Genomic DNA, 245834 nt, shown 5'->3' with positions numbered 1-245834 from the left:
TCATGGAATGGTTTTATCATCCATGTAAACAGTGAAAATTTGCCAATTGCTGTTTTTTCACACCTTATTTTGTGATCATTTATTTAAAGCACAGCAGACTTGAGGATTGCTAGAATTCTTTGTAAATCCAATATTTTCACTAAGGTGCCTGGTTTTACTATTCACAAGTGGATTTTGCCTATATAGTTTTCAAGTAGTTTTTAGGTGTTACTCGGGATGCTTTTTTGTGTGCTCTTGTGTTTATGTTATTTGGATTTAAAATGAGTTGAGCTAGGCACATGGCAATGGTTCTTCCAGGCACAGAGAAGGAGTAAGAGTCCCTGATACTGGTAGCAGACCTACAAATCCTCAGCTGGAAATCCATAGCTTAAGTGACTGTGTGCTGCTTAGCCATCACACCACGTGAGTGAATAATTGGAATCATAAGTCTTTTCACTTGGAAGCTGCCCATCTCCATCACTGTTTTGTTCTGGGCTCCAGAACAAAAACAAAATTTCAAGGGAGAGGCAGAGAAAGCAGGGGTTGAAAGAGTCAGTAGAAAATAAGAAAGCCTAATAATAACAGAAAGAAAAGTACAAAACACTCTTAATCATTTTTACAATAAAATATGAATAAGCACATTGATTTAAAAACCCCACTGTTGCTGTCTTTCGTAAATTGAGACAATTGCATTGTTTTGCATTCAAAGATGTTATCCATCCAAAAGAGAAAGTATGGTCTTATGCAACCAATGTCTGCTAAAACGTACCTGACTGCATTGGAAATGTTGCAGTAGATTGGTATAGCAGAGAATAATGAACCGCTGCACCCCATTGAAATGTAATTACACAGCACTCTTGTTCTTAAACCTATAAGGTGAAAGAAAGATGAATAGTGAAAGTAAAAATCGCTGACCCTTCAAAGTTTAATTTACGTTATGCATTCCCTCGCCCTTCTGATAGGTTTTAGAAAGGTCATAATTTAGGGTATTTTGCAGTTGATAAATGATCTGTATGTTTGTGTTCACACGCACCGATTGATTTGTTATAGCCAAAATATTGTTTCTATAACAACCTGCAGGTCTTTAACTAGGCAAACAGCAGATGAACAGGAATCCAAGTGGGAGGTGAAGTGAAATCCGATCTTCCTCAGAGCACAAGGAGCAGGAGGAGGAGGAAGAAGAGAGGGTAGAAGAAGAAGTAGGAGCAGGCAATGCTATGAGGATAGTACCAGGTGTGGAAGCACAGAGGGTGGCAGCAAGTCACCTGACTCTTTTGTTGCCCTTCTTTGCTCATACTGGTTTGCCTTTCCCAAGACTCCTCTGCTCTTCAGCACTTTGTACCTGCTGATGACAAAGTCTTTGCAACTTGGATTGCTCCCGTGGTGCAAAGGGCCAGTTGGGGCAATTTTCCCGCCTTTCCAGCCTTGGATGAGACTCCTGTTTCCGGGCCCAGTTGATGCATTATGCATCAGGGCTGCCGGCAACTGACAGCCCCTCAGCCAGCGTCTGCTTGAAAAGCAATGGTGCTAATCAAAGTCGACACATTTGAATGTCCAGACACACACACAGAGAAATTTACTAATCAAAAAGTGTATTTCCTAGGGCTGTCTCCAGAGAAATCCGCAGGAAGAAATTGGAATAATTTATTAGCTTACAAGTTTTCGTTGACAGTTAGCCCAAGGCTATTTATCTCTGTAATAGAGAACGTCTCCAATGTGGCAAAATTGACCAAATCAAACAGCTTTGATCAGAAAATGAATCTGGCAAGGCTGTCTGTCTGTGGGTCCCAGGGGAAAGGTGAGAAACAAACAAAAAGATTTAACAAGTGGTCAATAGGAGAAAGAGAGAGAGAGAGAATTTGCAGCCTGGAAAGTCAGAAGCCTGCAAAATCTTCACACACAAACACTGAAATGAGTTATGGAGAAAGAAATTATGTCTCACATCATAACACTTAACATTGTGCTTGTGCATAATAGGAGCTATGTAGTCCAATGTGATTCTTGCCTTAAGGTGATGATAAAAAACTGCAGGAGGAAGAAAATGTCTTAACTTCTTCTTAAAGGAAAACAAAATACAGAGGACTCTGTACCTTCACAAGAACACTGGCACCTTCACTGTGACCTACATTTACTGTCCATTATTACTACCTGCTTTGCAACCAACAGTCAGATGTCCAATTGGCTCAAGTATGTTGAAAGTCACCACAAAGGTGACACCAAATTTAGTTTCAGGAGAACATCTCCCTGTTTTAGCTGTTTCACTACATAATCCAGACAGGACTTTGACCATCTTCCCGAAGACCACCAAAGGGCTACTTTACTGGTAAAATAAGAACTTTCAGGGATAAGATTAAAAGACAAGCTTTCAAGTACAGAATTTTACTTTATGTAATATGCTCGATATGCCTTCTCCTGGAAAGAATACCTTCACCCATCAAAGATCATCTGGCGATAGAGAATATGGAGGAAAAAAATCAGGATAGCAATCACAAGCTTTTACTCTGCCACAGTTCTGTTTTCATGTTATTTAGTACTCTCTGTTTCTAGTCATCCACATGAAATGTGAGATAATAATAGCTATAAGTGAGATACCTCATTCTTCTTTGGAATTAAACTGTTTTGTGATCTTTGGGTACAGATGCTTCAGATGCCCATTACATTATTATACTATATTCTCAGTGCTACTGCCTCACAGAGAACAGAATGGCAAAGAACTATACGCTGATTCTTGCTTGCTAGGAATTACTGCATTTTCCCCAGGAAGGAAATGGCTTTGCTTATTTATTTGGATTCTCATGCTCTCGTGCAGGAAAAGGTTGGAATAATCTCTCCACTTCTTAATAAATGGTTCTAAATTACATGAAAGAAACAAAAGTGCAAGCCCACCTTAACTTAATAACAAAAGAGAAACAATTTTGTTTTGTTTATATTGGTGAATTGAATAAGCAACCTGCAAACTGAAACACTCAAACAAGTTGAGATTGAAAGCACTCCAGAAAGCAAAGAGGCAGCCTAGTCAGCTATCCAGCAGGAAACTGAAGGCGACAGGCTACCTTCTCATGTCTTTCCAGGCCATTTGATGGGACTGTAAGTCTTCACACCTGATCTATATTGTAACATATGCTTAGAGAGATCAGTAGGGAATTGTCTGGGAATTTATTTATTTATCTATCACTGTTTGAATTTATTTATACTGATAAATTTATCAGTATTTGAGGAGAGAAGAGAGATTGGCCTCTTCAATATTGTTCATCAAATTGAATTTTATATGTTTCGTATTGTTATATGAAATCTTCAGCATGAGCTATTTTTGTATTTTAAAAATGATAACTCAAGTTATTGACAGTCTGAAGATGGCTGGCACTCATAAGATGTGCTTTGATATCACTGGGCTGAACCACAAAGCTATGCATGATGTCTTATGCTCATGGGAAGCAAAGGAGACTTTTGCCTTAATAAGAAACAGGAAGTGTTTTATATTTGTGTTATAATATGTCCTTTTTACTGACTAGATCAATATGAAAATGGCTTAATGAAAGTTTCTATGTAATATGTTGAAGTTAAGGATTTTCAAGACCTGGAAATATAAGAGGCAGGATGGTCTGAATGACAAAGCCAAAAAGACCATGTTTCCACTCCCATCTCTTCTACTAACTTACTGTTCTACACACAGTGAGTAATTTCTAAGTTTTCTAGGACCCAAGAAGATCTGAATAGCTGTATTTTCACCATTGCAACTGAAGACAATATGGCCTTTAGACACCCAGCTTTTCCTATGAGAATGAGATCTTCCTCCCCCAGGCTGTGCACCCTGAATTTGCAGATATTCAGAAAAGTAGTTCCTTTTGCATATCTGTACTTGAATTCTCTTTTTCCTAAAATGGTATCATATACTTGCTTGTCCTTTAAATATCTATGGGTGTTACGCACAAAAATTATTATATAAGCCTTTACCCAGGAAAGGCTTTATCCACAAGGAAAACAGGAGATTTTCCACTAGCTTCTGCAGAATTTAAATAAAGATATGTAAGTACTAAGCGTTATTTTATAAGCTGCATACAAGATGGTGTAGTTTTTCTTCATATACATGTGACAGGATGAAGACACATTCTAGAGGTGAATGCAACAAAATATTAGTGATGCAGCATACAATGATGAACCTCAGTGCACTTCAAGATAGTCTGAAGGTATCATAGAATATCAACATCCTGGTAAACTCCAGAAATAGGATCCACTTGAACAACTGTAGGTATTTGTCCCTGTTCTGAAGAAACAAGTATATTTAAGATTTGAGTCATCAGAAAGCAACAGTCTAAAAGTGGTTGGAAGAATTGTAAAAAGAACCTGTGTTGACTAGCAGAGATCCAGGTATTTGAAGAGTAGATCTCAAAAGTTAAGCAAATCCAACTGAGTGGAAATGATTTATGATGGGATTAATCCGTAATCTGCTGATGATAAATGTATTCTTGTCCATAGTTCCATGAGTAGCTGATGTAAGACTGGTTGAATTGGGATCACATCTTCTATGATCCACTAGGCAGGATCTCAAAAGATCTTAATCTTCTGTGCCCTTTCCCTTTCCATGTACAATGAACACAAAACACTTCGAGGTATTCCTGGAAGTCACACTAGATAAAGATATTGCCTAATGCTCTAGATAGTTTGGAGCATTGGACAATGATTAATGAGATGAAATGTAATGAGTCTGAATGCCAGATTCTGCACCTAGGACAGTAACACTGGGCACAAGTATAAAAGTGGCTGAGGAACAGTCCTGCAGAAAGGGATCTGAGTATGCTAGGTGTCAACAGGCTCAATAGCAGTCAGCAGTGCCCTGGTAGCCAGAAGGGCAACTGCATCCTGGGCTGAATCAAGCTCAACATAACCAGCTGGTCAAAAGGTGATTATCCTGCTATACTCAGCATTAGTGCAGCCTCATCTCAAGTGCTGTGTGCAGCTCAGGGCCCCTCGATTTAAGAAAGATGTGAAAGTCTGTGAATGTGTCCAGAGGAGGCAGGAAAAAGGGCAGGAAAAAGCAGGGCAGGAAGACAGGCACTGTGAGGAGTGGCTGAGGACTCTGGGTTTGTCTAGTTTGGAGAAAAGGAGGCTGAAGGGTAGCTTCATGGATCTCTGCAGCTTCCCAAGGAGAGCAAGTAGAGAGGTGCTGATCTCTGCTCCCTGATACTCATTGATAGGACACATGGGAATTTTTCAAAGCTGTGCATGGGGAGGTTTAGACTGGACATTAGGAAGCATTTCTTTACCAAGAGGGTAAGGAATCTTGTAAGACTTTCAGTTTCATTTCTGAGTGCAGTTCAAGATGTTAAAAATAACTTTCAGAGCCTTGGATAGTGTGAGATTCCCCTCAAGAAAATACACATCACAGTGGAGTCCAGAAAAAACTTTACTGCAAGAAGAAGCTGCCACTTTGTGGGCATCATATACAGGTTTTCCATTTCTGTACTCTTCCTAAGTCTGCTGTACCTTGTTCTGCAAAGAATGAAAATTAATTAGATGAAGTAGAGATATATGCTGCCTACTTATTCTCAGTTATGGTGGTCCTTCTGGCTATGAGCTGTTAGTCATAGATCAAATGTCACAGCTGAGTCTTCTGAAGAGGAAACCCAGTGTTTCCAAAACACAAACATTTTCTTTTGTAAAGCTACCACATTATCTCACATCATCTATTATGTTATATCCTAACTTTTTGATCCTAAACAGGCAACTATACCATTTCATTCTTCAGAAGGGGAAAGCAGAGCTTATTTCCTACACATCTGTTACAATTTGTGTGTGTATGTACAAGCAGAAATTAGCCAAATGTACAGTACATTTGCACAGAGTTGGCTTCCAAATTATCCTGTGATCTTGAAGCCTTCAGGTTACAAATCTCACTTGATTGCTCTTTTTTGTTTTTCCTGGCTAAATAGCATCACTGGCCACAACTCCTCTGACCTGCCATAAATTTCTGTAAATGAAATTACTGAAATGCTTTGCATGAGGGAGGAAACTGAAGAAAAATAAAGATATAACCCACCTCCACTCCAGACATCTAGAATGGGAAATGTAAGTTAGAGAAAGGCTGGCAGATTTCTCCTCTTCTTCCTTTCAAACTACTTTTTACCCTAGACACAACATCTTATATAATCAAATTTGTAGGGATACTAGTAAATGACACAATACAAAAGTATGTACAAGAGTATAATATTTATCCTTTGCCATTAGCAGATCTGCCCAGTCCAAAGTAGAAGTGATATGGCTTGACTGCAATGACTTTAACATACAGATATCCATTGAATACTTTTTCTGTTTTGTCAGAATAGAAACTCACATTGTCAGGTATCAGACAAAATTGGAAAATTTTGTCTCTTATTATATTGACATTAATTAGGCTAATGCTTTTTCTGTTCCCTTCTGGACTGAAGAAAAGGGAGAATTGTCTGCAGATGAGAGTGTCTTAGAATCATACAGATGGAAGAGACCTTTAAGATTATTGAGTCCAGCCTTTGTCTCAGCCTTGTCAACCACTAGACCATTTCCCTAAGTGCAACATCCACCCATCTCTTACACCATTGCAGGGATGCTGACTCTACCACCTCCCTGGGCAGACCATTCCAATGCCAGACAATTCTTTCAGTAAACAAATTCCTCCCCATACCCAGCCTGAACCTTCCCTGGAGCAACATGAGGCCATTTTCCCTTTTCTTTTGCTTTACACTAGGGAGAACAGACCGACACCCTCCTCACTACAACTTCCTTTCAGGTAGTTGTAGACGGTAATAAGGTCTCCCAAGAGCCTTCTTGTCTCCAGTATAAACAGCCCCAGATCCCTCATCCGTTCCTCATAGGAGATGTGCTCCAAATCCTTCCCCGGTTTTGTAGCCTGTCTCTGGATCCTCTCCAGCACCTCAATGTCTTTCTTGTAGAGAGGGGCCCAAAACTGGACACAGTATTTGAGGTGTGTCCTCGCCAAAGCCAAGGACAGGGGAATGATCAGCTCCCTGGTCCTGGTCCAGGGCAGGATGCCATTGGCCTTCTTGGTCACCTAGGCACACTGCTGACTGATGTTCAGCTGCTGTCAACCAACACTGCCAGATCCCTCTCTTCCTAGCAGCTAGCTTTTCAGCCACTCCTCCCCAAGCCTGTAGCACTGCTGGGGGTTGTTGTGGCCCAAGTACAGGACTCAGCACTTGGCCTTATTGACAACCATGGCACTGGCCTTTGCCCAGCCATCCAGACTATCCAGAGCTCTGTGTGTTAAACAGGAGTGGCCCCAGCACTGAGGCCTTGGGGACACCACTCCTGACCAGCCACCAACTGGATTTAACTCCATTGAGCACAACTTGTTGGACACAACCATCTATCCAGGTTTTCACCCAGGAAAGTATATGCCCATCCAACACAAGAGCAGCCAATTTCTCCAAGAGAATGCTGTAGAAAACAGTGTCAAATACCTTACTGAAGTCAAAGAAGACAACATGCACAGCCTTTTCTTCATCCAACAAGGGCATCACCCTGTCATGGAAGGAGATCAGGTTTGTTGAGCAGGACCTGCCCTTCATAAACGCGTGCTAACAGGGCCTGAGCACCTGTTTGTCTGGCATGTGCTGCATAATAGAACTTAGGACGATCTGCTCCATCAGCTTCCCAGCACTGAAGTCAAGCTGACAGGCCTGTAATCTCCCAGGTGGTTCTTCCATCCATTCTTATATATGGCTGCTATACTGTCTGACTTCCAATCAGATGGGACCTCCCAATTCAGCCAGGACTGATAAATGATGGACAGTGGCTTGGTGAGCACCCCTGGCAGTTCCCTCTGCGCTCTAGGAGGTACCCCATGCAGCCCCATAGGTTTGTGCATATCAATGTGGAGCACCAGGTCACTGCCCATCTCCTCCTGAATTGTAGGGGAGACATTTTGTTCTTCTCCCCTGTCTCTTGACTTGGCAAGGGCGGTGGGGGCGGGGACGACACTTTCCCCATTGGAAATGCTGCTATTACTAAAGACTGGGGCCAAGAAGGGATTAAGCACCTCAGCCTTATTCTTGTCTTTTAATACCAAATTTCCTTCTGGATCTAATAGGAGATGGAATCTCTCCCTGGGCTTTCATTTATTGCTAATGTATTTATGGAAACTTCTCTTATTACCCTTTACCTCTAAAGCCAGTTTGACTTCTAGCTGGGCTTTTGACCTTCTAATGATCTCCCTACACAATCTAACCACGTTCCTGTACTCATTGTGAGTGATCTGCCCCTTCTTCTAGAGGCCATAAACCCATTTTTTTCCCCTGACTTTAAGCTAAATCTCCCTATTCAGCCAGGCCAGTCTTTGCCTCTGGCTTGTCTTACAGCATGTGGGGATGGCTTGTTCCTGGGCCTTTAGTGTCTAGCCTTCCTAGACTCCTGTATTCTTCAAAATTGACTTGCAAGGGATTCTATCAAGTAACCTCCTAAACAGGTCAAAGTCTGCCTTTCAAAAGTCCAAAGTGTCAGTTTTGCTGTCCTACCCTGTAACATCTCTATGAATAGAGAACTTAATAATTTCATGGTCACTGTTCCCCAGATGGCCTCCTGCTGCCACATCCTCCACAAGGCCTTCTTTACTCACAAACAAGAGGTCCAGCAGAGCACCCTCCCTGTTGGTTCACTTACCAGCTGTGTGAGGAAGTTATCCCCCAGACATTCCACAAGCCTCCTGGTTTGTTCCCTCTCTGCTGTGTTGTGTTTCCAGCAGTTGAAGTTCCAGAAGTTGAAGTCCCCAACAAGAACAATGGCAAGTGACTGCAGGATTTCTTCCAAATGCTTATAGAATGTTTCATCTTCTTCACTACTCTGGGAGATCTATAGCAGACTCCCACAGCAATATCAGCTTTATTGGCCTTGCCCCTTAACCTAATCCAAACACTCTCAACCCCATCGTTGTCACTATATTTAAGTTCTGAACGTTCATAACAGTCCTTAACACACAGAAGGCCACCCCACCACCTTTGACCTTCTCTGTCTATCCCTCCTGAAGAGCTTGTAAGCCATTGCTTGTGGCACTCCAATGCCACAATGGTTACGTGAGTGTTCTACATAAAAAGTTGATTTTTTTTTTTTTTAACATTCATGTGAGAAGTTTGATTTATATTTTAGTTTGCAGATGAATGTTTTGTTGGTAGCGTAGTCTTTAGATTACTTTTATTAATATTCTGCTCCCTCTCCTCCCCCCCACCCCCACCAATATTAATTGTCATCAGGATGTCCTTGGTGCTGTGTCTTAGGCTCTGGTGCACACCATAAAGGGGGTAAGATACCCAAGTTAGCAATCTTAGATAAGACTGAAAAGGAGGGCTGTTCTATAAGGTGCTGAAGTTAGTAAGGCTAAGCACTATCTTAACCTCATTTTTATCTTTGTTTACTTTGTTTTATTATTTTATTTTATTTCTAGCAAGGACTTGCCTTAAGTTTGGACTGCTCTTGAGGAAAGGAAAATTTGAATGACTACCGGTTTCTCCCATTCTGATTTTACATAGCAATATTATCTAGATAAATTGATAAATCACGGCAAATACCTTAATCTATGCTTTGATCTGTTCAACCTGACACTGAAAGGTTTTACATGTTCCCTTATTATTCTAAACCAAAAATGCTGTTCTTAAAAAAGCAACAACAAATTGTGTGATTTCTGTTAAGGAACATTCAAATAAACTTTAGCCAAGATGATTTTGATCAAATACTGTACCAGTCTCAAATTACTACTTGTAGAACCCTGCAGGCATATGTTTAGGGTTATTCCATGCATTCAATTTAAACTACCAATAACCTTCAGGAACCTAAGTATTTCAGCACTAGTTCACTAACCAGACCCTGGGAGTGCAGTGAAAGCTGTGATATTTCTCATTAGTCTTATAAGGGCAGAAGCTCTATTCTGCAATCCCTTACAAGCAACACAACCTTTCCATTTATCAGTCATCGTCCTCTACATGTCATGTGGCAAAGCCAACGTGTTTTTATGAGTTAAACATACCACAGAGAAAGTACGTGTAGCATATTTTGTTACTTCCTGTAAGCTATGTCATGCCAGAATAATACTGCTGGAACAAGGAGAGATTTCTGATTCTTATGGTGACTAGTGAGTTAGTATAGACTTATGAAAGTCTTTATGGACCTGTGAGACTTTCTTGCAGAGGCTTTAGCTGCTTTCCTGCACTGAATACTTCTCTCTGTCTTTCCATTGTCACAGAGTCCAGGCCATTCTGATATGTCCTAAGCAAGAATTCTAGACGTTTTCAGAAACATTGAATTGCAGTGTCCAATCCACTGTACATCTATAGGATTTCCTAATTGAAATCCCTTGAAATTGGAATTTACTTCCCTTCACACTTTGGTAGAGCACTAGTCTAATCTGCTTTTGAGTGCATAGCCAATGCCAAATGGTTCTGTGTCTGGGACATAGGGCAGTGAGGCAGGTACAGGCATTCAGTGATAGACAGAGCTTGTACATCTGCAGACCTAAGTACCTAGACTTACCAAGAGGGCTTTCTTCTTCACCAGTCCTGCAGAAAGACAATACAGACACAGCAGAACAAGCACTCACTGTCTACTCCCCCAGTGGCATTCTACAGGGAGATATCGAAGGCATTTTCCTCTGGCATCATTGACTCACCATTGATTCCCACCACTTCTGAGACACAGGGTGCGAAAATGTATTGTAGGAATAGGCATAAACACAAGAGGGGAGGCTTCCTGTACGCTTCCTGCACTTCTATCTACATGTTTGCATGCATGGTATGTGTTTCTGTACAATGAAAATTGATGTATTTGGCTAAACTTTATTTGTTTCAACTTTTGCATTTTGTGCATTTATTTATTTGTTTCCATTTGTTTCCATTTCTCATGTTATTAATGTACTTTCACTTCATTAGCAAATGCTCAGCCCTTCAGAGGCACTAATGTGATGTGATTTTTTTCCTGTATACTTTTAGTTTGCTTTCTTAAGCTGCTGTTGTAGGAGATATATCAGGTTTTTAGACATAGCTTCCATTGGTATTTTCTACATGTATACCAAAACAGAACTGTTCTATTGAAAGCCTTCTTTATAATAAGGAAATAGTATTCTGTCTCATTCTATTTTGAAATAAACTTTAAAATGCATTGTTTTTGTATGAGCAAGACTTCTTCTCCTAGGTTTCTCACGTAGCTCTGGCAACTGATGCTCTCCTAGCAGTGTCTCTCTCAGACCTTTGGTCATTATCCTCCAATGTCACCCAGCTAACTGTCACCAAAGGCTGGAAATCACTCATGAATCATGACTTCTGCAAGTCTCTAGGACCTCAGATCTCCTCTGACCTTAAACACTCTCGTCAATGCCATTAAATAAATTAAATGTTTAAATTACTTATATTAGCTTTAATTGTATAATTATAGAGTCAACGAGAAATAAATCTATAAAGGGGAAAGTCTAATCTAAAAAAGGACTTGCAGTCACTTCAAAGTGGATGAACATGCCAGTGGAAATTGCAGAGACTGTAACCTCTGTAGGAAAGCAAGCTTATTTCCTGCTTTTCTCAACTATAGTCATGTAATAGAAATAATACCCGACTACATAGCTTAGGGCAGATGTCCTCATGTTATTTTAGTGTTTTACAGCCTTATCCAGGAGAAAGCAGCAGCTTCCCAGGTATACACTGGGATGGGGAAATAGGGAAAGCCTTCCTTTGAGACACACATAGTCTGCAGGCAGACATCAAGGGAGGTGAATAACAAATAGGAAAATTTTAGTACTACTAAAAATCTCTTAAAATGGATCTCATTTTTTTTTTTGTGAACAGTGTGGTTAGAAGCTTAATTTAATGTAATTAAATTTAATTAAGTTTGATTAACTTAGATTTAACTTTGTTTAGCTATGTCCTTTCACAATACCAGCAGCAGCCTCATGTATCTCCTTGTACCGGTAAACCATCGCTGTGAATAAAGGCAATTGGGAAGATGAAATTGTCCCGTTTCATAGTGCCTTGACATTCTCTTTAAGAGACTGAATATGGCCTCAAGGTTAAACCTATTTGCCTGTGTATAGGCCTCTAGGTGTATGTATAGGCCTCAGGCAGATCCCAGGGAGTGATGGGGAAGTAACACATTTTTAAAGGAAATTTTTATGGGATAAGATGAGCTCAGTCCTCCACTTTTGTAATTTATCCACTGCAGTTCAAGCCCACCTTCCAGCATGATAGGAGCAGGCTGCAGAGCAGAGGAATGAATGGGTGAGAGAAATTTGCCTGGTGGGAGCCAGTGACAATATCTTGTGGTTTCCAGATAATGTCTTCAGTTTTCTCCTGTTACACTAAGGACTTACTGCAGCTAGCCTCCGTGTCTAAGTGGTTAATAAAGTTAATTTACACTGTTGATTTCTGTCAGGAGTCCATTAGGTGTACTTTATTTTGTCTCCAGTTTGCTACCGTGCAGTCTACTTTCCCAGACTCTTTGATGCCTAAAAAAGAAACATATGATTATGACATATAGCCAAACCAGACACTCACAAAAGAAAGAAATGTGTTTATTATCAGAACCTACTAACAATTAACTCTCTTTCTGTTAACATCACATTTTCATTTGTAAAATACATGTGGAAGACGTGTAATGTGTGACTCATGCTGATGACAGTAATTTTGACTTAAAAGACAGTGTGGAATGCCCTAGCTTGGTTTGCCAGTCAGTTTTTTTAAACTAAAATTTGTGTTACAGAGGTACAAGGGCCTCCTTTCTTTCCCTTCCCCATGAAGTCTTTTCACCATTAGTTAAATCTTCTTAGGAAAGAGTTTCCTTTTTTTCCCTTAGCTCTGCTGCAGTGTTTTGCCAATGATCCTCACTAGTGCCATGCTCCAATCCTTCAGGAAGAGTGGAGAAGACATCCCCCACAGAGAAAAAGGAGAGGGGAGATCTCATGCCTTCAAATATGGGAATCACTGCAATGGTTCTGTGATGAGCCGCTTTTGCTTGGTAACAGGGGGAGTGGGCTACAGTGCAGGCCTGGTAAAGAGTTCTCGGACTTGTTCCTGGCTCTGAGGTTCAGACTCATCTCCAGCCTGGCTGGACCGATCTGGTGCCTCTGTGGTCACTGTTTAAGGACAGGAATTTGAAATACATGAAGGGAGATGGAAGGGAAGAGAAAGATGGAGGTGAGCATGTGGACCCAGCAGCCAGGAGAAGACAGAAGGTGCAATGCCAGACCAAAGACATCCTTGCAGTCTGCAATGAGAAGCAGAGACCCCGTGCCAGAGGAGGTAAGAGCTGGAGACTTCGGGTCGGAGGGAGTGAGCAGTCTAGACCTCAATCCTGAGGTGATGAACTGGGGTTGCAGTGCCACGTTGGAGTGGCCTGTGCAGGGCTGCCTGGTGTGTGGCTGCCTGCTCCGAGCTGGATCAAGGGAGGGCTGGCAAGGAGCACTTCTCAGAAGTGTGATAAATGGCAAGAGACTGATGGCATCCCCCCATTCCCTGCCTCCAGCACTGTATATGCAGGGAGGAGGTAATGACACTGGGCTTGGGGCTCTGAGCCTGGGAATAGAAGGGGTGGGGGAAATGGAATCTTAAAGAGATGGTTGCACTTCCATCGTTTGGCCTTCTCTGTATTGTTTTTTTCCATTGGATACTTTTGTTTGTTATATTTTGGTTTGAGGCAGATTAAATTTAGTTTTCTTCCCCAAGCACAATAGCCTTGTCTCTTTTGTCCAGGACCATAAGCAGCAATTTGAGACCTCCCTGTCCTTTGGAAGTTCCGAAGCCTGGGGTACTTAATCGTGGTTTTTTGTCCCTGGAAATGTCTAAACCATGACAATCAAAATTGCCTAGACACTCTATAGCGAAAAAGGAGGAGAAAGCCTGTGGTCTCCCCCCATTATACAGACGAACTGTAGTTGCATCATATTTAGTGAAAAACAAATTGCAAGGAAGCTGGGGTATGAATTGATTCTCATTGATTAAATTTTCATCTCAATGTGCTGGAATAGTGTGAAGAGCCAAAAGATCCTGTTGTGTGACAGCACTACATAAATCCAAAAATTTCTGTCAGTGCTTTATAGTGCACCTTGGAAGGATCCAGTTTTGGGCTTTCCATTTGAATATAAAACTAGGATTGGTTTTCAAAGGAAGCATTAGTTAAAGCCCCAGTTAGGACTCAAAACCAGCAGGGTCTGTCTTTACTCTTAAAAAAAGCCTCCCCAGTGTCCAGTGCAATGTTCTCGACAAATAACATTATAAATGGGATAGTGAGAATTAAAAATAAGTTTATTTAGATCTCAGAAAGTGCAAAGCTAAGAATTTATTCCACATAGTTTAAATCACCTATATGCAAGTACCACCTAAATTTTTGAGATGCTGAAGGACTGTCAAGGAGGGCTCATCTAAAGAATACCTTTCCATATAAATTCAGCTGCCTTGTCCAGGTAACTCACGGCTTCTAAACTTTAGACCACTCTCAACAGTGAAGTATCCAAAGTAAAATACATGCATATACAAAATCCACAACAAAGAATGCTGCAGAGACCTCCAAGGGAGCTCTTACAGAAGCCAGTGAATCTGTATGACAGCACACCTTAAAGTCATATCACTTTAGGTCCAGAAAAATACAGTGCATGAGACTGAGCAATACTGTGCCTTCATGCAGCCTCTCACATCACCTAGGGTTTCAGTCCTCATGGAAATTGCTTGCTTCAAACACAGTACGAAACATAAGCTGTATTTTTTTGCCCTAAATATATATTTGTCTCGGTTGTTTTTAAGTGTAGTTTACTACCTTCTGTGAGAGCTGGAAGATACTGATACATATCAATACTAGCAAGAGTTTGTCAGAGCTTTAGCTAGTGCATTTCCTCATGTGATGGCGAGTACTGACCATCTGCCCTCATATTGCACTGCACAATTCTCTTGTGCTGGGATGCCAATAGACAAGCTTGACAATGTTCAAGCTCCTATTGGATGAATTGATCTCATATCATACTGGGTTTTGTTGTCAATGGTGGAATTAATGTTGTATCTAAACTGTGTGCTTCCTAGATACCCTATGCTTTTGCTTTTGTACAGCTCCTTGCACACTGGAGTCCTGGGTTGCCTTTTTCCTCTGGTGTTATGTTATCACAAGGAGTGTAGACATCACTTTATTATAAGGAATAAATTCCAACAAGAGTGAATAGATTAATATGAAAAATAACTGAAGGCAAAATGAAAATTATATTCTAGTAAGCTAAAGGGGGAAATGTGACAAATGCTAACACAGTGGAGTTGACAAAACTTAACCCAAGAGTGGATGATTAAATAATATTTTTAGCAAGATAAAGGTACATTTGTCACTGGTGTTTTTGAGGATAGTTTACTACCTTCTATAGGAGCTGGAAGATAACATATACATTAATACCAGCAAGACTTTGTAAAAATAAAGGCTAATTTTATTTTTATGAAAAAAAAAGTTGATTCCATTGCAATTAAAAAAAAGCCCACTCCCAGAATACTTGAACATTTAATGTCCGAAGAAGATACAGGATAAACAACAGCAATGCTGTCATTGACTTCTTAGATTCAAGGGCTCTATGATTTTACCTAGTGTCTCAAGAAAATGTCAGTCTCATCTGAACTATGAGTACTTTCTTATTTGAGAAAGGATAGACCTGGAAGAATTCCATCAGCATTTTGTGTTACACAATTAGCCACTTAGCAGTTACTGGAAGTCAGAAAGGAAATATCTGCCCCACATTTCCATGTTTGGTGGTGGTGAAATCATCAGGAAAGAGAAAAGTTGCTTTTGCTCTGGAAAAATTACTTGACACTTTTGGGTTTTTTGCATATTTAGATGGTGAAGAGCACAGTCTATTGTGTTTTGAGTTTTTATATTTCAAGTTGTGTTGCAAACAGAACTGTTATCAGTCTTCCAAAGTTTCAGTGTGCAAAAGTCACTTCGGAACAGCTCTAACTCATGTAATTGCTCACTTAACTAATCACCAAAGGCCTTCTTGGTACTGCCAGCTTCACTTAAAGTAGATTTTCCAACTCAAATTGGTTTTTCTTGAATTAGTTTACTAATAAGCTAGACTCACATAAAAAAAGATAATCGTGGAGTTAATAAAAAAATCATGATTTTGTTGATTTTTTTCAAAGCATTTATAAAAAAGAAAGACACGTGCTTTTATTTTTAATAAATTGAAAGGCTACAAGAACTGTGTTCTATGAGAAGGCTTAAATTATCATTCTAAAAAATTCCACACCTGATAGCCAAAAGATATTAATTTGGAAGTGTTCAGTTGCCAGTTGTCCTACCTGTGCCCTAGGGCTGGGCTCTCTGGCTGTAATACATCTTCCACAATACGTAATACCTGGAGGTTGTCATGATACACCACTTCCTCTGCTTGGAAGAGAGCTCCTGGTGCATCATAGCCCTTGTAAAGTTAAGGGTACAAAGGGAACACAGTCAGGAAACTCCCATCTGATCATGTTGTTTATACATATAAAATTGTTTATCTAAGAAATCTTCAAAGAAAGTAAGGAGAAAAAAGTAGAAGCTGTGAGTTATTTGGGGTACATTAGTTTTTGAGTTCTCAGCAGAAGAGAGATGATGTTGAATAGAAATATTGTCACTCGCGTCCTCTTCACAGACCTGTCAGGAAGATTTAGAAATCTGACTCTAAGTATCCAAAGTCAGAATAATTTTAAATATCTATTCACTTCTGAAAATCTTGCCCAAAATGTTATCCTAAAAGTGAATTATTTTCGCCAATAAAGTGTTTTAGTACTTTTATGAAATCTTATTCAGAAAGCCACAATATTCTGCCCATGGTTAACATGATAGCATATACTAAGAAAAAAACCCCTTAAATGATGACTGTAGTTTTTGTCCCTGTGGAGAAGCAAACTCCTCTGCTCCCAAACCAAATCCCTCACAACCTAGAAGAAGATTTTTGCCTTATTTTCCCAGAAACCCTCTTTCATAGTATTCCAGATGTCTGGGCTATTGTTTCATCAGTATTTGGTTTTTTCAAAGAATGCACCTGCATGTAAACAGAAAAAAGGAGGAACCAAGTGCCCTTGTTCTAAGAGATTTTCTATTATTGTGTTATATTGTGTCCATACGTTCTGGTCTCCAAGGCAGTGATGTCAGGTGATCTTCCCTACATCTGTGTAAGTTTCTTGTGAGAGTTGAAAGGGTATAAATTGCAAAAGTGGAGAACACCATTTGATCACAGTGGTGGGCAAAATCCTAAAAGTCTCAGTCAAAAAATAAATGCTGAATCATCTATTTCTGTATTGAGCCTTTTTTAGAGACCTCATCTAAGCATGGTAAGTTAAAGAGAAGCAATCTCAGATTTTACTATCTTCAATTGTTGGGAAGACAAATGTAAACATTAGTGTTTCTCCTCTTGCTACTGACTTGTATCACAGAAGTGTTACAAGAGCATGCGAAAAGTAGTATTGATCGAGTCTTTTGGATATGGATATGAAGATATATTCACACATATGCATAGAAACCATCACCACTGATTAATGGGAAACAAATCCTCTATAGGTTGTCTCTGGATAAACTCTCTATATATCTGGATAGTACACTATCTAGTAGTATCAGAGTGGCACATGCAAATATGTAATTTTTCAAGAGGATGAAGCAAGACGAGTGGAGAGCTTGTGGCTAATCAACGTAGATTAGCAGTGACTGCCGGTCAAACTTTTGTAATGCAGGAGGATACGTGCCACACTGCTAACCTCTCTGTCCATCAGTTCAAAGCGCAAGAGAAAAAATGACAGAAGACCTAGGTGGACTGAACTAGGAAAACACAGATGAAGCATTTCTGAAGCTCACTGGTCTTACTAATATGCTTTTCTTTGCTACACTCTTCTTTATGTCTTTGGTTGGGAGAACACAGCAATGAGAAGAGAGTTTTGTATAAGTAGTTCTTGTCTGTTTTATTCAGTTATTTCTTTTCTTATATTCTTTAACAAATTGTTTGATGTATTCTTTTACAGAAACGATAACAACTTATGTAGTTCACAGTTTGAAAGTAAGAAGTAAAGATACTATTTTGATTTACAGTACACAAATTGTCCTGACTACTGTCAGAGCAATATTTGTTTCAGCAGAACAGTCCTGTCTTTGAAGAGAAATGGTGAGAAGGAAAGTTAAAGATGTCTCCTTAACCTAGGAGACATCTTAGTTTAAGTAATAAGGGGAAGCTATGAATGCAAAAAACTATCAAGCATAAAATTGAGTGGATGAAAACAAGTTGAAGTAAGAATTTGCCATTAGCCGAAATGCTTGTGGCTAGATTTGACAACTATTGGGATATGAAGAAAATTGGTGTTGCAATAGAGGAGGAAAGTAGACTACTTGATTCCCCTTGAAACTAGTATCTAAATATTTACAAAGATGTAGTCAAGACTGTGAAAATATAATAAAGCAATGAAATTCATTTGGGTGGCTTTGGCGAAAAAGATTGTTCATTAATGTTATTGATGTACACTGGAAGACATCTGATGTGAAGTTCATAATTGAAATGTTACAAATACTTCAGCATATGGATCCTTCACATTCACTTAATTGCCAGTTTAGTAATAATTTTATGTAATGAGGAATTATTAATAATACGTGAAATACTAAATTGACGTAATCACCAAAAAACGTAATATGACATCCACTGTGCAAAGGACATTATAATTCTAGGTGTCTTTGTTATATTTTAAACAAGGAATATAACTGACCAAATTCATCTTTCAAAACTATTGACTCCATAAAGTTTTAATAATGTTTTATATAATTGTGTTTAAAGGTAAGGCTATTAATCAGATGTTCTTTTTTCCTCATTCTTAATATCCCTTATTAGCATCCAGTTATGACAAAAAACTTGACAAATGATCGTTAACAAACTGCCTTACAGTTTTGTGGACAAATCCCACAGTGAAATAAATCTCTGTGTGCTCTTTTTTTGACTATGTAGGCAGAGACCAACAGTCTTTTCAGGTAGGTGAGAAAAAGCGGCCAAATTTGTCTCTTTCCCAGTTGCAGTTTAATCATTGTGGAAGATTGTGGCATTGGGACAAGAGATCTTTTATCTCCAGCACACCAATAAAAATCTTCCCCAAGCTTGCAATTACTGAAAGTCAATAGCCTATTGGTATGAGAAATGTACTCTTTGAGGACAAATGCCCACAACACAGTTATCACCCCTATTGCCACACAGAACAGATTGAGTGGGCACAAAGAATGTCAGGCACCTCCCTAGGTAATCCTTGTCACGGCAAGTTCAGTGCACGCTGATGTGGGGACTAGTGAAGTGTGCAAGGCCGCTCATTCTCTGAGAGCCTTGTCTAGTCTATGACTTCATTTTCCCAAGTCATTATTCTGACACATCTCATGGGCAGCATCTTCAGTGAGAGAAAAGAGCCAATATGAGTTTTTGCTTATACTGATATAAATCAAGAGAAACTCTACTGAAGGCATTGACTTTCTACAGAAATCATAAAAGGAAGAGGTAAACCGAAGTTATTAATGAACAGCAAAACAGAAAGCTAAGTCTTCAATTCCATTTTAACTCACTTCAGTTTTAAGTGAGAGACACAGGAACTGAAGTTCTATGGTTCACCTGATATGGGATCTGGAACCACACTTTGGCATATAAAATACATTGTGGACCACATGTCCAATTACGAACTTTATATACCTAAGTGACCTTATACAGAACTACCACATATGCTGAAAGCTCTTCTAATCCTTTTTCTTAGAGCTAATATCAGTGATGAACTCTGGTTTAAATTGAAAGGATGAAGATTGGTATATTTACTGTAAGAAGTCATTTTCCAAACATCATTTAAAGAAACAAGATAACAGTGCGAAAATGTAAATTAAATTAAACTTTGTTTCAATTTTAGGTGAACAGTGCTCTGAAAAGTTAATAATCCTTTGAGAAAGGAGTTCCCACTTAGTTCCTAAGTAGTGGCCCATTCCAGACGTTACTCTGGCTAAATACTGAGTCTTCACAGTGCAACAGCTGTACGCAGAAAATCTCAGGTCTGGATGCATGAACATATTTGAATCAGATTTTACTAAAAAATAGGAATTTTAGAACTTCCATTACCTTTAAAACTACTAAAAGATGGGATCTGAATAGCTGTTTCCTATTTTTCTCCTTGAGAAGGTCCATCTAAGGATTACACAACTATATTTAACAGCAAATGGGACACAACCTTTAGAGAGATCATGTATAAATATTTCATATGGGACATAAAATGAGTTATTTGTATACCACACTATGGCAAAATAAAGGTTTTTTCAGGTTATGTAAGAAATCTATGCTCTAATCTATGCTCTTAGGGTGATATAATTTCAGTGCTAGTACAGACACTATGATTTGATGAATTGCAATAATTACAATGTGCAATGTGCATTGTACCCTTCCCTTCTTGTTTTCACATTTGCAATTTTTTTTTTCTGTGAGGCTTACTAATGTTTTGTGATTTAACCAATTTAATACTTCTTTTCTTAAAGTAGTTAGAACCATTTATTTATATAAAGAAATTTCTGTTGAACAGGCAAAAAGGATATATTTTAACTTTTTAGAAATCAGCAAAATAATACTAAAGAAAAATGAAGTATTGCATATTCTGAGAAATGGTACAACAGAGTATTTTATTTCTTGTAAAATATATTAAGCAATAGCAATCATTTTAGGCAGGTGTTTATTTTACATTTAATGGCTAAGCAAGAGATTATTTCAACTTAATTTTTGCATTTTTAAGTTCACATAATTTAGTTCACATTGGAGCATGAAGCAGAATGTTAATTTTTCTTTGTGTATCACATTAAGTGAAAGACAAAGTATTTTTCTCTCTTTTATTTTGATTTTGTTTTGCATTTTCTTTTGGCTCCATATATACCCAGGGAAGCATTATGTGCAGGAAGATGAGAAGCCCCTTATCTTAGCATCTACGTCAAAAGTATCAGTAGGAATTGGCAATAATGTCCCTTCTCCCCCAAAAAAGAGGACAGGAGAACTCGGAAAGTGGAGGAATAAAAGGAAAGAGATGAGAAGCTGGAAAGGGGCAGATTCTGGCAATTCATTTTCAGATATAGTTGGACTCCTGGTAGTGCAAGATTACAATTAATAGTACTTATTTTGTAAAGCTCTTCTCCTTTCTAGATTATCTGTCCTGTAAGATTTGTATTCTAATTAAAATCAGAGTATAGTACTCTTACTTAAACAGTTACTTGAACTCTTAAGTCCCCCTGAAATACCACACCAACCCACATCAAGTTATGACACCACAATCCAGCAAATTCCCTGCAGCCTTTTTAATCTTAAATACAATTCTATAGAATATAGTAATGAATTGCATTAAGTAAAAAATATGCACAATGAAAACCATAATTAAATACTGTACATTCACCCAGCTCATCAAGAAAAAAATCTGTAAGATGACACAAGTGGGAGAGTAGGCACAAATTTCTAAAAGTATAACCTATAATAACTAGAGCAGGAAAATATAAACTAGCAAGAATTAGTGATTAGGGTCCAGTCCTGAGAGTACTAAGCATTCTCAAATTTTATTTAAGTCCATGGGAGCTTAACCTCTATGAGGTTAAGCTTGAACCTCTATGGGTGCTTGAACCTCTATGAAGCATGCCCTAGACAACAAGCTAATAATTTCAATGCATAAGAAACCAGAAACAATGAATATTATCCTTACACAAATGACAGTGACATTGGGAGGGGTTTTTTTTAGCATTAGAGCTGAGTGAACATTTTATTTGCTGAAAATTATTTCATAGATGTTACCTTTATTTCTCTTTGTAAACAACCAGCAAAGAGATAGCATCATTGTAAAATTCTCGGAAGTACTTCTTATTCAAAATTAGTCACACACTTCTCCAGTGAATTTGCTCTTCAAAACCTGCTTTTGGTGAATACTTGAGCTTGCATTCACTTTTTCATGAGTTATTCATACTAATAAAGCTTGAGCACTCAAGTGTTCCTAGAAAGCAAACATGAAAGCATTGCAAACATGGTCTAATTGAAATCCACTTTCCACTTTGAGTAAATATTCGTGGAACATTTTTCCTACTATTCAGTTCATTTTAGTTGACATTATGAGCTAAAATCTCACTGATGTGCACTAAAGAGAGACGTCACAGCAGAACCTTCTTCAATAATGCGGGTGCAATATTCCTGGAACAGGCAGGTCTCTTGAAGAGACGTAGCACAATTTAACCTGCTCTGTCCTTTTATTTTGTTCAGAGCAGCCTCAAGTAGACTGTTCAATGGCTAAGTGAACTTGCCTTCATGTTTCAGCCACATATCAAAATTTAAGAGCCCATGCTACACCTCCCTCTAAGTTCCCCTTCAGAGCTAATCAATGAAGTTATTAATCTAGCTTCTTTCATAATTACCAGTGATCAGCTTATTGCTGCTGTAAGATAGGCTTCTTCAGAACATATATTTGTAGCTGACAGGAGAGGTCACCATACAAGCAGTGACCAGTAGTGCAACTTCTTTTATATTTAAACTATACATATGTATAGATAGATAGATAGACAGATAGGTAGATAGATAAAGCTACTGCCCCTGAAACATCTTGCTCTTTGAAAACAGGCAGAAGTGCTCAACCCAGATCCACCCAATCTTCCTGTAGACACTCACTTCAGACATGTTTCAGTGCATTAGGAACCTCATCCTCCCTAAGAATGTGAGGAGTTCCATTGAGTGACAGGAGCCTCCAGAGTATAATTCTGATCTTGAATGATGGGAATTACTCTCTGGATGTGGTCATCTTTCCCCATCAAGCAGGAGGAGACACTACAGTGGCAAAAATGACCAATGAAAGTGCCTCAGAAGAGTGTCTGTGTTGGAATTGACAAATCCAGATCCTGCCGTCTCTCTTCAGTGTTAGATACATAAGAATTTCCAGAGTTCTGCTATCACTCTTGCAAAATCATCATCTTCCTTGTAACCTCTTTGAGATGTCGAGAAGTCTAGTGAGAATCACTCTTTCATGCCAACAATTCCCTGCTACTTTGGTTGCTTTTTAAGCTCATCTCCTCTTATTTACTCATTCATTACATACTGTTAAGTAAAGCCCTGAAAGGGATGCGAGATATTCCAGCTTCTACAGAACCCTCAGAGGAAGAAAACTTCAAAAAAGTTTGTTAAAAGTTGTGGTTACATCTTTCAGTGCAAACTCTGCTTTGCTAATGTCACAAAGCCTATTGACAGTTTGTTTTTTCTTAAAACCAGGTTCATCAGGTTTCTCCTGCAACCTGGTAAACATCACCTTTTCACTACTTAGTGTGTGGCCCCTCTAGGTCATTGCTCAGCCACTTAGATGAATGTCCTTGTATCTCTGCAGATTTGTACTACACACAAAATCAAGTCACTGGCTGATACGAAACAAATAAAAAGTAATTTTCTTGCAATCACCAGCATAATCTATATGTAACCTAAACATACATAACAGTTACTTGTAACATATGCTATACACTCCTACTGTAGTACAACTTTGTGGGTACCAGAACCTTCTTATTGGTACACACATGCTGTTACTCTAAATGTGTCTGTGGACTGCATGCAGGTAATACAAAATAATCACTGGAATAATTATTCCTTCAGTATGATGTGTCTCATTGCAAGGAATTTTCTTCAATGAGGCTGTGAGACATGAAATTGGTTCTCTCTCTAGCTGTTTTTTTCTTTTGGTATCTAACTACTCAGTGCTTAAAAATAGTTTTCTCCATATTAAATTGTGGCACCTGGTCATTATCATATAGTTAAATTAAAGCACTACAGCTTGGATTTTAGGTCCAATGGTCACATCATAAGAATACAATTCATTCACTAATTAAATGCCCACTACCTTCATAATTAGTGTCTGCCAACTCCAAAGTTATATTGTGAAGAACTTTCATTTTATATGATGCATAGAAAAGAAGAAGGCGGGGTAGGGAAATGCAGTAGTGTGAGGGGAAAGATCAAGAATATTAACATTAAGAAATTACTTCCTTAAGGTCAGGAGGGGCTTAAACTGTACCACAGACAGAGCCACTAGAAAAAGGAAAGGATACTCTTAAGTTTGTAATAATATAGTAATTATATAAATAATAGCTCTGACTTTATCCATGTATTACAAATAGCTAGCACACATGCTTTTGATGCTACTTTACTACTAGTGGTTTATTGCCCTATTGTATGGGGGCAGAAAGGCATGTCATTTTTATGTGGCTTATTGTCAAAGTGTTCATAAAGCTAGATTAGCCTGCATTCTCATTATGCTTGCTCCACCCTTGCAGCAGAGCTATATACTATTGTTCCTAGATGTAAGTGTGAAAATTAATATGAATATTTAAGACCAAATTACAATTTGCCTCCATCCCTACTGTCCCTGCTTACACATACCACCCTATTCAGTTCCATTTTTTTAGAGGCTGATTTTGTATTTTTAATTGTTTGGTAGACTTAGGATATGTAACAATGGATAACCGTGCAATACATTAAATACTTATGGGTATGTTGTGCCTTCTGTTATAATATAAAATCCATCTATTCTGGTTGATGGGTTTTAACCTCACACAGAATACTTTAAACTCCATTTGGACTTGTGCCTACAATCACCTTAGCAAAGTCTCTTAAGTAACTGCGCACAGCCTAATTAGTATGCATTATCAATTAACAAACTTAATAGCCGGCAGATTGATTAGATCCTCTGTTGCAGGGGCAGAGCTGAAGCGAAACAGAATGAAAAATCATTGCACGCATACACTGCTGCTTTGTTATTTTCTCAGATCCCCTCCTCCTCTTCCACATTCCTTTAATTAATGCATACATATGGTTCTGAATATCTTGTAAACTAGAACTTGCTCTCACTCTTTAATAAAACTCACTTGCAGATGAGAGAGCCATAGTCCATGCTTTATTTATTTCTGGCTGAAAACATAAACCATTTGTTTTCACTCAGGTCTTTCCCCTCTAAATTGCACAAGTTTTAGAGATCTGCTGCTTCTAAACTGCTTGTTTTCACAGGGACCGATAGAGAAAAACAGGTAAGTTGGACCTGTGCGCACCACTTCAGATAACCCATAGCTGAGAAGAGGGTTCAGGCATCACACGGGTGTTGTGTTGACACATACCACAAGGTGGATTCCACAATTGTTATTTTTGTATTTCTGTTTCTGTTTATATATTTTGTTATATTGATGAACAGGAAAATAAGAACACAGAGAGAAAACTGTTCCTATTTGGAAAGCAGAAATCAGACTTACAAAATTTACAGTAAATTTTAGATAAAATACCAGTATTAATGTGTGTTTAAAAGCAATTGGATGCAAACCCCACAAAGACCACCAAAAAGAGCATTGAAGATTACCAGTAGTTGCCTTGAAGTGGTGGCAAGGTATATATGTGGGCAAGCCTATTAGCCTTTATATACTGTGAAAGAAAGTGATGCTTACCATGATGATGTGATCAGTAACAGTAAGTTGCAGAGTTAATAACTATTTAGCATTTATATATGTAAATCACTGAAGAAATATTAGCTAATTAATCCACAACAGAGTGGTGGGGCAGGTTTTCAAAATATCCACAATTGTTGGTAGAGTAAAAGAGGATAAAGGTGCAAAATTACTTTCCCAAAGGCATAAAATATGCTGTTGTTGAGACATAGATCAGTGCTCAGGGTCCACTGATTCAGACATCTGCATCACTTAAGAAGGGTGCATTGCCACAATTGTTAACGATTTTGATAACCGCAGAACCAGACCACCCAGTGGCTGAGGCTGGAAGGGAGCTTTGGAGGTCATCTGCTCCAGGCCCTGTGCTTAGGTGACAATAGTTGTCTGAAAGGAGAGTAATGTTACCAAAATGTCTTGAAGAATAACTGCTGCTCTGAGCAGTCATATCTGAAGAAACTGATGACTGTAGCTTCATCTTCATAAAACAGCACTGATGGACTGAATTCCTGAGCTGAGAAAATGGCAACAATTAAGGCTGATGTGCCAAACTGTATTTTTCTTTTCCAAATGAGAAGTTGAGCACACTGATACAAACTCAGTGAGACGTTATGACAGAACCTTGCCAAAAGGAAAGGTGATGATATCACTGGACTGAGACGACCTTACATCCAAAACGTTGAGATGTCACAGACACTGCAGAGTTCAGAACTTTCTCTGGGGCAGGGGATGCTGCCTTACTCAAATTTTGGCACTTGCTACTTCACTGTCCCATTGCAAACTATTCAAGGTATTTTGATGGCTGTTTTTCACTCCGATGCCATAGATTTCTCTAGCACATAACAAGCAGAACAAAAGAGACACAGAGCATTGGGAAACAATCTCTGCTCTGTGCTGTCTCTGTAGTCTACTACTACGCCTTGACATGTCTTTTTTTTTTTTTTAGCCCATCCCCAAAAGGCAAGCACAAAGAGATAGCAACAGTTTTTAGTCTGACTTGAAAACAAATCTATATGATTTAATTAAAACCAACTCAAGCAGAATTAGAGATCATTCTCATCCTAGGTCCTGCTAATGTCACTTGTGTTCTATGTAAAGGGTCACATATTGCCTTATCCAACTCTGTTCTCAAATTCAACTAATACAGACTCCTTTGTTATCCAGATTTCCTCCTTTTTTCTTCCTTTCTTTTTATATCAAGGGGTCTGCTACTGCTGAAATAGAAGTGGTTTTCCAAAAAGCACACAAAAATATCACTGTGCATTTTGATTTAAAGAATTAGAAGAACCACATAGATTCAGAAATGTAATTAAAATATTTTACATCAAAAATTAGCTTGTTTGGATTCTAAAGAAATCTGAAATACTAATGGAAGAGACAATAATCTCTAAAATATCAAAGATATAACTTCCCCCTGAAAAAGACTTCTCTCATTAAAAAAAAAAAAAATCTTTAAGTAATACGCAGACTAAAATTCCTTTGAGTCTAGGTAAGGATAGAGCATTAATTAGCTGCCAGAAAATGGTCTCTCAACACTGCAGTAAGAAATATGCCTCTAATTCTCATTATGTGACCCAAGAGAGGGGCATTAGGTCTGTAGCCAGTGAAACTAAAATGTGAAAACTTTTTTTTTTTTTTAATGATTGCACTACTCAAAGAGTAAGAGGTGAATAATTACCTACAATCAAAGTATTCTCCTACCTGGATTAGCAGTGGCTCCATACAGCCTCCTTCTCCTCACCTAAACCTGACTGTACTCTGTATAAGGTAACTCACTTTACTCCATAAATGTTTTCTAAAAAATAAAGAGATCATAAAAACCACAAATGTGTTAACATAGAAAAGTCAAAAGTCAGTGCAAGAACTTTCTATTAGCTTTCTGGGTAGTGTTACCGTTGTTCTACAGTCTGACAGTTGTTCTACATTTGTTTAAGTTACAGCTATGTTATTTGATGCATATAATTTACTTTCCATGTAGCACCAAGTCTTTGAAAGAGTCTCATTTTAGATTGGTATTTCTTCCTCTTCAACTCAAGTCTAACTGAAGCAGTTCTAAACCAGTTAATTCCTCAAGGAGTGTATATGCTCTAAATTTTGCTCAGAAATACTCTTTCAAATAGAGAAATGTGTGCGATTTTCATTGTCCTATGCTGTACATCACTCTTTACTAGAAATCTTTTTGATGGGTGTCTGAAACTGAGGATAGTATTCCAATACTCCATGTGCCATGTTGAAGGCATGAACTGGTACCTAATCCAATTTCTGTACCTTGTTTCCTTGATTCAAAATACATTTTGCACCTTCTCTTACAAGTAGCACTCCAGAAAACATAGCAATGAAAGTAAAAATATTTCTATGCTTTATTTTTCTCCTCGTATTCCTTACTAGACTTGATATTAAATGGTGTATCACTTTATTGATAAAATCTGGCCTTGTTAGGGGCTCGGTGTGCTACATGTTCTTTATCTCCTTCTTTACACTAAGTACCACCATGTACCACATCTTATTTAAACTATTTTTTCCTCTGTGTGATGATGTTGTTGTTCATATTCCCAGGGAAAGATTACACTGACTCAAATATTCTTACAGTTTTAGGGATTTACCATGCAAAAGAAAAAACTGGGCACCCTTTAGTATGAACATTACCAAACTTGACAGGATAAACAAAAACATGCTCTCACACATCTGAGAGCAGACACATAGCATATTGCAAAGTGATTTGTCTACATTTTGAAGACACTTTACTACATTTGCATTAATGTCAAATGTTTAAAAAACTGCAGTTGGATTACTCATCTGCCATAACCTTAACAATACTAGTATTTTAAGGGTAATTTTTCAAAACTACTACTAATTCTGGCTACTTAAAATTTGGAATGAGTCCAAATTTAAAAGGGTAGATGTTCAGCACTTTCTGAGAATCAGTCCATTTTATATGTCAAATGAAATTGTTTCTGCATTTCTTGTGGAGAATTTGCTCTACCTCTTATATCAGCAAATGGATTGTGAGGGAAAGAGTGGAAGAGATGGTGGAACATGGAACAGGGAAAATTAGCAGAAACCACCAGCAGATAGTACTAGACAATCCCTACAAGTGGCTTGAAATTTTTGCCTAGAAACTTTTTATATACATGTTTCACCTGTTCTGGAAACAACGTCAGACAGTTCAATTAGACTGTCCACATGAGAATGTTCTCCTTCCATACAGTCCTATCAGGCAGCTGTTACGACATTCAAGGATTAATCTTCAGTTAAAGAGATGTCCTCCACCAATACTGAAGAGACACCATGATGTGGTTCTCAATGTTGTATTAAAACAAGACCATTTGAAGGAAATCCCACCAGATTATTATTTAAATCACAGTTCAGCGACTGTGATATCAAACAACATAGGCTCCTGCTACTCTTTCAACACTAACTACAACAGGAGCACAGAAAATTCAAGTCACTAAGTAAGCGGAGGTAATTCAGGGACCAATGTAAGAAGTGCCATTTCTCTTCCCCTTCCCCAAGGCTACAAACTGTAAAACCCTCTAGAATGATGTCTCAACACTTTGCATGCAGTAGACTTCTTACAAAGCTGACAGGCACAGACTCCCTTCCCCTGGTTTGGCTTTTTACTACTGCTGCACCAACAGGAAGCTATTTCCAACAGTTGCACCCAATAGTTGCATTTATGACAAGTGAACAACTTCCACAGGACTCTGAGCCCAAAGATGAGACCACAACTGTCTTACTGTCTTTGGAGAACTCTTGTCTGCAATGGCTGCAGTTTTGCCCCCATAGTGATGAGGCTTTAGGAAGGAGTGCTACAATGTTCAAGAGCCCAGGCTTGCAACGTGCTGTGCAGAGGTGGCCCTGCTGTAGCAAAAGGGAAAATCCAACAGACATCTTGAATTTTAGCCACTGTTGTTACACCAAAACAGCTGCAAAGCAAACTGTTGGGCACATACGAACAACAGTTCTACATCCTTGTTACCATAATCTGACCTGTAAAAAATCAGAAAATTGTATTTCAGAACTTCCCAGTCCCAAACCTCATACATCAAAAGCGTGTTCAGGCTGTATGATCATGACTGAAAAGGCTACAAGAAGGGTTCCTCTGTAAATTGGATCTGTCTCCTTTTTAGGAATATATTATGATAGATATTAATTATAACACTTATTTCTCCAGGAAGCGAGTCTCATTCAATGTGCTAAATGCATGACTGTTCATTATTTCTTTATTCACACCATTCAGCCTGTGACTTTTTATGTTATTTACTGTATACCATTCAAACCCAATGCTGAAGAAACTGTTATTAGCTTCCTTCTCATACTATTCTTCTACAGTATTTTCTTGGGGATTTACATGCACAGATTAATTTATCTTCACAAAACCCCTGTGAGGTGAGGAAGTGCACTGATTTGTATGTTACAGATAGGGAACATGCCACTGAGGTTGAAGGGAAGACATGAAGTAGTTTTGGGTATCCAAATTGAAAAAATTGAGGCCTCATTTTTCAGAGTAAAAAATACATCAAAAGCATTCTGTCCATTGATAAGAAAGTTGAACTAGGGTTCAATTATAAATACAGTCTATTCCTTCAAATCAGAGGGCTTGTTCTGCATACCCAGAAAGTGAGGATCATACATATAGTCCCTGTCATATAAGAGGAGACGTGATCTCTGTTCCTGAATGCAGGACATACTGCAGTGGATTGAGCTGAGGTTGAAGTGACAGTCCTCATCCTTGTTTAATCTTCTTCCATATAGCTTGTGAATGGACAAATTGAAGGCAGACAACAGCCCCACTCCTTCCCCATTGCCTTGTATGAGATAGGTCCCCTCAGACAAAAGTATCAAGTAGCAAAGACATTGTAAAAAGTGAAACAAATTAATACGGCACAGGTAACCTTTTTCAGGTGATTTTAGAATATTTTATGAGCTCAAACTTATAAGAAGAGTGATGTAATATTTATTTCACCATACATTTATTCCACGAGACATAACAGTACTTTACTGGAAGAGTTTTATTTCTGTAACCTATTTTCTTTCCCCGTACAGATTCCACTTTTCTGTTATTTCCCTCTGCCTCATGCAAGTTCTTTGATACAGAATATTCTTTGCTTCCTTTTAACATAGCTGAATACAGACCTCACTTCTGAATTGTGAATAATTCATAACAAGGGATCCCTGTTAGAGAATATGTACCCAGTATCTGTAGAAGACACAGGAAATCACACCATCTATGGCCTCCTGATAGCAGAACTGCTTTAGAAATTCTTGAGTTATTCTGACCATAACCTAAATGCACTGATTTTTTCCCATAAGGAACTAGGACATGCCATCCATGTAATTTTTTTTTAATAAGGAGGCACAATCAATATTCTTCTCTCTATTTCTGTGGAAGACTCTTTATTCATGATTCTAAGTCTAGCAAAATAATAGGTAGGCCAATGATTTATTTTTAATATGAAAATCTTCTTATCTATCGAATACTTTAGCCCCACAAATGTCAAGTCATTTATTCAATTGTTAAGGTGACTGCTCATTTTCCATATTTTCAATGGAATTATTTCCACTTCAGTGCTAAAATATACTAAGCTTGAAGTAAATCAATTCCCTCCTTGTGCTAAAAATTAGCATAGCACAAACTAATCAATGCTATCAAACACTAGTGCAAAAGCTGTTACAATAACCGTATCAGTGAGGAAGTAAATTGCTTATTATGCCAAACTGGGAAAAAAGCGTCATCAGTCAGAAATGATCTGATTCACAAAAATACAGGTTGTGTGTCTATTGTTCTTAGAAGTGGGCAAGTTTTTTTCTCCATGCAATTTGCAATATGTCTCCTGCAATAATGCAGGCCCCTACAACCTCTCTGCAACAGCACCTTCCCCATGCACTGTTACAAGTGCTTAGAAATATTTATTGAGCAAACACAACAGGGGCATAGAGTGGGCTGCAGTGCCCATTCTCCATTATGCACCATCTCCTGTTTGGTAGAAACCCCAGACAAGCTGGGGAAATGGCATTGCAGTTAGGGTTGAATCCAGAAAGCAGGACCTAGTGCTCACCTTTGTCTCCAGCTTCCCGCCTGACTAAGTACAGCTGCTCTATACCTCTGCTCTTCCATCTGCAGACAGGAGTAAATATGTCCCTGCTGACTAGCTGTGTTGTGAGGACAATATGACTAATATCTGTAAAGCATTCAGGTCCTTGAATGTAGGAGTATAATAGAAAACCTGTATAATAGTTCATTAAGGCAGGGCTGCTTCCATGCCTGTCTAACAAGACTGTCAGCAAGGATGGCAATTAGTGCCAGTGACTGGACCAAGACCACCAACTCATTTCCTCTGGGCCCCTAAGCAGCCATCTGATGATAATAATTTTGGGTCTTTACCAGGCAGGGATGGATATGAACGGATGAGCTAGAAGGGAGAGGTTCTATGTTCCATTACTAATATCCTGAGCCATCCAGTCCTACTATAAAAATTCACTTTTATTAAAAGGTTATTTCTGTCACTTGCTATAGTATCGCTATCATTCTCTGTGAGAGGAATGATGAAATATCATTTTAAATGTTCTCAATGCAATATTTAAACAGCCTTTTTTTTTTCCCTCTCAGAGAAAGTGCTTTGAGAAGACATCCGCACCAGTATGTGTTAGGTCTTTAACAAGGGGCAACCTTTTTAATCTCATAGTTCCTTGTGCATTTTAGGGAGATTAAAAAAGAGAAAAATCTGCAATATTCTCTACTAGGTTAAAGGTTGTACTACTTCTGGTCTGAACTGACACTTCTTTACTTGGCCTTAATAAATTGTCATACACAAACAAAAGTTGCTGAAGTATGTGGGTATTGATTTCCAGTAATATAGTGACACTGACATAAAACAGATGTAATTTTAATAATAGTATCTTGCTCTTATAAGAACACCTTTTGTCCCAGAAGGAAAACAAAACGCTTTCTGGGGATCACCTCATTCCCGACAGCTGTAGAACACCTGCATTGTGACTTAGCATTTGTTTTCTACAGAAAGACAACTCTCTGTGACGTCTCTTAATCATTTAGAGCGAGAAATGACTACCATTGCCCAAATGAAGTTGTAGACATGTAGTTTTAAATATACATGGAACAGCTTTTAAGAGTCTGGAGCTGACACTTGTGCACTTTAACTTAGTCTTCTCAACAAATAACTCTTCCCTCCCTTTCTGTCTGTGAGAGCAATGAATGCAAGCTAACAGGACTTGGCTTTATCCTCTTCTGCAGACAAGACTTCCCCTAACAACATGCATGGATTTCCATTCCATTCGGCAAAAAATTATATCATCAGCACAACTTGTGCAGCTCAGATTATCAGAGTAGTCCAGGGGATTGAAACACATCATTTCCATTACAATTGATTAGATACTTAAAAAATTCAGACAAAATCATTCCTTGAACTTGACCTTCAGTTCACTGGCACAGCCCAGTTTTCTCTTAGGAGACAGTATGTACTTCGACTAAGTAGGAGTGTGGTGTACAAACAGGAGAACCATAAACCAGATGTCAGGAGTTCTCTGCAAAAGAAATAACTTAGGACAAGAACACTCTAAAATGCCACTCCTTACAAAAACACTGTCTGTATAGTCTGTAGTATAATTACTGAGACTGCCTTAGCTGTATTTCACATACTGTGGGGTGAAGACTGTTTAGTGGTCTCCATTTATGCAGAACACAAGAGTACTGATTGTTTCCAGGGCTTCTGCTAAATGGCATAGTAACAGCATAAAAATTAATAATGCTATTTTGAAAGAAAGGTTTCAATAAAAAGTTTCTTGGGACAGCTATGTCCATTGTTCAGGAAAGCAGAGTTTTGCAATTACAAATGTTAAGTAAGACAGTAAGATTCTTGAGATGTGAATCTAATTTACTACAGTGCTCTGAGATATAGTTAAGTCACTCTGGTAATGAATATAAGAAATGCCAATTTTTTTAGATGAACTTAAACTGATGACTTTGATAGTGAAAGAATAAAATTGTTCTCTTTGAGAAAAATAATAATAGCACTAGAGTGTCCAATACAAAAATATAATTCTACAGATCCTTCCAAGATACCTGTCTTTAGATACAACGTGCAAAGTACAGCAGTCTCCTTATGGATCATTCTTGCTGCTAGCTTGGTTCAGAGTGCAGTAAGAGCAGACACAGGGAAGGAAACGCCGTCTATTCATGTGTCATGAGTATGCATGAAAATATTTCTGCTATTATTCACTCAATCCGTAGGAAAATGTAACTATTTTCAGGAACACTCACAGCTTCTCAGTGCAGGTGCTATCCGCCTGGTGCCTGTCACAGATCCTAAACTCTCTCCCCAGGGGGAAGAGTATTAACGTTTATATGATTATTTATGTGTCAGACAAAAGTACAATACAAGTAAGTATGACAGAAAGAGTTACTGAGTGAACATGCAGCTAATCAATGTGTGTGAGTGGATCTGCCATACTTATTCATAAATGTGTAAATGTTGTAAGTAATGAACACACAAAATATGAACACACTCATTTATCTACTTATGAAGAATCAATTATTTCCTGATCATTTTCTCTATTCCAGCCAATACAGCAAAAAATCATTTTGTCTTACTTCACTGAAAATATAATAAATCTTCAATACATTACTAAATCTAACAAATTACTACAAATCTTCTAGTATTCTTTATTTTGTTATCTAAAAAGGACATTTGCAAGATCAGATGTCCAAAGCAACCCATCTCTTGCTTCTTAGTTCAAGTTCAATAATTTTATAAATTCATTACTCCTTGCCTGTAAAATTACTTTGTGTGATGTTTTAAAATACACTTTTCCTGATATCTGCATTCACACAAATAGTTCCACAGAACTAGGATACCAAACCCAAATCTGCTCCCTGTTAAATAAGAACTAGATGTCTTATCTAATTTACTAGTATTAGGACTGAAGTACTTACAGTGCTTCATGTAATATTAGACTCGATCTCCTCTCTTTTGCTGTGTGTTTGAAGACCTTTTGCCCTGCAAATCTATCTATAAATATAAATGACAGATAAATCTGAATCATATAGTAAAACTACAAAAATATGGTGCCTACTTTGGCTACTTCAGGGAGATCTTAAAAGATGATACCAAAAGTTCACTAGGAAAAGTAAATTTGTAAGAATTTGACACAATAAAATAATACTTCTGAAGTAAGAGTTGCAGTTTGAAATGGAATAGATAATGATGGAAGTCATTGATCTAGGTAAATTCACAGCTGACCCTTTGTTACCTGTGCATCTATCTGTACATTTGCTTTTGCAATACTGGACAAATCTCATTCTGTCTTTCCCTGTGTTTTCTCCGTGTTGCAGGGACTTTTTATTTCTGATTTTGCATGTACTATGGTTTCTGGCAGAATGACTCCGGTAGAGTACAATTAAAGAAATGGATTTATATAATGAATCTACAAACTCTTTGCCTATCATGATCACTTCCACAGTCATGAGCAAGCAGCTACGCTACCACTGTCTTCCATTTAGTGTGGCTTTTTCTTTGAAAGTGACATTTCCAGGAGAAAGAAATTTCCATTGAGACTTGCATTGAGGCTGAGATTACAAACATCACTACATCGCATATCACATTCCAAAAATAAATGTTACACTCAGAATTATAACTGGAGGTTTGTGTCTGAGACAGAAATAACCCTTTTTGCCTGTTGAGAACTTGTATTGCTGACAGAGATTTTGGACAAGTACTGAGCCATGATGACACCAGTTCAGATGATTGCAGATGTCCATGACTACATATGTGGAACTGGTACCTGTTCATATTCTGAAGAGATCATTGATTTCTGCTCTTCCATACCACTCTTGCTTTAGCAATGAAGGCAGATTAAGAAGGAATGTCTTCTCCTACCACTGGCTGCTCATTTCCACTTGAATGTTACAGTTTGCCCTCCAAGAAATTGTACCAATATGACTCAAAAAAAACAAAACAAGAGGGGAAAAAATAAATTTAATAATTAAAAAAGGGAAAACCCTAGAATTGTGGGTTAAATTTACCCAAACATAATGTGTTTGTTGTTTCCTTTCAATTTTTCATTATCATTATTTACAAAAACATAACTTCCGAGAGTTAATGATTGCTATTGGGATGGCTGTTGAGTTTCTTTCTGTCAAGTGTCTCCTCTCTTGGATTTTTGAACTATGCTGCAAAAAGCTTTCAGTTGCTCATGAGGTATATGCTGAATGTCCATAGTTTATAGCCTGGTATTCCAAGGAAAAAATGCAGAGGTTTTAACTTCCATTAGTATGGCAGACAGTAATTCATAGGAAGGCAGGAGCCAATACACAAGCTGCAAGGTGAGTTGTGCAGACAGGAGCAATTCTAGCTACACCTGTGTTCTTAGACACAAACTCCAGATTGGTAAAGATAAAAGCAATTATTCACTCATCAGAGAAGAAAGTCTACCTAGGCAAATAAAAGTCTCTTTAGAGATAAAGAAGACACCCTCAATTTAGATCATTTAGATAATTTTCTTTCAAAATAAAGAATACATTTATCACCCTAAACAGTATATAAATTTTGTATCTATTAATCTAAAATTCATTGTATATGTATTCATAATAAAAATGACATTATGTTAATAAAGCAAATATAAAATGTAATCTGGAGGTATGTCTGCTTCTGACAGGGAAAAAAAAGAGAGTTTATGGCCTCTAGAAGAAGGGGCAGATCACTCACAATGAGTACAGGAACGTGGTTAGATTGTGTAGGGAGATCATTAGAAGGTCAAAAGCCCAGCTAGAAGTCAAACTGGCTTTAGAGGTAAAGGGTAATAAGAAAAGTTTCCATAAATACATTAGCAATAAATGAAAGCCCAGGGAGAGATTCCATCTCCTATTAGATCCAGAAGGAAATTTGGTATTAAAAGACAAGAATAAGGCTGAGGTGCTTAATCCCTTCTTGGCCCCAGTCTTTAGTAATAGCAGCATTTCCAATGGGGAAAGTGTCGTCCCCGCCCCCACCGCCCTTGCCAAGTCAAGAGACAGGGGAGAAGAACAAAATGTCTCCCCTACAATTCAGGAGGAGATGGGCAGTGACCTGGTGCTCCACATTGATATGCACAAACCTATGGGGCTGCATGGGGTACCTCCTAGAGCGCAGAGGGAACTGCCAGGGGTGCTCACCAAGCCACTGTCCATCATTTATCAGTCCTGGCTGAATTGGGAGGTCCCATCTGATTGGAAGTCAGACAGTATAGCAGCCATATATAAGAATGGATGGAAGAACCACCTGGGAGATTACAGGCCTGTCAGCTTGACTTCAGTGCTGGGAAGCTGATGGAGCAGATCGTCCTAAGTTCTATTATGCAGCACATGCCAGACAACCAGGTGCTCAGGCCCTGTTAGCACGCGTTTATGAAGGGCAGGTCCTGCTCAACAAACCTGATCTCCTTCCATGACAGGGTGATGCCCTTGTTGGATGAAGGAAAGGCTGTGCATGTTGTCTTCTTTGACTTTAGTAAGGCATTTGACACTGTTTTCTACAGCATTCTCTTGGAGAAATTGGCTGCTCTTGTGTTGGATGGACATATACTTTCCTGGGTGAAAACCTGGATAGATGGTTGTGTCCAGCAAGTTGTGCTCAATGGAGTTAAATCCAGTTGGTGGCTGGTCATGAGTGGTGTCCGCCAGGACTCAGGAGTGGGGCCACTCCTGTTTAACATCCTTATTAATGATCTGGATGAGGGGATAAAGTGCACCCTGAGTAAGTTTGAAGATGACACCAAGTTGGGTGGAAGTGTTGATATGTGTGAGGGCAGGGAATCTCTACAGAGAGCTCTAGATAGTCTGAATGGCTGGGCCAAGGCCAATGCCATGAATGCTGAGTCCTGCACTTGGGCACAACAACCCCCAGCAGCTCTAAAGGCTTGGGGAGGAGTGGCTGCCGTGTGGAGAGGGATCTGGCAGTGTTGGTTGCTAGTGGACTGAACACGAGCCAGTAGTGTGCCCAGGTGGCCAAGAAGGCCAATGGTATCCTGGCCTGGATCAGGAATAGTGTTGTCAGCAGGAGGAGGGAGCTGATCATTCCCCTGTAATCGGCTTTGGCGAGGCCACACCTCGAGTACTGTGTCCAGTTTTGGGCCCATCTCTACATACACACAATACTTTTGGCTAATAATGGTCTCATTTCTGAAGTGGAAAAGAGTAAGAAGATCATGTTGAACAATTCTGATAATGGTGGAAGAAGCCCAGGGTCAATCATGAACATAAGACAAGTATAAACCTTTTGTAAATCTCCCCACAAACTCTGAACTAACTAGATTGCCGCAAGAGAAACCTGGCTTAAAATGTCTTTAAATTTCCCCTTTATGAGAACATGGAATAAATAAAGTCTTCTAAATATTCTCCCAATTACTCTTTCACTTCTTTCTTTTTTTTCTTTTCTGTATATGAACAAGTACATACACAAAGATACATTCTCTGTCATATGGTTTCTATGATTATAAACTGGCATTGTCCATTTGTAAAACATTGTACAAAGCAGCATAAACCATTAATAGGCCTTATACACTTTACACTATGAATAAATGCATGAACTCACTTTTTTATGTGATTTGTCAAAAAATATGAAGAAACAGGTATTGAAATATAACACTTCGCTAGTAATTTTCATCCACAAAAAATCTTCAATAAATTTATTTTCAACGCATTGTACTGGAATTTTTTCTATATACATGCAAGTTGCTATTTGCCGTGGCAAATCTCACTTTCTTCCCTCACAATCCACCTATCAGAAAACCCAGACATACAGGACATGTAATTCTGAAGGAAACAGAGATTCAGGAAACAGATTCTACCTCCCTTCAATCAGTGTCAGTTTCACCTCAGGCTGAGATTGTTGTCATCAGAATGGACTTAACTCAGTTTGACAGTAGCTGCATTTATGCATGTTGGTCTTCATCTTTCCTGGTTAAAGGCTGGGCCTTGAGTGTCTGCTTATTTTGATTTGACACGTGTAAGACATCGAGAACTTGCAAAGAAAGTATGGCTTCACCAGTATCTAGAGTGCCAGAAGAAGACCCAGGTGCTGCTGAAGATCATCTCAAGTTGATAGGAAGATGGTGAAGAGCTTCAAGGAACACCTAAGTTTTGCACCATTCCTCTTAACCGTGCTGAAATTTCACGCCAATGTCAACAGATGTTAAAGGCTTCTGTTTGTGCACGCTATTATACAAAGCAGATTATTTTACATACTTCATGGGCCATTGAAAAAGTTTTTTTAATTAAAAAACTTGCTGGGAGAATGTGGCAAACTCAATTTTCTGTCAGGTTTAAGAAATACAAATACTTTACTTGCTCGACCTCTCCACTTCTATTCAGTAACAGTGCTGTCAGCTGTCATCCACAGTGTCTGAGCCCGCACAAGCTTCAGCCACTTGCATTACTACTGCTAGAAACCACAGACTCAGCAATAAGGGTGTCATCAGCATAGTTGAGATTACAACATCTCCTTCTGCCAATGTTAATACCACTATGGCAACCATCAACAGCAATACACATTATTATTTCACTATAAATATTGAACAGATGTGACAGCCTTGTCAAACTCCTTTCCTTGTGTCCAACTGCTCTGTTATACCTTTTGCTGCTTTGACTACTCTTCTCTGGACATGAAAAGAGACAGCACAAGTTGACCATCTGTGCAGGAAAGCACTTTTACAACATCCAGTACTGGTCCATATTTCCATATAACATACTAAACTAACACTTTTAAATACAGTGGCTAAAATATAACTGCAATAGTTTACTGCTTTTGGGTTTTTTTGGTTTTGGTTTGGTGGGTTTTTTCCCTGTAATAATGGTGTAATTAAAATAAATGCAAATAATGCTGATTTTCACCAGTTTAACCAAGATCAAGATGTAGCTTAGCTGCTACAATGCTCCTATTGTAGGCAATAGCTTTCTGATTGTGCTTTGGTTATTTTTTTTCTGGAGATGATCAACTTTCTTTTAAAATAAAGAAAAAAAATAAAGACGACTGTCGTCACAGTTCTTGTTTAACACTTTATGTACATTCACCTCATTAACCTTTACTCTTAATTTTAAATGCTTTAAGAATTTTCGTGCAGTTAGAAGAAATTAAGTTCACACAGACCGGGAAATTAAATGTTACTTGTTCTTTTTAAGAAGATTTTGCAGTATCTCACCGAGGGAAGATGGCTGGGGAACCATAAATTAGAAGAGAGGGTTAACTTATCCCAAGACCTGGTCACTAGGAGAATGAGAAATAAGCAGGAACAACCTAATCCAATTTTCCATCCATTTTCCTGCTCAACCACATACCATTCAAAAAAACACCAAAAGGTTATTCAACATCTAATTTTGTAGGCATTAGCCTTTAAATCAGAGCAAAGCAACTCAAAGAACCTGGGGAACAACCTGCTGAGTTCTGCTTCACCTCCACAGGCATAGGTTTTCTCTCTGAGGGCTTCAGAAGAAGCAACACAATGGATATGTAATAGCATGCCTTTATCCTCTAAGACTTACTCAGTATGTCAGAAAAGGGAGTCTGACCATGTTCTAGGTGTGACTGTCCGGAAGACACCAGTGTTTCAGCCAGTAGTTCTGATTTATTTATTTTTTTCCCTTCTGAGTTGACTTCTGTGACAGGTGGAATTGTCACCTTATGAGAAAAAGAGATGTGCAAAGCTGGGCAGCCTTGGTGGAGCTGTGTGTTCCACAGGTAGGGGAAGGTGAAAGCTGAATCCAAGGGCTAGATATAGATGTTCTATCCTGAGCTAAGAATTACACATTGCTGAAGCTAATATAAGTGTTTTATGTGGAAGAAAAGGTAGGCAGACTGTATAGCCTCTCCATTGTTAAATCAATAACATTGTGGTGTGCTGCCGAAATCCAGCTGCATGTCTGGGTTAGGTTTTTTTTTTCACCTCTAGGTCTAATCAATAAAGAAAAGGTGAAGAGGAAAGGCACAAACAGTAGTTGGAAGCAGCTTTGATTCTTATTGATGATATTGTCTCTAATTTGGGTGACATCAGGCTCTTAGAAGAAAATTCTGGAGATACTTGCTGGCAACCATAAGATTTAGCTTTGTATCTCATTCCCTCCCTCCATAAATGCAATGACAAAGCCTCTGGGTTGATGTAAAAAAATTACCTTTAGTTTGTTGTTAATATTGTTATTTGACACACATGAGTTTTGCTTCCCTTGAAGAAAGCTCCAGGGAATCATTTGCTAGAAGTAGGAGACACATGTACCAGCTCCAAGACTCACAGATCATCACATGGTGATGCTTAATACAAAAGACAAAACCAAAACATAAGAGTACAACAATATTTTAGCAGTCACATTCTAACGTCATCTGGATGTTGCTGGAAAGGAGATGCAATTGTTTTGCTATTTTTAAAGGATAGCCCTTGCTTTATTGCTTTGTTTTGCTTTTTTTTTTTTTCTTTAAGTGATCCCTAAACACTTCACAGAGCTCATAGACTATGCATTGCTTAATCTGAAACACATTCATAAGAACACATGGATAGATATAAAATGCCAATGAAGGAATAAAGGGAAAAAAAAATTCCTCCTAAACTAAAACTTATGCATAATCACATTGTTGTTTTTGTTTTGTTTATTTATTTATTTTTTTAAAATCTTGTTAGGGCTCAAGACCTGATAAAGTCAGGGACCTTGAACATGTGTGAAAATCTCAATGTAGACAAAAATGTCTAAACGTGCTACTTCAGTTGTAGCTTTGTGTAACTAAAGACAAAGCAGATATGATTGGCTTAGTTTCTCTATTTGGACAGTTCTTTGGCATAGTGCAACACAACAGAGCTAGAGACTTTCCTCATCTTCCAACTCTTCCACAGGAGAGTATCAATAATAACCATCACTATGCTGCATGCTGGCCTTTCTTCAGGTCAAGATCCTCATAGTGCTTCACAAAGACAAACTAATCATGCCTCAGAAACATTCCTGAGCCACGAGTCTTTAATAATATTTTCAGTCCAGCCTTAAGTGTCTTGCAAAATCGGCTCACTGTCCTCTTACATGACCAGAGACAGCATATCCAACAAAACACAGCTCCTGGCTAGTTTTAAGCAAAAGTAGTTTATCTGAACCTATTAGGACCCCTCACGCCCTCAGAAATGATACCACAGGTGTTCTCAATATCGTGTTCATCAAGGGCCCCTTAATGGGTTGGACAATAGGCTGGGGACAACATAAAGAAATTCATTTACTGTGTAACACATCCAAAAGATTTCAGATTAAGAAAGGTCCCTTTTATCCCTTCCTAGGATATAGGTGTCTGTGAGTTGCACTCTGAGAGACCTTGATGTAACAGAAACGAAACCATTTAGCTGTTGACATAGAATAATTAAATATTGCAACAGAATAAAGGTTCACGTATATTCCACTCTTATGGTAATTCTGATTTGGGTTTGTTAAATCTAGAAAAGATGCATGTTTTGTGAATCTCTAAGACTAATGTTTTATGTTCATTAAAACAAATTAGGGTCTATGGGACTTTACATCCCCGATACTTAATATTATGTCCTCCTCTGCCCTGCCCCAAGAAATATTAAAGACAGAGTACAACACCTTACTCTCCAGCCAAGGGGAAGTCTATGCTGTTTATCAAGGTTACAGCATAAAGCCTTCTGTTACCTCAGGGGTAGTACTGATTACAATGAGTTATGTAGAGCATATATTACCTTCAGGTTTTCACTACAGGTTATTTCTACACCTTTTTCTTAGTTTCCCTCTGAATCTTGATTTTTCCCCCACTCCTTCTTTGTTGTTTTTTCATTCCTTCCTGTCACTGTGTCCACCTCACACTGCCCCATCTTGTCTTTAGGTTTCTTCCACTCTACCTTCTAGTCCTTTCACACCATGACCAATGCAGAATGCAAATTGTAAAATTACTATTCCAGTTGAACTTTCAAGCTCTTGGCACCTGAGTGGGTTTGAATAGAGGCATTGCCACTAAGTAATGGCTTTTGCTTTTATGGTATAAAATAGTGGCATCGGGACCAGTGGGACAATTCTCCCCACAGCAGGGTGTTCAGGAAATTATAAAACCTATATTTGGCTTCTGCTACCTTTTAATTTTTATTCTCTATAATAAAATACAAAAGGAACTTCCTTAGTTTTCACATCAGTGTTTGCAGCTCAGGACTCCATTAATGCACCCCTCTCCTCGCTGCTGTTCTGTGCCCTAGTTTGCAGTCAGTTCATTCTGCACTGATGTATATTTCATTGCCCAAGGCTTAATTTTGATTTATTGTCCATCCATAAATTAGAAAAATATGCTCTGGAATTCCATCCCGCTGAAAAGCTGTGCCTGATGTCAGGGGACTGGGTGATATTTAAGATGTCAGAAATACATATTGGATTAGTGTGCTTTGTTTCCCCACAACAGCAGGTGTTTAATCATAGCTGATGGCTGAAGTTAAATGCATTAGGACAGGATCAGCCAAGAAGATGGAGTTTTTCTAAACCATACAAACTCCAGATAGATAACTCAAAACTAATTGTGTGTCCACATCTTAGATACATTTTTATTTACTTTAATACATTAAACAATGAAAATAGCCCCTGGCACTTAACTCCTCATTTAAGAGCTGTACAAATCTTTGATGCTAATGAGTGAATAGCTTTTGCACGGTATCATACTGTCCCTTCTCAGCCTTTCAAGGGCTTAAGATATTGTCTAAAGAAAAGATAATTTAAAAAGAAATAAAAAGGAGTAATGCAACTACAGACTATACTTTTTTGCTTTTTTTCCATTTGGGAGATTATTCCCATTCAAAAATTTAAGACATGAATTAAAAAAACATCACTTACTACACACAGGACCCTAAATAACACAAAACACTTCTGCATCCAAAGGTTCTCTTGAAATTTCTTTTTCTACTGCTGATTTTTGTTTGTTGCAGTTAAGCTTGCTGCTCTGTTTATGTTAATGAGAAGTCTCTGTGTATAGAAAAATGATCAGGCCTGGTCTTGAGCAATTTAGCTGGAGGCCGAGGAGAAGACGCTTAGGAGAGCAAACATTTTCAAGGTCAACCGGTGAACTGTAACAAGCCAGTGAGATTCATGGCGAGAATTGTATATTTTGACACAACAGCGATTTGATTAAAAGAGAAAGTAATGGGTTTAAACAGTCGCTATGAGGATGTAGCCAGACTTTGTTAGCTTTTCGCAAATTACTTAACAGAGCAGTGATGGAACTGGAAATAGGGCTGTTTTGTGTAAGGTAAAGAAAATAGGGTTACGTTTGAAACAGGAATAATAAAAGATGGTAATGTTTGGTGTTAAATGTATTTCACTTCATTCACCTTGCAATGATTTCTAGCAAGTTTGGAACATAATAAATGTTATAGGTAGCTATAATAAAGTTGACAGGTTTTAAGTTTTCTGATATTCCAAACATGGTTACTGTTGCCACATTTCTAAAACCCCAGCCTTGCCTGAATGAATAACACTCTGCATGTGTAGGACCCTTCTCACAGAGACATAAAATCACTGCGAAGGTGGGCAATGAGAGGTACTATTTACTTCATATGCTGCCCAGAGAAACTGAGGCAAAATGAGTGAGTCAAAGGGAAATGTATGATACAGGGACACGTTTCCCACTCTTTAGGTTTATGTCCCAATTGCACATGATATTTAAGTGTCAGCTTGTAGTCTAATATCTAGTTATACCAAAGTAAAGTGAGGCATATCTTTCAAACCTTTGTTGTATCTATATACCAGCAAAAGTGAGAGCACTCACTCGAAAGACATATATATATTCTAATGACATTGTGCCTCTCTTGTCTTCCTGTATTAAAAGTGTGTATAACAGAATTCTAAAACCATGGTCCAAATCCAAAACTTATCTCGCAACAAGGTGAACTGCACTTTGCACGTGTCTCAGAGAGACTTCCTTCTGCTGACATTTCCTACCCCTCTTCAAAGCAGAGACTTCCCAGAGTCTGAATCTCACTCAGAACAGTAAAATTTTATGTGCAACAGCATTATGATAATTTTGTCAGGCTGGATATTTTGAAATTAGAGCTGCAGTGAATGTCCACCAGAGACTCAAACTCCAACAAAAAAATCCCTTCCTTTTCCTATTATGTCTGTACATACTGTTGTTTGCTTCTTTGCACACACATAGGTTATATGAGTATTTGAGGGTAGATCTGTTTAAAAAAACATAGTTGCTTTAAAAAAACAAACAAACCCGTAAATAGAAAAATTCCTCTTAATGATGAAAGACTGCTGCCTTGCAACAGCAGAGCAGGAGTAGGTGCTGGAGTCTTCCCAGGCAAACAAGATGAAGAGAAGACTGTAACAGCAGGGTATTAGAAATGTTTGAATGTGACCAGAATAATCACTGTGGCCATAGGTTGCCTTTCATAAGTAATCTGCTTTGTTGTTTTGATTTTTTTAAAACATGTTTTCTTGATTGGTATTGCTTAAGCTCACAGTGTTTGATGTGGGTTATCAAGCTGTGAGGTGAAGCTTCATGGTTGGATTAAGCCCATCTCAGTCCACACTGTCATCAAAAAAGGGGTAATCCTGCCTTATTGTGTGTCTTGAGCCTATATTATCTAGAATGAGACCACACAGTCAAACCAATTATCTGACCCAGTCCTTGACAGTCATCTGCGTCATTGTGTTGATCCAATTCACAGTGTGATGACATCACTACCAGTTACCCTTGGAAAGTAGTGGGAACGTGTCACTGGAGCTTAGACAGGGAGCAGGATTGAAGAGTAGAAGGCTGACCACTCATCAGCTTTTCTAAAAATCATCTTTGAATTTGATTCTGACACTCCAGCATTTGTTCTCCTTTATCTTAATACCCAGGAAGAAGATGCAGAAAACTTGCTAAAGATTAAGTCTTGGATAAGAATCATCAAATAACATGGCTTTAGTTTGCTTTAAGACTATCTGGTTAGAATTAGTGTGATGTTGTAGCTGCCCTGAGTAGACAAGATTTCCTAATTCCCTCTGTGCCAAGGCTGAATGAGGTTGAACTCACACTCCTTGCAAAGATTCTATAGAGAGAAAAGATGGCTTTTATACTGAGGAAAATACAAGCATTATGTTTCAAATTCTGTGCCTCTTATTTGGTCAGAAATTCCACTGAATTTTTCTCAGTAAGGAAGAGCTGGAGGATATAGCCCTAATTCAGAATTCCTGGGAGCATTAGAGAATATAATTCTGAAATTAATGCAAACCTGATGTTTAGTCTAAGGAGCAGTAATTTTGATTGGAGACTGGAAGGCAAAGGCTAATGGGGAACCATGTTTAAAAATACATTAATATTAGTAGAGATTGTAGCAGAAAAATATTCAATATGGCAATCAGTATTTTTCAAATAACTAGTTAACGGGAAAAATATTAACAGCAATGAAACTGAATACCAATAAGTGTCCAAGGAAGATTCCAACCTATGTCTCTATGCAAAAGCAAACCACATCTAGCTTCACTTGATCTTGAGATTCAACATTTTGCAATTTAATACCAGCTGAAAGATCTTCCAGCTAACAAGTCCTTTAACCTCTACAACCCATAATATTCTATCCCTTAGTATATGTAGTGAATTCCTCCAATTGTTACTAGACTTGAAAAATATTTTCCAGAGGCAGATTTTGGATTGAGTAGGCTATTTATCAGGAGTCACATTTCCCGATTTCTCAGTTCTTCCACTTACTCCTTATGTGACCTTGAATAAGTCACCACACTTCCATTTCCATCTCTGAACAAAGGGTATCCTACTTACCTATCTCTCAGGGGCTTTGTGTGTCTTAATCAATCAATATTTCTCATGACATTTTGAGATCCACAGATAATTAGAGATTCTATGACAATAAAACCCAAGTATCGTACACAGCTTATGGGGTTGTTTTTCCCCTCAGTGTCTTGTAACTACAGTGAGACTGATGAATGTTGGTTCATGTTTTTAATGTACACTGAAACACCAAACATCAGACAAGAGTCCCAGATATTTCTTCTTTTTGATTCTCCAAGTTATCCTATGAAGGAAAATAGAAATTCTCATGAGCTCTGACCTCCAACTCTATCTATAGAGTTACGATAGAAAAAGGAAAGTGGCTTATCATTTTGAAAAGGAAGCAAAGTTTGACTGTACTGGAAGTTTAATACTAAACTTAACAGGTTCTTGGGAAAACTGTCACTTCTCCCAAACAGAAACATCGTACATTTCTTCGGGGGGAATACACAGGGAGGGTCCCACACTATTTGTGTGGTCAGACACTAGGTGTTTCCATGAGATCTGTAATTAAATGATAAATGATATTGTGGTCTACCATGTTTTCACTTGCTCTAGTAATAAATCATTGGGACATTGAAATGTCCTAGGTTTTACTGCTACCAGGCCTGCTTTTCCTTGCATGTGCATGGGCAGAACTTTGAACTACGTATTTTCTCATCTGCATCAGATACTTTACATTTCACATGTAAGAAAGAAGTGCAAAGTTTCATACACAAAAGTGCCTGGGCACTACTTATGTTGTAGAATTGTGATTACACTTTGAGCTACAGGGTCAGCATGGGACAAAGGTCCTGGACAATTCACAGAGAAAACAAAATGTTTCTGATTAGTCACATAATATCATAGTGCCGCACTTAATTAGAACTGAAAATACGCATCAGAAAAACAAACCATTGTCAGAGCTTTTGCTTTCTGGAGTCCTACCCATCTAGAGACTGCTATAATAGTAATTGTTTCCAAAATTAAAAAGAATCTAGATCCCAGCTGAGCTGAGGTGATAAAAGTAAAATTTTTGTTTCAGCCCTAGGGGAAACTATGTTCTTCATTGTTAACTGGGCAATTTCTCTATTTGGAATAACGGAACTTAATAACAATAACAATGACGATAATAAAACTGTACCTATTATTCCATACTGAGGACAAAGAAATGACTGAGATAATGAAAAGTAAGATGTGTATTTTTTCTCTATTGGTTTGAAAATTGTAGTAGTAATGATGTGTTCAAATTATCAAAGGAAGCTCATCAATTTCTGAATATACTTCTAGTCACATTTGCAAGCTTTAAAATGCTTAGGAACTAATTGGTCTTTCACATTTCCTAGTGGCACAAGCACTTCTTTAGATTTTATATGAAACTATTCCTGCTGATACAGACAAGATAGCACTGAGGCAGGTTACAAATCTACATGTCATCCATTCCAAACACAAGTGACCAAAAAGCAATCCTCTCAGAAAAGTCAATTAGGATAATCAAATGTCAATGGTTAATTGATTTATTCATTTTAAAATACCAAACGGACACAGAACTTGAATGGCTTATAATTTAATATATTATTTAATGCTCTAATTGCATATCTATGATTATGGTCATTTTGCTAGTTCCATGTTTTTTAAAGTAGGGCCTTTGTTCCATCAAACTTCTGCTGGCGATAAGCACAGATTACAACTAACTTCTGCTGCATCACATTAGTTGTCTGCTTTCAAATCATGTATATAAGAGGCCACATTTGGCATGATGGATCCAAATCTTTCAAGATTTCAGTTGAATCAGAGTAAATTTGACTACTTTAAAAATCTTGTCACAGTCCAAAACTCAGATCAAATTAATAAGTATTAAACTCTAGCCAAAAGCAGGGTTTTGAATAGAAAACTCATACCATTAAGTTTGGATCATAATCAGTTTCACTTTCCAAGGCTGTCAGGTGATAGTGCCATTCTAAATTTCGCCAAATCTGTTGGGTTATTGTATTTTATGTTGATATTGTTATCACTCTCTACAATGGAGATTCGAACCATCTAAGGAAATGGGAACCCTTGCAAACAGAAATGGATAATAAATTAAAATGGTAATGTTACACTAACCTCTGGTTTTACCTGACAGAGCATAACAGTTTCAAAAGAGTGTTTATAGTTATTCAACTCAAGATTACAGAGAAAACACCATCTCTTACCACAGCTGGGACTAGTAAGATCCCTAATTTTTTTTTGTCAATAAACTACACAAAATTGTCCTTCATTTCTTTGTTAGGGGGGACCATTTTCTTTCAGGGTCAGGCAGCTCTATAATAATTTGGGAACGGGGAACTCAATGAAGAGCACAGATTAGTCTACAGAGTGAGAGTAGCACCTACTCTGTCTTTATACTGGCTGTTTTAATTTCTACAGCTGACCAAATCAATCAATTTCTACAGCTTTTACAAAATGACAAGGCCTATGAGTCGCTTCCACATGACTATCATCTAATACTCTAGACCAGACTGCAGAAGTAAATGGGAGCTGAGACATCTCATCTGGGAGTGCTTTGCTTCTGTTCTTTAGGCAAACACACTACAGGTGATTATTCTGCTGCAGCATCTTACACACAAAGTTAATGAACAGAGAAGGTAAATTAAATCTGACCTACATATCAGCACTTGTTTTAGGGCTCTTTTCCTCTGGCCCTTCTGGGTCTGCTATAAACCTGATTTGTAGCACTGGGAATGTTGTCCTCCCAACTACCTCAGGACTAGCTCTGAGGTGATCCATACCTGTTGTGAGCTGCTGATGTCATGGGAAAGTGGTGATGCCTCATCTGGAGTTCTGTGTGCAGTTCTAGGCTCCCCAGCTCAAGAGAGACAGGGAACTTGTGGAGACAGTCCAGCACAGGGCCACCAAGATGATCAGGGGACTGGAGCATCTTTCTGATGAGGAAAGGCTGCAGGAACTGGGGCTGTTTAGTCTAGAAAAGAGGAAACCGCAGGGGGCATCTCATTAACATTTACAAGTATCTAAATGGTGGATGTCGGGAGGTTGGGACATCACTTTTTTCTGCTGTATCCAGTGACAGGATAAAGGGTGATGAAAAGAATGTGGAACACAAAAAGTTCCATTTAAACATAAGAAAAGACTATTTTACTGTTCAGGTGAGGGAGCCCTGGCACAGGCTGCCCAGGGAGGGTGTGGAGTCTCCTTCCTTGGGGATCTTCAAGATCCGCCTGGACGCATTCCTGTGTGACCTGATCCAGGTGGACCTGCTTCTGCAGGGGGCGGGGTTGAACTAGATGATCTCTAAAGGTCCTTTCCAACCCCTATCATTCTGTGATTCTATGACATGGAGTCACAGAACTCACAGCTCAGTGTTACTGCTTTCTCCTTATTTATGTTTTTTATCATTACTCTGTTCATCCGCACAAGGCAAACTGTGTTTAATAAATTAGCCTAATGGATTCCGCAAGTGGTTTGTGAGCAGGGTGCTTCCTCCAGTTAAGAAAAACATTTATATTCCCTTTCCTTTTGCTTTTCATGATGATGGGAGTAAGCAGAGGGCAGGGGACAGTGGGGAGGGGGGAAACAATCCCTTCTGTCATCCCTGGGGCCAAGGGAACGGTTGGGGCCAGTCTCAGAGGAGGTGTGGGGAGCCCTGGGGCACTGGTGCTCTTTGTTTCCTGGCAGCGGCTGGGCAGCCTGGGACTGCGGTACCTACCACAGCTTCCTCGGCAGGCATTTCCCTCCCCTTCCCCACGCTGCACGTTAAACTCTTCCAAAGGGGCCTCTTTAACAGCTCCCCGTGAAATAATAATTCATTATGTCACTAGGAAGGAAGAAAGGGAATGTAAGTGTCTTGAAGGGATTAACACAAACCCCCACAGAGATGATTTAGGAGCCGTGATAATTCATTTAATAGGGGCCTGGGGTAAATTGCTAGACAGGGAAATGTAACTGAACCAGCTTAGAAAGGGCGCATTACAGGTCTGTATATGATAACTGGCTTCATTAGCAATATTTAAGAGATTTCATTTAAGAATGAGTCGTAAAATGCAGAACTATTTCATCCACCTGGTTTGGTGGCCTTTAACTTTACTCTGTCTGAATATTAAATTGGAAATAGCACTACAGCAACACATTTTGGAAACTGTTCTTTTGGCTGTTATTTGTATGGTTGGTTTAGCTTCTCATTTGTTAACCTTTTAGAATGAGTATCATCGAAGCGGCTAACGGTACATTCAGAACTCAGAGAGATGAAGAAGGCTCCAATGACTGAGAACAGACTGCTGCAAAACTTAGTAAAAACTCCAGTTTCTCACTGCTCTACACACATGGGTTGAGAAAGTGCTGGCAAACAGCATATGATTTCCATGAAGCTCGGTGAGCTAGCCCCTTTCCTGTGGAAGATGTCTGATTATGCAACAGCTTGGATGGGTGGAATAACAAGCACACACAGAGAAATAATCATCTGGACTTTGGAAAGCCTACCATCCTGCACCGCAGAGCTGAAGTTTGCCTCAGATGCTGTTATTAGCAGATGCTAGGTTTGGTTTTGAAAATGGAAAGAGAGAAATCACAGTTTTCTCCCACTTACTAACATTTAAAAATTAGTAATACTGGAAAAAAATCTGCTTTTTTTTTAAGTGTGGTCCAAATGAATTTTTTTAAGCACAGTCCAAACAATAGGCTAGAGATTCTTGCTCAGCATATATATGGGTAAATATTAAAAGTTAAGAGGCTTAATGAACCAAATTCTATACAGCCTTGCAGTTTCCTTAACTCCTCTGGGTCTGTGAGACACAAACAATGGCAGAACTTGGTTTGACACTTGGGTGGTTAAGGCAGGAAGTGTGCGGTGGTGGTCATTACTCACAGAAAAGGAATTGTTATGGATAAAAGGTATTCTAAAGTGTTTTAGCTATTCTTAATACTGTTGTCTTATGTGCTTGTCAGGTAAGATTTCAGTAGTATTTGTCACCAGTACTTGTGAGTTACAAACTTTGGCTTTTAAAAATCATTATTTAGAACACAATTTTAAGCTATTGTCCTCTTGGATGCATTCTGGGAGACAAGATACACTTCAAAGTTTTGAAAAAAGTGGGTCACAAGCCCATGAGCTTTTTCAACGCCTCCTTCTTATTTATCACTTGTTCACTTTCTTGTCACTGAAAAAAAAGAGAATGGACTCATAGAAATGTGCCATCAAATAAATTATTAAAGCAATTCTGCCAAAACATGTGTGCTTCTTATTCCTCTGAAATATCAAAATGAAACAGTAATATTTTAACATCGCTGTATGGGATTAGAGTAAGGTTTGCTGATCATATTTTATCTGGGGATGTTGCCAGTTGAATTGTATTGTGTGTGATTCACATTCAAGATACTGTCACAGAAAAACAAATAACTGGATTCTTTTTAGCTCTCACACGAAGTGCAGACACAGTAATAAACTCTTCTAATCAAAAAAGACAAGCAATTACACATAAAATGATGCTATTACACACATAGGGTCATACAACTAAAAGATGAACCACATTTTCTTTATTAAAATTTAGCAAAACCTCCTCTTCTGTCTCTGCAACCACAGAAAGCCTGGTGATATTACCACCTTTGTTTTTTTTTTCCCCTCCAACTTTGAAATTCCACAATAAAAAGGTTGCACTTGGTATAATATTGTAAACTGTTCTGAAATATGGCAAGCAGTATCTTTATCAAAGGTAGCTAAAGATATTAATAACCATGACTGACAATTGCAGGAATAAGACAAGTGTTTTAATAAATCTTCACTAATACTCCATACAAATATAAAAGAATGACTAGCTTTCTCTCCATCCCTTTCCCTAGTGACCGCTGCCCGTTATGACTTTGAATGATTCCCTTTAGTGGAAGACAGCCAATTCTGTCCATTATTCCAGATGGTCAGCTTGACTGCAAAGTTCCACTAACGCTTCTCAGCATTCAGACGTTTCTTGCCAGCATTTTTGCTTTCCGTGATAATCCAGTCCAAGATCAGCCATCTAATAGTTGGCAGACAAAATCTGGGCTATCTTAGTGATTAGTTACAAAATCCATTTCAGTATTCATGTTAGAAAGTGCGCAATGTTTTCCTGCTTGGCTCATACTAAAAGAGAGTCAAAACAGACCAACAGCTCTATAATATCCAGTAAGTAATACATTAATCACAGGTAAGAGGTGACAGGAAGAAATATAAGCAGACTTTGTGGGCACATGCTGAACTGGGCTGTACCTGCGTGATAAACCTGACTGTTACCACAGTCTGCACTAAAATCAAGCAGGATTTGGTCCAGTATCTTTCTTGTAGCAGGCATTTCTTTTTCGTGTACTGTGGATATTTGACATGCTCTGTCCTGATTTCTGTAAAAGCAATTTAAATCATGCAAATATTTCATGCTCTAATCAGCAGAAAGGAGATAAGTACTGGCCTGTGCATGCAATTTACCAAAGTTCAACTAATTTTTCAGTTAGTAGATAATGGCTTGGTCTTATAAAGTAATGCTCATCACTTCATGCAAGCATTTGCTTATTGCTGTTCTCTGTTAATACAAAGAGGCATTAGCAGACACTTGTAAATTTTCCAATGTACAGCTTACATAAAAACTAATGACAACAACAACAGACAACAACCTCTCCCATTTAAAAGCACTGCACCTAGAATAAATATTGCAGGTGTCCTTGGGGACAAATATTTCAAAGTGCTTAGAAATCTTTCTAGCGTGCTTCTAGCATATTGTCATTTGCAAAAGCGTGCTACAAAATGTGGGCTTGCACACTACTTACATGATTTTCTCTAATGGGAAGCTTACAATGTCACATTTCTGGCCTGAAAATTAAAATGATTCGATTAATTTTGGAAACCCAGAATAGCGCTACTGAAAACAGACTGGTGGTTTTGACATTGAATTACATGAAACTGATCCAGGCTTTTACCTTTGTACAGGAATACAAATTGGGCTCATAATTGTGCGTTTTATTGCAATAATACCCATTGTTGAATTGTTATATTTTATTTTGGACAATCTCATACTTCAAAATATTCAGGGAACATTCAACTACAGGGCAGTATTTAATTTTTTTAAATAAGATTGTTTTTAAGAGAAAACTAACTATGCATTTGACCTCCTGGCTTTTGCAGAAATTATTATCCCTGTAGCACTATCAGTACTTTCAATAAAATCAAGTTTAACTTGTGTTTGAAACACACATTACAAATACATGTATAGATGAATGAGATATTGAGAAAAGGAATAGTACAGATTATGAATATTAAGATTTATATTAATCTATAAGCCTATTAAAGTACAGTAAAACCTGTCCTTCAGACCACCTTTTTAAAGATATCACCTCCCTGATGGGACCACTAAATTTCGGGCCAAATTATTTTCCCATAAAGAACAATGAAAAGAAAATGATTATATTAAGACTACTTCTACTATGGTTTCTTTTCATTGTTCCACCAAAAATGATTCCAAACAGTAAAATAACATTGATTTTGACCTTGTTAATGAACCTGAAGAACTTCAGGGCATACTTGACCATAGATTTCCCTTTAAACAGGAAAAAAACTGATGTGCAGCCATCACAATTTCATCAGCCTTGGCAGAAGATATGTAATTTCAGTGTATTTTGGATAGGCAGCTTGTCTTGATATTGTTAACATTCCACAGGGAGAGAAGCATGGGTTTTTTCTTCATACCAACACTCTTAAATGGTTCTGTAATTTGTATAACATTGATGAAGTCTTCTGAGAGTTAGGAATATTTTAAAAGGCTGTGTTGTACAGATTTATATACTATTATGGGATTAATTTAATTTTTCCAAGATATCCGTCTTTCCTATGGTAGGAACTTTCCAGAGGTGTCTCACTGGGACTTCTTCACTCCCTTTAGGAGGGCTACACCTAGTCATTGTAAAATGTAGATGATCACGGTTTGTCTCCTGTTAATATGAAGGGTCTCAGAGACTGCAAGTCCCAGCATGCAATGTGTCACTTTGATTTCAGCAACCTTGCCTGGGCTGAGACCTCCAAACAGGACTCCGGTCTGGATTAGAAGAGTTTAAAATATGGATTGCCTTTTACCATTTCTACCATGCCGTGTCTGTGCATACACAAAATCTGGTGTGTTTCACACACATCTCTACAACATATTTTTGTATGTGTTCATACTATTCAGTGTATTTACGTCAATATGTTGTTACCTTATGTGGAGGATCAGCATTTTAACTGCTGCTATCACTGGGAAATTTATACTTTGGCCTTTACAGATATTGTACTTACAGGCTTTTCCCAAGGCAGTGAAAAAATAGAGTTAAAAACCTAAGATGCAACTTCTTCCAAATCCAACATACATCACAATAGTAACTTTTCTTCTGTGTATAGCCTTAGTTTTCCTGGAACTAAAATAAGCTTTTCTAATGCCAAAAGTCAACCCAGGTTATGATAATTCAGTCTGTTAGAGCACTGGGTCTTTCTGTAACTGTTTGAAGTCCCGGTCTTGCTGGAAACATACCCAGGGACTTGGCGGTGCTCGTAGATCCAAGCAGACAGAAGAGCTCTCTCAAGAGAAGAGCTATAGTTTGCCTTCATCAAAATTTCTTTGTCCTCTTCAGTAGTGGGACATGTTTTTCCAGGGTAGCTACTGCTCTCCTACCCAGAAGTGGACACTTAAGTGAATTGTTTGAGACCTGACGTGGGATAGTTTTAACACAAAAGGCTCTGCATACCTCATCTGTTTCAATGGAATAGCATGTTCATCTGAACTGGGAGTTCTCAAGGGAACCTCTGCTGGTGCTCTGATCAGCCAAAACTTCCCCGCTGTGGTTGGCTGTACCAAAGACCAAGGCTTTTTTGATTTATTTTTTACTTGTTAACATGAGATTCAATTAAAACTATTGTTGCATTAGATGAGGCACAATCTACTAAGCTGCCACTTAGTTTTAATCCACTGCTTTTACATGACTTGTTGTGCCCTATTGCTCCAATTCACAAACCACTCAGCATTAGTGAACGCTAATACTGTTGCTAGAAACTTTGTGTTGGTGGTCATGGAGCAGGAATGCTTCAAGTTGATGTTGTTACTGGGCACTTCATACAACAAAATCACAACTCAGACCTGCAGTTGTAGGAGTAGCTGTGCCTATGTCATGGTTTGTTGATTCCCAAAGAGGCAGATCTCGATTCCTCTCCCTGTTAGTCCTTTCTTCTCTCCATGCTCCCCTCCCTCTCATTCTTGGCCACATGGTCCCACCACCTGCCTTGCACTGTCTCCTTTGCTCATCAGAACCTCCCTCCTTTTGTTTCAGATCACTCACCCAGCAGGAAATCACCCCCTTTTAGCTGCATTAGTTTTCTGCCAGGTTGGCAAGCTGAATCAGCTCTCGGAGGAGCCTGGGGAGGTTTAGTGTGCATGGTAAGTAGCAGAAGTGCCCGGCTGGGAGTGGAGGAGAGGGGAAGGGGAAGCTGAATAGGAGCAGGACCTTCCCTTGCTGGTGGCTGTGGGCTGGCTGGTTGATCGGTTCATCCCATTGAGTTGAAGCAACCCAAAACATCAGGGCACTTTACAGCACGTAGTAATCGAATTGATAGATTTCTCAGACCTCTTTAAGGGATGTTCAACCTCACTAGTAAATTCTGCTTCGTTAACTCACATTGTTAACCTTCTAACCACGGCAGCATTGCTTTTGTTAGTAAAGACAATGTTTGCAACTTACAGCTAACAGGCAAGTGCTCAAAAAACAGGAGTAAAGGAAACAAAGATTAATAAAAAAGCTGATTCACTGAAATGAAGCTCTGTAAATTAGGTCTTTCATGATGAGATACTGGTTTTTGCCATGGCATGTTGTTGTCTACAAATGCACAATAAGGCCATGCCTGCATTCCTTCTTCAGCCCACCTTTCCATAATGGGAGTTTTGGCAGAGTGGTTTGGCAGCCCTACGGTACTTGAAAGGCTGGGGTTTTTTCTTGTGCTTTTACACACCACTCTCCCTTTTTGTTAAAATGAGATTTTTTTATTTTTCTCTAAACCTGTCAAAATTTATACCAATCTTCAGCTCATATGCTTCCAAACACACATTTTAATGTGATGTTTAAAATGTTTGTGTAGGCACGTTAACATACACACACACACAAACACATGCATGCAGATTCTTGTCACCCCATATATTTGGGCTAAAAGGCAAACCACTATTTTCATTTTGTTTCATTACTAGTATCTGATGCGAGACACAAATTTGTGACTGGCTAATGAGCAAATGTTAGCGTGGCACAACTATGTCTGTTACAGAGCAATCAGTGTCTCAATAAGGGTTTGTTAAAGCCAGCGCTTTATTGTTTTTCCTTCCTCCACAGTTCAGTGGACTAAATGCAATTTATTGTCTTCTCACTTTTTTCTCATTTCTCCCGAAACTTCCCAGTGTTTTACTTGCTGCATCTGAATTGGAAGCCATGAACATCTCTGTATTGTTATTATCCATATAGCATGGTAGATGCACTTGGATGATTTATAAATAAACAAAATGAAAAGTCTTTGCCCAGAGGAGCCTACAATCTAGTGCCTGAATGCTGCAATCGCTGTCACGTGGGTAGGATTGCTGTGTCCATGTGTTACCAACTTGAAAACTGTGGCTGAAAGCTTTAATTCTGCAGTCAGTTCTGCTAGTGAGGAATAGATTCAGGCCCCAGTCCTGCAGTTGGCTGTGCTGGCTGGGAGCCCGGTGCCTGTGCGGAGCCTGGCAGCCGGGTTTCACCAGCAGACAGGAAGAAGCAGAGAGGTCCTTCACTACTGGATTTAGCTTGCTAGTGCTGCAAATCAAAATCATTATTTTTTTTCTTTTTTTCCCCACAAGAAGAGCTCTAAATTCTCACACCTGGTAACCTATTCAGGTTTGTTGAGGAGATGTGGGTGTTCTGTTTTGGGTGATAGTATTTAGAGTTCCTTGGTGCAAAACACTCTGTCTGGCATGCTTCACTGCTAATTGTGCAGCCCTTGTTCAGGCAAAATTCCTGTTCTCTCTCTCTTGTGGGCATTTTGCCCAAGTAAGGAAACAGGCCTCATTTTACAACAGTCTGTATAAATGAGCATCTTCTAGCTCTAACCTGCTTCAAATAGTCCATTGGCTGCGAATGGATGTACGTGTATCTATATGGATGAAAGATATTAACTGGCAGATTTTAGATAATTAAAATTTAAAATATCAACATTACATACAATTAAGAAAAGTAATCCCTTGATTTATGAGTCTTTGCTGATATATTGAGCAGTATGGCCATTTTGTGATATATGTCTGTAGTAATTATATATTACAAGGTTATATAGCTTTTTGAAACAGCAAAATGTAAAATGTATATTTAAAGCCTTTGGTCACCTATTGGGAGCCATGTTAATTATGATTTGTGAATTATTTTCTGCATGAAATCACAATCTTTACAATAACAATATATAGATTATGAACTTCTCAGAAAGCCTAATGCCTGTGGGTGATATTTTGGTTGTTTAAGTACTGTCATTCTGGCAGAGCATTAATTTAGATTTTCATGCTCTAGTCAGCACCTTGGATGTCCTTAGAGTTTTACACTTGGATTAAAAATACATTGAATTCATCAAGCATATTGTTAGTAAAATGAACTTGGGACTTCCCTGTTGCAAACCCAGTTTTATGATTTTCTGACTCTAAATGAACTAAGAGAAAACCAGAAATGTTTTCAATTTTACAGTATAAACCTTTTCTCCCTAGCCTTATGCAGCTTTGAATCTCTGAAATAAACTGCATGTAAATAGCTATTGGACTGGCTTCCATATTGAAAATTGATCCCATTCCTTCTCCAAATATGCCAATAGCAAGACCACCAGTTCCTGGAAATCATTAAGTAGAGTAGATAAGATATGCAGCTGGTTCAATTACAGAGATGGATATTTGAAACATTTCCGCAGAAAGTTCAAAGCTCACATACTGAAGAACTGTCACACACAAAAAAACCCCAGTGACAAGGCAGGAAAAATCAGGATACAAGAGAAATAAGGAGAATTTGCACCAAAGTACATTATATTGTGGTACAAAAGAAATAAATCATATGTGTATGAAAATCATAAGCTTTAAGCTTTGGAGAGGGTTGTGCAATTGACAATCAAATGGAGCTTAAAGGAAATTACGAGGTTTTACACTAAAGTCCTGAAATAAAGAAAGTAATATTTTACAGCAAAAAATTGCAAATGTCAAGATTAAATCGTAAGACTTTGCACCATTGAGCTACTAGCTAGCTCTATAGCTTCTTCAGGGAAAGACCAACTTTCATGCTCAATAAAACTTAAGAACTTTAGAAATACATTTAGAGACATAAATCATATATTTGTGACTTTACCTCCTTCAATAGCTAATTATGGAAAAAAGAAAAGATTGAATATGTGAACTTCTCAGCAGTCAATCTGTTCTTGTATTAATTTTTAGGCTCATTTTTAATCACTTTTGTTTATTCCAAGGAAATGTTGATAATTTTTCAGCTTACAGAAAGGTGGCTGCTGTAAATGAACAGGGCAGGGGATTTTCTTGTCTGTCTTACCTCTGAAGAATTAATCAACAGTATTGAGATCTTGATTAAAGAAACCTTGGAGCAAACAAACCAAATCAGGTTCAGAAGTGAGAAAACCAGAGCCCAGATTCACAAACCGCTTCCTTTGATCCAAAGCCGGACAGGTGGCAACCCAGATTGAATCAGTAGTTGTGGGAATGATTTGATTCACAAACAGGGTTATAAAATTTTATATGGAAATACCAGTGAAATCGCAAGATCATAGAGCAAAAGACCTTATAAATTACCTGAATGGCTATGAAGCATAAAGGATAAATATTGAGCAATATTGCCCATACTTACTTTACCTACATGGTATGTAGCTCCACATGATATATGTGCTAGCATACTTTTGAACCCAGTATAACAATGAGGTTACATACCTCTTTAATAATTTAAAAAAAATAAACAGCTTGTTCTGATGCATATGAATTCACACAGATGCATTATGTATTCTACTACACAGATAAGGATTTCTGAGCTTGGATGTTTATCCTTCTTTTCTCACACAGTATCAGGTGATCTAATAACATATAAACCCTTTCCTTAGCAGTCTTGCCTCTTCTATTACAGACACGGTCACATATGCACACTCTGGACATCTTCATAAGGAGTTAATTTTGTGAGTCTGGGGGCATTCAAAGAGAGATATAGATTTCTTGAGGGCGACCCTCTGTCAGTACCTGTCAGTACAACACACACAAGACACTCAGTTTACACACAGGATGAAAACAAACACTATTTTTTTTCTCTCTCTTTCTCTTTTATAGATCACTCCACACCTGTACCATATGTAAATGCATATAAGACATACGATAGTAAAATATTTCTAGTCCTGTCTAGCCAGCTGATGCATTGATCTCAGCAGATTCTGAGATATAAACTTCAATTTGGCCCCCAGTCACTTAGTGGACGCTGCCACCAGCAGCTCTGACACCGGGTTATTTGTTGTTGCTGTTTGCTGTCCCTGTTTGCACATTAATCCAGTGACAATTAGGTGTCAGCGAGCGTTGTTTCTGCTTGCTGATAGCCTTGGGCTCTGCGCTTGAAGCCCTAATCAGGAGTGTAAACTCTGCTATATTTCAATTTGGAGAAGCGCTCTTCCGCTAAGAGGCCCCTGGCACTGCGATAAATAAAACGCCTATTTACTCTATTGCCACACTTAGACATCTAATGCACTTACTACCAGCCCCCTAATCATGGCCCACAGTTAAATCCGCCTATAAATCACTCCATTCTCATCCTGCAGATTAGCGAGGCCATTTTCCCCAAACCCTGCAATGAGCACTGTTTCCTTTTCTTGTTAGTCAAAAGCGAGATGATTTTTATTAGGTTAAAGACGAGCTCACAGATGGTAAATCGTGTGGAGGAAAATGAGATGGAGAGTCCTGTGGCCCAGCAGGGGTGGCAGGTGGGATGGGGTGGGCAGAGGCCCCAGTAGGCCCCTCTGGCAGCACAGCATCTTGTGGCACTGGATCTGGACGATGTCTTGCTGCACAGTGTACAAAATGGCAGTGACTCACAGGTGTGACGAATGAGTGTGGCCTCAGCTGGCAGTAGAGTGGGTGGAGAGGAAAAGGGGACTGTGTGAGACCCTCCAGTTTTGTACCCACTGCTGGGCATGTTTGTCCTTAGAGGCCTCTGGATGCTTGCAAAGTGAGCTGGCATGGAGCTAGGTCTGGAGATATACCCACATACCATATGTACGGTCCCACTAGGAGCACTCTGGCTTTATCCTCGCAGCACCGCTACTCAAATACACACCTATGCCTAGTGTTTCACATAAGCATCCTGTAGCTTGGACCTCCTTAAAAACTGGACTCTCTCTCTCAAACCTTCTTTATTTACCTTCAGATAAGCAGCCCTACCTTGTATACAAGCCCTACCTTGTATACAACTGTTTTAGCAGAGCCAGGCATATAGTAACAAATAATATGATAGCTTTTGCATTTTTATTCTCAGTGGCTGGCAAGGAAGATAATCTGGTGCTTTTTTTGGTTTTTGGGTTTTGTTTTAAATAAGTTCATTCATTATTCTCAGACATAATTTCTGTGCATTTATGAGAGTAAGTAATTTCTGTGAACAATTCCCAGTCTTGTTCAGGTAAAGTTTGTTGCATGTATCTGATATTTTAAATTCTACCTGGGTTAATTGATTGTGTAGGTCATGCTTTTTTTCTGTATATCCTTGACTGAAGTAGCACAGTGATGAGATATCATATTTCCTGTACAATAACTGTAATAAATTCAAAATTCATTATCCATAAATATTCTGCAACATTTGCTTAAAATTTTGGCTCAAGCTCCTGCCGGTGGATCCCTATATTAGGAGGGACAAGCACAAAGAGAAGCAAAGCACAGTCTGATGAAAAGTCTTTAAGTGATTCAAAGAAATCATTGGGGGATCTTTTTATTTTTACATCATTAGTCTGTTACCCCTGATATGTGTCAGAATCACGTCTCCTTTCTTGGCAGGGAAGCTTTCACATTACCTACGTAAAAGCTAGCCAGAGGGATGTCAGAGATTTACATCACCACAGAACACAATTTACATCATATGTGAACATGCACCCAGGTGGAACATCGAAGGGAAAACGGCAGCTGTCGTCATGGTGTCACGGGAGGCCCACACCACTGTGGTCTCTGCAAATTGACCCTCTGCCATCAAGTCCCTTCTGCATCCTGACGCTGCTGGGGAAAGCTGCAGCCCCATTTCTTAGCCTCCTCTCCCTACTCCTTACTTTTCAGGCTCTAAATGGGGTGGATTGCAGTGAAGAGCTCCCTGTAATCTCTGTTTAAGCGTTTCCATATGACAACTACTTTGGATCCCTAAAGCCTGATGAAAAGGCCAGAAGCCCTGGCTCTGCTGGGGAAGTCTCCCTGGGGAAACATATGTAAACAAAGCCCTGCTCTGTAGCCTTTTGCACCTCACTCTTTTTTCCTATTCTTGCTTGGATCTCAGGTGGAATTAAAGGGATTAAAGCTGAGCGTAAATGAGGCGAGTGTGTAAAATGACTCCTTTCTGAACCAAACGGCATGTTCCGTGCTGAGGAAATGAGATGCCCATTTAAATCTCATCCATCCACCGCCTGTGGCCACCACCATGTACCTGCCTACTTAGCCCAAGGGTTAATTAATTGAGGCTTCAATGCACTATTGCAAGAGCATTATTGCATTTGATACTCTACATCTGTGATTTAAAACTCTTTCAGTCCCTTGTCAGCAAGGGAGGGTTTTAACTAGGAAATTAGCATTCAGATAAGGGTACGCTCTATTTGCTTCTGAAAGGAAGGAAATATTAAGGATGCTGGTGCACAAACCAAGCTGTAATATCCTGTCCCATCCTAGAAAAGGCTCTTGGGCCCTGCTTCCCAAGAGGACACTCTGTACAAGGGGAATGGGACATAAAAAAAAGGAATTACAATCTTCAGTGGCAATGCCATATAGCAGAAAACATAACTGAATATGGGTTTTTTTCAGAGACTTTTTTTTATTCTGTGATAATTACAAGTTCCCTGTCTTGACACCTAGCTCATTTTAAATACCCCATCAGCTAGCCAGGTCATTTCCATACTATATTTCAGGCTTCTCATGGAGTTCAAATATTAGTATTACTCCCCATCTAGTTATGATGATGTTAATAATCACTTTTATTTTCTCTAGATAAGCAGAAAAATAACCATTCCTTACAGTCACATAATGTCCTTGCATTACACTCAATGGCAGGTGTGCGTAATTTCCAACCACTGAAATGAAACACACATTTTCCAGCAATAAAACACAATAGTTTGGGATATGAAGTGACAAAGGAAGTATCCAACTGAAACAGCAGGAAGAGTTAAACATAGAAGGAATGTAAATTCCCCAACCTTGACTCTAGCTACCAAACCTCGAAACTGTGAGAAAAGTGGAAGCCACGAGTGAGGAAAGTGGAAGCCATGCATGAGCTATGTTGATTCACACAGTGGGTCACCTTGCTGTGAACCTCTCCGTGTAAGAGGGCTGCTTAGCTCACATGGAGCTTCTCTCCTGTCTGCCTTGAAAAGGGCCACTTGCATGAGAAGGGAATTTCAGAATTTTGTCCCAGTGGGTTTTATCTAGAAGCAGAACAGAATTGCCACCTCACCAGTCCAGAGCTAAAAGCCTAGGACCAGTTTTGGCCAAGGGAGAGGTCTGCAATGGGATAGGCGACCACCTACTCCAGGAGATGGTCTGCAAGGCACGCGCCCTAGGGCATCAGTGCAGCTGCACGTGGTTTGGTCCATCTGCACTGTCTGTTACTGGAGCAGGGCCACTCTGGGATGAAATGTAGCCTCCACATGTCCAAGTACAGCAACAGTTGCATGGCCACCTGAAACAGGAAGTGCAGATTAACTTGTCCAGTTGAAACTACAAAGGGAATTTAGGAAGACAGAATGCAATCAGCCAGGACGCTGAGGTTAACACAGTTAATCTTGTGGAAAGTGCAATGGGACCTTTAATAATCGCAACTGGTCAAGGCCTCAGTTTTACGTCTGGTCCCAAAGATGGCACTTCCCAGTGGCCAGAGGAAGGGAACAGTGCCACCTGCCTACTGCAGCACCGGCACCTCTCCAACGCCCCAGCTCACCTGGAAGGTGTCACCACCGTCCTGGATCTCCCGAAAATTGAAGCGCTGTTTTTCTCCCTTGTTTTCATTTATAGATGGTTTGTTCTTCCTCAGGACCCTTCCTATCTGTTAGTTATAGCACCTGACCTTGGCAAGCAGAATTGTTATTCTGGGGGATGACCAAAGACTGTCTCCCAGGGCTAATCTGTTATCCCTTCAGGTATGGGGAAAAAGTGCAAATGGCACTCTTTTTGACTGAGTCACACCATGTTTGTTCAAGCTTCTTGACAGACAGCTCCCGAGTACTGTGCAGGGCTAATTGTCATTGGCTTAAGAAACTTGTTAGATGTTTGCACAGAGGTTTTTTTATTATTTTAACTATTAATCTTTGAACTACAGAGCTTAATACGGCACTACTGACTCCACTGTGGTATTTTAACAATGCATAGATTTAGCTATATGCGGTTCAGGTCTATGAACAATGACCCAGGACTTTATTTAACAGGAGGCAATCTATCCACTGTAAATCAAATATCTCTAAGCCAGCCTCAGAACAGTGGCAGGCATAAATCAATGTGTTGTCAAGTAGGCCATATCTAGCCTTAAAGACGTATATCGGTTCTATATCTGTTCTATATCTTTCTTTGGTCCATGGGGCATTTATACTGTTTTACTGCAAGGAGCACTTCATGAGCCAAAATCCCTTAGAGTAATCACTGTGTTCCTGGAACAGCTCCACAGATCAGGACTACTTTTTAAGCTTTGTAAATATACGTATATTTTCTGATACCCACTGGTCATCAGCAGCAGTGCAGAGGGTACTGCATAAGACTTAAAGCCGACAGGAGCATTGCATATCCACTCCCCTCAGATGTCAAGAAGATACTGACGCCTCTGTGTGCATCGCACATTTATCATAGAGATTAAGAAGAAGACATCGTGGCTGAAAAACAAAGGTGTGATTTAAAATAAGGAGGAGCTAAGGTCTTGTCCCACAAGGGCTTAAATACATTCTCAATTCCAACTGAAAAAAAGAGAAAAATTAAGGAAGCTCAACATGCTGTACAATCGGATCCTTAGATAGGGTGCAATTAACAGAGAAGAAACTGATAGAGGTTATCAGATGAAGATTCACATTCTGAGGCTTTATCAAGCATGGGGTGCAGTGAATAGTATCTAATACTCCAGAGATAAAGTGGTTTCATGAGAGCCACACCCCCAAAGTTGCCTTTTTAGAAAGTGTAATAGGACTTTTTCAGTTTCATAAAGTATCTTGATAACTGGAAAGTGCCAGTTAATGGTACAATGTTCCAACTATGAATTTGACAAAGATTAATCTACCCCTTTAGGATCCAAAGAAGCCAATCAAAGGCCTCCCAGTCTTCAATGTTTTACAGTCTCTGTGGGCACAAAGCTCAGCTGAAACTACTGTTCAACATCCTAAACTGTCATCTTCATCTTCTTCTAGCATAAAAATACATATTTTTCCCCATAATAAAGATTTTTTATAATAGCAATAAAGTAACTCTAGAGAACATGGTTGTCTTGAGATAGCTTAACTGTGTGTGGTTCCTCATAACGCCCTGGGGACCCAGCAACCTCATAATAATCTCTTCTTTACCATGCCTTGCTTAATTAAGGAGTGAAGTCAAAAGGTCAATGCAGGATAAAAATGTAAATCTCAAAGTTTTCATCTGGACACTAATTCCATATTATAAACCGTATATAGTGTGGTCTTCACAAAGCTCAGTACATTAGGAGACAGGAAGTGGAATATGCCTTATGTGCTCAAAATTTTAGTGGCTTAGCAAGATAATAAATAAAATGTTTATCTCCTTTTCCAGAAAATTATGTCTTTCTCCTCCAAAGGATGATTACTAAGTTACTAATTTATTCACTACCTACGGGGTTCTCTTTAGCCTCATTCTTCACTTTTATATCTATGATATATGTGATACATACAATAGTTTTAGGGTATTTGTGTGGATGTAACATTTCACTTATTTTTGTCTATATATACTGAATATTGTGCATGCTACTCCAGAGATATAGACAATATGGTATTACAGTCTTCTCATTGTTATTCCAGGTCTTGAGTGAAAGCAAACATAATTTTAATTCCAAAACTTACAACTACATTGGAATATTGATGTGATAATGGGCAACACATTTTGGCAGCTGTTTATCTTGTTGGTTCGTCAACCATTTTCTTTCTGACTGTTGCCTGACATTAAAAATACACCGTCGTTCAATCTATACATATCTCAGACACAGTTAGATACGTATATAAACTGAAGTCTCAGACCCTAAGCTGTTTTTATTGTAAGCAACAGTTGCAGAAAACAGTTGCAGAACAATAAATGTTTATTTAGCTTTGCGTAATGAAGTATTTAGATTTCATTCATGGCTTCAATAATCAATCTAATGGTGTGATTCTGTCAGGGAGCCAATTATGTGTCTTTCCACCCCTCTGATTCTAGTTTGATCAGTTGATCTGGATTTAGATCAGATGAATGATATAAAAAATAAAAGGGTTTTTCCCCTCAGTAGAAAAGAGGCTGTTAATGTCCCTCCTCTTTTAGAACAGCAATGTTACTCTAACAAAGCTTATTTACTCCTGCAACCTGTGTACATGCTGTTTTGGCTGGATATTCAATTGTGAAATACTTGTCATTTTTATTTTTCTATGGAATCATTGCTGCCAGTGACACACTTAGGAATCTGTACTAGGACAGAGAAGAATTTTCATTAGGTAGTGTATTGAAGTATGTACAACTGCAGCTATTTCACAAGTTGGCTCTAAAATAAGAGAATGCACTTTCCCTTTTGGTTCTGTTCCCTCTTAAAGACTAAACAGATACTTTTACAATTTTTATATAAGTTTTCCTGACAGTCAAAGCTAGGTGAACGTAGCACCCTGGCTGGATGTTTATAAGCATGTTTTGTGTATTATTCAGATACATGACTTCTCTAAAGGTCCCTTCCAACCCTACCGTTCTATAATTCTATGAATGCTTTGCTTAACAAGTGGTGGTAGAGACGTTTGTACATCACTTGTACAATCAGTCAAAATCAATCAGGAGACTAAAGGGACAGAAAAATTATTTTTATTTACCTGTTATTAAATCTTCCTTTCCTGTTTGGCTTGTGATAGATTATCTACTGGACACCCCAGGGTTGGAATATTTGCCTTAGTGTTGATTTCATTGTGCAAATTACTAAAGCTCCATAAAGTTCAGTGCAACTCCCTGCTCTATGGGGTGCTGCCGAGATACCTAGAAGGACTTTATGGGTTATGAGGTTATCAGATGTGTTAACGTGAGTACAATTTAAATTGAGCTCCTAATCAGAAGAGCTCCTAATCAGAAGAGTTCCTAATTTAAAGTAGATTTAACACATTCTAGCATTGTCAAATCCATCCGTTTGAGATACAAACCTTAAACTAAGCAATGAAAAATATGCCTGTGAGCATCAGAATGTGCAGTTGAAGAATCTGTTCCCCAAATGTTAGCTGCGTTGCCATTGCCAGCGTGAAATTTCCTTCAAAATTTTTAGGTCCTTCATGATCAAATTCCTATTTGTGTTCACAAGCTGAGCAGTCTGCAATCACATAAGCACCCTCAACAGACCTCAGCTCCAAACTGAAGGAGGCAACAGTGAGATTGACCACCTCAGCTCCATGCTCATTCAGTCTCTTCTCTAAAGTGCTAAGCAGTGTGATAATTGTTTCTTATAGAGTGGACAATAGCTCCACTGGAAACTGAAATTATACTTCAAATCGTTTGGGAGAGGCCATCAAACCTCTAATAGCTGTGGGTAGCAAGAGAAGGCTACCAGTTTCCTGCTAGATGTTGGGAATTCCCCGGAATCCTCGGAGCTCTTGATTTAAGTCACGGAAGACTTCAACTGTAAAACTGAGAAGTTTTAAAACTGTAAATCCTATATCCTCTGTTCTTCTGGTTGTGTGTCCTGATGAGCTGACAAGCAGAAATTTTCTAGGAATACTAGGAAGAGGTTAAGAAAGATATCAATAATTAAAGCAAACAGATAGAAGACAGCTGGAAGAAGAATTCCTTCTGTTCCCGAGGCAGTGAAAGGCAATAATGGTGATGTAAAAATAAAACCTCTAAAAATTTATACAAAAAACCCCAAGCTACTTCAAACACACATCCACATTCATTTCTTGAGAGAATCTTTAAAAATGGTGTGAACATCCCCCTGGATTTCAGCTCAGGGCAAACTGTTCAGAAGTGGACAAAATATTAGCCCCCAAAATTATTTTGCTGTCATTTTGTACTCATCTCCCATTTTAGGAAGACCAAAATCAACCAATAAAATTGTAAAGCAAAGTGGAAACAAATGAAAGAAAATCCCACACCAACATCAATGTCTCTCCTCCAGGACTTTGTTTTCAGGTGTTAGAAAACTTATTTCTGTTATGCTTTCTAAGCAGATCAAAATGTAACAGAGAAATCACACTACAGACTGCTCCTTGTGCATCTTTGCTTACCTATCAAGAAGACCTGAAGCTTTAGGACTTGCTAGTTTGGTGCTAACAGGCTAATGACAGCACTTTTTCTAGTGTCACTTTTGTGATGCCTGGTGAGGTTATGTTCCATCTATGCCTTGAGTTTGCAATATTGTCCCTCAAGAAAAGGAAAGCAGAGCAAAACTTGAACTCCAAATAATTCCTAATGATTTGATGCATGTCAAAAAGAGAGAACATGTTGACACAGTTGTATTTGTTCCCACCTTCCTGAGGGATATACCTTTGAAATCAATTACCTCCAAAATCCAAAGCATAAACCCTATCAGATAGTTACTGTACGGTGGCAGGCCATATTCCTAACTCCAGTCAAGTGGCTTATTAAACTTTGTTTCTCAGAAGTTAATTACTCTTAGGTGTGGCTGAGAAATTAGGATTCCAACCGCATTTCATGGGCAGTGGGAACAGTGTCTCTTAGCTAATGAAAATCCTTTTTTGTAATGCAGAGCAAAATAAACAAATAGGTTGCTGATTTGATTTGAAGACCACAGATTTCTTGTGTGAGAATCTGATAGGGAGTTGTATGTTTAGTAGCATATTCATCAGGTACTGGAGATGAATTTGTGTAAAACTTGCTTAAATTTAATCTATGCACTCTGAGGTACCTATATGTTTTAGAACAAAGAGCTGAAAGAAAGTGAAAATATCCTATTAAACATCATTTAAGAACTGCTTTAACATTTGTGAAGTGTAAGGCCTCATTAAAGCCACCATTCCTGGAATCCAGGCAAAACACTTTGCACAATTCAATTGTTGTTTCTACAACTAATTATTTTTATTTTCTAATAAATGCCCTGTGCCATGAGCAAAGAGCAGATTTTTTTCCCCCTTTCATTTAGCACAGCTTCAAATGCTTACAATAAAGGTGAGTGCATTTTACTGCTCTTTGGCTTCAGCTAATTTTGTTCTCTAACAAAATCAATTAGACTGGTGTAGTCTCAATTTCCCCCCCTCATTTCCAGCTGCTGATCTTGAATCTCTCTCAAAAGTACTTTCTCCCTTAGTCACAATATTTTTTTTATGTCACAATAAATAGATTGTTGTTTGATTTAAATAGAAGAGATGAGAAAGCAACCAAACAGGCAGCTTCAGAACAAAAACTGGTACATGAAGAGACACTTCAAGCCTTTGCTTTTCTACTGATGAGGCATTCCCTATTTATGAAAAATAAATTAATTCCCTGCTTATGTTTGCTGTTTTCCTAGTATATGTATTTTCGCCATTAATTAATGGAGAGATGAGAGACTGCAGGACAACAAGCCCTGAGGAATATGAATGGATGCTTGGGCTGACTGAATAGCTTTTCTCCTTCAAGCATTGTTTTAGGTGGTGGCTGCATGAAGGAAAAGATTCTCTGTCTTTGTGAAGCATCGTAAGCAGCCACTAGAGACCTCGCCATGCATCTGAATAAAGGGTACGGATCTTACCAACATGCACATCATTAGCAGAGCAGATAATGTTCTGCAAGGAAAAAGATAACAAATTATCTTTTTACCTAAACGAAAGAAAAATGTTTATGGAGACTGTGGAAGAGAGGCAAGTTCTTTCTAGCTGTCCAGCTCCAATAAACATTTACTGAAAAACTTATGTTTGACAACTGGTCTGGGTTATGAACCATCTTGAAAGACCTCCACTGTAGGGCTTTTGTTTGGTTTAGATGTTCATTTCCTATTGAAAATAGGTGGTGAGACCTTATCTATCAGTGGAAAGGGTCAGAGAGAGAACAACTAGCTTTTTACCATCCATGTACACAGTGTGTGCTAGTTACTTGTTACAGTATTAAACTCTATTTATGGTAGATGCCAAGCAAATGTCATCCCTCTGTTTGGTAAGGATATGGCTAAAAGAAGTAAGAAGCTACAACTTCTTCATATTTTATGAGTGCAACAACTGGAGAAGGGAAAATCCTCCATCCTGCTATGCTTCACATTCTCCGAGCTAAAAATATTTCAGGCTTTGAACAGCATTCCACATGACGAGGCCTAAACCACAGTTGAGACTTTTAGTACAGACAGCAGTATGTCTAAAGATCTAACATTAATAACGATAAGAACAGATTTGAGCAGTAGAACAAAGGGGATTGCAAAAGCTGCCAGAGAAAGTTCCTTACAAATGTGAGGCTTCTTTGATCCACACAAGCTTCTCACAGAGCTATGTAATAAAGCTAAGTCATGTGAATTTGTAGTTAAAAGATGAACCAATTAGAGCCTGAATAATTTGTGATATAACTGATAACAGGTCACAGCAAGGTTATTGCAGGAAATGGACTTGACTTTGCAAAGAACATTGGATATTTGCAGGGCTAGTGAAAACTGCTTCTCAAATTAAAGTGTTAGTAAGCAGTGAAAGAACAGAAGTGCATCTCATTAAAAATAAATACCAGGGCATACAGTCAGAAGACTAGATCACAGAAAATAGCCAGTGAAAGAAAAACTATATAATGAGTGCAATATTACATGTATGATCTGAAAGAAACCGTAAGTTTAGTTTGCATTCAACTGTGGACATTTCTTAAACTACAGAAGATGTTTTCATGTGCCTTTAGTATTTAAATAATGCAAAAGAAGAATCAAAATGAGGCTAAAATTGTGGCTCTGTTATTCACAGAATGGTCAAAACTGTCAATGATATGAGACAGAAAGTCATACTAAATCATCTGCAGCACAACAAGCACAATCTCCTCTGATGGGCTTCCCCTAACAAGACAAAAAGTTTATGTGATTTTCTTTTCTTTTTTTCTTTTCTTTTCTTTTCTTTTCTTTTCTTTTCTTTTCTTTTCTTTTCTTTTCTTTTCTTTTCTTTTCTTTTCTTTTCTTTTCTTTTCTTTTCTTTTCTTTTCTTTTCTTTTCTTTTCTTTTCTTTTCTTTTCTTTTCTTTTCCTCTCCTCTCCTCTCCTCTCCTCTCCTCTCCTCTCCTCTCCTCTCCTCTCCTCTCCTCTCCTCTCCTCTCCTCTCCTCTCCTCTCCTCTCCTCTCCTCTCCTCTCCTCTCCTCTCCTCTCCAAATGCTCCAAAACCTATATAGAGGAAGTGATGTGAGGGTCAAAATTTTCCTAGTCCCAAATCATGTCTCCGGATGCATCTGCCATCAGAAATAAACATCCATAAAAAACGACGTCCCCCTTCTCATGGAACCAATCTTCCTCACACATGAAGTAAAACCCCTACCACACTTCTACGTGGCTGTACATTTTACAAACAGTTCAGCACACAAACCCTGCTGCCTGTGAGATGACACAAAGGAAGTATAATGTGAAAGGACCCGGCATCACATGCAAAAGGTATGATAATTTTTATTTAAAAATCTACACAAGCACTATCAAAAGCTGCAAGAGACATATATATTCAAATATATAAAAAATATGCTGTAATTACAAACGGAGAATCCTTCCTTTCCCACAGCTAGAGCTGTGTCATAAGAAATATAGAGGAGCTATAAGTATACTGCAGACATCTAAATAACATATTATTTTTCAGTTAAAAATAAAAAGTAGTGAAGACATTTAATTTCTAACATAGATTTGGACACTTTGAAAATTTACCTCATACTTTGGAACCATTGGTACTAGAGCTGCTTATTCTTTTTGCCACGTTTAGGTGCTTTGTCACCATGATATCACCTTGGTCTGTTTGGCTCTACCACACCTGTACTAGCATGAATGTAGTCAAAGTAACAGTTATTTCACATGAAAGAAAGCAAAGAAACCATATGAATCTAAAAGGGTTGTACAGGACAAAAAGCAAAATCTATTTAGTCAAACTGTATTGGGTTTATGTGGTAAGGTTTTGGTGGTGCAAGGGCTACAGGGGTGGTTTCTGTGAGAAGCTGCAAGAAGCTTCCCCCATGTCCAATAGAGCCAATGCCACCTGGCTCCAAGATGGATTTGCCACTGGCCAAGGCCGAGTCCATCAGTAACGGTCGTAGCACCTTTGTGATAACGTGTTCAATACAGGACAAAAACTGCTGCACAACAGCAGCTGGGAGAGAGAAGTAGGAACACGTGAGAGCAACAACTCTGCATAAAAGGTCAGTGAAGGAGAGGAAGGAGTTGCTGTACGCACGACTTTGATCAAGTCACACAGGAACACGTCTAGGTGGGTTTGAAAGCCTCCAGAGAAGGAGACTTCACACCCTTTGTCCTGTCACTGGATACAACAGAAAAAAGTAATGCCCCAACCTCCTGACATCCATCGTTTAGATATTTTTGAAATACTAATGAGATCCCTCCTCAGTTTCCTCTTCTCTAAACAGCCCCAGTTCCCATAGCCTTTCCTCATAAGGAAGATGCTCCAATCCCTTGATCATCTTGGTGGCCCTGCGATGGGCTCTCTGTGCCTCTTGAGCTGGACTCCAGATGAGGCCTCGATGTTATCAACACTGTTTTTAAAACGAATCCTAAACCTAGCTCCATACCAGTTACTGTGAAAAAGAATTAACTCTAACCCAGTCAAAAACAGCACAGCATTCCATGGAGGAGTCCATGCGAAAACAAGCTGATGTGCCCAAAGGAGGTTGTCACCCAATGGAGAGTTGGTGCTGGAGCAGGTTTAGTGGAAGGACTTGTGACTCTGTGGGATACCTACACTGGAGAAGCCAGTTCCTGGAGCCCTGCATCCCATGGAAAGGACTGAAGGTGGAGCATTTCATGCAGCACAGGAGAAGAAAGGACTGACAGTTGAGAATTTCATGGAGGACTCGTCTCCTTTATGAGGAACCCTATGCTGGAACAGAGGAAGAGAGTGAGGAGGAAGAAGCACCACAGATGTGTCATGAATTGACCACAACCCCTATTCCACATCTACCTGCACTTCTCAGGAGAGAGGAGGTAGAAGCTGGGCCTGGTAAGAAGGGAAGCATTGGGGTAAAGTGTTTTTAAGACTTGTATTTCTTTGTCATTATCCTACTCTGATTTGATCAGTAATAAATTAAACTAACTTCCCCAAGCTCAGTCTGTTTTGCCTCTCATGGTAATTGCTGAGTGATCTCTCCCTATCTTTATCTCAACCCATGAGCCTTTTATTCTATTTTCTCTCCCCTGTCCACCTGCAAAGGGGAGTGATGGCACAGCTTTGGTGGGCACCTATCACCTGGCACCAGCTATCACCTGGCACACCAACTGTGTCTGAAAAGCACCAAATGGGAAGCACCATAAAGCAACTTTCACATCAAACCATGTGCAGAGATGAAAAGGACATATTTTCAATAAAACGGCTGTGCGGTCCCCTTAGGAGGTTAACCCAGATACCTCAGCACCCTACCAGCTACATCAGTGTTCTCTATTGTTTTATGTCAGATACTGGGAAGCACCACATTTCCAATGAGAAGACTGCTGAAAGCATTGTGCTGGCAGCAGCTTTTTGCTTTCCCTTGTGCTTTACAACTCAGTCAGAGAAGTTGTCTTCAGAAGCAGTGCAATGAACTGAGACTTACTTGCAAACTCTTCTTACAGCTATTAGAAGTCCAGAATGAAAAAAGGGTAAGAGAAGATGGGTGAATGTACTCCACATATTATGAAAATTGAAGGCAAGCATGAAGTCTTGAAGAAAAAGATGCAATAAAAAGCAACAGTTTTAAAGGGACACAAAAAACTCAGCCACAAGCTTCTGCCCGGTTGAAAGAAGCATTTTGAAAAAGCCAACATAAAAGTTAATGTCTGTACGACTCTCAAAAAAGAACAAGTTTTTACTTATTGTTTACTTCAAACATATAAAATCTGGTGCTTGGTAAACAAATTGCACCTATTTGAAAGTAAAGATATACAGAAAAGCAGTAAAAGTGAGTGTAAAGCTATAAAAAACTGCTTTGCCAATAGGGCTTGCAAAAGGATAGAGATGTTGCCAAGAGAGATACTGGGGGAATGTAGCAACAGTGAAGTTTGTGTTTGGAAAATCAGTAGCAGAGATCATGTTGTTTTGCTGCTTAATTGTTTGTTACAAAGCTTTTGTATCTCCTAAGAATGATATCGTTGTGGGCAACAAAACAGGTAGTTATTGTGCTATACAGAGTCACCACAGAATATCTTTGTTCCTCTGAAAAGGCAGGAGAACTTAGTGGAATAAAAGTCAGTAGCTGATAGCTACTACTTAGTAGCAACTATCCAAGAACTGGAAAGTAGGTAATCTTAATTAAAAATATGTGCAACTCCACATCTTCATAATTGTGTGTTTGAGCACTTCAAAGACCAGAAAAACAGGTAGAAACTTGGCCAGAAGACAGGAGCACGGGAAAGAGCAAAGAAGAATGCAACTGAACAAAAACAGTTTTTGTTCCTTTGTGGCATTGTCCAAGTACATAAAGCTAACCAAGTAGTATGTAGGATGAAAAGTCAACTAGATTTTAAATATTCTTTACACATGCACAGGGAAAAAAAAAAAAAACCTCCAAAAAAAACCTGGAAACCACCTCATCTGTGTCCTAAGGCTGGATCTATTGTAGTGTATGTCATTGATGAAAGATTTTTTGCTGGACTTGTAATGATTTCTAGTTTGGATTGCAGCCTCTCCACCCACAGCTCTGTGGCTGCACTGTCCCTAGTGTTAGATAGCTTTCTTGTGCCTAAGCTGAGCCTTTCTACATTACTTCCTATCCAAAGGGAGTGTGGGGAACAAGCTACTCTTTCAACTTCCTAAGAGTCTTTTAGGTATTGTAGAAACAGTTTGCTTGTTAAGTGTCTTGTAATATCCTTCATGTAGAAGTGATACAGCCTCTGCGTTAAAAAGGTGGACCTTTGTGATGCCATACATAGAGGAAAAGTGGGATCTAGCCTGGAGAGTAGAGCACGAGAAGCCTGGTAAGTCAAAATACTGCAGGCTGACTGTGAAACTGTCCTCTTGCTCATGGTGCACTGTTGTATGTGCTGTACGTGTTTGCAGTCAGATCTGCACCCTAGATGACAAATCCAGAACTGTTCTTTGGCTGTCATCCACAAAATTTTCAAATTGCATAGCGAAAGAGAAAATCTACCCTTGACTGGCTCAGCCCTAAAGAAAATAATTTATTGTCTTCTCATCTCCACTGAATTAATGTAAGGAATAAGCAGTAAAGCACAATATAGAATGACCACAATCTCACCTCAAGTGGTAAAATCTGCTCAATATAATGACATTCTTGACCAAGCTTGCAGTCAGACAACTTTCCCTACCTGCAAGCCTTCAGGTACAGAGAGATGCAGACTTTCCATTTGTCTCAGCTTTTAAGGTGTCCAGCTGAAGATGGCCTAGGTATTTTCTTCTCAGAAGACTATTAATTGAACTGAGAAAATCAGGACCTGTCTATATTTTCCAGTAACATGCAAAGCATTTAAAATTACTCATTGCTTCTGAAAATGTACCTCATAAACCTTTTCTGCATAAATGTCTGTTCTCTATTTGTCATTTTTTCCTCCCGATGCCACATTAGATGTGTATCTGTCACACATCCAAAATTACTTTTAAAAGGATGGGGGCATAGCTGCAGAATGGCAGCCAGTCCCTCTAGATTAGGATTTGATGGTTTTCTTAATTTCTCCTTGTTGTCCCTGATACATACATTGTGCAAGACACTGTTGCAGGAAAGATGTCACATGAGATACTCCTACACAGATATCAAAGATGATGACATTTTGGTTTCTAGAACACGTCTCCATATAGCAGTTTTGAAAACTTTCCACCTTTTCTGGGTGAGCCACTTGTCCCTTACTTTGATTTGGGTGTTGCTTGTGACTGTGACCCAGAAAGAGGGTACTTGGCTTGCCAAAACACCACAGTTGGCTTTAATCAGCATATTCTTACAGACATTTCCAGATGTATTCTGGTGAAGGAAAGACCAGCCCTTGGTTGCTTACCAATGGAAACAGTAGAAAGACTTTTTTTTTTTTTCTTTAATTTACACTGAAAGCAGCTTGGTAAAATGTAGTTTCTGTGATTTATTATTAAACTGTGAAGAAATTATTAATCATTCCAAACATGAGAAATGACTCATGGGTTTCTTGTCTTGGTCTCACTCAACTTCAACTGCCCTCTTTGAGTTAATCCCCATAGACAATTATAATTTATATTACAGCAACACCTAGAGGCTCCTACTGAAATTAGAGTGCTACTGCACAAAGTACCGTGCACACCCACAGAAAGCCACCGTTCTGCCTTATATCCCGTAGTCCAAACTGGTCAGCAAAAGAAAGATGAGCAAAGGAGGCTGTAGGAGCCAAGGCAAGAGGATGCACCTGCGCTCACACAGGTCATAGTGTTGGGATGCATCTTTCATATTTAAATATGAACCTAGCTATTTCACCATGGCTGGTGAAATGTTCTTGGAGATCATAACCAAAACCAAATGGACATCTCTGCTGCACAGTGCTGGGAGCCAAGCTGCAGCAAAAAAAAGTGCTGGGGCAGTCCTTATAGTCACCAGTGTAAGAAAGCACCTACTAGGACAAACACACTCCAAGACCCAATGCTATCACATCCCAGGAGGGATTTGAATCCAGAGTATTGGTTGGAAGGAGTTTGAGGAAGGACAGTGGTTTGGCAGTTGTTTTTCTTACCAAGATGCCATGCAACTACTCTGCTTTTGCTGTTTAGTCCTATGGTAGCTGTTTTGGAACTGACCAATGGAAAATCTCTGGGCTTGCTTTCTCCCAAGCTGCTTGAGATTAGAGAGGGCTAACAAAATGTAACAAGGATTGGAAATCGCCCAGCAGTGTTCATTCATTGATGGCTCCAGCCTTTATTAGCAGAGAGAGCACCAGATCTGAGGCTAAATCACTGGTTGGAGAGAACACGAGCAGACAAAAGGCAAGGGGTACCATATTTGATTTGCAAGTTGGATGTGTAAAGAGAACGATTTGGAGATACTGCAAAGAGCAAACTGATCCTGGTGGTAGTGTCAATAGCCTCCCCTGTGAGCACTAATTATATTATTACAAAAACAGACTAACACGAAACTAAAGCACAGAAACATACATTTAAGATCTGGCCAGATGCCAGAGTACTCAAGACACATTTTTCATACCATCTGATTTATGATACCATTTTATTTGTTTTGCTGGAGTCCTCAGGAGCACTAACCATCAAACTGCATCCTGCCACAGTCCATGCCAGGAAAATGCAGAAGGCCAACACACCACCCATGCCCAAAAAGCTCACAGAGCATGTGCAAGTTCAGAGGTGTACAAGGCAGCCTACGGCAGTGTAGCGCAGTGGGCTGGGCATTCATCTCCAGGTACCCATGGTCCAGCCATTGTCAAGGCAGAAGAGAATTTTGAGAGTTTTGAGGGAGAACAGTGAGACTTTACCGATGTTCCCAGTGAGATTGTCATTAGGGAAGAACATAGATTTTTCAGTTATTTCCCCTTCTACCAGCAGTCCTCTTACTCCATACCTACCATGTGAAATGTTCCAAAACAAGTATATTGCAATCCATTATAAAGAAACAGGTCACCCAGACAAGCATCAACGGTTGCTTGGGAGCAAATGAGAACATTACAAACAATACATCAGTTCCTTGCTTGATGCTTCAAGTTTAAATAATAGCACCCTTCATTTCCTGGGCTGCAAATAGCAAGTATTTGCTAATGATAGCTTAGGAATTCACAAAACAAGGTGGACGGGGAGAAGCCCCACTTTATTTTCTGCAGATCAGATGATGCCAAAGAACACATTTGTGCATGTGAGGGGAATGGAGGATGGGTGGGGGTGGGGGGGCAGGGGGCCAGACCCACATGGAGGGGATTTATATGCAATGGGAATAAATTGTGAAAATGTGTAAGTGGAGCTGCAAAAGGAAATCTGCAGCCGCCTGAGCCAGGCAGTTGAATGGCAGAGAGGATGGAGGCTATTTGAATACTGATGTGGCCCTCACTTTCTTCCATTTCCATTAATGACATGCTCATCAAGGGCAAACAATGGGACCGGCTGCCTGCGCCTGTCACACTGTGTGGGTGCTGGGAATGCCAGGCTGTCATCCTGGGGCTGCATTTAGAGACCTGCACGCTAATAAGAAGTGCTCTGTGCCGTCAATGCAGACAGGTGCTTCCGAGGCTGGGACATGCTCCATTCCCTTCCCCTGAAACCCTCCTCTCCCGTCCCCCTGACAGACACCATGAAATGCACAAATTAACAGCCCCATCATGTTGGTCTGCTGCTGCCTGCGGTGAAAGCAGAAAATCAAGTTGTCACCCAGGGTGCAGTGATAAAGCCACAGCCTCATTTCTCTGTTGGTGCCCTATAATAGCAAATGCCAGACAGCTGGATGGATTGGGAGGTTTTAGATTAAGGTCCTGATGCACTTTGGCCACTGAATTAGCAGTTGCTGTTTTCATGCAGATTAGTTGCATGCAAAGCAAACATCTGGAGAAAGCAAAGGCTCCAAGGTCAGATATTCAATGCTTCTTTCCTCTAATGAACCAGAAATAACAGAAATTATACAGTGAGTTTGAAAAAAACCTCTTACGCCCCCAGCAATGAGAAAGAAAAACCCTCCTGGACTTGCCTTCCAGGAAATTGCACAAGACTCTGTTTACAAGCATTTGCCCATGGTCAAACTGAACAAGACTGTCAAAGCAAGACAAGCTCGTAATTTTACAACAAAGGTAGCTGGAGGAAAGTCACAGCAAGTCTTTCTGGGAAGGCAAAGAGGAGGGTGAACTCTCCAAAGGCACTTTTGTTTTCATAGTGTAACATACCTCCTTCACAGCGGGCTATTCCCACAGCCACCCAACTCCTGCTGCTTTTAGAGGGTTTAGCTGTTTTCAGAGGTGAGTAGCTCAGCCACAGGTGAGAAATGATGCCCAGAGATCACAATCCAAAGTGAGGCCAAAGCCACCCTTAAATTGTGGTACCTGGGCTTATGAATGAAAAACAAGGCCACAATGGAACCGAAGAGCATCATTGATAAAAAGGTGGCGGTGATAGAAACTGACCACACAGATGTTTGCCCCACAGCCGCATCCGTGATAAGAAATGGAGAGGCCTGAGCCCTTCAGACTTCAAGGAGTTTAATGACATAATGGCCAGAGAACTTCAACATAAAACAGGAAGAGCAACTAACGAAACTTACAACATAAAACCCCCCTCCTGTCATTTTTATAGTAATAGTAAAACACTTTATTGAATTTATGAGCTACATAATGACTATGAAGAATGTAACTTGAATTAGAACCAACTCAGAAGTATAATATCAACTATAAACCCTTTTCTATTACCCCATCCCTTTATCACCATCCTACTCTGCTCTTTTTAAACCAAGGAATATTGCCTACTTCAGAATTTAGTCTGAGATCCATCTCCTCACTTTTCAGTAAATCAGGCAAACCCCAAATGTCTGCAATAGACACAGGGCCAAAAAATCAAGGCATGTCTCGGGAGCAGATTTTACAGCTACAGTTAAGAAACAATTGAAAAAACCAAAAAGGCAAACAGCACTTCTGTGGATGTTGCACCTGGGAAGGCACGAGGAAATATCGAGAGGGTTTTGATTGTGAAGTTGTGTAGCAAGGCACAGTGCAGTGTTATTACATGGTTCAGACCCCCAAACGCAAGTCATCGGAGCAGACTTCCAAAACAAAAGCACAATCTCATGACACACCCTTGCAGAGGTGAGAAGTCCATTTAGGAGCAGACTCATTACCAGGACTTCGGAGCACCCTCACTGGAGCTCTTTTGGTCCCAGGGTTCTGACATGAGTGATAAAATTTGTGCAAAGACAGAGGATGCATTGAGTGGCTGTTTATAACCAGATCCATTACTTTTGCAGAGGAGTTTGTAAATGAATGATTGTGGGGGAGGGAAATGTACATAACATGGCTAAAGCAGCATGTTTTACTGTGTTTTCTGATTCCATTTTACTCCTTTAGTCTCTTTGGTCCCCCAGGATTTTTCTGAAGGGGCGATAAAATAAAATGGGTGAAACAAAGCCATAAGCCAGTTAAGTCTGAAAGACATGTCATCTCATCTAAAAAGAAGAAATGGACCATTTCCATGCCTAGGGCTGACAGCAACGCCTGAGCTAGCAATAGCACTATTCCATTTGATTTATAGAATAATGGGGTGACAAATGATGACAAAAATAAACTTTTACTGCACTGAACTGCTCCTTTATTTATGAAATTTGGCCAAGTAGTGAAATCTTTTATCTGCAAGTTGTAACATGGAGTGGAAACGAGCGATTATGGTGTGGTAATAGTAATCCAGTGATGGAGGCCGAGTCAGTTGGAAATGGATTGAGGTAAAATAACTACCGCACCATGATAAATGTGAACAGCGCTTTGCTGACAGATGATCTAACAGGTGTTCATAACAACTATATAAGAGGATTTATTTATGACTAGCCACAGCCACAGCACTGTAAATCAACTCCAGCAGCTGCACACCGCTGAAACTAAGTCCCTGATGGAGGAACAGTGCAAGAACCCAAAAGAACACAATTCACTCCAGAATCTTAATCATCAAATAACGTGTTTTTTTAGCAATTACAGCACAGTGCGGAAATCAGAATGACTTTTAATTACGTGAAGCTGAGCCACCAACTAACTTTGTCCAGACCCAGGCATTGGCAGAGGCCCACAGATACAGCTGTCACAAAGCAGTTTCTGTTGGACTCAATGTCAAAGAAGTGTTCAATTTTTAAAAATTTTTTCCCAATAAAAGAAGCTACTTTAGTGCTGTTCTGGCATGGTACTGTGAGGACAAGAACAACAAAAAAGGCTCCTCTCTCTGTCTCACCAGCCTGTACCCTCACTTACTTGTACTGAATCAAAATGTCCAGAGGGTTGTGCTCCAAGGCCTGTCAGTGAAATGATCTGATCACCAAAACCAACTCCAAATCCCATTAAAACACTGCAGCCTCACAGAAATGGTTATGGGATCTTTAAACCTAAATCATCCTGCTGTTTTGCTTTATAGCATAGGTCTGCAAACATTAAAAGACAGACAACTCAGGAAAGAATCAATGGTACTACATGGGATGGATACCTGCTTTTTATCAGAATTGGAATAACCAGTCTAAAAAACCCAACTGAATTGGTAAATCTCTCATTTTTTCTACCTCCTTCACAACTGATGCTTTAGAGCCATACAGAATACCATTTACTTTCCAAACAGGACTCACCAAGTTCTGGTATACTGATGCACATGCAGAGTGCAACTAAATGCCTAAATATCCACAAATTTACAAAATCAGGGCAAACAAAATTAAAATGATGGGAAATAATAAACAATAAATTCTGTGTGTGAAATCCAGTCCGCAATGAGAAGGAATTGTTCCCTACAGTGAGTTACTTCCAAGTACCATTCAGAAGATCTGGAGGTCTGCAGTGCTCCATGGTAGAGCCAGCTGCCCCTTGCAAAGCCACAGCACCCACATGGGTCTGCTCAGCATTGCTGGGAGTGGAGGCTGTCACAACAGTAAGGCCTTGCACCTAGCCAACGGCGTTCAGCCCACACCTCTCCTCCACTTGGGATTTAATTACAAACCTCTGTGAAATCTTCAGCTCTCTCTGGAAGCCATAATCCCATGTCACTCATGCCTCTGCAGCCCAGGAAAGAGGCCTTGCTGCCTTGCCTCCAGCCCGCCTGCCTTCCTGCTTCGCCCAGGTAGGCTGCCTGCTGTCCTGGCTGTGGGAGCAGGCCCAGGGTGGGCACTGGGGTGGCCGCAGGGTGGGCAGGGGCGGCTCCACCTGCCCTGGGAAGCTACAGCTTCCAGGCCTCATCTCGAGGGGCAACTGTAGTCATTGCTACTTGCTGGTATCCCTGGCTGCGCAGCTCTCAAAGCCTTCTGAACATAGACGCATTGGGTACATGCATGGCATGTGGCTGACGCTGGTGCTTGGAGGCAATGAGGAACAGATATTTTGGTCAGATGTGATGTGTTGCAGAAGCAGAAGAACCACCACTGCCTTTCCCAAGGCTCTTGCCCTCCTTATGCCTCCAATGCCTACTCTGCCCTAGCTGCCAGACTGGAGGTGCCACCATGAGCCTGAGCTGGTGAGCATCCCATGGTCCAAGATAAGGCTGAATGTCTGCAGGGCAGCTGGAAACACCAAAGGGCTCCCTTGCTTTTACTAGCCATTTTCCTCACCAACTTCCCATTTTCCATAGCTAGAAGCTGAGTGGCTGGTACAAGTGATGGCTGGTACAACAGGAAGCCTTTCCCAATCTTTCCACTGCATGTCTAGAGTCCACCAGCATTTTTACAGGGTGGGGTGGGGTGAGAAGGATCCAAGCACTCCAACAGCTCTTGCTTTTTCTTGAAGGAGCAGAGTGGCTTGTTTGTTCTTTTTTGTAAGATCAGTCTAAATCCTTCCAATCAAGAGGAAAACCGTGTCTGGATTGAGCCAGAGAGGGGTATGAAGATGTGTGTGGTGCCTCACAATGTATGTGCTCCATTAGATAATGTTATGGGCAGAGCTGCTGCCTCCTTCCCTCTACTCTGAAAGCCATCACTAAGAAGGGTGTGCAAAAGAGGAGGCAGGTCACCAGGAACAGAGTGAGAGCAGATTGAGACCTGAAGAGAGCTGGAAAAGCAGTGACGAACACCAGAAAAACTTACTTCTGCCCTTTCTCTTTTGCTATTTGTATAGGGGGGAAAAGATGTTTAGAACAATGTTACTTGTAAAGATATGTGTATATGCACCAAAATGTACACATCAATTTAAATGGATCAGGATTTGAGGCAGTATAGTCACAGCATGCGCTCAGAGTTACCATTCCCTGAAGAGTAGTTCACCTTCTGAAGCAAAACCAGTTAGCTGTTGGACTGGTAATGGTGGCATTCACCATCTCTTTCTCTTCCAAACAGGTTCAATGGACTGTGCTATATAAACCATGACAAGCATACGAGGTAAGAATAAAATAACATGAACAGAAGCACTGCCTTTATCACGGTTTTGCACAAAGGCTCCTACAATGAAACAACACTGTGCAAACACAGTAAAACCTGATGTCTGCACCACAAAACATTTAATGTAAGTGTTACAAACCCATGCACTTTATGATAAAACAAACAAAAATATGGGGAAGCAAAGGAAGACAAACTAACAGAAAATGATGGGAACAGAGTCCAGTCGTCATATGCTTGTTTCAGGCACACAAAGTCAGATGAGGACTTAGGAAGATTCAATTTACCTGTACATTGCTTACTAGAATCCTAGTTTGGGCATTTAAGCCTAAGTTAAAATTAATTCAAGCATGTAAGATACTATATGTAAAACTAGACAGTTCCATAATTTAATGTTTAAAAAAATATTAACACAAATTATGGTTATGGACCATTCCAATACAAAGTATGCAAAAGGATTTCATCCTATCACCAAGTGTCAGTAGTTAGCCTAAGCCTCAGATCTGGAGGATTTACAGCCCTTATTGTTTTTTGTATCCTACGCAATACATATTCGTATCTTCCTTTGCTAACAAAGAGTTCCAGTTTTGTTCCACTTTTAGTAAACATCATGTTATCTTGTGACAGTGGATGATATGTTGTGTTCAAAAATGGAAAAAAAAGTTAATTCCTTCCTCCAATTTATATGTATAGCTTTAGAAATGTTACAGACCACCACCTTGTTCAAGTAGAAAAGATCATCAGGAAAGCCTAATTTATCTTTTTCTACGCCATTTATTAGTATAGTACTGTATCATGTCCATGTTTTAAAAAAACTTTCAATACTTCCACTACCAGTTCACATTGTATTCTATTTATATTTTCCATTATTTTGTTCCTAGCTCTAGACTCGTTTCTGTTTCTACTATTTATATTTAGAAATTAGTTACTAGAATTAAGCAGGGTATGCAGGAATAAATATGTTATCCTTTTACAAAACATTGTAAAATATGAAAGGAAGATAAGAGGAAAAAAATATGTTATTTTGACGGTCATGCATCAAGGCTATGTTTATATTCTGGCATGTGTAGTAACATACAAACCTTCCCCATGCCCTATTCCTTCTAAATAGTTTGAGTTTTTTTGGAATAACTGAATTTGAAAACTCGATTATTAAAAAAAGAAGAAAAAACCCCTTTCTCTTCAGGAGAGAATTAAATAGTTAATAAAATTCTACCCAAATATCTTACTTATAATATATTTCAGTTTGTAGTTGTTAATGTTTTTCCTACCTATCTGCAGTTTCCATTGCATTTGAACCCTTCAAAACACAAGTAATTAACCTTCACGTCACACTCCCTAAACTATACTTCCAAATCCAACTTATCAGCTCGGCAATACTAACGCCTTAGCCATGCTCCCAGGTCCTGAGTCAGGCACGCATGTACTATGTTCCAAGGCTGCCCAGGTCTAAATTCTCACTGCAGCTGGCTGGTTAACAGTGCACCACTCCTGACTGAAAAACTTGACCACAGCAGTAGAGCTACTGTGACCTGGTGCAAGCAAATACCTATAAAGTGAATTCTACATTGCAATTTAGACTAACGATCTACTTCACATCCTAATAACCTTGAATATGCCTCTATAAATGATGAAAAGTATGGAACAAATTGAATAAAAATGATAAATAGCAAAGCCAAGAAACTATTGTTTACTACTGCTTACTGGCTGAATTATGACTATTTGATTATTGAATTATGATTATTATTGAATTATGATGATTATTGATTATTTGATTATTGAATTATGACTATTATGACTATTATGAATTATTCCATTATTAATGTAAGTTATGTATATGTGGTCATGTTTAGGTTCATGTTTAGAGATGAGCTTCATTCATGCAGAGTTACTTCACTATTTAAATATCCATCTTTAAAGAAAAATTCTCTCCAAATTTTGGAGAGACCACCATAAATTTCCAAATCACACCGTCAGCCCAGATTCCTTTATCAAGAGTTACTGAAAAACTGGTCCAAGTCACAAAGTGCTGAAAAATTTAAATACCGCAAACCTCCCAAATGTCCTTACTATAGACGTTTCTGGATTTCACTATTCAAGTATATAAAGTACTCTAGGAAGGCAGAAATTACTCAGCAATGTATATGACTTAGACAACATTACTATGTTTGACTTTTATTTATATTGTGGCACAAGAAGCAATTCTTGTTTGTTTTCTCTACAAACATGGTTGTTGGCTTTGTACTTCTATGCATTGAGACCTGGTTTAGCCATATGTGGGAGATATTTTAATCCCAGTTTAATCTCAGATGTTTTATTCTCAGATTTTCAGATTAAAGATCTGAAATATGTATTAAACCAGACCACACTATCTGCCACAAGAGGAAAATAATCAGTATTTCACGTAATACTAATTTCTAATAATTCAGTCAGTATTTTATGAATGTTCTGATTTGAAAATAGGCAGTTACTGGTTTTATTTACTAACAGAAAAGAAACTGCACAGCAGAAAATGACAACAGAATCACAAACACTGGCCACTTCTGTAAGAACAGTTTGCTGATGCATATGCAATGTCCAACCTTGTTAGTTTTTGATCAACCAGTTATACACAATACTGGCGATCATCATTATCAGTACGCCACCAAAACAAGAAAGAAAGAAGGCGCTTCTGCTCATAGCACTACTTTATTGGCATCTTAACAGAAATAGTTGAGAAAATGGCAGTAAGTGTGAATAACATTCTTAATAGACAAGTACAAGCTTATAAGCATTTCCAGAAAGCAAACATCAATTTCCTTTACCTATTGTATATTTACGCTTATCGCAGAATCATAGAATGGTAGGGGTTGGATGGGACCTTTTGAGATCATCTAGTGCAATCCCCTGCAGAAGCAGGTTCACCTAGGTCAGGTCACACAGGAACATGTCCAGGTGGGTCTTGAAGACCTTCAAGGAAGGAGACTCCACACCCTCCCTGGGCAGCCTGTGCCACTGCTCCCTCACCTGAACAGCAAAATAGTTTTTCCTTACATTTAAATGGAACTTTTTGTGTTCCAGCTTCTTTCCATTACCCCATGTCCTGTCACTGGATACAACAGAAAAACGGGATGCCCCAACCTTCTGACACTCACCATTTAGATATTTGTAAATATTAATGAGATGTCCCCACAATCTTCTTTTCTCCAGTCTAAAAAGCCCCAGTTCCCGCAGCCTTTCCTCATAAGAAAGATGCTCCAGTCACTGAACCACATAGTTGTTGTATGTGTTTCTGGAACCTACCTGCCATTTTAACTCAGTTTCCAAGCAGAGTGATTTCCCTTGAGCTTTATTATCTAGAATTTGTCTACTACAGGGGGGAAAATGGGTGGGGAATAAAGGTAGTGGGGGAAGGGCACAGAGGGGGAAGGACTAGGGTAGAACAAATGGGAAATATATTTAAAAGCGCAGAAAACTGACAGTAAAATATATGTTCTTTGGTTAGCAAGCAGAAAAAAAAGGAAAGGACTTGCATACATGATAGATACACACTAGCATTCTAAAGCAGAAGACAAGAATGTCAAGAGTGTATTCTTCCCCCACTGCCAGATGGAAGGGCTATTATTATAAATGAAAGGCAGCAGTAGTGGATGCCATGCACTTTTGTTGTGTGCCAGATTCTGAAGTCCAGATGTAAGCAGGTTACCCCTGGGACAGGACAGGCTTCAGCTCCCGCAGCAGAACAGAACCAATCACAGTTTTCTCAGTGTTTATGACGAGCTGTGCTGTAGAGCTCTCCTTCAGCTCCACTGTGACTAGCACCAGTGACCCACTGTGCGCAGTCTTAGCTGCAAACCTGGAGGGGAAAGGAAAAATAAAATGCAAAAAAGGAAAATTACCGAGGATTTTAAGGTCAGCTAATATTTCTTTCTGCAAAAGTTAAATGAGCTCAAATATAATAAAATGCCTACAATTTCATTAATCCATTTCATAGGATAAACCATAAAACCTCCACAAATTCCTCAGAAAGAATTTGTTCAGCACTGGGTAAATATTTTAGCATTTAAGAAGGACAAAAGAGTAACACCCAAAATGGTGTCTATAATAATAGAAACTAATAATTATTAAAAATGTAAATTCGCACTTTTCAGTTAATCTACATTACTCACTCCTGCACGCTGGTAACTTAATTCAGCTGTAAGGAGTTTTCCACGGATAACTATCATTACTTGGTGCCCCAGAGTAGTAGAATGCTTCCAAAAAGCCGAATTGCTGTACCGTCAGAAAAATCTATCCTCCAGTCACTTTGTGAGTCAAATCAAATGAGAAATAGTCAGTTATAAACATCCAACATGATCATTTGAAATGCTACTAAGACACCAAACCATTCCATCAGTGAATTTATCTCCAGAATATTTAACCATAAAATGTGCCTGATATTTTACAATTCTGAAAAATCCTAAAAGCAAATACCTCCCCCTGCCCCCCAGATAAACAAAAAGTTCAGACTAATGCACTGTTACAAAATTCCAAGACATGAAGAATCCACTAATTACATGGAATTAAAAGCAAAACTAGCCTTTTAAGCACCACAATTGACTGAAAAGCCATTTTAGGCACAATGAACTTCTGTCAATCCTGTTAATTCATTCTGCATGCACAGTCAGGCCCATGAGACTGGAGGGAAGAGGATGGCAAGTTTCTATCTTCCCCACAAGGAACACACCATGCTTTTTTTGCCTTCCTCCCACCCCTTGGTTACTCGACAACAACAAAGTTGCTGCACATGGGCTTTTGAAAACACTAACAAGTGTAGAGCAGGTCTGTGACCCAGTCTGACCCCACTTTGCAGGGCCAATCTCCTCTCCTCTTTCTGAATGACACGTGTCTGAATCAGAGCCATCTGCCTCAATTTGTGCAACATCTTCAGCCACAATAGGACCCAGTTAGCCCTGACAACAGCTCACAATACAGAAAAATCAAACTGCTGGGCTGACAGCATGCTGTGGGCTATTCAAGAGCAAACCAACTGGTCAGTGTCTCATGTCTGACAATTAGCATGGGCCTTGCAAAGCGCCTACCCAAGCCCTTGGGGATCTGTTTAATTACCATCAACATAAAGGAGGGAGTTTATCAGGAGATACTCAAAAAACTTCACTCCAGACTTAATTAAAATATTAGCCACTTAAGCAAGAAGCAGGTTCTCTTTAAACGAGAAGTAATTTCTGTCTTTTTTCTTTTTAAACTAAGCATATCAAAATCTCATAACACATTATACTAATTAAGGATACATGAGGCACTTCTGTAATGTTGCCCATCACAGGTCAATCTATTTCTTTTGTCTGGATTATACATACATTCAAAGACCACTTCCTTTAATAGGAGGTTCTAAAACAATGTTACTAGTATAAAAATTATCTATTTAGCTAGTTATATCAGTGACTTTATCTATTTGCACTGACTTAGAAGATCACTATTTCTCTTGTTGATTTTCACAGAGGGATAATTATAGAAACAATAGTCACTTTATTTACTTAACAGTTGTGTCCTGGGACAACACAGAAGCAGATTATGTCTGAGCATGCACATAAATAGGTTAGTAGTTGGCACTCCTGCTGTGTTTCATAGCCCCAAGGCTTGATTTTACCCTCTTTTATTAAAACCTGAAAGTGATACAAAGTCAAGCATTCTGTGAAAGCCAAGGTGGCCCAAAGCATCAGAGACGAGTTTTGCGCTGATATTTTTACTCGTGGCTTTGAAAAATCACATAGGAGATCAATAGTACTTTTCTGTATCTCAGAGCAAAACACATAAAATCAATAAAATGTGAGTTTGTACACGGTTAGCAAGATGCAAAGAGGTCTGATACGCAGATAATTTAATACAAAGTGTTAGTATGCACACCTAGCAGTGGCTAATTGGTTTGTATCAATGGTCACTGATCCAGATTGCTTAGTGAAGAAAGAGTTTTGAACAAAACAAGATTACTTATTTCACAATTAAAAAGGGGTGTACAGAACAAGCACACAATGGGTTTACTTCTGATTTTGAACTTTGAAACAAAAATCTGTCCCTTAAAATAAGGAAGTTATGCTGTGAAACTGAATACAGCTATAAAAACACAAAACAGTTGACTTTTGGTTACAAGACACTAACAGTAAAACTGATTTTCTAATTAATACTTTAAAATACTGTCATTGAAGGATTTGGTTAACAGTTGTTTTTTCGACTAAGTAAATGTTATGGCATTTAGATGCTTACCCTTATATCGTAAGCCCACGTGGATTTTCCAACACGCGTGTTGTGCTCAACTACTTAGACTAGATAGTCATTAAAAAACCCAGCAGCAAAAAATTAATTACTCTATATAGTAGGTATTTCCTCTTTGTGAAAAATTTCTGTTTCTTCTACAAGGTCAGTAAGTATTTTTTACTTTTTTCTGAAAGTCGATACAGCCTTAAAGGTAAGAATTAGAATTAAGAAAAAAAGAAAAAGAGATAATAAAACTGATCAGAATTCATAGGCTTGAAATCAGCCTTGAAAACTGCACTGAAGTACACCAAAATCAAGCTTGTAAACTGGTTGTTTGCAAATCTCAAAGAAAGAAATTGTCCTATAGACATTCTATTATGAACATGGTTCTGTGGCAACAAAGGATGCATCAGTGAATACGAAAAAAAGAGAAAGTCAGTAAGAATACTATTCAGAAATCAGAAGCAAATATTCACTAATAGTTTCAAGATAGCTGTTTTGACTACACTGCAGTTATTTTCTAGTTTTCTTCCTGTGATAATATGTATTCTAAACCTGATTTCACATCATTAAAAATAGCCAGGAAGATTTGCAGCTGTTAATACTTTTCCCATTTTAAAAAATCAGGAGAGACTAGAAACATAATAATGTGAGATATATATGCATATTCTGCATACCGGCATTTTTTTTTTCTTTAAAAGAGGAGGAGTTCATGGATGTTTTTAACATAAATATTGTACCTATCAGCAGGTAAAAAAAAACATATTGAGAGTCAAATTACAAATCAACATCAATAAAGTACTGTATATATTTAGAAAGTCATTCAGTCTTTCAAGTATGCATTCTTGATCACTTTCCATGAAAATAAGCTTTGTGAATGATTATTACTCTGAAATATTTGACTTATAATTGATATAAAGGGGAAAACAGAGTACCAGATACTAAAATGTGACGGCATTCGCCAAACGCTGGCTTTGTAAAGATGACTAGCCTAACTACAGACTAGCAGTTACTTTTCCTTTATTGGTAGACAGAAGATAGCTACATTATACAAGGAACATTTTTATGGACAAAGGTTATGAAGATTCCACATCAAAGAACAAACAGCAGCAAAGTAAATCACTCAAAATCTGCTCTTTAAAAGTCAACATGTGAGAAAGTAAATTTACACCTTAACATTCACTCTGGAGACATTTGTTTACAGCAGAGCAGGGTTTGTTACACATAATTCAACAGCACTGAAACCGGCATCTTCTCCTGTCGGGTGCTCTTCCTCCTCTTTGATTTTTCGAGCTAATTTATCTTCTTTTTTCTGTTCTACTGCTTAGCAGAAACAGTGACAATGGCCTATGGAGGCTAAAACTTTTTTTTTCCCTCCGTCCTTTCTTTAAATCTTGTACACGAATCCTTCAATTACTGACTGCTGAAGCAGTCAGAATCCTATTAGTAAGAAAGACGATCAGAAGATGCAATGCTCTGCCCTAGATGTAGAAAAATAATTAGCCCAAAGTTGACAAATGTGTAATCAAGTTATGCAATGAATATATTCAAAGGGAAAAAAATACTGCCATGAATTAGTCTTCAATTTCTAAATATAAAATGAACAGCTATGAAGTACTTTCCAGTGTATCAAATACACAACAAAAATGTTTATAGTTTTAGTACTCTGAATCTTCACCTTCCTCTGAAAATTTCTATGTACAGGCTTCACTTCATAATTAACACTTCAACTAAAAACTGGCTAAATTACTAACTGCTTCTATTTATTCTCTGAGTAAGCCTTAGAATGTGAAAAAGAAGGATTCAGAATAGCATTACTATGTATTAGTTCTGAGCTGGGAATAGTGTACGTTTAATATTAAAACCTAAGCAGCAATATACTCACAAAAAGTATCTTTCTCTTAATCTGGTGATTTTAATGAGAAAAAACCCCTTATTTAGCATAATTCAATCCATTTTTATTTTAAAAATAATATTGTGATAATTTGATGTTTTCTTTTTTTCCAGTACATTTCATGCTATTTTAATATCACCTTAGAATAAATAGTTCAAAATACATAATTCATTACCATAATTCAATTATTTCCGATTTTAACCATTATCTAGTTTAATAAAATCATAACACTGTAATTTGCAATCACGTCTGCACAATATTTTTTGTCATTTTTAGCTCTATTGTCAAAATGGATTTTGAGTTTGTCCTCACTTGCCAGTGAGCAGTTGCACTGTTATCTCTAACAAAAATGCAGGAATGCAAGTGAGTCCTCTGAGCTAACTGTCTGACACACAACTCTACTTTACACATTCAAAAAGATGTTGCATGAACTTTTTATTCAAAATTTACCATTAGTTAAAAAATTTCAGCATTTTTTATACATATGTTTTTCTATCTCCCCCTAAAAGCTTGAATAAAAGCTTTTGGTCCTCATACCTAAAAAACTATAATTGTAATAGTCTATTTTGTTTTCTCCTCTATTATTTTCATTTTTCTTAAAGAATGAGGCATTTAACATGGCAAGTGTTTGAGAATTACATACAGCCATTTTTTAAAACAGGCTATAAATTTTAATTTGCTTAAAACCAAAATTAATTTCAAGAAAGTAAGTTACCTCACACAAATATAATAGATTATTACAATTGCTCAGAGATCTCTGAAATCAGAGATATTCTTCGGTTAGTTTTAAATGTTAAATGTTTTCTGTTTACACAACTGGCTCAGAAGGTTCCTGTTTGTTTTTCAATGAAAATGTTGCACATATTTTCAATTTTACAGTACTTACATACAAAAGCAGTGCTGTCCTCTAGTGGACAGCAAATAAGCTAGGCTAGAACAATCTATTAACCTCATATCTAAAATGACTCACTCATACACTTTTAATGTTAAGCTCAAATTAAATTTCTTCCACTTATTTTTAAGTTTTGCAATCTATGTGTAAGCTCCTCAAATACAATGATATAATTAAAATGTTAAGGACCTTAAAATGATGTTGCAGAAAGGCATTCTCTAAATCAAGTATTTTGTACCAGTTAATAAAACTCCTCATATGCGGATAAAATGTGAAACTGTATTAAAACACACAAGGCATTTATTAGCAGAGAGAAAATGTCAAAGATTTGGAACATTATGATTTGATTAAGAAATTCAGGAACACCTAGTAGAAAGTACTGAATGAGTACATTCATATTTTAAAAAGCAAGTTTTCATTTTCTCTAGAAAAAAAAAAACAAACTTAAGAATAGTGACTAACCAGAAGGACTTTTACTCCTGTCTGATAGAAGAATATAAATGGTTAGCCTAGCTGGGCTTTTTTAAAAAAACCTAAAATTAACTTCTGTCATAAATCAAGAAAGCATTAAGACTTCTGGCTACAATGAAGGTTGAAATATTGTGGACATGGATGTGCTATTCCATTTAAAATCCCATCTCCTACAGGTAAAGGCTACCAGAGAAACTGTTTTGCCTAGGGTATTTAGCTCTGTGATTAATTTCTACTTGAGAAATTAGGAAGCAAAATCAAGGCTGCCTGTCTATTACAAGTTTATTTACTTAGCTACCTATTGCAGCTCTCTAAAAGAGCAGAAAAAGATGACTGAGTCCCACAGCTAAGGAACCACGGAAGCAGAACGGTCCACATAACTGCATCAAAGGAGCTACTGCCAGAGGCAGATTTCACTTCATTTGAGCTCTCCGACAGACCAATTGCTTAGTAAAAAGTCTTAAGAAATATTTCTGTGTGCACACAGAGTAGAAAAGGTCTTTTAAAAAGTCTTCCTGGATTTGTAGGACCTGTTTGTCAGCAGCTGAGGACATATGTTTGGATTCAAATGAAATAACTATAAACAATTAATATTTCCCAGAAATTTCTACACTGTGCTTATCCTCAATAGATGAGTGATAGCCCTTCCTTTCTGACATGCTGAAAGTAGATGCAGTCATCACCTATGGTAAGCTGTTGGGGTCTAATGACCAGCTTCCGGCCCGAGAATTCTTCCAAATTTAGAACAAATAAGAAGATGACACACTCAGAGAAATTTTCTAAGTGGACCCCTTTCAATGGGGTTGTGTTCAATATAAATCTACTTACATACATGCACAATAGCATACCTTTTCTCCCCACATTAAGTGTAGCTAGATTAAATAGATGTGGGGAGGGTAACTGATTGCTAAGCAGGCCATTCTCTGATAATCAAAACTGTCTGTAAACAAAACTCTCTTTCCTTTGAGAATCAGTCTGTCAATATACTATAAATGGGACATGACAGTTTGCAAAATGATAAAAAGGGGTGAATACAACCAGACTGTCAGGCTGATGCATGGAGTGGGGAATAAAAGCAAGTGAAAAAACAAGTGTTGATCCTCGGATTTCTGGTTTTTAAGCATTTTTATGCAAGTTTCTGGATCTGGTCTAGTTGATTTCATTTTCTTCAGGATTTTAATGCTCATACATTTCAGTGTGTTTACTGTCATATTTACATGACTTAGTATGTTTTGGACTTTGCTAAATGATAATAATACAAGCCTTCAAACAACAGGTGGAAGATGTTTTATATCTTGTTCAACACTTGCTTATTCACAAAATCACATAGGTCATGGGTACACTAAACAATTATGTACTATACACAGAGTATGCTCTGAAGAAACTGGCCTACCTATATGGTGCAGTCAGGTGTTCTTAAAAATACAGGTCCCAGAAGAAACATAGTCACTGCACGTGGTACTGTGCTTAAGCTAGTTAGACTTGCCTCAGCAATGTGCAGCAGTGTTGTTTTGGGCTTCTTGCTTAAAAGCTAGCTTGTTTGCTGCTAACTTAGGTGTCTACTCTGACAATATCCTAAGAGATGACAATCTTCCCTCTGAAAGTTCTGGTGATCACTAGAAAGACAAGACAGCTGTCAGAATGACCACTTTCATGATAGCAATGGAGGAAGCTATTAAACTCTTTCTTTTAAAAAAAAAAAAAAGTGCAATGGCTGTTCTGAAGCAGATTCATGCTTCAGTGTCAAAAGAACATGAGGTTTTATTTTTTCCTAAACCCTTAAAGAGTCCCTTACAGAGCTGTTGAAATTACAGACTTGACCATCTCAAACCAGAGCACCAACACTAATGCTACTGTGTGTCTCAGAGTGCTGATCCATGGATAAGGCCATCCTGATGAACTGCCAAATAGATATATGTAGATGACACCATGTTGCACGGGCAACATGCAAATAAAGACTTCAAGAACAAAAAATGTGGAAAATCTGCTCTACCTTGCATCACTTTTGTAGAGTCCCACTCATTGAAGGAAATAATCTACTAGAATACAATGCCTCCTGTTTAAGAAATGCTTCAGAAAGTGGAAGACAGAGAGGTAGGCAGTTCAAGACAACCTGATTCTCCATCCAATTACACACTATATTCTGACATCAGTGGAATCACACAAGCATGAAACAAAGCAAAAGACTGAAGACGCAAATTTAGTTTGTGATCTGAACTCTGAATGGACTTTCTGCTGTATGCTACTGCTAACACATTAAAAGCTTTCACACAGTATTTTTTAGGCAGTGGAAAGAAATACTTTCTATGTATTTCCATTATTTTCTTTCTAAGCCAATTTGCCCTGAAATACCTCTCCATGTGGAGGGCCTTATGTAATAATTCTGACACTTTCAAGAGGATCATAAAAGCATTCCAGTCTTTCTAAGAAAAAGTCAAGTCTGCAAGTAGCCTTTTAATTCTATCATCTTCTGTTGTTTTACTTTCAAAGTGAAGAAAATGAAGATTACCTATCTTGGTAGCAGGTTATGGAGCTGAAAATGAATAAAGGAGGAAGAGACTTTAAGAACTTTTAACAAACATCTTGAAAGTAATACTAACATGAAGGGCATTTCTGGATAAATAAAGTTCATATTGGTTAAAATTTCTGAGTATCCTGAGTTGTATAGTGTCTTCATCTTTCCACATTTTGAAATAAAAGAGAACAGCCTAAAATTTATTTTTTATGTATAAAGCAATGAATGCTATTGGCTGAGTAGAGACAGGGAGCTGAATTGATGGTCCACAGAAGAATCAGCTTTGAGGGAACAAATGTCCTCAATTATGTATCCTCTTATCTTGAAAATGGAAAAATTCCTGGTAGAATTTCCCCACTAACAACAAGCAGCAGACGTATTTATTGAAAAGTAAGACATAACAAACCGAAAAGCACTCAGTCCTTAAATGTAGTTATTCAGACTTATTTAATTTCCTGCAAGAATACTTTTCTTTAAACGTCTTTGTATTTAGATAGTCAAATGATGCCCACAGATGAGGCTTGAAATACAAGACAGAAGCTTGATGCATTAGCTGATTCATTTTGAAATCACTTTGTCAACATTTATGCCCTCCTCAACCCACTTCTAGCCACTTCTTAAAATATTTTTAACACACAACAATTCTCAGAACACTGAAAGAACTATAAATATATTTCAATAATGACTTTTGTGAATCAACAGTTTAAGAAAAACAGTACATGTGTTTTTCTGAAGTTTTCATGTCTAAGGAGATAATACATTTCCTGCCCCCTCCTAGTTTTCTTTTGAAATGCATTTCACATTTCTGTTTTTAGTAGAAGTCTTTAAAATTCAAATAGTGTTTCCCCTTAATAACAAAAGCAAGAGCAACCAATACATAAAACGGTTAAATCATATTAAGAAAATGAGAATACACCATACACAGCCTCAAAAGGCTCTGTAATCTAATAGCTTCTAAAAACTCATTGTAGAGTAGGTAACTACACTTAAGGAAGCAAAATAATACCACAAAATTATTTTGCAAATATATGAGCATAAATCTGCACCTTTGTATTCTGGTATAAATATACATAGGTATTGTGTTCAAAATTTTGTAGCTACCACTTCAAATAAAATATCTCGGAAAAGATTTTAAAATAGAATTAACTGTATTATAAGGCTTTTTATTCTACACTCAGTTAACAGTTGAGTTACTACATTTCAAATACATATCAAAATTCAGTAGCCACATTGTAAAGCAAAAAAAAAAGCATGTGAGAAAGTAGCTATACTGTGATACAGACTGACATACAGCTGATGTATTTGACGGGTTGACATTTATTCATTTTTCATTGCTGACTGCTATTCTGTTGGTATTTGGTTCAAGTATTTATTTTCAAGTCTTCATTATATTTACTCTAAGTGGGTTTTTTGATGCAAAAATACAATCCTAAGTAGGGTTATCAATTTAAGCATCAGTAACTGGGTCGCACCACCATGACAACATCTTCGTCATGAGTGTAAGTGTTTAGATTGAAAAACACCCAAGAAAAACACACCTGTTCATGTCCATTAGAGACACTTGTATTAAACTATACAATTTCATTCTGAATGAGTATACTGCGTTACCAGGCAATATAAATTTCTTGACATTAGCCATCATTAAGTAATAATACTCAAGTTGGGGATGACCAACTAAGAGGTTAATATAATTCATGCTGTGCAGTACAGAATGTCAGTTTAAAAATAGTACTTTTTTTCCTATGTAAAAGGCTATGTACTAAACACTTCCAAGAAGTGAGCTCAAATAGTCTTCACAAAATAGCATGAAGTTCTTGTGTATAATTTATTTCCCCAAATACCACTTGCAACAAAAAAACAAGACAAATGACAATACTATAGAAAAAGAAAAACAACGAATTCTGACATATTTTTATTGAATCTATAACTGCTTTGTCAAGGTGTTTATTTTATCATTCTGAAATGCTGTATGTGTCATATAAATAAGACATGGTACACTTCTTGCATCTATGAGAAGGGTCTCAATTTTTTTTTATTCTTATGTCAGAGCTGACTTAGTCCAAATATATTTATGCTCTTCATTTTAATATATATGTAAAAATATTTCAATAATTTGTTTCAGAGTCTTGAAAATATTAACCATTTAATCTCTATCTCAAATATTAATTAATTTAAATCTGGGATTTATTTTCATGATAATTTAATTTTATTTAAAAGATGAAGAGGCTCATCACGGTATCAATTAGCAAAAGTTCCCATTCCTGTTCTCAGTATAAACTACGTGCAATTATGACTCTATAGTATCTGTGGAATCCAGTTACTTACGGCAACGCAAATGTTTTCTAAATGCTTATCATTGATGGGTATTGCTGGTAGACCATTTAAGTTGTTCTATACAACTTTTTTTGCCAGATGAATGTTAAAGGTGCAAACTATTCTGCAACTATTGTGGCAGATATAATACATATTCTCTTTAAAACAAACAAAAGAAAAAAGAAAACAACATTTCAGCATGTTTTACGGCACTCTGAATGCTTCTGCCTGAAGTACTCATGGCCAGAATATGCCTTCAAACACTGTCTCTGAAGGAGCATACCCAACAGGAAGTAAATCTTCAATTTATTTACTGTTGGGTCATAGACTGTTCTGTGGAAAACTGACTTTAAAAGAAGGAAAAAAAAAAAAGAGCAAGAGAAAGTAAGATCAAATTAGAAACTTATCTACACTCAGGAAACCTGTAGCTGAGCTAGGAACTAAGCTATTATTTTAGGGAGCCTTTTTGAGACTCAGTCACAAAACAATCCATCCCAATGCATTAAGCCTCTTGTGATGGATAGGGTAAAGATGGAGAACACCTGTATACTGCAGACACTTCTGTACCTCTTGATTGACACTCTCACCTAGTCTTTGAATTGATGTTGAGAACACAGGCTATATAGATCCCTCAGGGATGCAACAAATGAGGACTCTTTGATAGAGGAGCAGGTGTCAATAGTGACAATCATTTCGGTGCAATTGCACTAGCTGTAGCATGCTTTTATGGTGAAACAGAATTTTATCATTGACCGTATCAAATACATAGGAAAATCCAGCTGGGTTAATGTTAATGCAATGCAATACAAATGCCCAGCAGTGTAAAAAAAATCAAGTCCCAAAAAGAGAAATAGCAGGTTATTAGTCCTGTGCAGGCTACAAGACTCTCACCATTCCAAACAGCCATCTCAGTCAGCAAAATTTCAAAGAAAAACATTGTGTTTTGCTCTAAAAGAGGATGGGTTGCTTATACTGAAATAGCAAAATCTAGAGGGCAAAAGACATAATTCTCACTCTGGAACTCTTTCAGTAGATGCTAGGATTGATCTATGCATATTCTTATGCCAGGACCAGGTTAACAGCTTCCAATTATGTTTTGATATTGTTATTTTTTTATTTGTGTCTACTCAGTTTTCCACACATAACAATTTTCCTGTTTGCTCAAGCACATTAAAAGCTGTCATTAACCAACAATCACACTAATTCCACTGACACTCTATACCACAGCTTTTGGATGAAATGGATTGATGTACAAGTAACATCTGGAACTCAGACATGGCCACTGACTTTCCCCACTGATCACTGTTTTTTCTTACATATATGTAGGAAGGACAAAGCAATGTTCAATTCAGCGCTTAACCTTCATTTAAAAAGTTCCCCATCCAATTGAAAAAACAAATCAGCTTCTAGGTTTAACTGGCTGGATATCAAAAATCAATGTGGGAAAAACAATCTGCATCTCCCAGACGATAAACCTGCATAACAGCTACTTTGCAAAACAGAGTCAAAAGCAAAAAAAATCCATGTAGATGATCTTGAAAGTAGTGTGCTTTAAAAAGCTGTCTTCTTCCTTTGAAATGAAACAAGGAAAGGATAACTCTCCCTAACTGCATACAACAAGGTTGAGACATCTGATTTTTCTATAGACATTCAAATAAAGAGCTGAGGAGGACTTAAGCTCAAGTTAGTATCTGCTTAGGATTCTGTGTAATTGGATACTTTATCCGTTAAAGATGTAGATAATAAAATTTTCCCTAATATTATCAAATGTTGGAGAATTTTGAGCTAAACCATTCATATTAAAAGATGAGTCCACTAGGAATGACATGTAATCTTACCTGTGTATGTTATCTTGACCAGAAGGGACTATACCCAGGTTTGCTGCCTTCACTACCCTCTCAATTATTACATGTCTAGTAGAGTTCTGCAGAGCAACAGCTATCGTAGCAGATGTCTCATTCATTCCTATCAGCATCCCTGAAATATTAAGTATTTCATTATGAATACTTTAAGATTTACTCGCTTATTAAGCATAAAACCAAAATATTTCTAGACAAAAAAAAGCATTTGCATTAAAAGTTAAATGATTTGCCAAGAAAATCATTTTATAAGAAATTACATAATCGCATCAGTTTAACACATTACTCGCAATGCCCTGTTACTAGAAGCAAATTACCAGTATAACAATGATGTGCGATACCAATGGAACTGTGAAAGGCTGACAGTTATTTTTCACAAAAAGCATAACTTAAAAGAAGAATGTAAACATAGGCATTAAATATTAAGACTGATTTGAACATGCAGCTTAAGTAAGACCATATACAAAGACACCTTCTAATTACTCAATTATAAAACCACTGCAATTAATTTTAATTTCATATCCAATTGCTAAAAATAATATCGGATTTAAGATAGTAGACATTGGTTAATTTCATTCACAAAGTCATCATATTAGAAACTGGGAAATTCAGTTAGTATCCAACTCTCTAAAATATCACAATAAACCATTTGAATATCACCACAAAACAGAAGAGAAATGTCCAGATTATCTCCAAACATACAACAAAAAAAAGTAAAGAAGGAAATGTTCAAGGACATTTTAACAAAAACCCCCACTTTTCTATCCATTGTTTAGAAGAATGATTTATGGATGCTTGTGTTGATTAAAACCCAAGAGTAACTACAGCTTAATGTTATCTGTATAGCTTTACAGTATGTTCAGAAGTTGAAAGTGCAGACAAACAATGGAGCACAGTACTTTAGGCAGAAATATGAAGCATCTGAAATCCATGATAACATTAACAATGAAAACAATGAAAAAGTCTCAAAAGGCTAATATTTTCGAGCTGCATATACAGTTCTAACTCAGAGCAAATGGAAATAAGACGCTTAATACAGCAATCAAAAAAAAAAAAACCCAACATTCTAGCGCACTAGAATGTGCATTAGCTGCTGCCACAAAATAAGAAATATCGAAGTGAAAATGGGATAGCTCATAAGTAAATAACAGGAATTTTTGGAACATGATCTGCACTTGCAGAGAACAAAAATAAGCATACAACATATAAAAAGATCAGCTTTATCTTGGGAATAGAACATTCTGTTTTAAACTGTTTAACTTCACTATTAGGCAAAAGCTTTAAAAACTACATACGCAGACTAAAACTGCTTTTAAGCAGAGCACAGGGACTGACATAACACTGCTGAGAGATGTGTGTACTCATTTAGGATTTAAACCTTCTCCATTAAGCTCTATTGAATAGCAAATGCTGAATAAATGAATGCAACTATGTTTATGTTAAAAGCCTGTTTCCCGCAGCATGTAATTAAAGGAAATGTTGTACAAAGCCAGTACTTTTGTCAAGCTCCTGTAAATGGAAAGATGGATAGCACTCAGAGAAGTGAATGCATTGCTTCATATTTAACCTTAACACTCTTGTCATTAATGGTTTGTCTAACTTGTTCTATAAAAGACAAGGTACTGCTCCATTGAAGTAAAATTAAAAAAATCAACTAAACCATGCTTTTCAGAACAGAAGATTCATTATCGTGGACTAATGTATTGGCATAAAGCAAAGTAACATCCTATCAAGTAAGGCACACATTCAATCTGCCTTTTCACCCCCCTTTATTTTTAACTCATGCTGTTTTATTGTTATAGGCAATTTGTACCACTCAGCATGACAGTGTAAACTGAATCAAGATTAATTTACATGCAAAAGAACACTTAGGAGAGCAGCATGGTAAGCAAATGCATTGTCTCGATTGCTGAGGTGGAAAAGAACCTGGAAAGAAAAAAGGGTGCTTTAATTAAGGGGCATCAAATATGATTGCTCCTGGCAGTCAAGGGCCAGAAAATAGTAAATGTCCAACCATTTAAGGAATTAGCATCTTGCTTGTTTAGGAAGACAAGTTGGATATATAAATCTTAATAAAATTAGGTAAACAATTTGTTTCCTTAACCAAGGTGTAATTTTTTTGTTGTGTGTTTTGTTTTTTTTAAATGTGAATCGGGTGTATGGTTTAGGAAAAAAAAAAAATGGCATTATTTTAAAACATGTCCATAGGGGAGGAAAAAAACCGTCTTTACACCGAAAAAAGGTTTAGTTGGCTCTTTTAAAAACACTTTCATAAAAAATCTGATTAATATCCAGCTATAACAATCACATGACACCTTAATATTGTTTGAAACATGAGAATCTAAGAAAACTCTATGAACAGCACAGAGCAACAACTAATATGGGTTAACTAATACATTAAAACAACATACATATTTTAATAATATTACACCGGTAGGTAACAAGGTTTCTTAGTTACCAGACTAGTCCTATTAAGTGGTGGGACTCGATGATCTTAAATGTCTCTTCCAACTGTAATGATTCATTCCATGATTCTGAACTAAGGCAAGGGGAGTTCAGCAACTGATTTTTCAGAACAGCAGACAAGTAAAAACTTGGATACAGAGTTCCCAATAGTACAAATCTCACTCATTCAGAACTCTTGCTACAGAAATGGGACATTTAATGAGGATGTGATGCAAAACAGGTTATAAAATCCCAAGGCCCGAAGATCAGTAAAAATATTTAACCAGAAGAGTAAAGAGTAGTTTTGCAATGCCATTTTTATCCACTGCTTCCAAACTGTCAATCACAACACCAACTGCTAATTCAGCTGCTGCCCTGGGGAATTACCTCACTGGAGGATTCCCCAGCTCAGGAGAGAAGGGAACGGAAGACAGTGCAGCAAGGTGAAGCATATCAAGTGCAGCACGTGGATAAATTCAGCTTTCGAGGTACTACCGCTATCACTAGATAACCTTCATAGCCATGAATATTAAATAACCTGTGTCTTTCCCTCTCCGTATGCCATCAGGAACAAAGTGGACATATACAAATGTAACAGAATGCAAAACAGCAGAGCGTAATTGAGTAAAGATGTGCAGCAATGAATTGGTCTTCTACATAGCAGTGTAACACCAGCTATTTCCTCTTTAGCATTCTTATTAGGTTACACATGCAATTTAGATGTAAAAACCCTTAAAACCCATACATTTTCTCATTCTCCTCCAATATAATCCTACATTTGTAATATTCTCCTCATCTCTTCACTATTTTTTACCTATTTGTTTGGGTTGCAAATAAAATAAGGCATCTCCAGATAACAGATTTGAAACATCTTATGTCCGAAAACAAAACAAAAGCCCCAAAAAACCAAAGAGAGAATCCAAAAAAGCATGACAAGTTATATAAATCACATTCATTTGGAGAACACAGATGAAGTTAAACACAAAATAGAATAATATAACCCAATTTCTAAATTGTCCTGCATTTATTATTGTAATTTGGATTTTTCATTTAGTAATGTCACATAGTAATTCTCCCAAAATGCTAGCTGCTCCTAGATCTTTGTAATAAATACCTATGTAAAATTTAGCATTGAAACCTCTATTACCACAAACACCTGATATCTATAAGAAAAAAAGACACAATAGAAAAGGTTTTTAAACCTGTGGTAAATTTGCCAGCATCAAGTCCTGCATCAAAGAATGAATTCAGGAAGACAGAGAGTGCAATACAGAAATGCCAAGAGACCTTCATGGATTTACAAATACTTCATATAAACAAATTTTCAAATAGCTTTATTCAGAGTAGCCTTTCTGCTCTATTAAACATAGCAAACAGCTGCCAGATTTATTCAGACAAATAATCAACAACCATAGAAGTAAAATGGCAGAAGAAAAAGGAATTTTGGCAACAGCTCCACAGAGGACCACAGCTATTCTCCAAGTACACTTCTTCTATGTGCTCATGGTTCTGTATGGCCAGTCAGGAGGAAAAAAAGCCCTCAGTCATAGTAAAACACACAAAAACTCTATCAAAATATCACAAAGCAAGCAAATCTAAAAAGAGACTGGGGGATGGGAGTAGAGGGGGGAAAGAAGCACAGTAACCTGCCTTTCTTTCACTACAATCTCAGTCAGAATTTTTAGAAGGGAACAGTTTTAAATAAATGTGCCACCGCCTCGTTCAATCACTCACCTTGGTTTGCTGAGCAGGTATAAAGCTGAGAGGCAGGCTTTAGCCAGCAAAGGGTAAGAACAGCAAATAAGTATCAATTGGTTAAGAAAACAAAACACAATCCTAACTTTTCACTGCAGCCATAAGCTTAACTGAAAACGATCTAGGCAATATTTAAACTGCTTTCTTAATCATTCAAAAATACAAAACCAAGAAAAGCCTAAAAGCAATAATTAAAAATACATAGCATTACTCAACAGTGGTCTTGACTGCTTGACAGATAATACTGAGTTTCTGAGCCTTACACAGCCATGAGACAAGGTCCCATGGGTATATTCTCATCTCAATGTGAAGAGAATTACACATGTAAATCCCCATACATTGAGATAGGTGAGTAAACACCATTACATTTGAACGTATCCAAAATGTAATCATTTATATTTTAAAATATCCAAGACTCACATCTAAATTAAGAGTAGTGGCATGGACTATTCCATTTAGCACACAGTCAAAGGTAAATAACATTTTCTCCAATTATTTTTATAAAATATTCAAGTCACTAAAAGCTGTTCCAGAGGTTTGTGTTTGGACTAGCATCAGAAACTTAAACTCTTTAAAAATGCAACATCAGAAGAATGCAGAAGTATATAAAGCATCCCATCAGGAATATATTTTTACATGAAAGGAAAAATATTAAAATAATCTTCACAGTAGCTGGGGAACAGGTACACTAACTATTTAAAAGCAGCCTTGGGATAAAAACTAGTAAAGACAGACACTGTATTGATGTATATTCAGTTCATGTCCTTGAGCTGAGGTTCCAACTTTCTGCATTACTGGTAGCAGGGAAGACATTCATGCTCCATGACAGGAAGTCAAAACTCTCTGAGCCAAAAGACTCCTTCAGGATAAAGGGTAGGCTTTGTATTTTTAAAGGCACGTTGAAAAGCTGTCAAATACCACTACATATTCTTTAAAAGCATTTTAAAATTAAATCACTAGTATCAGCCTGCATACTAACAGAGACCACCACAAACAGCTACACTGGAAGCAACTGCAGTACACTTGGAAAATGAAAGGCACTCAGTTCTCTTCTCAACCAAATACATTTTATTGAAGCTGCTGAAGTATTTCTCACCTTGCTCCTTCTTAAAGTCTTTCTCTGACATAGTGACAGGCAAAAGCAGTTCTCCAACAGGGGGTTGAATGGTAACATTGAAACGACCATCCTTTGTGCTAGGAAAAGAGAAATTACAGAGAATCAACCAAGTGCTTCAACATAAATTAATACATACATATCCGTTCCAAATTTACTATGGAATCTATAAACAGGGTAAGAACTACCTGCGTGATTTCTACCTTTTTAATCCCAAGGCCTGCTAATTTCTTACACCAGTAAAGACAATCCATTTTCTCCAATTCAAATGTAGTAATAATATAGCATGCAAGCTCTTGTGTTTCTGAAAATTTAACTATTACTCATATTAATGTTTACTTGTATTCTATCAGGCACTACATTCAAATAGAACACTTGCAAAAGACAAATTGTTATGCAATTTACAATTGCTTTAAAATAACTGTTCTTCACAAATTCTATCATGAGCAACAGCTGTCCCAGAAATAGGACTAAACCTGAAAAAGGCAGAATTTGAGACAAAAAAGATTATTATTTTCTGGAAAAAAAACACCAAACAAACCTATCACTAAATTTGGGAGTAAAAAAGAAATATTTTTTATCAATTTCATGACATTTTGCATATTTGAACAAAACCACACAGCATACTGGTGGATGTAAAAGCATACCAGAAAATCACAGAGATTAAAGCAGTTTTCATAGTGGTACGTTGTACTATCAGTAGTAGCATGCTACTATTAAATGTTACAGGTTCCTCCTTAAGAAACAAATAGGAGACATTGTACTCTAGCAGTTTTCAACTATCCTGTTTTGGAGTTCTCCTAGTCTTTAAATTCTCTAAGATATATTTGCTCCATTACGTTTGATTGACTAACTATACAGCAAGGGATTTGGTTAGCAATTCATGATCAGTACATGCAGTGAGAATCTTTGTCAATGCTTTGAGGCATGAGAAAGTTTTAGAAAAGAACATTTTCCTTTTTTTCCCAACGTACCAAATAGTCAATACTTATTGATTGTTGATATGCCTCAGATATCCTACTTAAATACAATGACACAATCATTAGAATGGAAAATATATTTCATCAATTCACATCCATGGTATTTAACCTCAAATATGTGTTACTGATTTTTTATACCTCTGCAACTTCAAAATGCTGAAATAAGAGACTGATGGAAAAACCAGCACTAGATCAACAATATAGGAAACACATATGTCTCTCTTGAAGATGAAAGATAAGCTGCCTGAAAACAGGAAAGCATTTTGTGGTCCTGTTGCTTAAAAATGTAATACTTGTCCTGGTTACCCAATTTCACAAGTAAAAGTTTAGGAACTACTACATTCTTACTTTCTGATGTGTTATTATGCTTATGGATGCAATCTCAAGTATGGGTTCTTCAAATAAAATTCAGTATTAATGCTAACTTTGTTGCAAATTATTATTTAATAAACACCACAGTGAAACAATGTCTTCAAGCCAGCATCGTATTTCCTTTACAAAGAACCATTCTTTAGCTAAAGAATTCTCACTTTTTTCCCTCCTTCATACTACTTTAAATACTATCTATCTCTAAAATCGTTAGCATACTAAAAATGAAGGGACTGTTTGACTGGCTGGCCTGACCAAGTGCGCTTAAACTTATAGAATATAATATTTTTTTTTCTTTGGAAACTGATCAACAACTCCATCAGCTCAAGAGCTGAAGGAAGGCTCTTTAATCAACTGCCGCATAACTTTTTGCATTTACATATACTATTTGAACTACATTACTACAACATTTAACAATGTCTTCATTGGTATTTTTCAAGTGGCCATTTCATTACCTTTCATGTTTAAGTGCACTACATAACCATTCGTAGATTTCAAAAATTAAAAACTGTGTTTTCTGCTATTACCAAGTGCAACTGACAAGCTACATCCTTAGTGGAACATGTATGCTTAATGAGGAGATGCAGAAGGAAGCTCTAGAAGAATCAAACAAATAAGGATGTCCAAGAACAGTACCTTGCAAATGTGGCTTGTATTGAATTGTGAACTTACGGGCAAATAAAATTAACCGTCATTATTCTTACCGTTACCCTGTTAAAACTGTACATATTCTATTTTTAAAAGACACCACATTCATGATGTAATTCCAAGGATCACACAAATTTATCTTCTGATATACCAAATTAAGATGAACAAACAAGAGATGATAATGCTCCTAACAGGAACACAGGGAGACTTAGCCATCTCCATGATAAACAACACTGCAAGACTAACATTCAATCCTTTAGAAGATGCACAGTTTTAACTTTCTTTAGGTGGCTGCAGTGGGAGCAGCTGGTGTCTGTCATTTGAAACCATTGTCCATTTTCCTTAGTCCCTCTCTCTTCCCTCAATTTTCTACTTTAAAGGACAGGATCCAAAGGGTTCCTGCCATAACAAAAGACTTGAGGACAAAGATGGCAACATCTTCTTTAAAACTAATAGAAATAATATTAACACATGTGAATGAGTTCTTACAAGACTCCACAATGGCAGACTTTAAAGTCTTAATTTTTCAAGTTTAAAATAATAATTATTTTAATAGAAGGCTGGGGAATATTTGTCTTGTTATTTGTAGTATCCTTTTTTTGTTTCAGTCCTAACAGCCATCTGACCAAGAATATATCTATCAAAAAACAGCTCACTATTTCTGTCTTGTATTCAGAAAATCTCCATAGATGGTAAAAAAAAGGAATGAAGAGGAAAAGCAACACACTAAGTTCCTGAAAAAACATGGAATAGAGAAGTTTAAAAGACTTTGCTCATAGTCTCGCTGGAAAAGTCTTTTCTTGCTTTTACAAGAAAAAAGGCCAGGGCAATAGAAGAAATCAGAGTAGTTGTTCATAACCAGCCTTGCTTTTTCCAGGTCAGTTACCTATTTTGACAGAATTGTTTTCTGGAATTGGGCCAACTGACTAGAGTAATGAAGTAAAGAGAAGAGTACTAGATTGCTTGTCTTAATAGCTAAGATTTGTTAACAATTTGGTGATCTGCTGACAAAATGGTAGGGAAGGAAAGAGAAAGAAACAAGCGAAAATGGAAGTGACAGTGATGCAAAGACAGTCCTGCATCTCTAATTTTAGCTTTTATTATGTTCCATAACATATTCTACTACATAATTTTAACCAGATGCTTTTGTGCAAGCACTTACAGCTGAGTGCATGCCTGCGCTCATTACAAATACTGACTCTACCCAACTAATCCTCCTCTTCTGTTTGTCTTTGCAGGTGGAGGTTCTGCTAGGGATGACTCCAATATTAACGCAGAATCAGCATGAACGGAGTGGATGGAATTTGTTCTTTCATTCCATTTCTCTTTCTTCTTGGGAGCTCCAGCTGTATGCTCTGCACTTGAACTCTGAGAAAACTGGAGGAAGAGATGCATGGCATCAACATGTTCCCTGTGCCAAGGTGTTTCAAAGACAGCTAAGCAATGTCCTTCATACCTTTTAAAAGGTACGAAGAAAACAGGTTCTCTGCAAATTAATTTTATCTTCAAAGCTGTGGTTCTTCCATGGGTTTGGGAACAATTAAGAGAATTTGGGAAGAGGGGATGAAAAGAATAGGGAAGAGGTAAGGGCAAGCTCTCTTCTCCAGCTCTCAGTGTTGTACAAAGATCAACTCTCCTTCACCTTTAGTCACTCACAGTACACCTGCAAGAAAAGCTGGAGATATGCCTAATGAGTTTTACAAATGCAGACAAGAATCTGAAATAGGATACAAATATTACACAAGACAGGATAAAGGCATGTATATGCTGTAGCCCTGTCTCTGTACCCTTCCTTGCTTTTCTTCTCTAGGGATTAAAATGTCTCGATTCCAAGGATCTGGTAAACTGTGGGAAAGCCCTGAGAACACTTGAGAAGTATAGACATGCAAGATAATAAGAATAAAATGAAAGTCAATGGTAGGATTTTTATGGAAGAGATTACTAAAAGCTGAAATATTCAAGAGAAAACACACCAATGTGGAAACACATAAAATCTGACACTGAAAAAAAAATATTCCTCAGTCAGTGGAGTACTGCAGAGAGTCTGTACCATGAACAATCTGTTCTAGCCTCTTCTCTGCCCATTTATGTCTATCTGCCCAGCAAAGACTGGGGTCTCTCATTGGGACGGTGAATATATTATGGCTTAACTAGGATTCAACAAGCTAGCTGACTACTTTGCACGAGCTAGTCAATAACAAATTGCTTTATAGTTCTAAGTTTTGTATATCCTGCTTGCAGAATTCCAACTCAGTAACCCAAAAAGAAATATTAACATTCAAAAATATCTTTTAAAAGACTAGGTTTCTATTCCTCTTTAACTTTCTACTTGAGAGGTATTATTACTCAGAACACCAGTGTGGCTGCAGTGGTGTGCCTCTGAAAGGAGATGCCACAAGAAAAAAAAAACAAAGAGAAGTTCTCCTTAACAGTACATAGTGTGTACTGTACTAATACACATTCTAAATAACAGCATTAGGCACAGCTTTCAAGTTAAGGTCTTTCACCCCTTTTTAATTAGATATGTGATCTCCGTAAGCTCTGCTTAATAAAAACAGAAGTTACAAGAGAAGTCTTTCAAAGCTCAGCCCTTTGAACCTTTCTCCGTAATAGTTTCTACTTCATTGTCTGTGATTTCCACAACAAATTCTGAAAGAGATCTAAATATTTTATTACTCGTGTTATTTTTTTCATTATACAGTTTGTACTTATTGAACCACCAGTACAACAGCACATCCCCACGCAGAAGGATAGTGTTTGCTATGCAAAACACACAGTTCATGATTGGCATCTAAGACCAATTGATCTACTCATTACCACTATCTCCCTACCCCCACAAGCTTTACTACAAAGCTATTGATTCAAACACTGCCGATCGGTTTCCATTTTCTGATTTTGGGCAGGCCAATTAAGAAAGTGAGTAATTGTGATTACACTGCTTCAGGATCAATTACATTTGATGCAAGACAAAGTGCTCCTCTAAGAACAATGCAAAGAAAATTATTATGATCAGGACTCTCTACTGCCGAATACGCTTCTAACAAAAATGCAAAACAACTGACAATGTCTTTCATAAAGATATGTTATCAGGAAACACAAGAATATCGACAGCTTTGTGTGCACAATATTTCAAATACACAGTGATAAACTTCTACAAGTCATTCTTCTTTTTGGATAAAAGCTTTTTAGGAAGTACAAGTTAAAAATGCTGCAGCTGAGTTCTCTGATACATTGCCCCTAAAACATCACACTGCAGAATTACTTCCATGTTACTGAACATCAACAACATTTTGAACACTACATATTTTAACAGTTACATGGCAAATTTAATGCAAGGAACTTTTTACCTATTTTGATACTGTTTTCTAAGGATTAGTGTCAAAGAGACAATGGTTATCAATTAGCAAAGGAACAAAGTAAGCAATTCCTATTCCTAATTTAATTTTAAACTTAGCTTAAGCTTTGTCATTGGACTCACATTGTCCAAATCATTAAAATGAATACACCACTGAGATCTGGGGCAAATCTATTTACAGTGATGTTACTCATAGTCTGGTTGGTTTTCAGGAATATTGATCTGTCTTGTTTGTCTAATAGGAAAATAATAAACAATTACTAGGCAATGTTGGAGAAAGTAATCAGTTTTTATATATCACTAATACAGCAGACCTCCCAAAACATAAAGGTGATGATCTGCATAAAATCAATGTGCTATGCTACATTGCTTATCCTCATCACTGCTAAGATTCTTTGCAATAAATGGTGTAAGTCTGGAATAAAATCATTAGTATACTGAAAATCCTTACGTGAAAAAAAGATACTTGCTCTTTTTAAAAAAAGATTGTTCCTGCTTGATAAACTGAGCAGATTTTATTTTAGAAACCTGAAATACATTTAGGGAGAGCCTATAATTCTGAAGCAATTTTGAAATTGTACTGCCTAGAAGGGAACTTTCCTTACCAAACTAACCTAGCATCAGGCAACAATCCAAGGCTGTTTCCAAATTCCAACAAACTGCATACAGAGCAGCTACAACAATCTGATGTGCATAAACTGCATGTGTCTTGCTGGAGGTACTAATATCTTCAAAATTACTACACAAGAGCATCATTGTATAGGAAATGGTTTGACTAGTGGAAAAATCCCCCAAAACAAACGGAAAACCTCCATGTCCCTAAAACAAGAAATCTTATTTTTGCAGGGATTCTTTTGGATTCCTTTAGTTACATCTCTATTATCAAGATTCTCCTGCTATCTTTAATAATCTCTAAGTTGTACAAATTGTGCTTAGTAGCAGTACACTAGAATTTCAACAACATTTAAGAAAGGAGTAAAGAACTTTCTTAAAGGGCCTCCACTAAATTGGAATGTGCCATAATGTTCACATAATGTCTATTCAGTATCCTTTTTTTTTGGTGCAGAATATAGAAATTAGTCATAAATATGTTGAAAAATATTATTCAAATAGCTGGGAGGGAAAAAAATCATGTGGATGTATTCAGTGCCTCTGCTTTGTTTCAAAGACTATATAAGCTTGAATAACTCTTTAAAGAAAATGCTGAACTTTCCTCCATCTGTTCACTCCTAATGTTTGGACACTACTATTACAAATTTCCCCTGGTCTCAAATGCTAGTTTATAACCAAGTTCTCACTGGGTGAACAGGTTCCCTGCTAGCCTAGAATGTAACAGGAACTCATACAAAGAAGGACCTTGAGTGTGCCAATAAGGAGCATGAAGAGAGCAAATCAAGCATATAAGACAAAATCTAGCTGGCCAGTCAGGTACTTGTTTTTATCCTCTTTCAATCATTTAAAAGAATCTGCAGCATGAGGAATAAGCTTCCTTGGAGAGCAAATTTTGGGGTTGGTTTCACGCAGTCATGTTACATAGATCACAAACAGTCGTAATAAGCACTTCAGGTAGTAAAATCCCTCACACTATGTGCTTTTTTGACTTGCGATTTCTTACAAGGAAGAGCACACATGAAACACTCCAGCAGACTTGTCAGACCTGACTGGTCCTTTCAAGGTGATTTTATTAAGAAGAATCCCAAGAAGAGTGGGAAAAATAAAAATAAATCTCAAGAACAGAGCAGTAATTCTGAGTTGGAAAAGGAGTTCATGCTTCTGCTTGTTATCATTCATACCAAGAGAAAACCAGGACTTTCCAAACACAACCTGTCAAAGAGCTTTTAGAATATTCATACATGACTTCAAATCTAGATCTGACCTTACCATCAAATACACGTTTTTAGAAGCAAGTGAAAACAAAATTTTGGAAGAATGAAGAACTGACCATCCTTGTAATAGTAAAATCGAACAAAAATTATGTCTTACTTCCCCAAAAACATCTTGGGTATAGATAATGTTGTTAACTGTTGATCAATTCTTTAAATATTTACTAAACAGCAGGTCTGGTATTGCCAAGAAAACTTACAGTATACACTACTTTTGTCTTCCAAGAGCAACAAACTAGCCTCTCTCCCCAAAAACTCACCATAACTGGAAACTGGCCATCTGAGTAGAATCACAGAAGTCAATACCCATTGGAACGGTAATGGATCCTGCAGGCTCAAGGCACTCTACATGAAAACATTTTGAATGGATGAAGTTCACATGCAAAAGAACAGAAGACCACAGATGCAAACCTCCAAACTTTACCTAATTAGAAAGCCTATATCAAAAAAAATAACAAACCACCTCCACATGAAAGAGACAATACTTGTAGCTTTATTTCAAATACGAGTTGCCTAAATGTTTCTCTTGTATGCTTGTCTTGGATCTCCCATTCCCACAGCTAGTGTACATGAAAAGTTGTCATTTCAATCTTACAGTCCCACTGTCAACAAAACAAGGATTTGTATTAGAAAAGCAAGGAAAACTATTTACAGAAAAAAAACTCTGTTTAAGTTATACCCCTTTAGTTGTAAGATTTCATTTTCAGTAACAGCAGTTTGCAAATTTAGTTAATAAATAGCCAAACACAATAAATATTAATAAAATTTATCTAGAGATAAATTAAAAAATAAAAGACACAGCAATTAAAAACCCTCAAACTCAAAGCATTTCATAAATAGTGTGGTTTACTTATTTTTCAATATTCTGCTTGCTTTAGTTATAGAAGAGAGGACAACAATTATGAACCCAAAACAGAACATAATTTTGTGCTTTACAAGCAATGCAGACTGAGGCACTTCTCCAAGTAATCAATCAAGAAACAGGTTCACGCTCAGTTTCCTGGCTATATCACTATGTTGTTTCCTTAGTCTTGTTTGTGTAGGAGGAAAAGTTCTTTCTTTACATACATAGAGGTATTATAAACAAGCATCGCAGCAAGGTGTGATTTCACAAGATTACAGGAAAGAAAACCTAAAAGCATAGAGAGGAATTCAAATAAAAATTATTGAGCTGGCAGAAAAACATCTGTTTTCCAGTTTATTTATTAAAGTATCTGATGTTCTTCAGGAACTGAAGAGTAGACAGCTGCCCTGTGACAAAAGGAAAATAAAATTTACTGTATTACGATTACCTTCTGAAAAATATGAAAATATGAACAATACAGAGGTCATGCAGATAGGCAAAGACTAAATTAATGCTAGGGAATGAACAGAAAACAAAGTATTTCAAGAAGTCTGAGTAAGGTATCAGAAGATTATAGGCTCCAGCTGAAGTTTAGAGTAAAGAGTAAAGAGTTTACCAAAATCTTCCAGCTTAATGTTTTCAAATGGCACTTCAAAGTCACCTAAAACCAAGCAAATATTATGCACAGGGACTTAGGTGAAATAATTTGGCCCTCTTGCACTGGAAAAATCAGGACAACTGCCAACAGTAATTGCAGTGATGGAGGCAAAACTAGACTTAAACTCCAGCAGTAATACCCATCAACATTTAGACAACTTGTGCAGTTCCACTGAGCAAATTCTGGAATAAAAAATGGTAGTAAGAACAGGGCATATAAACTGAGTTCTAGATAAAGTGAAAAAGAATACAGAAAATTTACATTCAAGCAAGAAAATTAACATTTTTTTGAAGGAACTACAAGTGATATATAGCTTATTTTCTACAGAAGAAAAAAACAACTTTACAAGACACATCACAATAATGTCTGTCTTAGGGAAATAAACACTTCAAAAGGTAGTATTGTCTCAGGAAACTCAAGAAACCTGAACTGGATAAAGTCTTAATGTCACTTTTTTTTTTTTTTTTTTTACATGGCATAAGTGAATGCTACTGTTCTCTGACTGTTACTGTGAGTACAGTATCTTCTGATCTCACTTATGGTATTACTTGTTTTCTACTCATAAGCCTGTGTGACTTTATTTCTTTAAATGTTTAAAGGGAGGGATATAAAATTAGGCTGATGGTCACAACTAACTTGAAAGAAAAATTCTGCGCTGGATTTATTATCTTGAGAAATAAACACAAAACAGTTCACTTAATGCAAAAATCAGTATCTTTCCTAAAGGTAACTGTCTTGATCAAGTATGTATCATTCTCAAAATTAAAATGGTTCCAAAATTTTAACTCTGAAATAAACTAACATAGCACAATTGTCTTTGTGTAAGTATTTGGTGTAAATCTGTACAGTCTTTTCACTGTTAAAAAAAATGTGTATTCCAATAGCATACAACAATTTAGTACCAAATATCTTTCTACCTGCCGAAAATAAAGAATTCCCTTTTTGCCTGGACTTGTTCCTATGTGACCTAGGTGTTCCTACTTTAGCAGGGGGGTTGGATTATCTGATCTCTAAACGGCCCTTCAAACCCTTACTGCTCTATGATTCTATGACTTTACTTCTTTGCTTTGAGAATTTGTTCTCATATTCTTCTCATGTGGTATCGATTCACATAATAATGTAGCTCATTAGAGAAGAAGAAATGTGTCTGAAGTACAGGAGTTTGTGTTAAAAAGAAGTGTGTCTGTTTTTCCCATTCATATTATGAAATAGAGACACTTTTGTTCCTTGTGCCAGTACCACAATGTTCTAAAACAAAGAACTGCTGAGAAAAAAAAACAGGTTGTGTGCACAGGTACTACACTTGACTAAAAGTTGGTATGATCTGTGTTTTTCTCAGGTTTTCTGCTCTTTCCCACTAACAGAAATTTAGGAAAAAAGCATTCCAATCAGAAGGTGGAAAATAAAACAATTGCTTTCTACCTAATTTAAGAGGATTTGTGGCAGCAGAGCAGAAGCAAACCAGACTGAAACACACACTTCCCGCTCCCCAGCCAAAAGCTGTCAAGGTAAAGAACACTCTAAGACATCAAAATAAGTAATAGACCTAAAAATGTTCTTATAAGCTTGGAGTGAAAACAATTGTGAATATATAAATCCAAACCTCATTCTTAATAGTGGTTCATTATAGCCATAGAGATAAAAAATATTTATTATATAAACTGGCATAGATATAATGTAATTGATATTTGAACAAGCAGGTATGCTTTCAGGAATGGAAGTTCTAAGGAGTTATTTTCAAAGTCAAATGTAAATAGGGAAAATCAGAATATTTTGTTAAAATCAGATTATCTAAGAAAAGACAGTTACGTGAGTGTATGTCTCTGTATACATACATATGTATAAGTGTGTATACATACATATATATATGCATGACTATGCAAAAACACTTTCCTACATATTAAATTTTGAAAAATATTAAGATTCTGTATTTTTGAGGGTAGGATATGATTACCTATTGGATTAAAGTCATGCATCCTCATGCCTGGAGGCAATTTCTTCTCCTCAATATGAATATTCTCTATCTTCTGATCAGTAGTATTTGTTACTGTCACTTGCACAGAAACCATCCCATCACCAAAAATGCTTGGCTGCCTTGAGAAGTGATAATGAGCTGCTAATCCTTTTCCACTCATTCGATGAAGCAGTTCATGTGTTTTTGTTGGCACAGCAACTTGGGTAGTGACCTGTTAAGTTCAAAACAACAGTTGGTGAATGTTGTAAATGAAAACCAGCTAAAATGACAATTAAATATCCTACTTTTCAGTTAGCTAGTGTGTCTGCTTTCTAGTTGGAATTCTGATGAACTAGAAACACACAAGGACGTATGCAAATCCATAAACAAATTGCAGCAACAGATATCAGATAACAGAGTCTATTACCTTTCTGGTGCTGAGAAACTGCAGCTTTAACTTTGTTGTATTTGTCCCACTTTCTATAATAATTCTGTTTACAATGTTTAAATCTATATTTGTTCATTAAGCCAGAGGTTTCTTTAGCATTACATTTCAAATAATTATGCTGTTTCCAACAAGGAGTCCCTTTCCATTTTATGAATCAGAACTTGAAAATGACCCCAAGCTCACCACATACTGTGAAAGTATAGTGAGAAATTGTTGTCTTCTCTTGTTAAAACCACAAAAAAATGTTGCCTTAACAATTACAGCAATAAAATTCTAAAAATAGTTGCACAAAGCAGAAAGATGTTGTCACTTTTCTTGCTGCAATAAGCAGTAAGAGAAATTCCAAGGATCCCAAGGGTGTGCAAACAGTGTGCAAACTGCCAGCTGATACTGCTCATAGGAAAATCCAAAATCATGACTTCGAAAGTGCAAAAGTAGGGAATATGCAGAAAACTATGGAAAAGTGAATTTAAATTATCTAAACAGGTTTTAAGGAAAGGCTATGAAATTACATGAAAAGTAAAAAACACACAAAATGTAATACAGAGGTTGGAAAAGCCAAATGCTCAGCTTCAAAATTCTCTGGTCAATGCACTATGAGCTATTGAACTTTATATTGTATTTGTTAGATCTGTTTATCTGTTTCCACTGATGAATATCCATCTTCTCCTGCCTTACTCAGCCCAGAATGTGTGAAAGTGAAAGAGACAATTGCAAATAGTAGGATGTTCAAGACTTCAAGCAGCTAATCAAAGAGAATGGGCTTTTATCTTGCCTTCCCATGAAACTCTCACAGGTTGCTACATTTTCCTGACTGCCACATTTAACATCAAGAGGCTAATCTGAAGCCTTAGTGAACACTTCCAGTAATATGACAAGTTGGTAAGAGCTGGGATTTAAGCCCACAAAGTATTATAGAAAAGGGAGAGAATCTAGAAAACAAGGCTTAAAGAATTCTGTTGAAAAACTATAAGCTAGCAAGCAGATCATAAACTTAACCTCCAACTCTGATCCCCAGTCTCTGAACTGGAAAGCCAGGCTAGTAATATCCATCACTTCAAATGAGTATCTATAAAGATCAACTATCACAAAGTTTAGAACTGTGAGCACTACATTGATGAGAGATGAAGAAAACTACATGAACAACTGAGTGAGGGTCTATTCAGTGATGGCTTTGGAGGGTGAATTAAGTTGCATATGTAGCATACTGAATGAAGAACAAATAATGAAGAAAAAAAACCAGAAAGGCTTTCCATTCCCTCAAAACTGTGTGACTGTAATTAGAACAACACATGCAGGATGTGATTTAGCAAATACATCTGCAAAAGCTTCCACATCACATTTCATGTTCAACTTTTCACCTCATGTTTCTTTCTGTAACACAAAAAAACTCTGGTAACATGCTTTTTTAGAAACAAATGAACACTCTACCAGTAACTTCCAGCATGAAGACTAAAGACAGGTTCAGAATATGTCTGAACTGAGAAAATTCCATAACCTCAAATCTGAATCTGCATAATTTATTAATACTTTTAAAGTAAGTGAAGTTGAAGTAGTGAAGTTCAGATATTTCACTTTCCCTAAGAAGACAATGTTCTCAGGAGAAAGATTTTAAATTTTCCTACGTGGTAAGAAGAAAATACAGCTGTTTACAATAGAACACATCATCAAAGATTTAAATCTCTATCCCTCTGCAAATAATAGTAGCAATACCACTTGAAGAACACAGGCATTATGTTTGTAAATGAAGTAGTTTATTTCAATGTGATTACTGATCTCTGACAAGCACGAGAATATGTAACAATTTTGTCCAAGAACAGAATTTGGTGACATTTTACAAAAATCCATAACAACCAGGTACCTTTTTACTCCAATGCCATTTTAAGTTCATAAATACATAAGTTAGGGTTTGTTTTACGTCGAATATCTTTGAACTATATTTATAAAATAGTTACACCTGTGACATTACATGACCAGCCTTCCAGGTAATTAAAAGAGTATGAATTGTACAGTTCCTCAAAATTTTTCAAACAGCTTTGAATACAAAACCCAGACTTTCTAGAAATAATAGACAAGGTCAAACTCTCAAAAACCAACTTAGTTGTTACAAAATTAGAAAGGAGATACTTCAAATAATAAATTGGTAAACAGAAAGACAATACCAGTTAGAGGTTGTTAGCAGAGTCATACTAACATCCGTTACTTAAACCACTGGTGAAGCAAATAATAAAACTTAAGTTTTAGGATGTCATTTAAATTTCAGTTTTAAGTTTAAATTCATTAAGTATAGGAAATATGCTTTATTCATATTTAAACAAGCATTTTGAAGTACACTAGCTTCTCTGTGTTAACATACAGTTGGTTTTATTAATGCTATACATACTATAGTACTATTAATAGGAACAAAAATGTAAGAAGTTAATAGACAAAAGTTCAACATTTAGACACGTATACATACACATATAGGAAAACTCCCTAACTATAAACTGTAACATTGTTTAAGTGTTAAGTAACCCTTTCAGGTTTACTACTCACGTTTTGGTCATAATTTTACTTGTGAGCCCATTCACTTTTATTTTTAGTATCACACTATACAGATCATCAGACATACAAAGGACAGAGTTATGACATTATGTTTAAACCATTTTCCTTCATGTAGAATGTTAATTTTCAGTTGCATTTAATGTGTCAGTACTGTAAATAAATAAAACATATATAAGCTGGCCAAAGGAGTTTGGTTCTGGAGAATGAGAATTCTCAAGCCCTCTACTTGCCAGCAAGGTTTTTGAGCTGGGCAATGTTGATGTGACTGTAATGCAGCCTATTTAACAGTTGCATCACTATGGTAAACTGTTTTTTGTTTTAATTTTAAAGTGTTAATGCATACAATTGCAATACTAAAGAAACCCATAGGGCAGATACCTGCAATCACTTTGGAGTTAAAATAATCCTCCACAGAGTTAATAGAACAAGAAGCATCTAGTAACTAGGAGATAATCCTCTACAGATCTTTACACAGCATATGTTTAAATAATAGAAGTCATTTGTGTACCTTTGGATGGTTTATGAAAATAACCAATCAATTCTGCAGACACAACATTATTTCTAAAGGAAATCTATGTGACTTGTGATGCCTGCAGATACACAGAGACAAACCACACATATTTTATCAGTTTATTACAGTAAGCAAATAAGCGTGGAATGAGAGTGCACATAACTGTCTACTTAATGCTTACTGAAACATTTATAAGAGCTGTTATCTCCCTAATAACAGACAGACAGTGTGCAATTTTAGAGAGGAGAAAAGCTTCATATTTTTTAACACTTCACTAAAAAGTAACTGAAGAGTGTAAAATGAAAAATACTCTGTGCAGTTAGCTGGTAATGGACCATATTATCAACTCAAGTTAGATTTATAGGATACAAACTAGTCACTAATAGTTATTTTATGACATAGTGTGTCTGTGTTTTTTGGGTGAAGATTATTAAGATTAAACTTGCAAAACTTTTTTTTTGTTAATAGAGCTGTTTACAGTGACATAAATAAAAAAAATTAAGATATAGACTGTCCTCCCATCCCATTTTGACTGATTGCCACCAGGAATTAAAAAGTCAGCACCGGGACACTGCAATAATATCATATGGTAACACTCTATTGGTATCAGTCAGATTGGTCCCTACACTAATGGCATAAGTTGAACAATCATCCATCACCCTAAAAGCAGATGCAAATATTTTGAAACTACTTCTTAAGTAAGAACAAGAGGGATAACATTAGGATTTTGCTTTAAAAGTCCCCCATTCATTAACCATATGAAAGGAAAAGTGTAAGATCAGTGACAGTAGTTGTTGGCTTTAAGACAACAGAGCTGGCTGACTAGTTACAAATCACAGAATCCTTTGCACACAAACATACTTGTTTTTGCACCAGCTCAGTAAGTCCTTAATAACTAAGTATAGGTTAATACGAAACACTGTTTTCCATCATGATATAAAATAAAAAGCACTACAGGGCTTATTAAACCTACTACAGAACACAGAACTAGACTGACTTTCATGAATGAAGCATTATTATTAAGCACAAAATTATATCTGCTATATCCTCAGATCAATTATGCTGTAATAATAAACATGGATTAATTTTTGATCCTGAATCAGAAAGGTATATATGTTTGGATTAAAAAAAAAAAAAGGAAAAAATATTTGCTTTCAAAAATGATTATAATTATAGTTAGATTCTTCTAAATTAGATTCTGTTAAAGCGGTGGACTGAATCATTTAATCTAAGTAGGCCTTCTACTGTCCTCCTATTGGCAATACCCATGACATAATCCAAGAATTACCTACTGAGCTGTGAGACCTATATCCTCTCTTACTCTCACTGTAAGGCTATGCTCTAGTAATTCTGCAACAGCTAAGAGGAGAAGGGCTATCATATAGTCCAGTGACATTTACATGATCTTTCAACTGAAGCTATGAGAGCCACTTAACTAGAATTTTACAGTATTAAGAGACAGAAAACCAGGCAAACAAAGGAAAGAGAACTGCTGGCAGAAAACAGTATATTCATTATTTTTTTCCTCCATTAATAGCTACACATTACTCATAGTCACAAGGCAATGTCTTCCGTATAGAGCTTTTATGAAAATAAATAATTAATAATTAACAAAAACAGATGTAAGAAAAAGCAAACAAAGAATTGCAGAAAAAATGTCAACATCCTGCTTTGCATTATTTTAAAAGGCTGTTGCAAATTCCAACATTAGAGAATACTTCAGTCATGTTAATATGGATTGCAAAGCTAGCCCAGTATCCTTCTGATAGGGGGCAAGGGAAACCAAGCATACAAGTTCATATTTTCTGCAGTCTAGAAAATCAACAGGATACTATGACTCAATTTGCCTGATTTATCTAGATGTACAGATAATTGAAGATATCACATTAAATTCTGGAAAACAGTTGAAATAACTCTCCAGGAAAGACACATTTAACTGCTCTACATCTACTAAGCACCTTCTAAAACCCATGTCTGTTAGGAAATCCTTCAACATCTAACGTGTCATAACTCCCTTTTTTTTCCACTGTCACCAACTTTTGGGCTCCACATTTCCCTAAACGATTAATGTCAATAAGGTTATTGGAAAAATAGCATATTAATGTCCATATCACTAAAATAGTATTGGTTTCAGAAAATTTCAGACCTTAGAGAGTTCCAAAAATTCTTATTGAGTTTCAGCATTAATAGAACAATACTTTTGTCTCTAAAAACTCATAAGGAAAATAATTAAAAAAAACAAATCTCCAAATAACTTACATTACTTTTTAAATCATTTGGAGGTGAACCTCAAACAGAACAGCACTTTTATTATACTTCCTATAATCTGCACCTATGGTGCCAAAAAGAATCCTTTCCCCTGGGTTTTTTTTTGTTTTTTCTTTGTGGGTTTATTAGCTCCAATATTTGTATAGTCTCAAATATGTATAAAATCCTCATTTCAGAAAGCAGTGTGTTCAAGGTAATCTGTGACTCTAGAGATAGTAAGCTCTTCTGTAATAATAAATGACTTAGTTTTCAATATTTTAATGTCCCTTAGAATTTTGCATGGTTCTCTTAAAACATAACCAACTACAAAGATTTCCAGTAACTCTGTATCAATTAAAAGTATTCTTATTAGAGCATAAAAATATATGATACAAAGGAATCTGAATTAGGCTTTTAACCTGGAGCTCATGAACAGCAGAAACCTCTTATTAATCCCATACTAGATTAACCAAACACTTGAAACTGAACATGCACTTGTTTTGTATTTTATGTCTAACTGGGGGCCAGTGAGACAGATTGAATTTCATATGTATAATAGAGCTTAAAGCTTTATACTATAACACATGGTATTGTTTGAGATTTGGCATCTTTGCATTTTCCTGCTGCTGAGCATAATGAATCAAACAAATAATCCAATCCAATCTAATGAAAATATTAGTGAAATCTGTTTAAAAGCCACACATGAAAGAATTTAAAATGTGAAAAATCTCATGATTTAAGGTCAGAGTTATTACATAAACATGAAGAAAAGAGTTGAAGTTTCTGTCATCATTATGGGCCAGAAACCTCAGTAAAAATTCAGAAGTACACATTCTTCTCCTCAACTTAACTCTGGGATCACCAGTGGACTATGAAAACAGCTTAAATTGATACCAAGGGAGAATTGTCTTCTAACTGCATTTACAGAAAATTCCTACCCTCAGGGACTTAAGCTGTACCCCAATCCCCAAGCCAAGTTTTAACTTCAAAAATAATGGTGACCAAATCAAATGGTGAAATTCATACCTGTGCATGAGAAACCTCAATATTTTCTATCATTGTGTCTGAACTACGCTTCTAAGAAGGGAAAAGCTGACTGTCTGGTTGCTGATGCATGTGTATTACTTTCACCAAGCAGCATGGTATTTTAAAGTTCTTTGCATCAGTCATTGGGTGTTTCAAGGAAAAGTCATTGTCCCAATATATAAACAAGTAATTTGCTCCAATTTAGAGATTCGACCCTTTCACTGACCACCTCACTGGAGAGTCTAAGGATTACCTGAAGTAGTTTAGGAGTTAGAAAAACAAAATAGGGTGGCCGCCTCACCTTGCATCCTAAGTATGAATTTGAAGGAGTGGTTGCTGCTGGGAAGGATTAGTAGATTTTGGCATGGAGTCTACATGGATTCAAAGAAGTTCCTACAAATGGTTTCTAATATATAATTTTGATTTTGTCCAACAGCCAGTACTCTCAAGACCTCTAAAATGCAAACATACTGAACCCTACTGCCTATAAGGTATAATTTTACAGTTAGGGTTATAGTACAACTCCTGCATCTTGGTTTCTTTCAGCAGAAGCACCTAGTTCAAACTTTCCCTCAGAAAAGGACCTTGTGTCTGGAGTCAAAATACTTACTAGAGAGTTAGTATGTACACAACAAAGTGAACTCAGCCTATTTGAAATCTAGCACAGACATTATGAATAATAAAATGCAAATTACGTCAGCTATATTTGAATTTTGATCAGTAGTTTTTTGTTGAAGAATGCAATAGGTTATTTTGGCTTCTACAGGATGATTTTAATAGACAGTAATCCATCTGCAAGGGCAAAACTCCAAAATCAGCACTGAACCCATTGCACATATACATCTATATTAGCACTTCCTTGATGTTGGTGTAGAATCTTTGCATGTACTAGAATACATTTCTCATATGCGACATTAATATGTCAGTTTTTCACAGGTTTCGTTTCATTTTACACATGTTTTAACATAAAAACATCTATAATCCTTGGTTTGCAAAAACTGTCCTGAGACCACTGCAAAAATGCAGCTTTTCTGTTTTGATTTCCTTAAGCTTCACTTTTCAGCCTCAAACAGAAAAGGAAAAAAAAATCTGGTACAGTTTCCAGTCTTTTAAGAGACAGAGAGGTTTACTTGTAACCATTTACGTTCAGTTTCTTAGTTTAAATTCAAAAGCACACTTCTTTTTTTCTTTGGACTCAAACAAAATTCGTGGCATCAAACGACTTATTCAGTCTCCACGAAGACACTTCTTTTCACACTCATTAAGAAGAAATGCCACTCAATCCCATCCACATACAGCTCAGAGTAATGTAAGCAACAACATGCACAGCATATCACAAACAACAAATCTCACCTTATGGATATCTCTACTAAAGAATGGCTCTACTGTACAGACAGAGACCTGGAATGTAAGCATGCAGATTTACACAGTAGCTGTGGTCATGGTACCTCAGCTGATGACTGAAGGCAAATTATTTATTTAATAATGGTTGAAATCTATGACTTACGGAGTATGTATGTGTTCTAATGGTAGTGCTATTACAAAACTCCATCAGTGTAAACAACAGAATGATTTCTGTAAATTTTTCATTAAAAAATTCCAAACTAATACAAAAAAAAAAAAAGCACAGAAACCTTTCACAGCCATTAATTTCTCAACTCCATTACACAATAAAAAAATCTATTTTACAGCTCTTACAAATATATCTTTCCCCAATTCTTTTTGCATCTTCAAACCAAGAACACAGATGCTTGGGACCAGAAACACTCTACACAGCTATATAGAGACAGAAACATTTTGTAATCCAGGTGAAGAAATGTTCAAAATGAAAATTTTCATCAACAGCACAGCAACCAAAACTAATTCAGAGAGACTCTAAAACCAGGGTTTTTTAAGTCTTAATACATTAAACCACTGTTCACCAAGTTGTCAGAAGAAAAGTATGCAAAAATATGGTGAAAGTCTGGCACTAAAGTGAGCTTTTTAAATTAATCTCTTTGATGATACTGTATTTAATCATCACATTGCTGAACATGTTTTTAAAGAGTCAACTGTCTCTCCAATATCCTCTAGAATCTATCATATAAGAGGACTAAAAACATTTCTAAATATTCTGCTATGAGAAAACAATTATTTATCAGTTATCAACGTTAAAAACAACCAATCTTAATGTAGGTTTGGAGGCAAGCAATGGAAAATGTTCCACCTTCAGGCAACTGTTAGTAAGGACTTTTAGAGCATGTTACAGTATGTCTGGTACTGACATAATTTAAAACATTCCAATTGACCTTACTTGAACAACTGCAATGTCCTTGCCTTTTACTTATTTTGTACTCTTAGCCTGGAAATTGTGTGGCAAAACACTACTGGTCCACCAAAGACACAGGATGCCCTAACAGCAGTAACACCTCTCAACAAGTTCTGTTAGCTCCACACATAGCCTTTACTTCCAATAACAAAATATTTATTTTCTCAAACAAGTTAACTATTCTTAGCTTTTTGAGACAAAATGTTAGTATTATAATTTCAATATTAGGTGTTTCATTCCATGTGATGACAACTCTTCAAGTAAAAGAGACAAGATGGGAGTCTTACATGCACCAACCAAGACTTGGTTATTTAGTTTTTCAAATATGCCAAGCTAAAAAACCAACACCAGAAAAGTTTCAGAAGTCGAGACATTATGTTAGTTCAAAAGCATTTACTCCTATTTTTATCTACATTTAACTAGCAGAATTTAATTTCAAGGCTTATAGACTCTCAGGATAGTGGAACTGTTAAATATTTTTTACCCCAATCAGCCAAATATCTTCTGGAGAAATCTCAGGGTTCCTTCTACATTGCTCTGAAGTTCCGCTTTTTGTGCAATTCAAGCACCAGTTAAGCACAGAATAATCTAGGAAAAAAGTGAACAAAAGCAACTTCTGCCCATCGTAACATGCTCATGTGTAAAATAATTAGCTGTATTAACAAGCAGTGATTAATACACTTAGAACAGCTTTGAGACCTCATCATCACTGCATATTGAAATCTGTTTGCTGTTCTCAGCGAGAAGGGCCTCTGGTTTTTGAGCATCATTCCTCAGTAGAAAAAAGTACAAAACCCCAAAACTATAATCAGTCATAAAAAACCACCTGTGCACAATCTGTAGACGTAGCTGAAGGAAGCTTCTACAAAACATACACTAAAATGACATGATTCTTTGAATGTAGAGAATATGAAAAGTTGTATTTTTATCGATTTCTAGCAAGAGCTTATTATTTTTTTACCTACTCTGATGTGTAATCTTCAGAATACCCACCATGGCTTCACAATGGTGTGCTGCAGATTACATGCAAACGTCTTAACATCATGAAGCTCAGCTTTCTACTTTATCAGTTTTATATATACTACTGAGCAAACAAATACGGAATGTCGTAACTCATTAAACAGCTATCACATAGACAGGTTTTTAAAAAAAATAAATTCTTGCTGTGCCCTAAAAAAGAGTAATGTGTGAGGTATACAGCTGTAATTAAGTTGAACTGTTACTTACAGTTAATATACGTTATGCAAGAAAATGATACCGACAGCCTTATAGATGCTGTATAAATTCACATTCTATTTCTATTATAATTTTGCTTTTGCAGTTAAACAAACTTTGTCATATGATCACCATTTACTGTGACCCTTTGAAAATAACGTGAACACTGATTAGCACATTTTCTGGCACACGTCTTGTCTCTGTCACTACAAAATGTCTTAATTTTAAATTCTTGTTCAAAATCATTGCTTTGACAACTACTGTCACCGTCCAAGGTCTGCACGAAGCTTCAAACTGCATATTATCACCCATTGACAAACTCGACATTTTATGAAGAGCCCCTCCTCACAATGACTTATCCTCCTTACCCTGTGTAAATAACTAACAATTCATTTTATAACCTTGACTTTAAAGTCTAGCCCTTCCACCCTTTTTTCTTCTTCCTAAACAAGTGACAAAGAACAAGGAAGCTGATTGAAGGGGTCCATTATGTATCAACTTAAAGAAAGGCAAAGTGATTGATGAAACTAGCAGTCACCTTCACTGCTAGCTACTGCACCTGTATCCTTTTTGTCAAATGACCTGAAAATCCTGCTGACAGTTTAACATTCACCACAAGGATACACTCTCTAGTACTGTAGTTCTGAATATTTTTATTTGCTCAGAAATTAATGGGAACGTTTTTTTTAAGATTAAAGTACACATGTAAAATTAGCAGCAATTTCTGTTTTCTTCCCACATGTCTTATGCTTGCTAACAGTTTACTTGGCAAAACTATTAAATAATACTTGCCAGCAAGCTGGCAAGCCACAGCTTCTCTGCAGGTGTCACACAGCTAAATTGCTCACATTATGATTATCATTTCAATAAAATTTGCCAACAATGTAAAGAGAATCTCAGTTAGTTTCCTTATCACAGAAGAAAAACAGTTTGCACGTTTCAGACTAAGTTTCAGGGCTTTTCAGCAACAATAGGTTGAAAAAATAACAGGTTAAAAAAAATAAGCTTTTTTTTTCATCATTTTCAGTTTTAATTTAATATCTGGCTACTTTAATACAACTCTGGGTTAGCTGATCAAGTAAAACTTTCTTTTAGTCTCAAGAAGTTGATTACAAATGCCAACCCCATATCATTCCTATGGTACCGGAGATGGTCTACTACTCTCTGAATAAAATAAAATGTTCACTGGGAAAGTGACAACTGAGAGGCAGGAAAACTTCAAAAATAATAGAAAAAAAAGCTGCCTTACTCTGTGTGGGACACAGCACCATTTCCTTTGGGCATTTATTACCTGTTAAAAACCAATCTTTTGGTGAGTGGCAGTTCAGGGTTTTTGAGAGCAAGCTGCAATATTTCTTCGGGTCTGCAGAGTCATAATTAAAGCTGAACTGAGTGGAATTGGAGAGGGAAGGTCAGCGAGGTGCCGTATGAGAGATGAGGCTGGGCTGATGGGCACCAAATGAACAAATTATGATGGGCCCCACTCAATGTGATGAGGTCAAATGCTTGTTTCTACCCACTGACAGTTCAATTTCCCTGAAATGTCTCTCGGTTCTCTATGAGCTAATTATGAATGAAAAGTTATCAACTGCCCTCACCAAAAAGAGCTTTGTTGGAGCTTTTAATGTCAAAATATTGTTAGAAATGCATGCTGGCACAGCTTTTTAGCCAAAAAATATCCAGAATAATCTAAATACCAGCATTCTATGATTCTATGATCATATTATATGCTTTTCACCTGCAGTATAGACATAAAATATTCCTCAACTCCTGCTAGATAAAACAAACCTATACTAATATCACCATTCATTATCAAAAGGTACTGTGCTTATAGCTTTGTATAACATAAACCAAATAACTTTAAAATATTTCCATATTAATACTGTTTTTGAAGAAAATTTAGCTGGAGTTTTAGTCTTAAAGTACTAATGCTCAGCAATATTCCAGATGATATTTCAGCACAACTCTACAGAGAATTATAAAAATGTATAGTTCTTTCATGGAGCCTCAGTATTCAGAGCAGTCTCCTGATTGTCTTTGTGAAATATTATCTTTTGAAAATTCCAACATATATGGTTGCATATACTTTGAAAGTTCTAGGTAAGCAGTAAACATAGAAATTTCAAAATAGGCTATTGCATAGGTTGGATCTTTGAAGGTAAAAGAATACAGAAACAAATGGGACTTAAAAACTAGCCTTTGAGAACAAGAGTGAGAAAGTATAGACTACTTATTTGCATAGAGAGATGATTTTGAATACTTATTTTGCCATAGTCATTCACTACTTCAAAGTTAAGAAATTATTGTAGTCCAATGCTTCTATTTAGAGTGTTACCTATCTTCCTTTTTATTACAAAGCTGCTTCTAGTTTAAAGGAAACTCCTAAGAAGAGGTGATCAGAACTTTACTTTGCAATGTGTTTTCACATTTATACATATACAACCAATGTTCTTGCCACTGCACAATATCTGACTCTGTGAAAGAATTAATTATACCAGTTACTGCAACTGTAGCATACACATTAATGCAACAACGTATTAAGAGTGTATCTGATACATATTGATTTACAAACTAAAACTATTTTTTAAGATGTTAAGAATATCACAGAAAATGAATGAGGATATCAGCCCTTTCTAAAAATTCTATATAATTTTAAGCTAGTTGAAAGTGGCTAAGATAAGTAACTGTAAAGGAGTAACAGAAACAAATCTGCAATTTTAAAGTATGAAGCAGCCATCTATGTGGCTAGCACATATAACTATCATCTAAAAGTCAGCCTGAAGGTTTCAGTACAGCACAATATTAAATTTATCAATGTAACAGTTGCTGTCACTGTAGTTGGCATACTATCTTATTAGACATACTGTTGATCAAGTGTTATTACAACAAAAAATCCCCCATAACTGTGCTGCAGTCTTCATGTTTAAGTACCACAGTTAAGAACAGACAAATGCAGTTCATTCATTACAGAACCTTTTCAGGAAGTTGATTTTTTCTAATTCTTATTGTAATTGCATTGTTCTAATCCTGTATTATAAAGGCAGCTGCTTGCCTATCATTTGTACTTTTCTCGTTAATCCTGACTCAGTGAATTAACCTTTAATTACAGCCGTTAAAATTGAAATGAGCCTCTTGTCTGGCTGGGGCTGCCCCCTTCCACGGCATGAGACTGATGAAAATTTTTAGGGTCAATGAATATGTCCCACGTCATGTCTGATAGATGCTAAAAATGTGAAGAGGTAAATGTTACCTTAGAAAGATGTGGGAGAAATTTTTAAGAGCCAGGTTTTATTGACAAAATAAAACAAAAATACAGCTTAGGTTACCTCTCTCATCTGTCTGAGTTAAGTAGCATGCCACAGGTACAGACACACTCTGTTTTACATACGTTACTACACTACGTATTTGAAGAATAACTTATGGAATCGTCACCACCATACATTATACACGCTTGTTTTTAAACACCTAGAACCAACTCTGGGTACAGCTGTCCTAGTTCAACAAGCATAATAGATGTATTTTTCATGTTGCAAATAAATATCACTTATTACTTTAAATTCTCTCATAGCTAAGCATTTAACTATGAAGAAAGTTGTATTAGTTTTAATGGCAATACTGACTTTTAATGGAAAGAAAAAAAAATCAAGGGTCTGCTCACAGTTTTCTAAATGATTTTTTGTTTTTTTTTGAATAAACTTCTCCAATTTAATTTATATTTTATGAATAGGGATTTAATATTGAAATTGTAACTTCGCAATGTTAGCACTTTTATTTTTAAATATAGTATTTGAATATTGGTTGAATCCTTCTAACTTTAAGATAACAAAACAGCAAAATAGCATTGAATCAGGAGCATTACTGTTAAAGACCTGGTTTCTGAGAATGCAATAAATTAATATACAAGTTGCTAATTAATTACACTTTATGTAATGTTACATTGTATATAATTTATAACATATTTAATTTATTTAATGTATACTATATATATTAAAACTTAAGTAAAAGACCAAATCTGGAAAATATATATTACTAAACCACACAGTAATCAACTAATTCAATGAGATTATACACAGTAATAATATACTATACTTCTCAGACAGGGTATGCTATTAGTTGGGCCAGTGTCTTGTATTAGAAACTTATTTCTTACTAAGAAGACAGATGATGTTTGAACTGCTACATTAAATTCTGTAATTTACTTAAAAGAAAAGAAGTAGAAGGTTCTTAAGTGTAGAGCTTGTTAGGTAGTAAAGCATTTAATGAACTTAAGATGGTTATTTTTAAGGCTTGAACACTAATAAACATCATTAATATTGATAAATGGATTGCTAATTAAAGAACAAAGGTGAAATGACATTTCAGAAATTACTGCCACAGCAGGTTTAGTTGGTTTTTTTTAATTTCGAGCTATAACTTTCAAAAGTATGTGGAGTTAGTTTCTGAAGTGACAGTGTAACTTTAAAATTTGATGTCACACACATACTGCTGGCAATTTAAGAACACTCTCTCATACAGAAAATCTATATAAACACAGAAAAATAAAATTAACTATGCAGGAGCTCTCAGTTTCATTCCTTCCTCTGTCTTGGCAATGGTTAATATCTGCTGATGAGTGGCTACATTCATTTGTAGATCTCTGAGTGCTTTCTCAAGGTGAGCAAGCATCATTATCCTCATTTTTCAGATGGAAAACGAAAAGATTAAGTTACTCCCTCCAGATCACACAGCAAGTGGGAAGCCAAAAATAGAACTCATTTTCCATATGTAACACCCAGTTCTGTATCCACTGGACCACGCTGCCTTCTCAGAAGCATCAGTCACATCTAATCAGCTGCATAGCTGAATTTTGGGTGGCACTAAGTGAAAGCTGCTTTTTAACACTTAAGTTTAAGATGATGTCTTTTCACTTGCTTCATAGGTACAAACTTACCCACACATCCATATACAATTGGTTTCAATTAAGCCTTATGCTAGTTACAAATCTTATAGAGCACTGAGTAGGGAAAAATAGAGACAATGCAAATACTTTGAACTGGTCCACATGGAAAAAGCACCATGTTAAAAAACAAAGTTGGAGAGAAAACTACGCAGAACTCCAAAAACATCTCTGCTCAATGAGCAAGTGTCATCAAAAATGCAAACAAAACATAGACATGTTCAGGGACAGGATACATGTAAACTACCTTGGGGCACACTTCCCCCTTCATCTCCTCCCAACAAATCTTCCCAATTTCAAACTTTATCTAAAAAGGTGGGCTTCAGAAGGTATATAATGAAAGCACTTAGTGCATAGGAGAAAGCTCTCCTGTGATGAAACACCAAAAGCATAAGATGTTTCTTATAGGGAGCTGAAAAACAAGAAGTTATATGGTAAACTATAAAAAAGAATAGAATGATATCAAGGATAACATAAGCCTGTGTCATCCTAAGACAAAACCACAAAAACACCTGGTAGAAGAGATGTGGCTAACACTGAAAAACAATTTAAAGGAAACATGTCTGGTCTGAGTAAAAAATTTTAGAAGCATCTTAAAACTGATATATTTACAAAAATATAAACCTACTTATTTAAAAACTAATGGTAGTTGATAAAAAACTCCAAGAACATGGGGTAGAAGAGTAGAAAGCATCTAGCTGAACCATCACATGCAAATCTCCAGTGTTTGCACTACATTTCTTTCATGATATTAACAAGCTAATGATGTTTCTTCTGATATAGTCACTCCTGAGGTAAGAACTCAGTCCAGAGCTTATATGAATGATAAATGTATCTAGTTACAGAATAATTATTGCTATCAAAGCTTTGAAAGAATAAAACTCTTGAAGCTGAGTGTACACTAATACGTCCTTGGAAGAACTACTACGCATTTCTCTACTGTGGGATTTCACAAAATCTTAAGCACCTTATGCTAACCTTTTTTGCAAGCTGCCTACTAGACTGGGGCCATGACATAATCCATTATTGCAATTTTTGTATTCCAGGTTCTTCTCTCAGGAAAAGAGTATACTTCAGAGTCCATCTTAACTCATGTTAAAATGGAATTAGAAACAACCTAAATGGACAAAGCAACCTCAACTATAAGAAAGTTTTACCCTGTAAAGATGACCTCAATAACTTAAAAAATAATATACCATTTAAAGTGTTCTCCTATTCTGGAAATAACTGAATATTGTGAAAGTTCATGTTTACTGTTTCTCAAGGAATTCTGTAAGTGTGCTCAATTTGAAATTAAACGTATTTATCACCTGGTTTGACAGGTCTGTAGCTCGACCTTGACTTTTGTTAAAAGCTATTATTTCTGCTTTATGCATCACCACTTTAAAGAAGTTCTCAAAGTGGTTCTCAGTCAAAAGTTCTGAAGAAGATATGAGCTAGAAAACAGGATGACTTACTCTTCCCTTCCTAAACAGTCTCTGTGTAACTCCAAGTTATACAAAACAAAAAACCCCATTTCACTGGTAATAGCTACTATCAAGAGAATATTCAAACAACATCTTAGTATGTAAAGTAGCATCACTTCTACAATTATACCATAATTCTATATGCACAAGAATTAATGGCAACTCTTGTATCAGCTGTTTTTATAGTTATATAGTACCTCCTCGCCATAACAAGAGATTTTTCCCTTTTTTTTTTTCTTTTGGCTTGAATTTCTCTCATTCACCCTTGACTTTCCTCCTAAATTTTCACTTATTTTCATAATTTGGCTTTCGGTTCCTGCCTCTCTCTCTTTAACATCTCCCTTTAAATGACATGACCCATTGCCAGAGTTTTCAGATAACTGCTTTACCCTGATAGCTTGCAGCTTTCTCTTGACTCCTATTTTTCATGGCCACTGTATCTTCAAGTATCTTTCAAGGCCACAAAATGTACCCCAAATTCAATCAACTCCAAATGCAGAGTTTCCCCAAGCACTTAGGTCTGACTTCTCTTGCATGCACACTCCAGAAAACCCCATAGAGGCCACTGGCAACCTCAGCTACCTGGTTCAGTTGAGACACCTGAAGATGTACTACATGTATAAGGGCAGAAGCATGCACAGGGATTTACTGTGTTTTGCATCCATGTGGAAGAAAGTTATCCAAGAATTACTAAAGAATTTTATTTTTCATGGAACAAACCATAATATGTCTGTGTGTGTTTATATGAGGGGAATATATACTACATGTAAACGTGAATCATAAAAACAAATGAGCAGGAGGCCAAAGCATTGTGTGGTTTATATTCAAGGAAATTTTGGTTTTATACATTTAAAGAGACCTATACCATTACTGTAAAACCATTCTTGTATTTATGCTTTCTGTAATGTTCAGTAGCTATGAATTTGGAGTGGTAAGTTTTCTAAAAGTTGTATACAATTAGTGCTAATTGATTTGAATAATAGACTGCCTGACATACTCCAAAATAAGTGGCCTCTACAATTCTTCAATATTATGGTCATATACTGTACTTATCTATTTTTACTCCATGCTCTCTATTGCCTAGTAATAAATGAATTTCTCACTGTTGGTTTGGCATGTGCCCTACAGTTAAATTCGTTTTCTCTCCCAGTGAAGGAAGAAAAAGTTTTCTGAAGTATAACAACCATTCCCTTTATTTTTAGAATTAGTTACCATTGATCAAATTAAAAAAAAATATTTAAGATAGACATTCCCACATGTGCTGGATTTTGGCCGGGATAGAGTTAATTTTTTTTCAGCTGGAATGGGGCTATGTTTAGGATTTGTATTGAAAACAGTGTTGCTAAAACAGGCGTGTTTTCATTACTGCTGATCAGTGCTTGCACTGAGTCTAGGATTCTTCTACCTCTTGCACCACCTTACCAGTGAGTGGGCTGGGGGTGCAAAAAAGTTCAGATGTGACACAGCCAGGACAGTTGAACCCAACTGACCACACGGATATTCCATACCATATGGCATCATGCTTAGTGTATAAAGCTGAGAGAAGGAGGAGGAAGTGGGGCATGTTTGGAGCGATGATGCTTGTCTTCCCAAGTAACCATTGTGCATGCTGGAGACCTGCTGTCCTGGAGATGGCTGAACACCTGCCTGACGATGGGAAGTGGGGAATCAATTCTTGTTTGGCTTTGCTTGTGAGCGAGGCTTTTGCTTTACCTATTAAACTGTCTTTATCTCAGACTATGAGTTTTCCCAACTTTACCCTTCTGATTCTCTCCCTCGTCCCATCAGGGAGAAGTGAACAAGTGGCTGCATGGCGCTTATTTGCCAGTTGGGATTAAACCACCACACCACAGGAAATGTTAAAAGCTATTTTTGTATTTTCATTTTTAGAAAAATATCTAAAGGTGTTGAACAACACCTGCCAATAGTTCTTTAACTACCTGCCAACAAGACTTTGTACAATATATAGATATCATTTGAAAGAAGTTTTTAACCTTAGTGTTTAAATGTTGCTGCTTCCTAGTGCACAAAACTCAGGGACCTCAAAGGAGTTCAAGTACATCTGCAATTACTATCAACAGCAATGAGAGTTGAGATTAGATTTGAAAACAGAACACAGCTCAAAATATGTAGTCACTACCCAGGTAGCAACAAGTAGTTCCTATGTGATTTGAATTGTTTCCAGAGCAGGGAGTATGAGGAAATGTTCCAGCTTTTTTGTTGGTTACATGTTCTACCAGGAAGCCAGTAGTACCAAGAAAGAGGTATTTTGCAGAATCAACTTTTTCATGCAGAACTTCTTCCCCTAATTACCTTACACCTTATAGCTCCTTCTAAAACCTCTATTTCATTGCAGCTACCTTCTGAAGAATAGGGGAAATAAATTCAGTAAACAATAGCTGTAATCATAACGAATGTAACCACAAACATGAGAGTGTAACATGTGTTCATATACTGTAGATGAGGAAAGGACTCAAGACACTGGCTAACAGGAGTTGTTCTCAAGCATCTGACATTACTGATTGCTACCTGTAACACTCTGAAAGATTTTTAGTCTGAAGTAAAGCAAAGACACCAGAGCCATTCTTAGGCTAACCCAGAAGCAGGTGAACAGATGAGCACCTGTATTTTGAGCCGCCCAGGACAGGAAAGATGGCAAAGAGGCAGTAGTGGGATTGCAGTCACAGAAATAATAGCACAGTTGTAGCTGAAGTCAGGCTTGCCACCTAGCTGCATACTGCACTGCAAAATAACTCAGAAGGGAATTTCTGGTGTTTTCAGACTGTGTCATGTGAACAACTATGCGTCAGGTAAAGTGCCTGCATGTCCACAGGTTCTTATTGCCCTGCTTGAAATTTAAATTTTACTACATTCTTCTTAAGGCTAATATCCAATACATTATCTTAAAGCCTATCTTCTCAATACCAAATTTTAAAGCCTGTAAAAACAAAACTGAAATCATCAACTAAGATTTTGGTTTTTTGAGTCAAATTAGCTCTACAGCTCCTTTATGCAAAAAGTACTTGATTTTGCAAAAGCATTGCTCCCAAACCCAACACAAGGCACTTTACCAGTCATTACTGAAGTTGCATTGTAGGTTCTACATGAAAAATTACTGTGCCTCTGGTATTTTTTTCTGGTCAGTCCTGTCTACTATGACATGGTTAAGTATCCCATCTTGTAGTGCTGTAATTCCCTATAAAACCACAGACTTAAATTGGACACACAAAATTACTAAAAAAAACAACCATAGAAGAAGAACACAAACTACTATCCTTTTCTCCAACAAAGCAATGCCCTCTACTTCCATGAGTTTGCTAACCTTAATTATACCTATAGTTTTCAGGCTCCCTAATGGGAAGTGGTACAAAGCAGAAAGCATTAACAGAATGAGTCATGACACATACTCATACACTGCTGATGGTAAATCTATACCCTTTTTACTTGCATCCAGGAGCTATGCTTTGTATACTCATGAAAAATTACTTCCAAGTAGCAAAAAGTCATAATTGGAGACATATATGGGAAACAAACAGGCTGAAGATTAAGAAGTATGTGTTTTTCTTTTCTTTTTTAACTAGATTATTTGAAAGATCTGTATAGTTTGGATACGTAAGTTGTATATTAAAGTTTCCTTGAGGCAGAGAAAAAGACAGATTGAAAGAGAAGGTTAAAAATCCTTGAAGGTGTCCTCTCAGACATGCAATACTCATACTGTTCTCCATGTTTTGGAATGTAAATATTATAGATGAAAAAAAGCTATCAGAGTGCATGCATGAAATTTTAGTTATACAGGAAGGTGAAAGTATTTTTTAAAAAAATCACTTTAATGACTACGTAAAAACACATTAAATGGTTAAATCAAAACATTCCCATTCCCACTTTTAAAGGCTACTTACATCAATAACTGATGAATTCGACAGACATAATCCTTCTAGGTCTGCTGTTAAACTTGTGGATAAAACAGCTGCTGTAGGAGCTGCCACAGGAGTTGTCACAGGATAGACTAGAAGTAAAAAGGCAATTGATTTTTAAATAAAATTAAAATGCTGGGAAGGACAATTAACTATTCTCATTATTTGTCAAAAGATTTTACATCTTGATCTAATTGTTTTATCCTTGTAAATATATGTTTCTTAGTAGCAGAAGACAATCTTTTCAGATATATAACACTAATGTTCAAAAATAAACAACGAAAGTATAAATAAAACTGATAGGTGCATAGGCCATGTTATTTAAATAAAAAAATATTTTGTCCTCCTTTCTCATTTTTCCCCTCTATTTATCTTTCATTTTGATCTGTCCTTCAAAGTTGTGATTTTTAGTATCTTCTTATGTCATCACAATTAGCTCATGGGTTGCACAGATGTGCAAGAAACATCCTTTGGCATCTGAGAAAATAAGCCCACTTTAACAGAAAACAAATCTAGACATAAAAAAATTCTCAAAATAAATGTTTTCCACACCAATACATTCTAAATTTTTAAACTATTCCTCACTTATAGGACAAACAAAATAAAATATTATAATAATTACCCTTAAAAATAAGTTGATAGTCTAAGAAATTTTTTTTCAGGAAGCTGGTACAATAAATGAACAGAAACAATGTTTCAGACATTTAAAATTCATTGAATTAACTGAATTGAATTTATGCCATGGGAAAAATGAGGCTTCAATCAAGATACTTACAATCATCTAAATCTAAGAGAAACACATCTTGTTTGTTTGAAGCTTTTTTATCGTGCACTTGTTTTTCTTCTTTCTATGAAAAGAGATGAATATTTAATATTTTAACATATCAGCAAAAGTATTTAATACATTTATAAAGCAGTGTATTTTCTCTGCTATAAAAGACAAGTGTATCCATTTTCAGGGTTTGGCACTCAGAAAATCCACTTGAGAAAAATTTCTTTGAATTGGTAAACTGAACCTAAACTCCACAATTGAGTTACATTTACTCTTCTGAAGTCCATGTTTTTGTTTAATAATCGCTGCTACTCAAAGAAAACTTTTGGTGGCAAAAGTTTTGAGATTCTTCTGTTGAGACCATTAAAACAGAGCAGAAGAGATTTTCTCTTTAGACAACCGATTTATGTTTCCATATGAGAAACAGGATAAAATACATTCAACCAGAAAGTACTGTTATTTGCACTTATCTAGGAGTATAGCATCCTGTCCTGTCTTCTACTGGGATTTTATTTGCTGGACAAATAACAAAGGTTTGGTTTTTTTCTTAGAGAAAGAAGTACAATAAAAAGTAAATTTTAAGCCTTAAGATGAGTTTTAGTAATAAGGATTGGCACTACCTTAAGAGTACAAAATTTGTTTCAATACAGCTAAATAAAAAGCTCTAAACAAATCTAGTGAGTGCTAGTCATTCTCATGGAACATGTCTAGACAGTGATGATTCAAGACAGAATTTAGTGTCGCAGTTCAATACAGATTCCCAACAGGGTGGTTTAGTAAAAAGGATTGATCTTTGGATGTAGTCAGAATATGGACACATTACCCACTGGATGTTCATCAGACAGTTGGTCTCCATGCTATTCCTACCCACTCTTAAGCATCCTCATCTGGATCAGCTGAAGAACTCCTGCCTTTTCTCTCTCTGTCTCACTCACCAAATAGAAAGCTTTCTCATTATTTCAGAGAATTTGTCACCTGCAGTTAGACTTTTAAGACTTTGCTCACTACCCAAGGTACTGCAAGTAATTTATAGATAATCTTCCGAGTCACACTTTTGTGGACTTTCTAGTTTACCTGTTTCTCTTCAACAGCAGATGACAACCAAATACACACACATATATTATTTTTTCCCTTTTCCAATAAACGAATAAGTCTAAATAAATCAGTAAAACTCCACATGCCTATCTATGCCTCCATTTCTTGAGTATTTCTTGCAAGTTGTCACAGTCTCTTCAGGTACTCAGGATACAGACTCCTACAGGAGCCTGGAGTCCTCTCAGAAACTCAGCAGCTAGAATAACTTACTTTGACTATCAGCATAGAATAAAATGTCATCTCTTTTGGAAAAGTGCATTCCCTTTCTTCTAGTTACTCAGCCTCACAGTCAGTTGCAAACTTACAATGTCCAGTCTGTACTTTTCCAGTTTTGGGAGAAATTCCATGGTTCCCCAAAGAACATGGAAGAAACTAGCTGACTGGAATTTGAAGACGTTGATGTTAATGACTATCAGGCTTGACTTGACCCAAAATGACATTGCTTATAATTTTTTTTTTCAATAAATCCGTGGCTCAAATAGACAGTAGTCATTTATTTGATCGTTATGGAGGCACATTAGGTACTCTGTGAGAACAATCTTTTGACAGAGAAGAACGGAAGTCACTACTCTAAAAGCTATTTTAAAATCAACATACTTCAATGGTCCTTATCACTATGGTATTCTAGTGCACTACTATCACTGATTTATCTGAAACATAAAACTCCTCTGGCCAAAGGAAATGTTACAAAGTATTTCTAAAATGGTGCTAATGTTATTCTATTCTTTATACACCTTGTCTGGAATTAGTGAAGGACTCTGCTGTAGAACCTGATTCTGGTCACAAATACCAGACTTCATTTTCCTCTTCCAATGTGATTATCAGCAAGCTATTAAGTTTCTTTTGGCTTTTGTTTTTAAATCTGTGAAATAAGGATAAATAGTATACTTTACAAGCTATAGATTGTACTGAATTACTCATGTCTATGAAGGTTATAATTATTTTAACAAATTCCAAGTATTTTAATAGCAGTAATTGGTGAACATTTAACCCTGAATCAGGGGTTTAGCTGTGACCTGCAGAACTTTTATTATAAACTATGTATCACAACCTTTTTGCTAAACTACAAACTCTTCAGACATCAGAACAAACTAAAAGAGAATAGAGTTTAACAAAATGCAAATATATTAAGAAAATCACCTCACCTCAATTTGCATAATCTTGCATTCCCTGTCCTCACTTATCCATAAGATATAGCTCTATCTTCAACTTCAATTAAGGTTCAAATGTTAATTTTAGGTAAAGATCTGTATTTTCCAATTATTCCAGTAGAGATGGCATTTCTCCATTAAAAACTGGCTCAACAACATGCGAAGCTATAGCACTAGGTTAAGAATTTTGAATATGCTTCAGCTCTGCCAATGGCAGCAGAGTTTGGTCAAGATGTTTAAAATAATTAGGAGTCAGAGCCAAGAAATTCTCTTACTGTTAATCTGTTTAATGAAGACAATTCAGATAGGACATGCTATGTCACAAATAACACCAACAGTAAGCTTCAGTTTGTTTCTTCTGCTATTTATTTTGCCATTCTGAAGTAGTTATTATGTATGTATCACAAAACTTGTAATTTTGTAAGATCAAATGCATTTCTGGACTAGTATTATTTTGAATCCACTACGTAATTCATCTTTCAAAATGGGGAAAAAATTTCTTCCAGATAATTTCTTATCCTTAATATAAAATTGTCCTAATATAATGTACAGGAACTGTTACATCAAGTTAATGTATGGCAAGAAAAACTTCCACTATGTAACTTATTAGAATACTGTCCTTAAGTAGAACTATTTAATGTAGAAAAACTCAAATCACTATTAAAAAACCCCAACCAAATAATAAAAAATCCTGCCCCCAAAACAACCCTGCAACCTAGGACAACCTAGGAAATGTATAAACAGAAGGTAACTAAATCAAGATAAAGCTAATGTTGAGGTATGACCGCAGCTTATTTTCCTCTTCAGTGAAGTGTGTCAAGCTTAAGTAAATACTCAGGGACTTACATGTTTGTGTATATATGTTATGTATACACAAACTCATAAATATTTTCATATTTGTAGGTATACTTCTACATATAGGTATATATAATAATTGTGTGCAATTCTGTACAAAACACAAAACAAATCTACTTACATGGGTCTTGCCTAAAACAAATATAATTATTTTTTAATTTTGTTTTTCCAAGAAAAGAAAATTGATTTGCTTTCTAGGAATAACAAATAGCTAATGACAGCAAAAAACAGATACTTTTACTGAATGAAAAAAGAAGCTTTGCACTCCAAATAAAGACAATTAAAAACAAATTTTTTTTTTTCCTTAAAACTAAGTCTACAATATAACCCAAACAATTTCCTACCAAAAGAGCCCACTATGGGAAAAGCAGAATACTAAATAAAGAAGTTAAGCTATATTCCATCAAACATTTCTCCATTTGCAATTCATCTTGGTAATAGAGATAGAACCTGGTAAATGCATATAGGACTTGAAGCAGGAGATTTCTCTTGCTCAATGCATAATTCATATGCTCCGCCTGCAAAGTGTGTAAAATGAGAATTTCATACCGCAGCATGAGCCATGGAGCTGCAGAGAAAAGGCAGATGAAATCATATTTTGCTGTGTGAATTTTATTTCTTATCCTCCCAATATTTATACAAAACCATCATTGACAATCCAAATGCATTGACAGATCACCCACTGTTTCCATTGTGTTAGCACTTGAAAAGAGATCAGGCAGAAAGACAGACAATTTGTTTTTGTATATTTTTTAAATAGTGGATCAGGTTTTTAACAGCCGAGTGACTGTATTATACTTGTATAAGGAGGTCAACAGTAGTTGATTTTAAAATCTCGCTGTAGAGACACCTACTTATACATGCATCATCCTCAAATCTACATTTTAGCTTCACAGTACTTACGCTTACAGTATATGTATCTGAACATCTTAAACTATCCATATTTCAAAATGATATGAAGCACTGCAGTAGAAGAGAGTGACTTTCTATTCACTGCAGCTCAATTACAGTGAACACAACAGCTTTTTCAAAGTGATTCTTCAAAAGAAAAAATATGAAAGCATTCATAATACAGCCAGGAAAAATAATCCGTCATTTTTTCGTAATCTATTTTAATGCTAGTAAATGCATAGATGTGTGCACAAATCAAGCTCCAGTGAGTAACTGGAATGTTTCTGTTGTTATCAAAATTCTGCTGAACATGGCAAGGGTACCCAACAAAACATTTAGTATGGTAAGCACCACCCAAAACACCAGCTATGTAACATAGATCATAATGTGTGGCAAACTAAGAAACTAAGAAATTTTTAAGTTCTGCCCTTTGACTCGGATCAAGTCTTCTCTCAATTGCCTATAAATATGTTTTGCTCCTAACAGATTTAATTTTAGGTGCTTTTTAAACATGAAAGACTTCAGGACTATTGCAATGCTCTTTCTTTTCTCTTAAAATCTGAGGGCTTGACAACTTTCCATTGACTTCAACAAAGCAATCTCAAGCTTCTTGGAATTCCAGTTCTCATATTACTCAGCATTTTTGACCTCACATATTCTCAATTGCCGTTTTAAAATGTAAGAAGCTCCTTTATGCTAATATTCCTCACATACCCTGCGAAAGAACCAGAACAGTTGAGATAACTGTAGTGAAAGAAATCATGAACAAGGGTGTTGATATCCTGATAAATATGGACAAATGCAGCAGAATGAAGATGCTATTGTTTGAAAATGGTTTTGCAGTGGCTGCTCAGAAATAAGCAGGGCAGAGTACTTACTACTTTTTGGTGAAAAAAATACTGTGCTAATATGAGAGGCTGCACACAGGATTCATTCAGGTCCCATTTAGTGTCAGAGTTTACTCTGAGAGGATTTAGGTTACATTTGTTGTGCTTTAGGCTAGCATTTTTTTTGCAAGATCCAGTTTGGCTTCTCTACTAGAAAAAACTTTGACAGAGATGCATTAAGTAGTGTGGTATTTGGGCACGAAACAATGCTCAAACCCTTGTTTCCCAAATTCTACAGTCTAACTTCATCTTTTGTTCTACTTGGTAGAAGGAGTAGATTCAAAGTTAAGGTTACAAGTCAGAGTTCCTAGGTGGAACTGCTCAAAACATACCTGTCTGACAGCTTCTACAACTGCATGAAATGTAACAATGTCTTTTTTGACTATTAGGCAAAAAAATAGGCCTAGTAATGATGACTGAAAAATCTTGACTTAATTGAAAATGCATTTCAAAACTACATATTAGTATTAAAATGGAAATTACTGATCTATACTTCTACCCTTCAAATTTTTTATAAAATCTATAGAAAGAAATGCACAGGAAATAAGTTTCAGAATTTTTTTTAGACTTCAACTTTACCAAACAGTCCCTCAACTAATCCATTTATGCTATTAGCTTTAGCTCTGTATGGTCAGCTTGACTGTAATGAACTTTCTGTCTCTTTTTTTCCCAAGTTTTGCTTCCTGCCAGACCCAGGTCCTGTAGTAGTTATACTTTAAGATCCCATTTTAATATCATAATAATCCCAAATCAGGATATTATTTTTGTGAACTAACCATGTACTGGGCTTACACCCACCCAACTGTAATGTAAAATAATGAGTTCTTATTATTCTTTATCTATCTGGAATAAAAACACAACCAAATTAAAATGGAACTATGCTTTTCATTATAAAATAATCTATACTTGCTTAAACTACCAAAGTAGTTTGGGATTGGTCTTCTTATAAAAGATCAAACAACTTTTTCAGAAATTCCATTTTTTTAGATATGCATAAAACCACCACTCATCTCCATTGCCAAATAAAGAAACATGTAGATGGTTAGACACACCTTTTAATATTTTACAGGGTTAAAAAAAAAAAAATTACCTTAGTAGAGGTAGCACTTACAGATTTTTCAGACTCAGAGTCACTTTTAGAGTCTGATTCTGACTTGGAGTCTGATGAACTTTTTTCTGATGGAGTGGACTCCGTATCAGAGGAATTGGATGTGTTTCTCTTTTTGGAGGTATCTTTTGCTTTCTTTTTAATGTTTTCTGACACACTATGTATTGAAAAAAAAAAATTAAGAGACATGTAAAACCACCCAAGGAATGTGGTTAAGCATAACCTATGCTAACATTTCAAAGTCAGTATTTAGTCAGGATAAAAAAAACCAGAAAAAATGGCAGAAGTACTAGCGTCTATGAGGGTACAAAAAATTGTTATATCACATTGTGCAACAAATCACCACAAATAATCTAAATGAGCAAAAGAGTGAAATAAAAATGTGAACATATTAAATACATTATTTGCATGCATCAAGATTATGACATTTCAGAAAGAAGCGCAGACATTCTTTTTTATTAAGAAACTTTCAGACTATTCCACCTAGCATTACACAAAATCTTGGTGAGTTATGCTTTTGCAAAGTAATGTTGCTTTAAAGAAAAAATCAAAATAAAAATCAAAGCATTGAATTTATTCCTTAATTCTTCTAAATCAAACTGCTTAGAAATAAGACCTATAGTATTTCAATACAAGTATTTCAGATCATTACAGAGTTTATACAGAAGTGCTATTACATTCTGACACCTTTGGCCATATTGAGTACCTTACAGCTAACCGACTTCAGAAACACTATAGTAAAGTTCTGTTCACACTGGTAATGCTGGATTATGTTGCTATGTGCTAACAGCTACTGGATATTAATAAAATCTGACTTGTTCACTTCTAAACACACTGTAACTACCAATTAGTTGATTATCTTTTCATCTCAGGGGAACTACTATCTAGAAATATCGCAGGAAATGAAAATTATTTTCTAATAGTTATCATGAAGCACATAAATGAGTATTGCACACAGAAAAAAGACCCACTGTTCTTGGACCTACCGGCAACCATTTTATATGTTTCATACAATTCTGATTCAGCTTCCTCCCCATGACAATAAATTCGTTACTAAAGTGTTTGAAGGGTAACAAGGTCAGACTACTCAACTACTAGGAGAGCTACTGGACTCAAGCTGCTATATATTTTTGCTTAGCTTTAGGAGCAATACAAAACAAAATACTGTACTGCATTACTGTTTGAGACAGTAATGTTTTTAAAAGTGAAAAATACAAGAAAAGTGGAATTGAAAAACGTAACGTGACGCAATGGAAAATAGTTAGGGCAATGAGTTCCTCCGCCCAGGAACTTCTCAGGACTGAATTGCCTAAATCAAATTTAATCAAAATGCTTAAAACCAATATTGATATTTATGCTACGCTAATATGCCTACTCATGTAACTGAAGTTGAAATCAGCTCTTCAAATTTTAGACAAAAGCATTTTTTCTGAAAGCAGCAAAGCTGAAGCTTGTAAACCAAAAAATTATACAATAGTGTACCTCACAAAGACAGTCTCATGTAGTATATCTGTTAAAATCACAATGAAAAACAGGTACCATCAAAAATCCATTTCAATGTGACAACATTTAAAAACTTGTGGAGGTAAAGGAGCTAAATATAAAAATTCATTACTACATATTGTATAAAGTTTTTTCTTTATGGTGTCTATCAGAGTTACTAACAATATTATATATATTTCTTTCACTGTCATTGAACAGAAGCTGTAGTTGCATCAATAAGTTAGCTACTGTGAATCCAGTATATAAATGAAGTTGTTTTTCAACAATTTATCTTTAGCTTACCTCTAAAACTAGATTTGAAGACTTAAAATTTGTTACTTTATTGTACATCAGCCATATTTTATGGCTAATCATTGCTTACCTTACAGCTTAAAATTTCAGATGTTATTCTAATGAAAAGAATTTACTGGTAACTAGCTTTTTAACTTTGTGATGATGAAAAGCCTGTATTAATTTAACCTACAGATTTCATTTGTTCTGAACAGGAAAAACAATATAAATCACTTTTAAAATCATTAAATCCTGACTTAAATTAATAAAGTCATAATTAGGGCATTATGCTGTGTTTGTTATGGAAGTGGCAAGGCGAGCTGCTTTAATTACTGTCTGTAATAAAAGGAGCAGAGTGCGTACTGCGCCCCAATCAGCGCTGTCAGCCACGACTGAGCTGAGCTGCAAACTCATCAAGTGAGCTGGCAGCAGACTACAGAGTAAAGGGTGATCATGTCTGCAGAGGCCACTTGCTGACAGCAGTGGAAGAAACAGATTCATACAATTCAAGGTATTAGCCCCAATTATTCAAAATTTTAATGATACTTTAATACACGATAATGCTGTTGATAATGAGCAATCTTAAAAAGTGCTAGCACTTAAATATCTTATGACCGTTTCCCTTCACAGCCCTTGCCTCTACTATTTGGATCATAATCCTTTTAATATAACATTATTTAGAAAAATCAATTGTCTTAGTTACATAATGGCAAAGTATTGAAGGATTTAATTTTAGCTCTCAGCAAAATTGCTGCAAAAGGTAATTAAGTGTTTCACACAACTATTTGATTACTTATTCAGCCTCCCAAGGTTACATCAATTTTTGAAAAGCCACCCAAGATTTTACTGAAGTCAGAAATTAATTCCAAACATAAGAATAGTCTGATTAATGAAAATATGAACCCAGTTCATACACTGAATGTTACAGGCATATGCTGATACAGGAGACATTGCTCCTTGGCCAACATACTACAAAAAAAGCCTAATTAAAGGCTTAGAAGACTGTTTACCGGAAGAGTGCTTTAACACAAAAAAGTAAAACCATACAAATATACCTACCTTTCATTGGCAGCTCTAGATGTTTTCTTTGCAGTACTTTCTTTGCTGTCTGATTCACTGTCACTTGATTCTTCACTGGAAGTGGAACTCCCACTAGTGTCAACACTGCTGCCTTCCTCCTCATCTTGCTTCTCACTTTCACTGCCAGACTCACTCTCTGAAATAGAAACAACTCTTCTAAGTATCTTAAATAATTGCTATTTTAAGAATCCAAGTTTGTTTTAAATAAAATAATGGTTTGCTATTTTAAGACCCAATTGCAAGCTTTAGCATTATTTAATCTATGTCAAAAGCAGGCAAGAAAATCACTTTTCCCTAATGTTTACAAAATTTTGATGATTAAAGACCTGTCCTCTTCAGCCCACAATATTACACTTTATCAAATTAATTGCAAGTGGGTTCTTCAAAATTACATAACCCTATTAGAAGCTGAAGATGACCTCAAATTCTTGAAATCTATACATTCATTTAACTGCAAGATTATCTTTTCAACCAGTTGCTTAATTAGGTACTCTGTTCTCGAATAATGACTATGATTGAATCAACGATTTAAACAATTATTCACCCTCTAATTAATTATATAGTTATCAAATATTCAAATATCTGAAGTGAATATATTCTTTTCTTGCTTCAGAGATCATTAACTTCAGTGATACAATTCTTAAGCACTTCTTCCACATACTTCCTAGGCTTAGGAATGAGAGAGAAGCTCCATATTCACATTTTAGGCACCTCTATTCCATTCAACTAGATGCAAGTTTCTAATGCAAATCATTTTCTGTGTATAAAGCCCAGACCTGAGAGAATTATGTTCCTTACTACATCTGAACTGTACTAACATCTACTGAAATGGCTGTCTTGAGAAACTGCCTATCTGGCTTTAAGTGAGAGACTGGTCAAAGGGACCTTTGCTCACTAGACTTGACAGACAGCCGTCAGTTATTTTCTACATCACCATCTCCATTGCAATACACAGAAATGTCAGGCAGAACTTGAAAGCAGCACTCTAACACAATGTACTGAATAAATCCCTCAAAAGACTATTCAGTCAAATGAGTCTGGCCACTTATCAATACAATAGCACATGCTGTCAAAATAGTATCTCATCAACATTCAAGACTTAAGCTTCCCAACATCCATGCATCTGGGTGCTCTTTCTGTAAAAAGTTATGTGCCTCTAGTTTCAATTGAAGTTACAAACTCTAACTACTCTTACTAGACTAAAAACAAAATGAAAATAGTATGTCAACTTCTTAAACTGGGAAACAAAGAGAAGTCTAATGCATGTAATATACACACAGGCCTTATCTGTAAAATTAGAAGTTACTGCACAGCTACAGTCATTGTAAAATTTTCTTCTGATTTTCTCATTTTGTACACAGCTCTATTTTTTAATTTTTGTTAGTTTGGTTTGGTTTGTTTTTTTTTAAGTAGCAGCCAGTTCTCTAGGCAGTGGAGATCCAAGTTGCTTTCCAAACATCTACCTGATGCACTGGTACTGGCAGACTCATCCTCCTCCTCCTCTGATTCAGAGTAGAACTTTTCAGTAGGCTTCTCTTTCTTCGTCTTATCTAGATTTCCAGTCCACTCCTTTGCCTGTAAATAAGTTTCAACTTAAGTTTGCTTCCTCAACCAGCAATACAAAAATATACAAACAATACAGAAAAAAAAAAACCCACTAGCAGTAGTGGTCTTAAGTAGTTTCTAAATAAATCCTCTAGGCAAGTCAAGAGAAAGTATTAAACTTCTTTTACTTTACACAATTAGGAGAACTAAAAGTTTTGTACATACCCTTAAAAGATGAGATACAGAGTTTAGAAAAAGATTTACTAAGGCAGATTAAAAGCATCAGTAACCATAAATAAATTTCTATGCCAAAAGTACCCGAAGTCTGAGAATTTTATCTGTAGATCCGGCTGAGTTTATCCTATGATTAGAATGAAGGGTAAATATGGCTAGTCACTACCTTCACCATCTCAAGTTTAAAGGGGAAAACAGATGTGGACCCAGCAGGCAGCAGAAGTTCTAGCAGACACAGAAGAATTGTATTTCACTTCCTTTGCAGTTCTTCAAATAAAAGTAATCTTACCATGAAGAGAACACCAGAATGTATCAAAATTTAGTCCAGACTTTTTTTGCTTTAAATATTCCCTTACACCACAGGCAACACTTTTGTCCAGACACTTTTTCATTCCATAATATCTTATTCTACTGGAGAATCAAATGAAAAGCTCGGGCCAGCAAAAAGCCAAATAGGCTGGAAACAGAGTGAGAGAAGTCTGCTTCAGTGACCACTCTTATCTAGAATACGACTAATTTTGAAAGAACTCTAACAGTGACCTGCAATGGTGTATGGCTACAGAGATGAAATAGCTTCCTCTTAAAAACCAAGACCTGCTGAAGCTTTGCAATGCTCCACCCAGCAACTGGCATTTAAAAAAGACAATACTCTTTTGGATGTAGATGACAATTTAACTGTAGACTGCAGTTTAATAACTCGGCTCCACTTACATACATTGTTTAGGCACAGGCAATATTAGAGGAACTACAAAATTAATGACAATGACACACTCCAAAGGAAATACTTGCAAAAAAACATGGGGAAAGTATCTTCATGTTTGTTTTGAGGTTTAAATGGTTAGTGGGTGACCTTCTCTATTCTGTTGCAGACAGATGTTACTCCATTTGCTCAATTTCCTGCAATACTTTCGGTTTTATGGAAATGGTGCCTCTACACATTCTTTCATGGCAATCTTATCATTTATAAATCCTGGCTTGAGCAGACTGCCTTCAGATACTTCCCATAAAAGAATTCAGAAGTTCATACACAAATACCTCTTTTACTGAAATGTATATAAGAAGGCAAAGAAGTAGTACTACAGTAATAAAGAAAAATCACTTCATCCACCACATTGCTGTTCATTGGCTTCTGCAAGTCATACCTATTATCTAGAACTTTTTCTACTCATTCTATGATTACTATCTATGCAAATTAATTAATGTGCAATTTGCTGTATGAGGTGGTGAGACATGACAAGGACCATGTGATTTTATGGGTATTCCTGTTACAATAGCATACCTCGAGGAGCACAAGCGGCACACCTTGTTCCAATACATTTATATTTCTGTTTATGTTCAATGGCCTTCACTGATATTTAGTAGGACTCAGGTACTTGATGCATAAATCACATCTCTTGTACCAGAATCTGACTCTGCCCAGAGTTTGCATCCGGTGAAAAAAGCTATTGGTAGTAGAAGACCAGGCCCATAATGACAACAGATGATCAGTGAACTAATAGGATTTATTTTCCCATTACAACCTTGCTAATTCTCTCCAGATGATCTGAAATGTAAACCTTGGTCTCTTCTAAACTTTAGAGTTTAAAACATACATGTTTTTTCCTCCTGCTGCTGCCTTTTTTTTCATATGACCTATATTTTTTCCTGCTTAGACTTGGATTTGTACACAAACAAACCTCTGTTCACCTCCTACATTGACAATCCAGCTACAATCATTGTTAACAGCAATTAACATACTGCAACACAACAAACGACAGAGGTATCAAATAAAAAGTGAGATGGAGGAGTAAAAAAGTCCATCTAATCCATGAGTGAAGTAGAAGTAGCCTGCAGTTAATCCATTTATCTCACAAGAAAGAAAACAGCAAATACCGTGCAGGTTTACAATCGTACCATCTCCAAGCTGAACATGGCAACATGGATGTTAACCATGCACCAACGTTTTTCAGCACAGCACATAGACAGTATCTGAATATATGTACTTGAGGTCAACACTCAACACAGATGAGCGCCTTCAGCAAAGTTACTTTTAGCGATGATGCTGACGTACCGACTCCGCTACATCAACGTCTCGGACAGAGGGATCAGGTGCCACCTCTGGCCAGTCAGACAGCTCCAAGTAGCCACTGGCTCGGCTGTTCAGCGTGTGAGACAAGGTGCCAAGCTGGAAATGATCCCGATCTATTTAAAAAAAAAAAAAAAAGAAAAAAAGGGTGGTGGGGAGGGGTGTGCACGCGGAGAAATACACAAACACCATGAACTCTACCACAAAGAGCAACCTTAATCAGGGCTAAAGGTAATTGCCATTATATTACCTCAAATGTCATGGAATAAATATAAAGTAGGAAGCTCTTCATAGGTCAAAAAACTGATTTCAGTCCATAGATTACAATAATCTCCCCCATAATGGTCAATAAAAAAGCTAATCAGTCAGTGTGTTTAGAGGTGTTGCTCTGAAATGTAGCTTCTCTAAAAATTACTTTACTGTGAATATTAAGAATGACAGCACAGTTAAACAATCCATATACATGTCTTGGCACAAACACATCCAGAATTTTAATAGTTTTTCTTCAAAATGGAGATCCTTTTAAAGCAAATCGACACAGTAACAGAGTATTTTTAATTAAGATAACCTGATAACCTATTAATTTGAGAAGACTTGTAAAAAGAAAGGAAAAATGGGCATAGAAAATTACAACTTTGGAGAAAAATAATAAAAAGCCTAATCTATGGAGATTCAATTTATTTCAGATTCATAAAATATTTGCAATACTTACATTAACAATCTTCTATTAATGGCTAGATAAAAGACTGGAGCTATTCTCCTAAACTGAAGAGTAGTTTTCCTCAAAAGACACACCTTCCGTTATTTAAATAAAATTTTAAACCCATATGAACAAATCAGTATGTCAGGGTTTATCAAAGAAACACACTGTGTTTGCACCATGCAAACCCTGCTTGATGAAAATGAAGTAGGCAGAGACAGTATCCTTGCATATTAATCATTTGTATTTGCTAAGTGACACAATTTGTGAGCATATTTGAAATAGAATAGGCTGTCACATTCCTTCACATAATGAACATTTACCAAATTATTTTGGCAATTATACCTTTAAAAGGAGATTCAAGCAACGGGGCAGGCTTCTGTGCCAGAAATATTTTTTTGGCATATTTACTTAAAGCTCCACTCTTCTCATTCGGAACAATAAGCTGCCTAATAAATCTTGTACGGTCTCTGATGTCGTAGCTTTGATCATACTTGCCGAGATTTAATACATACTGGGTAAGCAATTTTGTCTGTGGAAAAAAACAGGACAAGAACAGAATACAAGTTATTTATGATTATTGATAACTCTGGATAAACATATTTAAAGAGGTAATAAAAATGAATGGTTATGTCAAACAAATGTTGTTCCACAGGGAATATGCATTTCTAAAGCTGCAAATGGAATTCTGCAGCCAAAGCACATGTCCTCTTCTGTATTGGGGAGGTGAATGCTGAGTACTGAGAAGCAGCCATGTGCTAGATTATTAAACTGCTGAAGTGGAAAGAAAGGCATCATTAAAAAAATAATCATATATGGCAAACCCGCTGAAGGGTCTACGTGAGGATAATGAATGTGGAAATACAACTAAAAACATGGCACTCAAAACTTAATCGGAAAAATATGCAGGACATCAAAACATCAGAGGGTATTAGGGGGCTGGCAAACTGTTTCTGCTGAGGTGTGTTTTATGAAGAGATACTGTCCCTGGCATAAGCAGTGTCTGCACTCTGACTGCACTCAGTTACTTTATCCTGAATTATGACCCATTAAAGCAGACACATGAATCACTGAACTGGATTACTGCAAATTATTTGCAGCGCATTTAGCTGTTACTTTTTCATAAAAGCAAGCTGCTGATGCCCTCTAAAAACCAGGATAAAAGACTTCTTCCATTTTTTTCTTTCGGCTTAAAGCCTCTAGTAATATCGGTCATTTATTTATTTATGTAAGAGAGCAACTTATATTATGGCAGCTTTTTACAGCATAATAGGACTTCCTAATTTGATGTCTAAGAATATTAACAAGTATTAAATAGTTTTGATAATTCGGTAAAATTTTTAAAGCAAACAAAAAAAAGAACATAAAAATCAGGGAGATCTTCCCAGTATCATAGAAATAATATCGGTGACCAGAACAATAGTGTTGAACACACTTGCATTCATTAGATACATTTGAAAGAAGTATTCTGCTTTCTTTATACACAAGAAAACAGGAAAAAGGACAAAAGAAATATACCATAAAAAGGATGAAAATTTTTAATATTTCAACTCAGAATGGATTACTAACATGGGGTTAAAAACGTATTGTCAAGCAGGACTCCTTTTATTTACATAAACAATCTTGCATAAATCCTGTTTATTGTGCTATTTTTACAACAATAACACAGTTTCAGCCATGAGTGGAAAAATATGAAAAAAAAGTCAATTTTTTTATGTGCAATTTGTTACAAAAAAGTTTCTACTTTGAGGATGCAAGCTAAATTTTTCCTAGAGATGTAAAAATATTCGTTCATAATACTGACAAACTTCTCTCAGTGAAATACAAAGTGAACAAAAAATAGTTTTAATTTTAACCATATGCAAAGCAATGTATGCAAGTACTTCACAAAATAACCCATGGTGCCAAAGATTTGAAGAAATTAGTCATGTTACATCAGAATAATGGTAAAAGCATAGTTAAAAATGCCTTTCAGGGAAATGTTTTTCATTTCTTCTTTCTCTCTTATACTGAAGGATGGTTCTGTGAAAAAGAGGTTTTTTTTTCCCCAAGGTATCATCTTAGCTCTGGGAAAGGTAAAACTTTCCCATATGTATTTCATAGCTTATTGGCAGCTATTTCTATACCAGGGTATAAAATTTTAAACAACTGCACCAGACAGAACATACTTAATCTGCACTCATGCAGGACTTATGCTGTTCAATATAAAACGAATTGGAAGGGAGGGTTCCCAGGTAGCATGAATTAAACTAAATGAAAGATACCTCCTGCAGCCCTTGCCATCAGTTCTCTGTAAAACAAAACAAGACACCTTGCTGTCATGACAGAAAGCTCAGCAGAACAGATCATAAAACACAGTGGCAATTGTTTGTGTATTGCTAAAGGGATGGAAAAAGTTGAGGGCCTTGCTATCATGCTGGGCACTTTTTCAGTAAGCATTGATAGACTTTGATAAAGAGTTGATCTGGAAAGACTGCATTTTTTTTAATGGGATCACTTCTCCATGACCCTTTCCCTTGTCCTCCTTTGCTTTCACTCTCCTAAAACGTCTTTTCCAGATCACCTAATACAGCTGAAGACAAAATTATAACAAACCTATACTCAAGAATGCTCCTATTTGCAAGAAGCCTTCTTGCAAGCATCATACACAGTACAAATAGCTCTCATGGAAACAGCAAGAAAACACTTTTTTATTTTCGTATCTTACAGCAACACAACCAACCAACCAGCAAAGCTTTTCAACATGGAAGTAGCTAATAGATAAAATTACTTTTAATTAAAACCAAAAATAAACTAATGAATGCACATAATTTAAAAAAAAAAAAACACAAGAAGCTTGAAATTATTTGAGCAAGTACATTAATTTGGTGAAATATGACAGAATCTGCATAGCATGACTGCTTCGCAGAACTGTAAAACAAAGTAATCTCATATATATATATCTTTCTTATCCTATGTCAACATCAACTGTTATCTTGAAAATCTTATTATACAGGCATAATGTAATTTCTTTTATCCCCACACTGTTGAAATCTATCACTATTTTTTTACATTTTGTTTTCCCTAATACGAAAAGTATACCTCATCACCCTTCAGCAACACTTCCACTGTTTTCTAGTGGCAATAGTTCCATTCAAGAATTTAATGTCTATCATATATTAGCAGCAATTAACCTTTTGGTAGATCCCCACTTGAAAAAAAAAATTATTATACAAGTATCACCAACAGATGAGGCTCTACTACAGGCAACAGCTATCTATCACTGTTTGATGTCATTAGTGTGCACTAACTTGATTTGCTCAATACGTAAGATAAAGCTATCGTGCTACAACACGTTTGAGATATCTATTTACGCACTAGGACTATGTGAGGCTTTTTCTGGTGGGACTCCGACTGTATTACACAAAAGAAACACATCAGCATTTCTTTATTTTTCCTGATATATGCAAGACATAGCTACAGCAATTAGATGATGTTTTCTGTGTAACACTTTCTCCTATACAAGCTCCATTTAGACGGCTATTTAAGCACATTGATAAGGATTTTTATGTCCCTAAGTGATGGGAAAAGGAACAATGGAGGCAACTAAAAGAAAGTCTGTTCTTGTTACATATTTATCCAGATAGGATTGAACTGAAACTCTTCCTTTAATTATTAACACTAATTGAAAGTTCATGAAGTGAACACAGGATTTAAGGACATCGGAAATTCTTACAAAAAATCCTCAATTTTAAAAAGCATTCCATGAGAATGTGCTGCATTAAATGTTTGAACGTATGTCTAAGGAAATTATCAGCAAATAAAATAACATATTTACATAAAGGGAAAAAATAACAGTGTGTCATTTCCACCAGAATTTTTTGCTTTTCTCCAAATAAGACTTAACAGTTAATTTTTACCTGCCTTTCCAGAACCTGGGAAAAGAGCTCTTTTTGCCTGTTTGGTTGGTGGTCAGTCTCTTATGGTTGTCGTAACACTATTTTTCAATAAAGTGACATTGGATCTTTGGTTTCATCCAAAGTCAATGGAGTTGTAAAAAATCTCAATTAAGGATTCAAAAAATACTACGGTGCAATAGGATACGAAGGGAGAAAGCATGGGGATGAGGAAAGAGGAACAGACTGACAACTGAGCAGTCAACAGTACAAGACTTGCTTTCAAGTTTGAAAAATTAGACTGAACCTTTAGGTTGGACTTTTTATGAACTGAAGTCATTTCAGAAAGAAATGTTTTAATACCAAGTGAGTAAAGAAGAGTTACTCCTGGGAAGAAGGATGTAGATACTGGAAACGAGTTGCTAATTCCTACAGGCAAAACCAACATATTTGAGTTTGGAAGGAGTGCTGAATCAAGCCAAGTCATGAACCTACTCTCCTAGAACTTCATATATAAGGAGTTTCACTGCTTAAGCAGATAACTTATTTTTCCACAATGTAAAACTGAAAGAGGAAAATACTAAATTACAAATTTCATCAAAGGGTAAGTATCAGAGGAGATGGTTTATTCTGCTTTATCGTCATTACTGTATTTGAATAAAGGGATATGCAACACTTAGAAAATGACAGTTTAAAATGCATTAAGATGTGAAACTTTTGTTACTGCCCCATTTTACACTGTACAAGCAAAGGATAAGCGCTCATTCTTATCTGAATGCATAGCAAAACAGTTCATCTCCCATATGGTCTACAGAATGACGTCTCAGACATATCAAGTCTGCAGCTGGATGCAGATATTGAGGAACAGTAAAACACCACAGTTGCAGAGGTAAAGATCCTGTGCTGTCCAAGATGCTGTACAACAAAGAGGTCTCAGGAAACTGTATACACCTCAGACAACATATTTGTTCTCCATTTGGGAAAAAAATCTTTGATTTTACAACCTTTTACAGTAAGAATTACAATGAAAAATTAATGTCAAGAGGCTATATTCCATAGCCAGAGAGTGACGAAGTTCACAGTGCTGTCATTGAGAAGAATGAGGCAGCTGTCACCTCTCACAGCTTTTGCTTTCAGCTGTCTGGAGATCTAACTTCACCTTTCTGTACTATCTGACATTTTTAGACTATCTTTACTACTAGAGATGATCAAAACCGACCCTCTCCACAAGATAAAGTGAAACACTAGGAAATATAGAAAAAAGGAAAACAATATCTTTAAGATGAGCACTGATGGAAAGGCGTAATGTAGCCTTTTGCTGGCCTCTCCTTTTAGATGTCCTGAACAAAGAATGAGTATCTTCTTTTTTTCAAATTCAACATTCCCTTGAAAATTCTAGTTTTAGGTTGAGAAAACAGCTAAATCACATCTGCAAAATCTCAAATCTGTTATCAGTAATATCAATTGGAAAGGCTTGTTAATTGTAAGAATTAAAGAAATCCAACATTTTCCCAAGAAAGAAAGGGGCAAAAAGGAGTGATTTCATCACTATATTGAGATTTGCAATCCAGCATGTACTCAAAGATCTAATGTTAGGTTTAGTCTGTTAGATTTCTTGACAACCAACAATCAGCTTTTCTTCATAGAATAATATAAACTGGTTTTGGCTATTTATGTAACAGAAACCACCACTGATTTATGTGGACTGTACAAAACCTACCATGACTCTAAATACATACACGTCTGAGTTCAAGCTTACCTGCTTTGAGTTTGTTAAATAGAGTTTCGCACCCAGATTCAAGATCTGTAACTTTACAAGGTCATCTTCGTTGGTGAAACTCTTGGCTGTCTTTCTCAAAACATCAGGTGCAATCTTTGGAACCCGTTCGCAGTACTCACCAATGAGCCAGAGAATGCTGGCTCTGGCTACTGGAACCTGAGAAAAGATGGCACACTGTAAGTTAATACACTCACAAAGACTACTTGCACACTTGTGTCAATGTTCAGTAAGAAGTTGAACAAAAACCTGTTTAAAGGCAACTGCCAAGCAAGAAATATGCACTCAAATGAAGTACTGATACAGTCACTGTGATAGAAGAACACTTGTACCAAATAGAACCTGCCCCAAACACTTAATGAGTTGACAAGACAAACAGAGCAGGAATGGAAACAGAGGCACACAGAAGCAATGTGTCTACGTTTGCAGTACAAGTTGATTGCAGTTACGAAAAGTATTTGAGCCTCTGAGGTGTGGTTGGGAATTCTTGCCACCAGGTTACACTAAACACAAACGTTGAGACCACATTGAAACAAAAAGTTGTTTTTTGGTGACTATATTCATATAGAAATGGTTTCCAACAATACAGGTTCCTCAAATCCTGACTCTCAACTTTAAAAGAAAAATAACTTCTCTAAGACTACTGCTACTTTTCCTTCATTTTCATTTAAAGTGTTATGACAGTAAGATTCACATTTTTACAAATGTCCACGGCCAGTTGGAACACAGAATTTGTGAGAGACAGGAATTTAAAATTAACGTTCTCAATTTCTGATTAGGATCTAATCTCTTCAGTGAAAACACTCTGATCAGAAACTTCACACAGGTCTTACTGTTTTGGAGCTACTTGCATTGAAATAACCGGTAGTCACAGTTTTTAGACTAATTTCCAGTATACAGCACTGACTTCAAAAGCACAGTACTGTCACAGATAGAGGGAAGGCAAAACAGAAAAACAGAGAATAGAAGCTTTTGCTCCATGCAGAGTTTAGCTAGTAGTTAGCAGTTAAGCAAAATAATACACACACACACTTTTCTCAAAGGTGAGCTAGCCTACACTACCTTGTGCTCAAATTCAAAATTGCATCTGCACTGTGTCTCTCAGAATCACAGAATGGTAGGGGTTGAAAGTCATGTTTAGAGATCATCCAGTCCAAACTCCCTGCTAAAGCAGGTCCACCTAAATGAAGTCTCACAGGAACACATCCAGGTGGGTTTTAAAAACCTCCAGAGAAGGAGACTCCACACCCTGGCCAGGCAGCCTGTGCCAGGGCTCACTCACTCTCATAGGAAAGTTTTTCTGTAATTAAAATAGAAATTTTTGTGTTCCAGCTTCTTTCCGTTACCCCTTGTTCCATCACTAGATACAACAGAAAAAAGTGATGCCTCAGCCTCCAGACATCCACCATTTAGATACTTGTAGATATGAACAAGATCCCTCTTTAGTCTCCACTTGCAAATAGTGTAACACTGTAACGTAGCATACATAAATATAAATAAATACTCTTTGAGATACAGATAAATTCATTAACAAAAAAAATAAATGGTCTTGGAACCTAGAGAGTGAGAAAAGGGAACAAACTACTGGAAAACTGGTAAATATAAAAACTTAAAATGCAGTCAGAATATGTTCGCCTGTAAAACAGTAAGACTGATGCCATTACTGTACACTGATTTCAGAAGGGAAGGAGGTTATTTCTAATGTTCCAAAGGTTACACTGCATTAAGACCTCACTCCCAATCTATTATTTTAAATTGGGCTAAAGAATAGTAATTGAGTGGTACATTAAATTTTCCAGTATTGGAGCAGTTCAAGTTGCCTGCTGTATAGATAGATACCTCTAAATAAGAATATATAGGCAACTTCAGATTTCAGTTATGCTAGATTTATTTTTCTAAAATATTTCATTACAGACTTGTTAAAATATTAGAATTCTACAAGAGATCACCAACTACCACAGACTGGGCAGCAGCCTATTAGAAACATCCCTTTTTGTATTATTGTCTTTTCATGAAGCAAAAATAGGTCACAGAGCAGACCAATTTCAGTAACAGTATTAATTATGAAAGATGAACATCAATATTGTAGCCTTCCTAGTCAAACCCAGGACTACACTTTAAACTCACAATGAAATATATTTAAATATATTTAAACAGTGTGCATTTAACCACAGTGTTTTTACTCTTTTCAAGTTTTTTCCTAGTTGGTAAAATTTAATTACTAGAGTAATAACCTAGTTTAAGAACGCAAAATAAATTGACTAAACAAAGCCTAACTTAAATAGTAGCAACAATGCAAAACAGATGATATTTCATTTGAGGCTCTGCCTTTTAACCAGGTGGTTATGTTACTACGTAAAAAATGTACACATTAAACACAATTTTGTGCAACAAGAATCAATATCAGTTAGACACTTTTTGAATCAAAACTTAAGTGGAAGCCATTTTAATGAAAAGTGTACATTGAATTGATGAACCCAATGTTTCTGTGTCACTGGATTCACTTGGGGTCAAAATCACACAATATTTCCAGACTTCTTTTCCCTGTTTAAGTCTTCCAGTTCTGAACCATGTAATAACAAGTGCATGATCCTGCAGCCATTGTTTCCAGAGCATTCAAAACAGCAAACAAGAAACAAGGCCACTTCTAGGCCTTCATTGCCTTTTCCAGTATAGCTTAAGTAGGGACCTTGAATTGACAAAAATGCAGGAAATAATACTTTCATTATTCAGCCCTGCTCTGCATTATCCTCAAAGGCAAACAACATTGTAAATTACTTTGCCTGATGTTTTATTCCATATGGCCTTAGCAAGTGGTTAAGTGCACTTTTTAAGCCGTAGTACCAGAAGGCAGTTTCTACTGCCATTTTAACTCATTACTTGTCAGGAGGGAAAAACTAAAAGGTTAAAAAATAAAAGCCAGTCAAATCTCCCATCAAAACATTACTCTGGTTACTTACAGCAGTTAGTGAAAGACATCATAAAGATTTTACAGATCACTGTGAGCAGCACAGTTCAAAAACTACTGTAGTTCACCTCTAACTTTATTACACAACATACTGGGCTAAAGTACAACTTAAAATTGCCAATTCTGGTTATCCAAATTTGTCAGGAAACGAGGAGACATTCAAACCACAAGTGAGGTTTAATTCTCCGCATCCAGAAGAAAATCTGCATGGCTAGTAATTTTTAAAATTTTACTTGGAATCAGAAATGGAAAGAAAGATAAGCTGATGTGAAATGTCAAACTGGCAGCATGAAGAGGACAAAATGTCCTAAAGGCCACATATTTCTCTCAAATTCTAAAATATCACATCAATCATAGAATTATAAAATGGTAGGGGTTGGAAGGCACCTTCAGAGATCATCTAGTCCAATCCCCCTGCAGAAGCAGGGTCACCTAGATCAGGTCGCATAGGAACATGTCCAGGCGGCTCTTGAAGGCCTCCAGAAAAGGAGACTCCACAAGCCCTCTGGGTAGCCTGTTCCACTGCTCCATCACTCTCACTGTAAAACAGTTTTTCTTACATTTAAGTAGAACTTTTTGTGTTCCAGCTTCATCCCATTACCCTTTGTCCTGTTGCTAGCTACTATAGAAAAAAGGGATGTCCCAGCCTCCTAACACCCACCCATTTAGATATTTGTAAATGTTAATAAGATCCCCCCTCAGTCTCCTCCAGACTAAACAGCCCCAGTTCCCACAGCCTTTCCTCATAAGAAAGATGTTCCAGTCCCTTGATCATCTTGATGGCCCTGCACTGGACTCTCTCCTGCAGTTCCTTGTCTCTCTTAAGCTGAGGAGCCCAGAAGTGGACACATTACTCCAGAGGAGGCCTCATCAGGGCAGAGTAGAGGGGGAATAGAATCTCCCTTGACCTGCTGGCTACACTCTTCTTGATGCATCCCAAGGTACCGTTGGCCTTCTTGGCCATGAGGGCACATTGCTGGCTCAATACTGGACTAGTAAACAAAATATTAAATTATAATAATTGTTTATTAAGTAAATACTTACATAAAAGTTTAAAAATACATTATTAACATGTATCCTAGGGAAAAGGATGTGGCTAAAATCTGAAGCTTGCAAAACTGAAATACATATGAACGTTCCAATGCCATACCTTGCGATACCTTCCCAACAGTAAGTGAAAGGAGAACTTAATTAAAGAAAGTAAGCCGGCTATGTGGGGAAGCCATATCAGAATCACAGCAATAAGCAATACTTATATAGGAATATCACAGAGGAAATTAAGTTTGTTATTTTTGGATGAATGGGCAAAGTAGTGACAAAAACCCTCAGTCACCTAATCTAGCGATAAGAATCCCAACCCAAACCAGTAATTAGTAATTCTTAATTGTTTCCATAAGTGACATGTTTTTCCCTATAGATTAAGATCATTTACACTCATACCTTTCACTTTTGCTCTAAATTTGCAACTCCTGATCCTATCTTTGTCCCATCAAGAACTGTTCCTCCTCATCAACATCTTCACCAATGACCTGGATGAGGGAACAGAGTGTACCTTCAGCAAGTTCCATGATGACACCAAACTGGTAGGACTGGCTGATTCACCAGAAGGCTGTGCTGCCATTCAGTGGGATCTCTACCGGCTTGAGAGTTGGGCAGAGAGGAACCTCATGAGGTTCAACAAGGACAAGTGCAGAGTCCTACAACTCAGGAGGAACAATCCCACACACCAGTACAGGCTGGGGATTGACCTGTTGGCAAGCAGCTCTGCAGAGAGACCTGAGAGTCCTGATTGCCAATAAACTAAACATGAGCCAGCAACATGCCCTCAAGGCCAAGAAGGCCAATGGCATCCTGGGATGCATCAAGAAGAGTGTGGCCAGCAGGTTAAGGAGGTTCTGCTCCATCTCTACTCTGCCCTGGTGAGGCCTCATCTGGAGTCCTGTGTCCAGTTCTGGGCTCCTCAGCTCAAGAGGGACAGAGAACTTCTGGAGAGAGTCCAGCACAGGGCCACCAAGGTGATCAGGGACTGGAGCCTCTTATGAGGAAAGGCTGCAGAAACTGTGGCTGTTTAGTCTGGAGGAGACTGAGAGGGGCATCTTATTAATATCTACAAATGTCTAAATGGTGGATGTCAGGATGTTGAGGTATCACTTTTTAATGTTGTATCTAGCAACAGGACAATGGCTAATAGGATGAAGCTGGAACACAAAAAGTTTCATTTAAACATAAGAAAAAGCTATTTCACTGTGAGGGTGAGGGTGTGGAGTCTCCTTCTCTGGAGGTCTTCAAAAGCCACTTGGATGTGTTCCTGTGTGACTTGACCTGGGTGGACCTGCTTCTAGCACGGAGATTGGACTAGATGATATCTAAAGGTCTCTTCCAAACCTAACATTCTGTGATTTTGTGATCTCTAGATCACAAAACACTTTAGACTTCTCTCATATTCTCAGTCATATTCTAGAAGGAACCAGAATAATTCTGTAATGAAAACAAAGGATGTCAGAATATACCAGCTATCAAAGGAAAAAATCAAAAGCCTTAGTAGTATTGTAAGGAAAAGTCTGGAGAAAAATCACACTATAATTATATGCTAGAGTCCCATCACTCAGAAAGCAATCACTACTGGGTACAATGTACCATCATAGACTGTTTTTCTAAAAAGGAAAAGGTAGAAAGTGATTTGGAGACTACTGCAACTTGTTTATATTAAGAAACACACAAATCACAAAATCATGGAATCACAGAATAACAGAATCTCAAGAGTTGGAAGGGACCTCAAATGATCATCTAGTCCAATCCCACTGCCAGAGCAGGATCACCTACAGTAGGTCACACAGGAACTCATCCAGATGGGTGTTAACATCCCCAGAGAAGGAGACTTAACAACCCATCTGGGCAGCCTGTTCCAGTGCTCTGTCACCCTCACAGTGAGGAAGTTTTTCCTTGTGCTTCTTTGGAACCTCTTATGTTCCAGCTTGTACCCATTGCGCCTTTTGCTAGGTTGATTAACATTCACCCATTTCTAAAGTGAATTACAATAAATAAAAAGAAGCACACATTGAACATAAACAAAAGTGTCTCATGTTAATCCAGATTAATCAATGAAATGTAACCAATCCACTTTAAATCTTAACTTAGAATAAATCTGAAAGTATTTGCACTTAAACCAAATTCTGATGCTTTGAAGGAAAGATTTTCTGTAAGAGAAGACTGTATGACTATCTAACATGTATTTGATTAAGAGAATATTCTAAAACCTTTTGAAAAACATCTTTGAAAATGTGATCCTTTCTAGGGTGAAAAGTCACTCACATGAAAAAAATAAAAAAGAATATATAATACAAAAGACAAAAAACCAGTTACAATAGAAGACAATCACCAGATGTCCCACAGGGACCTGTAGGGGAAAATGTGCTGCTCAACACATCAGCAAGTAACTTAGAGGAAAGCTATCTAGTGCGTCTGCTGACTCAAAGTTATTCAAGGTAATGTAAACTAAAACAGAGAGCTTGAACAATTGAAGATGACTTATTAGTGATACTTAAAAACTGGGCAGAAATGATGTAGCTGGCATTGAATCCTTAATAACTAGACTTAATAAAATAATTCTACACATACCGATGGACCTCAAATTATTTCTAAGGGAAAAATAACTTGGAATCATGAACATTTTCAGAAAAATGTAAAATTATTATGTCAATGTTTTGCAGAAGTCAAAAGGGAGACAACACCAAGAAAGTGAGATAAAAAATACAAACCAAATAATATCATTATGTCACTGCATAAAATGTCTCCTTCATCCTCAGACTACTGTGCACATTTCTAGCCACTTCACCTAAAAATTACACAATTATTAGGAAAGACAAAGAGAAGAGGGAAAGCTGACTGGAGATATGGAATATGAGGAGACAACAGAATTTTTAGATTATTAAGCGTGACGATGTGTATAGCAAACTCAAGCTTCCAGTCAACAGCTGAAAAGATACACTGGAAGTGCATCATGATGAACTCTCTGTTATCTATAAATGCCCCTCCCTAAACTAACAGTTTTTGGTGCTGCTAAAGACAAGTCTATTAAGAGAACTTTTGGACTCAGTATTATCTTTCTTTAAATGGCCCTTTCTCACATGCACAGTTTTTAAACTCCTGTCACTCTAAAAACCATAGACACAAAAGTAATTAAGCCTTCCTCAAGAGTGAACACAACACAAACTAGTACTGCCTAGATCTCTGGCCCACAACTTAACAAGTCATTAACTTGTAAACTACAATGACATCCTGAACATATTTACAACCAAACAGAAATGCTTTTATTATTTAAAAAAACCCAGACGTTTAAAGAGATTCAATTATTCTCTTGTTTAATATCTTCTGAACATCATCAGACATGCATTTCCCAGTCACAGCTTTTGAAGTGAGTGGGGAAAAAAGCTGGAATACGTTTAGATCAAGTTGTTCTATGTACAGGTCTAGGTACTCATCAAATTATCAATCACAAAATAGATATCATAGTTCTCTGCTTGAGCACACATGAGAAAAAACTTCAAGGTAGAAACTACGACATAGAAAAGCAAAGAAGAAAAATACGTGCTTAGATATGTAAGAAACAATCAATTAAAGGGTAAATTGAAATGGACCTAATCCTAAGCTTTACTGTAAATGAGTCAGTGGTCTGCAAAAGCTGAGTAGTTTTAAAATCAACTTCATAACATTTCTTACAGGTTCTCACATATATTTAGCTAACTAGCATTTTCTGAATTGCTCCTGTAGATGAAGAAGATGAAGACAAGAATGAGTAAATTTCAGGTTGGATGTCCTGAAAGAAAAATTGCTAAGAAAGATTTTTAGGCACTCTATCATTGACAAGTACAGTCTAATACAAGTGAAATTTATAACAACATGAATAAATTCAAGCACCAGCCCAAAAAAAGTATTCAATTTGGTTTACATGGATTTTGTTTATTTTAGTAGCTAAGTGTTCACCACTTACCTAAATTAAATCATGACAGAAAATTAAAATAGTTTATTTATTTATCTTTTTACCTTAAGTGTTTTTCTATTTAATTGCATTTGCTTCTGTTCATCCGTTCTGTTGAATTTTATGTAGTATTAAATTAACTTACACTCTACGAAGTACCAAACAATTTCTTTGTCCCCACTCCCCACCCTCAAGTTATTTTCAACATCATTCAAGGCCATACCAATTGTCTCCTCCTATGTCCAAATGCAAGACCCCTTTAAAGACAGTGGTATATTTTGGCATAGAAGAACAGAGTAGGCCCCTTAAGCTTCAAACCAAATTTAAAAATGAGCCCAGAAATACTTTTCCCAACAGAAGAGGTTAAAAAAAAAAATCTGTGTAAAAAGATGTGTGCACAAAAGCGCAAAAGTGTGTGTGTTTATGTGTATATTGTGTATCAATGTAACAAGAGAAAGGAATCCTTATTTTGTGTCTCTACATCTTATACCAATAATATTCAAGGCAACTGTGTTGCGTCAACTAAGAATCACTCTTACCATTTTAAGACCAATGTTTAAAATACATGTACGGATCTCATGAATCCCAGTAATGCTTTATTAGATGTTGAAACTACAAACTCCAATCCTCAGATCCAAATAACAGCTTCTTAAATGTGTAAAAATACACTTATCCTTTCAGAAGTGTCTGAAGAGGCTGGGGGATTGGACTGAATGACCTTTCCAAATCCCTTCCAATCAAACCATTCTGTGATTCCGTGAAAGAATAAATTCATTTTCACACATAATAGGTCCAAGTCACTTCATGAAAATGATATAGCATTCCAATTATAATTATGAACTTCTCCCAAATTTACTCTTTAATCTGAACTCTGAATCATACTGAGGAAGTTATTCTTAAAGAATTACAAGGAAAAATGTAAAAACAATATGTACAACAATCTTCCTTGAGAGCTTAAAGCATCATTATCATTGCTTCCTCCTAGAATCATAGAATGGCAGAGGTTGGAAAGGATCTCTGAAGATTATCTAGTCTAACCTCCCTGCTAAAGCAGGTCCACCAAGATCAGGTCACACAAGAACATGTCCAGGAAGGTTTTGAAAACCTCCAGAGAAGGAGACTCCACACCCTCCCTGGGCAGCCTGTGCAAGGGCTCCATGATCCTCATAGCAAAGAAGTTTTTTGTTATGTTTAAATGGAACTTTTTGTGTTCCAGTCTTTGTCCATTACCTCCAGTCCTATCACTGGATACTACCAAAAAAAAGTGTCACCCCATCCTCTTGAAATACACCTTTTAAATACTTATGAATATGAATGTAGTCCCCTCTCAGTCTCCTCCAAACTAAACAGCCCCAGTTCCTGCAGCCTTTCCTCATAAGGAAGATGTTCCAGTCCCCTGATCATCTTGGTGGCCCTGCGCTGGACTCTCTCCAGCACTTTCCCGTCCCTCTTGAACTGAGGAGCCCAGAACTGGACACAGGACTCCAGATGAGGCCTCACCAAGGCAGAGTAGAGAGAGAGCAGAACCTCCCTCAACCTGCTGGCCACACTCTTCTTGATGCATCCCAGGATGCCATTGACCTTGTTGGCCATGAGGGCACATTGCTGGCTCATATTCAGTTGATTGTCAACCAGCACTCCCAGGTTTCTCTCTGCAGAGCTGCTCACCAGCAGGTCAATCCCCAGCCTGTACTAGTGTGTGGGGTTGTTCCCCCTGAGTTGTAGGACTCTGCACTTGTCCTTGTTGAACCTCATGAGGTTCCTCTCTTCCCGGCTCTCAAGCCTGTCCAGATCTCACTGAATGGCAGCACAGCCTTCTGGTGAATCAGCCAGTCCTCCCAGTTTGGTGTTTTCCGTGAACTTGCTGAGGGTACACTCTGTCCCCTCATCCAGGTTGTTGACGAAGATGTTGAACAAGACTGGCCTGTGAACCAATCCCTGTGGAGCTCCATTGCTTCTCCTACTACTTTTCATTTGCTCATATTTATTGCAACCTTATTATTGGAGAATCTTGATTAGGGATGTGGCTTAGTGGTGAGCTTGGCAGTGTTAGGTTGGTGGTCAGACTTGATGATCCTAAAGTTTTTTTCCAACAAAAATGATTCTGTGATTCTACAAACATGAGTATACCAAGTATTTCAAGTGTCGTATGTCTTTTTTTCCCCTTTATTTAACTAAAAATTTGAAATATTTACTCAGAAGTATTAATTCTATAAAATGCTGTCATGGTTTGACATGGAGCGATTTCTGGTAGGGGGAAGGGGCTGTAAAGATGGCTCAAAACTCTCCCCAGCTCTGAGCCAGACCCACTGCTGGGGCTGAACCAATTAGACAACTCCATGATCACTTTTTAAGAAGAAGAAGCTGGAAGTTTTCTTCCTTTCTTCCATCTTCTATCCCTTCTTCTTTTCTGGCTGGTGGTGGAGCAAGAAGTAGGAAGAGTGAGAGAAACAACCATATAGACACCTTGGTCAGTGAGGGAAGAGAGAAGGGGGTGTGCTGGAGGAGAGACTCCCCTGCATCCTGTGGAGAGGCCTGGTGAAGCAGAGATTTGTTAGCACTTTGTTATAGACCTTACATGAAGTGCAGTGACTACACCCAGAGGAGGCCATGTCCCATGTGAGGGACCCTGTATCGGCAGAAGCCGCAGCTGTTGGGAACAACCCACACCAGACAAGTTTGTTAAGGACTGTGTCCCAGGGAGGGACCCCGTATTGGAGCAGGGGAAGAATGCCAGGAGTTGTCCACCTCTGAGAAGACAGAAGCGGTAGAGCCCATCTGTGAGAGATTGACCACATCCCCTACTCCCTGCCCCCCTGAGCCGTTGAGGGGGAAGGACGTAGAGATAGCGGGAGCAGTGAGCCGGGCCCAGGAAGAAAGGAGGGATGGGGGAGGGAGATCTTAAAGTGCTGGTTGTCATTTTCTCATCACCCTACTCCCTTTTTTTGCTTTTATTCTGTTCTGTTTTTTGCAGAATAAACTTTCCTACTTTCCTCTCTAAGTCGAGTACTGGAGTCTGTTTTGCCTGGAACCGTAATTGGCAGTGAGCCCTCCCTGCTCTTGTCTCAATCCACAATATCCTTGGTTGTCATATTTCCTCCCATTTCCCTGGGGCTTCTGCCATCCTAACGAGGGTGGGGGTGGATGGGGGCACCCAGGGAGAGATTGTTGTGGTGCTTCATTGCTAGCTGGACAAAACCATGACAATTGGCTACAAATCTCATAAGTGTCAAGCAGAATATTTAGAAAACAACTATTTTCTCTTGTACAATATGTGGAAATAAGATGATAAACACATTTGTCAAAGTGCCAGCAGATTTATACAGTAAAATTACAGGTAATCCATGGGTTTGTAATTGCCAATCAAAACACCACACAAATTTTCTGAAAAGACAGGTGATGATTATAAAATAGGTAATACTTTTTTGATATGTAATTAACAGCAACATCTTACAGCCCCTTTGACTCTGGGATATAAGCAATCCAATAGAATAACTTTTTTTCCACATCTGTTAGAAAGTTTGATCCTCAGCTTTTAGCATCCAAAGATTTAGTTGTTTAATCTGTTCCATAAGCATGAACTGAGAATACCACATTCCCCTTTCCTTTTAATGTTCCAGACTTTGCCAAATTCAACCATGTAAAAGGGAAGATTTACTAGTTGAGATTCTATTTACTGCTCCATCATCAATAAATGATTAATTAAATGAAACTGAACAGTCCTATTTATGGGATCTACAGGAAAACTATTGACAGATCAAAATCTGTCACCTTTGGGGTATGATGTAATAGGTAGCTAACGGTCTTCAGGTTACACTGTATTCTAGAATAGACCACTAAATGTTTTATCAATAACTGGGACTATGAGAAGAACTTGGGAAGTAAATATTGACATACCTAAGCATCAATTTCATCTGAGGATAGATAATAGGCAATAATGCAAATTTTACTGTTAAATGCCACAGAACCTTAAATACCCAGAAGATAAAAATGCAATTTCAATGGAAAGGTACCATGGAAAATCAGGCAATTTGTTGGTACAGAAAAAGATTTAGAATAAGATTTTTTAAAGTCCACCTCAGATCAGTGGGACAACAAGATGAAAAATTCTACACTTAAGTGCTACTTTGTCATTATTTTCATTTTAACTTACCCACTCCATGTTCAAAACTTGCTATTCATCTTGGCTTAATGGTACTAGCAATACTCACCATTTCCAGAGATCTCTCTCAAAAAAGTTTCTATGATCTAAGGCACAAACAGATGCCATCTCATAGCTTCTGTTTCTTAAGATCACAAAAAAGCAATGTCAAAACCAAAAAAACATGTTGTGTTTCTCTAATATGGCCCAAACTCAAAATAAATGATGTGATTTTTGTAAGTCAACAGAGAAAAAAAGACAATGTGCACAAATACTCACTGTAATGTTATCCAAGAGTTTGGCCATATGCTTAATAATTTCACAGTGGTGTGCTGGTTGGGTTTGCAGCAGTTTCTTAATGACAACAACACTTTCAGCAACTACGATTTCTGTTTAAGACAAAAGAAATTATTGATTTAAAAAGCATATATGCAAAAGAAAAAGTAATAAATATTGATTGTACAAAAATGTTATCAGCTTCCCAAACACATTTTGGAGAAATTAATTATACTCAGTTGGTAACAAAGTTCTAAAGCACTCTACTAAGTTCAGCTTCAGAATCAGGTTATAAGCAGCAAAAAGGGGGCAGAAAAATGTTCTAAGTATCACCCTGTTACATGGCTTTTTTTAAATTGACCTTTAATAAAGCTGCATTTTGTACCTTTCCTTTTCGAATTGCGGAACAACATGAAAATACATCTGTTTTCCATTGAAATTACAAATACTTGTAAGTAACCTGCTGTCTGCATTAAAAATACAAATAACTGTCAAAGAATTATACAACATTAAAAGCATTCGTTCATTCACAAACAAGAGAAGTATCTAATATTGTCTTTATCCTTTTTCACCTTCTAAATGATCTCTCTCAGGCCTCTAACCTAATCTCTAGCATGTTCAAATGATTCTGCTCCCCCTCTACTCTGCCCTGGTGAGGCCTCATCTGGAGTAGTGTGTTCAGTTCTAGGCTTCCCAGCTCAAGAGAGAGTCCAGCACAGAGTCACCAAGATGATCAGGAGACTGAAGCATCTTTCTAGTGAGGAAAGACTGTGGGACCAGGGACTGTTCAGCCTGGAGAATAGAAGATTGAGAAGGGACCTCATTCATATTCACAAGTATTTAAAACGTGTATGTCAAGAGGATGGGCAGAACTTTTTTTCTGTAGTGTCCAGTGATAGCATAAGGGTTAATGGACAAAAGCTGGAACATAAAAAGTTCCATTTCAACATAACAAAAAACTTCTTTAATAACGGTGAGGGAGCCCTGGCAGGGTGTGGAATCTCCTTCTCTCAAGGTTTTCAAAACCTGCCTGGACATATTCCTGACTGATCTGATATAGGCAGAGCTGCTTTAGCAGGGGGATTGGACTAGATGATCTTTAGAGGTCCCTTCCAACCTCCACCATTCTGTGAATCTGTGTAGACTATAAATTTTTAAACCAAGGAAAATTACTAAATACAAGTTTTAAGCATCAAAGAGGTATTCCTAAACTTACTAGTCATACACATGGACCATTCATTCAACAATCAAGCAACTTGAAGTTCCATAAGGAAGGTACAGGGAAGAAATCTCTAACTTTTTGATAATTTTCTTATTTTTAGAAAACAAACTTCTTTATGGAGAAAATATTTTCAAAGCTATGAGTATGCATCACTATGCCATAGGCCTCTGAAATGCTTCAGTTTCAGCTTGCAGCTTTTTTGTGTCCACCTTTCTCTGACATGACATTTCAGCCATTTTTCTAGACTAATTTCTTGAAGCAAGGTTAATATGTTTACTTCTCAAGGTCTTGTACAATCCTACAGATCAATTTAATTTAGACTGGCTTTTGTTAGATATTTAAAAAAAGACAATTCTCAAAACTTTAAAATTACAGTCTGGAATATATGGATTGAGTTACATTGCAATGACAACATTCATCACTGAGTGTTCAGTGATATTACTTAACAAGAATAATGGTTCAGCAAAATAAATGGAAGCCAAAAAACATTTGTTGACAATGTAGAAACGATAAAATAAAGTTCAACAGATGAAGAGTCACCATAGGAACTACTTTAATGCACTCTGTGGGAGCACAGTTAAAGAACTGAACCAGAATCTAAGCAAACTAGTATGGTTCCTTTTACGTAAGTGTAGATATCAAAAGAGAAAGTACAAACAAAAGCCAAAAGAATATTAAATGAGTATTAGAATAAGGACTGACACAGTCTGGAAAAACAAACAGGCTCTCTGAGGCTTGCTTTGTGCACATGAAGAATCTCAAACCAGAAAAAACACATAAACCCAAAAGGAAGAGACAGAACTGGCATTTTGAATGAGCAGTAAGAAAATTAAAAAATTTAACAGTTCCAGAATTATCAAAGAAAAAGTAGATACAAAACAATGACAAATGAACACAGAATTTCAAAGCAATGTATATTTAAAAGGTCGTAAAAAGTAAATAAAATTTACTTTTACTTTACTTAGAAATCAGGCTAACAAAGCGAGGAGGTGGAGTTGCTCTCTATGTGATAGAGCAATTACAAGTGCTTTGAACTCTGCCTGGGTGGGGATGAAGGGGGGGTTGAGTGCTCATAGGTGAAAATTAAGGGGGAGGGTAAGGTGGATGATATTGTTGTAGGAGTTTGCTACAGGACACCTGATCAGGAAGTGGAAGTGGATGAGGCCTTCTGCAAACAACTGAGAGCTGCCTCATGATCATAATACCTAGTCCTCATGGGGGACTTCAACCTCCCAGGTATTTACTGGCAAAGCCACTCAGCTAAGCACACACTGTCCAGGAGGTTCCTACAGATTGTTGATGACAACTTCCTGTCGCAGGTGATCAAATGGTGCTCACAAATGAGGAGGGCCTGGTTGGGGATGTGAAGGTTGGAGGCAACCTTGGCTGCAGCGACCATGAGATGGCAGAGTTCAAGATCCTGTGTGCAAACGGCAGGAAGCACAGCAGGACCATGACCCTGGACTTCAGATGAGCTGACTTTGGCCTCTTCAAAAACCTGCTTGGACGGATCTCATCAGGTAAGATCCTAGAAGAGAGAAGTGCCCTCCAAGCCCAGGATCAGTGTGTCTCAACGTGTAGGAAAGCAGGAAAAGGAGGCAGGAGGCCTCCTGGATGAGCAAAGATATGCTGAGAGAACTCAGGCAGAAAGCAGCCATCTATGAGAGGTGGAAACAGGGCCTGGTTTCTTGGGAAGAGTATAGGAACATCGCCAGGGCATGCAGGGATGCAATAGGCTAAAGCCTATTTAGAATGAAACCTGTCCAGGAAGGTAAAAGAAAATGAGAAGGCTTTTTTTCAGGTACATCAGCAGCAAAAGGAAGTTGAGGGGTAATGTGGGCCTGCTGCTAAACACAGAGGTTGCCCTGGTGATCGAGGATGCAGAGAAGGCTGAAGTACTGAATGTCTTCTTGCTTCAGTCTTTACAGCCAAGGCCAGCCCTCAGGAAGCCCAGTCCAGCAAGGATAACAGGATGGCCAGGACAGCAGAGGACTTGCCCTGGGTGGAAGAGGAAGAGGTTAAAGACTTGTTGGCCAAGTTAAGGCTCATAAGTCAATGGGACCTGATGGGATGCGTCCAAGAGTGCTGAGAGAGCTGGCTGATGTGATTGTTAAGCCTCTCTCCATCATTTTTGAACAATCATGGAGGACAGGTGAGGTGCCTGAGGACTGGAGAAAGGCCAATGTCACTCCAGTCTTCAAAAAGGGAAGGAAGGACAACCTAGGAAACTACAGGCTGGTCAGCCTCACCTCTATCCCTGGAAAGGTGATGGAACAACTCATCCTGAATGCTGTCACTAAACATATGAAGGAAAAGATGGTTATCAGGGGGAGTCAGCATGGATTCACCAAGGGGAAATCCTGTTTGACCAACCTGATAACCTTCTATGAGGGCACAACCGGCTGGCTGGATGAGGGGAGAGCAGCGGATGTTATGTACCTTGACTTCAGCAAGGCTTTTGACATTGTGCAACCTCATCTAGCTGGACCTGCTTCTGCAGTGGGGGTTTGACTAGATGATCTCCAGAAAGTCCCTTCGAGCCCCTACCATTCCATGATTCTACAATTCTATGAAATTCTTAAAATAGATCAAATATCATGGAAAACCTGATCACAAATGCCTTTACCAATTAGAAGAGTACACAATGTATCAACAATTTTAATTTTCACAAATCATGGTAAAAGTCTTAGGATAATGTCCACTACTAGTTTACTTCAAACAATTTTGAAGCAATATGAAAATGAGTAGTTTGAGCAGAAAAACCTTTGCATATCCTGGAGTATGACAACTTCTCAAAAGCAATGTGCTAAATCATACAATGTTCCATTTTGCCAAATAATAATTTATCTAAAACCTATTAACATAGTGGACAGTTGCTCGTGCGGAATGAATTAAGGACTTTTTCATAGTTGAGAATTTGGTCACATTACAACAGAAAATCATAAAAAGACCCCAGTAAGGAGTGTATTAGCAGAGAACATTCAAAACTGCCTTCTGAAATACTACACTTGATACTACTGATGTTGAGTCAAGTTTCCTTCCATTTACTTTAACTGATATTTGCAGAAACAAAGACATGCAACTGAATACTAATTTATCCAATCTATAATTCTTATAATCACTATGTCTAAAAGCAGGTGCATCAACTGTTTTTCAAAGGAATATACCAATTGAATCTTGTTGCAAGGCTGTACACCAGTGATCAAGTGTACCCCCACCAGATAACACCAAGCTATGGGATGTCATTCAGAGGGAGATGTACAATATCAAGAAGTGGGCCCATGTGAACCTCAGCAGGTTCAAAAAGGCCAAGCACCAAGGTCCTGCACCTGGATCACGGTAACCAATATCAATATAGGCTGAGGGAGGAAGAGATTGAGAGCAGAGCTTTGGAGAAGGACTTGGGGGTACCGGTGGATGACAAACTGGATAAACTGTCAGTGTAAGCTCCCAGCCCAGAAAGAAAAGCATTTCCTGGGCTGCACCAAAAGCAGTGTAGGCAGCAAGCTGGATGAGGCAATTCTGTTCTTCTACTCCCCTCTGGTGAGACCTACACCCCACTTGCAGTGCTGTGACCAGCTCTGGGTCCTCAACACAGGAAAGATCTGTTGGACCAGGCACAGAGGAGGGACACAAAAATTATCAAGAGGGCTGGAACACCTCTCCTGTGAGAGAAGCCTCCTAAGAATTTGAAGAATAAAAGGCTCCAGTGAGACCTTCTTGTGGTCTTTCAATACTTAAAGAGGGCTTAGAAGAAAGAAGGGGACTTTTTAGCAGGGCCTGCTGCAACAGGACAAGGGATAAAGGCTTTCAACTTAAAGATAGTAGATTCAGACTAGATATAAGGAAGAAACTTTTTTACAATGATAGTGTTGAAACACTGGAACAGGTTGCCGAGAGAAGTGAAACATGCCCTGTTTCTGTAAATATTCAAGATCAGGTTAGATGGCACTCAGAGTAACCTACTATAGTTGAAGACATCTCAGCTCGTTCGAGGGAGCCTGGACCAGATGACCTTTAAGGTCTTCTTCCAACCCAAACCATTCTAGATTCTTTGGATTATTAGAAAGTTATGTAATTAGTTAAAAGTAAAGTTGAAATTATTAGAGCTAAGTATCCAAACAAATCTTAAGTTTCTGCTTCTTAGAACTGCCTGAAATCTAAGCTTTTACCATTAATATTTCCACAATTACAAATAACACACATTAATAGCACATTACCACATTAATACATATAAATTGAATGTTACAAGGAGTTGATTTGCTTTTATGTCATTCTAACAGTAATTCTAATAGATAGGTATTATTCACCTAATATATTAACAGTTCCACTAATTTTTCAACTTGGCTATTCAAATTTGTATGGACTGGTTAAGAAAAAATTTGGTTTACCTATACATCCTACAACTCTGCTTACATTCTCTATTACCCCAAACCTCAACTTTAACAAACAATGAAAGTCATCAATTTGGCAAAATCCTGTAGTATCTCTTGTATATGTAAAACAGGCAGAAAAAAGAAACTTCATATGATCCAATCTGTCTCTTACATCTAAAGGTAATTCCATGTAACAGTGGGGCCAGCAGTCAGCTGAAATTGCTTAAAGGAAATGCAACAGTAAAATGCCATGTCACACTGCAGGGTCAAAATAACTTTTTTTTTTTTTTGTAATTCCTTCAGGAAAATAATTAATATCCCTCAAAATGGCTTACAATTTTTTTCCAAGGTTCTTGAAAAGTTGTGAAATGCTCTTGAAATTTTCTTTGCATGTTTATGAGTGTTTTCATAGACTCATAGAATGGTACAGGTAGGAAGGGACCTTTAGAGATCATCTAGTCCAATCCCCCTGCTAAAAGCAGGTCCACCTAGATCAGATCACACAGGAACACATCCAGGCTGGTTTTGAAGACCTCCAGAGGAGACTCCATGCCCTCCCTGGGCAGCCTGTGCCAGGGCTCCCTCTCCCTCACAGTGAAATAGTTTTTTCCTTATGTTTAAAGGGAACTTCTTGTGTTCCATTCTTGTTGAAGTCAAGGTAGACAACATCTGCTGCTCTCCCCTCATCTAGCCAGCTAGTTATGCCATCATAGAAGGCTGTCTGGCTGGTCAAACAGGACTTCCCCTTGGTGAATCCATGCTGACTCCCTCTGACAACCATCTTTTCCTTCATATATTTAGTAACATCATTCAGGATGAGTTGTTCCATCGTCTTTCCAGGGACGGAGGTGAGACTGACCAACCTGTAGTCTCCCGGGTTGTCCTTCTTGCCCTTTTTGAAGACTGGAGTGACATTGGCCTTTCTCCAGTCCTCAGGCACCTCACCTGTCCTCCATAATTGTTCCAAAATGATGGAGAGTGGCTTAACAACCAGCTTTGTTTAAAGTCAAATTTCCTCTACCGAGGGAAGCTGAGGGTTATGATAAAAGCCCTACATTTGAATCAGAGAAGCACATACAAAAACTAGAAAGCTCAATGACACAGACACTCAAAAGAGCTCTGTTTTGAGTTATTCCAGCTGGACTTGACTGATTCCTGAAAAAACTTTTGTGTAATAACACTCCCAGTCAGCATCTCAGTTCCGAAATGATTAGTGGCATAGCTCCTGTTACAAATACAGCCAGTTCTTGGCTATTGGGCTGTATTTACAAGTAAAGGCCTTTCTAGTACAAGGGCATAGAATTGTGAGGCAGTTTTTTCCACAAGTTTGTCCTCCACAATTCCATTTTGATTTAGTAGAGCTAATCTGGTCATCCCACTTCTGTACTCAAGTGAATTCTGCACAATAAGAAAGCAGTGCAGAGAAGGCAGAGCTGACTCTTCTTTCAAGGACCTCAACTTGCTGGACTTACCAGCTTGAGCTTCATGCTATACAAAGGCAACAGAACTGCTTCCAAGCTTCAAAGAACTGTGGAAGAAGTAGCATGGCAAATGGATTACTTGCACACTTGAAGAGTTAAAGTTGGAGGAAAGCAAGATTAATTAAGACTCTCAAATCTTTTCTCCTACACCTGCTAAATCTCTTTTTTTCTCTCTTATCATTCCCAAAATTCTTTTTATGTTCAGTAAGCTGTGACTATCAGTAATTTCCTGCCACCCGGGAAGTACCATGTAAATTATGCCATACTATTCATTCATTGAAAGAAGGGGTAAAGACACTGCAGCTATGGTAAAGCAATTTGCCAGCTGCCAAGTTTAAAAAATCCTCAATATATCCTTTGCAGTCTTTCACAACTTTAAGCACAACAAGATAATTGTATTTGCTAGACAACTACTTAGGAACAGTCAAGAAAATTAATCTTGTTGAGGCATAACTTTGAACATGCACTTGCACATGTCTCTGTGTGTATATATATATATCTTGGGTTACTTTGAAAAAAAGATTAAACTGAGAAGCTATGATAACATAAAAAAGCCTTTTAATCTTATCTTCGTTCCTTCTTAGCAAGAAGAAAAACAAAGCAAGAAAACAGAAGATTTATCAAGTAACAATCTCAGTATACTGAAATAATAGTTTTATCATTTTATTTCAGACAGAAAAAAATAGGTATTTGCACATGCTAAAAGAAGCCTGCTGACCTAAATGAAGATTGCTAGTAGAATTAAGTAGAATTACACACAAGCTTTGAATCTTGTATTTTTAATATGGTCATTGTTGAATGTAACATAAAAATGTGCATAGTGCAGACATAGCCTGTGACACAATACAGGAAGATATTTTAAACACAGTTGATAACCAGAAAATCATAAAGGAACATAAGGTCTGAAGCACTAGCAAATTAAAGTCACATATATTAAAACTACCAAGCTATACACTGAAGCCTCTCAGGAATTTCTAATACAAGGTGAAAAAGGAGAGAAGGAGGACTCATACTTCATAAATCAGGCAAGAAAAATCTCTGAGCGTATCAGTGGGTCACAGGATGACTATGTGCTACCAAAATGATGTCCCTAATAAAAGCCTTCTTAGGATTATAATGAAAAATATATCTAGCAGATATGAAGAGAAGTTAATGTTGTTTTTCAGAGCTTACAGTTTATTTAACTTGTGTTCTCTGAACAATTCTAATTACTCCAGTCCACCCCAGACCCAGACTTCCTTCTTCCTGACATTATTATTTTAAACCACATCTTTCGGCACTCTATTTCCAATATTTAACTATATTCATATAGACCAGACATTATACAATTATCTTTTGATTTTTTTACTGATGACTTCTGTGCAATATTCATTGGTAACTGGTAGGAGTATCAAATATTATCAGATATTGATTCACAGCGCTGCTATTTCCTATTTGACTTTATCTGCTCCTTTTTGTGCCCCCTAGTGACTTGCAACTATGTTTCAGTACATAAAAATAACAGGAAACTAGATGATTACAAAATCAAGTCAGATTTGGGTTCCATTATCCTAAAACCATTTATTGTTTTTTTCAGTTAGGCATTGATTCACTTAAAGAAACCCCAAACATTCCAAGCTTTCAGCACCCTCTACAGGCTAACTGTTTTGCTGCAACTACAGATGTAAGTAAAACTACTATAATCTAGGATAATCACAACGGCCCACTTTAATAATTACAGTATTTTGAGAAAAAACAGATAATCATGTAATTGCAGGTCAAGAGGACTTAATTTCACTAACAAAAGAGAAAATAAGTACCCAGTGATTAACAGAACATTTGAAGTGCTTTGAACAAAAAATACCAGCAGAATCACTGTTCTCATCCAGTCATACCAAGCTAAAGTCTTGTAAAAGTTAACTCCCGTGTATTTTGTAAGGGGATCTGCTCCGTGTGGTTCTCATTAAGAAAAGGTTTCATGCCATTTGCTACTCAGAAAATAAACAGAACATTTAGCATACCATCTCTGTTGGACAGTAAACACACAAGGCCATTAAGGCATGTGTCAGTCACTTCAGTGATGTTAGTTGCGCATCTGCCTATGGCCTGAATTGTAGCCGCAGCAAACTGCTTGTCTTGGCTTCTCACATATGTCTAGGGAAAAAGGATTTTTACAAGTCAATACAACCAATAACCAGTTCAACCAAAGACTTACCATATTATTCTCATAAGACAAACATACTGCATAATAAATTCAATCTGGAAAGCTACACTGCATATCAGAAGTTATACTTTTTTCAACTCATTGTCACTTTTAGAAGACATTTTCCTGCTGGCTTTGGTTAACTATGGCCATGCAAACCTCTGATTTCAAGAAAGCTTGGGGCAAGGGACAATTACCCAAAACCAACAATTAGTTTGTGTGCAAGGTTGGAGGAGTTGATGAGCTCTCTCTGCAGAGAGGTTTCAGTTCATTTATCCAGGAGCATCTGTGAAACTACGAGTAACCTACCTGCCTGAGAACCAGTACCTTTCAGAGAAATCCAGCCAGAGAACTGAAGCAATGAAATAGATGTCACAAGCAAAAAGGAAAGGACAGACACTGTTTCACAATATAGGCAGAACATCTTGCTGAGACATATACAGATTTTGGAGACAATATTATTTCATCAAATTACATACAGAAATGAGGCTTGGCAATATATGCTAATGGTCAAATATTGCTAAAATCAAGACCCCATCATCTCGGGACTTAAAGTGTCAGTCAAGTTGATAGAATTTGCTTAATGGAATTTAGAATGACTGAGTTTTTCTCAGCACTTTTTTGGGGGGGATAGATGGAAGTAGAGTGAGAAACACAACACTCAGCCTCCTTTCCACATATAAAAAGCTCCATTATCTATTATGATATGAGACAGTTTCATTTCCATTCTGAGAACATTTTCTCCTGAAAAAGACTTTAACTTGAAAAATTTAAGATTAAGAATCTAGACAAAAGAACCAATAATGGCAATTGGCCAACAGAGAGCATTTCAAACAAAAAGAATACACTTTTGCACAAACCTGAAATTCTCGAAGCAGAGTTGATATGTTGGCTTCATTTGCTAAGTTTGTCAAGATTTCAAGCTAGAAGAAAAAAAACTCATATTTTATCAAAATCTAAACCAAAATGTTATCGGCAGTACCACATATGCACTATATTTTTATAGTATATAAATAAAAGAGAATACTGCTAAAAATATTAACCAGTAGCAGCATTGCACTCAGGAGGAATATTCTCCCTACAAGTACATGCAAAGTTTTCAAAGCAGGACTCAAGCGTTCAGCGATGCATTTTCTATGAGCTCTAGCTTTACTGTTGCATTGCATAGCAAATGGGCTTTGAAATACTTCTGGTTGCCAATGTTATACAACAGACCTTAGTGTGCAAGAACCATGTGACAATGCAAGAAGAAATAAAAGAAATCCTAACTGCCACTGGGGAGGAATGAAGTGTCCATTATATTCAGATGAACAGCAACAAAAGACATTTTAAGTCAGGAACGAAACAGTTACATCTATGAGACTCCTCATATCTTCATCAGCATCAGGACAACATACAACACTTGGCATATATTGTTAAGATTCTACACATAACAGGTTGTTTTAACTTTGAAGAATTCCAGTACAATTTGAATGAGGTAAACTAAAGAAAAAGACAATTCTGTGTCTATAAAGGGAAGTCAGCACTTCAGAAATCTGTTGGTATTTTTTGAGTTGGATGCACCCAGACAAGGACACCTAATTGATACGGTCTACCTGTACTTCAGAAGCAATTTGATGAGACCTGCCACTAAAGGCTCTTAACAGTACATATCTAGCATAGAATACAAAACAAATGGATGAGAGAAGAATAAGCAGGTAAAAAAAAAAAAAGATACTTTGTTGGTCTTTTTCTTTTCAACATGTTCATCTATGAACAAAGAAAGTAAGGAGAAGATAGGTGTCAAAACTTTCAGCTGATGTTACAGTTTTCAGAAAAGTGAAGACACAGGCTGACTAAGAAAAGCTGCATGTAAAGTTCAAATACTATGTGACTGGTTGATAAATAGAAAAAAAATCAACACAGATAAATGTAAAGTAATGTTCATAAATGGGAAGAACCTTTAACTTTACAGAAAATTATTGTAGCTGATAATTTGTGGTTAAAATAGGCAACTCTATGAAAATACAAGCTCAATGCTACGTAGTGATCAAAACTAGCAACATGATATTGAGAAAGAAACAGAGAACAAAACAGAAATCTAACCAGTGCAACAGATGAATTCTATAGTGCTCCTATATCTTAAATACTACTACAGGTCTCATTCCCTTAACAGATGGAACTATGGGGATAGAAGATGGAGAAAAATGCAAGAGTTTGTTATGCATGTATCCATGTAGGTTGTCTTCAATTTATCAACCACCAAGAAAGAACTGAGACAATGAACATAAAAATTACAATTTCTGCTTCTCCAACTCTTCATCATTGTATTATCAATTAATATGGGTATTAAAATTTATCAACTTTCAATTATTTCAGGAGTGACTCTTCCTAGATAGTAGTAAGTAGTCTTAACACCATTCATGACAGTTTTCGTTATCCTTAAACGTAGGTAAGATCTTTTTGCTTCCAATTGCCTAAAATATGTTTAGATTTAATGATGCAGTAATAAAAATACGATGGGTTGGACATAGCCATCTTGAACTGCACCACTCTGCATATGCAATGAGGATGCAACATGGATATAAAATGAATATAAGGAAAAAATGTTTCTTTAAGAAACCCATACCTTCCACTCAAATGCAAGTGCCTATGGCAATCTAAAGCAACACAAGAGAAAAGGCACATAATAGTAGACAATTTTTTAGCCATTGTTTTGTCAAGGATTTCATGTCTGTTAAAGACTTAAAAATAGAGAAAATATGAAGACAGATCAAAACATGCACGGAGATGTGTCCTTGAGGAAAGAATGAAGTACTTCTAATGCCAAATACTGACTTCAAAGGGAATTTTGGACTCTAACACAGTCCCATTTTGTTCAAGACACAGATTTAAACTCTTTTTAAGCTAAGAGTATCAAAGACTATGTGATTTTGTTTCTCTTCATTTGAGAAGATTCCTCCTCCCATAAAAACAGTAAAAATCTAAATGTTTTAATGGTTGGTTAGATAAAAAATGTATATAAAAATCTGTATATATAAAAACAGCTCTGTATCACTAAAGGTGCCAAAAATGGTAGTGGAAAACATAGCCCATCTGCCATCTACAATATGGTAAGAACTTTCAGATGGCCTGACAAGCCTGAAGGACTCTTGTGGACTTAATTAAAAGCCACAACTCCACAATTCTTAGTTAAAAAAACCAAACCAAAACAACAAAAAAGAAACAAAAAGTACAGAATGATGAGAGTCACACTGGTGCAAGAAAATTTTAACTTCCTGTTGTAAACAGATTTGTCCACCAATATATAGACCAAGTTGCCTTTAAACTCACCTTCAGTGTTTTGATCATTGTTGGGTCAGTTGATCTAACATAGAAACTCTTCAGGTAAGGTTCAAACATGCCCTGAAAAGCAGAACATATTTAAGTAGCTTGCCTATGTTTCATATAAAATGCGGTTTAGAAAATTCTAAATAGAGCATACCTTTCTCTGAATTGACATAGTGGCAATATTTTGCAGAACAATATACTGCACCTCCCTAGAATTCAAAAGGAAAAACAAGAGTTATCCTACAAAATTTTTGATAAATAGAACAATGTGACATGGCAAAGAAAATCCAATTCTATTTGAATCTAAAGTTAGTTATACATTTGACACGGCATGACCATAGAATAAAAACCTTATTGACAACTGCTACAAAAGTTCACTGTCTGCTTCACAGGAAGATGGATGATGAAATCAGGCTCTCATTTTTAAAAACCTAAAATTTGCACTGACATCAGTGTAATAGTGCAATGCTTCTTGTAGGCCTTGGGTCTTTGTTTAAACAAAAAAAATCATTTAAAACATTACCATTCTGGCATCCCCAGAAATAGCTCAAAGAAACCTTACATTTTGTCCACCACCTTGAAACTTAAATATTTCAGGATAACATGTCTGAGAACAAAATCACATGGGTTTTATCTCTAGTGTGGAAATTACAGCACTAGTTAAAAGAATATCCAATTCTTGCACAGCTAATAATTCTCAAAAAGGGCCAGGGTTTCCTGCTACTTAAGAGCATACAGTGGCATATATAAGCATCTATAAAAAAGCATTGTTTTTGTCAAGATACAGACAACAGAATTAGGTAATATTCTAAACATAAAAACATCAAATATGTTTAGAGGATATTCTCATCATTAATGTATTAGTTTAAAAGCCTCAGAAGTGAGCAAAAAGAAATCTGGGTACTAGTCTAAAGCTTTCAAACTACAGAGTTTCTGCCTCCAATTGCTTAAAAACCAAGTCATAATTTACATGCAATTTTTCTGAACGCTGAGTGCTCAAATTCTTTCATGATGCAAATCATATCCTAATAGAGAAATCACCACATCCATTATCTCATTTAAAACCATCTAATAGCCCTGTAGTAATTACAGTTGTTGCTTACAAAGAAAAGTAATAATAGAGAAGTACTTAATATCTTTTAAACCTATTTTTATGTAATTCTTACATAGGTATATGGAAATAGTCAGTTGCACATGATGAACCCATGTTGGGGCAAGCTGTGAGGAGCTGCCCCTGTGGGAGGCCCCATGCTGGAGCAGTTCATGAGGAGCTGCAGCCCATGGGAAGGACCCACACTGGAGATGTTCATGGGGGACTGTCTCCCATGGTAGGGACCCCACAGTGTAGTGGTAGGAAGTGTCAGGAGGCCTCCCTCTGAGAAGAAACAGTAGCAAAGTCCATCTGTAATGAACTGACCACAACCTCCATCTCCCATCCCCTGCACTGCTAGGGGGGAAGGAAAGGGAGTCCCGGGAAGAGGATGGGTAGGATGAGGTGTTTTTAAGACAGTTTTATCACTCACCTCCCTGCTCTTATTGTTTCTTTAATAATTCATACCTTTTTCTCCCTAAGTTGAGTTTGTTTTTGCTAATTGCTGAGTGATCTCCCTGTCCTTATCTCCACACACAAACCTCTCATTATATATTTTTCTCTCTCCGTCCAGCTTAGGAGTGGGGGAAGTGACATTACAATTTGGTGGGCACCTGGTACCTAGCTAGGGCTAACCACCACAAGCAGATATTGGCATAATATGCTAAAACTATCAAACAAAAAAGAAAAAAAAGCATTATCAACCTTATGAAACATGTGGCCAGTGAGACAGACCCTTTATAAGGAAGCAGATGAGGTCACACTGAGGATTATAAAGTCTAAATTAGATGTCCTGAATGAAATATAAACTTGTTCTTTAAAAACAGACCCAGGATTACAGTAACATAGGGAATTCAGCAGCATCAAATGGTATTTTAACAAATACTTGGTTTATGTTTCTCTGTCAACAAGAATTCTTCAATATAAAATGCAGGAAAAGAAAATACATATCTGAAGATCCATGTAGGCCATATGGAACCTCAATATAATACAATTTAAAATAACTTCTAATAATTTAAAAAAATCAGGAACTTAGCAAATTAATCAGTACTGCACCTATTTGAATGCTAATGATTCTTAACTAAACCATATTCCTCAGCATCTTGTCGTGGTTTAGGCCCATCAGGGAACAAAGGCCACGATTAGCCTCGAGTACCGAAGAGGCTGAGGACTGCTCGAGGGCAGGGAGGGCTTAATTGCCGCTTAAGGTTCAGGACAAAACAGACCAGGCTACTCGGTTTTGGGGAAGAAAACAGAAAATAATTTAATGCAAAATCAACCAAAACATAACCAAAATGAAACAACCCAGAGTAATACATCAATGAAGAGTCCAACCAGCCTTTTTAAGAACACCTTCTTGCCACCCCTCCCCTCTTCCCGGGTTCAGAGCCCTGATCCCGGTGTTTTTACCTTGCCCCCCCCGAACGGTTCGGGGGGGCAGGCAGTGGGGGGTTCAGTCAGTCGGTTTCCGAGAGCTTCTGCCGTTTGTCCCTCCTCAGGACGGGTGAACTCCACACCAGTCCTCCCTGCAAGTCCGTGGGGTAACTCACAAGCATGGCAGATCTGCACGGGCTGCTCTGCGGCGCGCAGGCTCTCCAACACGGCCTGGGCCATGGCCATCTCCCCGCACAGTCCCCCGCCCGTCCGGGCTCACCCACACGGAGCTGTTGGTGGCTCTCAGTCCTGCCACGAATCTCCATAGGTTTCAGGGGCACAGCTTGTATTCTCGCCACGGCTTGCAGAGGGGTCTCCGGTCTACTGCTTCTCGTTCCTTCTTCCTTCTCTGGCTGAAGGGTCCGCGTGGTGGCCTCCATCTTGTATCACTCTCCACCTCCCGACTCGCATTTCAAATTCCCGTCCCCTAAATAGTGATCGCAGAGGCGCCAGATTGGCCCAGCCGGGCCGGAGGTGGGTCTGAACCTAGGAGCCGGGGGAGGGTCTTCACTGCAACCCGCTCCCCCTGTTACCAAGCCAAAAGCTGCTCCTGGCTAAACCAGGACACATCTCATCTATGCATCTTCTGAATATCTCTAGGGATGGTGACTCTACCAACTCCCTGTGCAGCCTGTTCCAAGGCCTAATAACCCTCTTGGTGAAAAATTTCTTCCTAATGTCCAACCTAACTCTCCCCTGGCACAACCTGAACCCATTTCCTTGTGTCCTGTCATTCATCACTAGAGGGAAGAGATTGACCTTCACCTCACTACAACACCCCTTCAGGTACTTGTAGAGAGTGACCATGTCTCCTCTCAGCCTCCTCTTCTCTAGACTAAACAGCCCCAGCTCCCTCAGACGCTACTCCTAAGACTTGTTCTCCAGACCCTTCACCAGCTTCGTTGCCTGTCTCTGGACAAGCTCCAGCACCTCAATGTCCTTCTTGTAGTGAGGGGCCCAGAACTGGACACAGTATTCAAAGTGCAGCCTCACTAGCACTCAGTACAAGGTGACAATCACCTCCTTGGTCCTGCTGGTCACATTATTTTTGATACAAGCCAGGACACCATTGGCCTTCTCAGCCACCTGATGCACACTGTGGGCTCATGTTCAGCTGGCATGATTGTTTTCAGAAAGAAAGTCATAATTAAGATTGAAACACAATGGAATAGTGAATGAAATTCAATACCATGGTACCAAAAATGATGGAATTACTTTCAATAATCAGAATTTGTTGACTACAAATTGATATGACAGGATCATTTAAAAATGAAACTGTCACGGTGTAAAAGATATATTCTTATAACTACAGCTAAACAAAGATGTATACAAAACTCTCACATAAAGAGTAAACATACAAATGTAAAGTATGGACTTGACCCACCTGTTACTACGGAGTAAACGCACCAATGACTTAGCAACAATACTAGCTTCGGATTTTGGTGCCAAATGCCAGTAAAGCTGTGCAACTGCCATTACCACCTAAAAGCAGAACATTCAGAACAGCACGTTAACTTCAAATCATCAAACATATTTATCACATTTGCTTCAAATTTGCAGAACTATCATAACACTCCTCTTCAGAAAGCATTGCACAAACCTATGTTCTTTGTAACAGCAGATTGGGGAAAAAACATCAGAAAAAAGATATTTTTATTTCTAAAATCAAAGCTAATTAAGTACCTCTCACGCCTCTGAATATTTATTGTACAGAGGACAAGAGACAAGGAGAGAAAAAAATGCAGGTAACTCAAATTGTAAACATACAGATATTATCCTTAATGAGTTAGTACTGCTAACACCAGCCATATAAATTTCATGACAAAATTCCATCTAAAACTTCTGCAAATGTTGTTATTTTATTTTTATTAAATACGGATTCAATATTGCCTGTAGTTTACACTTAAAACCTTTAATATCTTTATTCTGCTATACAATTTATAAAAAGACAGGTGCCTTTATTGGCACTTTCTAAAGTTTCAAATCCGAAAGAAAGTGAAAACTACAGGGTGGTATACCAATATCCTGGCTAGCAAAAAGCAAAAGACAGAGATAAAAGCAACTTTAAATCTATATTTTTTGAGCTTTCTCATAAGTAAAAAAATATTAACTTCATGCTAATAAAGAAGTCATGTCCACAGCCTTCTGTGGACACTGTCACAGTCACCTTTCTGTTCAAACTTAAACAAATTTTACAAAAGAGACTTTATTATGACCATCATTATGACTTTTGACTTGGTATCTTAAATGTTAGTACTAATGAAACAAAAGATATTATTAAACAATTAAAGGTGATTAAAAACATATGAAAATAGGAAAATCCGGAAGATTTTATGCAATATACTACAGGGATATTTTATTACTGACAAAAATGTAAGGTCAAAGGGAAAGCAATTAACCTAATTGCTGGTAAATTCTATGAATGGTACAAAAATTTTTGTAACAGCAATTAAAAGATGTATGATTTCACTTGACAAACAGCCCTTAAAGACCTCAGTTAACTTTAACATCAGTTAAATATCATAAATGTAAGAATCAATACCATATTTAACAGTATAAAGAAAACTATTTATGGAATGTGGAAAGTAAGCAACTGAGCCTGTTTTCAGAGCAGTGTGATGTCAAACAGATTCTAATACTCATTCTTTGCACGAGATGAGGAAACATATAGACATTGAACAGTGAATTTATCAAAATGCTGTGCTCTAACAATTTTTATTGTAAAGTTGTATTCAATTTATTTCAAAATTCTGCTGGCAGGTTATAAGTGATTTTGAAAAGAGTTATACATTAGTCAGAATCTAGAAATATGTTCCTGGAGAGAAACAAAAACCTGATCTGTTTTAACTTATCAAGAACAGGTTGGGAGGTGATTTAACCATGGTGCAATAATTGTTTTTGCAATGATATGAATATTCATTATCATTGGAAGTCTTTTCCAAAGACATCTAGTCTTGATTAACAGAACAAACTGAGGTTAGAAATAAAATTTTGTTATCAGAGTAGTGCCACAATGATTCAGCATCAGCATGGCTTTTTCCAGTTCTAAAAATTTATCTGTGTATTTTCTGATAGAAATATTGCAGTACATCCTATGCTTATCATGTCATATCTATCCTGAAACCCTGCTAAGGTACCAACCCTAAGGATCTGGCTTGAGTAGACAAAGAATTTAGGCATATAGTTGTCTACTTCTAAAATGCAAGGCAACTACATTTTCCTTTCTAAATTTGTACCACAAAAACTGTCAGTTTGTATCATCCTAGCTGCTGAGAACTTCAGAACTGAAAGGTTGCTATGGTATAGTCATCACATGCTATAGAAACTGAATCCAAATGCTCTCTTATTTTCTCTAATATTTTATTTATCCTAATATTTAGAGCACATATCACATTCAGTTCAGGTATTTCACTTCAAAGCTAAGTTAGTATCATATGCCTCTAAATTACAAGATAGTATTATCATCACTTTTGAAGAAATGTAGATTTTACATTTTAATTATTTAAGCTTTCTAGAACATATTTAGTAGTTGAACAGTTTAATCAAAAAAGAATTTGTCATACAGCAGCATTTCGGCTTTGAAGCAAGGGCTTTGTATTTCGTAATAGCAGCCTGTGATCTGGGTCCATAGTATATGTGTTTTTCACTTTCTGATCCTTTTCTTTCTGTTCTTCATCAGATTCATAGAAATTATTTTCACTGTATTCTTCCACCACCTCATCATCCTACCAAAAGATAAAATGACAAAAACATACACAGAATATTTGAGTCAATCGGTTTTATTCACCAAGGAAGTAGCATCTAACACCACAACTTCATGCAAGATTTAAACACTTGAAAAATATAACCATTGGCTTTTCTATCCCAGTTTCCTCAAGGAAGTAAATATAAAAACATGACAAATAGCTTATAAACACATCCAAAATTTCATTCGAAATAAAATGAGCTGCTAAACCGAGTATGTTCACTAATATTCGATATACTAGATTGGGTAGGGACATTGGTCCTTTTTGGACATAAAGTCTATGATTTGAAATTGACATTTCTGAAAAATCGGTCAATTAAAATTCTCTTTTTTAAAACTTTATGTAAAACGTGTGCTCTTACTTCTCTAGCAATATAGAAATCATCTCTGAAAAAATTAAATGTCAAAAGAAGGGACAGGCTTTTTTCTTAAGAAATTAGATGGAAAAAAAGGTTATGTCTCAGCCTGGCCTTCTTTGATGAAGTACAAATCCTTGAGCTGCTTAAATAAAGTTATGAATTATCAGCATAATATCACTTACAAAAAAACAACACAATACACTCAAAGAATCAATTTAAGCATGACATATTAGTAAATCAGACCTTTCTTTTACTCCAGAATGCTAAATAGAAGAATATATCTGGTTATGTAAACATAACAAATTAAAAAAAATCTTAAGAGTTCTGATGTTGATCAAAAAAAGGATAAAGTGTTTCATTATGTTAATATTTAATTAGCCTTAAAAAGTCAACAAGCTTCAAGAAAAACGAGACAGAAACCATCAAGGTAAGAGCAGAAGAGAATGTCAGGTCCTAGAAGCTGTGATTTGTATTCTCAATATTGAGAGCCCCTCAATATTATAAAACTGTGCTAGCTGAACTACTCACATTACATTAGGCTGGCTGGTACCAAACACCAACCAGACATAGCTCTGCTTATCTCTCAAGTCTCTGTCTAATTGTTTTAAGGTATATCCAACTTGAGTATACCCAAGTTGCATATCTTCGTTAAAATTCATGTAGCAAAAGAGCCCATTGAAGTGTAGCCAGTTGAGGCAGGGGGTGGAGGGATGGAGAGAAGAAATGACAATAATGTCATTCTATTCTAGTTTTTAATACATTTAGAGAGGACACTGAAAATAAAAACTTCTCTTCATATTTCTTCCCATTTTTATCACCTGATGACAATCCCTACCAAGTTCTTAGATTTCTTATGCAAGAATAACAGAAGTGATTTAATTTGTTTACTTCACTGTCTATACGTATGTGTAGCAGTCATCCTTCTAAACTAAAATCTCAGGATGCTAAATCAAGAGTACTGGTATGCAAATTCCTCTCCTTGTTTGCAGGACAGCAACTTGAAAGTAAAATTCCTGATCCCAGTACACCTTGACCCTGAACTGAGGAAGCTTCCTTTAACAGAGGGAGGAAAATTCACTCTTGAGTATCCATGCCTGGATACACATGTCAATACTACTGAACTATAGAAATACAGTGTTGGGAACTGTGTTCAACTCACTAATCACTCTTGTAAAGAAACATCTTGAGCTCCCACTTTTCTATTTTTTTTTAAGAATTGTTGGTTACTTGGAGTAGAGTTCCAAATAATTGTAAAGCAATATAGATCTCTTATGAAAACACTTTTAATTTAAATCCCATTAGAGTCTTTATATCAAATCGCTATCTTCATACTCCCACGGCAGAAGAATTAATGTGGTCTTTTCTCAAAATTATGCATTTTCTTGCAAATTATCTGTCTTCTTTCAAATCTGCTGAGATCCATTATGAAATAAATATGCTCCAGACAAAGCATGAAGATCACATAAAGGTAAATAAGTTTAATGAAGTGAAATTCATTAAAATCAAGTTGGTGAAGTCGTAATTAGCCAGAATTTGTACTCAGAAGGATCTAACTAAGACACAGAGAACATGTAACACTGCAAGAATTGCATGCTACCATGGAAAGGAAAACAAGATATTATATAAAGAGCCAAGAGATTGAAAGATTTCTTGGTGTGCAAGAATTGCTGTTTCAAATTCTATTCTTCATCTCGGACATGGACAGCAGTTACCAAGAAATGGGAAAATATTCAGTCATTTGCAATCCCCAACACTCCAACCTACAGTGTATCACCCAAATATGTGTATCACCTGGCACATGGCCTTGCTGAATCTTATACAATTTGCCTTAGCCTACCGCTTCAGCCAGTCCAGGTTTCTCTGTAGAGTCATTCTATGCTCCACACAACTTGGTGTTCTCTGCAAAGTCACTGAGGGTATACTTGATCTCCTCATCCAGATCATTGATAAAGATACTAAACAGAACAGGCCCCAACCCTGAGCCCTGGGGAACACCACAGATGACCAACTGCCAACTGGATTTAGCCCTGCTCACCACCACTTTGTGGGCCCAGACATCCAGATTTTTAACCAGAGGAAACTGTGCCTGTCCAAGTAATGAGAGGCCAATTTCTCCAAGAGAAGGCTGTGGGAAACAGTGTTAAAAGCTGTACTAAAGTTCAAGTAAACAACATCCACAGTCTTTCCTTCATGCATAAGCAGGTCATCTTTTCATAGAGGGATATCAAGTTGGGCAAACAGGACTTGCCTTTGATAAACCCATGATGACTGGGCCCCATCACATGGTTCTTGTCCTATATGTCCTATATTGATGGTACAAGACAATCTGCTCCACAACACTCCCAACACTGAAGTCAGGCTGACAGGCCTGAAAGTTCCCTGGATCCTTCTTCCAGCCGTTCTTGTATATGAGTGTCACATCTGGCAACCTCCAGTCTGCTGAGACCTTCCTGGTGAGTCAGGACTGCTGACAGAAGACGGAGAGTGGCTAGTGAGCACTTCTGCCAGCTGTCACAGAATCCTTGAATGGATCTCATCCTGCGCCCGAGACTTGAGTGCATCAAGGTGGAGGAATAGGTCACACACAGTTTCCCCTTGGACTAAAGGGACTTCATTCTACACCTCTATCTTCCAACTCACAGGCCAGGGTGCCCCAAGAACAACTTGTCTTACTACAGAAGACTGAGACAAAGAAAGCCATAAGTACCTTAGCCTTTTCCCTCATCCTTTGTCACTGTTTGGCTCAGTATCCAAGGAAAAAAAAAAAAAAAAAAAAAGGAAAAAAAAAAAATACTTTCCTTATTTTTTTTTGTTGTTAATGTGTTTATAGAAACGTTTTTATTATTTAAGCTCTTGTGGGGCTTTGGTCCTTTGTTTTATCAAAGGAGATGCGGGCAGTGTAAAGGTCACAGACATCAATGAAAACATTAATTTTACTGTCTACTTTAACATGTTACAGAAAATAAAGCATTCAGTTACATAAACAATAAGTTTATGGCATTCCTGTTTCTAAGCAGTGAAGAGCATGAGTGTCGTGGTTTGGCCCAGCTAGCACAGCAGTACCACGACAGTCTCTCGCTCGGTGCCCCCATTCACCCCCACTCTCGTTAAGATGGCGGAGGACCCAGTGAAATGGGAGTAAAAAGATAAGCAAGATTGTTGTGGATGAGACAAGAGCAGGGAGGGCTCGCTGCCAATTATGGTTCAAGGCAAAACAGACTCCAGTACTTGACTTAGAGAGGAAAGTAGGAAAGTTTATTCTACAAGAAACAGAACAGAATAAAAGCAAAAAAAGGGAGTAGGATGATGAGAAAATTAAAACCAGCACCTTAAGATCCCCCTCCCCCATCCCTCCTTTCTTCCTGGGCCCAGCTCACTGCTCCCGATATCTCTACCTCCCCCCCCCTCCAATAGCTCAGGGGGGCAAGGAATGGGGAATGTGGTCAGTCTCTCACAGATGGGCTCTGCCGCTTCTGTCTTCTCAGATGAGGACAACTCCTGGCATTCTTCCCCTGCTCCAACACGGGGTTCCTCCCCTGGGACACAGTCCTTAACGAACTTCTCTGGTGTGGGTTGTTCCCAGCAGCTGCGGCTTCTGCTGATACAGGGTCCCTCACACAGGACACAGTCCTTGGTGAATATCTCTGGCATGGATTCTTCACTGCGGTTGCAGTTTCTGCAGTTGCAGGGTCCCTCTCTCAGGACAAGGCCTCTTCTGGGCATAAGTTTAATGAGCTGCTTTGTCGTGGGTTCCTCCCCACAGTTGCAGCTGTGGATATTGGGTCCCTTCTTCGGGACATGGCCTCCTCCGGCCAAAATCACTGTCCCTGGCTTGGGGCCTTTAATGAAGTGAATTGCTGCCCCTGGTCCGGGGTCAGCTTTAGCAAAATGAGTCTCTGCTCCTGATGCGGGCTCATTATCAAAATGAGTCTCTACCGCTGATGCGGGGTCTTTAAAGATATGAAAATAAACCTCAGCTTCACCAGTTCTCTCCATAGAATGCAGGGGAGTTTCTGCTCCAGCACACCTCCTCCTCTCTTTCATCACTGACCTTGGAGTCCACATGGTTGTTTCTCTCACCGTTCAATCCGTGCACCGCCACCAGTCAGAAGAAAGAAGGGGCAGAAGAAGAAAAGAAAATTGAGGAAGAAACCTCCCCTTCTGGCTTCTTCTCAAAAAGTGATCGTGGAGGCATCTAATTGGCTCAGCCCCAGAAGTGGGTCTGGCTCTGAGCTGGGGAGAGTCGTGAGCAACTTCTTACAGGAGCCATCTTTACAGCCCCTTCCCCCTTACCAGAAAAGGCTGTCATGTCAAACCATGACAATGTGCAAGGTAATGCACCTAATTAGGACAGTAGCCATAGCAATGAAGAAAGATACATCACCAATTGCCCTATTGATACTTTACCATCATCTAGACCCACAGTCACATCCAGATCTGGGTGCTGCGAGGCTTTGGAGAGCCTTTCCCAGCACTTGGGAAGTCCTGCATGGTGTGTCTACCCACAGATGGGGCTACTAGCGTCGCTGCACAGGGGTTCAGCTCTATAGTCAAAGCTCAGCAAGTCAGGACGACTTGCATTTTGCTTTGTGCAGAAACATGCACCGCATCATCCTCCAAATTGGATCCCAACCAAGTCTGGCCAGGACTCAGAGAGGAACCCAAGGGAGTATTTTTTTGCCTTTGTGGTCTTTAACTTTGTATTTCTCAACAGATAAGTGTCTGCTGATGGCTGCTAAAAAGTTGCTAGTATCAGCAAATACAATTTTGCAGGGTCCTTCTAGAGGTCTACTATCATCTGGGGCCAGTTACCCATGCCTCGGCATATCACCCTTCTAATTTTCTCCCTGCATATCCTCATGACATTGCTGTAGTCCTGCTGAGTTGCCTGCTTCTTCTTTCCAACATCATAAACTCGCTTCTTTTTTCCTGAGTTCCAGCTAAAGCTCTCTGATCAGCCAGGCTGGTCCTCTTCCCTGCCAGCTCATCTTTTGGCCCACAGGGAGGAGGGCCTGCTCCCGTGCCTTTAAGATTTTCTTCTTGAAGAATATTCAGTCTTCCTGGACTCCTTTTTCCTACAGGCAAATAAGATCCTTGCTTTGGGGGGTGAAAATCTTCCTGCTTCAACTACTAATGTTAAATTAACTACCGCCAGCTTCTCCTGCAGACTATTTTCCAATCTTCTGTTACTATATTGTACCTCCACTACTAAGCTGTGGGAGATGCTTCTTCGCAAGACTTTGAAGAAATGCCAAATATTTTTGGCACTCAAATTTTACTTTCCCAGATTTCCAATTAGAGCTCAAACAGATGATAACTAGTACATAGTAGCAGCTTTATAAGAAGAAATATAATACTTTGATCCTTTTTGAGAGGGCAGAGATAGCATGAGAGTTCAAAGAGTAGATTAAAATATTTCCATGATATCTCTTGTCCTTTCAATCACTTCAAATCAACTGTGAAACTGCTTCTAAGACCAATCATGCAATTAAAAGCTTGGTGTTATTTGGTTCATTTGTTTTTAAAAAGCATGTTTTATTTTCACCAGGATCAGTAAAATAGTCTGTCTCAGTTTATGGACATAGGATCACTAGAATTGATGAATTTCTGAAAGCAATAAGTGGCAAGGGGAGAATGACAGAACAGATGCATTCCCTTTCAGTGGTAGTCTTTAGTTCTACTGCTTTAAATGTACTTAGTTTGTAGTAGCACATACTTAATTTTTCAGTTAACAGCTTTTCTAAATTGGGAAATCACAAAAATACTGAGAACTCTGGGAGAATGAAGTTATTAAAAACTAAAAGAAACCACTGGCATTCCAGATTAGGAACTGCGAATAGACTCTGCATTTCTCATCTTAGAAGTGAGCATTTTAGTGTGAATGAACATGCGTAGTTCTAAGTTATTCCAGGCACACAATTTAAGGACATCTTCATGAAGTATTAACAGCTTAAACAAAGAAACTGCCAGATAACAAGTTCCATTAGCCTGTTTTTAAAGTCACTAAGTAAATGAGCTAACATATAACTGAGATCTTACTTTGAATTACTTTTAATATGGCATTAAAGTTGAAAATGTGCCTTCCATTTAGTGTAAAGCAAATTATGTGAATGCTACAGTTGCCTCCAAACAGAGCTTCCTTCACACATCCACAAACTCAGAGTGCATGTGCACTGAAATCTAACAAACATATACTACTTGCCACCATCCTGGACTCTTAACTTTTATACAAAAGTCATTCAAATATTTGTATTCCAAGGTTAGGTATAACTGGCTTAAAAACTCAGACTCATAAGGAAATACGCTCACATATTTTTCATTTCTGCAGTAGAATCTTTAGCAGATTAAGATTTTAGCTATCTTTCAGAGCTCCTTCTAATGTTTTTAGGCACTATTCTCAAAACAGTTTTGGGTAAGCAAAGTTTTTAATGTAAGAAGAGTTTTGGGATTCATTAGTAAATGAATCTGACTGCAATACCAAAACTACCACAGCCAACCAAGATCAGCAGTTCACTTACTGTATCATGAACAATATTGCTGGAAAAGAGAACTGTAGAAAAAGTATAGCTTTCTACTTGAAGAATTAATAATGTATCCAAGATGGTCTGAAATTTTGATGTTGTGTGTGAAGATGCCTACTGAAATCCTTCCACATGTTTCACAGATGGGTTTCAGAACACTAGAATTGAACTATTTTGGTCTGTTGAAGCAAACAAAAAAATATGCTTCAACATTTTCCTCAATGATCTGGATGAGGGGACAGAGTGTACCCTCATCAAGTTCCATGATGACACCAAACTGGGAGGACTGGCTGATTCCCCAGAAGGCTGTGCTGCCATTGTGTGCCACTGGCTTGAGAGTTGGGCAGAGAGGAATCTCATGAGGTTCAACAAGGACAAGTGCAGAGTCCTACAACTCAGGAGGAACAATCCCATACACCAGTACAGGCTGGGGATTGACCTGCTGGTGAGCAGCTCTGCAGAGAGAGACCTGGGAGTGCTGGTTGACAATCAACTAAATATGAGCCAGCAATGTGCCCTCGTGGCCAAGGAGGCCAGTGGCATCCTAGGATGCATCAAGAAGAATGTGGCCAGCAGGTCAAGGAAGGTTCTTCTCTCTCTCTCCTCTGCCCTGGTGAGGCCTCATCTGGACTCCTGCGTCCAGTTCTGGGCTCCTCAGCTCAAGAGGGACAGGAAACTTTTGGAGAGAGTCCAGCGCAGGGCCACCAAGATGATCAGGGGACTGGAACATCTTTCATACGAGGAAAGGCTGTGGGAACTCGGGCTGTTTAGTCTAGAGAAGAGATGACTGAGGGAGGAATCTCATTAATATTTACAAATATCTAAATAGTGGGTGTCAGGAGATTGCGGCATCCATTTTTTCTATTGTATCTAGCAACAGGACAAGGGGTAATGGGATGAGATCATGTAGTCCAACCCCCTGCAGAAGCAGGTCCACCTAGCTCAGGTCACACAGGAACACATCCAAGCGGGTTTTGAAGACCTCCAAGGAAGGAGACTCCACAACCCCTCTGGGCAGCCTGTGCCAGGGCTCCCTCACCCTCACAGTGAAATAGTTTTTTCTTATATTTAAGTGGAACTTTTTGTGTTCCAGCTTCATCCCATTACCCCTTGTCCTGTTGCTAAATACAATAGAAAAAAGGGATGCCCCAACCTCTTGACACCCATCATTTAAATATAAGAAAAAATTATTTTACTGTTCAGGTGAGGGAGCAGTGGCACAGGCTGCCCAGGGAGGTTTTGGAGTCTCCTTCCTTAGAGGTCTTCAAAACCCGCTTGGATGTGTTCCTGTGTGACCTGATCTAGGTGGACCTGCTTCTGCAGGGGAGTTGGACTAGATGATCTCTAAAGGTCTCTTCCAACCTCTACCATTCTATGATTAAAAAAAAAAAATAAAAAAAAATCCCAAAGTGTTCTTCAGAAAGTGTGTATTCATTGACATTTTATACTATAGCTCTGAGACAGGAGAATTGCAAACATGGAAGTATGGGTTTGAGGACCATTGAACATTGAATTTTTTGCAATATATCACAATTACACGAATATCTGTGCTAAGTCAGTTCATACTGAACTAATGTGAAAATTCAAGAAGTGCTTAAAAGCTCATTCTCATTTCTATAAGAAGCAGCAAGTAAGTCTAGGACTGCTGTCTAAAAATAGAGGCTAAGACTTAAATACACTGCAGTAATTAACATCTTTCTGCAACAACCCTAAATTCCTAATTGTTATAACAGTCTCACAATACTTGTAGCTAGAATTAAAACAATTATGACTTTTAGATCGGTTTCATTTACTCAAAAAAGTTCCATTCTCCTCAAAATTGAAGTGAGGCATAAACCAGCTTTCTCTTACCAGAAAACCATCCTCATTTTAACAGTGTGTAGAAAAGGTACAATAATGAGAGTGCAATGACAGCCAGATTTGCAAAGCAAAGAACAGAAAAAATAGAGGAAGAACAGAAAATACAAGGAAGAAATAGAAAGGATAAAATAAACATTGACAAAAAAAAATGAAAAGGAGTAAAGGTGAAGGGATAAATTACAAGGAAAAGTACCACCTGCTGCTAACTAAACGCTCCCCATTTTTTTCCCCCACTCAAATTCAAAAATTAACAAGTGGAATCTGGAACTTGTATTCAGGAGTTTGGTTAAATGCTGAAATGGTTTTTAGGCCTAATCTCAGTTTAGGTCTAATCTCAGTTTAAGTGTCTGAAGAGGCAGTATAAGACATTCCATCAAGATAGCAAGCACTTATGAACCAATTGCCAAGCAAAAGTATTCTTCCATAGGGGTGCACAATAAGTGAACCATGAAGAAAAAATGGTAATTGTTAGTTACTTCAGAGCTGTAACCAAGAAAAGAATAGCACATGCTCTGGAAGCAGCAGTCATCACCTGTCATGAATGATAAACAAGGCATGGAGGAACACTGATCTCTGAGATCTTCAGTCTGTACAGAACTGTAATGGTTCACAGTGTCCCTCCTTTTCTAACATTCCTAATGTACGTTTGGTGTAACTAGAGAGTACACTTACACCTTAAAACAAGTGAACTTCTTTCTCTCTGGAAAAAACACACAGAAGTAAAGTCAAAGAGAACAAAAAGATCCTCCCCATTTTCTACACATGCAAGCACACCCAAGGTATCTATTTTTAATTTTTGCTTATGTAGCTTTAGGATTGTTTACAGTTACTAAAATGTTTATCCAACATTTAAAATATATTTAGACTACAGCCCTAGCTCTAGATGTTAGCTAGAAGTCCCAAATTTCTAAGACACAAAATAACCTGAAATCTTAGAAGAATGCTAACCGTACCTGTATTTAGATTAGCAGCCTGAAAGATGAAAATCTGCTATCCTCACCAGAAAGTCTGTCCTAATTTAAACATCATCAATGAACATTAAATCCTGTATTACAGGATGTTTTTTCTATCATCCTAATGCATAAGCAGACCAAGTTGCTGAAAGCATCTTAAAACATCTGTTGATTCACTTCAGTGATATTTTCACAGAAACAACTGGTGATCCTGACGGTAAAAGCTGTGATGGAAAAACACATTTGTCATGGTTTAGCGAGGAGCTGCTTTTGCTTGGTAACAGGGGGAGTGGGATGCAGTGCAGACCCAGTAAAGAGTTCTCAGACTCTCCCCTAGCTCTTGGGTTCAGATCCATGTCTGGGCTAACTGAGCCAATCTGGTGCCTCTGCCATCACTATTTAAGGATGGGAATTTGAAGTACTGGAGAGGAGGTGTAGGAGTGGTACAAGATGGAGGCAACCACACGGACCCAACAGTCAGAGAAGAAAGAAGCAAGCAGGAGCGACAGACTAGAGACCCCTTTGCAACTGTGGCAAGAACACAGGCTGTGCCTCTGCAATCCATGGAGGGCAATGGCAGAAATGAGAGCCACCAGCAGCTCCAGATGAGTGCGCCTGCATGGGCAGGAGACTGTGCGAGGAGGTGGCCATGGCACAGGCCGTGCTGAAGAGCCTGCACGCCGCAGAGCAGACCCACATGAGAGGCAGAGAGGAGCTGCAGCCTTTGAGATGAACTCACATCAGAGCGGCACATGCAGGGCTGCCTGGCCTGTGAGGGACTCCATGAGGGAGAAGAGAGGGCTGGTGAGGAGCCTCTCTGCCCTAAGGAGAGACAAATGGCAGAAGCTATCAGGAATAGACGGACTGAAACTCCCATTCCCTGCCCCTCCTGAGTGGGGGAGGAGATAAGGATCAGGGCTCTGAGCCTGGGAAGAGGAGAGGAGAAGGTGATCTTAAAGGGCTGGTTGTACTCTTCATTGTTGTACCACTCTGTGTTGTTTTGTGTTGGTTATGTTTTGGGGTTTTATGGTTATGCTTTAGTTGGTGGTGGACTAAAAAATTATTTTCTGGTTTCTTCCCCTAAGCTGAGTAGCCTGGTCTGTTTTGTCATGGACCATAAGCAGCAATTAAGCCCTCCCTGGCCTTTTAAGTCTGCAGTACTTGAGTCTAATTGTGGTCTTTTGGCCCTTCATGGGCCTAAACCAAGACACACATGTTACTACCATTCAGGCCTAAGTTGTCTGGCATTTTTCCAACTATAAACTGGAACAAACTTGCAGGTACACTGGCAAATAGATGGATGATCCAAGATAATTTCTTTTTTTTTTGTATTTACTATTCCCTCAAGTTCTTTAGGGATATGCCATAATGAATCAAGAATTCTAACTGATACCACAAACAGAAGAAGTGTACAGCCTCAGACTCAGGAGACTAAAGCTTCCTCAGAGCAGCGGTATGACCTCACATAAGTCTTCCTCAAACAGAGGAAAAATTAAACAAATGTTTACTTTTGCAAAGAAGGAGCTAAGCAGAGCTTATTTTGCAACTTTTAATTACCCAGAAAGAATCCCAGTGTAACCATGAAAAGGCCACACAAGTTACTAGACAGAGAATAGTATCTCACAGGTAGATGCGTAGAACAGAATTTACAAGAGTTTTGCATCCAGAAAGGCTTCTAAATATTCTACGACAGCATTAATTTCACATTACTCACACAATTTTCTATGATTAAATAACACTGAAACAGACAAAAATTAAAGTGAGAAACTTGGGTAGCTCATGGGCTGATGGGGGTCTAGTGCATCTGATATTTAAATTAAAACTTACTAGTAGTTAGACAGTTGATATTTAGATTTACATTAAAATATTTCTGTGTTTCCAAATATTTTTCATGTCTAAGTAAATTATCTATACAGAGATTAAAAAAAAAATATTAACAACTTGTTTGCAAAAGATGGCAAGAATGTCTTTTATCCTTCACATATATAAGTAAAAAACTCTTATCCAGAGTCAAGAAGGTAAAACTACAGCATTAGATGGAGTACATAGAAACTTTGCCAGTCAAATTTATGGGAAAAGCAGCGGTCGCTTTCCTAAAAGTGAGTTGATTAAGATGTCCTAAGGAACTTGTCTACACAGATGCTACCCACTGCTGCCATTTCACCACAAGCCTGTCACAGGACTGATGGAAATCCCAGCAGTACACTTTGCTGCAAAGAGAAATGGTATTTCTACCTACAGACTGAATTTTTCTTTTACTCAGCCACATGAATTTCCTGTGTCTGCCAAAATTTAACTCTCCTGTCCTTTCAGTTAGTCTTCAGTTTGATCAATTCCTTCATCCAGATTGCCTTAAAAACACTACCCCTAAACACAACGGAAGGGACAGAAAACAGGAAGGGATGGCAGAAAGATAGTAATGCTCCCTTTCAGCAACAGATAGTTTTGTTAGTGGTCAGAAAGTTATGTTTATAATTTAAACAACTCTCCACAATGACTTGAGACCATCTTCTGTTACAAATCACTGCTTTAAGTCATTCTTACCTTGTGAAGTAGTACACCTTGTAGGGAAAAATAAAACTGGTACTACAATAAAATAGCAAACTGGTCCACTTCATACCCCAAATGCTTCACCAAGTATCTTCAGATAAGTGAATTTAATATTACACATTTACCTCTCCCTGTGCACATCTAAAATAAACTGGTTAGAAAATGACAAATCTAGAATCTCCAATTCAGACTAAGGATTCTGATGGGTAAACTAAAAATGGAAGAAAAAGTAGTATAACACGTAAGTTCACTGTACAGTAGTTTTTCTAAATTTAAACTTTTGATCTTATCAGCCAAATTAGACTTAAGTGAATCCAATGATGTGTATGGTTTCACACTTGCATCTGAAAAGGGCAGCTTAACAGAAGCTGAAAACGAGATGACTGCTTTTGATCTCTCAGAAAGAAAATTCTCTAGCCTCATATCTTGTGAAGCTGGGGGGGGGGGGGGGGGGGGGGAAAGAAGAAAAAAAACCAAGCAAAACTATCATCTGTTAGAGCCACACAGCGCAAATATCTACAACAGAACTTCAGTAAGGCCTACAATGTACTAAAACAGAACATATCTTGATTAATTTTATCCTGAAAGATTGAATGCTATATTCAACTATGTATGGTTTCTTACTCATCATCTTATTTCAGAAGAGCATAACAAAACTCCTAAATAATCTACTGAGAGGCTGAAAACAGAAGACAGGAAAGGTGTATTCAGGCTGATTCATTATTGATTATGTATTAATTTACATAGAGTATTTATAAAGTACTTCGGATTGTCTCACTTTTATAATTTTGTCTAGGTAATGCTAATCTAGTTAACAGGAGGCTACAAACCTGAATAGAACTTTCCCTTCTGTTCTCAGCCTCTCAGTCTAGGCTTTAGAAGTTTTATCATGTTCTTCTGCAATAAACCAGCAGAGTTGATTCAGAATACTTGTTACAGAGTTAAAAACTTCTACAAAAGTTAAGGATAGATAGTATTCCCCATGTGCTGTACTTGAACTTTTATCATTTACAGTTCACTCAATGTGCACCCCAACACAGGGAATCAAAAAAAAGAACATTTAGGGCAGCACTAGAGGCTATGAGATGTTATAAGCAGCCATTAGATATTGGATTCCATCACAGAATCTTTAAAGGTTGGAAGGGACCTCAAAAGATGATCTACTCCAACCTCCCTGACAATGCAGAACCTCCCAGAGCAGGCACACAGAAACTCATCCAAGGTGGATTTTCAATGTCTCCAGAGCAGACTGCACAGCCTGTCTGGGCAGCCCATTCCAGTGCTCCATCACTCTCACAGTGAAGAAATTTTTACTTATGTTTCTCTGGAACCTCTTATGTTCCAGGTTGTACCTGTTACCCCTTATCCTATCATTGAGAAGAGCCTGGCTCCATCCTCCTGACACCCACCTTTTACATATTCACATATAACTATGATCTTTATGGAATATACTAAGAACATGTAATTAAGATACTAAAAGCAGGAAATATTTAAAGCTTTTAACAAAAGACTAGAGACCACAGAATGACTGAGGTCAGAAGAGACCTCAATATTTCATCCCAGCTAGCAATCAAAATAAATATTTTCACTGTTTCTTCCCATAACTCCTTGATAGACAGGATACTTTACATGATTCATGGTTTTCATTAAATACACAGAAAGACTTACTATTTTTCTCCTCTAAGATCTTATTCTTTTAAATGACTTTCCTCAGGTTTAATTGCTGCACCTCACCTCACCTCATCCCTTATTAGCTAAGCCAAAATCTGAGTGCTTTAACTGGGCAACACTCCAATAATTAATCTTACAAGTGTAAGCTTGAGGGAAGTCTTTCGTAAGTACTTGTTTATAAACAAATTTGTTACCACTGAAGCCCCTGAACGATCTGTATTCACCATTTTTACTCCAGTCTTTAGTGAACACCAAGAAAGTTTATTTCCATAACCTACAATTGCCTGAAATGAAGCTGAGCAGTCACAATTTTTTCCAAGACTGCAGCTTCCAGCTCCATTTTGCTCTCTGTAACAACTGTTGAAATGTCTCACCAAGTCAGCTGTTTGTAGAAGACACCCTCCCAGATGGGATACACATTTTGTGGTGGATCTATGTACCAGGACATATGAAATAGTCAGTTCTAATGATCCTCATCTCCTGGCAGAAACAAGGATGGCTGAACAGCTTGAAAATCAGTTCCTGAACTGCTAAGCTGCAACTTGGTGTAATTCATGAACAGCAGCAGCAACTGTATTTTAAATACCTTCATGTATTAGGTTGAAGACCATAATAGTGCAGGAGCTGTTCGAAAACACCTTGGCAGTCCAGGCAAGTCCTGTGACAAGGCCAGGGCAAAACACTTAAGATGGGATGCCTTACAGTGTTCTGTATCAAATATGGTAGTTCCCAGAAAACTCATCTTCCCAGTTAGTTCTGCACAGGTATTTTCACTCCAGTATATTAATATCTTGCTCTCGTTCCAGTTAATACACATTAAAGCTTGATGTGGAAAAAAAGTTATTCCTAAACTCCTATTCATATATAGATACTTCAAAAACATCCTCTGAGTATTTCATGACAGATCAGATAAATCAAGGACATTGTCTCACAACATTCATAATCAGAATTAAAAATTCTGCCCTTCAGAGAAGCTAAACATACGAACATAAAACTAAGCATTCTTGGTTAATGGGTAACTCAATAAAAGTTTTGTAATAATTTTAAGCATATTGCTCAAAAAATATTTTTCTCTATAACTGGAAAGTACTATTTTGTCAGGTTTCTAAATGCACAAGAAATAAATTCAAAACATTACACCATTACTTTTTGGGAACTTGAACAAAACAGCATATGTTTCTAAAAAACTAAGGTAGATTTTAGTGAGTAAAAATGCAAATATGCATTTTAGTAGCCTTGAATTTATTAATCTGATAGGCTTAATTTCCATTTTCCTGCATCAGCTTTATTTATAAAGTGTCGTGCCCTATAAATATGCTGTTATTTTCTATAGTCAAGCATCCTCTTAACAAATCTTCTCATTAATATGTAAATTTAAAGTCAATCGGTCTTCTCCCTGACAGCACCATGAATTCCTAGTGCACTGTATAATCGGCTTTGACTTGGCATCCACTATTTATCATCAAAGATGTCAGTTAGAAAAATTATGGAAAATGCACTGCAATTGATATGACTGCAATCTACTTTGTCAACACTTAATTGTTCCTCAAATCATACATTTACATATAAACAGCCTAAATACTGATCCATAATGATGCAAATAAACTAAATTAAAAATCTCTTCTACTGCACAAGATGCCCTGTTGTATGAGTTCATTTAAGAACCTATTGACAAAGGCGTGCATTTCAACCAGCCAAAGAAAAAAATTCTGCTAATTTAATTGCTGAGTACGTAGACAAACTAAATTTTCCACTGAAGTTCATGAAAGTGGAAACCAAGTGTTATTAATACAATATCACTGATGACCAATTTTAGGTTGACACAGGCAGTATTGTTAACCACTTTAGAGCAGAAGCTACAGCAATAACTGTCATCTATCTGGTTTCACTAAAAAAGTACTTCAGAGTCTTAAAAGAAATGCTGTTACAACCTCAAACCTCTTAGTCTAAATCAGGAGGTCATCCACTTCTACTCTTCCTTTGTCCAGCCACAGACTAAAACTGGTTTAAACCAATTTTGAAACTGTGGCTTTAGTAAAAGCAAATTATCAACTTTGATTTTCTCTAAAGGTCAGAGGGAAGAATGCAAGTTACTTTCTCTCAACAAGCAGCATGTAATAAACATTCTACCTGAAGGTCATTAGGAAAATGTACACTTAAATTGGCAAAATATACTTTCCTTATTTTAAGCAACTTTCTGATTGTGATCTTATAAACAATTTCATTTTTATCTGAAATGAGAAAGGGTGTCTAGAACCTAATTGGTAATGCAAAAAATATTATTGCACTTCAGACATTTCTGCTATGTTTCTAGCTTTCTAATAATTTTAATCTCTGCTTACTCAGAAGTGAATATAATTCTAAACTAATTCAGGTTGAAATTAGCTGTTCCTCCAAATATATCTCCTTATAAATATTTTCGCATAACAAGTTATACATATGTTAACACAGAATGTCACTGCATTTCATCCCGATTCCCAGGCAAAGGGTATTAGAAGACAGAGTTGGAAAGAACCCAGCAATACCTCACGTTATTCTGTAGCCCAACACTGAAAAAAGAAATCTTTTAAAAAAAATGTTGATATGCTAACGCAAAAAACACTCACTGGACATTCATTTCTACAAAAAAAGCAAATTCTACCCAGTTTCAGAATACTTTCTGGCTCTGACTTGCATAAAATCTCCTAGAGCAAAGAGCCAGAGAAAAAGAATGCTCTCCGATGACCTGGGGTAAATCAGAACAGATTATAGCCCGAAAGAACAATTGTCATGCTCTGAGGAAGGGTGGATGCCTTGTGTTAGTGAAGCCTTAGAGAGCTAGGATTCACACGTTTGATTTCTGGTTTTATTAAAGTCTGCACAAAAATTCATTTTAAAAGACTAAGTACGTCCAACAATGGAAAATTCACAATACAAGCACAGAATAGTTATTGTAAAAGTCCTAAACTTACCTTCCATGGACTTACAAACTGTGTACGTGCATATCGAGTTAACATGTGGATTATAACAACTTGACCCCACTCTTCCACATCAACCAACAAGTGACAGAGTTTTCGGTAGTTCTTGTGAATCAGATCTATTCTGTCTGGACACACTTCTTCAAATGCCATCACAACGCTCCCAGCTACCAGCTAGAAAACGAAATATAAACCAGAAGGTCAGTATCCTGTCTACAGTTCATTCACAAGTGAGAATCAGAATTAATGCTAGCAATTCTCAGCAATTTCAAGTTATTTCGTTTCACTGATGAGAAACAGCAGCCACAAAAAACCTAAGGCCATAGAAATGGTATCTTATTTAAAATAGAATTGGGTAAGTTTATTAGAAAATATTTGCTCTTTCTATTAAACACATAAATCTTAGCTCCCAGACCTGACAACACAGTGCAACGTAAGCATATTTTTCTTATCGTTTTCAAATAAATTATCAGTGAACTTACAATTAACTCAGAAATAACAGGAAATGAACAAGAAGTATAATACAGTGATATGCCCAGCAAAATCTATTGAGATTCTCCTACAAAGACAGATGTGACCAAACAAAGAGGAGCTTAGGTAAGTTTCCCAGCACTACTGGGATCTAGACTTCTCTCTCAAAATAACCACATTAACTGTTATATGAGGTTTTTATAATTAGAATTTCACAAATACATTTTGAAAAAGAGGTAAAAAAAAAATCAGCAATATGACAGAGATATACTAATATTTTTACTCAAAGAGCACAAGCAGAATTTGTGCATGTTGTTCAGCAGTTCCATACTAGTTCCAAAATTGTAGGATTCTGCTATGTCCTCACACAATTTTTTGCCTCCATAAAGAAACAAATCTTTACATGTACATGACGATCCTCATACTATAATAAAAATAGCTTTTTTTTCATTCAAAAAAGTAATACATTCTCATCATTCTAACATCTCTAGGCTTACTGTAACCTTCTGGCTAGATATTCTCTTAAAAGTAAGATAATGGAATATATTGGAGTTCCTCTTAAAATTCTGGCAGCAGGTTTGTGGGAAAACCTTAAAGGCTGACCATGTCTTATAAGGACATGTCATTGTGTGCCAGGAATTACTGTTCTTTCTCTTCTAATTGCTTTAATTAAGATTTGTTTTGTGTCAGAGTATATGTTAAGTCAAATAACTAAAATGATGAGACTTTACATGAAGTAGCTGATATGTATGCAGTTAGCATGCATGCAGTATAGCCTTCTGGCAGCAAATTAATGTCATATTCTATCTGAGCACTAGGGATCTGCATTTCAACCTCTAAAATTTCCCCAATGACTTAAAGTAAGCAATTAAATAGAAGTGCAGTTTATTGAAATGGTACTTTTTGAGAAATATTAAATACAATGATATTCATATGTTACATTTTTCTCCCTGTATTTGGCTGACATTTGGTTTATTAGTATGCGCCCAACATTACAACTGAAAGAAAACAGCTCAGAATATAGTCCTGCTATTATGCTAAACAAGTTTCAGGCTCTGTGGGGATTTTATGAATTACCAATAAGAATAAACGTGAAGTTGCATTTATTGTCTCCAGCCCCATCCACATACTGGTACCTGCTGTTCCCAGCAAGTATATAACTCATTCCAGGAAGCAAAATTTATTTGCTAGAGCTAAATAAAACCTCCTTTACATCTAAAATAATTTGCTGGTTTTTGCTGCATCACAAAGACAACAGGGTTTTTTTTTTAATGCTGGACTAAACTTTCTTCTTAATAATAGGGGTAAGCTATTTTGCGATTAAAGACTGCTGTGAGTTGCTGCTTAGGTGTGGGTTCAAAGCTCAACAGAAGATAGTGGTTAACTCCAGGCAAATTACTATTAGTCCTGAGTAGGTATCCAATTAGGTGAGAGACACAGAGGATGGAAGAGAGGAAGCATTGGAAAAGTTTATACATTGGCACTTACTTGCCGCAAAGCCATTTGATCAGGATGCAAAATATGAACTACATTTAAAGCCAATTTGCAGAGGACAGTGTGATGGATCCAAAGTTTTAGGAGATGACACTTTAAGATGACACTGACTTTTTTTAGAGTATAGAGTCTCTTGACAGGTTTGACATACAAGAGGAGAAAAGGAGGGAGGGAAGGAGTGGTGAGACATGGACGGAGAGATCGATTTATGACTGTAAGAACAGCCATAGCATAATATTTAAAAGTACCCTTTTAGGTCCATAGGTGAAGGATGACATAGATGCTGCTGTCCAACTCTAGTTTTGGAGTTGATACCCTTGGCTTTACTGCTACGGGTACTACACACACATTTTGCTGTATCTATCTTTCATTTGGACATGATATAGTCTGAAAGCACATATTAAATAATACATATAACATCGGTTTAGGTCATCTAAATATACCCTACAGATAGCACTGGCATTTTAAAATTTCAGTTACTGCGAGTAAAACACAATAACTTGACTTAAAAAGAGTCACATTAAAACACAAGTATTTCTAAATAATTTCTTATTTCAAGTCAGATCAGTCACCTAACTCGAATTTACAGTGAGAATGCTGTCAACTTGTAAATGCTTAAAAGACACTAATAGAAACCCAGATATACACTATGAAATGCAAGAGGTGTACCAGAGGAACAAGTATTTTATTCCTGTGGTGAGTTGCTGGATTTTACAAGTTAATATGGGAATTGTTACTCATCATGACACTACTTAACATCATGCCCCTCTCTTTATCATTGCATTTTACAAAATTGGGCTTTTCATCTAAAAGGAGAAAAAGATGTGAGAATGTAAGACACTGGAAGTGCACTAGTAACAAGGGGATTTAATCGGAAAAATTTCCTAATGCTTTCCTAAGAGAGGTTATTTTCTAGTTGACACTGTTTCCCCTGTAGCATGATCCTACCATACATCTAAACATCAGAGGAACAGCTAATAATCTTTGTTTATTAAATGCTCAATGTTCTATAAAAATATTTAGAATTAAAACAAAATGATCCAATCAGAATATAAAACCAAAAAACATCAGTTTCCAAAAAACAGTCAGTTAATTTCCATCTCACTATGTCAATAGTAGCTTTTTGTATAAGGAGAAAATATAAATCACTCCAACAAAACCAGCAATGAGCTCATCAAATTCAAATGCTGTTTTCCATTTATGTATTTTTTATATTAAAGCAATAAACATGGTTCATTTGTCTTCCACTGGTTGTCGCGTTTTTCTGTGCTGTTGCTATGAACTTCAGCCATTAGCTGTGCTCCAAGGTAAACTATATGAACCATCAACAAAAGTGACACTCAATCTATGGAGTTCATATTTTCTCCAGATTATCTATGCTAATTGACAAGCTGGTAATGAAAAAAATCACACTAAGCAAATGGTTCCTCTAATAACAATAAATTTTCTATAAAATTATGAAGGGTACAAAATGTTTCCTTGCATCTATTTTGCCATGAATTCTAATTAATGCTGCAAAAACCTGAGAGTGCTGGGTCATCACAAGAAGTGCATCGAGGTTTGATTGATAATACAGTGTAAGTTGGCCTATGCTGCCAAGATTCCTCTCTCTTAAATTAATAGCCACCCTACCTGCCCTAATCATACAGCCCAAATGATATTCCTCTTCTTATTTCAATTTTCTGGAGGCAAGGAAACTGGAAAAGATCAGTCATTTATCTTCTAATAGCTGGATAATAGATCTATCACAATAAAACATCTGCACAAACTCAGTAATTGTTTTTCCACAGAAGTGAAGCTTTTGCCAACATCAAATCATTAAGTTAAGAAAACATTGTCTTATCCATACATTCGGGTTTTAAACTAAAGTATTAACTTATTAACAGAAACCTGCTGTTGAGAAGTAGACAGATCAGCTTTCTTTCCCCACTACCCCCAAACACACTGCTTTAGTCTAAAAGATCAAGATCTTCATTGCAAAGTCATCACCAATTCCTTAGATCATTTTTTAATCTAATAGGTCTCACTTTGCAAAAATTTGCACTTCATCTATAATAACTACACAGTCTGCAAAAGAAATCTCAATATTTATGTGTTTGTATAAAGTGTTTTCACTCTCAAGATGGAATTCTCTCTAAGTTACATCTGTTATAGGGGTAAATTATCAAACCAGAACAGAATAATAAATTTATTAAAATAAAACAGATATATCTTAATGTGATTAAAATATTTTCATTACAGGAAAAAATACTATTTAAGTATAGGCTAAAAAAAATACAGCCTTTAGAAATGAGTGAAAATTTTAATTAGCAATAAACAGATTTCATGTAATAAGCTGATGTACTGTCACTGTTCATCCAAAACTTGCCTCTGGCCCTTTCCATTTAGCTTGATAACAGAGGCCCCTTGGGACAGAACATCAGGAGTACATACTTAGGAAGCAATGTGCATCTGCAAGTCTGACCAAAGCCTCTTGAACCTTTTAACAAACTCTTCTGTCTTAGAAAAAGAGTTCAAAAGCAATGCTGCACTCTGTAGGAGTGCTCTGCTGCACTCGCAGGAGCTATAATATTAAAAGGTATAGCACAAAACGTATGTGACCAGCGACTAAGCCGGTTTTCTGGATGGGGCTGAGAAAACTTAACTTCATCATGCAGCATACACATTTTTATTTCCACACGAGCATCATAAACCTTCCTCATAACAGAGGTATCTGTCCAAGTAAAACTAGATCAAAGTTAAAGACAGAAACCTGCAATAAATTTGGACATTTTTAATATGCCCAGCATCCATACAACTACACCCCGGCTGCAGATCTACACTCCGTATTTTCTTTCTAGATGCAGCTTTAGATATACTTTGGGATACTTCAGTTTGGACTGAGGAATACAAGTCACAAGTTCTTTTCACTTTACAGATTAGCAAAATGGACATGATTCCTTTTCAATACCAACGTGGATTTTTCTTTTTAACTGCTGTAATTCAGGTATCATCAGTGAACCTAGTGTTTATAACCATTTACAGAGAGTTGTAAAATATACAGGCTACAAACACAATGCAGTTCTACAGTCCTTTACAGTATGTCAAAAGCAACTTAAGCAACAAATCCTGCCTTCAATCCTATGTGCCCCAAAGCCAGATCATAAAGCTTGTTAAATTAATGGAAAAAATAGAATTGGAGCAAACTGATACAGAATCAGCCAAAATGAAGAAGGGAACTTGTTTCCTCTAAGTACCCAATTATATCTTTGCACATGACTAGCTATATTTTTTTCTGAGAAACGCAAGTTTAGCATAAGACACACACATGCTCTTATCTTTCCACATAAAATCCTGTCAACTGCTCAATTATCTAGAATTACAAGAAAAATAAAAGGAGGCGGCATTCATACACTTATACTTGTTTATCAAAGTTTGCAGTACTTTCTTCTGTAAATCAAGGGTAAAAACATAACTAGGAGATTTGAGTCTCTATAATAAAAATACTTGTAAACATTCTGTTTAAAAATTAAATACTCTGGCACAAAAATCATAGCTTTCTTGACACACTCTAATTCCCAGTTAGCAACCCTTGAGGGCGTGTTAATGATGGTTTGCACTTGATAATTGTGCATCTTAGATTAACTGAGAGCTTGGCTTTTAATTGAATCTTCATGTTAAGTCACTTAAGGAGTAGAGTGATCTTTCATTTATCTCACCAGAAATTTTAATGAAGTGCTGGGCTAAGGTTAGATCTCATCTTAGTTTAAGTTTTGCTTACCTCAGCTTATATGAAAATTTACTATTGATTGAGACCTAAAAAATGAACACAACTTGTACAGTCTGATAAAATGGCTTATTTTTTTCCTGTAGTAAGATTCCAATTCAGACATTTTCTTGCCATTTCAAACATAAAATGACTTTGACTAATTTAAATGCATTGTCTTTTCTGTGTAACATAAGCTGCATAAACAATCCACAATAAGATGGTCTCTCTGAAAAAAAGAAAAGTCTAGCTTACACCAGATTCGAGGAATCTATGATTAATAACTATTTTATCTCATACTAATGTAGATTACATTAGTAAGTTTCAGAAATCATGCTTGAGATCAAATGGTTACACAAAAGAAATCAACTGTGAGTAAAATTTTTCTTTTTATTGAAAGTAAAGTGTCAAGCGTAATTAAAAAATTTAACTGTTAAATTAATGAATTGTGTCAATAATTATACTCTCCCTACAAATTTGTCTAAAACAAATTGACTAAGACCAAAAAAAAACAAACAAAAAGACACACATGGTAGATCTTCCTGCATCCACTTATCATATACAAAGTACTACGGCTTGTCTAAGTATTGTCAGTCCCCAAGTATGCAGAAATGCCAAAAGTAACCTGATATTTCCATCAAGGGCAAAAAAGATGGAGAATCTCTGATGTTCAACTGAAGTGCCAAAGTCACTAAGATTCTCCCACTCTGGTAAAGAGACTATCTAATGGAAAGACTATCATTTTCGAAACAAACTGATCTTTTGACACTAGGTTAAAACTCAGGTGATGACAACCAAGAGTGATGCAAGCAAACAGCTTCTGTGTGTTTAAATTGAGGGAATCTAAAGATTAGTGTCAAGTAAGCACTTCTGGTCTGATTTCCACTTTATCACCATACAAATCTCAGGCCAGGTAGCTGTCAAAGAGGAAACAGGAGTTGCAAAAACCTGAGCAATAGCATTATTCAAACATGTGCGCTTCATAAGGCTATGACAAAATCCCATGGTTCTACAGCTTGGACCTATTTCTAGATTGAAAGCTTTTTCTAAAAGCTTTTGTTTTTACATATAAAGGAGCTGCTTCTTTTATACCAAGTCCATGACATTCAGTTTCTCTTAGAGAATTCAAAAGTTATTTAAATGAATACCATTTTCCCAAGAGCAGCTTAAATAGGACTTCAAAAGTAGCCAATCCATAGGCTACTTGTGTACACACCTGTACATAAGGACCACCACCCAGAAGCAGCTGCTTCTCCTCCAATGTTAAAAGCTAAAAGTAGCTACAAGTGGCACTTTCTTTCCTTCATTGTGAGTAAATTGCTATGTTCTTCAATTAAAGGCAAAAAGCTTATTCAGATTGGAGTTACCTGCTAACAAAACACTTGTGTACTATGTACTTTCTGTTAGTAAATCTGGGAACATTCAGTGGAACACAACAAAGTGTAACTACTTCAGGTAAAGCTTTTCTGTGTCAGGCTGGTCTTCCCATAGCTATCATAGAATCACAGAATGGTAGGGGTTGGAAGAGACCTTCAGAGATCATCTAGTCCAACCCCCATGCAGAAGCAGGGTCACCTAGATCAGGTCGCATAGGAACATGTCCAAGCGGGTCTTGAAGACCTCCAAGGAAGGAGAATCCACAACCCCTCTGGGCAGCCTGTGCCACTGCTCCCTCACCCTCACAGTAAAATAGTTTTTTCTTATGTTTAAGTGGAACTTTTTGTGTTCCAGCTTCATTCCATTACCCCTTGTCCTGTTGCTATCTACTATAGAAAAAAGGGATGTCCCAACCTCATGACACCATTTAGATATTTGTAAATGTTAATAAGATCTCCCCTCAGTCTCCTCTTCTTAGACTAAACAGCCCCAGTTCCCGGCACACGAGGAATGAGCATTAGTTATATGTTATTTCAAGTCACAGGATCAGTATACTGGAGAAATAAAAGATCCAAATCTATACTTTTTCCTACTAACATTTTCTTACACGTAAATGTGTAAATGACTAGTTGTTGGATAATTTGCTATTTATCATAAGCAATATGGACTAGGAAACAGAGTGAGAACTGAGGGATTTTATTTCCCTGTCATCAGCAATAAAAAGAAACAAAGATAGCTTCTCTGCCCTTTATGAATCCACAGGTATAAAGAATCTAATCTCACATCCACAGATTGCACCCCAAAAGCACAGACCACAAAAAGAAAATACACAAAGAACCACTGGGGGGGCAACTGCATAGAAGTACAAAGGCCTCTGACAAATAACTACAGGCCAAGCACAGATGCAGTCAGGAGAACTAACTAATTTACTGTCTGCTAAAGCCATTAAGCTCTGACTCTCTCTTCCAGTAACCCTTCTGTGAAAGTTGCAAGATATCTTAGAGAACAGCACCATGACAGCTGGACTGTGCTAGAAAAAACAGACAATACATTTCTGTGTGTTACAAAAACACTTGGCAAATAGGAGATGAAGCAAAACAATACCTGGTACCCAGTAATACTTTCATTTACTCAAAAGGGATTACATTCACTAAAGTAGTAATCTGACTAAGAAGAACAAGAGAATGTTCTAATTTAGGACTCTATTTCCTATTTCAACTCTGACTCCTTGCTCAAATACTTTTCTGGCTTTGACTTGGGAAACTTATTTGTAGGGTACAGGAAGAAAAATAAAGTAACCATTTTGAGACAGCCAAGAGTTCCTATGAAAAATCCATAGCTATACAGGGCAAAATATAACAGGACCATTAAATGTATGGAAATTGCCCTAGGACATGAGTTTTACTTATCACATTGCTAATGGAGATATTTCCAACAAGAAAGATGTGCACAGCAAGTATAATTGTTTAACTGTTGTACACACTACAAGACAGACTGACATCAACACGCATACTGTGAAGGATACAGAAGTAACTTATTCTTACAGTATCACAAACAAATTGAAATGATCTAGCTAATTTCCCAATGACAAAAATGTTTATACATAGACACTCGTACTGATTCATATCATTATATAACTTCCATTTTCAAAATTAAGTTTAAAAAAAGTCATACATAAAACATATTAACAAAAACAGACTAAGAATACTCACGAAGCAAGTAAAATTACCAGTGTTATTGCAGGAGACAGTGACTATTGCAGTCATAGTATAATGCATAGACGATGATACTTGTACATAAAAACATGTAAAACCACATCAGCAAGGGTTAGGAAAGTGTATTAAAGACTGTTGATTTAGAGCCTCAAAAGTAAATTCTTTAAAAATATATGTCTGTGTGATACTATATTGTTTCTTACCGTACTTCTGTCCTTCAAAAGTTTCTCTATTACTTCAATTAACATTTCCTTTTGCTCTGGATCAAGACTAGAAGGAAAAACAAAAATCTTTTTACTCATTTGGTCAGACATATCCAAATTAAAAGGCTAAGTTTGTCAACTTTTTAACACAAGCTGTGAACCAAGAACACTGAAGAAATCACTTTCAGAAAAAACAAGTATTCCAAAGAACTGACTGTAAAGGAACTTGACTGAAAACAATAGTTAACTATGGAATATAAAACTGAAGAAGTACAAATTATAAATATTATCTTTATGCTACACCACTTACCTGTGTTCTATAACAAATTTAAAATTTTTAAACGCTTTAACTATTAAGATTTATGAGACATCAACACAGGCCAGTCGTTAGGGAGAACTTGACTGAGCTTCTAATGTTAAGTTATAAGCATCTCACTGCTTTTGCAAAAGGGAATTTCAGCATGAATAAATCCACAGAATCCTTTAGGTTGGAAGAGATCTTCAAGACCAAAGCCAATAGTTTACCCAGCATTGCCAAGTCCATCACTAAATCATGCTCGTAAGTACCACTTCTACATGTTTTTAAAATATGTCCAGTGATGGTGACCCAACCACTTCCCTGGGCAGCTTGTTCCAATGCTTGATAATCCTTTCAGTGGAAATATTTTTCCTAACATCCAATCTAAACCACCTTTCGCAAAACTTGAGGTCATTTCATCTTGTCCTGTCAATCATACTTGGGAGAAAAGACTGACCTCCACCTCACTAGAACCCCCTTTCCAGTAGTTGTAGAGTGTGATCAGTATCTCCCCTGAGCCTCCTTTTCTCCAGGCTAAACAGTGCCAGCTCTCTCGAACACTCCCCACAAGACACGTTCTCTTGGTGCTTCACCAGCTTAACTGCCCGTCTCTGGACATGCTCCAGAATCTCAATGTCTCTCTTGTAGTGAGGGGCCCAGAACTGGACACAGCACAAAGTGCAGCATTGTCAGTGATGAGGGCAGGAGGATAATATTTTCCCTGGTCTTGCTGGCCATGCTATTTCTGATAGAAGTCAGGATGTCATTGGCGTTCTTGGTCACCTGGGCACACTGCTGGCTCATATTCAGCCAGCTATCAATTAACATCCCCAGATCCTTTTCCTTTGGGTAGCTTTCCAGCCACACTTCCCTAATCCTATATCATTGCCTGGGGCTGTCGTTGCCCAAGTGCATAACCTGACACTTATTCTTGTTAAACCTCATACAGCTCGCCTCAGCCCATCTCTCCAGCCTGTCCAGGCCTCTCTGAAGAGCCTTCCTGTTCTCCAGCAGATCAACATTCCTGCCGAACTTGGTGTCATCTGCAAACTGACTGATAGGGCACTCAATCTTCTTGTCCGGATATTAGAACTATCCCTAACACTGACCCCTGGAGAATACCTCTGGTGATCTGCCAGAAACTGGCTTTAGCTCCATTCCACACCACTCACCAGCAATGAATGAGTATCAGAACAAAGCAGACTCTATCTTTAATTATCAACACAACATTTCAAATAAGACATTTTGGTAACTTCACTGATTTTAGTCAGAAGTATTGCAACTCAAAAATTTGGGACATTGCATTCAAGTTTACCAATACAAAATTGGTGTGCAAGCTGATGGAAAATAGAAATAGTAAAAACTGATGAGAAAGTTGCAAACAACAATCTTTGTATCATTCTTTTCATATTCAAAAAGCAGAGAAAAAATTGCCAGAAATATCCATTATTGTCAAACTTGCTTTTTGGGTAGTTAAGGACTAGCTGTTCATTCCAGCTACTTTGTCATCATGAATCTTTAAAGCATGGAAGAACTCAAAGCAAAAGAAAATACAAAGAGCCATTTAGATGTGTAGTTCTATGTCACTGAAGAGCCCTTTCAAATGCAGGTACAATTTTAAGTAAGGAAGTATTTGGTCATTATTGCATACTTAATGCCAAGTAATGAACAGCCCTAATGCACAATACATCCTTTACAGCTATAGACTCACCAAGTGAGTATGCAGCTGCACGCTAGTTTGCTAAGGCTCCAGTCCCTAGCAGTACCAGGTATTATGACATGCTCGCAGGATAACAAATCCTTGTTACAACCCACCATCTGCACAAGCAAAGCAACAGCACATTTTTCCATAAGGACTTTTACAGTCACCTGTTTCTTAACTTCTATTTTTGTCAACAGAGGTTTACTAGATCTTCTGCCAAGAACCAAAGCTTTCAGAGGAAAAGCTAAGTCTTTCTAATAGGCCTGATTTCAAATTTTAAAATTGATATACAATTGAAACAGACAAAAGAGTACTTACTACTAAGAAACTTTGAAAAATACCAATTCTGTTATGTGATCAAGAAAGGTCTTCAGTAATGGCTGTGATAACTGAACTCACATTCCTCTCCCTCGTCTTTCCTGATGTTTTACATAAGGAAGCAGCATTCTTGAAGACAAAAGAACAAAACAGGCTAACAAGCTCAAAGTGACCTGCTCCCTTTACAGTATCCACTAGGGACTCTATTAATACTAGTGATGGGACTTCTTTTATAAGTCCTTTTCCAAATCTAGGAAGTAGATGGTAGACATGGTAGAGTTTTCTGTTGATAGACAAAAGATATCAATAGCTCTAAAACATACTTTGGGTAAAATAAGCAAAAGCTCTGACATTTCCAGTGATAAAATTACTCCAATGTACCTGGCAATACTGACTGCACTGGACACAAATGTTGCTGTTCACACTATGCCTGAAATCTTTTCTGTTCCATATGTTCCATTTCTGTTCCTTCCTGCTGTTAGGATTGATTGAACCACTAATGAACAAGCTCTTCTAGGTCAGACATCCATCCAAACACCATGAACCTAAATGCAAAGATAATTGGAGTATTGAATCTGAACCCAGAAGTCTAACTGGAGTAGTAACTGAACTACAGGACTATCAAAAAGGTCGAGAAGTCATGGAAGCCAAAAAGTCAAAGGAGCATACGGGCATTGTTAGAATAAACTGTTACTTCTTCTTAACAAGTGTTCAAAAAAGATGGAATAATTAGGTGTAGACAAATACGTATACTGTTGACTGATCTTCCCATCAGAAATTTGCCCTCTCCAGGATTCTTATTTTGACCAATGTCAGAGCAAGTCTTTTGAAACTACTTGCTCATTACAAACAGGCCAAAAGACAGCCTTGGCAGCAGTATACAATCTATATTGCTGAACTGTGGAGCTACCAGTTGTGATCCATGTCAAAACATCTGCTGAGACTGTCTGTTAAAGCCAACTGGGCCTGCCTGTAGACAACTTTATTTGATAGACTCTTCACCAGTTAGCAGTACTGCTGCTTCTCCAAGTGATCCAGAAACCTGTATTCTCTCTTGGTCATGTGGTAAACCACTGCTATTAGATATAGCATTTGTAAAAGTAAATTTTGAAAACATGACAGTAAAAGTCCACATGCTTTCTATAACAGTTCACAAATCCTACTATCAATAGCACAACTGTTAGTTACAACTCCATTAACAAGTAACCCTGAACCTTAATTCTAGTCCAGGTAAGGTGGAATTTGCGGCTGCTGCAGTTTTAATTATGACACCTAAGATGTTTGCATTAAGTGGAAATTTGTGAAGGATGTACAAGATCTCTAAAGCCTTAAGGAAACACAGAACATACAGAACATTAGTTTCATTAGTCTTACTTTGCTATGACAGCTAGATATGCATTTTACAACCAATCAGAAATTCACAAAATCTAGAAGAGAGCAAGGCCAGTTTGTCCAGATTGTGCTGCCATGATTTATAACATGGGCTGTATTTTTACCATTAAAAAATACACCTTCTTATGGTATTTTTAAAACTGATTTCAAAATCTTGCTACTGATATCAAACAAGCATAGTATACCATATGAAACAGAGATAAGAAAAAATACAAGTAATAGTTGAAGATGTAATAATATCTGGAGACTGGATGAAAGATGGATAGAATGTCTCTCAGTAATCAAGTGAGATTTCAGCATCTTCAAGATCTGAACCTATCATCAATAAGCTCTTTAATCTGGACTAGTAAAATAAACTTTGCCTGTCTTGAAGAGAAAAAAACAAAAGCAACAATTTATGTTAAAATCCCATGGGTAAAATTCCATGAATAGCCTGCTGTCCAGATATTGCTGTGCTGACACTAACAGACCATTACTGCCAAACTCCTCCAAATACTTTTGATACTATCAGGAAACCAAAGGACGCTCTGTTTAAGGAGAATTGTTCAGGCTAAAGAGTTTTGTATGTGCTGGAACCAGATATGAACAAAAAATAAACTACTTCAAAGGGCACGAAGGGACTAGAAAATCTCTTTTCTCTGCTTAGGTTACATGATGAAAGACTTGTCTGCACAGAGAGAAGTACAAAGAAGGGGGAGTACAGAAGAGTACAGAGGACTCCCCTGCCTAGCTTCTTCAGAGAGCTGCCACAGAAAAGCCTACAGTTTTATGGTCCTGAAGTGAACCTATCATGAATCTAGCACGACCAACACAGGCTCTTCAAAGTATCTTTCAGACTTACAAGTGTTACTAGCTACAGAACTGTGAGACATACTATGCGATGGTAGAAATAGTATGTTGGGATTTTACAAGGTTTACCTGTGGAATATTTATGAAAGAGGTGAAAGGCAGGGAAAGGGAGGTATGTAGATGATTCTGGGAGGAACAAGCATAGCAGAGGGATAGATGCATAAAAGGAGCCAGTTGTGTGTAAACATTTTGCTGCTCAGCACACTTGTCTGGCCATGCTGTGCACCTCATGACTACATTTTCTCATTAAACCACAATTTCCCAGATGAGGCAGTCCCTATTCTGTGTGCATATGTGAAGTGAATGTCTATCATCCCACAACCAGAGCAAGGATGCATGTCTGTCTTTGTGCAATTGTTAGACAGTATCAAGCCAGACTAGGTGGCTTAGGAAAACAGGTATTGAAGGGGAGACACAAGTCTGGGCTGGACACGTGTGTGTTTGTCTCCAAGAGAGACAACTGTAGATGTTGGGTACTGCAGGGTCCAGGAAACCCAGGAGATTGACTGAGTCATTTGTGTGTGACACGTCTCCCTATTTCTCTACTCTTTCCCTCTCTGCCCACCAGGAGACAACTGGACATGAGGGGATACAAACGTCAGTTAGTGTACAGTCCAAGTGTTTAAAATACAGCTACTGTGAGATTCATAACGTTTTAGTGAAAAGATAAGGGCACGTGTGCATCTGACTGAGGGGGTCTGTAACAGCAGTGGGTTGCAAAACATTGTGTACTTGTATGTGCCAGCACCAGTGAGACTGTGGATCCAAGGTCAGTTACTGGAAAGACTGAGCATCTAGGATCATTACTGTGGGATGCATATTGTAGATATTTAGGTTTACTATACACCAGAGAGTACAAGAAGATAAGGCTGCTGGTGCTGGGTTTTGGCTGTGCTGATCAATATATACGACTGCATGCTGCATGTATGTGTGTGTGTTTATGTGCCCACTAGGAATACATGCTTAGCCTCATCACGGCTTCATCTGAGTGGGCATGGAATTGCAGCAGCCTCAATTATGTGATTTAGAACCCCTACCACCTCTCACTCTCCTCTTTTGACATAAGGTGAAAGTAAAATAAGTAGTAGAACAGATGCCTGCTTTTGTTTCTGAAAGGTACAGGTTCTGTTGTTCCTGTCTGTGTAAAGCAATATCCACCTCTTTATAAGAGCTCTTCCACAACAACAGTTTCTGAAGAGGTAAGAGGAAGATATGGATATGCATAGATAAAATCCTCTAAGATAGTACTTGTTTATCACCTGTACTGCAAACTACAGAAAATGTCTTCAGATTAAAGAAATAGATGGTAAACAGAAATCTTCTATTCTGAGAACGCTCATCAAAATAGTTTCTGCACAGATAATGTTAGTTGGTACATTAAAAACAAAAGACAGCATATCAGATTCTTTTTGTATCTCTTCATAGTTATCCTGTTACTCTAGTGTACAAGAAACTTGCCTGAATTCCACCAAATCAGCTGAGTGACAGAATATCTACACACACATCATACTTCTTAAGGAACAGATCTGATGTATCTGAGACACATGAACTCCCCCCAGTACTCTACACCAGTACATAGCTCACAACTATCTTTAAATTGCTTCTCTGTAGTTGTCAGAATCACTTACCTGTACAGTTTTTGGATTGCATGGGCTGCATTCTTCCTCACATAAGGAGACAAATCAGAACAAGCTTCCTTAATAGCAAGCATCATAATAGGAACAATAATTGGGACACGGATACTGGATAAAACTCGCAAAGCACTTGCACGGATTAACTGATTAGGATCCTAAATAATGTGAGAGAATGGGAGAAATAAAGTTAGATACTAAAGACATGCATCGTTACATTCTCCGCCATGTTTACATTAATAGTGGCCACAGAGTAAAACATGTAAATATCTATCAATCAGGCTTGCAAGCTAAGGCCACAGTAATACAAACATGTGCCAAACTTCAAACAGAAACTTTCAGCAACCAAACAAACTAAAAGAAAGTAAGAGAGAAAATACTGAAACATCATGTAAATCTGGCAAATAGACTAAAATAATTACTCTCCCAAGTAAAATATAGGAACAACAGCTAAAAAAAGACAGATTTGAAATGTTTTCTGAAATTCAAGTGGAATTCAGATATTCTGAAAACTCACCTACCTCAGTTTTATTACCTAAATACATTAATGGTCAAATGAAAATGTGGTTCTTATTTGAGACATTCCCACTCAAGTTCTTGACAACACATCTATTTTATACTTTACTGCAAGGTATAAACTGAAGTAACAGAATGAGTTTTCTTAGAAACATATCAAAACATTAAGCTAAGTGTTTTGAGACTTACTTTTATTTTCTGCTCTCCCTTCTTTCATCCTAGTACTTGTTTCCCTTTTATTATGCTAGGATTAGCTTAGAGATCCAACAATAGCACAAAACTCCTGTATTTCAAACAACTTATGTAACCTTGCCCATTACTCATACGCTTGGGACACGTGGGGAAAAATGTTCCTTAATCAAGTACTAATTCCTCTAAAATCTAGCAAGCTAAAATTGCAGAAACACTAATTCAGTGTATTGTCTGCCAGAAAAGCACTTCTCAAAGAATGTCTCTCCCAAGGACTGACAAATGGCAATATGAGTTTTCAGACTGGTATTACCTAATGAAGCAAAAGAATGCATTACATTTGCTTATCTTCCAAAGCAGGCTTAGTAATTTCTTTAGTTGCTGGAAACCTTAGCTAGCTTGGAGTCAACTTCCTTGGCACACCACTACTTCCTTATGTTCTTAATATCCACAGCTTTTTAAAAAGTTACAGACAAACTGAACACTTTTCATGGAATATCTCATGATACTTACAAATAGTAACGTAGTATACATGACATTGAGATAAGAGCTAGAAAGAAAAGACAGAAAGCTCTCCAATCAGTTGTGGGATGATCCTACAGTTGCACACCTGGTGCTCTGATTGCACTGTTTTCCAACAAGATGCAAATCTGGGTCAGTCACATGACAGAAATAAATTATGAAACTATAGTAGTCTTACAAGAAGAGTGCAAGAAAAAAGGAAAACCCCAATTTCTGTATAAAAAGTGGCCAAATTTAAGGAGACTTAATACATATTTCTTTTCTCCAGGGTCACACTCCAAAGAAAGCCCTAATTTTTGTCCTCTAATTCTATTCCTCATTTTAATCTGAATTTGAAATGAAACAGTATCTTCCTTTTGTTCCAATTCTATGTTGAACAGAAAGATCTCTTATGCAAACTAGAAGGAACACAGGCAGTTTAGGGTTATAACAAGGCCTTCTCACTTTCCAAGATACTTTACATATGTAGAAAGAAGATATTCCAGAAATTAAATGTTTCATTAAATATTAGAAGTTTACTTTTAGCTTCTTGACAAGGTTTGAAGTAGTAAAAAAAAAAAAAAATCTGTTGACGATGTAACCTGAAACTTTATCAGATGCAGAAAATACATCCTTTAGTTTACGAGATTACATTTAAGAAGATATTTTTATTTTTGTGATACCACCTCTGAATTCTCTATGAAATGTTGTTTAGAAGTTACTCACTTTTAAAGCACGCTGGAAAGTACTGATAGACAATAATGCTAAATCTTGCTGCTCCTCTGCATAACGCATCAGATAAACATATACAAGCTTTTTTATCTGAAAAGACAACACAATGAACATAATTATCAGAAAGTTTTGGAAGTCTATAAAAACTAAATCCTAGATTGCACATTTTCACTAATGGTTTTTTCTTCAAAGGAAGAGTTAATATATCCCTGGAGTACTCACATGCTTGTCAAATGTCTTACGATTTACAGTAATTCTTTTAATAGAAATTCCCTGAGGTGCTGCAATAACCTAATTAATGATACAGTCAGATGAAGGCTAATAACACAAAGTACTGCTTTATATTATCAACTAATAAATAAAGACTTGGATAATCGAAGAAGGTGACATGTGGCAATTGACCACCTGGGCACTCCTCATGCTTTTTTCTTATGGAAAATAGGTCAAATGGTAACAGCCAAGGATTTCAAGAAGCCCACTTTACTTTACTCTGAAACTCAAAATCAATTACTTTAATATATTTGAAAGAGAATATAACTTGCAGCTGAAGTGTGGAAACTTACATCATTTAAAACTGATTAGAAGAGCACTTCTGACCATGTCTTGGACAAAAACAAAGGGTATTAGGTCCACCTTTGCCTAAGCATTCAAAAGATACAGCCAATATAAGCATACTACAAGGGATGCAATATCTGAAGATTAAGAAAACCCTCAGTATGATTTTGGGGGAGAAGGGTATTCAATTTAGTTTTCTTTACCCCCTCATAGCTACTGTATGCCCAGGAAGCAGTAAAAACATTTTTTATATTTGAGTTGTAAAACAACTATTAAGGTTTATAATGGAAAATTCTGAAAGACCCTCAACTACAGCTGTGCCATAATTACTGTCACTATCAGAAGATGTATCTTTGTGCCAATTGTGGCAAAAAGCATAATATTAAATCACAGAAGGTTACACCATGCTAAATTATTTGTTGTTCAGCTATAGGCAAGCAGCAATCAACATTGACCACAAGAGGCCTATACACTGAATGACTGCAGGTGTGCAAAGAAAGCCTCCTTTCCTTGAAACCACTCTGTGACTAGAAATGGAAGCACTTAGAGCTTCGTGACTACCCTATTCTTTTACCATTTACCTTCATTCAATGTTAAAATGCTCCTTTCTATAAAACTAATCATAACAGGGGCACATTATGCTTGAGAAACACAAACAGATTTGTTCAATTAGTTTATCAATATTAAGCACATCAAACTCCATGAGTTATTGACTAAGACTTATTTTTGTTCTATACCACCAATTGTTTATTAGGTCACTTTTTGTATCCTTTCTATCCATGACAATGATGTACATAATCAAGTTGAGGTCAACGTGTACTTACAAAAACAACAAACAAACAAAAAATCACAAGACACTTCTGTAAACAATAAAATGCCCTTTGCTTCTCAAAATAAATGAACACATTCTACTGCTTCTTCACCTCCATTGCCCTGTATCAGAGCATTCAGCCCTGATAAAAGAAAGAGCAGCCATTTCTGGGTAGGAAAATCATTCGGATACAAAGTCACTCAGATGAACAACTTGTATAGACAGATTTGCGTAAGAATTCTTAAGGACTGGGAAAAAAAAACGGCAAAACGTTTTCACAAAACAGGACCAACATATTAATAATCTGACTTAACAGTGTAATTTCTCATAATTTCAAAAGCATCCTAAAGACTGGACCATGATGAAGGTTTCCAAGGTCCAGAAATCTCCAATAGATGTCTGAAAGCATAGCTACAATATGACCTAAACTTGGCATTTAACCTTAACAAAGAAATTAGTCATCTACCTTTGAGTGCCCTGGCATCTTTTTGGTTTACCAGTTTCTTTCTGCACAAATGTCAGCACTACATAGTGGAAAAATAAATAATAAGAGAACTTCATAGCACAGAGAAAGACATGTGAATTCATATAACTGTCTACTTGTTTTAAAATATAAGAAAGGGCCCATAAAATATAACCCATGAAGGGCTTATACTAATTGTCAGGCTACCAGATGTGGTGGTTCAGCCTAATGTCCACCAAGTCATAAAATCACTCCCCCTCCTGGACCGGACAGGAGAGAGAGAGAAATATAACAAATGGCTTCTGAGTTGAGATAAGGACAGAGAGATTGCTCAGCAATTAGTGTCACGGGCAAAACAGACTCAACTTAGGGAGAAAAAGGTATGAATTATTAAAGAAATAATAAGAGCAGGGAGGTGAGTGATAAAACTGTCTTAAAAACACCTCATCCTACCCATCCTCTTCCCGGGACTCCCTTTCCTTCCCCCCTAGCAGTGCAGGGGATGGGAGATGGAGGTTGTGGTCAGTTCATTACAGATGGACTTTGCTACTGCTTCTTCTCAGAGGGAGGCCTCCTGACACTTCCCACTGCTACTCTGGGGTCTCTACCATGGGAGACAGTCCCCCATGAACTTTTCCAGCGTGGGTCCTTCCCATGGGCTGCAGCTCCTCATAAACTGCTCCAACCTGGGGACTCCCACAGGGGCAGCTCCTCACAGCCTGCCCCAGTGTGGGTCATCCATTGGGATAACAGTCCTTCAGGTACCAACTGCTCCAGCCTGTTTTCCTCACAGGATCAAAAGTCCTGACAGTAAACCTGCTTCGGCGTGGGCACCTCCCCCACAAACTCCTAGGTCCTGCTAGGAACTTGCTCCAGGATGAGCATCCTACAGAGTCACAGCCTCCTTCAGACATACCCCCACTCTGGCGTGGGCTCCTCCACAGGCTGCAAGTGGATCTCTGCTCCCCGATGGTCCTCCATGGACTGCAGGGGGACAACCTGCTTCACCATGGTCCTCACCACATATCACAGGGGAGCCTTTTCAGTACCTAAGCAACCTTGTCCCTCTCCTTCTCCACTGACCTTAATGTCTGCAGAGATAATTTCACATTCTCCCTCCCTGCTGCTGCTACAGTTTTGCAACTGCACAACTTCTTCTCCTTCTCAAATGTTACTCACAGAGGCATTACCTCTATCACTAACTGGCTAGGCCTGGGTCAGGTGCAGGGTCCAGCTTAGAACTGACTGGCCCTAACCCTGTGAGTTACACGGGAAGCTTCTGGCAACTCTTTTTTGTTTAAAGAAGCCAGCCCTGTAGCCCTCCTCATACCAAAAAACCTGGCCCAGGCAAAACCACGACACATGATAAAACCTTGTCTGAATATGCACAAAGGAGCACAGAGATAAGGGAGGTAGAGAAGTCTGTGCAAGTAATACCTTGCCCTACGTTCTCTCAAGCTCATAACAGGAAACACCACCTCAGAAGAAAATAAGGAAGGAAACAAACACCTGTAACCTCCTGTATCACAGCACATTAGAGAGACTGGGGTTTCCTGAAGTTATCACTGCAGGAAATATAATTTTCGATACCATAAGCAAGGGAAAAGGCAAATTTTTGTTCTCATTAGTAATAAAGGCTGAAGTACATATACCCAGGAGAGGAAGGAAGAATTGGGGCATGTATTTAATTGGCTTCTCTTCTTAAAACTCAGGGCTTCAAATCACAATTTCCTACATTTTTCCAAAATTATGATCCTGTGCAGTAGGAAATAATTAGTATCACTGCATGCTTGCTCTGCTTTCCTCAAACTGATGCTTATTGGTCATTATGCAGTCTGAGACTACAAATGTACAAATGTTACTTTCATCCAAATCTCATTTATCAAGTCAGTTATAACTCTGACACCTCTGCACTCGTTCTGGCAGTGTATGTACAGTACTAGCATGAGCATTAGAGTAATAATTAATTTATAAAATCTCTGATTGTACAACTTTCTAATGCAAATGCTACTTTACATTTCTTTGAGCCACATAGCATGCTTGTGGATTTAAAGACATCATAGTTGAACACAATCTCTATTTTTTTAACTTTCTGGAAATTTGGATTTTCACAAGTCTGATATGGATTTTTTTTTCTTTCTTACAACAAGATACAGAAGCAAGTTACTTTGTGTCTAACACCTGATATTGAGGCAAGAACAGACACATATGCTCCCAAAATGGATAGTAAACAGACTGAAAGAAAAACTTGTAATTCTGCTGTTATTTTTAACTACAGAAATCCTGAAAACTATTAAACATGTCTTCTTTTAATTAGAAGTCATGCACTTTAGTGCAAGTTGAATAAATTTAGTCAAGCAACTTGTCTCAAGCAATTAACTCCTATCACAGATTATTCTGACTCGGGTTCTTCATCAGTTGCTTTTATAAGAAATCTAAATTGTTTGTCCCTTTATATGGTCCTTTCATACTACTTCATACAGAAGAAATGAGTAAGGACATATTCCCAAGATGCATGTTTGAGCTTGCCTTAATGTCTCAGTATCTTGCATAAAAGTAACCCAAACATCTGAGATTACACTGTACATCAGCAAGTTATTTCTTTGGTCAAGATGAGACTTATCTCCCTACCACAAATAATCACATCTCTCCAAAAGATTCAGAGCGTGAAAGTTACTTTTCTGTTATGTTCTAGAATCACAGATATTCACATTAATAAAGTTTAGACAATTTGTTTAATGCTAAGTTATCAAAAGAACAAAGTATTGTGACACAAAAAATTATTTTAAAACATACTTCATTAGTAACATCAGATTTTGTTTACATACAAATTTGTACAAAGACTTGTTTAACTTGAATTAAAGTGATTTCACTCTGCAATCCTACTGGTAAGACACTAGTTTTATAAATATATTTTATAAATATACTACATGATTAGAGCCATGAAAACTTTTTTACCCAACCCTTGTCTCTCAGCCTTGATCTACAATAAAAGTTTTCAAATACAACATAATACAATTTCTATTCAAACTTTGAAAGCAGCAGAACATCTCAAATAAACTACAGTACATTTTCTCCAGATTACCATCACACTCTTTCACAAACTTTCTCTAATTAATTCTTTTAAATCTAAATAGTTATTATTCCTCCCTCCTAATCATCGAGTAGCCTTCCTTTATTTACTTATAAAACCGTTACCATAATTATGTCATTGAAACTAAACCCTGAGAAATTATATTTTTAAAAATACTAGAAATTTTATGGTTTATGCTGATGTCTGATACAATTAAACAAAATTTTCATAAACATATCTTCCATAACAACATGCTTAAAGAGTTATAAGAATACCTCAATATTTTTACTGGCAACATTCTTCACAACAGCAGGAAACAGCTCAGATGCATTTTTTCCCTTTGCAATCATCTGGGGAAAAAAAAAAAAAAAGGCATTGATTCCACATCTATATTTCAAACCTGACTTCTAGAAAGTTCAAGACAGAATCTGATTTAACTATTTACTATCCAGATGACAAAATCTGAGTGCTGCCTAATTATGAACTGGACTTTACCATAGAACAAATGATGTAGATGCAACATCAGTTAGTCCACTGTGATTTTTTTTTTTTTTAAAGAAAGAATTTTTTCATATTTGTGCTCAGTAAAAACCAAAACTAGGGCGTGTAGTAAACAAGAAAATTATCCCAAAAAACCCAACAAAACCCCAGTTTACCTTCAGGCCTTGTATGAGTAGCTTAAGAAGGAAGTTACATACAGAAGGACTAAAATACTTCAACATATAAGACAGTTGCACAACTCATTTTTTAAAATCTAATTCGAGACAAATGTCTGGCAGTACTTCATGTCCAAGCTGCAAACCCTGAAATTTCAAGAATGTGTTCTATCAAGTAATAGTGCTACGGCATACAGACTTAGAGCACGCCTAGCTATGGTCAAGGGCAAGATCCAATCATTCTAGTATCAAGCTAATTAATCAGAAAGGACAAGAGCTCACTTAGAAAAGCTGGGTTCCAACACAGGAAGGCGAGTTTTACAACTACAGTTACCGCTGTTTACAACCAGCTCACATTCCCACCATTACTCAACATTATACAGTTGATTAAACCTCACATTCCTAACTCCCAGATATGTTTGTGTATTTCATTGATTAAACGCATTGATTAAGAACTAGGATCTCTAGCAACAAAAGCAAGAAAACATGGAATCAGGCAATACCTTAACAAACTGCATATCTGCAAAAGGTTAGAAGAAAGATGCTAGAAGAGGAAAGAAGGTAGTTATAGTTCAAGCTAGTCCTGAGTGAGCCTTTGAAAAAGGTTTAGGAGCAGCTGTTCAGCAAAACAGTTCAATTTAACCAACTTAACATCTTAAACTATTTCCTGCAGCTGTATTAAAGCACAGGAAGTGAAAAACTAAGAAGTATGCACATTGTATGGGTTTCACAGGGTCTTAACAAAGAATCTAAACTAAACCACTGCACTTAGGACTTGGGGGGGGGGGGGGGGGGGGAGCAGGGCAGGATAGTATGTCTTTGTAATAAATGTCAGATTCAGAATGACCAAGTCAATTAGAACTTAGCAGCAAGATGCATTGCAGAGAAATATCCCAAAATAAATATTATCAACCATCTCATCTTAATCATCTCATGTTGTTCAAAAATAGGAATGATCCTTAGACTTCATTGGTAGGCTGTAACAGTACAACTATGCATTACTTGCATTATTTAACTGATCAACCATAATAGCTCCAGTGTACCATGTAAATATGTATTTAGGGTCTTTTAAAAGTGTATTTTGACTCATTAAGTCATAACAATTAGTGTAAATCCTCCTTAGCCCATGGATCATTAACCTGAAAGAACATAATGGTTCTTTCCAAGACTAAGGTCTATCATGTCACTTTTGTTGCTGTGCCTAGACATTCTCCAGTTGTCTTGCCTTATATACCTGGAGTTCCTGTACAGACAGAACCTTCATTCTAGAAAAAGTGCTAGGTAATACCAGGGTGTACTAAACTTGATGGGTTTTTTTCATGAGACATACACAGACACAAATGAAATGCCCTGTGAGAAATCAGGCATGTGAATTCATTTCCTAAATTTATGCTCTGAAATTTTCAGGAGCAAAACTGCACCAAGATTTTTATTCCCCAGGTGAGAAGCTCAGACAGGTTTCAACACCTAGTAACAGCAACATCTTGGTGGTTGTATTATCAGTTTTAAAAGAAGTATCTGCCATTGTATTTTCATTCATATAGTAGAATAAACTTGGTTCTGTATACACTTCAAATTTATTTCTAAAGCAGCAGCGTTGTTCACAATGACTGTCCAAGTCCAAAGACTGCAATTACTTCATGGCATGTGTGCAAGGAAGAAACATTTTTTAAAAAGCCCACACTAACTGAAGAAAAGGAAAAATATGTCACACATACATATTTTAGCTGAAGACAGGCTTAGACACCTTCATGTAAGAAGACTGAGTGGGAAGATCAAAATGAGACTACTTGAAATTACACCATTAAAAGCAATCCTCTGCAAGATTGATTTGTTTTTTGTAATGAATTTCTTCTCCCTAGGACAGAATTCACAAGCCACCTTAAATGAGAAAGAAGCTGCAAAAGGAATCATAAGCAGTATTCTCCTGGTACTGTTCCATCACACCTACATGGATAAATAAAGGTTCAGCCTCTGAAGTCTCCTAAAAGAGTAAGAAAACTATTGGTATGCACAGCTTTTTCCACTATCTAAAATCAGTGAAAATGAGCATTCCAGTGAGAAACACTAAACAATACTCTTGACAACATAGTTCCTTGTTATCTAATAATAAGGCTACAGGAAGCCTTTCATCTGGGAAAACATATCTCATCCCTGAGAACTCTTTAAATGTAAGCACACAAATGGTAACACACACGCATCTCTCCACCCAGCAAGGACACCACCAGCACTCTTGCAAGACCTTATCCTAGTGTGCATGGTCCTGGCCCTGGCCTGTAAAACTTATTGTTTCAGCTTGTTCTGTTAACCATACGTTGGTACCAGATGTCATAAAACAGAGTTTAAAGACAGGATAATAGTGAATACCTTGAAAATATGGAAGAGACCGATAACAGGATCCAGTGAACTCAAACAACTTGCAATCAAGTAGTGGTTGGCGTTAGCAGCTAAAAGGCTGTTTATGCTTTAATGAAAGAAGCAGCAGTCAGGCAAGGAAAACATACCCAAGACACAGAAGATAAGTTGCTGCCATCTGGGAAAGTAGTGCTCTTCCAGCATTGCGCTAAGAACAAGGACAAAAACCACGGACTGGGAACTTGCAAAAGTACAAAAATCTGGAATTGGGAAATGGGGTAGCAGAAGAAAGAATGTGCTCAATTCAGTTCTACCTTCCCTTCCTGACAAGCTCTGGCATCTGATCACTTAAGGCCAAGACCAAGGATCACAGGTATCAGTGCCAGCTACACGTCTCCAGCTTCATGGCATCATATACTTCTAGGAAATTAAAGAAACAGGACTGCTTTGAATATGTAGCAGCAGGAGATCTAATGAGCAGATTTGCTCATTGTGCGCTCATCTATGATGAGAGCATTGTTTGGGGGGGGGGGGGGGGGGGAAATCTATCTAGTAAAACCTTAGTTTAAAATTTAAAGCTGACCAGATTTAATAGTTTCTAATTCTCCCTTACACATGCATACACATATTCAGCGGTATCAGTTTCCAAATATAAATAAAGATCAGGCAACTCCAAGGAAGCAAAGGCAACTCTCACTGTCAGGCAACTCCAAGGAAGCAAAGGCAACTCTCACTGTCAGGCAACTCCAAGGAAGCAAAGGCAACTCTCACTGTCATGCCCATAATAATAGCCACAAAAATGGTATTTTCTGATGGAAGCAGAATAATATTACTACAGATGCCATACTCTCTTTGGGTCTCTCTTTGGGTTAAACCCAAAGATGTTAGAGATGAACCGAGAAGCCTTTCACCAAAAAAGAATAATGTGACAAAACAGTAGCTGTTCTAATAGGTAACTGATGTCACTAACAGGATTAGGATCAAAAACAAAAGTAAATACAACCAGCCTGACTAAAATGTTCATCACTAGAGGAAAAAACAGGATAAATCACTAGCTCTAGAGGAAATAACACCATTGCATGAAACAATCTGTACCTATTCACTTTAGTACATGTTTGGATAGGGTTAACCCAAGAAAAGAACCTAAAAATAAAGTACATCCAGAGGAGACTAAAGAAGAATGAGAAAAAGCAAATGTAGAAGTCCTTCCCAAAAAAGGACATGGACACCGAACAGCTTTCCATAGAAGATTCTTCTAGTACTCTCAAGAAGAAACAAAGAGCCTTTATCCACTCTATGATGTTTAGTTCGTAGGGTTTAAACATACAGTAGTGTTAATTATTATTTAATCACCTCTATGGGTATGTAGTTCACCTGGAATACAAGGCCAAATATGTAAGCAACAATGTCAAGTAAAAAAAAACAAACCTTACATGATCTAAGAAAGTAAAAATAGTAAATACAATTCAGAATCACAGAATCATTTAGGTTTGAAAAGGTCTTTGAGACCATCAAGTTTCAATTGTTAAACTAACACTGCTATGTCCACCACTAAATCACGTCCTTAAGCACTGGATCTACATGTTTTTGACATACCTCCATGGATGGCAAGTCCGCCTCGCTCAATATCACCTTTGGTGATTTTTTTCTCCTCATATCCAGTGTAAATTTTCCATCGTGCAACTTGACACTATTTCCCCTTGTCCTACCACGTGTTACTTATGAGAAGACACTAACCCCCACCTCACTACAGCCCCCTTTCAGGTAGTTGTAGAGAGTGATCATGTCTCCTCTTAGCCTCCTCTTCTCCAGATTAAACAGCCCCTGCTCAGCCACTCATCATCAGACCCTTCTCCAGCTTTGTTGCCAGTCTCTGGACATGCTCTAGCACCTCAATGTCCTTCCTGTAGTGAAAGGCTCAAAACTGAACACGGTATCCAAGGTGTGGCCTCACCAATGCTAAGTACAGGAGGACAATCACCTCCTTGGTCCTGCTGGTCACACAATTTCTGATACAAGCCAGGAAGTCATTGGCCTTCTTATCCACCTGAGCACACTGCTGGCTCATGTTCAGGCGGCTGTTGATTAACACCCCCAGGTTCTTTTCCTTTAGGCAATTTTCCAGCCAGTCTTCTCCAAGCCTGAAGTATTCCCTGGGCTTGTTGTGACCCAGTACTTAGTCTTGATGAATCTAAAAATTGTTATTATTTTTAGTTTGTCACTTCACTCCTGCAAATTTTGTTTCTTTTCTGCTGAATTAAGATGGCAATTCAAGCTCATCTGAAGGAATAGTTTTTAAGATCTTACCTCCCTATTTAGTTGTTTACACGAATATTGATATTTGAAAAGTGTATGACTGCATGTATTTTGACATAGCAATTTCTACATAAAATTTCAAACTAAGGACTTCACAGTGGCTTTTAAACACTTAACTTCATACACAATCTCTAAAGCAAAACCAGTATCCACATCCAACAAATAAAAATATTACTTAAAAAAGATACCTTAACAAATAAGAATAATTATGAAAAACCACATACCCCAACAATTCTTTTCATAGCATCCAGCTTTGCAGAATCTTTACTGCTTTCCAACATTTGCTTTAGGTCTTCATTTCTACGGTAAAAACATAGAAAAACATCCATTAGAAAAAGCAAAAAATAAAATCAGAATGCCATTTTTATATTATTGCATCAATTCTGCAACTTAGGGTGAAGCACAGCTCCTTGTTGCCTACATTTAAATTGTATTTGTTAACATGATAGCCTAGTATAATGAAATCTTCAGTAAAATAATCTGATAGATTCCAACAATCATGCAAACCCATGCAACTTTAATCTGCTGTTAGCCATGTCTTGGCTGGAAGGTTGAAAGCCTGAAGCAAGGGAAGAGCTCACCAATGATTTACTCTTCCCTTTTCTCCTCTCTGAAGGCCAGATACAATAGGCTGAGGTTGACACATGTTAAAATATAACATCAGTTTACGGTAAATCACTGAAAAGCCCTATAGCTTCAGTATGGTCTGAATTTCAATGAGAATGAAGCATACAACCTTATGTTTTCATTTGTCTTTCTGGATTGGAAATTGCTATGTCCTGTCCTTGAGATCAAAAGTCTCAGATCTACACCTATTCTACAAGACATAAAATTAACATAGCCCGATGATTAGATATACACAGCATCCAAAAACTTTTTAGAGCTGAAGAAATTCTCACATGAAAATATTAAGCCAATAGTCTCATTAGCCACCGCTTATAAGAAGCCTCTCCCTGCTTAGTTTTTAAATGCAAAGAGACTACAGTCTAACAACATGCATAGACTCTCAAATTCATTAAAAAGATTCTTGGAAGAAATAGCCTTTTGTAATGCCTGGATAGTTGAAGTATTAGACAATATGAAGCAAACAATAGCTCAAGAAGAGATACCTGCAACATACCAAAGAACTCCAAAAACTTTTCAAGTTTACAAACCTAGTCAGCTTTAACATAATCAAAGGCAACATAGAAATTCTGTGTTGTGGGTTGACCTTGGACAGGTGCCCACTAAGCTGCTCTATCATTTCTCTCCTCATCAGGATAAAGAAAAAAGACAGAAAAAAAACCCAAACTTGTCGGTCACGATAAAGGTAGTTTAATAAAGCAAAAGCAAAGGCCACAAGTGGAAGCAAAAGAAAACAGAAGTTTATTCTCTACTTCCTATCAGAAAGGGCGATCCAGCTACTTCCCAGAAAGCAGGGCTTCAGTACACATAGCAGTTGCTCCAGAAGACAAAATGTTTTAGTAACAAATGCCCTCCCTCCTCCTCCTTTCTCTTAGCTTTTATTGCTGAGTAGATGTCACATGGTATTGAATATCCCTTTGGTCAATTTGGATCAGCTGTCCTGGATGCGTCCCTTCCCAAGATCCTGCCCACCTCACAGCCTACTGGTGAGAGGGGCCTGCTGGAGAGATACCCTCAATGCTGTGCAAGTGCTGTTCAGCAGTACCCAAATCACTGGTGTGTTACCAACAAACACCCTTCTAGCTACCAATGCAAAGCACAGCACTATGAGGGCTGCTATGGGGAGCATTAACTCCAACTCAGCCAGACCTGACACACCCCGACAGGATTTCAAAAGTGAATGCAAAATCCAGGTATATTCTGATTTATCGCTGCTCTCAGAATTTCAGATGGGAAGAAAAGAGGTTTACGCAGAAGCCAGAATTAGATGCAAGACAAAGCATTGCCATCAACTTCATAAATCTTTAAATAGTATTTTTCCTCCTTGCAAGACATGGAGTCACTCTAACACTGAAGATCTTACTTGTATTTTCAGATCCAGTACTTATCTATTCTGTGCCTGTCTATGAGAAATCCACATGGCCCACACAACTTCAGTATAAATTTACAAAATTAAGAACCACAACTAGACCTGGAAAAAATCCAAACAAGTTTTCCTAATAAGTCAGAAGAAAAACCACACAAAATTCAGGGTGTAGATACCTACATGCAACTTTCAACTTAAGTTTTAACAGCTTTTTCAAAAAAAAATGTTTCATTTATTAAATACTGGAGCAACCCAATACAGAGAGCCTGTTATAAATATTTGCTTCATTTGACATTTTAATACTTGTGTATTATCTTGAAAAAAGTGGAAGCATTCAATTTCAACAGCTGCTTCAGCACCATTTCCCAAATATCCCTAGGAACTCCTTATTTTGCCTGCATCACATTTGAAGCTTTTCAGCATTTTTAGTTACTTTGCTTCAGTCCCTTAAATTTTTGCAGTTTTGCATACTCTTGAGATCAGTTTAATATGTCTACAGTTGTCCAGCTTCTCCACGGCAAGTGGTAACATACAATGTACCATCTTCTTGGAACACTACCTCAAGTTGAGAGATCTATTAAAAGGAACTTATGCTGTGATTTCACAGACTGTATCCTATTGCCCACTCCCAACTACCTGGGATAAAGGGATACCTTCCATAATATCAAGCTCGGCTTTTCTGATTTTACTTCAAGCATGCTTATGTTCACCTCCATATCCTCATACTTATTACAGCCACTCCGGATTTCCCCCTCAGCTCTATATCCTTATTTTTTATATCAGAAATCAAATACTTGTTGGTTTAGGGTTGTGTCTAAAATGCCTTTAACAATTTGCCTTTTTTAACCTTTTAATCTCCCTGTGTAGTTCCAATTATGATTAACTCAGCTTGATTTAACTTTTGAAAGCTCTCTTTATTCCAAACATGCTTGGCCACAGAAATTATTTCGCTGACCATTCTTGTCCACCTGTTCCTCATCAGATACCGAGTCTCAGCTCTTTTACATCAGCTTGAAATACTTTGCCTGAGACTTTGCTGGAGTTTGGTACAGAATTTTCAGAGACTTCTAATTCCTTCTCCTTAAGTCTTAATCATTACCTTTTAAGCTGTGCTTGTGAAAGAATCTATACAACACAGCTATAGCATAAGATTGGATTCTACTTAGAAACTTGTTTCTAGTTCTATGCTCCTACTTCCAGTTTCCTATGGCTATTGCACAAAATCATGCGCAAATTGAGACGGAGAGATCAGTAACAGCTAAAGCAGAGGATAATATTACTAAATTGTGATCACATGGTTTCTATATAATTAGTAAGGAGGATACTTCAATTCCTTGGTACAAACAACAAAGCAACTACTTTTGGGAAAAAAAAACAACAAACCAGTATCTGCCTTAAGAATCAAGAAGTGTTGCATCAATAAGGTGGTGGTATGGTAACTGCTTAAGGTTCAAATCTAGGAAGACATTTGCCTAACAAAAAAATTTCCAAAAAGGTTAGCATGAAAAAAAAGGTCAACAATTTTGCAAGAAAGTATAAAACGTGGAAATAATTTGAAACCTGAGGATTAAGTAGCAAAAACAGAGGAAATCACACAGAATAAGACTCAGGTATATACTGACAACTTACCACCCAGAAGCTGGGAAAGATAAAAGCAGACAATAATAACAGAATGAACATGACTTAGCAGAGTAATAAATACAAAGTTAAAAGGCAAAAAACAAGTTTTAGACATGAAGATAGAAGAAAGAAGTACTGAGTGGCAAAATGTACTTCTAACGGCTTTGATAAGAAAAAGATCATCTGGGAGAAAAAAAACCAAAACTAGAAAAAAGCACTGAAAGTTCATGATGAATCCATTTGGAAACTCACTGCTAAGTAAACGGATGTATTTTTAAAATCTTTTCTAATGGATTATAATCTAGGATTACCAAGCATTAGATACTTACAGAGTTAAACATTGCTCCACATGTTCCCATGGATCAGCAGCAGCAAATCTTTTCTCTTCTACAGTTAAATATGGTTTCAGTGTAACCTCAAACTTCTGCCCTTTAAAAGCAGATTTAAGAGTGCAAGACACCTCAAGCATTTTACCCAGCATCGTAGAATCTTGTTCCATTGTTTTAAGTACAATATTTAAAAATAACAAAAAAATCCAACAAACTACCAAACAACAAACCACATACAGAAAACAAACCCCTAAAAACCCCCAAAACTGACGGCACTAAACCAAACTTGCCTGTTGAGACTGAGGTGTACTCAGAAAATCTTATTAAGTAACAGGATACCCACTCCCTTGCTGTTTTAACTTCTAGAAACAAATATCCTACACAGATTTCAAAGGTCATTTCCCTCCAAAAACAACTCTTATCACCAGCCTCAATGAACAAAGGGGAAAACAAATGCATTTCAGTCTTTCATTGAATAGTCTATTGTATAGCACAAAAATATTTACATCTTCTGAGCACTGAGAAGATTCAAGGGAATTTCAGTCTTTAAGTAAAATACCTGAAAACAGAAAGCATAAATGTAGACATCACACTGCTGTACATATTTCTATACTCATTAGTTATTCTGAAGTGAAAGTTCTTCAGCACACAATGTTAGACAAGTAATTTCTTTGTCACTTACATCCACCTGCAAGGAGCTCAGGAAAATGCAAGCAATCTTCCAGATGCATCAATACAGACTCTCCCCAATAAGACTCGGGAAAGTAATTCTAACCTTAACAGTTAGGTACGTATTACAGTAGCACTGTATTACAGACAACTAAAATACAGGCTTTATTACCTCAGCAGCAAAATCATGTTTTAAAGAAGCCCAATCTGGGAGTTTTTGAATAATACAGACCTATATGAAGCATGCAATGGTCCTAACAACAGTAGGTGCAAAAAACCCACAACTTTGTAAAAGTACATTGTCTGTAAGCACATTTTGCCTAAGAAGACATGAAAGGACTTTCTCAGTGTAAGACAGAAATAACACAATTACTTCAACATGTCTGCCCACTGCCATATCTACAATGAAATGTACCCGAGTTTCCAAGTTGTTGTTTAGTGTCTTAACTTCTATATAATACAGTGTCACTGTGCTAAGAAGTTGATGGTTGAAATTGGTATGGATTCTAATGAGAAATATTATATCCATATACAGCATGAACAGGCTATGAAATGCAATCTCTGTTATTTGCATAGCATGCACCGAAAGAAGTGATGAGCCAGCTAGTAAAATATTAAGGAATCGGTACTCAGGTGCTTTTGCAACATTTACCACCACAGGCTTGTACTCCTCAATATGAGAATTTAAAGCGAAAGGAGTGTAAATTAGAAATGCGGATTTATCAGCTAACTTTCTCTCCTAGTAAACATCACATTTGACACATCTACAATGACACAACATGATGGACACCACAACACGCATCCAGACTAACACATTCTCTTTAAATCACTGGTCAAATGATAAGTGGAGGAAGACAATTCATAACTTCCTACATTTTCATATTTTATGACTGTAGTCTTAAAAACAGATACTACTTGCTTCATATACCTTTGCATCATTTCTGGGTATGACAGAAGGTACACGATGAGACCTATGACAGGCGTACAGGTTTGGATTAATCTTATAGATGTTACTATAAGAAAGTAAAAAGCATTAGTTCATATTTTTCTAGTTCTCATTCTCTTTCATGCTCCATTTCCCCAACATCAAAAACCCAAACCAAAACAAAACCAAACCTAACAAAAATCTCACTGCGATGTCTCAAAATAACAAGGAAAAAAAAATATAAAAAATGCCTAGAGCTTGACAGTCAAGATAGTGTACTGCCAAATGATTTTAAGAGCCTGGAGTCTTACGCCAGAAAAGATTCTGACATTTTCTCTTAATGCTGATTAGAACAAACAGCAACGAAAAAAACAACTCTGAATATACTCTGCTCTTGTAAGTACACACTTGCTCAGAATATGGTTAAGATTTCAGATTCCGTTGAACATCATTAACTACTTTTACAGGAAACACAACAGGGTAGGCACAACTGTACGTTACTGAGATTTAAACGAGCTATGTCAGTGATAAACCTAGGCCTCTCTCTGTTACACTGTCTTCTCATAGGAGCTATTGCATATCATTAATCACACTAAAATACTAATCCATGATCTGTGGCATATCATTGGCCACTGCCCCTACGTATCCTGAAGAACCTTTAAGAGAACACTCCCCTCTAACAGGACAAACATTTATTATATCTCCTCCTCTTTTTAGCAACACCATAAAAATGAAGCTCACAAACTGTCAGCATTTGCAATGTGCTCAGTGTTGAAAGAAGTCACCCACTAACCGTAAGACTTTCATTGTAAAAAGCAGGAGTATCAAAACTCCAACTGAACTCCAGCTGGCAATGCAACAGCATTTATTTAGTGATAAAATCTTCACTCCTAGAAGTTTATCAGCCTACTGTTTTTTAAAATACAAATTTAACTATGGTTCCCTATGCCATCTGTATGCCCCAAAACCTGGTGACAGTTTTAATCACCCATAAGAAAAGTAACTACAAATAAATGAACTCCTTGCGAGACAGAGGTGCTACATATACAAGTACAGCACTGTGTTACTGCAAGATAAGATATAGGAAATGGCAAACAAATTCACCACAGAGGAGGAAGCAAGTTTCAACAGTTCTGATACTATGGAAGCATCTGGTATAGAAGAAGAACAAAAATTACAGAGCTTTAATAATGCATTTCTTAAGTTTTCCATCCACTGCATACTTCCATTTTCACAATATCACTCCATTGTTCTTGCATTCAAAATCTTTAGGACACCTTAGCCTCAATGACACCGTTTTAACCAGGGCATACAACAGTTTGTTTTTTCCTAAAGACAGGAAAATGTTTCAATGCAAAGCTCAAAATACTGTGAACAGGTTTGAAGCAGAAAATCCACACTGACAGAACAGTTCAGTCTTTGGTCTTGTCACCTCAGTAGCAATGAAGCCCTATGGGAGGTCCTGTGACTTTCTCAAAATGAATTTTTAAAAAAAAAAATGTTACGCTTTACTGCACTGCAAAATAAATTGGCTTATTCTAGCTCCAGGTACAGTGTAAACTTTGAGTAAGTTTGAATTTAACACTTAAAAAGAAACTGTAAATTTATTTCAGAGCTGTATAATACAGAAACTAAACCAGCAGCTGCAATCTGAGTTCATTCAGCTGTTGATTTTGGGGGTCTTCCTCTAGCACAGAATTAAGAAGTCGTGAGTTTCACTGTTTCATTCTATACCACAAACTGTTTGCATGACACCTTGTGGTTTTATTCAGTATTACCATCCTCATCCATTGTAACACACTTCATATTTATTGCCCATTCATAACACCAACATAGAATTTAACTATTGTTTCAAGGGAGACTCAAATCATTTGGCTAAGAGTATAGCTGTACTGTGGATTAAAAGAAATAATCTATCTCCTTTTCAGCCACTCCTATTTTTTTAATCTAAAAAAATAACTGTACTACCCAACAGGCAGACTGATAGTTTTTAAAAGACAGAAAGCAGAAACATACAGAAAAACAGGAAAACTATACTATCGTGTAAGGTGGACAGCCACAGAGAAGAACAAGACTGACCAGTAACATCATTTAACTCATTTAATGATTACTTTACCACTAGTTTTCTCAAATACCTGTACAGTCTCGCTCTTCTGAGTGAGGAAACATATGCAAAAATGTAAAGTTAAAACTGAATAAAGTATCTTCCCAGTTCCCTGTTGTGAAAACACAGTACTTGAGCAATGTTTGTGCAACTCAGTGCAAGAACACCTGTAAGCTGCTGCTACCACCACCATCAATGTAGATTCAGAACCAACGTATATTTCAAAAGCTCTAACTAGATTGCAGCTTGTACGACAAAGCAATTTGAAACCTTTTCTGGAGAGATCTGTGATTTAATCTAATATTATCTGTTAGAATAGTTAGAGCCTAGTTACATCACCCAGCAACAACAAAAAAGGTAGTCTGAAAGGATAACAACTACAAATCTTGCCAACTCCATTGCATATGACCTCTTTTGACAGTGTTCTGTTTTGACAGTGCCCATGTCTCTGATGCTGCAGGGAAGCTTCTGGGAGAGAAAAGTCTTCCTTGGTGGCAGAGACCAGTCTCCTGAAGGCTGAAAAAGTGGCATTTGAGGCGGTGCTGCCACTGAACTGGTTGTGTCAATTTGGAGCCTGCCTTGAGGCCAATGATTGGAACTTCCAGACATTTATTTGCAGATTACTTTGTAGCATTTGATAGTTGTGAAGGGACTATAAGAGAGTGAGAATAGGATCTCCAGCTTTCCTGAAAATGGTTGGAAGGGGATTCTTTTAACTATACCATCACCACAGAATTGGTGCTGTCACTGTCAAAACCCACAACAGTGTTAATGTATTTACCTGCATGTCCACAATGTTTCAGAAACAGTTGAATAGCATTATAGTGGTGTTCACCACCTAGAAGGATGCCCAAAAAGTCTTTATATACCAGGAGAATGTAAGAAGCAAACTACACAGGGCAGCACAGACAAGGATGGCCTTCAGAAAAGTAGAATTAAGAAAATCTGACATTTCTTGCAAGTGTCCGTCTTACAGCAGTGTTATGTAAATGTATTTTTAATGGCATTCGGGATGGAGATCATGGCAAATGTCTACGGCACAATAAATCTGTAGAAATCAGTGAAGACCTTGAACTATAAAACTTTTCTTTCTGAGGAAATAAAACCTCAAAAAAATTTAATTACTACATTACAGAGAATCACAGCAAATCAACAGTTCATTGCTTGCATCCTTACATGTGCCAAGTGCACAGCAGCAAGAATATATTCACTGTGTCTCACTTCCCACCAGATCTGACTGGCTTCAGCTGGAGAAGCGCTCTGCAATAGCATGTCCATGTTTGTACACTGCCCTTAGTTCCTATCCTGGTCCTGACTATAGGGTTCAGATTTTATCTTGTAAAGTTCATTCAGACCACTCATCTTTGCTAGCCTGTATCCCACCAAAACTGGCATAACACCATATTAGTGGGCATAGCGCCATTACAACAGATGGGGAAAGAAAGTAGTTGTGCCAAGGCACAGCCAGATGCACCAAGTTTGAATATTAGGGCTGGAGTGTCCTCCGAGAATTTCAAACGGCAGTCTACGCACAAGCTTTCTATGACTGGTTGAACAGGACACGCCAAGGCAAAAATCGATCAATCTAAGACTCCAAGAACATCTCTGGCAGCTGCTGAAAGCAAGTTTTTAGATCTGATGAATTTAGAAAAGTCTTCTGCACAGAGAATTGAGAAATGAGTATCTTAATGAAATCACCACCTTCGATCAGCTCTCTGCAAAACAGGCTTGCAAATCTCAGCACAAAAAAATGGGTTTGCAGTGCTGCCGAGTTTTCTGATGAATAGCTCAACAGAATGCATAAGCCAGATCTGCAGGAAAAAAAAAAAAAGTCTAATAAATTACAAATGTATTTTGCTTGGCAGGAATACAGTTTAAAGATGTAAATCACTGAAGTTGAAAACGGATGTTATAAACTTTGCCATCTGCTTCAATACTGTACTTATCATTTGGTGTCTACTGATGTTACTCATGTGGTTCACCTGTAAGTTTTTACATTTGGGTTAGATACATCAGTAGCTACTTTTATTGATGAAATCTATATTAAAATATTAAATGTAGATAAATTGTTTAAAATGCAATTAATGTAGATGAAAATTATCTGTCCACCTGCAATTAACCATAGGCAGCAACAGCTTCACTTTAATGTATGCAATTAATATGGATTCTGTGTTAATAGAAGTTGGAAGGTGGTTAGACTTTTCATCCCTCTATGTAGTTACACAATGTATTGCTGTATAAAAACATACTATTAACTTAGGTGATGTGCATCAAAAAGTATCTTTAGATGTTATTCAGATGACTTTGACAGTCTTCCAAGTAGGCAGTGCATATTTCACAGATACAGTCAATCACTTTGGCTTACTTCCTCTTCATGACAAACAGGAAAAGACAGACAGCATACAGAAAAGAGACTGATTTTTTAAAGAAAATGTTTACAGTCCACCTGCATTGTGATATTTGTACTTTAACTGCATGATATTGTTCAGATGAACTGGCAATAGGCAATTGCAGGCCTCTGGTCAAACTGTTACCACAGCAGCATTCTGGGCTGTGTGTTATACACTTGCCTCTCTGATGAGGAGTACTTCTTGCATCATCAGCAAGTCTAAGGAAGGAACTCTGTCCTCAGCAACAAAAAGTTTGGAACGCACTAAAACATTACAAATATATAGGACATAAACGGACATAAGGATATTTGAGATCATATTCAGGAATGTTGGGTGAAAAGAGAGAGATCAGCACACAAACTCTGAAAAAATCTCAGAGTAATTTTACTTGTACCAGTGGAATACCCCACTGTCCTTACACTTTAATACGCAAGATGCAGAGATACCTTTAACACTTCTCCATACTCCCTGCAGGGAGGGGTCAGGTCTGCCCAGTTTAAGGGACACAAAATCAAACCTAAAAAATACAATGATCTTCATCTGGACTACAGTCCTTGTTCCAAGAAGGCTTCCCCATCAGCTTTAAGGAAAGGAAATTTTGTTTGCGTCTCAGTAACGAAGCTTCGGGCTATTACCAGTGTGAGCTATATGACATACACACTATATGCTTGGTAGAAGACTACAGAATTTTCCAAATGGGAAAAAGTAGCCTGCTTTTCTAACAATAACCACCACTCACAGTCCTTGCTTGATTTGTCAGACTACACAAATTTCATAATCCTCTCTGCACTGGGTCTGTTTCTCAACGATGCAACCCCTACTCAGAGCTTACCCACCCAGGGCTGAATGACAGGTAACTTCCTATTTCAGCGAAAAACTTGTTTGTCATCTAGAAAAGACCACAGACATCAATGCATGCTTTCCTCTTAAACCCTTCTGTTAGAGGATGGATCTTCTTTCCTTTGATGTAGGTGTAGAGCCTGGAGGATCAATTAAATAAGGCATGTATACGTAACACAAATTATTCTGATTCTGTCATGTTGAAGGATATATACATACGTGTGTACAAAACATCTAAGGACCCCAGAGTTATATTTCCCCCAATCATCAGGCAGCCTCAAGAAGAGTTAATCACTGTAGCTTCTGCATCTGATAAACCACCAAGAGCTATACTTCACCTGCAAACCAGTCTGAAGTATAGAGTTAAATGAGTTGGGTAAAGAATTGTGGCCATGACCGAGGCGCTCCCTCTGTGGAAAACAAGTAGCAAAACAATATTTAAGAAATAAAGTGCAAAGAAGCTTCGATGGAAGGGGACAAGAAAAGAAGGGTACAAACAACATACATTAGCTACAACACACAAGTCAGCAAAGGGACATCCATGCTAGAGCAGCAAAAACTTCAACTGAAATGGAATGAAAAAGAAAAGTACTTAAAGAAATAGGAGGGGCAAAGAAATATAACTTTTCTCACGCACTGAGGAGGCCTATCAGCTGCTGTCTCACAGCACTAAGCATCAGACCAACAGCAGCTTCATGTTGTGATTTACTTTGGTGTATCACAAAAATAAACACATCAGTGGAAGTTTCTAGAGTATGGATGTTCTCTTTATGCAGAACAATCGAACTGAATAAGTCATTGACTTTCTAATGCACGAGACCTTAGTTTATGGTGCTTTTTATTGGTTGCTCTTGGAATGGATTTCCAATTTGTTGCAGGATACAATTCCAGGTTAGTAAACCTCTTCAACCTTTCATTTAGACAGGTTTGTGTTTTTTTAAAATCTCAAATTCGCTTTTCCTTTAAGGAGCTCAAGGTCTTCCTGTGCCAGTGCCCTTCTGCTGGTTTTTTTCCCCTCCTCCATTTCCTCTTTCTAACATCTGACCAAGACACAGCACAGTTCACACCCACTTCGAGCTGACCACCTCGTCATGATCAACTATATTTCCAACTACAACTCCCACATCTAAGCATTTCTGTCGTTGTTGTTTAAATGTAAAGAACTTGAAGGGAAATTTAAACTAATGCCAGTGTGGTTAACTACCAAAACAGCGCAAAAACGGCAAGCAGCAAACCAACAAAAAAACTTTACAGACAACCCATTCCTCTATGAACACCCTGAAGCTAAGCAAGCCAGCCAACTTTTCTGCGGAGTCATGCGGTAGTAAAAGCGAGCCACCGAGGCAGCCTTTCCCCACCACCAACTCCCCTGAGCTGCCCCTGCCTAGGAGAAGCCCTGAGGCCGCCCTCCCGCACCCGCGGGCACAGTTCCACCGGCCCAGCACCGCCCTCGCGCCCGCGGAGCCCGCCTCCGCTCATCCGCCCCCAGCTGCAAGCGGGGCCACCGGGCCCTGAGAGACAGCTCCCTCCCCACATTGCCGCCGCCCGGCCCGGCCCGCCCCCTTACTTCTTGGTGTCGCTGCTGAAGAGCCCGAAGGCCACGGGGGCCGACGGTCCCGTGGTGGGCGCCGCCTCCTGCCCCAGGTCGGCCGCTGCCTCTGCCCCTTGCTCGCTGTAGCTGAGCCCGTTACCGGACATTCCGCCACCGCCGCTTACCGCCCGCTCCCACAAACTTACCGGCGCCCGCACCCGAGCCCTCCCCCCGGAAACGGCGAGCACGCGCCAGCGCGGCGGGGCGGGGCGATCACGTGGCAGGGGCGGGCCGGGCCGGGCCGGGGTGTAGCGGGCAGGGGGGGACCTTCGCACTGCTGCCTTTTCTAGCTTCGCTTCTTACCTGCTGCGGTTTCCCTCTCCTCCCGTGCGGCGGCAGTGCAGGCCCCGAGGCCAGGCGAGCGGGCTCCGCGGAGCACAGCTTCTCTCGACGGCCCTCCGGCAGAAGAAGCTGTGGCTCCGCGCGCCCGTCAACGCTCGGCTGCAGGGACCAGGCCGTGACAGGAGCCCGCAGCGATCCCCAGGCTGCTGTGGAGACAAGCTTTCATTCCCAGCCCTCCACTATGCCGCGGGCACGGGCGCTTAAAATACAAAGTGTGGCCTTGAGCATCAGTTTTGTTGCTTCTAGTAATCCTTAGTACAAATTTACCTGTTTCCCAGGATATGTCGGTATCTCGCACTGACCTCTATGCTATTACCATAGCAATGGGGTAGTCTACACTGCAGTGACAGCCGCAGTTTACATACGGGAGGCCATTAAAGGTTACTGAATAGTTTTATGGGGAAAGTGTGTGCTGATTGCTTTCTGCAGTCATCCTTTGCTATGTGCATATTTCTCCCTTCCTCCCAGCATCCAAGGAATAATCTATGTTGATTAAAATGCCCTTCTATCAATCTCCTGACGTGTTAGTGGAGTCCAACCTTTTCATCTGAGCACTGAACTCATTTCCAAAAGGTTACAGTTCACAATCAATACTTTTATCTTGCAGGGGAAAAAAAATAACAAAATCAAAAAATTAGGGGAAAAAATAGGTCATCATTTTTCTGAAGTAGCTTTTTTATTTGCTTGTCTTCTAAAAGCTTGGACATTTCTGATTGAAGCAGAGTCACTATGAAGCAAATAAACTTGACAAAAGGAGTTAACAATATAACATTTATATTAAATGAGTGTGAGGCTGCTGGAGGGGCAATTGTCCTCAATAGTTGCCTTCTATGAATGACAACATTGTGGTTATGGTTTATGAGCTATCACAGCTTTTTTTTTTCCCTTTGTAGCACTGACTCTTGAAAGGCATGGCTTATATAAAAGTCTCCATGCGAATATTCTCAGCCATCACCATTTTATTTGTTGGTTCTATAGGCTTCCATTTTTATCTCACCTTTTACGTTGTTTACAGTAACAGACATCATAGTTTTCTTTCCCTGTAGATTGAAAGTAACTCTTGATACAACAATATGACTTGAGGCACAATCAGACCAAGTAAAATGGCATCCTGCATCCAGAGTTTTAAAGGATCAGAAGCCAGAGAAGACTGCTGGAGAACTGGGTCTGAACAGGCAAAAATGAATGCTTCTTTCTCTCCTAAAAGATCAAGATACTGCTCTGACCTACAGAGAGGTCTGAGAATTCATCTCAGCTGTCCTTAGAAATTCTCTCTGTTTTTCAAACCGTACATTAATTTCAAAATGTAATGGTGAGAGCACTGCAACTTTGGTCACAAATGTGGTTATACATGAAGGTGCCACTGACTTTCATCTTTTCTGTATCGATAGGGCACATACAGGCCTGTATAGTATAGGAAGAGGTAACTTGTACTAGGCAAGTCTGTAGTTTGTCAGGTAGATCTGTTGCAGTTTCTTTTAAGGCTGTGTCATGGTTTAGGCCCAGCCAGCAATGAGATCTGCCCATTCTCTGATGCAAAAGGTTTAAACTGCTTGCTTCTTTGTATGAATCAGTAAAACAAGTACTTACTATTAGCAGGAAGACATACCTGAGGCACAACAAACTTGATTATTTTATTATTGTGTATATCACTTTAAAAGTAGTCTAGGAGGGAGCACTAACAGAAAAAGAGAACAGTAGACTTGTAGACTATTTCAGAGAAATTTGTGGGAGGAAAATACGGGGAAAAGCAGACAAATGGGTTATTGAAGTGGATGACCATGTGACCATGATCTGACAAGATGTGCAGATAGTAACAGTGACACAGAGCTTGGAAAGACCTTGAAATGGAGAACAGAAAGCAAATATATGAAGATTTATTTAACAGTGCTATCAGGAAGGCTAGCTATAAGCTCTTGCTATGAGTTCTGGCTACCTAGTTTTAGCCTGAAATTTGCCACAACTGTACAATGAGTAGCCTTTTCCTGGTTATATTAACTGCTCAAACTCACCATTTGCATATCAAATCTATACCTGTCAAAATTAAGCCAAAAACTACTGAGTTATGAAACACAAATTACTACCAAATCTAAACTCTCCACTTAGATTCATTGATTACAGTATTCTACATGTCAAGATTTTGTGCAGTATAAGAAAAGTAAGAGCCGAGACTTAAGACAGGGAACAAAAACAGCTTTTGCTTCTCAGTTTACCACTCATCACATTTCTTTCTGAAACCAATTCACCTCCATGAGTCATACAATCTTCACAGCTGCTACTTCTGTACTCTG

General features: G+C 37.5%; 1 protein-coding gene across 4 annotated transcripts; it reads right to left on the bottom strand.

Annotated features, from left to right (window-relative positions):
• Positions 1-85374: 85374 nt before the first annotated feature.
• On the bottom strand, positions 85375-243368 carry AP3B1 (adaptor related protein complex 3 subunit beta 1). Of its 4 annotated transcripts, none has more exons than XM_062017754.1 (27): positions 243178-243368; positions 230968-231043; positions 225692-225766; positions 220509-220604; positions 218574-218734; positions 212387-212453; positions 203376-203555; positions 186329-186490; positions 184150-184247; positions 180396-180450; positions 180245-180316; positions 177793-177855; positions 176751-176883; positions 167675-167784; positions 155291-155467; positions 150002-150188; positions 148942-149072; positions 146576-146687; positions 145092-145248; positions 142242-142416; positions 136276-136348; positions 135486-135592; positions 114886-115117; positions 111690-111774; positions 104177-104274; positions 98860-98998; positions 85375-86540 (listed from the first exon to the last, which is right to left on the bottom strand). In XM_062017754.1, exons 1-27 carry the CDS (start codon positions 243306-243308, stop codon positions 86387-86389), a joined length of 3306 nt encoding a protein of 1101 aa, XP_061873738.1. In that variant the 5' UTR covers positions 243309-243368; the 3' UTR covers positions 85375-86386. The 4 variants fall into 4 exon arrangements, with proteins under 4 accessions (XP_061873738.1, XP_061873736.1, XP_061873737.1 ...); XM_062017752.1 differs by lacking the exon at positions 243178-243368 and adding an exon at positions 234683-234731; XM_062017753.1 differs by lacking the exon at positions 243178-243368 and adding an exon at positions 234683-234730 and having other exon boundaries at positions 142263-142416.
• Positions 243369-245834: the final 2466 nt, after the last annotated feature.

Source organism: Colius striatus, chromosome Z (assembly GCF_028858725.1).
Source record: "Colius striatus isolate bColStr4 chromosome Z, bColStr4.1.hap1, whole genome shotgun sequence".
Taxonomy (NCBI): domain Eukaryota; kingdom Metazoa; phylum Chordata; class Aves; order Coliiformes; family Coliidae; genus Colius; species Colius striatus.
This window is presented reverse-complemented; position numbering and strand designations above follow the sequence as displayed.

Coding starts and splice junctions, on each gene's coding strand:
- AP3B1 (XM_062017754.1), bottom strand. CDS start 243,308: ATGTCCGGTAACGGGCTCAGCTACAGCGAGCAAGGGGCAGAGGCAGCG. Junction 212,454..218,573: donor GCAATCCAAAAACTGTACAG/GTAAGTGATTCT, acceptor TTTTCCTTCTAG/TCTTGATCCAGAGCAAAAGG. Junction 203,556..212,386: donor TTTTGAAGGACAGAAGTACG/GTAAGAAACAAT, acceptor TTCGTTTTCTAG/CTGGTAGCTGGGAGCGTTGT.